A 288,358-nucleotide genomic window follows, 5' to 3' on the forward strand; every position below is an offset into this window, starting at 1 on the left:
TCAGTGGCAGGGACTTCCTTTTATTACTTTGTATCCTTCCATCCCAGCATCTAAGAGTGCCCCACTCACAGTCAATACTGGCTGAGTGCTTGCAGATTGAATTGGTCATGAGGTAGGTAAGTGGAGAGTGATGACCACCAAGGGGATAAAGGACACACATAGAATAAGTTCAGCCCCAGCAGCAGAACAAGAGTTCTGGAATCTACTTCTCACATGAGCCAGGATTGCAGTGTTTCTAGATAAACCCTTAAGACACAACTAAAAAAAAAGAGTCTGTTCAGTGAAGCCCAACTCATGGCAAGGCCATGTGCGTGAGAGTAGAACTGTGCTCCACAGGGTTTCGATAGCTGATTTCTTGGAAGTAGAATCCCAGGCCTTTCTTCCGAGGCACCCCTGGGTGGACTTGAATCTTCAACACTTTGGTTAGCAGCCAAGCACATTAACTGGTCTGCACCACCTGGGACTCCTGAGATGCAACTAGGGGGAAGCTTTTGGATGCTTGATTTAACATGCCACACTGATTATTTGTTCATCCAACAAATAATTTAGTAAGTTTCCACCCTGTTCCAGTTTGCAGGGTCTAACTTCAGTGGGAATGACTTAGCTTACTCCAGAAAATGAATCTAGCACAAGTAAGCCCACTTCTGTGTCCCGGAGCAGGTTACACACTACTGGGCACCACTCACCCTTATCACTCAGGAATAAGTCAGGAATAGATCAGTCTCCGAGAAGCCCAGCATATGTGAGCAGACCCAGAGTGTAAGTCATGGAGTTCCTGGATCTGGAGATATTCTTTCCTGATAGAGACATGACCGGCCCAGGATTCAGATACACTTACTGCATTCCAGCATTTTTCTGGGTGCTGGGGGGTGAGGGGAACCACGGATTCTTGAACACCTTTGACTTGTGGGCTAGGTCAAAGGAAGTCAAAAAGAGTATTATCTCTAATAATACTTTTTTTCATATTCTTTCTTGAATTTGAAAAAAACAAAAAGGCACAGCACCAAGCCTCAGTAGACAAGTGAGAGGAACATTCCCACTTCTGTTGAGGAGATCTTAGTTAGTTGTCTTCATTTGTGCAGGTAATAATAGCTGCATAATGGACGTGGATTCATTAAGAAACCGGCCACTGAGCCTAAGGATGAGCTCAGAGAACTGCTGCTAAGGAGACATAAGACATAAGAAGGCAGGTGCCCTGGTCAGAAAGAGGCCAAATAGAACCCTTTAGGTCCCTGGGTGGCACAGTGGTTTGTGCTGGAATACTAACCTAAAAGCTGGTGGTTCAAATCCAGAGTGGAAGAAAGGCCTGGGGATCTGCTTCCGTAGAGATTTGTTGCTGTTATGTGTCCAAAGAGTCTATTTCGACTCATAGTGACTTCATGTGACCGAGTAGAGCTGCTCTCATGGGGTTTTCTAGGCTATAATATTTGTGGGAGCATATCGCCAGGTTTTTCTTCCATGGAGCAACTGGGGAGGTTCGAACCACCGACATTTCGGTTAGCAGCCCAGCACTTAAGCTTTGTGTCAGCAGAGCTCCTTTTGGCTAAGATTACAGCCAAGAAAACTCTATGGAGCAGTTATACTCTGTAACACACAGGGCTGCCCTGAGTCAGAAAGGACTCCGCTGGCAACTGGTGGCCTATACAGGAAAACCAGCCAAAGAAAACCCTGTGGAACACAACGGGACGTCATCCTGTCCACAATCATTTTGTTCTCTGCAGTAGCTAACAATAGTCCCTTGTCAGTCTAAGTGCACTCCCGGTACCAGGGGCATCAAGCTCCGAGGCATTTGTTAGAAATGCAGAGTCTCAGGCCTCACCCCCGCCCTGCCCTATTGGATTCTGCATTTTAACCAGGTCCCCAGGTGATAATCCCAGTGCTCACACTAACGTTTGAGAACCATCGTTCAGGCCACAAGGCCTCCTCACAGTCTCAGCTGGAAAAGGGAGGGGCAGTATGGTGGCAACTGCTTCAATGTCACCACAGCAACAGGGGCCAGGCACCAGGGGTTGTCACGTTGGCCAAGTCCCTGCTGTCCCAGTTGCACCTGGGCAGGTCAGATTCAGAGCGGGAGGAGCACGGTGCCCCATGGAAAGCCGGGAACTCATCCCTGACTGCCCAGCATGTGAAGCCAAGCTGCCTGAGTTCAAGACTCAGTCTGCCAGTTTCAGTTGTACTTATCTGCCAAAGGACAAACGATTGCAGGTGCTTTGTATGATTGGTATGAGGATTAAATGGGTGAAGGCATGTGAAAGACTCAGGGCAGGGCCTGGCACAGCCACATGCTCAGTAAATCCAGGCGATTACTATTATCTGCCCCGTGTCAGGTCCCCATAAAGCATCGCTCCCGTCAGGGGAGCCCTGACCACCCAGCTCTCTGTCATCCATGGCCCCAGCCCAAGTTTCCCTGTTTCCCAACTGTCTTAGTCATCTCGTGTTGCTATAACAGAAATACCACAAGGGGATGGATTTAACAAACAGAAATTTATTCTCTCACAGTTTATGAGGCTAAAAGTCCAAATTCAGGGGGCCACCTCCAGGGGAAGACTTTCTCTCTCTGTCTGCTCCGGGGGAAGGTCCTTGTCATCAATCTTTCCCTGGTCTAGGAGCTTCTCAGCACAGGGACTTTAGGCCCAAAGGCCATGCTCTGCTCCTGACTCTTCTTTCTTGGTTGTATGAGGTCCTTCTCCTCTCTGCTCATTTCTTTTTTTTATATCTCAGAAGAGATTGATTCAAGACACAACTTAATCCTGTAGATTTTGTCCTGCCTCATTAACAGAACTGCCTCTAATCCTGCCCCATTAACATTATAGAAGTTAGGATTTACAACACATAGGATAATTACATCAGATCACAAAATGGAGGACAACCACATAATACTGGGACTCATGGTCTAGCCAAGCTGAAACGCATTTTTGGGGGACATTATTCAAACCATGACACCATCGCATTTAGAGGACTTACTGAAAGCCACTCTTCCTTCTTGATGTACTCCTGCCAACCAGCAGTCCTCAGCCTTTCTGCTCCTCTAAATAACCTGGGGAACTTTATTAGAACACCAATGTCTGGGCCCCATGATTATGTGGCTTAAATCAGAAGGGAGTGAGGCACCAGGCACTGGTATTTAAAAAATTCTTCCCTGGGTGATTATAATATGCAGCTGGGGTTGAGAACCACTGCTTGGCCCTACAGTTTCTGGAAATTTTAGGGGGGTGGAGGGAGATGATGTGCCCACCAACTCCTTGTTTCAGAACTACCATGTCCAGAAGTGAAACTCTTCTCCTACCTTTCTACACACACACCACACACACACACCACATACATACCCCCCCACACCCTCCACACCCCCCCACATGCATACTACACATACCACATACTACACACACACATCACACACACACCCCACATACCACATACACACACCACACACACCACATACACACATACACCCCAAATGCCACACACACACACCCCCCACATACAACACACACACCACATACCACGCATACCACACACACACACACACCACACACACACCACCCATGCATACCACACACATACATACACCCCAAATACCACATACACACACTGTCATGGGTTGAATTATGTCCCCCCCAAAATGTGTGTATCAATTTGGCTGGGCCATGATTCCTGGAATTGTGTGATTTTCCTGTATGTTCTAAATTCTGCCTCTATGATGTTAACGAGGGAGAATGGGCAGCGGCTGTGTTAGTGAGGCAGGACTCAGTCTACAAGATTGGATTGTGCCTTGAGGCAATCTCTTGAGATATAAAAGAGGGAAGAGAGCAGAGAGATGGGGGGGACTTCATACCACCAAGAAAGCAGTTCTGGGAGCAGAGAGTGCATCCTTTGGACCCAGGGTCCCTGCACAGAGAAGCTCCTACTCTGGGGGAAGATTGATGAGAAGGCCAACAGAGAGAGAAAGCCTTCCCCTGGAGCTGATGTCCCGAATTTGGACTTTTAGCATACTTTACTATGAAGAAATAAATTTCTCTTTGTTAAAACCATCCACTTGTGATATTTCTGTTATAGTAGCACTAGGTAACTAAGACACACACAACACACACACTACCACACACCACATACACTACCACACACCACACACACACCCCACACACAAACATACCCCACATACTACATACGTACACACCACACACACACACCCCACATACCATACACATACACCACACACACACACCACACACCACATACACACCCCACGTACCACATACATACACACCACATGCCACACACACACTCACCACACACATACCACAAACACACGCCACACACACAGCACACACATACATATACACCCCACATGCCACACACACACCACACACCACACACACCACACACACACACACACACATCACACATATCACACACACACACTATCTGAGGACCTTGGGAGCTCAGAAAAGAAGTTTAGATTATACCATTGCAACTTCAAACCTGAAGTACCTTAGTTCTTAAGATGGCCATTGCCCCTCCCCCTGTTAAGGACGACTCTCACAGCCTATTGCCAACCTCAGGCTCACTTGCTGACACCTGTCTTTCCCTCCTTTCTCTCCCTCACACTATCTGGGGTCAAATAAATCTGGTGCCTCTTCTTTGTGGCCTCGGCCATTGCTGACACCCAGCTCCTCAGCTGCAGTCTAACTGTCCACCCCGATGCTTCATTAGGACACTTTTCCAAAGGCAGCACCCTACCTAAGGAAAATTCTGGTGCCAGCTCCTAAGATAAAACATTCACCTCTCATACTCTTAAAAGTACCCTTACAAGGTTCTACCTCCGCCTTCGCCTCGTTCCGTGGTTCCTGAGCTGCCTACTCATGCCGGGCTTTTTAGTAGACCCTCACAGCCAATGAGCAAATATACACTCAGAGAGCTCCAGGCTTGCTCCAGCCTGTGTGGCTACCAAATAACTCTGCCTTTAAGCCATCTGGGCACAAGCTCCTACAACAGCCTTGGCCTGTCCTCCTTGCTGCTCTGAGAAGTCTTCCTGGCAGCCCAGGTCTTCAAGCTGAACTGCAAGGGGTCAATGCACGCAGCCAAGCCAGCGCTGCCTTCAGTGACCATCACAGCCCCTGGAAAACACCTAGATAAGAGCCTTAGGAGTTTGCATGTCATAGAAGCAAAACCAGGGCTTCAAACCTGTCCTTCCCAGCTCGGTCATGGCTGAGGAAGCAAAACTGGGACGGGCCTGAATTTTTAAAATTTGGGTGAACCAGAACAATAACCAGAATGGGAAAAATCATGGGTCAAAGTCCTGCTATAAACCTAATCTCCCTCTTAGGAAACGAGGGCAACATACAGGTTGCATAGCAACCAAATCTCTTATCATGGGATTTTCAGCAAAGATGGTGGCTGACAGCACTGCTTTGAATATGTGTCACTCTCCACAGCCCTGCCAATAATCCAGTCTCACACATCAGGCTTCTGAAAGGGCTCACTATGCCTCTTCCAAGTCTCCCATTTCAGGGCTTCAACACATAATTTTTCCCATTCCAGTTATCGTTCGGGATCACCCAAATTGTAAAAACTCAGATCTGTTCCTGTCTCGCTTTGTCAGCCATGGCTGTATGGTTTGAACTGGGTTGAAGCCCTGAGCAAAACACGGTACCTCATGACAGCAGATGGAGCCCTACAACATTCATCGGGTGGTTGCCCGCCCCTTCACATTTGATGAATCAGTTACCATCCAGTCAACTCTGACTCATGCGACCCTGTTGGTGTCTGAGTAGAACTGTGCTCCACAGGGCTTTTCATGGCTGATTTTTCAGAAGCAGATCTCCAGGAATTTCTTCCAAGGCATTTCTGGGTAGACTCCAACCGCCAACCTTTCAGTGAGCAGCTGAGTGTGTTAAGTGTTTGCATCACCCAGGGACTACATAATCAAATAAGTTTGTAGAGAAGAGTTACCTAGATACATTAGCACGTGGAAAAATCTTGTCATTATTTGCCCTATTTTGCTCTGCCTCTTCCTCTTTGACCCACCTCACATTCAAACAGCTTAGTGTCCTCTACCTGTATTGCTCACACATTCTCTCTTTGATGCCTCTCAGAAGCCCTGTAAGGCAGGTATTTAGATCTTACTGTCATGGAAACCAAGCTTCAATACCTTGCCTAAGACTACAAAGGACAGGGCTGAGGCTCTATCCTGGGTCCTCTGATCCCAGTCCCTTGCTCTCCCCACACTCCACTCCACCCCTTCTCCAGTGCTCTCACACTCCAGTGTCCCCTCCAACCCTTCTCCAGTGTCCTCAGTCTCCCCACACTCCCCGCCACCCCTTCTCCAGTGTCAGTAACACCAGACAGTTTCTCTTTCCTCCAGATCCCATTTTGGGTGGCATTTGCTAAAAGGGGTGGGGCTTGGAGGAAGGAGTCTGTGGAACCAGAGAAGACGAGCATAAAGGGAAGAAATAGGAGACTCAGAACCCTCGTCTGGGAGTTGGTGAACTCCCACCTGTCCCTGTCGCCTGTGCAGGGTCAGGACACACAGAAGCCCAGTGGTCCACCTGTGAGGTCTCCTCCAGCGTGAACTGGACACTAACCTATACTAATGTCAACTTTCATTCTTGATACCTGCCTCAGGCTGCTGGTATGAGGAAGCAGTAACAGGGGAGTAGCCTTGCCCCTAGGCTCAGCCTTAGCTCTGGCCTCAGCCTCTAAGGAAGGGCTGTGTTCCATCACCTCTTATCACATTCCCACATACCTCATCACCCTGCAAATCTCCCCTCCCTCAGCCTGTGCCCTCTACTTCCTGGGAGGAATGACCTGAGGTAATCCTCAGTCAGTGGAGGAGGAATGACCCATGCCTGGGCATGTGCAGGCCTGTGTAGGGCTGGTTTCTGTGATGGGTGTCAGGTGGCAAGGGCCTCTGGGTGTGCCTAGAGCCAGGCGTCCCTATCCCTCTGGGCTGCTCTTCACACAAACCTTGTACAATCCCTCAGAGCAATGAGGTCTGCTCTTCCCCTTCCTCCAAGGCTCTCCTGAGACCAACAGGATGTGACTTCTTGGGCTGTGACCAGGCACCCCCTCCCCCCACCTACAGAAGTGTCCTGATTTGTTACCTCAGGACCTTATCCTAAAGGTACTCACCATTTGCCTAGGGGAGGTAGAACTTTCTCTGTGTGAACTTCTGCTCTCCATAGCCTCTGTCTAAGGAACTGGCAGTTCCTTGGGAACTAGGGAAAGGCAAAGTGAAGGAAAGTTAACAAGGGGCTCCAGATGGCCTATGGTGTGTGACACAGCAGCTGTGGCCTTTATGTCCAGCCAGCCACCGAACCCCATGGACTTTCCCTTCTTAATACTTCCTGACTGTGTGTGATTTTCTCTGTCCCCACTGCCATCACCTTTAGAGCAAGCCCACATCCCTGACCTGGGCTGGTCGGCAGCCTCCTCGTTGGTCTCCCACTTCAAGTTCTGTCCCTCCAAGCCATCCTCCACTCTGCAGCCAGTGCTCTTTCTGCACACCATCAGATCATGCCTTTTCCCTGCTTGAAACCCTGCAGAGAGCGAAGCTCAGGCTGCTCAGCACAGGCCTTCAGGACTGGACCTCCATGTATGTCTCCAGCCCTGCCTTGTCCTTCCAGAAGCTCCGGCAGTGATCAACTACCTTAGTCCTTGATCACACTGGGCTCTCTCTGGGCTTATCACTCCCCTCTGAGAGCCAGCGTGGGGCTCACTGCCCCTCCTCCTCTGACCCCATGTCACCCCGTGCTCACCTTCAGCACAGAGTGGACCGTGTTCTACTGCGGTCACAGAGGCCAGTCCCCTGCTCAACCCCTTGCCATCCTCCGGATCTAAATTCCTAAAGGGCAGGGATTGTGGGGAATTTGTTTTAAAATCCTCCTTCCCAGTATCTAGTTTTTATGAACTGTTGTTGTTAGGTGCCACTGAGTAGACTTCGACTCCTGGTGACCTTATGTACCAAACATAGCCCGATCCTGCATCGTCTTCACGATCTTTGATATGTTTGAGTCCATTGTTGCGCCTATTGCGTCAATCCATCTCACGGAGGGTTTCCCTCGTTTTCATTGACCCTCTACTTTATGAAACATGATGTCCTTCTCCAGCAGTTGGACATTCCTGATAACGTGTCCAAATTAAGCAAGATGAAGTCTCACCATTCTTGCTTCTAAGGGGCATCCTGGGTGTATTTCTTTTAAAACCGATTTGTTCCTTCTTCTGGCAGTCCACGGTCTATTCAATACTTATCGCAAACGCCACAGTTCAATACATCGATTCTTCTTGTCTTGTTTTTTCACTGTCCAGCTTTCGCATGCATGTTCTAGTCACTCAATGCATGTTCATATGAGGAAATTTTATAATTTCCACTTTGCACAGAAACCTGAGGTTCCAAAAAGCTGAGGAAGTTGGTCAAGATCACAAGACTAGTGGCAAAGTTAGAATGTTAACCCTGGATAGATCTGAGTCAGGAGCCCGAGAAAGGTTGACACAGAGATGCTGGTGACCACCTGTCAGAGCTCCAAACAGGGGCAAATGTGAGGACACAGGTCTGAGCTGCTCTGGGAGAGATTCTGGCTAAACCAAAAGAAGCCACTTTCATTTTACTGGCCTGGTGATCTGGTTTTGTCTGCTGCTGCAGCCATGTTGGCCTTGGGGCACTTTAAATGTTTTTAAATAACTCACAGCAGCAGCGTTTGTTACTAGGAAGTGCCATATTTGGATGACCGATACTCAATATTCCTTTGTGTGCTCAGTGTATTTGACAAAACACCTGGTGGCCTTGAGGGGACATGAAGGGACAGAAGCTGTTATTCCTGTGACTGCTGCTTCCTGGCTTCTCAAAGGACTTTCCGTGGGCTTCAGGAATCACCTAGACACACCATGAAGGGTCACATCACCACAGGTGCTGCTCCAGCAGTACATGTGCTGACAACACGTGGGGGCTTCCTGCCTTCGTGAGCTTCTGACTGGGGAGAGGGTGGAATAAGAAACCACTGAAAATCTGCACTAAAAGGACAAGTCAGGTGATTTGGTTATAAAACAAGAAGGGTGGGAGAAACAGAGAGAGAGACAGAAAGACAGAGGAGAGAGAGACAGAACCTGAGGCCCAGGGTCTGTTCTCCAGTTTGTTTTGCAGGTTCCGAGTCTCAGTCTGATGCTTTCATCCAGAAGTAAGCACGCTCTGGTGGAATGGCCAATGCTCACCCAAATCAAGAGGATGGTTGGGAAAATCAGAAGGTCAATTGACTGATAGATAGTAGGTCTAATGTTTTTCCAGGGCTAGAATAATCAGGTCTGCTACTGAGGAGCCTGGAGCACCAAATTCTATCAGGTGGGTTGCTTGGTGTCCACAGCTTCGGAATAATGAGAAGCAGAGAGCTGGGGAGAGTCCTTGTCCCCCTGTGCTCAAGGGGCAGCACGTTTATGTCGTCAGATGTGCTGCTTCTCTCTGGGACAGCCCTGCCCACTGGATACCCTGGTTTCCTAGATCAACTTTTTTCTGTTCTGACAACCCACACTTTTGTCTGCTTGAGATGTGGGCCCCCACTAGTGACATATTTACAGGCAGTTTCTTGAGAAAATTTACTACTGCAGAGGGCTGACCGTATCACTGATTGATTCTATGAGCTTTGATTCTATTATCTTTGTTTGTTCATTTTCTCATTCCTTAATTCATCCATCCAGCTACCATGTACTGTAGACCTGTTAGGTGCTGGTGCTGTGCTAGATGCTGAGAATTACAGCCCCAGCCCCAATGAGTTCCTTCCAGATGCCATAGCTGCTATCATAGAGCTGGCAGGGGACTATGGGTGATGACAAGAGAGGGATTTTGCCCTGTTGGGGGTGAGAAATGTGTTATTTATTTATTCAACATATAAGGAGCCCTCTTGGCGAAAGGATTAATTGCTCGGCTACTGACTGAAAAGTTGGCAGTTGGAACCCATTCAGCAACTTCATGGGAGAAAGTTCTGGGCAATGTGCTCCCGTAAAGATTGGTGCCATTGAGTCGACTCGGACTCATGGAGGTTCCATGTGACAGAACAGAACTATCCTGTAGGGTTTCCAAGCCTGTAATCTTTAAGGAAGCAAATTGCCAGGTCATCTCCCACGGAACTGCTGAGTGGGTTCCAACTGCCAACCTTTTGGTTAGCAGCCAAGTTTTTAACCATTGTGCCACCAGGGCTCCTACCCGTAAGGATTACAGCCTAGAAAACCTTATGGGGCACTTCTACTCTGTCACATGGGGTTGCTATGATTGAAACTGACTTGATGGCACCTAATAACGACAATTCAACACACATTTTTGAGCCTCTACAATGTGCCAGGCACTCTGCTGGGTTTTAGTAGCGAACATGGTAGACACGGTCCCTACCCTCGTGGAACTCACAGGATATTGATAGAGAGGCATTAATACTAATACTGAGTTAAGAAATTATGACATACCAAACCCTGAAGGGCGCGTGGGAATTTGCCAGGCAGTAAAGCTGGGAAAGGCATTCCAGATGAAGGGAACAGCTTATGCAAAGGCTTCAAGATATGTGAGAACACAGCTTTGATTCGGGAACAGCATCTGAGCGTGGAAGACACAACCAGCCATCTCCATGAACCTTCTGGTCCCCTGGTCCCTGTGCACGGGGGCAGAGGAGCAGACTTAACACCTTCGTCGTAATGCACAGCCCATTCTGTGAACATATAATCTATATGTGTATGCATGTGTGTGTGTGTGCAAGTATCTGTATCTGTAAACTACATTTTACTTTTTTTATAGTCCTTGTCGGGTCTCTGTATGGTGCAAACAGTTTGCACTGGACTATTAACCTAAAGGTTGGTAGTTCGAACTCACCAAGAGGCTCTGAGAAGGAAAGGCCTGGTGATCTGCTTCCACAAAGATTACAGCCAAGACAACCCTATAGGGCAGTTCTACTCTGTCACAAGGGGTCGCCGTGAGTCAGAAATGGACTCAATGGCAATGGGTTTGTTTTGTTCTTATGGTCCCTGTCACATATACTCTCAAAATTAATGACAGCTTAAATTGCTGCTGACTGAAAGATAACAGAGCATTCTTGTTAGCTGCAAGAGGACAAGAATATTTGTTTTATTCACTGGTGAATCAAAAGTGCCTTGAACAATGTCTGACTTATACTAACTAGGTCAGGAGTCGGCAAACTTTCTTCTAGAAAGGGCCAGATAGTAAATATTTTAGGGTTTGTAGGCCAAGAGGCAAAATTAAGGCTATCATGTAGGTACTTAAAAAACAAGAGAAAACAAATTTCTGTGAATTTGTATTGACATGATTCAAAATATGATGATAATAATTGTGTAATAATTTTTTTTTTTGCAATATATGTCTACTAATGAGAAGAATAGAATTTTTTTGGTAGATAGCATTACAATTAATTGAGGTTCAAAGTTACTGTTCCCCACCATCAAATCAATTTTAAGTGTTCTGCTGTAAAAACTCAGGGCCATACAAGAACAGGCAGTGGGCTGGATTAGGCCCCCTAGCTGTAGTTTGCCTACCCTTGTACTACCTAACCTGTTGTGGTCAGGTCAATTCCGACCCATAGTGGCCCTAGAGGACAGAGTAGAACTGCCACATAGGGTTTCCAAGGAGTGGCTGGTGGATTTGAACTGCAGACTTTTTGGTTAGCAGCCATATCACTTAACAACTGCACCACCGGGGCTCCGTCCCTTATACTAGGTGCGCAGTAAGACATTGCTGATGAATGAAATCAATTCCAGTCTCAGCCTGTTCTAATATTCCCAGATCCTGTGCCCTCCTTAGTGACAATTTCAATGCAGAAATCCAGCTTGGACTAAAAGGAAACTACCCCAGGTTACCAAGTGAGTTGGATTATGTCCCCTCAAAATGTGTGTCAACTGGGCTAGTCCATGATTCCCAGTAGTGTGTGATTGTCCACCGTTTTGTCATCTGATGTGATTTTCCTATGTGCTGTAAATTCTACCTCTATATTAATGAGGTGGGATTAGTGGCAGTTATGTTAAAGGGGCAGGACTCAGTCTACAAGATTAGGTTGGGTTTTAAGCCAATCTCTTTTGAGATATAAAAGAGAGAGAAGCAAGCAGAGAGACAGGCAGATCTCTTGCCAGCAAGAAACAAGAGCCAGGAGAATAGCACATCCTTTGGACCTGGGGTTCCTGCTCTGAGAAGCTTCTTGACTGGGGAAGACTGATGATAAGAACATTTCCCCAGAGCCGACAGAGACAGAAAGCCTTCCCCTGGAGCTGGCACCCTGAATTCGGACTTCTAGCTTCCTAGGCCATGAGAGGGAAACCCCCGTGGCGTTGTGGTTAGGAGCTACTGCTGCTAATCAAAAAGTCTGCAGTTCAAATCCACCAGGCACTCCTAGGAAACTCTATGGGGGCAGTTCTACTCCATCCTGTGGGGTCACCGTGAGTCGGAAATGACTCGAGGGCAACAGGATTTTTTGTTTGTTTTAGACTGAGAGAGATTAAATTTCTCTTTGTTAAAGCCATTCACTGGTGATATTTCTGTTATTGCAGCACCAAGCTTCACAGCTACTTCTTCCATCTGTTTACTTCCTTCCCTTCCAGGCATGCACTTAGTGAGCGAATGCTTCACTCCCCATAAACCACTTTAATCTGCCCAAGGTTGGCCGTGAAGAGATACAGGGAGTGGCTGGACCTCACAGCTCAGGCTCTCTGACCTTTGCTTTCCTCTGGGGAACCTCAGTACTGCTGTGTCAGATGTTTGCTCACCCTGAACTCCTGGAACACAGCAAAGGGATCCAAGTGGTCAAACAAAGCTTTGCTAAAGATTGTGTCTGAATGGTGTAGCTGCTGTGAAAAATAGTTACGCAGTTCCTCAGAAAATTAAACATGGAATTGCCATAAAAAAAAAAAAACAAAACCCATTGCCATTCAGTCGATTCCGACTGATAATGATCCTATAGGATAGAGTAGAACTGCTCTACAGAGTATCCAAGGAGCACGTGGTGAATTCAAACTGCTGACCTTTTGGTTAGCAGCCATAGCACTTAACCACTATGCCAGCAGGGTTTCCAAATTACCATATGATCCAGCAATTCCACTCCTAGGTATGTACTCAAAAGTCTTGAGACAGGGATTCAAACAGTTACTTGTACACCAATATTCATGGCAGCACTATTCACAACAGCCAAAAGGTGGAACAGCCCAAGTGTCCATCAACAGATGAATGGATATACACCATGTAGTACATACATACAACGGAATATCACTCTACCATAAAGAGAAATGAAGTTCTGACACACATGCTATGATACAGATGAAACTTGAAAACATTATGCCGAGTGAAATAAGTCAGCTACAAGAGGACAAATACTGTATGATCCTACTTACATGAAATATCTAGAATAGGCAAATTCATAGAGACCCAAGTTTATTAGTGGTTATCAGGGGTGGATTAAAAGGGAGAGAGAAATATGGAGTTATTGCTTAAGGTGTGTTGAGTTTCTCTTTGGGGTGATAAAATGATTTGGAAATGGATAGTGGTAATGGTTGCACAACATGGTAGTATAATTAAAGTCACTGAATTGCGCATGTGAATTAAAAAAAAAGGTTGTTACTGACACAGAGGGAATAGAGATGGAGAACAGAATGCTGTAATCAGGCTTAAAACTATAGCTGACCCCTCTTCTGGTGTGTTCCCTATAGCAGTACTCCTGAAAGCTTGGTGTGTTTAGGAATGATCAAGGCATCTTGCTGAAATGCAGATTCCGAACAGGACCAGAGATTCTGCATTTGAACAAGTCCCAGGAGACATGCATCCCTGGACTTGCGGACCACACTGAGGTAAAGGTCTTGGAGGCTGTGATGGTTAAGATTGTGTGCCAGCTTGGCTGAGCCATGATTCTCAGTGTTTGGGCAGTTGTATAATATTGTGATTACTTCCCTGTTGAGATTTGATATGTGATTGCCCCCATGATGGTATATGCTGTGAGCAGCCAATCAGTTGAAAGGGAGTTTCCTTGGACATGTGGCCTGGCATTGAATACAAGCCGACATTCTGGCAAGGCTTGGGGTTTTTTTGCTTGTGCTGGGTCCTGCAGCTGGCTCCTGTTAGTCTGACCTCCGGTTCTTGGGACTTGAGCTAGCAGCTTACCTGTGGTATTGCCTGCTGATCTTGGGATTCATTGATCTTTGCACCCCGTGAGCAAGAGCCCTGCTCTCTGACCCGCTGATCTTGGGTTCGCCAGCCCCTGTGGCTTCGTGAATCAGAAGGCTCTATCCTACCCATGGACTTGGAACATTCCAGCCTATACAACCTCCTGAGCCATATCCTTGATATAAATCTCTCTCTTTATATATATATTTATACGCTTTACTGGTTTTGCTTCTCTAGAGAACTCAGCCTAAGACATTTGGTACCAGGAGTGGGGTTAAAACAGCATCCCACTATGTGCATATTTTCTTCCAAGTCTCTAATGTTCATTTTGCAAATGCTGATACTGTGTTTTTGATGTGTGTGCATCAGCAATAATACCTTGAACAACTGTGTCATGACATCTTCTGATCAAGTAATTGTAAGATGTACCCTGTTCTCAGAGATGTGAAAAAAACGCACATTTTAGACTCAACGTAAGTGCAGTAACATAGAAATTGCAAGACTTCTACGTGCAAGGGAAACATCGCTGACCTATAGGCATGACAGAAGTTGGCTTTGTTGCATCTCAGTGGAGGTTATGTACTCATGACCTTCCTTTCCAAGGCATTACACCATGTTCTACAAGCTTTTCCTTTTTCCCAATTATTACCATACCTTCTTAAATACGTCCCTGTTCAGCCCCATTCTCATCACCATAACAATGTATAGGCCTTCTATAGCTCCTTCACCTGGAGACCCTGAAGCCTGACTGGACCCTGGGTGTCCAGGCCCAAGTAGGACTTTTCTTAGGGTGAAAAAGTTCAGGGCCAATTTTTTCTTTCTTTCTTTTTTTAATCACCAGGTATGTTTTAAAAAATGAAGACATGCCAAAGCAGTTACAAAAATTTTGGCATATTTTAAATGTTCACAGTTTACCAAATGAACAAATGTATCACACCCACAGAGATACAATGTGGTATAATTGTGCCTGCCACAAAATAATTATGGCATTTAAAAATATATATTAATTTATAGAGCTTGCAGGGGGTATGGTCCAAGAACAGGTTGTGTGATCAACGTCTTTCTCTCTTGTCAGTTTTCTCTGGGACTGAACGTGCAGCTTTGTTTGCAAATAACTTTGAAAGGTCTGAAGTCCTGGCTCCTTGGCAGGGGCCTCTACTATGCAGACTCCTCTGCACACCTGAGGGACCAGGAGGCCCCGCCTCTTCCAGCAGGCTGTAGGGCCCTAGTCCTGCTTTGGGAACCTGCCTCTTTCCAAGTGATGGACACAAGGAAGGTCTATGTCCTCTGGAAAGTCCCTGCCATCTTTCACCCTTAGAGGTGTGGGTTGACCCTGTGGCCTCCAGTGGATGGAGCAGGAGAAGCCCTGTGGAGCAAGCTGGGAAGGGGATCTGTTCCAGAATGGAAGCGAAGGGTGCTGTGCTGGGCCCCAGCTGCTCTTTGAAGATTTGCTTTGAGGGAAGGGCTGCATCTGATCCTTTTACATAATCTTGGAAGCCAAATCCCACTGCTCCAAAGCTTCCAAGACCTTCAGGTGAGCTAGGTCCCGAATACCCAGAATTTATAAAAACACAAAACAAAATGGAATGACTTGGAATTACGTTGTTCTGTGGGTGACGCAAATGATTAACATACTAGCCTGCTAACTGAAAGGTTGGAGGTTTAAGTCCACCCAGACGCGCCTCAAAAGGAAGTCCTGATGATCTACTTGGGAACGATCAGCTGTTGAGAACCCTGTGGAGCGCAGTTCTACTCCGACACACATGGGGTCACCAGAAGTCAAAGGCCACTCCACAGAATCTGCTTTGGTTTTTTGCGTTTTGAATTATGAAAGTTTTCATTTTAGGAAAGGAATAATAACAAAATTTATTTGATAAGAAGTGAGTTTAGAATACATAAGATATGATTAGATTTTCAACACAGCCAACTTTCCCCAGCCCACTCAACAAACACACACTTATTCTCCCTTCTATCCCTGGGACCCAGCGCCATGTCTGTGGCATAGTAGTCTCAGCGAATAAGTGAAGTTTTAGAAGTAACCCCACTGGACTCTAATATCACAGCTGTGCCCGGCATTGCTTTTTGAGAGCCCTGGAGATAATGCCCCCCCACCCATGCAGCTTCATGCCCTGGTTAGAGTTCTCTCTCATCCAACCCCAGTGCGTCAGAGTCACCTCTCCTGGCGTGGAGACTCAACCAGGGTATCTGTCTTCCCTGAAACACCTGCTCCCATCATCCTGCACGCTGGTCGTACTTGCTACTGAAGCAAATTATCTCAGCCACCAAACCGGTTGCCATTGAGTCAATCCCAACCCACAGCAACCCCATGTGTTATGGAGTAGAATTGCCCCATAGGAATTTCTTGGCTGTAATCCAACAGTGGTGCAACAGTTAAGCACTCAGCTGCTAACCGAAAGGTGGGCAATTCAAACCAACCCGGCAGCTCCGTGGGAGAGAGACCTGACGATCTGCTTCTGTAAAGATTATAGCCTAGAAAACCCTGTGGGGGCAGCTCTACTGTGTCACATGGGGTCGCTATGAGTCAGAATCAACTTCTGCGCACAGCAGCAACAACAATCTTTACATAAGCAGTTGCCAGGCCTTTCTTCCGTGGCATCGCTGGGTGGGTTTGAACCACCAAACATTGGGTTAGCAGTCGAGTGCGAACGGTTTGCGCCACTCAAGGGCTTAGCTAAGCCGCAGCGCTGGGGAAACCAACTCTCTGTGGAAGCTGAACTCTGGGCTCCCCCCTGAGTGCCCAGTTGCATTTGCCCAGGTCCCTCTTCTCCAGGTCACATTTGACACGGGCACAGTTCTCCTCCTGGGCTCAGCCAGGACAGTCACAGCTGCCTGAGGTGTACCCTGTGCAAATGTGCTGAGTCCTTTATTTCAATTCCAAAATCCATCCAATTTCCCCAGCAGGGCTGAGAGGCTCTTTATTGAGCAGGCTGGCATCACACCAAACCCTTTCAGCATTCAAAACAATTTTCTCTGTAGCTACAGCTCAGTGGTGGCTCACCTGGCAGAGTGATTACCGCTCTGCCTTCAGACTGCTGCCTCCTCCCACCCTGGGGGCTGATAAATCATATGCTTCCTGGTGGCCTGAGAAAGTAGGTTCTGTTTAAGGATAAGAGCATCATTTAGACATAATCAAGGATGCAGAAGAGACTTTGGCTTGGACTGAGACAGACTGCTTCTAAAACAGTCATTGCTATCTGAACGTGGGAGAATCTCTTTCCAACCGGGGGGACAAGGCCGGGATTGTGCGACTCTTAAGGAAATAAATCAGCTCGGAAATGAGTGTGAAAGTCTTTGCACCCAAAGAGTACGTTTGGAATGCTAAGTGAGAGCCTGCGCCACCAAGAAATCAACGTTTCCTCTTTCTAAATGGAGAGTTGGAGACTTTTATCAACTCTTAAGAGCATGAGATAAACCCAAAGGTGAAAGATACAAAAAAAGTCATAAAAACCAAGGCACATGAATGCATTTTTAAACACCAGAATGACAATCCATTGACATAGTTTCATTTCCAAACTGGTATATGACAAATATCAATTTAAATTTCACTAAAGAATGTTTTCCTGTAGAAAAGAAACATATTTGTAAATAATTAGTAAGCAACCAGGGTGGCAGTGAAGAACCCAATATCCAGCTCACCCAGGGTATCAATCAGAGTGCTTTCAGCTGCAAGCAGCAAAAACTCCACTCAAAATGGCTTAAAGAGTTGTTGGCCTTAGCTGCCGTCAAGTCAGCTCCCGGCTCTTGGTGACCCCGTGCAAAACAAAACACTGCTCAATCCTGCACCATTTCCATGATGGGTTTTTGGATCAGACGATTGTGATCCATAGGGTTTTCATTGGCTGATTTTCAGAAGTAGATTGCCAGGCCTTTCTTCCTAGTCCACCTCAGTCTGGAAGCTCCACTGAAGCCCATTCAGCATCATCACAATGCACAAGCCTCCACTGGCAGACCTGTGGTGGCTGTACATGAGGCTCGTTGGCTGGGAATCGAACCTGGGTCTCCCTCATGGAAGGTGAGAATTCTACTACTGAACCACCAATGCCTCGAGTACTCTAGTACCACAGAATTAAAAAGAATGTTGTTGAATCAAAGGAGCTGAATCCTTTTTTTACACAAAAAAACCTGGGATTTTCTAGGGTCAGGAGGCTAAGGAGGCCACACCCAATTCAGCCCAGAAAACCTGTGTGTTGCAGAGCTTTGGGAGGAGACAAGAGCAGGGGAAATGATTTTCCTAGTTAGTTTCAGAAAATGTTTGGACAAGTAGTCGACTCTGCTTGGAAGTGTTCAGGGTTTTTAGTAGATATCAAACATTGAAATGACCAAGTAACTTCCCTGCGGAAGAGAAAAAGCAATTAAATCTATTTAAAATACCCATAAAATTTCCTTGGCCTCTTAGAATTTTTTGTTTTCTACTAATACTCCCTTTTCCGAACTGCCTGCCGCTCCCCCAGAGTTCTGCTCATTTGAGGGTAGTGGGGGGATGGCAACTGGAAACTGTAGCCTTAAACACCAGCTGCCCAGCTTGATGAGTTTACCCGACCTTTAAGCACCAGGTGACCATTCCTGGCCAGCCTCCTTGCCAGACGCTACTGGGGCATCTATCAGGCAGTCACTGTCCCTAAGCAGCTCAGAGTGGTGGGCAGGTAGTGTCAGCACAAAAGGGGTGCTTTCAGTGGCTTCCAAATTCCAGCCCAGATCCTTCAAAAGGGCTTAGCTCACCCATGCAAACGAGCCCTGGTGGTGCAGTGGTTAAGTACTCGGCTGCTAATCAAAAGTCGACGGTTGGAACCCATGTAGCAGTTCCAAGGGAGAAAAGACCTGGTGATCTGCTTTCATAAAGATTACCTTTGGACACCCTATGGGCCAGTTCCACTCCATCCTATAGGGTTGCTATAAGTTAGAATCGACTTGAGGGCAATGGATTTGGAGCACCCATGGAAATGGGTGAGGAGAATGTATCAAGACACCAGCCCTGCTCTGGAATTTACCTGGCGTCTACCCATTTCCACCGTTACCCTCCACCCCCCAGCTTTGCAGAGGGAAGACCCGAGACAGAGAGAGCCAGACTGATTTTGCCCCAGTGATGCCCCAAGAGACAAGCTCAGGTCAGAATAACGATCCAGCTTCTTCTCCCAGACAATGCCATTTCCTCAGACAAGGAGGTCATGACCCATTTTTTAGTCTGACTCTAAACCACAAGTCATTATTCAGTATAAAATACTGTGCAAGAAATAAAGGTATCAGGAAAGACTGCCAGGAATCTTTTCAAATTGGCTGGGCAGTTACTGGATGAAAAGGAAGGCTCAAACACCTTGGCTCCAGGCACAGTGGCCCTTTAGAATAAAAAACAAGAAGTCCCAAGGAAAAGGCATTTGTTAATTAATCTTTAAAACCTTCTTTCTTTTTTTTTTTTAAGGCATTAGTTTCTAAGTAGTTTCTAAGCCTAAGAATAAACGAAGACAACATGTTTAGTTTTATGAAGAAATTCAGCCCTTAAGAGTTCTTTTTCTGAACAGTCAATTGGATTAGAAGAAAAGGAACATTTTGTCTTAGACACGACTAGTTCCATTTAAATTGCCTCTCTTAACACACATGAAACTTCCTTTCCTGTAAAACTAAATAGATCATCTGGGAACAGACTTGGGTGTCTGGGCCGATTAAACTCTGGTTCATATCAACACCAAGCCATTGTCCCTGGCACAGAATTGTCAGGCTGGTGGAGAAAGAATTGTGCTGGAAAGGGAAGCAGGGGTGTTCTTTAGGGATCGGAATGTGTTGGGAAAGATTCCTTTTAAGTCTGGGTATAAAGAAGTTGCTGGAGCAAGCACTGCTGACATCCCCATTGCATCAGTCTCAAAGAAGCTAGCTACCTAATTTTCCTCCAAACCAATGGTGTCATCTGCCAGCAAGAGCTGCAGCAGCTGCTTTTCCATGTTAAAAAAAAAAAAAAAAAAAATTCACTGAATTAAAGAAAGTCTGTGAATAGTTTTACTGGATGGAAAGAATATTTTCAGCACATCTGGGCAAGATTTTAAACTTACCAACGGCTTAATCTAAAATTCTCCTGCTCGCTAGGGATGTTTTATTGAGTTACTTCCAAGTTTTATCACTTTATTTCCAATTTGGATCCTTCGGGACAAAACAAAAATGATTTTATGAATCACAGGAAGTGAGTCAAGCTGGGTACAATTTGATATTAACGGAGGGGATTCGGGAGCCACAGAGGAACCAAGCAGTTTTTCGTAGATTCTAAAGCGGGATCCTAGGTGGCATACAGTTATTTTTTTCACTCAACTTAATGAAGTGACAGAACAAGTTAAGTTATTAAAGATCTGACACCCCACCAGGATTTTGCAGTACAGGGTAAATCCAATTATACTTTCTAAATAATACAGAAGGGAAAAATGAAAGCATTATCATTTCCAAGGCGAAGACTAAATGAAGAAAACATGTTTAGTTTTACGAAGAAATTCAGTCCTTAAGAGTTCTATTTAAAAAAAAGAAAAAAAGTCAATTGGATTAGAGGAAAAGGAACATTTCTTCTTAGATACTACCATTTGCCATTTAAATTGCCTCATTGGTACTTGTGGCTAAGCAAGTAGCTGCGGTTTAAATAGTCAGCATGATGGTGGTAAGGATGACACTCGCCTCTGCAAAATGATGGTATGCCAAAAACATCCAGAAAAAAATCTGAATATATGAAGAGAAAAATAAACAAGCTCCTCTAGTCAAATTCCACGTTAATGAATACCATAGTATTTTAATTTGTAAATAATTATTTATAATTTAATAATTGTGACATCCTGGTGGCATATTCAGAGAACTGAGGAACCAAGTCTCCTAACATTTAACTCTCTGAGTTAGTCTCTACCTCTCACCAAGGAAAAGTACTTGGAAATATATTCAAGTGTGTTTATTGTACTACATTCTTAGGAAGAATGTGAAGGTGGAAATTACCAGGTATGTCTAAATATAAAGAAATGTTTCCTCTCCATCTTATCCCTCAAAATAGAGCGAGCCACCTGAGACGCAGGTGCATCCAAAGTTTGGTTGGGAAGACACATTGGTGTAAAATAGGGTTGCCAACCAAAAACCCAAACCCACTACTGTCAAGTCGATTCTGACTCATAGTGACCCTGTAGGACAGAGCAGAACTTCCCCACAGGGTTTCCAAGGCTGTAATATTCATGGAAGCAGACTGCCACATCTTTCTTCCATGGAGCAGCTGTTGGGTTCAAACCACCGACCTTGTGCTAGTGGCAGAGTCAGAATCAACTTGACAGCACTGGGTTTCAGCAGTAGGGATCTTTATGGAAGCAGATCACCAGACCTTTCTCCTGTGGAGCCACTGGGTGGGTTCAAAACACCAACCTTTCAGTTAGCAGCTGCACACTTACCCGTTGTACCACTAGGGCTTCTTATGCATATAATAGGTTTCCTTAAATGCCCCATGCTAAGATGTCAGAGAAGCCCTAATGCAGGGAGTGAGAGGTACAAAGCATGGCTTGAGGCAAGGTGCTATAAGGTTAGACCTGCACAAAGCTGGTTGATGACTGATGGAACCGGTCCCTGAGTGGCTGGAGCCATAGATGGAGCTGAGGGTATACGGAGTGGTGCACAAGATGTGTTTGATACAGTTCCACACATTGCATCATTCATTCATGTCCTCCTATAAGTGTAATTCACAGAGTCCTCTTTAGGGTGTGTCAACTACAAGGTCCTCAAATATTTAATACAAAAGGATTAGTTGCACAGGCTACAGTTTCCAAGGCTACCATCCTGAGGCTACTCATCATCAAACTCCTCCATTCATTCTAGACATCCTTTACCAACACTACGCCAAAGTATGACCTTGAGTATGTCCCACCTGAATTTAGAGACTACCCCAAGAATAGATTTGATGCATTGAACCCTAATGACTGAAGACCAGATGAGTTATGAAATGACATTAAGGACATCATACATGAAGAAACCAAAAGGAAAGAAAGAAAAGGCCAAAGTGAAAGTCAGAAGTGACTCTGAAACTTGCTCTTGAATGTAGAGTAGCTAAAGTGAACAGAAGAATTGATGAAGTAAAAGAGAGCTGAATAGATTTCAAAGGGTGGTTTGAGAAGACAAAGTAAAGTATTATAATGACATGTGCAAAGACCTGGAGTTGGAAAACCAAAAGGGAAGAACAAAGTTGGCATTTCTCAAGCTGAAAGAACTGAAGAAAAAATTCAAGCCTCAAGTTGCAAAATCGAAGGATTCTATGGGCAAAAAATTGAATGATGCAGGAAGCATCAAAAGAAGATGGGAGGAATACAGAGTCACTATATTAAAAAGAATTGGTCTATACTCAACCACTTCAGTAGCTAGCATATGGTCAGGAACTGATGGTGCCGAAAGGAAGAAGTCCAAGATGCACTGAAGACATTGGCTAAAAACAAGGCTCCAGGTATTGTCAAAATACCAGTTGAGATGTTTCAACAAATGGATACAATATTGGAAGCACTCACTAGTCTAGAAATTTGGAAGACAGTCATCTGGCCAAGCAACTGGAAGAGATCCGTCCGTATACGTGCCCATTCCAGAGAAAGGTGATCCAAAAATTATTGAACAATATCATTAATATTATATGCAAGTAAAGTTTTGCTGAAGATAATTAAAAAACAGTTGCAGCAGTGCATCAACAGAGAACTTCCAGAAATTCAAGCCAGATACAGAAGAGGATGTGGAATGAGGGATATCATTGCTGATGTCAGAGGGAACCTGGCTGAAAGCAGAGAATGCCACAAAGATGTTTACCTGTGTTTTATTGACTATGCAAAGGCATTCAACTATGTGGATCATAACAAATTATGGATAACAATGTGAAGAATGGGAGTTCTAGGACACTTAACTGTGCTCATGAGGAACCTGTACATAGACCAAGAGGCAGTCACTTGAACAGAACAAGGGAATATTGTGTGGTTTAAAACAAGGAAAGGTGTGCCTCAAGGTCGTATCCTTTTACCATATTTATTCAATCTGTAGCTGAGCAAATAATCTGAGAACCTGGACTATATGAAGAACGTAGCATCGGGATTGGAGGAACACTCACTAACAACCTGCAATATGCAGATGACACAACTTGGCTTGGTGAAAGTGATGAGAGCTTGAAGCACTTATTGATGAAAATCAAAGACTACAGCCTTCAATATGAATTACACCTCAACCTAAAGAAAACAAAAATCCTCACAACTGGTCCAATAAGCAGCATCATGATAAATGGAGAAAATATTGAAGTTATCGAGGATTTAATTTTACTTGGATTCACAACCAATGCCCACGGAAGAAGCAGTCAAGAAATTAAACGACACATTGTATTGGGCAAATCTGCAAATCTACCACTTAACCACCAATGCCTTCATATATGTCAACTAGGCTATAGTCCTCTTTGAATCAAACACTAATCTAGGTGTTGCTGTGGAGGTACTTTGTATACATAGTTGAAGTCCGTAATCAACTGACTTTAGGTAAGGGTGATTATTTTAGATAATCTGGATGGGCATGATCCAATCAGTTAAAAGACCAGGATTTTCCAGAAGAAGAAGAAATTCTATATATGGACCGTAGCTTCAGCTAGTGCCTGAGGTCTAGCCTGCCCTTCTTGGTGACCTGCCCTATGGATTCTAGACTTGCCTAGCCAGCCTCCACAATTGCACAAGCCAATTCCTTGCAATAAATCTCTCACTGTTTCTTCCCTGTAGCCAAGCCCTGACTGACACAGCCATGCTATCTGCAGCAGAGAAACGTTTGAGGTGGAGCTCTTGGCATGGTCCTGGCTCTGTAAAGGCTGAGCACTTCACTGTGGGTCACCACTTGCACGTGTCATGACCTGGATATTATCAGATCTACTGTCATGAAGTCTGACCAGTATATCACCAGTTCACTGTATGATGAAAATGGCTCATTCAGAATCAGCCCAAGCACACTTAGAAGGCACAGGTAAATTACATGAACCCATGGCCCATCTCGTCTGTCACCTCCTCTGTTGCACTGATGCCTCTCACTCAACTCACCTATGGCCTCCTGGGGAGATCCTTTTGACCAACAAACAGAGGAGGAAAAGCTCAAACCTGGATCACAGATGGGTCAATGCTAAGTGTGGATGCTAACCCAAAAGACAGTCGTAGTCCCATTCATGAGGTGACTGAGTGGGTAGTACTGCAAGTTGTATACTTGGTTGTTCACTATATATGGAGAGAGAATAAGCGAGTTTTGAATTTATACATACTCCAGTCGTTACTGTTAGTTGCAATTGGGTCAGCCCCCAACTCTTGCAATCCATATGGAATTCATTGGCTGATTATTTTTGGAAGTAGATTGCCAGACCTCTCTTCCTAGCCTAGGCTGCCCATGAAGTGTACTGGCTGGGAATCAAGCCTGGATCTCCTGGATGGAAGGTGAGAATTCTACCACCAAACCACCAATAACCCCCTACACATACTCCTAGGCAGGGGAAAGTGACTTGGCTGGTCTGGAAGGAACAAGACAGGAAGATCAGAAACAACATTTTGGGAAGGGTCGTGTGATATAAGTGGACCTATAGGGTTGCTACGAGTTGGAATCAACTTGAAGGCAATGAGTTTGGTATGGTTTGGTATAGAAGCGGCACAAAATGTGCAAATCTTTGTGTCCATGTAATGCCCACCAGCAAGCACTCACCGCAGAGGAGATGTTGAACCACAGTGGACAGAATGGCTCATTATGTAGTTGTCTGCTACATGCTCTACCTGACCATCCCATTACAGGCAGAATGGAATCCTGAATGAAGTGGCCAAGATGGCAGGAATGTAGGCTCTGCATGGACTCAACAGCAGGGTCCCCTTTCACTATAGCTGATCTCACTATTACCCCTAGCTCAAACTGCCAGTTCAGACCAATGCTGGGCCCTTAAAATGGCACTAACCTTAGAGAATGCCAGCCAGATGCGTGGGTGGCAGATTGAATACATTGGGTCCTGCAGAGCATAAGGTTGCTGGGAACAGGAAGCAAAAATTTTGCTAGTGGGTCACTACGGGTAATAGTGAGTGATGCCACTCCCATTTCCATCCCTTGATTCCTGGACCCATGAATCCTGGCTATGGGAGAAACAGCACCATGTATTGGATGCTGGTTTTCAGCATATACAGCCACCTGGAGAACACTGTCCCAACACTGCAAGATATTGCTACCTAGCTGGTACCATAGTTGTGTCTTTAGAAGGCCATTCCATTGTTCTATCAAGCCAGCTGCTTCAGGATGATGGGGAACATGCTAAGACCAGTGAATTCCATGAGCATGGGCCCATTGCCACACTTCATTTGTTGTGAAGCAAGTTCCTTGATCCGTGGTGATGCTGTGTGGGATAACATGATGGTGGATAAAGCATTCTGGAAGTTCACGGATGGTAGTTTTGGCAGAAGCATTGTATGCAGGGAAGGCAAATCCAGATCCAGAGTAAGTGTCTATTCCAATAAGAACAAAACATCGCATTTTTCATGATGGAAGTGGTCCAGTGCAATCAAATTGCCACCAGGTTGCTGGCTGACCACCTCACAGAGTGGTACCATACAGGGACTCAGTGTTGGTCTCTGCTGCTGGAAGATTAGGCACTCAGCAGTGGTGTAGCCAAGTTGGCCTTCGCGAGTGGAAGTTCATGTTGCTGAGCCCATGCATAACTTCCATCCCTGCCACCAAGGCTACTTTGTTCATGAGCCCATTGAGCAATGATGGGAGTGGCTAGGGAAAGAGGGTGACTAGTTTTCACAAAACACGTCATCCTATCTACTTGATTGTTAAAATCCTCCTCTGCTGAGATCATCCTTTGGTGCTCATTCACGTAAGACACAAATATCTTCACTTGTTTGGTCCTTCAGAGAGGTCTATCCACATACCTCTTCCCCATACCTCTTTGTATCCAATTTTCCAATCATGTTCCTTCCAAGTCCCTGATCATCCAGCCACACCATTGGCCACAGCCCATGAATCAATATACAATTGCACATCTGGCCATTTCTCCTTCCAAGCAAAGTGAACAACCATGTGCACTGCTCAAAGTTCTGCCCCTTGGGAGGATTTCTCTTCACCGCTGTCCTTAACAGAGGACCCAGAAGGGGGTTGTAGTGCTGCTGCTGTCCACTTTCAAATGGTGCCTGCATATTGCACAGAACCACCTGTAAGCCAGGCACAAGTATTCTCTTCCTCAGCCAGCTGATCATAAGGAACGCTCCATGAGGCCATAGGCACAGACTGAGAGATAGAAGGTAATGTAACAGAAGTGGAGACCATGAGCATTTGGGCCACTTCCTCATGCAAATTACTTGTGCCTTCAGATTTTGCTTGGGCCCAATATCATATATACAACTTTCACTTAATGATGGCGTGCTGCTGTGCACATTCATCTCTATGGCTCTGTGGGTCAGACAAAACCCAGTTTACGATGGGTGGGTCAGGCCACATGGTGACTTGGTGGCGCAAGGTTAAGTGTTCAGTCTCTTATTAAGGCCTGATAACAAGCCAAAAGCTGTTTCTCAGAACGAAAGGGGTTATCTGCAGAGGATGGCAGGACTTTGCTCCAAAATCCTAAGGGTCTGCACTGTGATTCACCAATAGGGGCCTGCCAAAGACTCCAAACAACATCTCTATCTGCCACTGACACTTCAAGCACCATTGGATCAGCTGGATCATATGGCCCAAGTGGCAGAGTGGCTTGCACAGCAGCCTGAACCTGTTGAACAGACTCCTCTTGTTCTGGGCCCCATTCAAAACTAGCAGATTTTCGAGTTACGTGATAAATAGGCCAGAGTAGCATACCCAAACGAGGAATATGTTGTCTCCAAAATCCAAAGAGGCCCACTAGGCATTGTACCTCCTTTTTTTTTGTAGGAGGGGCCAGATGCAATAACTTATCCTTCACTTTAGAAGGAATATCTTGACATGCCCCACATCACTGGATCCCCAGAAATTTTACTGAGGTGGAAGGCACTTAAATTTTTGTGGGGTCGATTTCCCACCCTCTAGCATGCAAAATGTTTTACCAATAAGTCCAGAGCTACTGGCATTTCTTCCCTACTAGGCCAATCAACATAATGTCATCAATGTGATGGGCCAGTGTGACATCTTGTGGAAAGGAAAAGAGATCAAGGTCCTTGTGGACTGAATTATGACATAGGGCTGGAGAGTTGACGTAGCTCTGAGGTAGGCAGCTGAAGGTATATCGCTGACTCTGCCAGCTGAAGGAAGGCAAAATGCTTCTGGTGGTCTTTCGAAACAGGTATGGAGAAAAAGGCATTAGCCAGATCAATAGCTGCATACCATGTTCCATTAATTTGTATTAATCTGCTCAAGCAATGAAACCTCATCTGGAAGAGCAGCTGCAACTGGAGTCACAACACAACCTGGTTAAATTTTTGATAATCCACTGTCGTTCTCCAGGGTTCATCTGTTTTTTGCACAAGCAAAATAGGTGGGTTGAATGGGGATGTGGTGGGAACCACCACCCCTGCATCCTTCAGTCCTTGATGGTGGCAGTAATCTCTGCAATCCCTCCAGGAATGAGGTATTGCTTTTGGTCTACTATTCTCCTACGTAGGGGAAGTTCTTATTTGGTTTTCCCCATCATAATAGCCTTATTCCATTTGTCAGGGATCCAATGTGGGGGTTCTGCTAGTTGTTGAGTACATCTATTCCACTTATGCATTCTGGAACTGGGGAAATTACTAGAGGATGGGTTTGGGGATCCACTAGACCTACTGTGAGATGGACATGAGCTAAGACTTCATTAATAACCTGACCTCCATATGCCCCTATTCTGACTAGTGGGCCACAGTGACATTTTGGGTCTCCTGGAATTAGTGTCAGTTCAGAACTAGTATCCAGTAATCCCCCAAAAGTCTGATTATTCTCTTTGCCCCAGTGAACAGTCACTCTCATAAAAGGCCATAGATTCCTTTGGGGAGGCTGAGAGAAAGATTAACAGTATAAATTTTTGGCAGTGTATTGGAGTCCTTCCTCAAGGGGACCTGGCCTCTCCTCCATTCAAGGGGTTGTCGGTCTTTAAACTTGCTGAAGTCTGGGAATTGATTGAGGGGTCATGACTCTATTCCGGCTATTTGAGTTAGACTGTTGTTCACTTGACCAAGAATTCATCTGCTTGTAGATTTCCTATCTATTTCACTCCTAGGGACACCATGACTAAGTAGCCAACACCGAAAGTCCATACAAGTCAGACTATTCTGATTACTGCTTTGACTTCTCTGTCCATTACAGTAGCCATACCCACCTCATCTTTGTCAATTCAGTGCTACCACTTGGCTCCTACCACCACAGGGTCTAATCAATCCCACTGTCATTAGGATGCTGGCGTTCCCTTCACAAATTTGTTCCTCACCCTTGTGGTAAAAGGTGTGTTCTCTCGGTGCTCCATGTGTGGGTCTCTGGGTCTAACCTGATAAATCCACTCAAGCATGCCAATTTCCCCAAACCTTTGGACACCTTCTTCTACAGTATACCAAAGCAGGTCTGGTACTTCAACTTGATTTGGTGTAGGCCACCGCATAATCCATGCTTCAGCAACCCAATTAGATAAACTATTAGATCCTTTCCTAACCTCTCCAGCTAAAACACTGAATGAAGAATCTGTGCTTAGTGGGTCTATATCAATAAACTCAGACTGATCCATCTTTACGTTCCTTGCACCATTATCCCACATCTTAATATCCATTCCTACACACATTCCTCAGGTTTCTGTTTATACATATCAGAACATTTAAGCAGTGCTTTTGGAGTGTAGTGCACCTACTTCTGGGTCACACTTTGTACTTCAGCTTTTGACGCTCACTGGGACTTAAGTCTAGTTAAGTTTCAAAGCTAAAACAGGCTATTCTGAGAACATTCAGCATTGTCTTGTAAGGCATCTGCCTCAGGTGATGCCCCAGGCAATGACTCAGACAAAGGCTCTTTAGACACAGCTGGGTTAATGTTATTAGATGGGGGTGGAGTGGCTAATGATTTTACTGGGGAGGGTGGCTTAGTAGACAAAAATGGAGTAATCTTTTCAGATGGGAGTGAGAGGGCTGGCTCTGTTGGCAGGACTGATTCAAGAGAATTTAGGGTTCTCAGTGTCTTCAGCTTCCTGATTATCTGCCCATATGTCCCCATCCCAAGTTTCAAGATCCCATTTTTCCCAATCGATGCCCTAACTTTAACTTCAGACACCTCTTGAGGTTGGCAACTGAGTTGGCATTGTAATTCAGCCACTCTTAAAATCAGACTCTGGGTTTGGTTGTCAGCAATCTCAGCTCTGTTACTAAAGAAATAAGGCTTTCTTTCAAGGCACAAGTGGAAACTCTGAGGTCATTTATGCAGTGCTTGAGCTTTGACTCTGAAGCCCTGAGCTCATCTCTTTCTTTCATCACTTTGTTTAACAAAAGTACGTTTAGGACCAACCAACCAGCTTCCTTATACTTCTCATTATGACTAAATCGTATAAAGGTATCAAACACACAATAACCCAGAGACTTTCACCAATACCTGATCTTTTGATGGTGATATTTTGCATATTTCTGTTGCCACCTCACACCATGGATTAGCAGTGCTCTCTTTACTACTGGAAGCAGAGTCATCAACAATCTTTAAGACTAACCAGACATGAGAACCAATTTAGAAAACTCATCCTTACAATTTTATTTCTCTAGAACCACTCTCAGTACCAAATGTCTTAGGCTGGGTTCTCTACAGAAGCAAAACAAGTAAAAGCGTATAAGCGTATGCGTAGAGAGAGATTTTTATCAAGGAAATGGGTCATGCGGTTGTAGGCTGGATTGTCCCAAATCCTTGAGTCAGGATAGAGGCTTATCCCCATTCATGTAGCCACAGGGGCTGGTGAAATGAAGATTGGAAGTTCTGACAGCAGGGCTCTTGCTCACAAGCTGCGAAGATTGGTGAATCCCAAGATTGGCAGGCAAGACGGCAGGTAAGCTGCTAGCTCAAGTCCCAAAAACTGGAGGTCAGATTAATAAGACCCAGCTGCAGGATCCAGTGAAAGCAAATGCCCATGAGCCTTGCCAGAGAGTCCACTTATATTTGACACAGGCCACACACCCAAGGAAACTCCTTTTCAACTGACTGGCTGCCCATGATGGAGGTGATCACATTATATCAAATCTCATCATGGAAGTGATCACATCATCATATACTGCCAAACTACATCGTAACTGTCAAACCACTGAGAATCATGGCCTAGCCATGTTGACACACAGCCTGAATGATCACAAGCCCTCTTAACATTGGTAGTCTTCCAAGTCACTTGATAAATGTGTCAGAGTTGTACTTCCAAATCCAAAGTGGTCCACTAAGAGCCAAACCACTTCAGCTACAAGTGTGTAAGGCACATCAACTCATCTTCCATCTTGAAGGGGATGTCTGGCATGCCTCAGACTATTGCAGCTTAGAATTTCACTGACGTATCAGGTCTCTGAATTTTTTTTTCAGGGTTTGTTTCTTACCTTCTGGAATGCACTGTCTTGCTAAGATATACAACGTACTTGTTACTTGTAGTTCACTGGTTCTGATTGGCGTGATTCATTAATATAGTGGACCAGTGTGATATTCTGTAAAGTGCCAAATCCATTTAAGGTCCCTGCAGACTGTATTTTAACAAAGAGCAGGAGAGTCAATGTAGCCTTGAAGCAAAAGACAGCATGTGTACTACTGTCCTTTCCATGTAAACATGACCTTTCTTTGATCTTCCTTACTGATGGAGCTTCAGAACAATGCATTTGCTACATCTAAGCCACTTGTGAAGGACCAGAGGCTATGCTGATCTGTCCCAGTAAAGAGAGCACATCTGGCACAGAGCTGCAATTGGGGCGTCTCTTTGGTAAAATTTTCTTAGAAAACTTATGAGTTGGAATCAACTTGACAATGCACAATAACAGCAATGTTTTCATTAGTCTTCTGTCCCCTCTGGATTGCTGACCTTCACAACATGCTTTAGGTTGATGATAATTGGCTGACTTTACTTTTCCAAGGCTTCCCAAGTAGTAACAGAAGTCAACCAGCATCACAATCTTGTTTAATATCATGATTTCCATACTGTTCAAGTATGAGTCCCCTTCCACCTGTATCTCATCTACGCAGGGAAAAACCTTAGTAATTACGATGCTGTCACACAGCATGAGTAGCAGAGTCTCACTTCCTCCAGTAATGGGTTCCTTGTTGCTGACTGCTTTCAATGGCCCACGTAAATACTAACTCTCTTAGCCTGGCTGGCACCCTCTCCAAAGGGGAACATGAAACAAAGGTTCACCTGGGAATGGGTGAGATAAGGGAGAGACACAGGAAGGAAGGGAAGCCAGGTACCAGTTGGTGCTCAGTGCTGCCAGGAGCTCTGAAACCATTATGAAGTGCATCTCCCAACAGTCCTGCTCAGGAAATCGAAGGTGGATGCATCTGTCCATTGGCTCTGCTAACCCACTGGACACGAGTAATCTTGGGACATTCACTCCCCCACAGCTTAGCTGCACTCCTGAATTCAGATTAGACCCCAAGAAGCTCCACGGCAGAGAGGGACACATACTTGACAGGGCCTAATGCAAGCCTGCACAGGAACCCAGTCACCGCCTATGTCGGATTAGTCACCACAGTAGTGGCTGGCGTGAAAAGTGGGGCCAGGAGGGTTTTGACGGGTGCACCAGAGGACTCCACTACTACTTGGCACAATGAAAGCCTGTGATTAATACTAAATCAGAGAAAACGGTTAGTCGTTGTCTTAGCTATATAGTGCTGCTATACGAGAAATACCACAAGTAGGTGGCTTTAAGAAGCAGAAATATATTTTCTCACAGTTTAGGAGGCTGGAAATCCTAATCCAGGGCGTTGGCTCCAGAGGAAGGCCTTTAAAGGAAGGTTCCTGTGTCTTTTCAGCTTCTATTGCTTGGTTCCTTGGTGATCTTCATGTGGCCTGGCATCTATGTTCCCCCATCTCTGCTTCCTAAATCTGCTCGTGAATATCTCAAAAGAGATTGAATTAAGACAAACCGTACACTAATACTGCCTCATTAACAAAGAAAACCCATTCCCAAATGGAGTTATAACCACAGGTATAGGGGCTAGGATTTACAACACATATTTTTGGGGGGGGGGCACAAATCCATCCATAACAGGTGAGTGTTTTTGCCTACTTATAGCATATTTCCTACCAAAGAAGAATCACATCTGGAAAAACAATGATTGCATATTAATCAAGCTGATTTGGGGGCCTATTAAACGAGCATCAGTTTTTAAAACCATTAGCACTTTTGAGCGTGCTTTCAACAGCCATCATCAGTAACTAGTAAAATACGAATTCTTTTTGTCCCTTGTTATATAAATGGGAAAACATATTGATCAGTCACTTTATTTGGTAACAAAACAGCCCTTACTGCCAGCACACAGTCTTATGGATTCGTTGCTGGCTATTGCTGCCCCGTACTCTGAAGAAAGTGGCCATTTGACCACGTATGACCATCCTAGGCTTATTCCTTTTTCTGGGACCTGGAAGCTGAGGACCTGGGCATGACCTCCCTGAACTGCATTTTTCTTATCTGTAAAATAGGGAAAAGGATGTTTACTTCACAAAGTTTGTTGGGAAGAATAATAATATATGTGTAATGCTTAGCACAAGGGCCTGGCGCAGGGTAAGTATGCAATGAGTGCTACTTCAGGGACAGTTTGTCGTAAGGTGGTGGCTTGCATGTTGCTGTGATGCTGGAAGCTATGTCACTAGTATTCCAAATACCAGCAGGGTTACCAATGGTCGATAGATTTCAGTGGCATCTTCAGAATAAGACAGACTAGGAGGAAAGGAATGGAGACCTACTTCCAAAAATTAGTGAATAAAAACCCTATGGATCAGAGAATATTTTCTGAGACTTCAACTTGCTTACTTTGTATGCGTCATCAGGAAGGATCAATCGCTGGAGAAGGACATCATGCATGCTAAAGTGGAGGGCCAACGATGGCAAGGGAAACCATCAATGAGATGGACTGACACAATGGCCCCAACAATGGACTCAAATATGCCAGCAATCAAGATTATGGCGCAGGACTGGGCAATGTTTCTTTCTATTATACATGGGGCCACCATGAATCACAGCCACCTTAATGGCAAATAATAAAGTTAATTATGAAAATTTGAATAATGATTTAAAGTTTACTTTTCATAGTGCCTTTCAGCAATTCCATGACACAGTGAAAGCATCACAATTACTATGATTATTTTACACGGGTTTGAAGAGCCGAATAAGTGACTGGCAGGGCCAAGACCTAGGTCTTTGGATCCCAGACCTCATGTGCTTTCTAAAGCTCCATACCAATCTCTGTCTCCTCCACGAAGCCCTCTCTACCTACCATGTGCTTTCTCTTTTCAAAAGACAAACGGCTATGGTTCTTTAAAAAAAAAAAACCCAGTTCATTACCTTCCTTTTAATACTTGATCAAATAATGGCTCCTGTTGTTTCCTATGTGTGTATACTGACTCCTCAACTAAGTTCCTTGAGTGTTAGAGGCTAGAGATTGTGGTTGCTTTCAGATCTGTTTGGCCACAAGTCCTAACAGACTATCAAACACATACCAGTAAATATCTAGTGAGTATAACTCTATCACTCCCTCAAAGAACATTCAGGTTATGAGAAAATTCAGAGCAGCCCTGAAGTGAGATAAATATTGTGAGTATTAATTATTCAGTAACATTTTGGAAAAGCAGGAGCTCCTAACCTTTGTAGAATAATAAATAAATAAAATGCAGATGATTGAATTCACAGGTACTTTGAATATTTTGGCTTTGGGATTATCACTGCTTTGGCACTCCACCTACATTCATGCAAAATCTCAGAGTTTATTCACAAGAGGCTAGAAAACATTGGTCGTGAAATGACTCAACAAAGTGAACTTACCCGATAGAATTGGGTCATAGTATAATTCTTTAGGAAAAATGATGTATAGAGAAATCTAGTAATAGCTAACTGCCTACATGCTGTTCATATATTAGCAATTCGACTTTGAGGTATAATTTATATACAAGCCACTGATTTTAAGTGTACAGTTTGATATGTTTTGAAAAATATATACACCAATTGTATACATACAGTCAAGATCTACCGTAATTCCTTTTTATTGCTGAATCATACATGCCATAGCATGGATGCACAACAATTTATCTGCTCATCTGTTGGTGGACATTTGAGCTGCTTCCTGTTCTGGATTCTGATGAATATAGGTGCTGCACACATGCACGTACAAGCGTCCCTTCATTTCTCTTGTATTTTTAACCGCTTTTTTTTTTTTGCTTTTATTTTTGTTGTGCTTTAAGGCAAAGTTTACAGATCAAGTCAGTCTCTCATATAAAACTTTATATACACCTTGCTATATACTCCTAACTGCTCTCCCCCTAATGAGACAGCACACTCCTTCTCTCCACTCTCTCCTTTTGTGTCCATTCAGCCAGCTTCTGACCCCCTCTGCCCTCTCATCTCCCCTCCAGACAGGAGATGCCAACACAGTCTACTTGATCCAAGAAGCTCATTCTTCACCAGTGTCATTTTCTACCCCATTATCCAGTCCAATCCCCTGTCTGAGGAGTTGGCTTTGGGAATGGTTCCTGTCTTGGGATAACGGAAGGACTGGGGACCATGACCAGCAGGGTGTTTCCAGCCACAGTCAGACCATTAAGTCTGGTCTTTTTATGAGAATTTGGGGCCTGCATCCACTGCTCTCCTGCTCCCTTAGGGGTTCTCTGTCGTGTTCCCTGTCAGGGCAGGCATCGGTTGTAGCCGGGCACCATCTAGTTCTTCTGGTCTCAGGGTGATGTAGTCTCTGGTTCATGTGGCGCTTTCTGTCTCCTGGGCTCATAATTACCTTGAGTCTTTGGTGTTCTTCATTCTCCTCTGCTCCACGTGGGTTGAGACAAATGGATGCATCTTAGACGGCCGCTTGATAGCATTTAAGACCCCAGACGCCACTCTCCCAAATGGGATGCAGAATGTTTTCTCTATAGATTTTATTATGTCAATTGACTTAGATGTCCCCTGAAACCATGGTCCCAAAACCTCTGCCCCTGCTACACTGGACTTCGAAGCATTCAGTTTATTCAGGAAACTGCTTTGCTTTTGGTTTAATCCAATTGTGTTGACCTCTCCTGTACTGTGTGTTGTCTTTACCTTCACCTAAAATAGTTATTTTTTTTTTTTACTATCTAATTAGTGAAAACCCCTCTCCCTCCCTCTTCTGCCCGACCCAGTAACCATGAAAGAATATTTTTTCTCTGTTTTAACTCTTTCTTGAGTTCTTATAATAGTGGTCTTATATTTGTCCTTTTGCAACTGACTAATTTTTTTTTTTTTTTAATTTCACTCAGCATAATGCCTCCCAGGTTCCTCCATGTTATGAAATGTTTCACAGATTCCTCACTGTTCGTTATCGATGGGTAGTATTCCATTGTGTGAATATACCATAATTTCTTCATCCATTGATGGGCACCTTGGTTGCTTCCATCTTTTTGCTACTGTAAATAGTGCTCCAATGAACACGGGTATGCATACATCTGTTTGTGTAAAAGCTCTTATTTCTCTAGGATATATTCCAAGGAGTGGGATTGCTGGATAGTATGGTAGTTTTATTTCTAGCTTTTTAAGGAAGCGCCAAATAGATTTCTAAAGTGGTCGCACCATTTTACATTCCCACCAGCAGTGTGTAAGTGTTCCAGTCTCTCCACAACCTATCCAACATTTGTTATTTTGTGTTTTTTGGGTTAATGCCAGCCTTGTTGGAGTGAGATGGAATCTCATTGTAGTTTTGATTTGCATTTCTCTAATGGCTAATGCTCATGAGCATTTCCTCATGTATCTGTTAGCTACCTGAATGTCTTCTTTAGTGAAGTGCCTGTTCATATCTTTTGCTCATTTTTTAATTAGGTTATTTGTCTTTTAGTAGTTGAGTTTTTACAGTATCATGTAGATTTTAGAGATCAGGCACTGATCAGAAATGTCATAGCTAAAAACTTTTTCCCAGTCTGTAGGTGGTCTTTTTACTCTTTTGGTGAAGTCTTTGGATGAGCATAGGTGTTTGATTTTTAGGAGCTCCCGGTTATCTATTTTATCTTCTGCACTGTTAGTAATGTTTTGTATACTGTTTATGCCATGTATTAGGGCTCCTAACGTTGTCCCTATTTTTTCTTCCATAATCCTTATCATTTTAGATTTTATATTTAGGTCTTTGATCCATTTTGAGTTAGTTTTTGTGCATGGTGTTGTTTCATTTTTCTGCAGATGGATATCCAGTTATGCCAGCATCATTTATTAAAAAGACTTTTTCCCCATTTACCTGACTTTGGGCTTTTGTCAAATATCAACTGCTCAGATGTGGATGGATTTATGTCTGGATTCTCAATTCTGTTCCATTGGTCCATGTATCTGTTGTTGTAGCAGTACCAGGCTGTTTTGACTACTGTGGCAGTACAATAGGTTCTAAAATCAGGTAGAGTGAGGCCTCCCACTTTATTCTTTTTCAGTAATGCTTTACTTATCTGGGGCCTCTTTCCCTTCCATATGAAGTTGGTGATTTGTTTCTCCATCTCATTAACAAATGTTGTTCGAATTTGGATCGGAATTGAATTGTATCTATAGGTCACTTTTGGTACAATAGACAATTTTACAATGTGAAGTCTTCCTATCCATGAGCAAGGTATGTTTTTCCACTTAGGTGGGTCTCTTTTGGTTTCTTGCAGTAGTGCTTTGTAGTTTTCTTTGTATAAGTCTTTGACATCTCTGGTAAGATTTATTCCTAAGTATTTTATCTTCTTGGGGGCTACTGTAAATGGTATTGATTTAGTCATTTCCTTTTCAATGTTCTTTTTGTTGATGTAGAGGAATCCAACTGATTTTTGTATGTTTATCTTGTACCCTGATATTCTGCTGAACTCTTCTATTAGTTTCAGTAGTTTTCTTGAAGATTCTTTAGGGTTTTCTCTGTATAAGATCATGTCATCTGTAAATAGAGATACTTTTACTTCTTCCTTGCCAATCTGGATGCCCTTTATTTCTTTATCTAGCCTAATTGCTCTGGCTACGACCTCCAGAACAATGTTGAATAAGAACAGTGATAAAGGGCATCCTTGTCTGGTTCCCAATCTCAAGGGGAATGCTTTCAGGCTCTCTCCATTTAGGATGATGTTGGCTATTGGCTTTGTATAAATGCCCTTTATTATGTTGAGAAATTTTCCTTCTATTCCTATTTTGCTGAGAGTTTTTTTTATCATGAATGTGTGTTAAACTTTGTCAAATGCCTTTTCTGCATCAGTTGACTAAATCATGTGATTCTTGTCTTTTGTTTTATTTATATGATGGATTCCATTAATTGTTTTTCTAATGTTGAACCATCCCTGCATACCTGGTATGAATCCCACTTGGTCATGGTGAATTATTTTTTTGATATGTTGTTGAATTCTATTAGCTAGAATTTTGTTGAGGATTTTTGCATCTGTGTTCATGATCTAGGTCTGTAATTTTCTTTCTTTTTTTTTTTTTTTTTTTTTGTGCCTTTGCCTGGTTTCGGTATCAGGGATATGGTAGCTTCATAGAATGAGTTTGGGAGTATTCCGTCCTTCTCTATGCTTTGAAATACCTTTAGTAGTAGTGGTGTTAATTCTTCTCTGAAAGTTTGGTAGATCTCTCCAGTGAAGCCGTCCAGGCCAGGGCTTCTTTTTGTTGGGGAGTTTTTTGATTACCTTTTCAATCTCTTCCTTTATTATGGGTCTATTTAGTTGTTATATGTCTGTTTGTGTTAGTTTAGGTAGGTAGTGTTTTCTAGGAACTCATCCATTTCTTCCAGGTTTTCAAATTTGTTAGAGTAGAATTTTTCATAGTAATCTGATACGATTCTTTTAATTTCAGGTGGGTCTGTTGTAATGTTGCCCATCTAATTTCTTATTTGGATTATTTGCTTCCTCTCCTGTTTTTCTTTTGTCAGTTTGGCCAATGGTTTATCAATTTTGTTAATTTTTTCAAAGAACCAGCTTTTGGTCTTGTTAATTCTTTCAATTGTTCTTCTGTTTTCTATTTCATTTAATTCTGCTTTAATTTTTATTATTTGCTTTCTTCTGGTGCCTGAGGGTTTCTTTTGTTGCTCCCTATTTGTTCAAGTTGTAGGGATAATTCTTTGATTATGGCCCTTTCTTCTTTTTTGAATGTGTACATTTATTGATATAAATTGACCTCTGAGCACTGCTTTTGCTGTGTCCCAAAGGTTCTGATAGGAAGTGTTTTCATTCACATTGGATTCTATGAATTTCTTTATTCCATCCTTAATGTCTTTTATAACCTAGTTATTACTGAGTACGGTATTGTTCAGTTTCCAAGTGTGTGATTTCTTTTCCCTGCTTTTTCTGTTACTGATTTCTACTTTTATGGCCTTATGGTCAGAGAAGATGCTTTGTAATATATCAATGTTTTGGATTCTGCTAAGGCTTGTTTTATGACCTAATATGTGGTCTATTCTAGAGAATGTTCCATGTGCACTAGAAAGGAAAGTACACTTGACTGCTGTTCGGTGGAGTATTCTGTTTGTGTCTATAAGGTCAATTTGGTTGATTGTGGCGTTTAGATCTTCCGTGTCTTTATTGAGCTTCTTCCTGGATGTCCTGTCCTTCACCGAAAGTGGTGTGTTGAAGTCTCCTACTATAACTGTAGAGCTATCTCACTTTTCAATGCTGTTAGAGTTTGTTTTATGTATCTTGCAGCCCTGTCATTGGGTACATAAATATTTAATATGGTTATATCCTCAGAGTATATACTGTCCCTTTAATCATTATATAGTGTCCTCCCTTATCCTTTATGGTGGATTTAACTTTAAATTCTATTTTGTCAGAAATTAATATTGCCACTCCTGCTATTTTTTGATTGTTTGTTTGCTTGATATATTTTTTTCCATCCTTTGAGTTTTAGTTTGTTTGTGTCTCTAAGTTGTGTCTCTTGTAGGCAGCATATAGACGGATCGTGTTTTTTTAATCCATTCTACCACTCTCTGTCTCTTTATTGGTACATTTAGTCCATTTACATTCAGCATAATTATGCCACATGGATTTATTGCCGTCATTTTGATGTCTTTTTTTGTGTGTTGTTGACAGTTTCTTTTTCCCACTTAATTTTTTGTGCTGTGTAGTTTATATATTATCTTTTCCTCTTATTCGTTGTTGTTGATTTTGTTTCTGCTGAGTCTCTATTTTTTCTTGTATTTTATTTTGATGAGTAGAATAGTTAGTCTCCTTTGTGGTCCTTAATATTTACCCCTATTTTTCTAACTTTAAACCTAACTTTTATTTCTTTATATTGCCTTGTCTTCCTCTTCATATGAAAGACCTATGACTACATATCTTAGTCCCTCTTTATTGTTTTAATGTTGTCTTCTTTTACGTAATAACATCGCTGTTACCCTGTATCAAGCTTTTTTTTTTTTTTAACCTTGATTTATTTTTGTGATTTTCCTGTCTAGGTTGACGTCTGATTGCTCTGTCCAGTGTTCTAGTCTTGGATTGATACTTGATATTATTGATTTTGTAACCAAAGTGCTCCCTTTAGTATTTTTTGTAGTTTTGGTTTGGTTTTTACAAATTCCCTAAACTTCTGTTTATCTGGAAATGTACTAATTTCACCTTCGTATTTGAGAGACAGTTTTGCTGGATATATGATTCTTGGCTGACAATTTTTTTCCTTCAATTTTTTATATAAGTCATCCTATTGCCTTCTTGCCTGCATGGTTTCTGCCGAGTAGTCCGAGCTTACTCTTATTGACTCTCCTTTGTAGGTGACTTTTTGTTTATCCCTAGCTGCTCTTAAAATTCTCTCTTTATCTTTGGTTTTGGTAAGTTTAATTATAATATGTCTCGGTGGCTTTCTTTGAAAATCTACCTTATGTGGAGTTCTGTGAGCATCTTGGATAGATATCTTGTCATCTTTCATGATATCAGGGAAGTTTTCTGCCAACAAATCTTCAACAATTCTCTCTGTATTTTCTGTTACCCCTCCCTGTTCTGGTACTCCAATCACTCTTCGGTTATTTCTCTTTATAGAGTCCCACATGATTCTTAGGATTTCTTCACTTTTTTAAAAATTCTTTTATCTGATATTTCTTCAAATGTATTGGTGCCAAGTGCTTTATCTTTAAGTTCAGAAATTCTGCCTTCCACTTGCTCAATTCTGCTTCTCTGATTTTCTACTGAGTTGTCTAATTGTGTAATTTTAATCTTCTGAATTTCTGATTGCTATCTGTGGATTTTTCTAGCTTATTAAATTTTTCATTATGTCCTTGAATAACCTTTTTAATTTCTTCTACTGCTTTATCTGAGTTCCTTGGCTTGTTCTTCATATGCCTGATTTCCTTCCTGATGTCTTGAAGTGTTCTATACATTAATCTTTTGTATTCAGCAGCTTGTAATGCCAGGAAGGCACTTTCATCTAGAAGATCCCTTGATTCTTTGTTTTGAGAACTTGTTGAAGCAATCCTGGTCTGTTTCTTTATGTGATTTGATATTGACTGTTGTCTCTGAGCCATCTATAAGTTGTTGTATTAGTTTATGTTTGCTTACTGTATCCTAGCTTTTTGCTTTGTTTTGTTTTGATATGCCCAAATGGGATGCTTGTGTGAGCTAGCTTATTTTCACAGTTGAAGGTCTGATGTCCTGTCACCAGATGGCTAGAGCTGTTATCAGGTGTTATCAGTCTAGGATTCCATTCACTTTTCTTGTATGGATTCAGCTCAGGTGTCTAGGTAGATGCTCATCAAATGTGTGGTACAGGCTCTGTCCTACATTCTTAGAGGGGCAGAGGTGATTGGTGTAGGTACCAGTATCTGGTTGCAGCAGGGGGTCACACTCTGAACAAGGCAGGGTGCTGTGAATCATCCCCCAAGTGTCTCTGAGAAAAGCACGTCCCTCTTTCCTAGAGCATACAGGTGGGTGGGTTCTGCAGATGGCCTATGAGCACCCAGAGGTTTTGGTTGTAAGGACTGGGAGGTACCAGTTATTCTTGGACCTCTGTTGTGGGTGGTTGGGTGACCTGAGCGGAGCCACCAGTCTTTAGGTCCCTGATGTGGGTAGGTGAGGACCCTATTAAATAGGCAAAGCAATATCAAACATCAAACACCCACCTCTCCACCAGACAGCTGGAACAGTTGTAGTCTGCCAACAAGGGCCTATTCTCCTGAAATAGGCCCCCACAGGTCCATGCAGCAGGGAAAACTACTCAAAGTCCACGGACCATTTATGTCTGGACAGAAGCTGCTTCTGTCCTGAGCTCCCCAGGTTAGTGGAGCTGACAAATTATCTTTTCCCCCGACTGTGAATTTATTCCTTCTCCAATGCCAGGAGGATGGCTCTAGGTACTCCACAGGACCTATCTCAGGCCCAGGGAAATGAACAGCTGCTGAAGCCAGCTTGGGGGTGGGGGCTCTGTAAAATATATGCAAGTACTTAGCTTTTGCTGAGAGCTCCATTATCCTCTGGTTCCAGAGGTGTGAGTAGGCTTTGTGGCTGTCTGCTTCTCCCTGCAGAAACTGCAGCCCAATGGTCATACCAGCCTGCTGCAGCCACTCCTGGAAATGGTGCCTGAGGGCTCACAGTAATTCAGGTCTGGTAACTCCTCTCCGTTTCTAAACCATCTCTTCCTCCCTCTGACAGTCAGTTCATTTTCTAACTTTGCCTTTGATGTTCAAGGCTCCTAGCTTGTCATAAATATACTCGTTTCACTTGGTTTTTTGGGTCTTTGTTGTAAGAGGACTTGCCGTATGTGTATGGGTATTCTGCCATCTTGGCCCGCCTCCCAGTGTATGTTTAACTTTATAAGAAGCTGTGAAATTGTTTTCCAAAGTGGTTGTCCCATTTTATATTCTCACCACCAATGTATGAGAGTTTCAGTTTCTCCCCATTACCAGATATTGCTGGTCTTTTTTTCTTTTCTCTTCCATTTTTAAGAAATTAAGGTAAAATTTACAACCAATAAAATTCACCCTTAGTGTACAGTTCTGTGAGTTTTGATGAACATATACATTTTGTAACCACCACAATAATCAAGATACAGAACAGTCTCATCACTGCAGAAAATGCTCCCGTGCCATTGTAGTCAACTACTCCTCTCACCCCTGGCAACCACTGATTTGTTTTCTGTCCTTCTAATTTTGCCTTTTCCAGGAAGTCATATAAATGGAATCATACTGTATGTAGTCTTTTGAGTCTGACTTCTTTAATGTAGCATAATGAATGGAGAATCATTCATGTTGTTATGTGTATCAGTAATTCACTTCCTATTTTACTGTATGGATACACCACGGTTTATCCATTCATCAGTTGGTGAGTATGTAGTTTCCAGGTTTTGGTGATTGCAAATAATCTTTTATACATTATACATTTATGTATAGGTTTTATGTGAATGTAAGTTTTTCATTTCACTTGGTGGAGTGGGAGTACTGAGTCATATGGCAAGGCCGTGTTTAACTTTATAAGAAAATATCTAACTTTTCTAAAGTGGCTGTAACCATTCTGTACTTGCACCAGCAAGGTGAGAGCTTGTTACTCTACATCCTTGCTGACACTTGATACTCAGTTACTTGAAAAAAAAATTTTTTTTAATTTTAATCATTCTAATAGGTGTGGAAGGAACCCTAGTGACACAATGGTTAAGTGCTTGGCTGCTAATCGAAAGGTTAGCGGTTCACATCCATCAGCTGCTCTGCAGGAATAAAGACTTGCTCCTGTAAAGATTACAACCTAGGAAACCCTACGGGGCAGTTCTACTCTGTCCTGTAGGGTTGGCATGAGTTGGAACCAACCGATGGCACCCAACAACAACAATAGGTGTGCAGTGGTATCTCCCTGTGGTTTTAATTTGCATTTCCTTAATGGCCAGTGATCAATGATGTTGAGCATCTTTTCAAGAGCTTATTTGTCATCCATGAATCTTTGGTGAAAAATCTGTTCAAACCTTTTGCCTGTTTAAAAAAAAAAAAAAGAAGTTGTTTGCTTTCTTGTCTTAAGAATTCTTTATATATTCTGGATACAAGTGTTTGTGTTTTGCAAATATTTTCTCCCAGTCTGTGGTTTATTTCATTCTCTTAATAGTGTCTTTTGAAGAGCAGAAGCTTTTAATTTTGATGAGGTCTAATTTGTCAATTTTTTCTTTCATGGGTCATGCTTTTGGTGTTGTATCAAAGAAATTTTTGCCTAACCCAAGATCTCAAAGGTTTTTCCTATATTTTCTTCTAGAAGTTTTATATTTAGGTCTATAATCCATTCTGAGGTAATTTTTGTAAGGGGTTTGAGATATGAATCAAGTTTCCTTTTTTTGCATATGAATATTAAATTGTTCCAGCAGCATTTGTTGAAAAGATTATCCCTTTTCTGCTAAAATGCCTTCTTACTTTTGTTGAAAGTCAATTGGCCATATATATGTTAGTCTATCCTTCAAAACGAGGATGGTGACACTTGGGCTTGCTTATTTTGGATTCGTCATCAAGAAAGACCAATTGCTTGAAGAGGATGGCATGTTGGGTAGAGTGAGGGCCAATGAAAACAAGGGAAACTCTCAACGAAATGGACTGACAAAACACCCACAACGAACTCAAACTGGTGAAGATGGTGCAGAACTGGTAACGTTCCATTCAGTCGTACATGAGGTCATCAAGAGTAGGAGCCTACTCCAAGGCAGTTAACAAAAACTCGATGTGCAGTCTGTTTGGCTTCGTTGATCCATATGCCTATTCTTTCTCCAATACCACACTGTCTGGATTAGATTATTATTGTTTTGGCTTTTCTAATTCCTCTGCCTTGCCTTATTAACTTCAGAAAAAGCATACTAATTGTTACAAAAAAAATTCTGCTGGTATTTTAAATGGAATTGTGTTGAATCTATAGTTTGAGGAGAATTGACATTTTAACAATATTGAGTCTTCCAATCCATGAAAAGTTGTATTTTCCCATTTATTTAGGTTTTCTTTGATTTCTTTCATCAGCATTTTGTAGCTTTCAGCACATACATCTTGCACACATCTTATAAGACCCATGCCAAAGCATTTCATGGTTTTTGGTGCTATTGTAAATGGAACTTTCTAAAAATTTCAATTTCTAATTTCTCACAGAAATAAGATGACTTTTGTATATCTAGCTTGCACCCTGCAACCTTGCTCAACTCGCTTACTAGGCCTAATAGCTTTTTTGTAGATTCTTTGGAATTTTCTACATAAACAATCATGATGTCTGCTAATAGAGACAGTTTTATTTCTTCCTTTTCAATCTGGATGCTTTTTATTGATTTTGTTTAATTCCATGGAAATTTATCTCAAGAATTATAAAGTTTAATAATATAGATAGAGCAATTTCAGAAATGACTATAACAGCACAACTAAACAATATAGGTAATGGTGATTATTTCATTTCGGTCTCTTTCAAGTTCAGCTGTATAAACAGTTATTGGATGCACACTACACGTGCTAAGCACTATTCTAGGTGACAAGGAATGCTGTGGCGAGGAATACAAAGTCCCCGCCCTCATGGGGAGACGGATAATAAACACACAAACAAAAAAATACACACATATTAAAATGCTAGGCAGTGACGGTTGCTATGAAGAAAAATAAAGCAAGAAAAGCATAAATAAGACTGAGGGGAAGGGATATCATCAGTAAGACTGGGGGGAAGGGATGGGTGCTTAAGGAAGAACTCTATGAGGAGCTAACCAAAAGGCTGGAGGTTCGAACCCATCCAGCTCTGTGGCAGAAAGACCTGGTGATCTGTTCCTGTAAAGATTATAGCCAAGAAAACCTCATGGGGCACTTCTACTCTGTCACATGGGGTTGCTATGAGTCGAAATTAACTAGACGGCACCCAACAAAACAACAAATGAATTTAGAGAGTGAGCCAGGCAAAACCCAGGGCAAGAGAACTCCAGGCAGAAGGCACAGCAAGCAACAAGCCTTGTGACAGAAACGTGCTTGACATTTTTGAGGAACCCTACGGAGACTAAGGTAATTGGAGTATGGTCATTACGCGGAGAGTGATAAGAAACGAGGCTGGAGACGGAACTGACAGACTGGAACATTTTAGGCAATGCTGAGAAATCTGGACTTTCTTCTAAGTGTGAAAAGCCACTGAAGGCTTAAGAGCATAAGAATGATCAGTTCTGATAGTTCTTAAAGGAATCACTAGCTGTTGTGTGGAAAATAATGATGGAATGGCATGAGTCAAGTAGGAGACCAGTTAGGAAGCTTGATGACGTTGGGAGAGATGATGATGGCTGTTTAGCATAATAATGGTGGTAGAAGTGAGAAGCACTTGGACTCGGAATATATTTTGAAGGTAGCAAAGCCAGAATTTTGCTGATTAACTAGATATGGGTCTGAGACTGAGGAGTTAAGGACGATCAAGAGTTTTGTATAAGTAGCTGAATAACTTAGCGGTAGATCTGGTGTCCTTCTGAGACAGAGAACACTGACAAAGGGGCTGACTTTTTTTGGGGGGAGGGGATTAAAAGATCTTTTTCAGATGTTCAGTTTGAGGTATCTATTTGACATCCAAACAGAAAGTCATTTACTCATTCAGCAAATGTTTACGAGCACTTAACTAGGTATTAGGACTCTTCTAGTTGCTTGGATCTACTGTAGTAAATAAGGACAAGACTGCCCTCCTGGAGCTCTTCCATCCTGGGGAGGAAAAACAATAAACGAGTGTCTGCCATTATGATTAGTCCTATGCAGGACAATAAAGCAGGGTGGGGAGACAAGGGGGTGGGCTGCTATTTCACACAGAGTGGAACAGGACAGTGTCTAGTGAGATGAGCTCTGGAAGTGAGGGCATGAGCCACAAATCTGGCTGGGGAAAGCATTCGAGGCAGACACAGATGGCACAACAAGTGGAGAAGTGTGAAGACACAGTGCGCCTTGCAGCTTCAAGGAATAGCCAGGAGGTCAGCGGGGCAGCAGTGAAGCGGAGAAGGAGAGGACAGAAGATGGGAGCAGAGAGAAATGGGAGGCCGCTCAGGCCAGGCCAGGCAGGGAACGGTCAGGCACAGGAAGGGTTCTGGCTTTTCTGAGATGGAAGAATTGGAGGGATTTGAGTAGGAGCGACTGTGCCATACACTTTAAAAGGATCACTCAGGCTCTGTGTTGAGAAAACTGTAAGGAGGAAGCATGGAAGCAGGCAGCAAGTGATCCTGATAGTCCAGGAGAGAAGTGGTTGTGCCTCGGAGTAGGCGACGCAGTAAAGGTGGTGAGTGGGGAGATTAGTCAGACTTAGGGTATACTGTTAAGGGAACGCCGCTAGGCTTTGCAGATGGAACGGGTACTGAGTGTGTGGGACAGGGTGATGCCCAGACTCCCGCCTGGCTGGACAACTGGCAGGGCAGCATTTTCACCCACTGAGAAGCCTAAGTCTACAGGAGGAACAGATGAGAGGGTGAAATCAGGAAAGTGGTTTTGAGTACATTTTGTTTAGAAACGTTGAGTAGTAATGAGTCAGATGTCTTAGTCTGAATTTCAAAGGGCAGGGAAGAGGTCTGAGACTGAGATCTCTGTCCTCCTGGAGCTTCCGGTCCACTGGGAAGAGACAAATAAAAAAATCCAAACCCGTTGCCTTCAAATCAATTCCGACTTATGGTGACCCTAAAGGACAGAGCAGAACTGCCCCATAGGGTTTCCAAGGCTGTAATCTTCATGGAAGCAGATTGCTGCATCTTTCTCCCGTGGAGTGGCTGGTGGGTTCGACTCGCTGACCTTTTGGTTAGCAGCCGAGTGCTTAACCACTGGGCCACCAGGGCTCCTGGGAAGAGACAGAGAAGAGCCCAGTCTCTGTGTCAGTCAGGTGATAAATGCTCTGTAGAAACAAGAAGGCAGCAGGAAGGGATGGAGACGGCCGGCAGGAGTGTGTGCCCATCTTTTGTCACAAAGGTGATGGAACAGGGGAGGGGGCAGGCTGGAGATGTAATGTGATGGTTATCACCAGGTTTAAAGCCATGAGCTGGCTCACTTACCGGGTGGGGGCAGATGATGAAATCAAGAAATCTGAGAGCTGCACCAGGGGCACTCTAATTTAGTGTGGAACGGGTTATTATAATGCATTTTTTGTTTTGAAATTCACCTAAGGCGAGATGGGTTATTAGCAGCACGGTCTCCTCTCTGAGCCACTCAATTGTTACTGGTCTTCAGGGGTCTACTGGCTGACCCCTGCAGAGGTCAGCTTTTCTCAGCCTGGATCCCTCAGACTGCCTGTATCAGAACTATCTGCGGAGCTGGGTAACAATGAGGAGTCCATGTGCCAGCCCAATCCTGCTCATCAACCTTCGGGACTGGAGCCTGAGAGAATATGCTAAGAAACCACTCCAGGTGATTTTCAGATCCCCTAATGTTTAGAAACCAATGCGCTAAAGGTGGGGAGAAATTTAAGAAGACAATTAGTGTGGCAGGGAAAATAAGATGTAATGAGAGGTGACACTGAAAGAAGCCCAATATCGAGGGTTCTGACTTAATTTTGTGGCCAAAAGGGAGCTCGTGAGGGCTTCTGGTGCAGGAGCCCACACTCAGATCTGTGCATCGCCTACACGAGCTGCAGTGGGCAACTCCCAAGGGACATGTGGACTCAGCTCCCCAAAACTGTCCTGTTAGGGTTAGGCCCATCAGCGTGCAAGTGCCTCAGCTCTTAAAATGTTTTTATATGAATGAGTTGAGTTTTTAAGGAAAAAAAAATAGTGAGCTCCCCCCCCCATCTCCTGCGCTTTCTGCTGAAGGAAGGAGGAAAATAATTATATATAATTATTTTGTATAAAACAAATTGTTCTCAGAAATTACCCTAGAAATTGAAGGCTCATCATAATTTTTCATGAGAAAGGTGCCTGTGCTTCATATATTACATTACAGCACTAAGTGTAATGGAGAAAAGGATTCATATTATCAGGCATAGGCTCTCACTTTGCCCCATTACAGAGGCAGAACGTACCACATTATTAACAAAAACAAAGGAGGAGATTCATTCAGAGGCAACCTGTTAAGGGACCTTTAAAAAAAAAACAAAAAACTTTATGTACATAAAAAATACAGCTGACTCCATATTTTGATTTATGAAAAATAAATTTATTACATAACACCTTGTTTTTAACAATGTTCAATTTTTCTTTATTCAGAATACTTGTGTCATTCATGTAAAATAGTTTGATACAGTACATTGTATGTTATAGGTTTTTTTTTCCCTCAAAAATTCTAAGGCTCTCCTACTCCTTCTCCTTGCTGAAGTAAGGGCACCCTAAACAACGTGCGAACGAGTTTTAGAAAAGAAAATGAACTGAACAAAATTTTAAGAGCACTACACCAACCAGCTTTGAAATCAGGACAAGATGGCGGAATTGGACGCCACGCGCCTTTTTAAGGACGTCATCGTTCATGCTTTTCTTCATTTTAAAGCATGCTCACAATCAGCAACACCAACGGGAAAAATAAAACACTGTCTGCAACGACAATCATTTCAGCTTGTGGCTGAACCAAACCGGTTTATATCAATGACAACATACTTAATTACTATCAAATAGCAGCTTTAATACCAGTCAAGTCAAAGATTGAAAATAAAAACAAACTAGTAAAGTTGGAAATTAATCTTTGGGAGTTTTGAAACCTTTCTGGAAAAGCTATGTGGTTTTTGTATTTTGAAAAAAACCCAGGCATTTTTCTTGGTCAAAAAAAAAAAACAACTGATTAATGTAGAAAATGAATCCACCCACCGATAAGACACTAAGAAGAAAGGTGTACCAAAATAATCTCATTTTGAGTCTCGGTTATTTTGTTGAGTTAAGATATACTGTATGTTTCAAGTACCAGTTAAACAGTTCTCTGTGTGTGCACTATTGGTCAGATAACGTTGTTACACTGAAAGAATTCACCACATACGACGACAAATGCTTGCCCCTAGCACATTTCACAGCTTCAACTGCTACAGACTGTCACTGAAAAATGCATTGGTCAGTCTGAACCATGTCAAGTAAACTATGGAAGTAGCATATCCACAACACAAACTGTGCTAGCACTTTCTTTTCAAGTCTAACTCCAAAACAGGTACAACTTGGAAGCCACTACCCCAATCTGTGAAAAGTGGTGGGACTCGGCGGCTGGACATTCTGAAGACGTGGTTGCACAGTACATTCTCGTGGCCCAGGCCAGGCTCTGCGGAGAGCCGCACAGTCCACCCCGCAGCATAGCAACAGTGCAATGACGTGATTCCGGTGCAGCTCAGTACCGGTGTGTCTGATGAGAGTACTGTGGAGGCTGCTGGGAGGTAGTTGAATATCCCATGCTGCTCTGTGGCTGTGATGTGCTTGGTCCAGGGTTGGGATAGGCAGCATGTGGATTGGAACGCTAGAAGAGGACAGCAAGAGATAAATGTGAACTAGCTGCTCCCAGAGTGAGCTAGATCCCCAAGCCAGCAAGGTTTATGTGTGCTTCAAGTGTCACTATGTTTCAAGGAAGTAAGAATTTAAAAGGTTTGTGCTTGTAAATAGAATTAAAGAATTAAAATGAAAAAAAAACAAACAAAAAAACTTTTAATATCAACTTTTTTCCCATCAAGGTCAGAAGTTGTTGTTAGGTGCTACTGAGTCAATTCCAACTCATAGCTACCCCATGAGACAGAGCAGAAATGCCCCATAGGGTTTTCTAGGCTGTGATCTTTATGGAAGCATATCACCAGGTCTTTTTCTTTCATGAAGTTGCTGGGTGGGTTTGAACCGCTGCCCTTTTGGTTAGCAGCCGAGTGCTTAACTGTTGTGCTACCAGGGCTCCTTAAAGTCAGAAGTATTGCTAGTAAATAACATGAAGACGAATCATATTATTACGCCGAGCAAATAATTTCTTTCTACAACCTTTTCCCAAAACCCTTTTCATGCTGTTTAAATATTAACTAACTTGTTGAGGTGTTTAAACATGAAATTAATGATGTATACATGAAAGAAGTTCAAAGCTAATTTGCACATTAGTTTCTTCAACAGAAGCTCCTCCCACAATGTGACTAAAGAGTAAAAATGAATATGATGAAAAAAAGCAGTATAGAATCAATTTCTTTCCATTACCACATTTTTATGCCTTTTAGACTACTGAATCTTATTTTCTGCTACAAGTTACATGGAAAAGTAAAAATATAATAATTGAAATGTGAGAAGAGTGGTATTCTCAATTAAAAATGGCACAAAGGGAAAGTGAGGTACTACAGTCTGTTGTAACACAAACTATATTGTTCATGCACAACAGGACAGAACACTGTCTGGTCCTGCCCCATCTTCATGGTCACTAGTATGTTTGAGTTCATTGTTGCAGCCACTGTGTATCTTGAGTGCCTCCCATCCTACAAGGCTCATCTTCCGGCACCGTATCAGACAATGTTCTGTGGTGATCCGCAGGGTTTTCATTGGCTAATTTTTGGAAGCAGATGACCAGCCCTTTCTTCCTAGTCTTAGTCTGGAAGCTTTGCTGAAACCTGCCCACCATGGGTGACCATGCTGATATTTGAAATACTGGCGGCATAGTTTCAAGCATCATAGCAACACGCAAGCCACCACAGTATGACACGCTGACAGGCAGGTGGTGGAGTACAGTTTAGAGTCCTCTAATTCTGACTTGTAAAGACACTACTCCCATTCCTGCATCCCTGTCCCAAGACAAACACTGTAAAAGATTAACCATGATTTATTACTTCTCTCTTTCAAAGCATATTTAACACCTAATCCTAAATTCTCCCAATTCTAACAAAAATAGCCTTTTAAAAAGAGTGAACATGTGAAATTGTAGTCTGAATGCTATTTTTGACATCACCCACAAGACTCAAGCACAAGAACCTCCGCAAACAAAGGGCAGCATCCATTTTCTTAGAGCCGGCAGAAGGTCAGATCACAGCTCAGCTACGTTCTGGAGCCAAGATGTGCTCCTTCCATGGGACAGGGAGAAAAAGATGCTGGAAGAAAGCTACTCCCAAAGACGGCTGCCTCTCATTTCCTTGTTTAGCTTACTGGAAGAGAATGACTATGTGGGCAAACAAGGATTTCTTGTGTGGTAGGCTGGACCTCTCCTTAACTGAGGCAGGGTTAATACCTAATTCTTGAAGTGCTGTAGCAGGTGTTGGGGACCTTTTCAGTTTAAGTAAGATCTTCTTTTTCTCTTTTAGTAGGTCAAGGTTTCAGTATTCTTCCCACATCAAAACCCAGTTTAGTTGGGTATATGATTAAAAAAGCAGAAGAGAGAAGGAGGTGGAATACAATTTTCAAAAGAGGTCTTCCCACAAAGGCCTGATGATGCCATTTGATAGGTGCCACTGAGTAGCCACAGAGGAGCCTGAGTAGCCAGACAGATCTAACTTTGAGTCCTGAGTCTACCACAGGCTTGCTAGGTAACCATGCAAGTTATTTACCAGCATGAACCTCACTCTCCTGTCTGAAATAGCAATAGTAATATGTGCCACACAGAGTTATCATAAGGACTGAAGGAAGTAACATGTTTCATGCTTAGTACAGTAGTGAAACCCATTGCCATTGCGTCAAGTCGGATTAATGGTGGCCCCATGTGTTACAGCATAGAACTTGCTCCATAGGGTTTCTTGGTTATAATCTTCACGGAAGCAGAAAGCCAGGCCTTTGTTCCAAGGCGCTGTTAGGTGGGTTCGAACTGCCAACCTTTAGATTAGCAGGCGAGTGCAAACCATTTGTACCACCGAAAGACTGTTATTGTCGTTAGTTGCCATCAACTAACCAAAAAGAAAAAAAAAACCCAAACCCGTTGCCATAAAGTTGATTCCAACTCATAGCATCCCTACAGGACAGAGGAGAACTGCCCCATAGGGTTTCCAAAGAGCACGTGGTCAATTCCAACTGCCGAACTTCTGGTTAGCAGCCATAGCTCTTAACTACTATGCCACCAGGGTTTCCTGCCATCAACTAGCACATAGTAAACATTCAGTAAGCTGTTATTACTATTATAGTCGCCACCAACATTAGCACCACCACTTAAGAAATGCTGACTGTGTAACATGAACCGTAATAAAATGATAAAAGAAACTGGTAGCTACTGTGTCTTAGCACACACTATCTCATTTAGTCCTTGCTACAAACGCATGTTTGCCATTATCCATATCCTACAAATGAGTAAACTGAGAATGTCTGAATCTCAAAATACGCAGAAGCAACTGACTGGGCTGCGGTTTGTAAGCCGGTGTTCTTAATCACTATGGTACACTGTTGTTTCAAAACAACCCAAAAAAACAACACATATAATTTACTGTGCGCCTACTATGAGCTAGGTGCTAAGATACATCATGTCTAATCTTAGAACAGCTCCAAGTTAGGTTTTACTACTCTCATTTTACAGATGAGTAAAGTGAAGCCAGGAGATGTTATCTTACCTGTCCAAGGCCACACAGTTAATTAATGGCATAATTTGAACTCAATCATTCCAAATCTGTCTGGTTCAAGAGTCTAAACCCTTCCTACTGTACTGCCGTCAGCGTCTGCAATGCCAGTAACATTTTATGTCAACGTATTTCCCCAAGTACAAAAAGGTCAGTGTTTGTCAACTATCTCACATTTTCCGATGGGCCTCCCCCATACACCCACATGTAAGCACTGACTATGCGTGACATACCTGATAGTCTGAGGTCATGATCAGTCCACCTGAGGTAGTGGTAGGAGGAACAACTCTAACTTTTTTCAACGGGGGTCCCTGTGCGTGACTGCTGTCTTGATTCCCTGGGTGGCCAGTTCCATTCGTATGGTTATTGCCCTGCTGCTGCTGCTGGTTCTTCTCAAGTGGTTAAAGAGAAAAACAAAGTTCAACTCAGACACAGAACAACATACCCCCAAACTGGGAAATGTTACCGTAGTATTCAGTGAACCAGGCTGCCAATGGTACTTCAATACTTACTTTGTCTCCTTTGTCATCAGGTTCTTCTTCTGTTAAAAATTCTCGCTTTGGGTATGGGATCTGACAACCGGCAAAAACGCTGATCAGAAGAAAAAAAAGAGAAAACGATTTCTGGTGTACCAACCAATATTTCAAATGCTCATTTAAGCTCCGTTTTCATTTTAATCTGTTAAGATGGACTCTGTCTCTTTATTTGCAAATATAAATAAGCACCTTTCATGTGAGCATGACAAAATGGCTCCTTTTTTCTAAACAGTGGCATGACAGCAGGCCAGCAGAAGGCCTTACATTGCATAAAAACAATCAACGATCATCCAATGTGACTCAACTTTCTTTTTGTGTCTCAGCATTACTCTTTTATTACTACAACCAAAATATAAATTCTAACTGAAGTGTGTGTCACTATCCAAAGACAATTTCAGCTTTACTCAACCTACTACGTTTACAACAAAAGATGACCTGGGGAATGTGAATGCATTTGGGAATGGTGTTTGCCATTTTGAAACATAAGACTGTAACTGCAGTTGTAGGAATAGCCTGAGAGGAGCTACAGCTTGCATAATTAGCCTGTCACCACATAACCAGATTAATGCTGGAACCAGTGGGACCAAAGTTTCATAAGGCAAGAGATGGACAGGCATGCCTCTTAACTGTACAGCCCCCAGATGACACCTCAATCATCAGAACTCGTTTTGGCTTGTCATAAGGATTTCCTTGAGCCCCATGAAAGGAGTGGCAGCTTGGAGTTGACAACCAATAGAAAACATACTCCAGAAAATTCTATCCTGCTGATGAGTTAATGATTGGTCACTTACTCTGATGTAGGAAGTGGGTCTTCTAAGAAATAGGGATCCTGCATGGCCTGTTCTGAGGTAATTCGCTTTATTGGGTCCATGGTGAGCAACTTCTGAAGCTGAAACCACAAATCATAAACACATGACTGCGTTCCTTCCCGTCGTTACCCTTGGCCCGTACGTGGGAGGTGTATGTTTTCTGACGCATAACACCACAATTTAACCCCTAAAACTAACAACAAGAAGTACTAAAATTCTTGTATTTTTCTCTTCTTTTTCTATTAAGGGAAAAAATGGTAGCAATACAAATAATACACTAGCCACATGTGACTATTTAGGTTTAAATTCAAATTAACTAAAAAATTCAGTTTCCCAGTCCCACTAGGTACATCTCCAGAGCTTGGGGAGTGGGTGCCCTGTTCAGCAATGCAGACAGAGAGCACTTCCGTCATCACAGAGGAAGTTCCGCTGGACACTGCTGCACTAGTCTAAATAAACATGGCGGCACAGAACCTGTTACGTACAGAGTTGGGGTTATGAGCAGAGATACTGGAGTGGACTGCTTGGGTTCAAATTCTGACCCCACATTTATCAGTTGAGTGGTCTTAGATAAGTTACTTAACCTCTATGCAACCCCATTTTTCAAATGGAGATTAAAAATAGTACCTATTATCACAGATTTGATTTCAGGATTAAATGAGTTAATATATGGAAAGTGCTTATAATGGTGCCTGGCACAAAGAAAACACCACGTAAGTGTTAGTTGTTGTTTTTATTATTGGTACATATAGAAATGTCACACGGATGTGAAAATTCAGTAATTTTTGATTAAAACATAGTTCGTTAAAGGCCCTATGAAAATAAAGAATTTGGTTTTAATTATGTGGTTTAAGAGATTATCTAAATAGTGAGTGGTCTCTTAGTTTATACTTTTTGATCTACTACAGCGGTTTGGCTGCTGACCGAAAGACTGAAACCCACCAGCTGCTCCATGGGAAGCAGTCTGCTTCCATAAAGATTACAGCCTAGGAAAACTTATGGGGCAGTTCTACTCTATCCTATAGGGTCACTAGGAGTTGGAACTGACTCAACGCCAATGGGTAATGGGACAGCGATTCTCAAACTTCAGCGTGCATCCTAATCACCTGGGGGGCCTGTTAAGATGGATTGTTGGGGCCCTCCCCAGACTGTCTGATTGACTATCTGCTTGGCAGGTCTGGCCAGAATCTGCATTTCCAACAAGTTCCCAGGTGATTATAATGTTGCTAGACTGGGACCACACTTTGAAAACCAGTGAACTAATAAACACGTTGAAACGTAATGGGAGAAGACAAATTTTAGAGGATTGGTGGGAAAAAAGATGAAATATACAAATACAATGCTGGGAAGGTAAGATTCAAATTTAACTTTGATGATCTGATATTTCATTGGAAGCATAATTTTAGTTTTAGGTTGAGAAGAGAAGCCTGGATTTTCTATGTAAAATATAGAAACTCCAGCCTTTTTAACGGAGTTATAATAGAGCTTTCAGATGGGACCACCCAAGATTACCAGCAATTGAGATAGGTCAGCCCAGTAAAAACAAGCAAATATGCTACAGGGAGCTATCTCTCTAAGAGCGTTTCAGTGGTGATGGCAGTGAGACTACAATGAGCAACAAGAAACAGAGGGGAATTAAGAGTAATTCCCATAAATCATTATTTTTACTCTACCATGACTATCATTGTCAGAATAATTAAGCCATGATTTTGAAGGATCTAAATTAATCTCCCAATTTGGATCCTGCTGTAAGTTAGTTTATCATAATAAACCATTATTTGGATAATGCACTATGGTAATAAGATGGGCTAAGCACTGCTTTTTAAATTGTTGATAAGCTATGGAATATATGATAAAATGTACAATATGACATAACAATAATTAAAAGACATAGAAGCAGAAGGGAAGAAGGAACAGAAATAAAAGTGTGCCCAGTGATCTGGTGTAACAAAGCAAAGTTTAACCCTCTCAAGGTAAAAGAGTTACCTTGAAACCTATTTTAAGACATTTGGGAATCAAGAATTAAAAAAAAATTTAAGCCAAGCAAAAAGCAATCTGCTCCCCAAATTCCCCTGTTATAGATTATAAACCATTGTTTGAAAACATAAAACTGAAAAAGATTTTTAAACATTACAGTATAACAATGGAAATGTTCTGGTAAACATTTCAGTTGGCCGTAGCTGAATAAAGCCTCATCGTAAACTTCCTTGAGTGCATGCTTTTTGGATTCCAGGTCAAATCATGTTTCCATTAAATACACAGTGAAAAATGCTACATCTCCCAGAAAACACATCCATGCCACCATGGAAGGACTCCCGACACTCAAGGTTTTCAGAGGTGTCTTGGTAGTTAAAATTTTTGCAAGCAATCTTTCAAAGAGATTCCAACTTGTAGAAGTACACTTTTTGAATTTTTTATAATTGATGAAAAACAATAGCTCTGGACAGACTTCTTGTGATCACTACCTTTAGAAAATCTAACGTGGCCAAAGGTTACTCAGTCAAAGCATGAGATGGGTTTAGAGAAGCAAATATTCTGATGCCTTCACCAGCATGCACCCACCAGATATCTGCATTTCCCACTAAATCAATCCAACAGTGCTCAGTAACTATACATCCTGACCACAAAAAGCCTCAGGCTGGGCTAGTCAATTGGGAAAAAATGCATTTCATGAGTGCTATTATCTAAAGCTTACCAAGTGGAATGCTTTACTATCTGGCTTAACTTTATGTTTTTCCATATACTTGATAAGGCTGCAGTTGGTATACCTGAAAGAGAAATACTATGAAATGTCTGTATTAGATTTGAGGTTAATTTTACATTGGCCAAAGTCCTTCCAAACAGAATTATTTTGATTGTAATTGATATAAAATATACATGGAAAATAGAGATCAGCATTAAAAAGACTAGCATTAAATCAATTTCATATTTAATTCAATATCCACAGTGGTCTCTTGAGTGGACATCACTGATTAAATGCAGGACACTTTCATGAAAAGCATCTACTGAAAAGTTTCTTTACAACAAATTATCTTTTAAGATAATTTACAGTAAGAGCCTTGTTTCAATTATATGGGTCAAAAGTTTAACTCAGCCTTACCAGTAAGTTTAAAATGCAGTAGTTACAGGTCTATAAGGTCCCCGTCTCAATTCCCTGATTTTGCGTTGTAAATAAATAAATTCTTCATTCTTCTCTATTAACTTGCTTAAAATTACTACACAACCTAGGTTAGTTAGCAAGGGTAGTACATTTTAGTCTCTTATTTCTTAAGCTCATTATTCTACACTGATGTCTAGTTTCTAGAAAGCAGTATTAAGAAAGAAGACTGTCATAATGTAAAATACTTATTACAGTAAATAAGTAAACTTCCTTATTAGAAAAATCTGATATTGAATATTCTATTGTAACGCTAGGAAAGCAAAAAATAACACACGCACACACAAAATCTATTTTCTTTCAAACTTACGTATTTCTTCTAAAATCTTTCATTAATGTTGAATGTTCAGGCATCTTTTTTATATCTTCCCAATCTTTATCTGTGAAATACATTGGTAAGTTTTGATGTTGTCTAGGTTGCTGTCACCAAGAACTTTAATAAAGATTACTTCAATTTTTATTACATTTCCTATACTTTAAAACCTTCATGAAAACTCAAGACTTTCAACAAATGCTCAGCTACAGTGAACATCTTATCTTGAATTGTAAACCCAATTCTGCTTCCCCTGTATAGCTTTAGATGTCTTTCTTGATCTTTTTAAGTTTAGCTGCCTACTTCCTAAATATTTTACCATAAGTTGCCTCAATTTCTATAACTAGAGGGGAATAAGTTACAATAAGTTATAAGTAACTATTTCTAAAACCACCCTTTCCCACCAAATTTCTTGCTTAAATCAGCAATCAATCTATTCAAATGGTAAATGTAAGATCTTTTCCTTCAGTAGTTTGAAGATAAGCTTCTTTTTATGATATGGCCCTTCTTAGTTTCACCTTACTAAATCCATTTAATTACATCAGCAATCAATGTAAGCAGTAATAACTGAAGTAGAACATGGTAGACTACAGTTAGTATATTCATAAGTCAGCCGGTGCCCTTGGCTAGTTTCAATAAACTTTCCCAAAAGCAAACCCAGCTACTAAACAGTTAAGTACAAAATGCTTCAGTGAGTTTTGCTGGAATTAGATACAGCTGCTCCAACAATACATCCTAGATACTGTGTTTTCTCCACCACTATCAGTGGGTGTTCACTGAGAGTCTACTAGGTGCACGGCCGTGTAATAGGAAGCTTAACGGCACCTTTAAGCTCTTAAATAGCTTTTAGAGGTTTGCTTTTCATTGAACTTACTGGTAAAAACATTTGCTACCTACCTCTCCTCCACAGATACCACACATTGTAAAGTAAATGAAACATGTACTTTAAAACTCCTACATGGAATTTTCTCCTTAACTATCTCCATACTCCAATTTGTCTATTTGTCAATTTCTCAAGCTAGAAATCTTGAGATTTTTTACTCTTCCCTCAATTACACGCCTCCTATAGAAATGTGTAATTATTTTTTATAGAAATGTTTGCACTTGTCCTTTACTCTCCATCCTAATTTTCACTTTATGCCTGGTTATTGCTGGGCAGGCAGCTGGTTTCCCTGACTTGTTACCTTTCTTCTTTAATTGGTTTTTGTATACCACTGCCAGACTCTACTAAAAAACTCAGTGCCGTCAAGTCGATTCCGACTCATAATGACCCTACAGGACAGAGTAGAACTGCCCCACAGAGTTTCCAAGGAGCACCTGGCAGATATGAACTGCCAACCCTTTGGTTAGCAGCCGTAGCACTTAACCACGACGCCACCAGAATTTCCCTAAAGTAAATGAAACTTTAAATGAAACATGTACTTTAAACTCCTACACGGAATTTTCTCCTTAACTATCTCCATACTCCGATTTGTCTATTTTCCTAAAATATAAATCATGTCACTAGTACCCAAGAACTTACTGTGAATTCTCATTCTTAAGCATATCAAACCTCCACTGCCTGGTTTTCAAGGTTCCTTTTTTATAAACTCAGCCTGCCTTAACTGTTGAACCACATATTAAAAATCACCTCCTATAAAAAGGCCCTCCCAATTCCTACCCTCTCATAAGCCATGTTCCTTGTGGGCCTTGGAAATGGTGAGTGCATTCAGAAGTGAGAAAGGGCATTGCTCTAATCTACTCAAGCCATCCTTACTTTCTAAAGATTCTACTTACAGTAGTACAATGTCAACTTCATGAGGGTGGAATCATGTCTGATGTACCACCAATATTTTATGCCTAATCCAGAGCCTAGCACTGGCAGGTACTTAAGAAATATTTAGTGAGTGAATGAAATTCCCATCACAATAGAGCAGTCTCCCAAGAACTGTTGCCCAGTTTTGGAAAAAGGTATTATCTCTGTATAATTACTCTGCATTTAGTCATAATTAACACCCTTACAAGGGACTGTGGAACTAGAACTCATGGATATTTCTGTGTTAGTCTTGAGTTACAGTGACTTGTGAAATATTCCTGATAAGAAACAATTTCTAAATAGGTACCTGAATTTGTTAGATTAAACAAATTCCCATTATTCTGGACCCTTGAGCAGAGTTCCTACTGACTCATGAGCTACCTTTCTGTGGTACAGAAAGGAGTTGGGACATAGTGGGAGAGATCTGACATCAGATGGGCTGGCTTGTGGAGGACTAGCCTCTCACCTATGTTCTGACAGCTCTAAAGAATACTTCAAAGAAGGTTCTTATTGACAACGGTTATACAGCAGAAATGCTACTTCTCAATATAATGTGATTCTATACAGTGCCCTAAACAGAAATGACATTCAACATTTGCATCCCAATGCCAAATAACGGCAGTATTACATGTGCTGCCAGAAAACTCATAGCTACTGAGCTTTATTTATAGTTTCTACTGTTAAGAAAAAACTAAAGGTGTCTTTTATACACATATATTGCAAATAATTTATCATTTCAAATATTAAACAAAAACACAAAACAAAATAAAACAAAAATATACTCCTCAAATTCTGGAAACTCAAAAATATTTTTATGCTAACATGTGGATTCCACAAATTTTATTATTTCTATGGATCTTTGATTAATGCAAGCCAAAAAAATAAAGAGTAAGACTAGCTTTTATCAGCTAAAAATATACAGCTTTCCAATGATGATATCTAAGTTCAGAAAACAGTGATTTAAAAAAAAGACATAATGTGTACCTGCAGGAAATCCCATTACATTGAATATTCTGTCCAGCTGGTCATGGTGATAAGGATTACTAGTTTTGATGTCCTCTTGTCGACAGTGAAATATTGGTTCTGACGTTAGTAGTTCTGCAAATATACACCCTATAGCCCAAATATCTTTAAAATAAAAAAGTTAAAAAAAAAAAAGAAAAGGAAAAAAAGGGGGGAGGGGAGGGAAGGAAAAAAGAAAAAGAAAGGAGGAAAATAAAGTGGTTCTTTCCAAAAGAAAATGCATTTTTATTTTGGCAAGGGAGTGTTTTTTTTTCTTTCTCTTTCTTTATAATTTCTATGCAATTATAATTACCAAATATCACAGAACACTATTTGTAAATACATGGCCCCCTCCCTCATTTTTCATTCCCTGTTATACTGCCACCCTATCCAGTGGCTTCATTCCATGTCTACATCAAATTTATGGGCTGAGATTTTTGGTGAGTTTTTAAATGCCCCAAACATGACCACACAAAACTGTACATAAGCACTGGAACCACAAACAAAACTGAACATAAAATAAGCAAACAGAAAACTCAAACAGCCTTTGAAATTAGCCATACTTGCCAAAAACGATCAGTGCAAATTTTCTGATAAAACAGGTTTTCTCTATATGTCTATTTAATGGACAATCTGTAAAGCCTAAGAATTATCCCTCCATGTCAGCACTAATTAGCAAGGTGCCATTCCAACAAGAAAAAGGCAGTGCCTAACCTCAAATATTCTAATGAAACTTAGCATTTCTACTTTTTTTTCTTTCAAGGTGTTTCCTCATGCTACAGCAGTATCAGATTTTTTCAGGACGAAAAAAAATAAATAAATACTCGGGAGCAATACTACTTTTAAAATGGAAAAAGAAGGCTGTAAGTTCGGAGGAATTATTTATGAAAGCCAGGCAAATCGACTTTTCTGTATAGAAGACATACTTGCTTTAAGATTTAGGCTTACTTTCACTCATATTAAAGTTTTACTCAATAGAACTATTAGTAGAGGAAAGATCGACATATCAATTTAGTTTAAAATATTCCAGTACTATTCCATTTCTTAACAACTCCTTTAATTGACAGTTAATTTCCCTAGACTAAGGGTGTGCACAAAGCAGACACTCAGGAGATGGTTTCTGACTGATTTAACCAATACCTGTGGCAAATATAAATAACTGTAGGGGGACAAATAACAACCACTATTCTATTAGCTGAGTGTTCAGGTATGTTAATAACTGTCACTTAAATAGAAAATGAGAAAAAATATTAATGGACAAATAACTGAGAATTCCTAAACTCCAAAACTGGAATATAGGTACCTAATTTGATGTAAAACTATCACATTTACATTTCAAAGCCAACAAGTTAATCATCTGTTTACTTAAAGATTACACATCTGGACTACTAGCAGCTGATTAAAAAAGAGGCACCATGCTTGCATACCAGTTTCATCCCACATGAGAAAACCAAATCTCACCAACACCATGTGGAAAGTCTCATCAAGAAATGTAGGTCAAACTAGATTGTTTTTAATATTTTTTTTACATGGGTACCACACATAAACCCAACCTTTGATAATCTTAAGTAGGAACACAAAAAAGGCTGATGGATCATTCTTTAAAACTCATGGCACCCAATAAACACTGTAACAACTTGTTCTGATTAGTTTTGAAAAATTCCAAAGAAGAAAATAAAATATATAGAAGAAGATGACAGTAAGTAAATAAGATAGAAATCCTTAAGGCAGTATTGCTTTTAAAATAGAAGGTCAAGAAAGCTGGAAAAAATGGTTTACTGAACCTTGCTTAATCTCACCCCAATAACATCTTTTAGTTGTATCTCTCCTATTTCATTTGGAAATCCTGGTGGCATAGTGGGTAAGTGCTATGGCTGCTAACCAAAAGGCTGGCAGTTAGAATCCACTAGGCGCTCCTTGGAAACTCTAGCGGGCAGTTCTACCCTGTCCTACAGGGTCGCTGTGAGTCGGAATCGACTTGACGGCAGTGGGTTTGGTTTATGGGTTTTTTACCATCATTCACCTTTATCAATTTCACTATCCTTTCTTTCTTCAAAATCTTGATCCGCACATTAATTATAAACTTTGAGTCAGCTGATCAGGCAAATATTACAGGCAAATTTTCCAATTCTGTGCAGTTAAGTTGCTCCTCCCTACCTTGAATAACTTTGTGAGAATCAATATTTTGAAAGCCTCTCTCCTGCTCACCTACCTGCCTAACTTCTTCTAGAAAGACTCTCTAGATTATAAACATTACATAAGTTCCATCCACTTCTCAAAAACAGTGATGCTCATATGTAGCTATTGAGCTAACCAGGCAAAGTAGATAGTAATTGGTATACTACATATACCCAACTTGGGGGACAAAAAAAGGTAGATTTGCTAAATAGTAGTTTAAACAATAGGTGTACTAATGGTAGGTTTCTATTCTGATAAAAGAAAATAAATTACCTTTTTCTCAATTTTATCGCGCTTTTGCCACTTAATACAATTCCACTGGCATTTGGCTATTTGAGGACAAAAACCTTAGCTTAAAAGTCCACAAAGGCATGTTGAAAATAATTACGCAAAAAATTCTGTACTCGAGGTTATTTAGTAAAACTTTTAAGACTGCTTTAGTGGCTATTGGAGCTTTGGTGGTGCAGTGGTTAAGCATTTGCTGCTAATCAAAAGGTTGGCAGTTCAAATCCACCAGCTGCTCCTTGAAAACCCTATGTCAGGCAGTTCTACTCTGTCCTATAGGGCTGCTGTGAGTCACAACTGACTCAAAAGCAATGAGTTTGGTTTTGGTTTGGTTAGCAGCTATTAATTAAAGATTGATACCCCTCTCTTAGCCTTCTCTCCCAAACCAATCAAACAAATAAAAATAAAAAATCCAACCTTAAAACAGAATTAAACTTTGTCCCTGGAATTGCAATGCTGATAATCTCACATTTCCTCCCTCTGGTATAATGAGTCATCTTGCAGTTCTGTACAACTGAATGATGAAGGTGACGCTAACACCTGACTGTAATAGGGGGCTGGCACGTGTGTGTTTACTGAATGATGAAGGTGACGCTAACACCTGACTGTAATGGGGGCTGGCACGTGTGTGTTTACTGAATGATGAAGGTGACGCTAACATCTGACTGTAATAGGGGGCTGGCACGTGTGTGTTTGATTTGTTCAGACCTGATTTTTCCCCTATCCTCTTTTGCTGCACTTAATCACCTTTCATTTAAGGTAATCTACCTAACTCCGGTAACATCTAACCTTTCTAAATGATGCCATTAAAATGCACATATGAATGTATTCTGCAAATTATGTGTATGTTCAACTACAAATTCTGTCAGCAGCTGTTCACACTATGATCGTCAGATAACCAGTTAGGTGCCCGTTGGGCTGACTCTGGCTCTTGGCAACCCCATGTGTGTCCAAGTAGAACTGTGCTCCAGAGGGTTTCCCATGGCTGACTTTTTAGAAAAGAATGGCCAAGACTTTCTTCTGAGGTACCTGTGGGTGGCCTTGAACCAATTAACTTTTCAGTTAGTAGCTGAGTTTACACCAACCAGGGACTCCCAAACTGTCAGACAGGGAAGTCAAAATGCCAGCAAAGTAGCTTTAATAGTGGTGTGGGGAATCTGTTGAGTACTTTAATGAACTCTTAAGGCTACCTGCACAGGTAACAGAAAGAATGGGATTGTGCAGTAGATGGCTAGATTCAAAGAAGGAGTTTCATTTTTCACTCTCTGATTTTTTAAAATCATCATTAAAATGGTTTTTATGTGATGTGTAACAAATATCACACAAAAAAACAATTGGTTGATTTGTTACCCACTTTATAACTTCCTTGAGTCAATGACTTGATGCAAGAAAAGTGTCCTCTAAGATTGAGCTTGGTCAAGTTAGGCTCATACCAGACAGCTGGGGGTAGGGTGGCTGATCATCACTGCTGGGGGGTGGACTCTGACCTTGGTTTCAACCATTTGTGCCTGAGTCGGTTCCTTCTGAGCCCTGTCTCCCTCAAGAGGCAGTTCTACTTTCAGAGTTGCAGGTCCTGGTTCTCCAAGCCTGCGCCCAGGCCATTCTCCTCTGTGCTGGTCTTTGGAACCCCAGCCTCAGGGTTAATTTCTCCTCTGAACTTCTACAGCTGTCATTTGGCATTCAACATAAGGTGGCTTGATCTACATATTGTTGTTTTTATTTAAAGTCATAGAATTTAGAGTTGAGGGGATTTAAGAGACGATTCAGACTAAATTCTCATTTTCAGAAAATAAGGGCAAAGGACTAAATGCCTTGCCTAAAACAAACCCAACTACACAGAATGACAGAGCTAAAACTAGAACTCACAGGGTTAGTCTTGTTACTTCCATTGTTCATGTTGTCTTCTCAACTGGATTGTAAACTCCTTAAGGGTAAGACCCAGAATTTGGATTTCATTTTGGTTTCTCCTAAGTTTTAAAAGAGTTACTCAATAAATCTGGATGTTAATGAGAAGTAGGAGGAGGAAGAAAAATATGAAGAAAAGCCATCTATTTCCAAAATGAAAAGCCATCTCTTTCCAAAATTAAAAGCCATATGAACATGTGGAAATCTACCTTTTTAACTGCTGGCAGGTTTAGCTTTCTGGCTAACAGCCCTGAATTAAACTGCTGACATGTAGAATGTCCTAGTGAATAGCAAATTATACAAATCTTCTTAACGGTCATAATAAGATGTAAAGTTTCTTAGGAAAAAACAGGTATGGTATTTTTATGCAAATAACGCATGCCTTCTGTGTTTGTTTGCTGGCCATGCCCTCCCGCTATGAGGCACCTTCACAAGGGCCACCATGCCAATCCTCTACCACATGTTGCTGTAAAAAAATCAGCACAGGGCACTTACGAAAATACGGTAATAAAGCCAGTCACAAGTTTCTTATAAGCTTCTATGATAATCTATGTCGTACTCAATTTAAATCATCTGTTAGTACAGACTTAGGTGTACAGTTAATAGCAGTTAAAAGTAGGGAATCACTTGTTTATCTGTGTAGTCTGTTAACATGTCTTACCAAAAGTAATACTGCTTTTAGATATTCATTTTTAGGTTTAAAAAGGAAAAAGCTATGTATTGTATTAGTTCATATATGTTTCTTAAATGCATTTGGAATATATCTGCAAAAAAGATATTCAAATGTGTGTTTATGTAGTAATATAAAACAGGACTAGCTTCAATTTTTACTTTTCCCCCTGACTTTTTCTTTTAAATAAATTTTTTTTTTTGAAATAATTCTATATTTATAGAAAACTTACAAAGATAGTACGGAGAATTCTAGCATCTAAGTGACTTATCTTTAACCATCTTTATTTTTCTATAAATAAAATGTGACCTCAAAGCAGGCATGAAGATGAACATAGTGATTTTTTGAAAAAGACATTAATATGAAGAATGACCACAAGTATTTCTCTTTTCTCCTTCTCGTGTCCACATTAAAATGGCAGAAAAATAGTAAAAGTATTAACAAGCACAGTAACAACATCGGGGGCAAGACTCACTCATTTTCTCAACAAATAGTATTGAGGTCTTACCACACGCCATGTAGGCACTGGCCTATATGGTGAATAAGACAGGCAAGGTTTGTCTATTTTAGTGGCCAGTAGATAACATACGATGCTATGAAGACAATACAATGGAAGTGTGATGGAGGTGGAAGGGTGCTGCTTTAGATTGTATGATCAAGAGGGTTCTCTTTGAAGAGGCAGTATTTCGACTAAGACCTGAATGTAAAAAAGACCATATGAAGACCTGTTTGAGGCAGAGATAAAACTAGGACTCTTCCTTAGAAAATTGCTCCCTAGAGAACTGAAATTCAGAGCACAGCTGGGCATTCTGGCATTTAGGGTCCCTAAGCAATGTGGCTCTCTGTGGGATCACCCTCAAGTCAAGTCTGCCAGTCTCCATGCCTTTGTACACAAAGATCCCATGTGGCTTCTTGTAACCTTATTCCTAAATAAGAATAGACAATCAAAGGGTTAATAGACAATCAAACAGTTAAAGAATACTTGGCACATGGAAGGGAGAGAGGCAAGATATACAAGCAAAAAGAACGACTATAAAGAAAACACATAACTATTCAGGGAATACAGAGAATTACATAACAAACAAAAAAACACTGCTATCGTTGTCCTCACAGATATTTAAGAAGCTTTTCTTTGTGTTAAAAACTGAACAAGATGTCATGAAAAAAGTAATAATCAGAGGATAAGAAGGGGTTCTTGGAAATAAAACAATGATAGAAAACATAAGAAGAGTGGTATAAAGGATAAGACCAAGACAGCCGGTATCTGGTTACAGGATTTTAGGAAATAGTGAAATAGAAAACAGAGAAGGCAACCAAAGGACTAGTACAGGGAATTTTCCATGGATACAAGATATGAACTTCAGAGTGAATATGCCTACCACAGACTGAATGATGAGGCCAGCACATCACTGTGAAATCTAAGGATGAAAAATCTTGTTTCAGGAAAGGAAAAAAAAAAAAACAACCAGCAATGACAGGTAATGTGCCAACAAATGAGAACATGGCTGGCATGAGACTTCTCTTCAGCAACACATGTTAGGAAACAATGGACTATCATGAAAGTTCTGAGGGAAAATAATTTTATACCTAGAATTTTAAAACTGGCCAAACTGCCAAGTATAATAAAAGCATTTTTCAGAAATGTGAGAACTTACCCCTAAGATACCCTTTCTAAAGAAAGTTACTTAAAAGTATATTCTAGCAAAGTAAGGTATGAAATCATGGGATCCAAGAAGCAAAGGATCCAATTCCAGAGAAATAAAAAAAGGAAAAAGTCAGGATGAAATGGCATAGGAAGCTTGGAGCCTGATTGAGGAGAGAAAGGACAGAAGACACCAGGAAGGAGTCATCCAGTAAGAGAAGTGTGGATTTAATTCCATCCTAGAGAATTTAGAATAACTCAGGGAGGCCATAAAGACACACAAAGGAAAAAAGACAAAATACGTAAGAAAAAACTGATAAAACTCAACAAAACAAGACGAAACAGAATAAAGATGTTGTAATGAAGAAGTTGTGATAGCTGAGCACTGTTTATTGTAATACATAACATGTATAAACAACTGTAGGAATTATTACCAGAGAACAGAAAATACATGTTGTAAACACTAATAATAACGTTCATCAACTGAGAGGTTGGTGGGGGAAGAAGCATAAGAGTACTATATTAACTCTTCATAATAACAAGGTAATACCACCGAAATTTGAAAGGTAGATTAAAAGTTTCTGAACTCCTAAATTTTTTCTTCATAATCTTTTTCTCTTCTTTAGGAGAATCTTTTAGAAGCTAGTATTTCTTTTCGTAAAAGAAACATCTGTCTGACGTTTAATGATTTCAAATGTTAATATTTTCAAGTAAAATTAAAAACTTTTATTTAAAGGACAAAACATAGTATGATTCCATTTACTAAAAAAAAAAAAAAAAATTTTTTAATATACATCTATTTTTCTATGTACAAAGAGAGATGTCTGTAATGATATTCCCTTAATCCTAATGATGGTATTTCTGAGCAGTGAAATTTTTTTTACTTTTATAATTTTCTATATTATTTGATTTAAAGATATATCAAAATATGTATCTTCTACAACAACAAAGCCACTTTTTAAAAGCCATGAAATTTTAATTAGTTCTACTCACCAATAGCTTTGGTATAATGTCTTGCTCCAAGCAGTAGTTCTGGGGCTCGGTACCAGAATGTTACAACTACTGGATCCAAATCTGCTAAAGGCTTCAAAGGTGAATTAAATAATCGGGCAAAGCCCATATCAGCTGTAAAAATAAAACACATAATCTTAAGTAAATATTTTTACAAAAGTTAATCGAGTAGTCTAATTTTACCATTTCGTTTAGTAAAATATGAAAAATGTGCTGAATTTGTGGGGTAGAAAACCCATAAAGCTTCTCACTCCTTTCAGAAGTCTAAATATAAAACCAGTCTAAGATCTTCATTCTTTGCGAGCATTTACTGTCCCTTCAAGTGGTGATGGACAAGCTCTGCTGCCTGAGGACAAGGGTGGTCCTACTCCCCTGGGCAGATTTCTTTCCATCTGTCACACCACCAACCTGGACATGGTGATTAAGCCGCAGTTCCATTTTTTGTTCTGGTCACAAGCGTTGATAAAGAGGATTGGTTATCAGCAAGATGTTGACTTTTTTTGTATCCACAAGCCTGAAGAGCCTGGTGGAACTAATCAGAAGACTGCTAGATAGTATTTTAAGACCACTGTTTCTCTCCATTTATTTGGGTTGAATTTCACTAACTTCGTTTTAAAGAATCACTGGATTTTTTTTTTTTTAAAGCTGGAAAAGGCTTTGAAAGTCATCTAATGCAATCACCTTTTTCAAATGAAGAAACTGAGGTCAGAAGTTAAATGATTTAACAAAGGTCACAAACTCCTACCTATGAGCTGGAACTGAGTTCAGATACAGTTTATGGTATCTGAAATAGTTTAATATGTAATGTAGTTATTTAGGCATGGCTATTCTACCAAACTATAATCTTTAAGGTAAAAATTGTCTTTCATTTCTTTTTTTTTTTTTTACAGTATCAGTATAGTGTCATTACATAGCTTTTGCCTGATAAATGTTGAATAAACAATCACTATTCTTACCATATTCAAAAACTTTAAGATTCATCCACCATTTGATAAGTTTACCTCTTCTGTCCTAACATACATTTTTAATGAAGTAGGCCCTAACCTAATCTACTTAATCATGGAGCTTAAAAAAAAAAAAAAAACAGAAATTTGGTAAAGAATTAAAACCATGAGTCAGATTACTAAAATCTGGTTTAGAGAAGCACTAATATTTCTTCTTAAATGTGAACGTTTTAACACATTAATGTGTCCCAAACCTGCCATCATTATATATTTTCTACAAAAGTATAATTCTAAAATAGATTATTTTAATATATAAAATTTCCCTAAATCTTACAGCAAAGAAGGTGTTGTAACTACTATTGGGCTGGGTCTTTTTTATTTGCATGCTTTGAACTTCCTTTTGAACTTGATGTCACTGAATTTGACAGAATCCTTTGACAGCACATGTAAGGACTTACCAGGCACCTGCTGACACTACAATAAGTACTGACAGGGCCTGGCTCTCAAAGGCGGTCAATAGCTTGGAGTCCTCGAAGGTGTACTGAATGCTCCCACTACTAAAAAATCGTCAAAGTTTATATCATACGAGAATGTTTTGAGAGTCTAATTAGGAGTGGATAGTGAGAGTTGGAAAATTTATAAGCGAAGATAAGGAGGAAGGTTAAGAATACCTAAGGTTTTTCTTAGTTGATGAAGTGGTACAAATCAGCTAATACACTTCTAATTTCATCTTGCAACCAGGAATTACAATTAACTTTGCTATATACTCTCACAATCCTGCTGCCTTTAAATGAACATGACAATTTAGTTACGACATTTCTTCTACCCACACACAAAACAAACTAAATGTATGTGACAAACACAACTTGGAAATGACAATGGAAAAAATAACAAATTAGAATAAGTAACTTTAGTTCTATCCTTATAGATTATCAGACCAGAAAGAGGTAAAATTTTGCTTTGAGATATAAGAAAACAGAGCTTTCAGAAAACATGCCAAGGTACAGAATGCCTATTACTTTTGTTTTTTTCCAACAGGCCAAGGCCTACTAAAGGACAATCTTGTTAGAACTTAAGGCTATCAAGCCTCCGTGGCTTTCCCCTACGGTCTTAATTCCCCATCTAGATTAGGTCAACAGAGGCACATGTTTTGATCTAATCCGGCTTAGGTGAACAGAACTGATGGTATAAGCATTAGCATGCTGTACGCCCTTGTACTAAAGGTGAGGCTGGCTTCTAACATGGACAGAAGCCCCTCACCTCTACAGGCTGTTTTTAATGAAGGCAGAGGTTTCTAAGATACTTGCAAGCCTTGTTTTATAATTAGAACGCTTCCATCTCTAAAGACTGTCTGACACCTTTGAAAAGTGTGAAACATTTTTCACTTTTAATACACTCTTTAGAAATGGTTTCTATCATATGAAACTATATGAATATATGCATGTTATTACAGCAAAAATTAGAAGTGATACAGCTGCCTGCAAAAGTTTTAAAAGAGTGCTACACTGTGACTTATCAAAGATATAACATACCAATTTTTACTCTTCCTCGCTCAGGACCTTCACCCATAACTAAAATATTAGCAGGTTTCTGTGGAAACAAAATAGTGTTTTTTTTTCAGTATACAGTAGTGGTTTCTTTTAAATAGACAATAAGCCAATATAACATATACCCACTTCTTAAAAAACTTATTTACTCAGAAATTAAAATCAAATACAGGAAGTCACCAGAGAACCTTACTTGTATATATGCAAAGAAATACACAAAACTTCACGGAGGCGCAAGTAAGGCTGCGCTTTACTGTATGTGGAGCGAAGCCTTTTCTTGGCCCTTTCATCCGTTTCTATTCACTACTGTGGAGCATCTATCAGAATTACAAAGCTGTGGTTCCTTCTAACTCTTCCAACTATGTAAACTGTTCTGTGACTTTAAGGAAAAAAAATACTCAAAGATGATTTTGTGTTAAGTAGCAAATCAAGTCACCTTACAACCTTTTTGAAAAAAGGCAAGGTGTGCATCTTTGTACAAAGAAATCTGCTACAGAAAAATTCATCAAGTTTTTTTTAAAACAAGCTAGCAAAGTAATAAGCATTTTTCATGACATGAACAGCTTTAAGAGTTTTTTTTTTAAATAAAAAGGAAATTAAAATTTAAAGTGAGATTTTACAAAAGTAATATTTCAAACAGTTTTAAAATATCTAAAAATATACAGGATTAACTGCTATCTAAAATCTGTTATAGTGGTATCTACTGTACTGACATATAAGAGTTGTTCCCTCTCCGAGAAGAAAGGGGAGGAGGAGGAGAAGAAGGGAGAAGGGAGGGGAGAGAGGAAAAGGGGGTAGGACAGAAGAAGAAAGAAACGATTGGTGTTCTCCCCAAATCTTACTCACCCTGCTCTCCTGCTATCTACTTGGTCTGACTGTAATTCTACCAGTCTGCTAAATAAAAGCGAAACTAGATTAGAATGCCTCTTCAAAAACTGATCAAAGTAACCTTAAAATCAAATTAAAGATTTTAACAAAGGCTTTTAAGAGTGGTAATCATTTCACCGTCTTCCCTAACCATATTTAGTGATGGCCCCTATGATATTACTGCCAAAATGTAATTTACAGTATATTATTCTGTCAATTACCACAGATCAAAACTGTTTCTTCCCCCCAGTAAAAAGAAAAGGTATTGCTGAAATGGTAGCATATACATTTCAGGGTTAAAAAGTCTTACAACATTTCAGATGACAAAGTAATGGACCAGAGAGATTCGATGACTTGCCCCAAATTGAATCAGGAGGTTGGAGGCAGCAGCAGAATCTCCCGACTCTCTGAACAGTGTAGGCTCCCTTCCTGAGGTATCATCATGGAAGGAATCTTATGTAAACGAAAAACTAAACTGCCAGAGTAAAACTGCCCTGTGGGGTTTCCAGGGAGCAGCTGGTGGATTCGAATTGCCAAACTTTTGGTTAGCAGCTGAGCTCTTAATCACTGTGCCACCAGGGCTCCACTTAAAAAAAAAAAAATTAATGTACCTTGCTGTTATAATATTTTATTCAAGAAACAGTTTTAGAACCTCTATCACTACACATCTACTCCTGACGACTGGGGTGGGTAACAGGCTAAGTACCACAGGCAGGGACACCACCACAGTGTTCCCTGTGAGCTCCACACAGGTGCTGCTCAGCACAAACACAACTGCTTTCATGCACTGCACTTATCAATCAACACTGGGTTAGTCCCTGCAAAGCCTCTTAGGGTCCAGCCTACTTCAAAACAGAGCCAGATTGCTGAGCCTTGTGAAAAACGTTGATGGAGGAGAGCTTTCCAAGCGGAATCAGGCAGCATTTCTAATTTGGCTGACGGAAAAAGTTGCTCTCAGCTTCACATGGTGGGCTTTGGAGGGGACTTGCCTGTTTGCGCTAAGTTCTATTTCCATGACTCTTCAGAGCAATATTTCCTAAACCTCTCTGGAATGCAGTACCTATGCTATTAACCCCTTGTGTTAAATTTCTTCCCATCAAATCCATCTTCTGTACTGTTGCCAAGGTTGCCTTTCTGAAACACAAATCCTTACTTAATACTTTCTACAGAAAATTATTACATGATTAGGTGAAAAAAGCAGAATACAAAATTATATACAGACTGTGATTGCAACTAGGTTAAAAAAAAAGAAGTGCCTATGAATAAAGACTAGAACATAAAAAAAAAACTGTTGGAGTGACAGAGGTATAGGTTAGCCTTCTAAAAAATGTCTTTGCTTTATTTCATTATTATTATTAAAAACAGCATTTTAACTAGAACTGGTCCCTCACTATGACTGAATACAGTCCAAGCTCCTTAGACTGACATATAAGGTACCTAATAAGCTGACCCAACTAACCCCTCCAGCCCACCTTCCACCATTGCACACTCCGCTTCTCCTGCCACTGATGTCAGCGTGCTTTGGCCAGGCCAGGACCAAGCCTTTGCTATGCCCTGATTTCTGCCCCTGAAGACCGTTCCTCTGCATTACCTGGCAAAACATGATTCTTTTTCTTTTTCTCCTTAATGACATATTAATACATGAACACATTCTAAGTATAAACAGTTAAAACTATCAAGCAGCATAAAGTTAAGTTAAAAACCCTTCTGCCATCCATCCTTCTTCTACTCCATCCCACACCTGACTCCTTTCCCCAGAGACACAAGTGGATTAATTGCTTTGTTGGTATGGATTTTTCTAGCACTAGAGTGCTCAATCGTAAAAGATTATCTCCATATTTGGCAAAAGCATCTAGTACACATGGACATATCACTCACCCCTTCTATTTTAGATGGAGTAGGAGACCCCTCTCTCTCTTTGATACGCTTTCTTATTCATTCTCAGCAAATGGGCCCAGAGTTAATGCCCTAGTCCAAAAAGCCCTGGGGTAGATGTTATTGGCCAGCTTGGCACCAAGCAAGGAGGTGAAAACTCCCTCCTGCTCTTCATCTTGGCTTTCTTCTACTCACCCTCACCACCAAAAAAAAAAAAAAAAAGTTGCCATCAACTTGATTCCTATTCATAGCAACCTTATAAGACAGAGTTAAACCGCCCCAAAGGATTTCCAAGGAGTGGCTGGAGGATGTGAACGGCCAACCTTTTGGTTAGCAGCTGAACTCTTAGCTACTGCACCATCAGCCAGCTTGGCACCAGGCAAGGAGTGGAAAATTCCCGTCTTACTCTTCACCTAGGGTATATTTTATCCCAGGTAGGTGTAGATTTCTGACTTAGTTGGTCAAGTTCCAAACCTGGATTTGAGCACTGCTAGGGAATAAAGTTTATTTGTCAAGGTCTTGCCTGGTATTGGGGTTTGGAGCCAAAGGCCCAGTTAGTAATTAAAAAAGTATTTTGCTGGGTAACTCACTCCCTATGCATGGTCTAAAACAGGCCTTGGGGCTGAAAGTCATTTTATTAGCATCTCACTTTCACCTCACCATTACCTCTAGTTATAAGTGAATTTAAATTCAGTTTGGGCATGTACACAGTCATAAACAAGAGGGGATGGTTTTGAAGTGTTGTTTTAATAACACTATTTACAAAAAATGGATGCCTCCTCCTGTTATATTCCATAACATTCCATATGTTCCAGGGCATAATATTCTGATTTAACAGACAAATTGAACTTAAAATTTTTCCTTTCTTAACGTAATCTAATGTCTCAGGAGAAAAAAACAAGAAAGTGCTTGTGAGTGCTCTTGTCAGTGCTTCTGTTTTGTTGCTTAATCAGTGTTAAGGAAGACTTCAAAAGACCTGATGGACAGTTCTTATTTTTGCACTTAATGCCAAGGTAAAACAATATTGTATTCTCCAAGAAAACTAATTTGTCGATATGGATTTTTCTTTTCAGTAGCAGAATTTTTTTCCCTTTTTTAGTGTGCTTTAAGTGAAAAGTTTAAAAATCAAGTCAGTCTCTCATACAAAAAATTTTTATACACCTTGCTACGTACTCCTAGTTGCTCTCCCCCTAACGAGACAGCACTCTCCTTTCTCTCCACCCTGTATTCCCTATGTCCATTCAGCCAGCTTCTGTCCCCCCCTCTGCCTTCTCATCTCCCCTCCAGACAGGAACTGCTCACATAGTCTCATATGTCTACTTGAGCCAAGAATCTCACTCCTCACCAGTAGCATTTTCCATTTTATAGTTCAATCCAATCCCTGTCTGAAGAGCTGGCTTTGGGAATGGTTTCAGTCTTGGGCTAACAGAAGGTCTGCGGACCGTGACCTCTGGGGTCCTTCTAGGCTCAGTCAGTCCATTAAGTCTGGTCTTTTTATGAGAATTTGAGGTCTGCATCCCACTGCTTTCCTGCTCATCAGGCATGCTCTACTGTGTTCCCTGACAGGGCAGTCATTGGTTGTAGCTGGGCACCATCTAGTTCCTCTGGTCTCAGGCTGATGTAGTCTCTGATTTATGTGGCCCTTTCTGTCTCTTGGGCTCATAATTCTTAATTCTCTTTTGCTCCAGGTGTGTTGAGACAAATTGATACATCTTACATGGCCACTTGCTAGCGTTTAGACCTGAGACGCCACTCTTCAAAGTGGGATGCAGAACGTTTTCTTAATAGATTATATCAATTGACCTAGACGTCCCCTGAAACCACGGTCCCCAGACTCCTGCCCCTGCTACACTGGCCTTTGAAGCATTTGGTTTATTCAGGAAACTTCTTTGCTTTTGGTTTAGTCCAGTTGAGCTGACCTCTCCTGTATTGTGTGTTGTCTTTACCTTCACCTAAAATAGTTCTTGTCTACTATCTAATTAGTGAATACCCCTCTCCCTCCCTCCCCACCCTCATAACCATCAAAGAATATTTTCTTCTGTGTTTAAACTATTTCTTGAGTTCTTATAATGGTGGTCTCATATGATATTTGTCCTTTTGCAGCTAATTTCACTCAGCATAATGCCTTCCAGATTCCTCCATCTTATGAAATGTTTCATGGATTCCTCACTGTTCTTTATCGATGTGTAGTATTCCACTGTGTGAAAATACCATAATTTATTTATCCATTCATCCACTGATGGGCACCTTGGTTGCTTCCATCTTTTTGCTATTGCAAACACTGCTGCAACGAATATAGGTGTGCATATATCTAGTAACAGAGTTTTTTAAAAAATGTAATTCTTTTTGTTGTTCTTGAGAACAAACAGGAAACCCTGGTGGTGTAGTGGTTAAGCGCTATGGCTGCTAACCAAACAGTCAGCAGTTCAAATCTGCCAGGAGCTCCTTGGAAACTCTATGGGGCAGTTCTACTCTGCCCTATAGGGTCGCTATGAGTCAGAATCGACTCGACAGCAATGGGTTTGGTTTTTGTTTTTGAGAACATACAGAGCAAAACATACACCAATTCAACAGTTTCTACGTATACCATTTAGTGATACTGATTACATTCTTTGAGTTGTGTGACCATCCTCACAACTCCTTTTCTGAGGTGTTCTTCCTCCATTAACATAAGCCCACTGACCCCTAAGATTCCTATTTAATCATCTGAGTTGCTGTTGTCAGTTTGATCCCATATAGACAGATATCACAAGAGCATAATGGTCAAGGCAGAATTTTTTTTACTAGCTAAGTAAACTACTCTTTGGTTTGAAGAACACTTCAAGGGATATTTTTAGGTTAAGGTTTAAATATTATCTCACGGTAATAGTTTCAGGGGTTCATTCAATCATTATGGTTCCAGGAAGCATGGAGTCCATAAGCATTTGAAATTCTGTTCTGCATTTTCCTCCTTTTGATCAGGATTCTTCTATGAAATCTCTGATCAAAATTTTCAGTAATGGTAGTTGGGCACCATCTAGTTCTTCTGGTCTTGTTAGGTGACCTTAGAGGCTGGAGATACCTAATTAGTACTCCACCAGTTATCAGGCCATTCCCAGTCACCTCCGCACCACGCCACTCACTTCCTCTAAGTTGTTTTGTAGAGCCTCTGGAGAACTCTGGCGGGGACTAGATCTAACCAGTTCAGAATGGTCAGACATGAACAGAATAGACAAAGATGACTGACAGACGACCATGGGCCATCACGCATGCTCAATACCCCAAGAAAATTCATGTCAAGAAATGAAAAGAATCATGTCAAAGAACTAAAATCACTGGACACATGTCATCTGCATTAACCAAGCCTATTTTAAAAGTGAAGAGTCTGTTAGCCACTTCCGTGCCAAGTCTTAGCCCCTCCCTGTAATGAATAATCAACAGAAACCATAAATAGGTAAAACTTCCTTATCCTGTCCATCCTTCTTCTACCCCCATATGAATATGTGTAATTCCCCAAACCTAAAAAAAATGTAAGTGCTCCCTCAAATCAGGGAACTCAATCTGAGGTACATACCTCTGAGTTCCTGATTGTTAGCCTGCGAAATAAACTCTTTCCTCCTCTCAAAATAGCATCCAAGAGTTTGGCTTCTCGCATGCTGAACATGGACCCATTGGTCCCATTTCAGTCTCATGGCAAAGGAGGCAGTTGTTCTTGGAGGCAATTAGCCACACATTCCATATCCTCTTCCTATTCCTGACTCTCCTTCTTCCTGTGTTGTTCCAGAAGAGAGACCAAGTGCTGAGCCTTGGATGGCCCCTTGCAAGCTTTTAAGACCTCAGGCACTATGCATCGAACTAGGTGGTGGAAAAACACTAAACATATTATTAGGCCAATTAACTGAGGTGTCCAATGAAACTATGACCCTAAACCTCCTAACCAAGAAATCAAATCCTATGAGGGTTTTGGCTGTACATACGCAAACTCAGCAGCTTTTTGTTGTTGTTGTTGTAAATATATCAATCACACAACTTTTGCCAATTCAACTTTCTACAGGTATAAAACTTATTGACAGCAATTCCACTTCTGGCTACTGTGAATAGTGCTGCAATGAACTGGTGTAGAGGTTTCTGTTTTCAAGGGTTTTGAGTATATACCTGGGAGTGGAATTGCTGGGTCATATGGTAGTTTTTTTATGGTAGTTGTATTTTTAGTTTTTTGAGGAAATGTCACACTGTTTTCCACAATGGCTGTATCATTTCACATTCCCTCCACCAATGGGTAAGGGTTCTAATTTCTCCACATCCTCGCCAACATTTCTTATTTTGTTTTATCTGAGCCATCCTAGTGGGAGTGAAATAGGATCTCACCGTGGTTTTGGTTTGCATCTTTCTGATGGCTAATGCTGCTGTGCATCTTTTTATGTGTTTGGTGACCATGTGAATGTCCTCTTTGGTGAAACGTCAATTCAACTCCTTTGCCCATTTCATGATTGGGTTATTTATCTTTTTGTTCTTATCAAAGTTTTGTATATATTTTGGTTATTAGATTCTTGTTCAATATATGTTTTCTGAAGATATTCTACCAGTTGGTAGCTTGTCTTTTCACGTTTTTGGTAAAATGTTTTGATGAACAAAAATGTTTAATTTTTATGAGGTCCCATATATTTATTTCTATTGTAGTTTAAGTGAAAGTTTATGGCTCCAGTTAGTTTCTCATACAAAAATTTATACACACATTGTTATGTGACACTAGTTGTTCTCTCTATAATGTGACAGCACACTCCTTTCCACCCCAGATTTCCTGTGTCCATTCAACCAGCTCCTCCTGTCCCTTTCTGCCTTCTCATCTCGTCTCTGGACAGGAGTTGCCCATTTAGTCTCATGTATCTACTCAAACTAAGAAGCACAATCTTCACATGTATCATTTTATGTCTTTTAGTCCAATCTTTTTCTTAAGAGTTGGCTTTGGGAAAGGTTTTAGTTCCGGGTTAACAGAATCCAGGGGTCATGTCTTCTGGGGTTCCTCCAGTCTCAGTCAAACCATTAAGTCTAGTCTTTTTACTAGAATTTGAGTTCTGCACCCCACTTTTCTCCTGCCCCTTCAGGGACTTTCTCTTGAGTTCCCTGTCAGGGTAGTTATTGGTGGTAGCTAGGCACCATCTAGTACTGGTCTCAAGCTGATGGAGTCTCTGGTTTATCTGGCCCCTTTTGTCTCTTGGGCTAATGTTTTCCCTGTGTCTTTGATGTTCTTCATTCTTCTTTGCTCCAGGTCAATTGGAACCAATTAATGCATCTTAGACGGCCAATCACTAGCTTTTAAGACCCTAGATGCCACTCACCAAAGTGGGATGCAGAATATTTTCTTGATAAACTTTGTTATGCCAATTGACCTAGATGTCCTCTGAAACCATGGTCCCCAGGCCCCTGCCCCTGCTACTCTGTCCCTCAAAGTGTTTGGTTGTATTCAGGAAACTTCTTAGCTTTTGGTTTAGTCCAGTTGTGCTGACTTCCCCCATATGTGTGTTGTCCTTCCCTTCACCTAAGATAATTCTTGTCTACTATCTGCTTAGTGAAGACCCCTCTCCCACCCTCCCCACCCTTGTAACCATCAAAGAATGTTTTCTTCTGTGTTTAAACCTTTTCTTGAGTTCTTATAATAGTGGTCTCATACAATACTTGTCCTTTTGCAACTGACTAATTTCACTCAGCATAATGCCTTCCAGATTTACCTATGACATGTTTCGTGAATTCATCACTATTCTTTATCATTGCATAGTATTTCACTGTGTGAATATACCATATTTTGTTTACCTCTTCATCTATTGATGGGCACCCTAGGCTGTTTCCATCTTTTTGCTATTGTGAACAGTGCTGCAATGAACATGGGTGTGAATATATCTATTTGTTTGATGGCACTTATTTCTCTAGGATATATTTCAAGGAGTGGGATTTCTGGATCCTATGGTACTTCTATTTTTAGCTTTTTCAGGAAGCGCCAAATCGATTTCCAAAGTGGTTGTACCATTTTACATTCCCACCAGCAGTGTATAAGTGTTCCACTTTCACCACTACCTGTCCAAAATTTATTATTTTGTGTTTTTTTGGATTAATGCTAGCCTTGTTAGGGTAAGATGGTATCTCACTGTAGTTTTGATTTGTATTTCTTTAATGGCTAAAGATTGTGAACATTTCCTCATGTATCTGCTAGCCTTCTGAATGTCTTCTTTGGTGAAGTGCCCGTTCATATCCTTTGCCCATGTTTTAATTGGGTTGTCTTTTTGTTGTTGAGGTTCTGCAGTATCATGTAGATTCTGGAGATTAGATGTTGATCAGATTTGTCGTAGCCAAAATTTTTTTCCAGTCTGTAGGCTATCTTTTTACTATTTTGGTGAAGTCTTTTGATGAGTGTAAGTGTTTGATTTTTAGAAGCTCCCAGTTATCTAGTTTCTTTTCTGGTGTTTGTGCATTGTTAGTTATGGTTTGTATTCTGTTTATGCTATGTATTAGGGCTCCTAGTGTTGTCCTTATTTTTTCTTCCATGATCTTTATCGTTTTAGATTTTATATTTAGGTCTTTGATCCATTTTGAGTTAGTTTTTGTGCATGGTGTGAGGTGTGGGTCTTGTTTCATTTTTCTGCAGATGGATATCCAGTAATGCCAGCACCATCTGTTAAAGATACTGTCTTTTCCCCATTTAATGGACTTTGGGCCTTTGTCAAATAGCAGCTGCTCACAGGTGGATGAATTTACGTCTGGATTCTCAATTCTGTTCTGTTGGTCTATGTATCTGCTGCTGTACCAGTACCAGGCTGTTCTGACTACTTTGGCAGTATAATAGGTTCTAAAATCAGGTACTGTGAGCCTCCCACTTTGTTCTTCTTCTTCAGTAATGCTTTACTTATCTGGGGCCTTTTCCCTTTCCATATGAAGTTGGTGATTTGTTTCTCCATCTCATTAAAAAATGCCATTGAGATTTGGATCAGGATTGCACTGTACCTGTAGATCACTTTGGGTAGAAGTGACGTTTTCACAACGCTGAGTCTTCCTATTCATGAGCAAGGTATATCTGTCCACTTACATAGGTCTCTCCTGGTTTCCTGCAGTAGTGTCTTGCAGTTTTATTTGTATAGGTCTTTTATGTCTCTGGTTAGATTTATTCCTAATTGTGGGCTACTGTAAATGGTATTGATTTGGTGATTTCGTCTTCGAAGTTCTTTTTGTTGGTATAGAAGAATCCAACTGATATTTGTATGTTTATCTTGTATTCTGATACTTTGCTCAAATCGTCTATTAGTTTCAGTAGTTTTCTTGTGGATTCTTTGGGGTTTTCTGTGTATAAGATCATATCACCTACAAATAGAGATACTTCTACTTCTTCCTTACCAATCTGGATGCCCTTTAGTTCTTTTTCTAGCCTAACTGCTCTGGCTAGGATGAGGTCCCATTTATTTTGTCATTTGCTGTCTGTGCTTCTGTTATTACATTAGATAATCCATTGTTGAAAGCTAGGTCTGATAGCATTGCCCCTGCTTTTTTTTGTAAGAATTTTATGGTTTTAGTTTGCACGTTTAGGTTTTTATCCCATTTTGAATGTTTCTGTGTATGGTGTGAGGCATGTCTCCTGGGTCAGTTTTCTGCATGTGGAAATCCAACTTTTTCAGCACTATTTATTGAAGAGACTCTTCTTTTTTCTATCGAATGTACTTAGCAGCCTTGTCAAAAATCAGTTGGCCACAGATGTGTGGGCTTATTTCTGGACTCTCAATTCTATTCCATCAGTCTAGTGTCTATTGTAATACCAGTACCAGGCTGTTTTGATTACTATAGCTGTATACAGCCACTCCTCACTTCTTGGCATGGTTAGGTTCCAAAGACCAGGTTGTTGGGTGAAAATCAGCATTATGCAAAAATGGAGGATTTTTTTCCTGATTTCAGACCATCCACTTGTCAGACTTTTTAAAATTAGAAAATATGATCATAGAGATAGTAACAGCTAAGATTTACTGATGTGCTCATCGCTATAACAAGTCCGGCTACAGATTATTCCTCTTCGGAGGAGGCTTGAAGGAGACAAAGCTGGATAAAACTGGGCTATGTGACTGCAGGGCCCACAGCTTAATCACTTCACCTTCCTCCTGCACTGGGTCAGAGCTTCCCTTGTGGAGTCCCCTCTAGGGCTCCACTCTCAACCTTGCCAACTCTATGTTCCCCTCTGAGCCTAGCGAGTCACTGAGGCCCAGGGCTTCCTGAGAGGGCACTAGAAGACTGGCCACGCACATGGCCCCACTGATGTGGAGGTTTCAGGCCCCATTTGGCTCACTTTGGGATGTCATTAAACTTGCAAGAATTTCTTCCAAACACCCTCTTCAATAACTCTTTCTTTCCTCCCTTCCCACCTCACAGCAATTTGAGCTGCAGGGCCTTAGGCAGCATAGGAGCTGGGAACCCAGAACAGGAGCCTGCTGGCCTGGTGTTGCCTGTGCATTCGCTGGGAGGTTGTGGTCATGGAGGAGGCCAGCCCTGTATGGCAGCTAGACACAGCACCCTTGCCAGCAGGAGGGAGGGGAGGGCATGGAACAGTGCAGCCCAGCTTCCTGGAGGCTGCCTAGAGACCCTCCTTGAGGAAGGAGATGTTTCGTAGCCATTGCCACCAGGCCCGCCACCTCGTTAAACCATAAAACAGTTGGATAGTAGATTTTTTACTACTGTTGTAAATGTGAAATGTCAGATAACAAGACAGTCTTAAGTGAGGAGTAGGTGTAGTATGTTTAAAAATCAGAAGTGTGAGTCCTCCTACTTTGCTCTACTCTTTCAACATTGCTTTAGCTGTTTGGGGCCTCTTGTCATTCCATACAGAGGATTGGTTTTTCTATTTCTTTAAAGAGGGCTGTTGGAATTTTGATTTTGATTGTGTTGAATCTATAAATCGCTTTGCTTTTAGTAGTACTGACATCTTAACAATATTAAGTCCTCCAATCCATGAACATGGAACATCTCTCCATTTATTTAAGTCTTCTTTAACCTCTTTCAGTAGTATTTACAGTTTTCATTGCATAAGTCCTTCACGTCCCTGGTTAGATTTCTAGATTTTTTTATTCTCTTAGATGCTATCATAAATGGAATCGTTTCCCCAATTTCCATTTCAGATTCCTCATTGTTGGTATATAGAAACTCAACTAATTCTTGTTTGTTGTACCTTTCAACTTTGCTAAATTCCTCTATTAGCTTGGTAAGTTTTCTTGTGGACTCTTTGGAATTTTCTATATACAGGATCATATCATACACAAATAATTTTACTTCTTCCCTTCCAACTTGGATATCTTTGTCTTCTTTTTCTTGCCTTATTAGGACTTCAAATACAATACTGAATAGAAGTGGTGAGTGGGCACCTTTGTCTTATTACGAATTTCAAGGGGAAAGCTCTCAGTTTTTATTAAGTATGTTGACTGTTTGGTTTTTCATATATGTTGTGAATCATACTGAGGAATTTTCCTTCTATTCCAATCATCTTTAAGGCTTCCATCAAGAAAGGGTGCTGGATTTTATCAAATTCTTTTTTCTGCATCTAAAGAGATGATCATGTGGTTCTTTTCCTTTGTTCTATTGATGTGGTGTATTACTTTGATTAATTTTCTTATGTTGAACCATCCCTGAATTCCTGGAATAAATCCATTTCGTGATGGTGTATGACTCTTTTAACATGCTGTTGGATTCTGTTTGTATTCTGTTGAAGATTTTTGCATCTATATTCATAAGAGACATTGGCCTGTGATTTTTTCTTGTGGTGTCTTTGTCTTGTTTTGGTGTCAGCGTTGTATTTGCTTCACAGAATGACTTAGGGAGTAGTCAGTCTTCTATCTTTTGGAAGAGTTTAAACAGTACTGGTGTCAATTCTTCTCTAAACGTTTGGTAGAATTCCCCAGTGAAGCCGTATGGCTCAGGACTTTTTTTTTGTTGGGAGGTTTTTGATCCCTGATTTGATCTTTTCACTGGTTATGGGTCTGTTAAGACATTCTATTTCCTCTTGAGTCAGCTTGGGTAGGTTGTGTGCTTTTAAGAATCTATCCATTCCATCTAGATTATCCGGTTTGTTTTCATCCAATTGTTCATAATATTCTGTCATAATTCTTTTTATTTCTATCAGGTTGGTTGTAATGTCCCCTCTTTCATTTTTTATGTTGGTTATTTGCATCTTTCTCTTTGTCAAGCTAAAGGTTTGTCAATTTTATTGATCCTTTCCAAGAACCAACTTCTGGTTTGACTGATTCTACTGTTTTCAATTTTATTAATTTCTGCTCTGATCTTTGTTATTTCCTTTCTTCTGGTAGGTTTAGGCTTAATTTGCTCTACTCTTTCTAGTTTCTTGAGTTGTCAAATTAGGCTATTAACCTGAGATCTTTCTTTTTTTTTTTTTTCATGTGGGCATTTATTGCTGTAAGTTTTTCTCTGAGTACTGCCTTTGCTGCATCCTGTGAGTTTTGGTATGTTGTACTTTCATTTCCATTTGACTCTTAAGAAATTTGTGATTTCTCTTTTGATTTCTTCCTTGACCCACTGGTAGTTTAATAGTATGTTGTTTAATTTCTACATGTTTGTGTATGTTTTGGTTTTTTTTTCCTGTTACTGATTTCTAGCTTCACTCCATTGTAGTCAGAGAAAATACTTTCTATGATTCCAATCTTTTTAAAATTTATCAAGACTTGTTTTGTGACCTAAAATGTGGCCTATCCTGGAGAAGTAGCAGAATTTGATAGCAGTTTTTATCTCTAGAGCAAAAGCTTCGAAGTAGTTGGCTTAATACATGAAATGATTAGTCAAAACCGCAACTTTGGTAAACAAACTGTGGTCTTTTATATGCTATCAAACATAATTACCTTGAAAGAACATGTAGAACTTTGCTGGTAACATTTTAAGAGTTACCGGTGAGGCATATACTGCATTAAACTGTGTATGCTGCCATGGCAATGTGAAGTTCAACATGACTTAAAGATATTATAACATCATGGCTGTCCCTTCACATACAGTGAAACCTACGAGAGCCAGAACTTGCCAGAAGTGCCTTGTTTTTCCGGGTCTCGCAAGTTTTTCTGCCTTTGACAGGATGCAGTCTTACTAATTTTCTATTGCTCTCTATTAGTGGAAAATATTTGGGTTTTCACTGACCGGTTTCCACCTTACACAGGTTCTGGCTTTCACAGGTTTTACTGTATATCAATACTATGTACAGAAATGATTACAGAAACACACTTTATTGTCTGCTCTCACTGAAAAATGAAATATATCAATGAGGTCCTATTGTCTGAAGCTATCGTATCCTATTATTGTTGTTTTATTTCTCCCAGGAAAAAGCTAATGTTTATGATTAAAAGAACTTGCTTTTGTTTTACAGTCTGATAGCTTTTCCCCTTGTTTTCTGCTCCTGTGCCTCCCAAGAATTCATTGATATTTTCTAAAGGTAGATGTTTATACTGCTGAGATAAATTGTTTATATTCTTGTAGAAGCTTTCTGTTTTCCAGAATTAGTCATGCTGGGGGGATAAGGAACTGATGATTTTGGTATATAGTGGGGATGGCAATTTTTGTTTTTCTTTTTTATTTTAGGGGCCAACTCTGACAGAGAAATAGGGACTGCTGACAGGGATTGGTAAAGGCAGGGACTGAGCTGATCTGGAACCTTCCATTTTCAACCAGAATTCTGGGACACGGGTGGAAGTAGAGAATGGTGGCAGACCTGTCAAATTAACTGCAAGAACTTTATTCTAGGGGTGAAAATGGGTCTCCATATGTTCACTAATGTATTGAGTCAAACTGGAGCCTCTGACACTATGCTGAATGAGATTAGTCAATCACAAAAGGACAAATATTATATGAGACCACTACTATAAGAACTCAAGAAAAGGTTTAAATACAGAAGAAAACATTCTCTGATGGTTACAAGGGTGGGGAAGGAGGAAGAGGGGAATTCACTAACGAGATAGTAGACAAGAATTATCCTACGTGAAGGGAAGGACAACACACAGTTCAGGGGAAGTCAGCACAACTGGACTAAACCAAAAGCTAGTAAGTTTTCTAAACACAACCAAACACTTCGAGGGACAGGGTAGCAAGGGGCAGGGGTCTGGGGACCACGGTTTCAGGGGACATCTAGGTCAATTGGCATAACAAAGTTTATCAAGAAAATATTCTGCATCCCACTTTGGTGAGTGGCATCTGGGGTCTTAAAAGCTAATGAGTGGCCATCTAAGATGCATCAACTGGTCCCAAGCCATCTGGTGCAAAGAAGAATGAAGAACATCAAAGACACAGGGAAAATATTAGCCCAAGAGACAAAAGGGGCCACAAAAACCAGAGACTCCACCAGCCTGAGACCAGAAGAACTAGATGGTGCCCGGCTACCACCAATGACTGCCCTGACAAGGAACACAACAGAGAGACTGTGGCAGAGCAGGAAAAAAGTGGGGTGCAGAACTCAAATTCTAGTAAAAAGACTAGGCTTAATGGTCTGACTGAGACTGGAGGAATCCCAGAAGACATGGCCCCCAGACTCTGTTACCCCAGAACTAAAACCATTCCCAAAGGCAACTCTTCATACAAAGATTAGACTGGACTCTAAGACACAAAATGATACTCATGAAGAGTGTACTTCTTAGTTCAAATAGATACATGAGACTAAATGGGCAGCCCCTGTCCAGAGGTGAGATGAGAAGACAGAAAGGGACAGGAGCTGGTTGAATGTACGTGGGAAATCCTGGGTAGAAAGGAGGGAATGTAAAGTCACACTATAGGGATAGCAACTAGTGTCACATAACAATGTGTATACAAATTTTTGTATGAGAAACTAACTTGAGCTGTAAACTTTCACCTAAAGCATAATTAAAAAAAAAAAATTGAAGGCTTTGAGTCAATAGGAAAAGTTGAATCTTGAGGCATCTGCCTATGGAAAAAAAAAAAGAGAGTGATCTGTAAGAAACCACTGTCAGTGCTTTCCTTCAAGATTTGTCCAGAATTAAACTTTCACAAGCGTTGCAAATAATGCAACCTGGTAGCAAACCTTCTGGAATCTCAGTGATGGCTTTGTTTCAGTTTGATTATTCATCATTTTGTATCATAGTACATACTGAAAGAATTGCCTCATTCTGATTAAAATGGTCCCATCTCATATACCAGAAGATACAATATAAGTTTTATGGAATTAAAAAATGGGTGGTAAGTCTTAAATAGACACACGCAACAATTTAAAAAAAAAATTGTTTTAATGAAATGTTCTATGGAGTTAAGTTACAGATAGAAATCTGGAAATCTAGTGCCTGAGGCCCAGATAATACAGTTATAATAATAAAGTTTTTCACTTTTTCTTCGGGGCTGAGATTTTTTTTTTTTTTAACCTCTAACACTAAATTTACTCCAGTATCGTTACTGCACATATTTAAGCTAAAGGAGAAATTATGAATTTCCAGTTGTTTCGCGACTTTGGTTTAAATTTGAAAAAAATGCACAATCTGTTTCCCGATAGGAACATGAATGTTACTTAAAAACCAAACCAAAGCCACTGCCGTTGAGTCAGTTCTGACTTACAGCAACCCAACAGGACAGAGTAGAACTGCCTCATATGGTTTCCAAGAAGTATGTGGTGGATTTGAACTACTGACCGTTTGGTTAGCAGCTGAGCTCTTAACCACTGTGCCACCAGGGCTCCTGAATGTTACTTATAACACCAAAATTTACCCTCTACAGCAAAGGGTTCAAGTACTATACACTGATTCATATGTTTACTGAATTAAAAGACACTGAGGAGCCTGAAATCAACAAACACACAAACAAACAAACAGTCCCTGCCCTCATACAGCTCAGAGTCTAGACTAATTACGTGGGGTAAATTATAGGCAAGGACAAGTTTCACAAAGGTGATGATGCTTAACTTGACCTGAAATATGAAAGATCAAAAGTTCGTTAGGAAGATAGGGGCAGGAGATAGGGTGCCTCGTGAATTTACTTAAGTTCTATATTCAACAATCACAGGGCTGGATCTGAATCCTCAATGGGTGAAAGGAAGGTAGCACTTGGAGTGGAAGTACAGGTAGCCCCCAACTTAGGACATATTTGAGTTACAATGAACCGCACTTAACAAGTGTCCTTTTTTTTATTAATACATATTATCATTAGTAATACGTACTACAGTGTTGTGGCACATAATTGGCTGATGTTATCATCTGTAAGTTTATATGTAATGTTTCCAACCCCTAAAGACAAATGAAGATTGGATTTCTAAACATACTGATAATAAAAGGCAATAATAATGAAAACTTTAAAAAACAATGAGGTATTCCAAAATCATTGGAACAGAATCCTAAGTCGGGGACTACCTTTACTTAGGAACCAAATGTATGTTAATTAGTTTTTGACTTACCTAAGAAGTAAGCGTTCTTTAGGAAGAATAAGAATTAGGTTCTGTGCCATATTCAATACAAATTGAGATATTTTATGAAATAAGTATTAACTTATTGAGAATTTTGATGTTAATAATAGATGAAATTTTCTTTTAATACCGTCTTGTACTTTCCTCCATCCATTCTAGTACCTTTACTTTTTGTTTTCTTTTATTTCCTATTTGGTAATAAATACAAAGTTAAACTAAACGTGTCTTTCACCAAATTGTGAATATCATCACCAAAAATATTTAAAATGATGAACATAATTCACGATTGGTTTAAATAATTCCACGGGTTTAAACTCATGGGTTTTGAGTTTTAGTTCCTTAATAAAAATAACAATAAAAAATGCCATGACAAACATTTCTGTATGTAGCTATGAAAAATTCCTACAAAGTTAAATTGCTGAGCAAAGATTGTAAACATTTTTAAAGTTTTTGATATATGTTAACAAATTTTGTTCTTGAAAGGCTGAAACAGTACTTTTGTAAATTCAACATTACCTTTTATAAAAACAATACCATCAAGTATGATAAAACCAGTCTGCAAATCCAAAAGCAATGTATACCTATATCTTGTATTTATACCATGAGATTGTGTAATGTATATTAACTTAAGTGATACATAATAGTAACTTAAATGCTTTAATTTGCATCGTTCATTGCTCATCACAGGCTATGATTTACTACTTGTAGTTTTGTTTCATTGAAGCAGTTTTGGTTATTAAACTTACACATTCAAATCAATTCTCTATATGCTACATAAAAAAGATATAGTCAATTATTTTTGCTACACGCATTTTACTAATTTATTACTTAACTCTTGCTATTAATTTTACATTCCATATTCTGTAAAGGAGCATTTTCACTAGTGTTTTTATATTTCAGCATATTTATCTTATCTTTGGGGACACTGGTGGAATTCTCACCTTCCATACAGGAGTCCCAGATTCGATTTCTGGCCAGTGCACCTCGTGCCCAGCCACCACTCATCTGTCAGTGGAGGCATTCGTGTTGCTACGATGCTGAACAGGTTTCAGCAGAGCTTCCAGACTAAGATGGGCTACGAAGAAAGGCCTGGAGGTTTACTCCCCAAAATGAGCCAACGAAAAGTCTATGGATCACAACGGTTCGCAACTGAACATGGGGAAGGCACAAGACCGGACAGCGTTTCTTCCCACTGTGCATGGGGTTGCTACAAGTTGGGGGCTGACTAGATGGCAGCTAACAACATCTTATCTTTAGTGATAGTTGTCAATTCTTTAATAGCAAGTATTTATCTCTAGCAGTATTTGAAATAAATATCTTAATTGTCTTATACACATTTTATATCCTATGGTCCATGTGGAATTTGGTGTAGTTCAAGATGCAAGTTACGAAAAGAAAAAAGGATTATAGGCAAGAAAATTCTTCTCCCTAATGACAATAAAGGGAACCCTGATGGCACAGAGCTGGGTTGCCAAACAAAATGTCAGCAGTTCCAATCCATCAGCCCTATGGGGCGATTCTACTCTGTCCTACAGGGTTGCTATGAGTCAGCATTGACTTGACAGCAATGTTTTAAATAAAAAGGGAAGTCCTTTTTTATTGTGAAATAATTTCTGGTTTATTATATAATAAGTTCTCATAATAGCATGAATCTATTCATGTAATTATTGTTAGTCAAAATTCTGGTACTTTAAAAATATAATGCTAATTTTTTTTCCTTCTAGAATATAATACATGCTCCCATTGAAAAGTTAGTTGTTTTCAAATATAATTAGCTACTCAATTTTAACCAGTCAAGTTTCTGGTAATTGTCTTTCTTTTGTTGATGTATTTTTTTTTTAAACAGTATGTTCTTCCTACTATTCTGCTTTTTTCCTAATCATTGTAACTTATTTAGCTTTACTAAATGATAATTTTTAATGACTATGGAATAGTTCGTCTTCTCTATGTGTCATAACATGCTCAACTATTTTCTAGTTGTCGCTAGTTGAAAATTTTTTTTTTTCATTTGTCATTATTATAAATAGTGCTGTGATGACCCTTTCACCATTTTTTGGTTACTATTTTTTTTATCCTTAAGAGCATTTGCTAGATCAAAATGGGAATACTTTCTAGAAAGATTCCTCTCTTGCCTAGCTTATTCCTCCCCTAGTCTTTTCCCATCTCAGTACACCATCACATAAATCCCAGCTGCTTAAGCTGGAAACCCGTAGTCTCTCTTTACCTCGCCACATACATCATTCAATCCATCAGCAAATCCTACCTTCAAAATATATCCCAAATCCACTGACTTCTATTTCTACAATCTTATACCATTTGCCATCAGGTGGATTCTGACTCATGGCGACCCCATATGTGCCAGAGTAGAACTGTGCTCCACAGGGCTTCTAATGGCTGATTTTTCAGAAGTAGATCACTAGGTCTTTCTTTCAAGGTGCCCATGGATGGACTCGGACCTCCAACCTGTTAGTTATCAACCAAGTGTCCTAATTGTATGCACTACCTAAGGCTCTCCTACCACCCCCCTCCCCCACCCCCGTGCAAGATTAGACCTTCCAAATGACCTTCATCTCTGCTTTGGATAGTCAATGATTTCCTCATTTTACTTCCGGCTTCCACTTTTGCTTTCTTAATTCATTCTCTACACAGCAACCTATAATCAGCGACCTCATTTGGTACCATTCTCCGTTTCACTTATTATTCTTTGGCTACAAATGGATTTCTTTCCGTTGCTCTAACAAGTTGAGCATACGCTTCCCTTGTGGCTTTTGGCCCATTACACTCCTCCAGTAACTTCCACTGTGCTGTCTTAGATTTTTAAAGACATGGATATCTGTAAGTCATTTGATTAGAACCATTTTGAACCTATAAATAAATGCCTGGCATTCTTCCCTCCTGCCCTTCTCTCAACAAATGAGTATAGAAGGCCTATGAATCAGGCACTGTTCTATGCTACAGGCATAGTAAGTGTCAGTAAGGTAGGCATGGTCCCTGCTCTCATGGAAAACCCAGTGACATTATTTTGCACTTCAGTATTTTGTATTTACAGAAAACACTTCATAGAATAAGTAACAGAGATACAGCTGAGACTAAAACTGACCAAGCTCTAATGCCGTCTCTTGGGGCCATGCAGGGAAGAAATACCTTTGCTCTGGATCATGAAACTTCATGAGCAGAGATGATGTTATTTCCAAAATATTTTCACTTCATCCTTCCCTACAGTTATGCATTTAATTGTCTTCATTCATAATAGCTATCATCAACATTTTTATTCTGGACTAAACAGAACAAGTGATAGAAGGCCTGTACATTTGTTCCTATTTTTTCACCATTGAGTCTAATGTTAGTCCTTAATTTTAAATATTTAATCATTTTAAATATTTAATCGAACTAAGAAAGAAACCTTCCATATCTAATTTTTATAATTTTCATCAAGATTAGAGGCTCAATTTTATAAAAAGCCTTAGCAGGTACTGAAATAATACAAATGAGTTCAGGGACTACCTTCCTCACCTATTGTTAAAAAAGAATCTTTATATTTCTGCCTGCGAATTCTGATATCGATTTGTTTCTTTTGCACTTTAAATGGTACATTTTCCAACAGTTAAAAAACAGAATTCTGCTTTTACTTCTAATTTGATTTTACCGTGTCCTGAGAGACTAATGTAGAATTTGCGCCTTTCTCAATACTCACCATGTGTATCTTTATCTTCTTAGCATACACTCAACTTTTCTATTACATACAACAGTGAATCAGTGTTATCTGAAAAAAGGTATTCTTATATAACCTTAAATGCCAAGCAATGCTACTGTGCCACATTGCTTCTATCTACAATTTTTGCTTATTCTTTATTTTTAAAATTGTATCATAGTCTAATAGAAAAATGCTGAAGTATATAATTAGGTATTTCTACTTCTTTTTGTACAGTTACCAAAATGAACAAACCATGGGTTCCTTACTCTAACGTCATTATTTTAATCCTTTCGCTGTTATAAAATGTTTCAATCTTTTGAAGTAAAATATACTTTATCTGATACTACGATAATGAAAAATAATAGCCTCTTCTATATCAAACAGACACAGCAGACTTCAGACCAATAGTTAATTTTCTTCTCACCCTAAATATTTGAGGGATATAATGAAGGCACAGTTAAGTAGTTAAGAGTAGGGCTGGAAAAATCAGGGATGCCATCAGTTGCTAGCTGTGTGGCCTTAACCTCTCTGTGTTCCGTTTCCTCATCCATAAAATGGATAAAAATGACAGCCTGGTGTTGTTGAAAAGATTAAATGCAACTAATCCACATAAAGTGGAGCCCTGGTGGCACAGTGATTAAAGTGCTCAACTGCTAACAAAAGGTTGGCAGTTCGAAACCACCAGTGGCTCCATGGTAGAAAGGTGTGGCAGTCTGCTTCCGTAGAGATTTACAGCTTTGTAAACCCTATGGGGTCCCTATGAGTCAGAATTGACTCGACAGCAGTGGGTTTGGTTTTTGGGTTTGACGCACATAAAAAGCTTAACATGATGCTTGATATATAAATGCTTACTATATAATAATCATAATTATAACAGCACCAACACTATAATCTGTTAACAGTGATTAATACCTGCAGTGATTCTTAACTAGAAATTTCCTAGGGGGCACTTAGGCGATACCCATATACGGTTTGATAATGCTCCTAAGATAATTAATTTTATATTACCCTATGAAAAATAGGCAGGGAGGGAGTGAGGAGGAGGAGAGAGATAGACAGCCAGCCACTGTCGAGTTGACTCCAACACCTGCAGATATTATGTACAATAGAATGAAACAGTGCCTGTCCCGCACCATCCTCACAATTGCCAGCATGTTGCAATTCATTGCTGTGATCCATTATTTCACTAGAGTCTCCCCATGCCCTCACTGGCTTGCTACTCCACCCAACACAATGTCTACCTCTAACAAATGATACTTCCTGATGGCGCGTCCAAAGCAAGGGGGTCAGACAACGTTCTGTCGTGATCTATAAAGTTTTCATTGGCTAATTTTTTCAAAGTAGATCTCCAGGCCTTTCTTCCTAGTCTGTCCTAGTCTCGAAGGTTCATTGAATCCTGTCCACCATGGGTGACCCTGCTGGTATTTGAAATACTGGAGGCATAGCTTCCAGCATCATAGAAACACATAAGCCACCACAGTACCACAAACTGACAGGTGGCATAGACCATCCTATTAAGACTGGGCTAGAGCCATAGAGCCATTTTTCTTAGCCTCAAGACAGCCCCTCACCCAGCCCATTTCCTAGAGTTCTTTCTTTTCCTTCTCAGAACCTCCTTAAAGATAAACAGCCACTGGCTAACCGGAATCAGCTGAAACAGGTCCTGTCCTCTGTCCTGGCATTGTAGATGCCTTTAGCTCATTAACTGCTTCACGCACAGTAAATTCTCCACCCCTGGGGTGAGAGCTGACATGCTAATGAATAAAATGACTAAGTTCCTCCTACATGGGGAATCGAACCTGGGCCTTAGAAAACGCTTTTAAAAACAAAAAAACCAAACCCATTGCCATCTAGTCGATTCCAACTCATAGCGACCCTATAGGGCATAGTAGAACTGCCACCCAAACAGGGCAGAGTAGAACTGCCACATAGGGTTTCCAAGGAGCACCTGGTAGATTTGAACTCGTTCTAAAACGCTCCACACCTGCGTGTGCGCTGTTTTGTATTTTGAAACTGATCCTGCCTATGTAAACCAGTCTCAACAAGCTGCCTGCGAGGCAGTCTTGGATGTAACATAGACCCGTCTGTTTCCTTGGTTGGCCAACCAGTAAAGTTGCCTTTTGTTCTGCCCAACTCAATCTCTGTCTTTTTGGCCCTGATGGAGTTACGCCGAGCAGAACACCCAGAGTTCCTGGCAACATTTTCTGGCAAGCCAGCTGGGAGTCATCGCTCGGTGTCGGAAGCAGACTAGACAGAGGACCCAACCAAAAGTCCAGCGCACACCAGGAGATTTCTCCAGGGGACCAATGGCGGGTCCTCGAGGCTGATACCTCCTCAGCCCAACAGTGACTCCTCCAGGGGAGAGAAGGAGATTCCCTGGGAAGGAGGGCATTTGTTTCTCGGTGAGTAACAACTTTAAGATTGTCCACTGTAACGGTGTGCTTAGGTCTGTTCTGTTTTCTGGTTAACTTGTAAAAGCTGCATTAAGGTGGCCTCATGGAGGATGGCTATTAGTCTGAAATTCTGCACACTGAGGCAGCCTCATAGACGCCGGTTGGTAGTCTGAAATTCTGTGCATTAAGGAGGCCTTATAGAGGCTGGCTGGTGGTCTGAAACTCTGTAAAAGCCACCTAGGACTCTTAAGGTAGTTGTTCTCTGTTCTGATATTCTGTTTTAGCCATGGGTAATTCTAAAAGAATTCCTGATTGTTCACCCTAGAATGTATTCTGGAAAACTGGCAGAAGTTCAGGTACAATCCTATGAAAAAAGGAAACTTGTTTTCTTATGTGACACAGCTTGGCCACAACGTACACTGGAAAGTGATGAGAAATGGCCCATTAATGGATCTGTACAATGTAACACCACATTGCAGTTAGATTTTTTTTCCTGCATGGGAAAGTGGGGTGAAAAATATTATATAGAAGCTTTTTTTTGATGTTGTATAGAGACAAAGGTACTCAGAAAAAGCATGCAGTGTGCATTCAGACCAACAAGAGGACTAAAGATCAGAAAAAGCCAAAAGTTTTAGAACGGCCCCTTGAGGAATTTCTGGACCCCCCGGGTCTGCCATAGCCTCTACCTCCTTACCCCCAGACTCCCCTCAAGCCCCAAGGACCACCACTTAGACAGGGTCCCCCCTCAGAGCTCCCCCCACATCTCCCCCGCGGGCCATCAGGTGTGGCCTCAGAACAGGGGTCCCAACTGAGCCAGAGCCATCAGACAGACCTTTACCCCCTGATAGACTCCAGCAACAGACATGGGCATGGTGCTTGCAAAGAAGCTGACACGCATCATGCCAATCGGGCAGCAGCTGGCACCATCCCCCTTAGGACCTGGCTGGGACCCTAATGTGCATGAGCAGTGAAACTTTCTCATTTACTATCGTGACTGCCTTCTAGCAGGGCTCAAGAATGGACTCCCAAAGCAAAAAAGCCTCAATAAAATATATGCAGTTAGAAGTCAGAGGAGGATCCCTCCTCTTTTCTTGAAAGGACCTTTTCAGCTTTCAGGCAGTATACTGATTTAGATCCAGAGTCCTCTGAAAATGCCAGGCTGAATTAATGCCATTTTCATAGGGCAAAGTACCCTGGACATCTGAAAGGAACTTCAGAAAGTCGAAGGGGGCACAGCCAAGTCAATCTCTCAGTTGGTTGAGATTGTCTTCAGGGTCTATATAGGCAGGGAAAAGGAGAAAGAAAAACTTTCAGAACAAAGCGAAACCAGATGAGCAAAACAGCAGGCTAGTTTCCTTATGGCCGCTTTGCAAGAATCAGGGGCCTGGCAGGGAGGTCGAAGAAAAGGAGGGCCTCCCAAGCAGACAAGGCTGAAGCCTAGTGATAAAACCCAGTGGATAAAAACCAGTGTGTCCATTGGAAGGAAATGGGGCACTGGAGAAATGAGTGCGCCAAGAGACCGCAAAACAAACAAACCCAAACAAGCCTCTGGGAGCAGTCCAACTCCCAGCCATGGCATACTCCGAGAACAAACCAGACCAAAGGGGACCGGAGGCAAAACTACCTACCGCCTGACCCTCTGGTTACAGTGAACTTGGAGGGAAAGCCCACTAAATTTCTAGTGGGCACTGGGGCCACTCATTCAGTCTTAACCCCAAAACAAGCCCCTCCTTTGGGAAAAACAACTACCACTGTGGGAGCGTCAGGGAAAGAAGTCTCCAGGGCTTTCCTTCAACCACTCGCCTACTCCCTTCCTGGAAAAATTCTCACTCACTCCTATACATGCAAGATTGCCTGGTCCTGCCGTTAAGACGAGACCTATTACATAAACTGCAGTCTGAGATCTCATTTCAGAATAAAGAAATGCATGTGAACGTGCCGGTGGAGCAAGGTTGGCAAGCCCACCTCATGCTGTGTCAGCCAATACCTGGGCTACCTACCCTGTGATGCTCTGCCCTTCTTTAATGAAGGACTCAACACTGAGGCCTTGCCAGTCAGCTTTCAACACCCCGATCTTACCTGGGAAGAAGACAGACAGAAGCTATAGGTTTGTGCAAGACCTCCGGGCTATCAACCAGGTAATGACTGTCTGCCCTGTCGTACCCAACCTTCGTACTCTGCTATCAATGCTGTTACCAGTTTTTAAGTGGTTCACAGTGTTACATCTGAAAGACGTTTTCCTGTATTACCCTTGAACATAAAAGCCAAGAAGATTTTTGTCTTTGAGTGGAAAGTCCCCAATACCAGGCAAAATCAGCAATTTTGTTGGACTGTGTTCCCCAAGGTTTCAAAAATTTACCGACCCTTTTTTGGTTCAGCCCTAGCTAAAGAGTTGCAAGGACTGAGTCTTCAAAACAGCATGCCATTGCACCTTTGGTTCCCCAGCTAACGCTGCCCTCACAAGATCAATCTCCACGCTAAGTGAAAAGGACAGGTACGTGGCAGAACAGTGGGGTGCCAGAGAAAAGGGCTGGTTATATACCCTGGAAGGAAAAGTTTTCCTTCCGAAGACTCTAGTCACCCTGGTCCTGTGAAAAGCCCACCAGTTCACCCACCACAGGCGTGACACTCTGTATGACTGGGTAAAGAGACATTTGATGGGATGGGGAATTTACAAGGCCATTGAGACCATGGTACAACAGTTGTGTCACCTTCACCTGTGCCAAGAACAGCCCTAAAAACAGTGTCACTGCACCTCCAGGGACCCAGTCAAAGGGGATACAACCTGGAGAAGACTGGCAGGTAGATTTCACTGAGATGCCCAGAGCACATGGAAATTATAAGTATTTACTTGTATTTGAAGATACTTTCACCAGCTGGATTTAAAGCTTTTCTGTGCCAAACCAAGAAGGCCACTGACGTGGTCAAAAGATTCCTAGAAAAAAATCATCCCAAGGTTTGGGTTACCCTGATCCACTGGAAGCAACAATGGGCCTCATTTTACTACAAAAAATTACTCAAGATGTGGCAACTGCCTTGGACATCGATTGGAATCTGCATTCAGTATGGAGACCCGAACCCAGTGGAAAGGTCGAAAGAGCTAATCAGTAGCTCAAGAGGTACCTAGCAAAACTGTGCTAGGACACTAAGTTAGTTTGGACTAAGGTCCTCCCCATGGCTCTGCTTGAGTCCTCGGCTGCCCCAAGTCCAAATAAAAATCAGTCCCTTTGAGCTGATATATGGACACCCTTTGCTAAAGAACTCTTGAGATGGAAACCCTGGGAGCACATGGCACACCCCAGATTTGGGAATCAGCTCCCTATGTGAAAAAGGTGTTCAGTTCTTAAAAGAATACTCGTAGTCTCTGTCGGGTGTATCGTGCTCTCTCCACAGATATGCTCATCTTCGAGACCCTGGACCAATGCCTGAGGTCCCTCTACATTCCATTCAGCCAGGTAACTGGGTCCTGATCAAAACTTAAAGTCTGATATCCTACTCCTGCAAGAAAAGTGGACTGGACCCTTTGAAGTTCTCCTCACCATGCCTACTGTAGTCAAGGTCAATGGGTTGAGCGCCTGGATTCATCATGCCAGAATCAAGAAGTGCCTGCCACCAGACATCGAGAGACTTCCCCAAACCAGGAAAATTGGACTTGTACCCCAATAAAAGCCCTTAAGTATGTACATGTTCCATCAGTAATGTTAGTATGTCAGTAAGTGCTGCCGAGGTCTGAGGGGTAAGCTTTGCTCTAGCCTTCCTCACAGTATTTATACTGAATTACAGCTGTGTCATTCCCCTGTTTGAGATCACTTTTGCCAGCTGATGCTAAGTAACTCCTGCCCCAGACCCCTCACTCTGTAACAACAACTCTTCAGAACAACTGGAACTGTGACTTGTTAAAAGACCTGAAGTACCTGTTTAAGAGACTCTGAGTTTTCAACCCATAGAGTATGAGTTTATTCTTCAATGTTTGCATTCTGTATTTTTTTTTTTTTGCCTTCCTGTTCATATTTCACCTGTTTTAAGATAGTAGACCTCTTAAGTTAGACCTGCTTCATGCAAATATGAAGCCGAGGTACTTTACCTTCATTCTCCTCCCAACTCTGCCCCTTACATAACCTTGACAGAAAATGCTTTTGTCAAATTCGCCCAGTCAGGAGCAGATTTGCTTTGTATCCCTTCAGGCTATGTATTTCTGTGTGGAAGTATAAGTCATCCAGAATTCCTAACCCCAAACCCAACTCCCAAACCCTATACCTGGGCAATCCAGTATTTGGATGGCTAAAAAACCCTTTTGGCCTTATTTTCTTCTTTCTTGCAGTAGGACTAACTGCACTCTTTCTTGTCTGCATGTCTGGACCCCGCCTCCTAAACCTCCTAGCCAAATTCCTTACTAAAAGACTAAGCTCTATCAAGCTCAATATGGTCCTCACTCAATAGCCTGGCTATCAAACCATACCATCACCCGCACCTTATGATCTCAGGCTGGAAGCTATCCAACAGTTTCTAGGAGAACCCTAAACTTTTAGAGCTGCCCCATCCTGGCTCACCACCCCTTCTCAGCAGGAAGCGGTTTGAAGAGTCGTTGCCTGGTCTCCCCCTTCCCGCAGCTCATTGTCTTGTGACTAATAACTGTTAATGTCAGAAGAAAAGGAGGGAATAAGACAGGGTTAGAGTCATAGAGCCATTTTTCTTAACCCAAGACAGCCCCTTGCCCAACCCATTTCCTAGGGTCCTTTCTTTCTTTGCCTCCTCAGAAACTCTTTAAAGAGAAACAGTCACCGGCTAGACAGAATCAGCTGAAACAGGTCCTGCCCTCCATCCTGCCATTCCAGGTGAACTTTAGCTCATTAACTGCTTCATGCATGGTGAATTCTCCGTCCTGGGGTGGACAGTTGACATGCTAATGGGTAAAAATGACTAAGTTCCTCCTGTGCAGGGATTCGAACCCAGGCCTTAGAAAATGCTTACTCATTGTAAAACACTCCGTGCCTGAGTGCACGCCATTTTGTGTTTTGAAACTGACCCTGCCTATATAAACGAGCCTCAACAAGATGGCTGCAAGGCAGTCTTGGGTAGCACGTAGCTGCATCTGTTTCCTTGTTTGGCCAGCCAATAAAGCTGCCTTTTGTTCTTCCCAACTTGGTCTCTGTCTTTTTGGCTCTAATGCTGTCAAGCTGAGCAGAACCTGGAGTTCCCAGCAAGACTATGAAATGCCCCTAATTGCTTTTCATCACTCTCTTTTAGTCTATTTATGCCTTTCAAGTATGCCTTTCACAGATTAAAAAACTGTGTATTAATAGCAAGTTTTTAAATAATTAAAGTAACAAAAATACACATTCTTGTAGATAATTAAAACAATATAGAAAAATATAAAGAAGAAAGTGAAGTTTACCTAAAATCTCATCTTAGAGAGTTAAATCACTGCAAACATTTTGTTGGACATAATTCCGAATTTCTCTAAATCTATTATTTACATTTAATATAAAGAAATACCTTATAAAGGCTCTTCAGATTTCTGTTTTTGTTCACTCAGTAGTGATCTCTCTGTCTCTCTCTCTGCCTCTCTCTCTCTCTCTCTCTCTGTGTATCAGCTTTAATACCCGGACAGTACTGTGTATTTACCATATTTTGTTTAGCCAGTCCTCTATCATGGTTGTTATTTCTGGATCAGAACACTTCTGGAACATTAAATAACAGTGGTAATAGAAAGTACTCTAGAATGATAATAGCTGTTGATGTGGGATATATGTTTTTCATGTTTGAAAGTTTCCTTCTCTTATTTTATTAGGAATTTCAATCAGAAATGAATATTGTCTTTTGTCATATACTGAATTGTGTCAAAGTTTTACTTTACAATTACTGAGATGACAATAATAATATTCTCTTAGCACTATTAAAATGGTGCATTCTGTTCATAGGCTGTCAAATACTGAATCCTCCTTATATCCTTGAATGATCTTCACTTACAGCAAAGCATTCTTTTAACGTCCTCCGGAATTCTATCTGCTAATATTTTATTTAAGGTATATGCACAAAGATAGATATGTGATAGTAGTTTAGGGTTGTATGCATTATCTCATACAACCCTAAACATGTCAGTGTTATGCTGTCTTCCTACAAACTATTAAGGAAGCTTTTTTCTGCACTGCCCTAAAACAGTTTATATAATGTAGGATTATCTTACTGCTTGAGGGTTTGCAGGAACACAACACTAAAACCATGCACATTTGTTACATTTTTTTAGAGGTTGCTGGGTGATAACCGACTTTATTTTTTACATAGTTAGGGGCCTATTTAGTTTTTAAACCTCTTTTAGAACCAATTATGGTAATTTATATTTTCTTTTAAAATGTCTATTTAATCCACGGTTTTGTAGATCACCTGAATAGCTCAATAACCACTAAAGAAACTGAAATGGCTGTCAAAACTCATCCATTCCCACTCCAATGCACCAGAATCACAGAATTTTACAGGCAACTTTTACTAACCTTACAAGGAAAAAATAGTTCCTATGTTACACAAGCCAGTCCAGAGACTAGAAATCATTTTCTGAGGCCAATATAATCATGATAATACAACAGGACAAAGACAGTACATAAACAGTAGATTATGGACTGATCTCACTGGTGAACACAAACGGAATAAAATATTAGCAAAGGGAATCTAATAGTGACTGGAAAAAAAAAAAAAAAAACCAGACTATGTAGTGTTGACCCCACTAATGAAAGGATGATTCAACATTAAAAACAAAATAAATGTAATTTACCACATTAACAACTTAAAGGATAAACCATACGATCATCTCAAACGATGCAGAAAAAGCATTGAATAAAATCCACTCCTGATTTAAAAACAATCAACTTAACTAGACAGAGAAGTGAACTTCTTTAACCTGATGAAAGGTACCCACCAAAACCTCACAGCAAACATGTAACGGTGAAATTTGAGAATTCTCATTGGAGACAAGTGACAGTCACCTCTATTATTTGCCACTGTACTAACGAATAGGTCCTAGGCATTATCATGTAACAAGAAAAAAAATGGATTCTATGGATTACAACTTTTACTTTCCTTTTTAAATTTTAATATTTGTGAAACTGGGATGTGCCTTATAATCTCTGAGGTGTGACACTCAGCATATTTTCACCCTTAAGGACACATAAAATAATGGTATAGCTTTCAGTTTTCCAGTCTTTGCACTAAAAAGACAAAATACTATGAGTTTAGAATAGGTTTTGCGTGTGCCAATCTTACAGGTGGCAAGTCACTAAGGAATTTTAGTTAGAAGAGTGACATAATATGATGTACTTTTTAGAGGGATCATTTGATTGCTATGTAGATATTAGATCATACAGACATAAGACGATAAGCGGGGAAGACCGGCTGGAAGTTTTTCCAGTAATCCAAGAGGCCTGGATTATAGTAGTTGTAATAGAAATGATGCAAAGTAAAGCCACGACACAATAAATAAATGGCATCCAAAAACTCAACTGTAGCTATGGCTGGCCTGGACTTCAAAATGTGCAGCAGTGAATCCTGGACTCTCCTGTTAGTTGGCGCCTGACTTACTACTGACCCTTGGAGGCTAGGCAAGGAGAATTTCAGATGCCTTGCCAGTTCTGCCCCTCCCTTCATGGTTTCTTCTATCCCTAACCCCTTCTCCCTAACCTACAGTTTACTCTTATTTAAGAAAAGACACTGAGCGGATGACTAGGACCAATCACCAACTGTGCTATATTCAAATCTGAGCTACAACAGAGTCTTACTGTAGTTGGATCTGAAATATGTTTTGAAAGTAGAGCTGTTAAAAAACTATTTACTTATTCAATATTTACTGTGCCTCCAAAACGTGCTATGTGATGTTATGCGTAGTGAAGAAATAGCAGTAAACAAGATGCATAAACTTCCTGCCCCTAGAGTACTTATATTCCTAGGGTCACCAGATGATGGACTAGAAGTGAAATGCACATACCTAACATTTATTATGTACCAGATACCATCCTAATGCTGTGGCTGAATCTCTACCAAGAAGAAAACAGTATAGGCCTGGCTCCATTTTACAGACGAGAAAAGTAGCATTTAGAGTAGTTAACTGGAAACTCTATGGGGCAGTTCTACTGTCCTATTGGGTTGCTATGGGTCGGAATCGACTCAACGGCACTGGGTTTTTTTTTTTAACCTTTCCCCAAGGTTACATAATTAAGAGGTGGAACCAAGATTCAAACAAACCTTGGGCCCACTCTAGTAGTGACTTATAAACTTTCCTCTTCAGCTTATGATGACAGAAAATAATTATTCAGAAATGGATAACCTAAAGGTTCCCTACTGCTCCCTACTATATGTAACCCTTTCTAAGTTTTCTTCTTAATTTCTCCTTTTGTTATTCTTCACTCCTCCCTACCTTTTAGCTACTCGTTTTAATTTTTAGATTTCTTTCCCCTTCCTCTTCACCACGAAGGCCCAAACAACATTTGATTTTACCAGTTGGTGTTCATCATAGTGAAAAAAATAGGAGAGAAGATCAACCAAAAGCAGATAGAGGCTAAAGGCTGAGTATAATGAATTCCAAATTTTTGAATCTACCTTCTAAGGATTATAGCTGTGTGACAACAAAATACCCCACTCTAATGAGACAGAAAAAGCCACTGCTGGAAATGTCCAAGCAGGGACAGGATGGCTATCTGGTGCAAGATTGCCAAGAATTACTGTACCATGTAAGAAGCCAAAATGGTTACTTCTAAGATACCTTCCAACTTGTAAGGTTCTATTGTTCCGTGAGATAAGGGGGAAAGTGGTCTTTATTTCAAATGGTACAAAATGTTTATGTAAACAGATTTTAAGACTAATTAAAAAAAAAAAAATTAGCAGTCTATTTCCGCCTCCCACATGCATCTGAGACAGGACTGAATGGAACTACAAGCATGTACGTGATTTGAAAAGACTGGTAACTAATCTTAGAATTCATTTTAGAGCTGACAGTTGGGAGTCCTCAGATGACATACCTACTTAGAGCATTATATTTACAGAATGATATAAATCTGAAGACAAATTATACATAAACTAATAAAAAATAGATATAGGTAATTATAATGATGCTGTAGAAAGTAAAATCCTCTTGTACCAGGAGGAGGAGAATTTAATAAAATAACTAATTTTTCTTTCCAATAGTGAAGGATTCAATAACTGTTGCTGGTTTAATCTCTAATTACATTAATTAAACTAAAAAATAATCCTATGTATTAATGGAGCCCTGGTAGCAGAGTGGTTAAGAGCTTGGCTGCTAAGCAAAAGGTTGGCAGTTCAAATTCATCAGCCACTCCTTGGAAACCCTGTGAAGCAGTTCTGCTCTGTCCTATAGGGTCGCTATGGGTTGGAATTGGCTTGACTGCAATGATTTTTTCAAATGTATTAATGAGATCACCTACAAAAATTTACATGAGATCTTTAACTTTTGTGTTGAAGTGAATCTGTAATATGGCTAGATATTTGTGCTTATTTCTATAGGAAAAAAGACTTGCTTTTGCCCTCTTATTTGATGATATTTTATGTCTAGTAAAGAGATAAGATCATCAAACAGGAAAGATTTAATAAAAGATTTACATAGTTATGGATACCAGTGACTCAAAATAGGTTTTAGATAATTTTAGTTGAGATAAGAGAAAACTTTATCTAATATATTCTACCTTTTAAAGATTAAATTACTCTGGCAAATCTTTAGACATCTGGAAAATAATACACTACTCTAAGACCTGACTCTCTTACTAGAAAGTTATACAGTAATATTAATTCTTACATGCTCTCTCACAGTGTAATTCAGATAACTCTGAAATGCTCTTTGGAAAAAACCATTTCTTGGTGTTCTGGGTAGACAGTATTTGTCTTTTGCTAACAAGAAAGTCTAAAGGCCAAAAGAAAACAATTAAGAGTTCACCATTAACATCATATTAAATAAGGTAGCAGCTTCATCAGATTAAACAAACGCAAGTTTTCTCAATAAGTATACCAGATGAGGAATAGATTTGGTGATTCTTATCTCCAAGTATATGATTCAAAAGTCCTTTAAATAAAATTCCCCCAAATCTGACTGGGTTTCTTGGAAGCACACTGCTCTGAATGACAGTAAATTTGTTTACAAAAAGGGAACAGTTATGTAAATTATATAATAGTGTATCACATCAATTATGTTAAAAATAGAGAAAAGATATACCTGACTTAAAACTCCAATAATCTTCAACCTCTAGTCAATTTCCAGGATCACTCAAAAACATTAAAGATTCTATTTTTAAAAACTCTTGATGAGAGTATCTAGAATAATCAATTTTGACTGGTGATAAGTTTGACTAAAAAGAATGTGGCATTGCACTGGTACAGTATCTAAGAAGACTCATTCAGAATCTCAGGAAAAGCAGAATGGAAATAATGCGCAAATAAAATAATACTTTTATTATCAACTTGTAATCTGTCCATACAAATATGTATGATATTTATAACTGTGCCACTTAGCAAAATTAAGTGGGCTCCTTTTCTTTATTTACAAATAATAGAGCCCAGTCCATTGTGTACGTTCACTATCAATATCAAAATTAAGCAAATCTAGCATTTATCAAGAAACCAAAATGATTGTTGACAAACATTCAAACACTTTCAAAAAGTAAAACTGCCCAATTGGTCATTTAAATAAATATATTTTAGAATAATACAACATTCATAATGCTAACTGAAATTCATACAAACCTCAGTTAAGATTGCCTTACTGAGTAGTTACCAAAAACATATTCTATTCTCAAGCTCAAGTTTTATGAATGCAGTCTTAACATTTTTACTAGCTTTTTACCCATTTAAACATGAAAAGTTAGAGTAAATCCCAATAAATGACGCAAATCTCAAGTAATAAACAATGATTCAGGTAACAATTAAAAGACATTTTCCTCCATAAAGCTCTGTTTTAAAGAAACATGCTTAATATGTTCCCTACACTCATTTCAAGGAAGCTGAGGCACCAAATAGAAGTGAGGTCTAGAGCACAGGCTCCTTCCGTCCCAACTGCTCAATGACTTCACTGCTTTTTGCCTCTCTCTGCATATGGAAAATCTCAGCGTCTTTTCTGCTTGCTTTTTCTTTTCTAAAGAATTTACTCGTGCCTCTTTTTAGGCAGAAAACCTACGCATGACTGTTTTTTTTTAAATAACAATCATCCTTTACCAACATAAAATAAAAACATTAAACCACACTGAATATGTTGTTTTCACTTTAATAACAGATTAATAGTCATTTTCCTCAGACAATTTAGAAAGGCATTAAAGCAAGTGAAAAGTGCCTGAAATCCCACCACCCATATATAAGCCCTACTTAGAAAAATATACTCCTTAAAGAACTGCTGCAATTCAAAAAGACTTTAAAATCAGTTTCGAGAGGTTTACATAAACATGTAAATTATAAGCTGTAATTTGGTGCTAAGTATTCGAAAGACTTGACTAACTTTTTTCTCCTAATGTTCTCTTTTACCAGTCACATCAGAGACCTTAAGGGCAGTTTGGGAAATATCAGTCTAGTGCAATGGCTTTCAAGCCTTTTTGACCACAACCCACAGGGGGAAAACATAATTTACTTTAAACTCGTGGCCATCAAATTGATCCTCACAGTGACCCTACAGGACAGAGTAGACTGCTCCATAGGGTTTCCTAGGCTGTAAATCTTCATAGGAGCAGATCATTGTGTCTCCACTCCTGTGGAGCTGCTGGTAGATTCAAACCACTGACCTTTCACTTAGCAGCCAAGTGTTTTAACCACTGTGTCACCAGGGCTCCTTCATTTACTATTATATGACAATATTCACATATAATGAAATATAACTGAAACATAAGTTTTATGACACAGTAACTGCTCTTAACACATATGATGTACTCTGACACTTCCCGTATTCTATTTCACCTTAAGAAAAAAAAATGCTGGTTGTATTGTGTGATTTCTGGGGCCACTTATGGCTTACAACCTCCAACTTAAAAATCACTGATCTTGAGGGAAAATCCTTGAACTCAGTAATCCAGCTTTGCAACCATAATCAAGTCATTTAACCTCTGCTTCCCAGTTTCTCCACTTTGTAGTGGTAGAGTTGAGTAGACATTGAGAAAATGCACCCCCCCAAAATGTCATATACTAGCAATCCCACTCCTTGGAATACATCCCAGAGAAATAAGAACTGTTACACGAACAGATATATGCACACCTATGTTCACTGCCTCATTGTTTACAATAGCAAAAAGATGGAAGCAACCAAGGTGCCCATCAATGGATGAATGGATAAATAAATTATGGTATATTCATACAATGGAATACTACCCATTGATAAAGAACAATGATGAATCTGTGAAGCATTTTTAACACAGGGGAAATCTGGAAGGCATTATGTTGAGTGAAATTAGTTGCAAAAGGACAAATACTGTATGAAACCACTATTATAAGAACTTAAAAAATAGTTTAAACAGAGAAGAAAATATTCTTTGATGGTTATGAGACTGGGGAGGGAGGGAGGGAGAGGGGTTTTCACTAATCGGATTGTAGATAAGAACTATTTTAGGTGAAGGGAAAGACAACACACACTACAGGCGAGGTCAGCACAACTGGATTAAACCAAAAGCAAAGAAGTTTCCTGAATAAACTGAATGCTTCGAAGGCCAGCACAGCAGGGGCAGGGGCTTGGGGACCATGGTTTCAGAGGACATCTAAGTCAACTGGCATAATAAAATCTATTAAGATAACATTCTGCATCCCACTTTGGAGAGTGGCGTCTGGGGCCATCTAAAATGCATCAATTGGTCTCAACCCACCTGAAGCAAAGGAGAATGAAGAACACCAAAGACACAAGGTAATTGTAAGCCCAAGAGATAGAAAGGGCCACATAAACCAGAGACTACATCAGCCCGAGACCAGAAGAACTGGATGGTGCCTGGCTACAACTGGTGACTGTCCTGTCAGGGAACACAACAGAGAACCCCTGAGGGAGCAGGAGAGCCTTGAGATGCAGACCCCAAATTCTCGTAAAAAGACCAGATTTAATGGTCTGACTGAGACTAGAAGGACCCCAGAGGTCATGGTCCCCAGACTTTCTGTTAGCCCAATACAGGAACCATTCCCAAAGCCAACTCTTCAGACAGGGATTGGACTGGACCGCAGGACAGAAAATGATACTGGTGAGCAGTGAGCTTCTTGGATCAAGTAGACACATGAGACTATGTAGGCAGCTCCTGTCTAGATGAGAGATGAGAGGGCAGAGGGGGTCAGAAGCTGGCCGAATGGACACAAAAACAGAGAGTGGAGGGAAGGAGTGTGCTGTCTCATTAGAGGGAGAGCAACTAGGTGCATATAAGTTTTTGTATGAGACATTGACTTGATTTGTAAACTTCACTTAAAGCACAATAAAATTTTTTTTTAATTCTTTAAAAATCATATAACTATGAGCAAACATTAGTAAGCAAAATGAATAAACCAGGCAATTTTTCACTTTGCCAAACACTCAAATAAAAAGAATTAGATCCACAGTGCCCTAATAATTCATCATCTGGCATTGACATGTAATAAGATGTCTCAGTAATGTGGGCCCTAACAAACAGCTTGAATCAACACTCATTCAGAGACTGTGATCTTATTTAATGGTTTCTAGGAAACCAACTCATCCTTCACCAAAGCTAGCAGCAAGAGTATCAGATTTTGTTTTTTAAATGAAGTCAGATTAAAGCTTTGAAACACCCCCAGCATCTTTTAGATATGTTTATCCAGTGGCTCGCTGGGCCCATTTCACATCATGTACTTACTCATGGTAGTACATCCCCATGGGGTACACTCCCAAAGGAAATCTCTAATGAGATTTCCTAGGAAATTTTGTTGTTGTGTGCCATCAAGTCCATTCCCTCACAGCGACCCTACAGGACAAGGCTGAAGTGCCCCGTAGGGTTTCCTAGGCTGTAAATCTTTACAGGAGAAGATTACCAGGTCTTTTCTCCTGTACAGCCACTGGTGGGTTTGAATTGCCAACCGTTTGGTTAGCAGCCAAGTGCTTAACCATTCAGTCTGGCATAAAAAACTATTTAGAATTAGTTTAGGACAGGGAGACCAACTAGCAGATAGTTGCAATACTCCAAAAACACTCTAATTTTCATATATAAACTTGTAACTTAGCTTAAAAGAAAAAACAAAAAGAAACCATGATGAAAAGTTTATATATTATAGTATATCTCATTTACTATTATACCCCATTTAGTACAACAGAACTAAAGGTAACCCCACGTGCCTGCTAGTTCTCAAGTAACTACCACTATAAAACCATTAAGGTAATGATAAAAATAAATTTTGGATATCAGATTTAAAAAAAAGTGAACACATCAGTTATCATATGAGAAACTGAAAAAATTAAAGGCAAATAAGCCAGTCATATAACAATTCCTCTACTTTCCTCAGAAAATACATCAAAAGCCCAAGTTTTTAAGACGTAGAGTCTGATCTCAGTGTAAACTATGGCGTGTCTGATACAGCAGCATAGACATTTTCATAAAAAAGTATAAAATACAGTCAAGGTTGAGTGCATAATTAAAAAAAACCAAAACCAAACCTGTTGCTGTCAAGCAGATTCCAACACATAGTGACCTTACAGGACAGAGTAGAACTGCCCCATAGGGTTTCTAAGAAGTGGCTGGTTGATTCAAACTACCGACCTTTGGGTTAGCAGCTGAACGCTTAACCACCGCATAAAAGCATCTCCCAAATGAACAAATATTAACTAGAAATTAGAGTTTTTACACCGTGAACTGTAACAACCCGTCAGTTAAATGTAGTGTAAAAACTGAAACACGAGATTTGAATGTTCAGCTGGTATATTTAGGTGAAGGCAGGTATTACCACCTTATCTACAATTAAAGAGTAATTTACGTAGAGGAGACCTTAAGATGTTTTTGGATAAAGTGAGGGGTATAAACGAACTATTATGGATATTCCGGTCTTAAGGTTTAAGAAAAAACTGGGGAGAGAAAAAAAAAAAAAAAGACAGAGAACATGAGAACAAACAGGCAAAGGGTCAGCAGATAGGTTTCACTGTGTGGGACAAAAATATTGGGGAGAGGAAGAGAGTGATCAACAGATCAGTATCATTAGTGGAGTGGCCTTAAAACTGACTGGTAAGTGTTGAGTACTTTCAGGAAGAAAGAAGAAGGCTGCTGCTAAGGATTAAAAATGTAGTATGAATGGAAAAGAAAGGTTTTCCCGTACTATTTTAGTGCAGTAAAATCACAGCACAGAAACAAGTTTTGGGCACTGTTCCTCTACTGTAAATTGTAGCGGAGATCAAGAGGGTAGTGAAAAGAAATGTGGCAGAGTGTGAACATGGCTGTACGTGTGGGGAAACAGCGGGAGATACCAGAAGGAACCTATAGAGAAAAACTTCGGAAGCCACGTTGTTTCTGTTACAGGCAAGCTAGTTCATTCATTCATTCAACAAATACTGTGAACAATACTGTATAGACAAGTTATTCTCCTAGGCATCAAGTGGGATACAAATGAGCATTAAGTCACAGACTTTGCCTTCAGGAGAGTGTAATGGAATAAGAGCATATGACTAACACTAGTAAGTATTCCATGGGTACTTCAAAGTAACTGCTACAGGATTTTGTTGTTGTTAGGTGCCATCGAGTAGGTTCCGACTCATAGCGACCCTATGCACAACAGAATGAAACACTGCCCAGTCCTGCGTCATCCTTACAATCGTTATGCTTGAGCCCATTGTTGCGGTCACTGTGTCAATCCACCTCCTTGAGGGTCTTCCTCTTTTCCGCTGGTGCTGTACTTTGCCAACCATGATGTCCTTCTCCAGGGACTGATCCCTCCTGACAACATATCCAAAGTATGTAAGACACAGTCTCACCATTCTTGCTTCTAAGGAACATTCTGGTTGTACTTCTTCTAAGACAGATTTGTTCGTTCTTTTGGCAGTCCATGGTATATTCAATATTCATCACCAACACAATTCAAAGGCATCAATTCTTCTACAGTCTTCCTTATTCAATGCCCAGCTTTCACATGCATATGATGTGACTGGAAATACCATAGCCTGGGTCAGGCACACCTTAGTCTTCAAGGTGACATCTTTGCTTTTCAAGACTTTAAAAAGGTCCTTTGCAGCAGATTTGTTCAATGCAATGCATCTTTTGATTTTTTTGACTGCTGCTTCCATGGGTGTTGATTATAGGTACAAGTAAAACGAAATCCTTGACAACTTCAATCTTTTCGTTGTTTATCATGATGTTGCCTATTGGCCCAGTTGTGAGGATTTTTGTTTTCCTTATGTTGAGGTGTAATCCATACTGAAGGTTGTGGTCTTTGATCTTCATCAGTAAGTGCTTCAAGTCCTCTTCACTTTTAACAAGCAAAGTTGTTTCAGCTGCATAACGCAGGTTGTTAATGAGTCTTCCTTCAATCCTGATGCCCCATTCTTCTTCATACAGCCCACCTTCTCAGATTATTTGCTCGGCATACAGATTGAATAGGTACAGTGAAAGGATGCAACCCTGAAGCCCACCTTTCCTGACTTTAAACCACTCAGCATCCCCTTGTTCTGTCCGAACAACTTCCTCTTGATCTATGTACAGGTTCCTCATGAGCACGATTAAGTGTTCTGGAATTCTCATTCTTCACACTGTTATCCATAGTTTGTTATGATCCACACAGTCGAATGCCTTTGCATAGTCAATAAAACACAGGTAAACATCCTTCTGGTATTTTCTGCTTTCAGCCAGGATCCACCTGACATCAGCAATGATATCTGTGGTTCCACAGCCTCTTCTGAAACCGGCCTGAATTTCCGGCAGTTCCATGTCGATATACTGCTGCGGCCGCTTTTGAATCATCTGCAGCAAAATTTTGCTTGCGTGTGATATTAATGATATTGTTCTATAATTTCTGCATTCAGCCGAGGACTGAAGCAGAGCCTGGGAAAGGGCATAAATACGGATCTCTTCCAGTCAGTTGACTAGGAAGCTGTCTTCCATATTTCTTGGCATAGACGAGTAAGCATTTCCAGCACTGCATCCATTTGCTGAAACATCTCAATTGATATCCTGTCAATACCTGGAGTCTTGTTTTTTCCAGTGCCTTCAGTACAGCTTGGACTTCTTCCTTCAGTATTATTGGTTCCTCATCACATGCTGTCTCTTGAAATGGTTGAACATCGACTAATTCTTTTTGGTATAATGACTCAGTATATTCCTTCCATCTTCTTTTGATGCTTCCTGTGTTGTTTAAGATTTTCCCACAGAATCCTTCACTACTGCAATTCGAGGCTTGAATTTTTTCTTCAGTTCTTTCAGCTTGAGAAACGCAGACTATGTTCTTCCCTATTGGTTTTCTACCTCTGGCTCTTTGCATATGTCATTATAACACTCTACTTTGTCTTCTCGAGCTGCCCTTTGAAATCTTCAGTTCTTTTACTTCATCATTTCTTCATTTTGCTTTAGCTGCTTAACATTCGAGAGCAAGTTTCAGAGTCTCCTCTGACATCCATCTTGGTCTTCTCTTTCTTTCCTGTCTTTTCAATAACCTCTTGCTTTCTACATGTATGATGTCCTTGATGTCCTTCCACGACTTGTCTTGTCTTCAGTCATTAGTGTTCAACGCGTCAAATCTATTCTTGAGATGGTCTCTAAATTCAGGTGGGCTATACTCAAGGTCGTTGACTTGTGGACTTGCTCTGATTTTCTTCAGTTTCAGCTTGAATTTGCGTTATGAGCAAATGATGGTTTTTAGGATTTTAGATGTAAATAGTTTCCAGCTAGTATGATAAGGGAGGGCTTCAGAAATAAGGTAATGTGAACAGAACCTTAAAGAATGAATAGGATTTCAGAGGATGGAGCGGAAAGGAAGAGAGGGTTCAGGCTGTCGGGACAAAGAAAACACTCTGGATTCTGAAGCCCACTCTTCAGACAAACATTAGACTGGACTATAAAACATAAAATAATACTCGTGAAGAGTGTGCTTCTTAGTTCAATCAGATACATGAGACCAAATGGGTGGGGCATCTGTCTGGAGGCAGGATGAGAAGGCAGGAAGGGACAGGAACTGGTTGAGTGGACACAGGAAACCTGGGGTGGAAAGCAGGAGTGTGCTGTCACATTATAGGGACTGCAACTAATGCCACATAACAATATGTGTATAAATTTTTGTATAAGAAGTTAACCTGAGCTGTAAACTTTCACCTAGAAAAGAAAGAAAATAGTCTGGGTTGGCTGGAAAATAAGTTTAAGAAGTGAGAAGGGTAAAGGGGATTGGAATCAGACTGGAGCGTCTGTCCTTTCACTTGAGTTCACAAAAACAATTGTTGTTGGGTGTCAAGTCGATTCCAACTCAGAGCAACCCCATGTAGCAGAGTAGAACTGTTCTATGCCGTTTTTCCTAGGCTGTAATCTTTATGGGAGCAGATTTGTGGAGTGGCTGGTGGGTTTGAACAAAGGAACTTTTGGCTAGCAGCCAAGTGCTGCCATTCTGTCACTAGGCTCCTTCACAAATACTAAAAAACCAAAAAAATTAAACCTGTTGCTGTTAAGTCAATTCTGACTCATAGCGGTCCTATAGAACAGAGCAGAACTGCCCCACAGGGTGTCCAAGGAGCGCCTGGTGGATTCGAACTGTGACCTTTTGGTTAGCAGCCAAACTCTTAACACTATGCCACAAGGATTCATATATATTTGGCAGTATGTTTCAAAATTTTAATTTATCGTAGAATTTTTGAAAGAAAAGGTAACTGACTTTGAAATTTATTTTCACAAACTACACAAGAAAACCAGTCCTAAATTTTTAAAGTTGTATTAAAAAATAATCAGTTCTATTGAAAGAGGCCAGATTGACAGAGTGAATTGGTCTGGGCATTCTCAACACGGCCATGACACGGGCACTGGTAGTGGAACATTCTCATCCTCTTGCAGTGCGATTTAACTATCCTGGAGGAATGACTTTTCAGAGAAGAGAGTTCAGAAGCAATTGCCAAATCAATCCTTAGCTTCTACACAAAAACCATCAAACGTGATTTGGTGCTTCATGCCTTTTTATTTAAATGGACTGAGAAAAACCACCAACCCAACGCAATCAGGTTACCAGACTTCAATCCTTTCCTTATTACGAATCACTGATATTTTTTTTTGTTTCACTTGAATATATATTTATTTGAATTTTTCATTAATATTTCCCAAATAGTTCCTCTTTATAGCAGGGGGTGGAAATCCTTAATATTCCTTAAGCCAATACTCCCATTTTACACAAAATTTAAAAAAAATTTATTGAAATAATTTTTCCCACATTACTTCAACTTGTTGTGCCTCTATTTACTCATTTTCATAAAATGTTAATACTGGAACCACTGGCATTTGACTATTAGTCAAACTTTGCATTTCCCAAGGAGAGAAGGGAACAAAAGATGAAAGGGGAAGGGAGCAGGTCAAGAGAAAGAAAACATTAACTTCACACACACACACACACTCACTCACGCAAACTCAGGCCTCTGTGTGGACATGTGAATCAACTCATGTACGCATAATATATTTTAATGTTCTAAAACTAAAAACTAAAAAGTTTGGTTTGGATCCATAAATTACCTTACAAAAATAAATATTGTATGTGTTTCCTTTCTGGCCTTAAAACACTAATATATATGCACGTATTACCACTTTCAGTTTAATAAGGCTTCCAAAAAAAAAAAAAAACCTGTTGCCGTCAAGTTGATTCTGACTCATAGCGACCCTATAGGGCGGATTAGAACTGCCCTCCATAGAGTTTCCAAGGGGCGCCTGCTGGATTTGAACTGCCAACCTTTTGGTTAGCAGCCATAGCACTTAACCACTACACCACCAGGGTTTCCAGTAAGGCTTCCAGAATTATTAAATCTCCATTTTCTATCAAGAAACATAACAGTAAATATTTACTAAAAAGGAGTTCAAAACCTACTATCTGAAACCAGTATTTCTACTAATAATAAAGCAAATTTCATTAAACAAAAGCTTCAATAACATTCCGAGGTATTATTAAAATGGTGTTTTTAGGTGGTTTATGCCAATTATCGACCTTAGAGATAAGCATACCTCGTATGAAGTTTCTTTTGCTAAGTTGGTAACTCAACCAATTGGTCCAATTTATAACATTACCTATGTAGATCTGTTAAGGTAAGCATTGCTACATTTTATCTAAACCTGACTGAAAAGGAGCAAAGAATATAATTAACCATTAGTATTTGTTCTTATAGGGTAAATATTTCATCTGCAAATACTAACAAATACTTAGGAAGGAGGGCTAAAAAAAAGACATACAGTTTTTGAATAATGCCTTTGAGAGTAAACATTCTATTACTACATGTATTAATATCATATGTAGCAAAAGTTGAAAAACTACATAATATCAAAACTCCAAAATTTAATTCTCAATTGGCACGAAGATGGGCACATTTTAAAAAAATATGATAACGAACCTTTCCTTCAGGAACTGAAGTGTTATGGATGACCTCTCCAGAAGCCTAATTCTGGACCAGTAAGACCAAGATTAGGGGCAGAGGCTATCATTTAATGAAACAATGGTTCAGTAGGTCTCTGTGTACCTGAGGCACATAGAAGATTAGATACTTAGAAAGAGCACTAACAAGTCATGAACAGAACATATGGGAAATCTCATTTCAAATAGGGAAAACAAAGGAGGCAGCAGAAGACAAACGGTGTTTACAGCGTGGAAAATATTTTGGATAAACAGACTAATAGCAGTAGCATATCGAGAGGGGTAGAGGAATGAGAGTGATTTGCTCAACTGATGAGGAATATTTTATTGCTGATAATATTCAGAATTGCCAGGATACGGCGACAATAAAAAGCTCTCATTTTAGTCTCTTTTATTATAGTTTCTAAATTGTCTACAGACAAAGTATCCCCTTGTTGCCTGCACCTAGGTGGACTGCTCCCATTGCCCCCACCTTGGGCACACTACTAAGAGAGACCTTGGAAATTATCTGTTCTCTATGTCACAGGGAATTCGTTTAAAGTATACCAGTAGAAAGAGCCTATCTAAAAGGGAGATAAAAGAAATTAGGCCTCTTAATTATTTTCACTGCTGTAGCTAGTACTATTACAGTGAAACCTGTGAGAGCGGGAACTAGACAGGACTGCCTTGTTTTTCCAGGTCTCACATGTTTTCTGCCTTTGACAGCGTGCAGTCTTACCATTTTTCTATCGCTCTCTATTAGTGTAAAATATTTGAGTTTTCCTTCTCTGACAAGTTTCTGCCTTACACGGATTCTGACTTTCGCAGGTTTTACTATATAAGTGGTTCAAGTGTACTCTATATTATTAACATAAAAATTTAAATATGCTTTAAAAAGTCAGTTTGTATTTATTCGATAAGCATATTTATAAATTGAAGAAAAACTGATTCAGAAAGAAAAGAAAACCTAGAGCTATCTTGGCATAACTGACTCAATGGGGAAAAAATGCCCTTTAATCACAGCATGTTATTCTTTCGGAGATCATAAAAATGGTCAGTAGCATAAAAACTGTAAAAAATTTTCCCTAACTTGACTCTACCCCTAGAGACTAAAATTAATTTTCAGCTTCATAAAGAGCACGTCTTTATGAGCATCCATCTTATTTCTGTTCTGTAAATCCACTGCTTGAAGTAAAATGTTGTAATCCTGTTAAAATTAAAGTGTACATAAAGGAAAAAGTTCTTTCAACCAAATTTCTGCTGTGTTATTGGTCCTAATCTCTAAATACTTTCTAGGTATAATAACTGGACATAAAATAAGTACCACTGTATGTCTTTCAAGGAAATTTATTGAAATTAGACGAAAAAAAGAGAAATCATGACACTGGAATAGCTAATTTGAGGGCCAGAGATTTACTGCATTAAACATTGCACAGCTTGGAAATAATGTCTGCATGAGGGGCCAGGTCAGGTCGCTCTCAAACTCTACATGGCTTTTTTCTCTATGTGTTACTAAAATACATGTGCTTAGAGACAAAATTACCATTTTCAGCATTGTGCTTATAACTGATTGAAAAGAATGCACTGTTAGAAACCTTTACTACAATTACTGCCTTTACAAAGAAAAGAATAATAAAAGCACTATGTAATTATATAATAAGAAAGGGCAATCTGAGGTTTAAATAATTTAAATTTATGAAGACTTATTGAACAATAATATCCTAGAGGGGGAAAGAAAGCATAAATCATTTTGCCACATAAAACAAAAATAAGAAAGCCAATTCCTGAAATTTCCAAATTCTTAAAAAGTTAATACACTTGAAAACAGCAAGGATTCTCAATAATATACGTCAATTATGATTAATAAAGGCCCTGGCCAAAAAATTGCAAACCAATAAAACAAACAAACCAACCTGTTGCTGTCAAGTCAACTGACCCATAGAGAGAGACATTACAGGATATAGCAGAACTGCCCCACAGGGTTTCCAAGACTGTAACATTTGCAGAAGCAGACTGCCACATTTTTCTCCCGCAGACCAAATGGTGGGTTTGAACTGCCAACCTTTCAGTTAGCAGCCGAGTGCTTAGCCACTGTGCCATCAGGGTTCCAACCAATTACCTGCTGCCATCGAGCTGACTCCAACTCATTAACGACCCTATAGGACAGACCAGAACTGCCCCAGAGGGTTTCCAAGGCTGTAATCTTTAGGAAGCAGACTGCCACATCTTTCTCCTGTGGAGCAGCTGGTGGGTTCGAACCGCTGACCCTTTAGTTAACAGCTGAGCACTTAACCACTGCACCACCAGGGCACCCCAACCAATTAGTGGGGTTGTTTAAAAAAAAAAAAAAAAAGCAGGCTGTATCAATGTATTCTTCTCTTAATACATAACCTAGTACTCAGTAGTAGGCTCCAGAAGTTTTGTTTTCAAGTTATTCATGAATATATCAATTTCTAGAGGATGTCTGGCACCTAAAATCAATGTAAAACAAATCAGCGCTTTATTTACGGACTCAAAAGCAAACAAAAGCTTAGGAAAACAAATATGTTCTTTTTTACTTCTGCAGAGAAGCAGGGTGTGTTATACACAAAGCACAGGGCTAGCCTAGGCTTTCAGCCTGTAGCACCTCCACTCCCTCCATAACGTCTGCAGGCCTGCAGCCTCAGCATATCATAACACACCGTTATCTACACACAAGTAGAAAAGTGTCCACCTGTAAATGCTTCTTTCCCACTGACACCCAACTGCAGATTGACTTACCAAATCCCTGTGCAAGACCCAGTTAGCGTGCAGGTAGTGAATCCCATCTAGGATCTGATACAATAGTGACTTCACCATTCCCCGAGGTAACTGAACTGGCTTCTTATTTGCTTTAGAAGCTCTGTGAAACTTGATTATATGCTGAAAGAAAGAAAAATATCAACAGAAGCTTAAAAAAGGAGAGAGGGAAAGACAATTTGATGTATATTTTCCTAACAGAAAAAGAAACATTCAGGGATTCCCAAAGATACTGAAAATAAAACTCCACATTCTGCTGAATAAAATAACTTTAAGATTTCCCAATAACTAAGGCTAAAATTTCATTTTCTAAGCCTATCACACAGAGGCTCAGAAAATAAATGATTATAACAGAGAAGCAGGTAATACTGTGAGTTTATTTTAAAAGAGTAATTAAAATTTACTATCTTTCAGAGTATACTTTACTCCTGTTATTTGGTAGAAATTTTCAAGAACAGAGTCTCTTTTATTGCGTAGTGCTGAAAAGGAAAACAAAACAAATTTCAAGATATACTGCTGGCTAGCAGGGACAGCATAGATATGGTACCTACTTATGACATATGGGTTATAAAGCAAGCAAGGAGGGAGATATTTCAATAAATACATATAAGGATGAAGAAATGATAACATGCAAATGAGCAGTTCACACTAGAAATAACTTAGAAATATGAAAGACTCAGATTAAAACAACAACAACAAAAACAGCCTTGTATCATCTACCATTCAAGTTTCCTAGGTATAATGGTACTGGACACCCAGTAAAACAAAATACCAATTAATAAATATAAAAATCACTTTATAAGTAAATGCACCTCAACTGAACAAGATCCAAAGTTTCAAATTCTCCTGACAGGCCTCTTCATTTTCATTAAAGCACTCTTCAACTGCAGGGTATCTCCGTCCTAGAGGGTCGCTAGGAGTCGGCATCGACTCGACGGCAACGGTTTTGGTTTGGATTTTTCTCTAAGTCAGCTAGAGTCAGCTCTGTCTTGAGCACCACTGTACACACCCTACACCTAGTGTTGTACAGAGCAGATTCATAACCAATATGTGTAAGTGAATAGTAAATGCATTCGGGAAATTAGTAAACAATTAAAATAGGCGTATGGCGTAACTAATGATGAATGAGTAAAGGAGTTTTATTTTCCAGAAGAAAAAACATACAGCCAAAAATACCTGGTGGGAAGGTAAAGTGTCTCAGTTGGTGCATATTCTATATGATCAATCCATGTTTTACTAGCAGCAGTGTGCTATTTCTAACTTTCTTCTCAATCTTTTTTTTTTTTTTTAATGTATTTAATGGCAGGCAAACAAAACAGAGCTACAACTCTTTAATAATCTAAAATGTCCTGTCACCTACCCTATGATGTGATGTGACAATCAAGTCTGCTCTCCTTGGGAAGAAGATCCACTGGCTTTCAAAGCTTAACACAAATATAGCACTTTTTTTTTTAATTAATTAATTAATTAATTAAATTAAAAGCTTTCAAGGGTTAAGAATGAAAGGAACAAGTATGTAGAAGAGGTAAAATAATCAATTCATTTACATTTCTTCGGTTAACATTTTCATTACAGTATTACAAGTTACTTTTTTACCAATATTTTATAACTGCAAAAAACTATGGTGGGCTAATTTCTTACCTTCATTTTCTTTATATTCCAGGGCTATATACCAAATATGTGGTATGTAAAACACCCAAGTATTCTGTTACCCATTGCTGTCTCACCCCCGCCAATGCTACTTCAACATTCCAATAAAATAAGAAAATTAAATGGATAAAGGAGTAGGTTTTAGTACAATTAATTATCTTTTGGTTTTCATTAAAATGAACTTTAAAAATACTTACTTGACTAAAATGAGTATTAATAAAAAAATAAAAAATGATGATAAAACTATCTATACATACCTGGCAATATTACATGAAACGTATTTGCTAATGTATAATCAATTCATACCTAGGTGTAAAATTAAATACTGTGACACAAGCCTGCTGTAAATCATACTGAATGCAATTCTATCTCCTATGCTTTATTGTGTTGTATTAAAAATCCTGTTTATTAACTAGTCTAGAAAATTTGCCCCAAGTTTGGATTACATAATTTGATTTCATTTTAGAGTCGAGTATGGTAAGTGTTCAATTTTTAATTAATAAAACCCCAGTTTGATTTGATTAGATTTCTTTTAAAATAAAAGAAGTTAAAAACCAAAGAAAGAAAAAATATATAATTTACAATCAACATGATCCATGGACAATAACTTCATAAAACAGAGAAAATTTCATGTGTTCATATATTTTCTTCTGCAAAACTACTCTGTAGGTAAGTTCTAAAAAAAAGTTCCAAAGAAATCACATTTAGTCATGCAAAATAAGTATCTACAAATAGATTGAAAATATTTCTTATGAATCTGAGAGCATATGAAACCCAGATTAGTTTCAATTTCTAAAACCTGTTAAAGTTAAAATTATGTAAACAAGTCTAATTCTGGAAATCAGCAAACAGTTTTAAACTACGTGAATTTGCTTTTAAACAATTTTATTGGAATTTGTTCTCATTTTATCTCAAGATTCTGTATATGGATTCACAAACTCAGGTGAATGAAAAATGTAAACTGTTTGTTACAAAGATTTCTAAAAAATGAGCCAGGATATTATGATTACTTATAGAATGATACTAGTATACATGTTTTTGCTCCCATTTATTTCAATAAAAGCACTGCCACATTAATTTAGTACATATAGGCCAATATGCAAAACATAATGAAATAGTTGAAAGACTTTATTAAATATCAGAAAAAACACAAAGTTCACAGTAGTGACGTAGTTATTATTGGTAATTTTGGGCTTTTTTGTTGTTTTGCTTTTTAAACTGTAATTTATGTTAACATGTTCTTCACACAAGGATGATTAGGATATAAGTTTTGTGAATATGCTTCAAAATTCTTTTACTATCATGTTATAGATGTTCACTGTATGTATAAACAAAATGGTATTTCAGATTTTTAAAAAATAACTGCTACAATTAATAAAGAAGTAAATTTTATAGTTACCCAAGACTTTTATAAATAACCAATTAAAAAAAAATAATGTGCTTTGTAAACTGCAAAAGATTGAAGGCAGATGTTTGTATTTCAGCTATTTAAAAAAAACTCACTGCCATAGTCGATTCTGACTCATAGTGACCCTGCAGGACAGAGGAGAACCACCCCATAGGGTTTCCAAGGCTGTAAATCTTTATGGAAGCAGACTACCACATCTTTCTCTCTTGGAGCAGCTAGTGGGTTTGAACAGCCAACCTTTCAGTTAGCAGCAAAGCACTCAACCACTCCGCCACCAGGGCTCTTCCTCAGCTATTTAAACAAGACAAATTTAAACTCTTAGTTTATAATTTGTATCATATAGAATCATTATTTCCATCATATTAACTAAACTAATAAATTGGTAATCACTCAATTTTGAGAAATCTTCAAATATTTAGTTGCTTCTGAGTACCTAAAAATATTCTGATAATGGGTCAGAGGCAGACATGATAATTAAAAGTCACAACAGATACTGGAATCTATTTTCATGCAATATCATATTGTGGTACAGTTCTCTACCCCAAAGAATTCTTCCCATTGAAGAGTACGCCCATTAAGTATAATACTTCATTATTGCTGATGAAAATAAAAAACATCAGAATAGTGAATATCAATTATGATAGCCAATAAATAATTAATAATAATTTTCTACATCATAGTGCATTTAGTTTAGAAAGCTTTCCAAATACAAAATTGTTGCTCAGAACAACCCTGTAAAAAAGGCAGGAAAAGTGTCACATTTTACAGGTGGAGTAACCACAGCTACAGGGCCATTAAGAGATTGGCCTAATGCTATATGACAAATAGCAGATAGAATCATAATTAGATCTCAGTCTAGTCTTTCAAATATAACATATTTTCCCCCCTACATGACAATACCACTCATTTTATATCCTTTTACTCTACAGGGGAACAGGAAATCAGCAGTTTAAAATTTACAACTAAATTATTATAGTTAATGTTTTATTTTCTCAGACTTTATAGCAGTGAAATTATACTGAATAGATGTTTATGATTTTTTAGATCCTATCATTTTCTTTAGTATCTGTTACAAAGGCCAAACTGATAGGATGAAAATGTAAGAAAACAAAAGCAAAATATTCTAGTCTTGGTAACGCATCAACTACATTCTATATGGTTACTTCTGTTTCTAAAATGGATGTCTTTTCATAGTAAGATGAACTCCCAACTGTATTTAGCCACTCCCAACAATTTCGAACTGAAAGTAAGGGCTCTGTGTCTACCAGCAATTCACCTTACCCAGAGGTCATGCTCAGCATAGTCAAACAGAAGCCACACTTTCCTATCAGCATGAGAAAGAAACACCTTTTGAAGAGAGATGACGTTTGGATGCTTAAGCTCTCGAAGTAACTGCAAAACAAAGAGGATCCATTACATCTTTGCCACAAAAATAATGTTGAAAAACCATACCATTTTGTATCCTTTTAATTGAAAGGCAATACAAACCCAACAGTATTCAATTTTAAAAATCTAATAGGTACCACTGCAATTTTCAGGTGTTTTATACAGGTGTCGCTATGAGTCGGAGTCGACTCGATGGCAGTGGGTTTTGGTTTATACACGTGTTTGATTAACACATGAGGAAAAATCAGTGGGGAAAAGCTATTTCGGTAAAAGATGTAACTGAATGAATCTATGTTTTGACACCACGTGACACTAAACTTAAATCTATGGCCCGTAATCCTTTTAAAAATACATCGAAGGCTAATCCCAACACTAGAAAACAAAACATTCCTCAACGCCAAATTATCGAATTAAAACTAAGACCTGTAACTCAGCAAGATACAGTATCTGATTCTCAGGCACTTCAATTACACAGTAAAGTTGGTTAAAATTTCATGACCTTTTTCATAAAATAGTTAAGTAATAACTTATACAGATAGAAGCATCCAAATAATATACATTTTCAGGGGCTTAATCTTTCTTGTCTCCTAAGAGGTTTTTTGTTTTTTTTTAGCCTTGTTTATCTATATCTAATAACCAAACTGGCCCTAATAATCCACCCAGGTAAAAAGCACCTCCACTTGCAAAAAAAGGGACAAAAAGCTTCTCATGAAGCCTGATACTATGCTTTTATCAAGTAAAACAGACGTACATGTGCTCCAAATACATGATAGCCATGTGAGAAAGTGAAGGTCTTAGAACTTACAACATCAGTCAGTACCTTTTGTAGATCGCTGCCACCAAAACAAGAACCATTATATAAGGGGTCAATCCTTAGCTTGAAGGCTGCTCGGAGGCTTCAGCAGAGGAAAGGTTATGAATGGACTATATGTTAAGTCACTCACGTTAAAGATTGCTTCTTTGGGAAGAGTGATAATATTTTATTTAGGAGCAAGATTACATTCATATCAGATTATGTATCTCCATTTTTAGAATGGAAACCCTGGTGGTATAGCGGTTATGTGCTACGGCTGCTAACCAAAGGGTTGCCAGGCGCTCCTTAGAAACTCGGTGGGGCTGTTCTACTCTGTTCCATAGGGTTGCTATGAGTTGGAATCGACTCGATGGCACTGGGGTTTACTTTTAGAATATAATTTTCAAATTTATGAGACTTTAGGGATTACACACCAATCCTGAGAAACCCAAATACCAATATCTAAAATTGACCATTTCCTTATTAATAAAGAAGGCAAAGAATCCGATAGGGAAAACCTAGACTAGGGGATCGCCCAGGATCATGTGGCTGGTTAGGAGAGCTACAGCTGGTGCTAAGTCGTCTTAGTTCTAGTTCAGTGGTTTTTCCGTTACCTCACAACTGGAACACACTTGTAAGTGAGACATCTATTTCAAATCCTTTCTGGAAACTGGCATCGTATAAATTCAAACAAACAAGCGAACAAATTCCAAAGCTTTGGCAAAAGTTCTCTCCAAATACTAAAAAAAAAAAAACTAGAAACCTATATATAAAGCTATTCTTAGATGTCTCCTCAAATTCACCTCCAAGATCAGGTTTAGCTCCTGTATTAAAAAAAGAAAACAGCAACAAACATTTTACTGAGTGCTTCCTAGGTGCTGAGTATAGTGTTAAGCACACGATAAGCATGACCTCACTCCCTCATGAACTAACCATACAAAATATTCTTCACACTACATCTAGCAGTTAGCAGCCGAGAGCTTAACCACTGGGGCTCCTCCTGTTCCTACAGCCTAGGAAACCCTATGGGGCAGTTCTACTTTGTCCTATAGGATTGCTAAGAGTCAGAATTGATTCAACGGCAACAGGTTTGTTTTTTGTTTTCTTTGGTCTAGTAATGAGCACTGGCTTTGTATTTTAAAAGTTAATTAATTTTAAAAGATTTTTAAATCCTGGTTCTACCACTTCCTAGACATGTGACCTTGAACAAATTATTCAGCCTCCTTAAACTACCAAGTCCTCATATGGCAGTCTGCTTCCGTAAAAATTACAGATTTGGAAACCCAGTGGAACAGTGCTACTGTATCCTAGAGGGTCATTATGAGTTAGAATAGACTCGATGACAACAGTTTTTTTTTTTTTTTTAATTATTTTTAATCTTGACAGAAGCAGGCTGCCACATTCTTCTCTTGCAGAACGGCTGGCAGGTTCGAACCACTGACCTTTCAGCTAGCAGCTGAGTGCTTTACCACGGCACCACCGGGACTCCTTATTCATACCTACTATGGCCTAATACATCCCAAGATCTAATACTCTGGGAGACTAGCTCTCTTTACAATCCAGAGACACATATATTTTAAATATGAACAAGGTTGTGAACACCACACTGCATCACTAGCCTCCTTGCATGCTGCTTGGCACTGGCTAGGCACTCAGTAAGTATCTGGTGAAGATCTGAATAAATGAATGCACAAATAAACAAAATATGCAGATACACTTAGGGATGTCATACAACATACACGTTGACTTTCGACCTATAAGCAAAAACTGTTTTCACCATAAAACCAATCCTTTTTTAAAAAATAACCTCTCTTAAAATAAGACCATCTAACTAGTCAGACAACAATAAATCTTCAAAGGTAATGATTTTACAATTGAAGTATAATGGGAGGGTCCCTGGTAGCACCGTGGATAAGCATTCAGCTACTAATCAAAAGGTCAGTGGTTTGAACCCACCAGCCACGTTGCAGGAAAAAGCAAGATGTGGCAGTCTGCTTCTGCAAAGGTTTAAAGCCTTGGAAAGCCTATGGGCTAGTTGTATGTAACTGGAGTTGATTAGACAGCAATGGGTTTTTGTTTTGTTTTGATTTGGAAGTATAATGGAAGAGTTACCCACATGTTAGGTGATTTTTTTTAGGGAGACATATTAGGAGACAAGTCACCTTGAGATTAAAAAAAATGTTCACTGTAGGATTGGAAGATGAAACGGAGAATCTCAGTAGGGAATTGCCTCTAAGTAAATATTGATACTGCAGTACTTCCAAAAGACCAGTCAGCTATGCTGCATTTAATAGGCTAACATTCATTAAAAGCCTACTGCATGACAGGCACTGTGGTAGATGTTATGACAGGTTCCAGGGGATATAAAACGTCTTAAGGTCTCCTGCCGAAATCCTCTAACCAAACCACGTGCTGTCCCATTCACTCCAACTCAGAGCAAAACAGTGGTCCACAGGGTTTTCAACGGCCAATTTTTTCGGAAGTAGATGCCAGGCCTTTCTTCTGAGGCATCTTGGGGTGGACCTGAACTTGTAAGCTTTCGGTTAGCAGCCCAGAGCTCTAGTAGGTGACAAATGCAAGTAGGCAGATAACACTAAATCTGTGACTGGTAACAGCAGCAGTGGTAGATAACATTTATTAAGAGTTTATCATGTCCTAGGAAATATTCTAAGCTCCTCATGATAACCCTTTGAGATACCCATTATACCCATTTTACAAACAAGGAAACAGAAATGCAGGGAAATAAAATGACTTGCTTTGGGTCCTATGAGAAGTAAGTGGTAGAGCCAGAAGAGCCCTGGTAGTCTGCTAGAGTCTTTACTACGTGTCCTGCCATGTGGCTACTGCGCTGACACTTGGCAATATTCCACCGTTTTCTTCTTGGGTGAACAGAACTTTCGCATTTCCTGACCCCATACAGAGCCCACATCATGGATGTGCCTATTTCTTAAGATTTCAGAAATTATTCTTTGCCTTTTTGAAGATTTACTTTAAAAATTTTTTGCAAAGGGAGAGTTTAAATTTATACAATAGTTTCTTTTACAAAAATCATCTGTATTTCCCTAATTCTACTGGGGAGAAAAAAATCTTAAAAATTTCCCGAGTACTAAGATCACTGCTAAAAATATAAATGTTTTAACACAGCGTTCACCATAAACTTAATTCATTCCAACTGTTACATAAAATATTACATTTAATATGAACTCGCAGTGCATAATAAAAAATAAATTAATATGTAAAAACCAAATCTTGTCATAAAATACCACTTACAGTAGTGAGTGAGAAAGTAGGTAAGAAAACCTCTAATAGTCTCAAAATAAAACTGATTTCTAATTTAAAATTTTCAAAACACTACCAAAAAATAAAATAAATTCTAAATTTATGCCACAGCTATGATGATACCAAAACCCATTGCTGCTGAGTCGATTCTGACTCATGGCAACCCTACAGGACAGAGGAGAACTGCTCCATAGGGTTTCCAAGAAGCAGCTGGTGGATCTGAACTGCCAACCTTTTGGTTAGCAGCCATAGCTCTTAACCACTGTGCCACCAGGGCTCCTAGCTATGATGGTAATTGAGTTAGAACACTGTAAAAGCATAAGAAAAAAATTACTTCAAAAGTATTTCAAAAAAATTTTAAGGCTTTCTAACCTTTTCTTCAAACTCTTGCAAGTTGATAAAAATAAAAGCTGATGTTCTTAGGCGAAAGTTGAGGTGAGCTTTAAAGTAGAGGCCAGAACTTTACTTCTACCTTCTTTGTCAACCTCTTTAGAGTGCTTATGATTCACTAGAGGAGCCGTGGTGGCACAAAGGTTAAGTGCTTGGCTACTAACCAAAAGCTTGGTGGGTTCGAACTTACCAGCTGCTCTGCAGGAGAAAAGAACTGGCAATCTAAGCTGTACAAATTATAGCCTAGGAAACCCTATAGGGCAGCTCTACTCTGTCACATGGGGTCACTCTGAGCTGAAAACTGACTCGATGGCACCTAACAACCTAATAATGGTTCACTAAAGCACGGTGCGAAAGCCACAAAGCCAAAACAGCTCCAGCTCACAGAATATTCTAGAAATGTAAAGCAGTGTACAGAACAAACCACTTATAATACCATGAGGATGAAAATATGTAATGTTCTTAACTTTAGTAGAAATATACATTATATAAAAAATTCTACAAGTTTTTTCCTTCATTTCTACAATTATTTACTAAACAAGGACTAAGTGCCAGACTCAGTACACACTAGTGAAGAAATGTGTTATAGTCTAGTGGGCTTAACAGATAATAAATAATAAACAAGCAACTAACAAATAAAAAGAAACCTCTTACAATTTGTAATAAGTGCTATGAAAGAAACAACCTGGGTGCACTCACAGAGAACAATGAAAGTGAGGTGATGGGCTGGTTACAGAGGCCTTCTCTGAGCAAGTTTTAATAAATGGAGAGGAGGGAGGCCAGATAAAACTTGCCAGAAGTGATGGGATTTTTTTTTTAACTCTTTAACTTTTTAGTGTAGAAAATTTCAGAAGTATAATAAAATAGAAATAATAGTAAAATGAATCTTCACGTCTTATTATCCACTCATAGTCACTCTTGCTTTATCTATATTTACCTCCTCTCCTCCTACCTCACTCCGGATTATTCTGAAGTAAATCCCAGACATATTGTTTTACCTGTAAACATTTCAGTATGTATAATATATGGGCTCTTTTCTCTGATCTCAGTGAAAATCAATTAGAAATCAATAACAATAAGTTATCCAGAGAACGCCTGCATACTAAAAAATGAAGCAACATATTTCTAAATAACCCATGGGTGGAAAGAAAGAAAAAAATCAGAAAGAAATTAGAAAATATTTTGTACTAAATAATAACTAAAATAAAATACAGCAAAATTTGTGGGATGTAGTAGCTAAAGCATGGCTCAGAGGGAAATTTATAGTTTTAAATACTAAATTATAGAAGAACAGTTTAAAATCAATGACTTAAGGTTTTATTTTAAGAAGGTAAAAAAGAAAAGTAAGCTCAAAGTAAGTAGAAGGAAATAAATAATAAAGACCAGAACAGAAATTAGTGAAATAGAAAACAAACAGCAGAGTACATTAACAACCCCAAAAGCTGGTTCCTTGAAAAGATCACCAAAATTCATAAACCATTAGCTACAATAATCAAAAAAGCAAAACGACAAAAAATAGAAAATACAAATTATCACTATCAGGAATTAGAGAGGATGTCATTACAGAACCTACCATATGAAAGGATAATAAGGGAATATTATGAACAACTTTATGTCAATAAATTTGACAACTTAAATGAAATGAACTAATTAAATAAAATATACAATGCATCAAACACAAGGAGAGGTGAGGCCAAGATGGTGGAATAGTCAGATGCTTCCTGTGGTCCCTCTTACAACAAAGACTGGAAAAAACAAGTGAATCGATTATATGTGACAATCTAGGAGCCTGATCATCAAGGACAAAGCAGAGGAGTTGGACTGAGCACAGGGGGAGGGAGAGATGGTGCAGAAGCAGCAAAGAAGTGCCAGTCCTGAGGTAGCTGGCATCCTGCTGGCTGGGTTGGGTGCCACATGTGTGCTAAGGCAAGCAGTAGCACTCGGGACACATTTCACCACAACGGGAGAGAATGGGCGGTAGAGAGTCTGTACAAGCCTCCAGAGCCAGGAGGAAGAGGCATTGGACCTGCAAAAGTTAAGCCAAGCATCTAACCCTACCACATGGGGTCAAAATAACCCCTCCGTCTCCAGATTTTCACAGCAGAGAAGTGCCACTTTCCCCTCACCTACCCTCCTTCCCTGTTGCACTCCAACCCCAGTCCAGCAGTATTCAACAACTGCCAAGCCCCTAAACTATCTGCGCCCAAACCAGTTTCACAGCTTTAGGGGAAAAAAACCCATTAAGCCCCCTAAGCTGGGAACTCAGGAATATGTGCACCCAAACCAGTCTAAAGGCTTCAAAAAATTGCCATGTCCCCTAAGCTGGGAACTCAGGGCAGGCACTGCCTCTTTGCCCAGGCATTGGCATGAGAGATCCATGGACTTCTAATGCCCTTCATTCCTGCCTAGACCTGTGTGGGCCAATTCAACACCACAGGCCCTCATTAATGCCAAGCCCCCAAAGCCGGGAACTAAGGACTATCCACGCCCAAACAAGTCTCACGGCTTTAAAAATCATCATGCCTCCTAAGCTAGGAACTCAGGACAGGCACTGTCCCTTTGCTTTAGGCACTGGCATGAGAGGTCCATGGACTTCTAACGCCCTTCATCCCTGCCCAGACCTGTGTGGGCCGATTCAAGAGCCTAGGCCCTCACTAGCATAGAACGACAGGGCATAAACCTGAAGCCTATATTCAACTGCAGCAGTCAAGGTGGGATTTGTAGATTTATGATATTTGACACGGCCCTGCCCATTAAGCAGGATCCTTACGCACCCACATCAGGGGCCTAAGGGCTGGTGGTATCATCCATTCTATCTGGCCACCCATAACAGGGGTCAGAGAATAAGTGGTGCTTCCCAGTCCTTACAGCCAACAGCACTGGGTGTCCAAAGTCTAGCTGCAAAGCTCCAGGGGACAGGGACAAGCCTTCCACCCAAGTCCTCAGGGGCAGTCATCACCCCCTGCCTTGCTCAGCACATAAGTCCCTACTGCAGCCAGATACCAATGCCTGCTCCAAATGCCCCTATGTGGCCCTGCCCGTATAGGACTGTAGGTGAGAGTCTGCAACACACACTTGGTGACCAACAACCTGGACACATGAGCTGACTCCACACAAGAAAGGTGAACAGATTCCTGGGCTCACACACCTAGTAGGAGCTCTAGCCACCTGGTGACAGGATGTTAGAGTTTCAAAGATGCCAATGGCCAAAGCAGCTCACATGTCCACGCTACTTGGGCATATCAAAACAAAACAGAACAAAAATGTATGACACAGCAAGCAAACATAAGATAAATAAATAAAATAACTTATTGATGGCTTGGAGACAAGAGTCAATATCAAATCACATAAAGAAGCAGGTCAAGATGGCTCCACCAAGCAACCTAAACAAAGAACCAGGAAAACTTCTAGAGGAAGAGAAGGTCTTAGAGTTACCCAAGTTAGAATTCAAAAGATTAATATACAGACCTCTGAAATCAGGCAAAACTCAGACCCAGCCAAGGAACACACAGTCAAAACAATAGAGGAATTTAGGAAAACAATACAAGAACAGAATGACAAATTTAACCAGCTGCTAGGAACCAGAGAGGAAGCAACTAAATCGAAAAGATTAACAATAAAATTCCAGAATAAGACAACTCAACAGAAGGTCAAAGGAGCAGAACTGAGGCAAAGGAAGTCAGATTAGTGAGACTGAAGAGAAATCCCTTAACACCAATTTATTTGAGGAAAAATCAGATAAAAGAATTTTTAAAAATGAAGACACTCTAAGATTTATGTGGGACACTAGCAAGAGGGATAACCTATGGGTGATTAGAGTTCCAGAACAGGGAGGGGGGATAACAGAAAATACAGAAAGAATTGTTGAAGATTTGCTGGCCGAAAACTTCCTTGATATCGTGAAAGATGAGCAAGTATCTACCCAAGAAGCTCATCAAACCCTACACAGGGTAGATCCCAAAAGAAAGTCACCAAGGCATATTATAATCAAACTTGTCAAAATCAAAGATAAAGACAGAATCTTAAGAGTGGCTAGCGATAAACAGAAAGTCACCTACAAAGGACAGTCAATAAAACTAAGCTCTGAATACTCAACAGAAACCATGCAGGCCAGAAGTTAATGGGATGACATACATAAAGTCTTAAAGAAAAAAAACTGCCAACCAAGAATTCTATATCCAGCAAAACTGTCTCTCAGATATTATGAAATTAGAGCATCTCTAGATAAACATAAGTTAACTTGTAAAAACCAAACCAAAATTACAAGAAATATTAAAGGGAGTCCATCAGCTACAGAACCAACAATATCAGACACAGCCCAAGACTAGAACACATGACAGAATATAAAGACTTAGCAAACACAAAATCAACAATAATGAAAAAGACAAAAAGAAAATACATGAAGAAAAACCACTCAGCACAGAAAATTAAGTGAAACAAAGAAACTGTTAACACCATAAAAAAACACAAAAAAGGATGGCAGTAAACTCATACCTATCAATAATTACACTGAATATAAATGGATTGGATATGCCAATAAAGAGATGGAGAGTGGCAGAATGAAAAAACATGATCCATTTGTATGCTGCCTACGAGAGACATACCTTAGACTCAAAGACACAACAAACTAAAACTCAAAGGATGGGAAAAATATATCAAGTAAACAACCACCACAAAATAGAATTTAAACCAAATTTCACTACAAAGGATAAGAAAAAACACTATATAATGATAAAAGGGACAATATACCGGGTGGACATAATGATAATAAATACATACACATGCAATGACAGTGCTCCAAAATACATAAAACAAACTCTAACAGCATTGAAAAGAGAAACAGACTCATCCACAATAATAGAGGGAGACTTCAGTACATCACTTTCAGTAAAGGACAGAACATCTAGAAACTCAATAAAGACAAAGAAGATCTAAATGCCACAATCAATCAACTTGACCTCATAAGCATATACAGAACACTCCAACCAACAGCAGCCACGTATGCAATCTTTTCCAAAGCACAGGAACATCTTCCAGAACAGGCCACATATTAGGAGACAATGCAAGCCTTAACAGAATCCAAAACACTGAAATATTACAAGCATCTTTTCTGACCATAAAGCCTTAAAAGTAGAAAGCAATAAAAGAAACAGCCAAGACAAAAAAATCAAATACATGGAAACTGAATGACACATGTAACCTGAACAACACCTTTCTCAACAACTATTGGTTTACAGAAGAAATCAAGGATGGAATAAAGAAATTCATAGAATCAAATAAGAATGAAAACACACCTTACCAGTACCTTTGGGACATAGCAAAAGCAATGTTTGTAAGTCAATTTATAGCAATAAATGTATACATCCAAAAAGAAGGACCAAAATCAAAACATTAACCCTACAACTCAAACAAATAGAAACAGAGCAGCAAAAGAATACCTCGGTAAGGAGAAGAAAGGAAATAATAAGGATTAGAGCAGAAACAAATGAAATAGAGAAGAGAAAAACAACTGACTAAGTTAACAAGACTAAAAACTGATTCTTTAAAAAGAGCAAGAAACTCAATAAACCATTGGCCAAACTGACAAAAGAAAAAAGCAGAGGAAGCAAATAACCTGTATAAGAAATGAGATGGGCAATATCATGACAGATTGAACTAAAACAAAAAGGATCGTAACAGAATACTATGGAAAACTATACTCCAACAAATTTGAAAACCTAGAGGAATTGGAGAAATTTCTAGAAACACATTAACTACCAAACTAACACAAACTGAGGTAGAAAAACTAAATAAACCCATAACAAAAAAAGAGATTTAGGAGGTAAAAAAAAAAAAAAAAATCCAACAAAAAAGAAGCCCTGGCACTGAGGGCTTTGCTGGAGAATTCTACAAAGCTTTCAGAGAAGAGTTAACACCAGTACAACTAAAGTTATTTCAGAGCACAGCAAAGGAAGGAATACTTAGAACTCATTCTATGAAGCCTGCATATCCTTGATACCAAAGCCAGGTAAAGACACCACTAAAAAAAAGAAAATTACAAGCCAATATCCCTCATGAACATAGATGCAAAACTCCTCAACAAAATTCTAGTCAATAGAATTCAACAACACATCAAAAAAAAAAAAAATCATCAGGACCAAGAGGGATTCATACCAGATACGCAGGAATGGTTCATTAGAAAAATAACCAATGTAATCCATCACATAAATAATACAAAAGAAAAGAACCAAATGGTCTTATCAATTGATGCAGAGAAGGCATTTGACAAAATCCAACACCCATTCATGACAAACACTCTCAGCAAAATAGGAAAAGACAGGATATTCCTCATCATAATAAATGGCAATCATATAAAGCCAACAGTCAACGCCATTCTAAATAGAGTCTGAGAGCACTTGCCTCGAGACGGGAACCAGACAAGGATGCCCTTTTTATTACTCTTACTCGACACTGTACTAGAGGTCCAAGCCAGAGCAGTAAGGAAAGAGAAAGAAAAAAGGACATCCAAATTGGCCAGGAATCAGTATCACTATTCACAAATGATAGGATCTTACACACAGAAAACCCCAAAAAATCCACAAGAAATCTACTGGAACTAACAGAAGAGCTCAGCACACTATCAGGATATAAGATGAACATACAAAAAAGAGTTGGATTCCTCTACAACAACAAAGACAACTTTAAAGAAGAAATCACCAAATCAATACCATTTACAATAGTCCCCAAATGTGCAGGAATAAACCTAATCAGAGAGGTAAAAGACTTATACAAAAAAAGTACAAGATACTACTGCAAGAAACCAAAATAGACCTACATAAATGGAAAAACATAAAAAGCTCATAGATAGGAAGACTCAACATTGTGAAAATGTCAATTCCACCAACGTGATCTACATACACAATTCAACTCTCATCTGAATTCAAACAGCATTTTTTAATTAGAGAAACAAATCACCAACTTCATGTGGAAAGGGAAGGGCCCGGATAAGTAAAGCATTACTGAAGAAGAAAAACAAAGTGGGAGGCCTCACATTACTTGATTTTAGAACCTATTATACCACCACAGTACTCAAAACAGCCTGGTACTGGTACAACAACAGATTCATATACTAATGGAACAGAATTGAGAACCCAAACATAAATCCATCCACATATGAGCAGCTGATATTTGATAAAGGCCCAAAGTCCATTAAACGGAGAAAAGACAGTCTCTTTAATAAAAGGCGCTGGCATACATGGGTATCCATCTGCAAAAAAAAAGGAAAAAAGAACCATACCTCACACCATGTACAAAAACTAACTCAAAATGGATCAACGACCTAAATATAAAATCTAAAATGATAAAGATCATGGCAGAAAAAATAGAGACAATGCTAGGAGCCCTAATACATGCCATAAACAGAATATGAAACATAACTAACAATGCACAAATGCCAGAAGAGAAACTAGATAACTGGGACGTCCTAAAAATCAAACACTTCTGCTCATCAAAAGCCAAACAAAAGAGTAAAAAGACAACCTACAGACTAGGAAAAACTTTTGGCTATGACATATCTGATCAGGGTCTAATCTCTAAAATCTACAAGATACTGCAACACCTCAACAACAAAAAGTCATATAACGCAATTAAAAAATGAGTAAAGGATATGAATAGACACATCACCAAAGAAGACATGCAGGTAGCTAACAGATACATGAGAAAGTACTCACAATCACTGGCCATTAGAGAAATGCAAATCAAACCTACAATGGGATACCATCTTACCCCAACAAGGCTGGCACTAATCCAAAAACCACAAAATAATAAAAGTTGGATTGGCTGTGGAGAGACTGGAACACTTACGCACTGCTGGTGGGAATGTTAAATGTTACCACCACTTCGGAAATCAATCTGGCGCTTCCTTAAAAAGCTAGAAATAGAAATGCCACACAATCCAGCAATCCCACTACTAGGAATACATCCTAGAGAAATATGAGTCATAACACAAATAGATATATGCACACCCATGTTCACTGCAGCACTATTCACAACAGCAAAAAGATGGAATCAACCTAGGTGCCCGTCAATAGAAGAATGGACAAATTATGGTACATACACACAATGGAATATAACACAACAATAAAGAAGAATGATAAATCCGCAAAACCATCTCACAACATGGATGAACCTAGAGGGCATTACGCTGAATGAAATGAGTCGCAAAGAGACAAATATTGTATGAGACCACTATTTTAAGAACTCAAGAAAAGATTTAAACATAGACAAAGCGGGGGCAGGGCTAAGTGCCGGACTAGTCAGATGTTTATGGCGAACCCTCTTACAACAAAGACCAAAAAAAAAAAACAAGTGAAAAGATTACATTTATGACAAGCTAGAAGCACTGAACATCAAATGCAAAGTCAGAAAACGGACTGAACAGCAGGGGGAGGGAGAGACAGTTCAGAAGCGGAGAGGAGCTGCCAGACCTGAACCGCCAGCAATGCTCGGGCACCAATCCCAGAGGCGGCTGCGGTCGGCTGGTGGTAACGTTTGGCTGCAGTTTCCTCAGGGAGAAACATTCAGCCGCACAGCCTACTCATAACTCTGGAACCAGGGAAGAACAGTGCTCTTGACAAAAGCTAAGTATTTACGTATATCTTACCACACCCCTGCCCCAAAGTGGGTTCAGTGGCTGCTGATTTCCCTGCACCTGAGATAGGTCCTGTTGCACGCTCTGAGCAATTCTCCCAGACATGGAGAAACAATAAATTCACAATTGGGGAAGAGATAATCTGCCAGCTCCACCAACCTGGGGTGCTCAGGACAGAAGCAGTTCCTGTTCAGGCATAAACGGTCCATGGACTTTGAATATGTTTCCTCCCTGCATGAACCTACTCATTCCTATTTCAGGAGAATGGGCCCTTGTTGGCAGGCTGCAACTGTTTCAGCTTTGAGGTGGAGAGGTGGGTGCTTGATATTTGACACTGCTTTGTCTATTAAACAGGGTGCTTACCTACCCACATCAGGGGCCTAAGGACAGGTGGCTCTACTCAGGCCACACAGCCACCCACAACAGGGGTCCAAGGATAAGTGGTGCCTTCCAGTCCTTACAAACAAAAGCACTGGGCGCCAGGGTCTGTCTGCAAACCCCACCCACCTGTGTGCTACAGGGAACAGGGATGTGCTTTCCTCACAGACACTGAGGGGGCAGTTGTTAGCTCCCTGCCTTGTTCAGAGCATGACCCCTTGCTGCAACCAGATACCGGTACCTACACCAATCACCCCTGTCCCCTACGACTGTAGGACAGAGCCTGTAACACACACTTGATGACCATCTACCAGGACAACTGAGCTGAATCCATATAAGAAAAGTGAATGGACTCCTAGGCTCATATACCTGATGACAGTTCTAACCATCTAGTGACAGGACATTAGAGCTTCGAAGGCAAAAATAATCAAGCTAGCTCACTCGAACAACCTATGGGGCATATCAAAACAAAACAAAGCAAGAAGCTTGGATACAGTAAGCAAAAATAAACTACTACAATAACTTACTGATGTTTCAGAGAAAACCAGTCAATATCAAATCACATGAAACAGCAGACCACGATTGCTTCAACAAGCTCTCCAAAAAAAAAAAAAAAATCAAGGCATCTCCTGGATGAAGGAAACCTCCTGGAATCACAGGAAGCAGAATAAACAAAAAACCAAACCCAGTGCCATTGAGTCAATTCTGACTCATACTATACAGAACTCTTCAAGACATAAGGAAGGACATCAGGCAATACACAGAACAAGCCAAGGAACACACAGATAAAGCAGCTGAAGAAATTAAAAAGGTTATTCAAGAATATAATGAAAAATTTGATAACCTGCAAGAATCCACAGAGAGACAGCAATCAGAAATTCAGATTAACAATAAAATTTCAGAATTAGACAACTCGATAGAAAGTCAGGCGAGCAGAACTGATGAAGTGGAAGGCAGAATTGGTGAGATTGAACATAAAGTACCTCCCACCAATATACTTGAAGGAAAATCACATAAAAGAATTTTAAAAAATGAAGAAACTCTAAGAGTCATGTGGGATTGTATCAAGAGAAATAACCTACAAGTGATTGGAGTACCAGAACAGGGAGGGATAACAGAGAATACAGAGAGAATTGTTGAAGAGTTGCTAGCAGAAAACTTCCCTGATACCGTGAAAGATAAGAAGATATCTATCCAAGATGCTCATCGAACTCCACAAAAGGTAGATTTTTTAAAAAGTCACCAAGACATATTATAATCAAATGTGCCACAACCAAAGATAAAGAGAGAATTTTAAGAGCAGCTAGAAATAAACAAAAAGTCACCTACAAAGGAGAGTCAATAAGAGTAAACTCTGACTACTTGGCTGAAACCATGCAGGAAAGAAGGCAATGGGATGACATACAAAAAACTGAAGGAAAAAAATTGCCATCCAAGAATCATATATCCAGCACAACTGTCTCTCAAATATAAAGGCGAAATTAAGACATCTGTAGGTAAAGAGAAGTTGAGGGAATGCGTAAAAACCAAACCAAATCTACAAGAAATCCTAAAGGGAGTTCTCTGGTTACAAAATCAATATCAGATATCAGCCCAAGACTAGAACACTGGACAGAGCAATCAGATGTCAATCCAGACAGGGAAATCACAAAAATAAATCCAGATTAAAAAAACAGGAAAACAGCGATGTTATTATGTAAAAGAAGGCAACATTAAAACAATAAAGAGGGACTTAAAAGCGTAGTCGCAGATCTTTCATATGAAGAGGAAGACAAGGCAATACACAGAAATAAAAGTTAGGTTTAAACTTAGAAAAACAGGTAAATATTAAAGTAACCACAAAGGAGACGAACAATCCTACTCACCAAAATAAAATGCAAGAAAAAAATAGACACTCAGCAGAAACAAAATCAACTACAACAAATAAGAAGACAATATATATAGATAAGCTACTCAGTACAAAAAAATAAGTGGGAAAAAGAAACTGTCAACAACACACAAAAAAAGACAACAAAATGACTGCACTAAAATCATACCTATCCATAAATTACGCTGAATGTAAAAGGACTAAATGCACCAATAAAGAGACAGAAAGGACAAAAAAATAAAATCTGTCTATATGCTGCCTACAAGAGACACATCTTAGACTTAGAGACACAAACAAAGTAAAACTCAAAGGATGAAAAAACATATATCAAGCAAACAACGATCAAATAAGAGCAGGAGCGCAAATATTAATTTCAGAAAAAATAGACTTTAAAGTTAAATCCACCACAAAGGATAAGGAAGGACTCTATACAACGATTAAAGGAAAACATACCAGGAGGATATAACCACATTAAACATTTATGCACCCAGTGACAGGGCTGCGAGATACATAAAACAAACTCTAAGAGCACTGAAAAGTGAGATAGACAGCTCCACAATTATAGTAGGAGACTTCAACACACCACTTGCAGTGAAGGATGGGACATCCAGAAACAAGCTCAATAAAGACACGGAAGATCTAAATGCCACAATTAACAAACTTGACCTCACAGGCATGTACAGAATACTCCACCCAACAGCAGCCAATTATACTTTCTTTTCCAATGCACACAGAACATTCGCTAGAATATTAGGTCATAAAGCAAGACTTAGCGGAATCCAAAACATCGAAATATTACAAAGCATCTTCTCTGACCATAAAATAAGGCCATAAAAGGAGGAATCATTAACAGAAAAACCAGAGAAAAGAAATCAAAAACTTGGGAATTGAACAAAACCCTGCTCAAAAAAAACTGGCTTATAGAAGACATCAAGAATGGGATAAAGAAATTCACAGAATCCAAAGAGAATAAAAACACTTCCCATCAGAACCTTTGGGACACAGCAAAAGCGGTGCTCAGAGATCAATTTATATCAATAAATGCACACATACAAGAAGAAGAAAGGGCCAAAATCAAAGAATTATCCCTACAACTTGAATAAATAGAAAGACAGCAACAAAAGAAACTCTCAGGCACCAGAAGAAAGCAAATAATAAAAATTAGAGCAGAATTAAATGAAATAGAGAACAGAAAAACAACACAAAGAGTTAAGAAGACCAAAAGCTGGTTCTCTGAAAAAATTACAAAATAGATAAACCATTGGCCAAACCGACAAAAGAAAAACAGAAGAAGCAAATAAAACGAACAAGAAATGAGACAGGCGATATTACAACAGACCCAACTGAAATAAAAAAAACCGTATCATATTACTATGAAAAATTCTACTCTAACAAATTTGAAAACCTAGAAGAAACGGATGAATTTCTACAAACACACTACCTACCTAAATTAACACAAACAGAGGTAGAACAACTAAATAAACCCGTAACAAAAGAAGAGACTGAAAAGGTAGTCAAAAAACTTCCCCCGCAAAAAGCCCTGGCCCGGACAGCTTCATTACAGAGTTCTACCAAACTTTCAGATAAGACTTAACGCCACTACTACTATAGGTATCTCACAGCAAAGAAAAGGATGGAATACTCCCAAAGTCATTCTATGAAGCCACCATATCCCTGATGCCAAAACCAGGTAAAGACACCACAAAAAAAATTACAGACCTAGATCCCTCGTGAACTTAGATGCAAAAATCCTAAACAAAATTCTAGCCAATAAACTTAAAATAGAATTCAACAATATATCAAAAAAAATAATTCACCACGACCAAGTGGGAGTCATACCAGGTATGCAGGGATAGTACAATATTAGAAAAACAATTAATAGAATCCATCATATAAATAAAAGACGAGAATCACACAATTTTATCAGTTGATGCAGAAAAGGCATTTGACAAAGTTCAACACCCATTCATGATAAAAACTCTCAGCAAAATAGGAATAGAAGGAAAATTCCTCAACATAATAAAGGGCATTTATACAAAGCCAAGGGCCACATCATCCTAAATGGAGAGAGTCTAAAAGCATTCCCTTGAGATCTGGAACCTGACAAGGATGCCCTTTATCACCACTCTTGTTCAACATTGTGCTGGAGGTCCTATCCAGAGCAATCAGGTAGATAAAGAAATAAAAGGCATCTAGATTGGTAAGGAAGAAGTAAAAGTATCTCTATTTGCAGATGACATGATCTTATACACAGAATACCCTAAAGAATCCTGAAGAAACTACTGAAACTAATCGAAGAGTTCAGCAGAATATCAGGATACAAGATAAACATACAAAAATCAGTCGGATTCCTCTACACCAACAAAAAGAACGTTGAAGAGGAAATCACCACATCATTAGTATTTACAGTAGTCCTCAAGAAGATAAAATGCTTAGGAATAAATCTTACCAGAGATGTAAAAGACCTATATGAAGAAGACTAGAAGACGCCACTGCAAGAAGCCAAAAGAGACCTACGTAAGTGGAAAAACATACCCTGCTCATGGATAGGAAGACTTAATACTGTAAAAAATGTTTATTCTATCAAAAGCCATCTGTAGATACAATGCAATTCTGATCCAAATTCCAATGACATTTTTTAATGAGATGGAGAAACAAATCACCAACTTCATATGGAAGAAAGAGAGGCCCCAGATATGTAAGCATTACTGAAGAAGAAGAACAAAGTGGGAGACTTCACTCTACCTGACTTTAGAACCTATTATACTGCCACAGTACTCAAAACCGCTTGGTACTGGTACAACAACAGATACATAGACCAATGGAACAGAATTGAGAATCCAGACATAAATCCATCCACATATGAGCAGCTGATATTAGACAAAGGCCCAGAATCAGTTAAATGGGGAAAAGATAGTCTCTTTAACAAATGGTGCTGGCATAACTAGATATCCATCTGTAAAAAAATGAAACAAGACCCATACCTCACACCATGCACAAAAACTAACTCAAAATGGATCAAAGACCTAAATATCAAATCTAAAATGATAAAAATCACGGGAGAAAAAATAGAGACAATGCTAGGAGCCCTAATACATGGCATAAACAGTATACAAAACATTACTAACAATGCAGAAGATAAAGTAGATAACTGGGAGCTCCTAAAAATCAAACACCTATGCTCATCCAAAGACTTTACCAAAACAGTAAAAGAATTACCTACAGACTGGGAAAAAGTTTTTAGCTATGACATTTCTGATCAGTACCTGATCTCTAAAATCTACATGATAATGTAAAAACTCAACTACAAAAAGATATATAACCCAATTAAAAAATGGGCAAAGGATATGAATAGACACTTCACTAAAGGAGACATTCAAGTAGCTAACAGATACATGAGGAAATGCTCAGAATCATTAGCCATCACAGAAATGCAAATCAAAACTACAATGAGACTCCATCTCACTCCAACAAGGCTGGCATTAATCCAAAGAACACGAAACGCTAGATGTTGGAGAGGTTGTGGAGAGACTGGAACACTTACACACTGCTGCTGGGAATGTAAAATGGTACAACCACTTTGGAAATCAATTTGGCACTTCCTTAAGAAGCTAGAAATAGTACTACCATACGATCAGCATTCCCACTTCTTGGAATATATCCTAGAGAAATAAGAGCCTTTACACGAACAGATACATGCACAACCATGTTCACTGCAGCACTGTTTACAATAGCAAAAAGATGGAAGCAACCAAGGAGCCTATCAACAGATGAATGGATAAATATATTATGGTATATTCACAGAATGGAATACTATGCGTCGATAAAGAACAATGATGAATCTGTGAAACATTACATAACATGGAGGAATTTGGAAGGCTTTATGCTGAGTGAAATTAGTCAGCTGCAAAAGGACAAATACTGTATGAGAACCATTATAAGAACTCCAAAAATAGTTAAGCAGAAAAGAAAATATTCTTTGATGGCTATGAGAGTAGGTAAGGAGGGAGGGAGAGGGGTTTTCACTAAATAGGTAGTAGATAAAAACTATTTTAGGTGAAGGGAAAGACAACACACAATACAGGAGAGGTTAGTACAACTGGACTAAACCAAAAGCAAAGAAGTTTCCTGAATAAACTGAACACTTAGAAGGCCAGTGTAGTAGGGGAGGGGGTTTGGGCACCATGGTTTCAGGGGACATCTAAGTCAACTGGCATAATAAAATCTATTAAGAAAACATCCTGCATCCCACTTTGGAGAGTGGCATCTGGGGTCTTAAATGCAAACAAGCGGCCATCTGAGAGGCATCAATTGGTCTCAACCCACATGGAGCAAAGCAGAATGAAGAACACCAAAGACACAAGGTAACTGTGAGCCAAAGAGACAGAAAGGGCCATGGAAACCAGAGACTACATCAGTCTGACACCAGAACTAGATGGTGCCTGGCTACAACTGATGACTGCCCTGAAAGGGAACACAACAGAGAATCCCTGAGGGAGCACGAGAGCAGTGGGATGCAGACCCCAAATTCTTGTAAAAGGACTAGACTTAACAGTCCTACTGAGACCAGAAGAACCCCGGAAGTCATGGTTCCCAGACCTTCTGTTAGCCCAAGACAGGAACCATTCCCGAAGCCAACTCTTCAGACAGGAATTGGACTGGACTATGGGATAGAAAATGATACTGGTGAAGAGTGAGCTCCTTGGATCAAGTAGACATATGAGAATATGTGGGCAGCTCCTGCCTGGAGAAGAGATTGAGAGGGCAGAGGCGGGCAGAAGCTGGCCGAATGGACACGAAAACACAGAGGGAAGGAGTGTGCTGTCTTACTAGAGGGAGAGCAACTAGGAGTATATAGCAAGGTGTATGTAAGTTTTTGTATGAGAGACTGACTTGATTTGTAAGCTTTCACTTAAAGCACAATAAAAAACCAAACAAACATAGAACAAAGGGTTCTTTGATGGATACAAGCGTGGGGTGGGAAGGAGAGGAGAAGTCACTAGAGAGCAGACAAGGATCATCTTTGGTGAATGAAAGGAGAACAATAATACAAGGGAAGTCAGTACAAGCGGATCAAAGCAAAAGCTAAGAAGTTTCCTGAAGATGTCAAAATACTTTGAGGGACAGAGTAGCTGGAGCTGGGAACTGGGGACAATAGGTTTGGGGTACATCTAAGCCAACTGGCATGACAAAGTTTATTAGGGAAATGTTCTGCATTCCACTTGGTGAGTGGTGTCTGGTGTCTTTTTTTTTTTTAATTGTGCTTTAAGTTTACAAATGAAGTCAGTCTCTCACACAAAAACCCATATACACCTTGCTACACACTCCCAATTACTCTCCCCCTAATAAGACAGCTCGCTCTCTCCCTCCATTCTCTCTTTTCGTGTCCATTTCGCCAGCTTCTAACCCCCTCCACCCTCTCATCTCCCCTCCAGGCAGGAGATGCCAACATAATCTCAAGTGTCCATCTGATCCAAGAAGCTTACTCCTCACCAGCACCTCTCTCCAACCCACTGTCCAGTCCAATCCAGGTCTGAAGAGTTGGCTTCAGGAACAGTTCCTGTCCTGGGGCAACAGAAGGACTGGGGGCCATGACCACCGGGGTCCTTCTAGTCTCAGTCACAGCATTAAGTCTGGTCTTATGAGAATTTGGGATTCTGCATCCCACTGCTCTCCTGCTTCCTCAGGGGTTCTCTGTTGTGTTCCCTGTCAGGGCAGTCATTGGTTGTAGCCAGGCACCATCTAGTTCTTCCTGTCTCAGGATGATGTAGTCTCTGGTTCATGTGGCCCTTTCTGTCTCTTGGGCTTGTAATCGCCTTGAGTCCTTGGTGTTCATTCTCCTTTGATCCAGGTGGGTTGAGACCAATTGATGCATCTTAGATGGCTGCTTGCTAGCATTTAAGATGCATCTGGGGTCTTAAAAGTTTGTGAGTGGCCATCTAAGACACATCAGTTGATCCCATTCCCCTTAGAGCAAAGGAGAATGAAGAACACCAAAGACACAAGGAAAATATTAGCTCAAGAGACAGAAGGTCCACATAAACCAGAGACTCCATCAACCTGAGACCAGAAGAACTAGATGGTACACTGCTACCACCAATGATCGGTCTGACAGGGAACACAACAGAGAGTCCCAGAGGGAGCGGGAGAAAAGTCTAAAGCAGAGCTCAAATTCACGTAAAAAGACTAGACTTAATGGTCTGACAGAGACTGGAAGAAGCCCCAAAACTATGGTCCCTGGAAGCTATGTTAACCCAGAACTAAAGCCATTCCCAAAGTCTAGTCTTCAGACAAAGATTAGTCCGGACTATAAAACAAAAAATAATACTCGTGAAGGGTTCTTAGTTCAATCGGGTACATAAGACCAAATGGACAGCCCCTGTCCGGAGGCAGGATAAGAAGGCAGGAAGGGACAGGAATTGATTGAGTGGACATAAGACGCCTGGGGTGGAAAGGGGGAGTGTGCTGTCACATTGTGGGGATTGCAACTAATGTCACATAACAATATATATGTAAATTTTTGAACGAGAAATTAACTTGAGCTGTAAACTTTCACCTAAAGCAAAGCTAAGAAAAAAAAACACACACACACACAAGATGAAATAAAAATATGAACAGCTGTATGTCTATTAAGGAAATAATATTGGTTGGTAAATTCTATCAAACATTTAAGAAAGCAAAACTGCCAATTGTACATAAACTCCAAAAATACAGGATAGAGAAATGCGCCAAACTTATTTCATGAGGAGAGCACAGCTTTGATACCAAAACCTAACAAAGACATTATATGAAAGAAAATTATAGACCAGCATCCCTCAAAATCATAAACATAAAACAACTTAAGAATATATTAGCAAATCACATTTAGCAATATAGAAACCAAGGGGACACTGTCTCAGGAATACAAATTGTATTAACATTAGGAAATTAATCAATGCAATCTACCAACTTGAAGAATAAAAGCAAACTACATGTCATTTCAACATATGCAGAAAAAAGCATCTGAAGACATTAAACATCATTAAAAAAAAAAAAAAGAACTCTCAGGAAATTGGAAATAGAAGGGCACTTCCTAAACACAGTATCTATGAAAATCTCACAATTATACTTACTGGTAAATCACTGAAAACACTTTCCCCCCAGAACTGGGAACAAGCCAAAGATGCTCATTCTTACTATTATTCACCATTGTATGAAGGGTCCTCTACAATGCAGTAAGCAAAGAATAAGAAATAAAAGACATAAATATGGGAAGAAGTAAACTTATCTCTATTCATAGATGACAATTTTTTTCCTTTTTATTGCACTTTAAGTAAAAGTTTACTGTTCAAGTTAGTTTCCCATACAAAAATATTATACACCTATTGTTATGTGACCCTACTTGCTCTCCCCATATGTCCTGTGTCCATTCAACCAGCTCTTGTCCCTTTCTGCCTTCTCATCTCACCTCCAGACAGGAGCTGCCCATTTAGTCTCATTTATCCCACCTGAGCTAAGAAGGGCACTCTTCACAAGTGTCATTTTATGTCTTATAGTCCAGTCTGATCTTTGTCTGAAGAGTTGGCTTTGAGAATGGTTTTAGTTCTGGGTTAACAAAGACTCTGGAGGCCATGTCTTCTGAGGTTCCTCCAGTCTCAGTCAGACCATTAAGTTTGGTATTTTTACTAAAATTTAAACTCTGCACCCCACTTTTCTCCTGCTCCTTCAGGGACCTTCTGTTGTGTTCCCTGTCAGGGTGGCCACTGGTGGTAGCCGGAGTTTCTGGTTTATGTGGCCCTTTCTGTCTCTCGGGCTCATATTTTCCTTGTGTCTTTGGCGTTCTTCATTTGCCTTAGCTCCACATGGGTTGGGACCGATTGATGCATCTTAGATGGCCACTCACTAGCTTTTAAGACCCCAGATGCCATGTACCAACATGGGATGCAAAACATGTTCTTAATAAACTTTGTTATGTCGATTGATCTAGATGTCCCCTGAAACCATGGTCCCCAGTCCCCCACCCCTGCTCCTCTGTCCCTAGAAGTGTTTGGTTCGATTATATAATTATTAATGTAGCAGATCCCAAGGGATCACCAAAAACCTACTAGTAAATTTAAGGAGACTAAGGATGTTTTAAGGATACAAGGTTAATACATGAAAATCATTTCTATTTTAGAATACAGGAGCAAACAAACAGAAAATAAAATCTAAAAAATTACAATTTCATTTACAATAGTGCCAAAAAAGCAAGAAGTACTTAGGAATGAATTTAACAAAAGGTGTGCAAAACTTCTATACTAAAAACTATAAAACTTTACTGAGAGAAATTAGAAAATTGAAAATACACCTTTCCAGAATAAAGTCTCAACATTATTAAGATATCTATTCTTCCTGAATCAATGCAATCCAAATCATAATTCAAGCAGACTTTTTTTTTTAAATAGAAACTGATCAGCTGATTCTAAAATAAATTAAAAATGCAAAGGACCTAGAATAGCCAAAACACTTGTAAAAGAATAAAACTTGAAGCCTTATACTACCTGAATTCATGTCTTCTTGTAAAGGTAGATTAATCAACATATTCTGGTACTGGCATATGGACAGAGAAAGAGATCAATGATCAGAACAGAGAGCACAGAAATACACCCATGCTTACATGCTTACAGTCATTTATTTATTTATTTATTTTTACAAGAGTTCCAAAAGACTCAATGAGGGAAAAACTTCAGAAAATGGTACTGCCCTGTGAGCAAGTGAAAGCCCCTTTCCGCCACAAAACAACAGAAAAAACTAGCAGAAATCGACAGAACTCTGTAAACCAGTCAAAGGGTTACAGTAATTAAGTGGACACTGAATTAGGAAAAAGGTGACATATAAACAGTAGGAAGGCTTTGGTTTTCTACTTGCCTGCACTCTACCCCCGTCCCAGCTAGGCTCATGGCCATCTTAAAGCAGCAGTGACCTGCACGCCCAGAGAGGGAGCTTGGTTTCTGGCTCTAGAGGGAGCGAAAGAAGCTATATTCAGAAATTATTGCGTATGTCTGTTCTAACCTGTCTGGGGCTGCCTGAAAGACCAAAGCAAGGTGTTTATCTTGGTCTAGTCTGTCCCACAAGGTGCAGGGCAAATGCAATGACCTAAGGCTTTAACTGGCTGTAGCTGCCTGGGGCTAAAGGATGTTATTAAACCAAAACCCACTGCCCACCAGTTGATTCTGACTCAAAGTGACCCTAATATGACAAGCGGAACTGCCCCCATAGGGTTCCCAGGGCTGTAAATCTTTTACAGAAGCAGACTGTCACATCTTTCTGCATAGCGCCACTCATTGGTAGGTTTGGACTGCTGAGCTTTTGGTCAGCAGCTGAGCACTTTAACAACTGCACCACCAGTGCTCCTTAAGGATGTGATTAGGGCATACAACAGGCACCTAAAGACTGGAAGGAGAGGCCTGGGTGGAATTTCCTTCAGAAATTAAGGCTTTCAAGAGAACCTTATACAGGGGGAACCTGAGAAAGCCACACATATGCCCAAGGGCAAGACACATGCTCTGAAATTACCTGAGAAGACCTTAAGCTTTCACCTCAGGCTGATACCTAGGCTCAGTGCAAGCTTGGCTAAGTAAGGCAAGGGGCAAGGTCTGAAAAGGTTTTTTTGATGTACCCTGGCATTCAAGGAAATCTCTGTCAGAACACTAGCTAAATACAAGCTAAGGAACACGGACAGACTTCAGTGCCCACACACATCCAGGGAGGCAGCCTTTGCAAAACATAGTTAATGAAGGCAGTAAACAAAAAGACAATTACAGCCTTCAACAATTAAAACAGCAAACCCTGGCGAAAGGAAGAATCTGATTTCCAGAGTTATGCCATTTTAATATTTAAATGCCCTGGCTTCAACAAAAATAACAAGGCATACAAAGAAACAGAAAAGAACGGCCCAGTCAAAGGAACAATATAAAGCAGGAGAAACCATTCCAGGAAAAGCCCAGGTAATGGACTAAATAGACAAAGACTTAAAAACAACAGTACATCCACTTCTCACTTACTAGGTTCCAAAGACCAGGTTGTTATGCAAAAACCAGCATTATGTGAACATGGATGACCACATCAGAACACAAAACAAAGGATAACTACATCATCTACCCAACTGCCAAATTACATCATTACATAACTGCCAAACCACTGAGAATCATGGTCCAGCCAAGCTGACACATAACCTTAACCATTACAGCCAGCATTACTCTTGCCTAGCACCTCAGTTTTCATTACTGCAAGATGTACGTCATTAATGTGCAAAATAATTGGAAAATAGATTTTTTATTACTGTCGTAAATGTGAAATGTCAGATAATGAGACAGTTGATAAGTGAGGAGCAGGTGTTAATAATACGATCAAAGAGCTAAAGGAAAACATGAATGAAGAACTCAAGGAAATCAAAACAACACATGAACATTTCTATATTCTCTAAAAAGATGAAAATTATTTTAAAAAATGGAAATACTGAAGCTGAAAAGAACAATAATTGAAATGAAAAAATTCACTGGCTGTGTTCAATAGGCGATTTGAGCTTGGAGAAGAAATAACCAGTGAACTTGAAGGTAGAACAACTGAAATTATCAAGTCTGAGAAGCAATAAAGAAATAAGTGAACAGAGTCTAAAGGACTGTAGGAGGCCATGAAATGAACCAACTTACGCGTTACACAAGTCTCAGAAGGTAAAAGAAACAGAGAAAGAGAGACATGGATCTAAATATCCAAGAAGCTCAACAAATTCCAAATGGGATAAAACAAAAGACATCCACACTGACACACATTAAAACTACTTTCATGGGCAAGTAAAAAAGCTATTTTTATGCTCTTTCTGTTTTGTAACTCTACTGGTTATGTCCTACATGATTTTATAAACAAACGCGTGATATAAAAAACAAAACCATAAGGAAAATATCTAAGAAACATACATAAAAGTAAAAAAGAAGAGAATCATAATGGTTCACTACAAAAAAATAAACACCAAAGTAGGCAGTATTGTAGGAAATGAGAGGCAAAAAAGGTATAAGACATGAGGAAGCAAATAACAAAATAGCAAAATTAAGTACTTCCTTACCGATAGTTGCTTTAAATATTAATGGAGTAAACTCTCCAATCAAAAAGCAGAGATGAGCAGAATGGATAAGAAAACAACATCGAACTACATGCTGCCTACAAAAGTCCCACATCAGATCCCAAGACACAAATAGGTTGAAACTGAAAGAATGGGAAAAAGATCCCACGCAAATAGTAATCAAAACAGAGATGAGGAGGCGATTTTAATATCAGAATAAGTAGAGTTTAAGTCAAAATCTGTCACAAGAGACAAGGCACGTTAAACAATGCTAAAAGGGTCAATTCATCAAGAAAATAACAATTATAAATACACACACACACACGCAAACAAACAACACAGCACCAAAATACATGAAGAAAACAGTAACAGAATTGAAAGAAGAAATAGTTCTACAACGATACCTGGAGATTTTAATACACCACTTTAAATAGTGGATAAAACATCTAGACAGAAGACAAATTAGGAAATAGAGGGCTTGAACAACAGTATAAACCAATAAAAAAAAAAAAAAAACACTTAGTAGACATATATATATATATATATATATATATAGAATACTCCACCCAACAACAACAGAAAACATATTCTTTGTCGGTTCAAATGCATCATTCTCCATAACAGGCCATATGTTAGGTCACAAAACAAGTCTCAATAAATTTAAAAAGACTGAAATCATATGAAGTATCTTCACTAACCACAATGGAATAAGATTGTGAAATCAATAACAGAAGAAAAACTGGAAATTTTACAAATATGTGGAAATTAAACAACACACTATTAAATAGTCAATGGGTCAAAGAAGAAATCACAAAGAAAATTAGAAAATACTTAAGAGATGAATGAAGGAAACCACGAGAAGGCCACAAGAGCTAATAAATGAACTCGGCAAAGTGGCAGGGTATGAGGTCAACATGCAAAGATCAGTTGCTTCCATACAACAGAAAGGACAAACTGAAAAGGAAATTAAGAAAGCAATACCACTTATAACAGCATCTAAAATAATAAAATACCTAGGGATAAATTTAACCAGGGAGGCAAAAGACTTGTACAATGAAAACTATAAAACATTGCTGACAGAAATTAAACAAGATCAAAACAAATGAAAAGACATTCCATGTTCATGAACTGGAAGACAAAATTGTTAAGGACATAATATTGTTCAGATGTCAATACTACCCAAAACAATCCACATATTCAACTCCATTAAAATTCCAACAGCCTTTTTTGCGGGAATGGAAAAGCAATCCTCAAATTCTTACGGAACTGCAATGGGCCCTGAATAGCCAAAATAATCTTGAAAAAGAGCAAAGTAGGAGGTTTCAACCTTCCCAATTTCAAAACATACTATAAACCTACCATAATCCAAACAGTGTGGTACTGGCATAAGGACAGACACATAGACCAATGCAATAGAATTAAGAGACCAAAAATCTATGAAAGTCTAGAAGCCATACATCTATGGCCAATTTTCAACAAGTACGCAAAGAATGGGGAAAGAATAGTTCCTTCAACAAACTTTTCTGGGACAATTGGATCTCCACATGTAAAAGAGAGAAGTTGGACCCATACCTCACACCATATACAAAAACTAACTCAAAATGGATCAATGACCTAAATATAAGAAAACCATTATAAGAAAACATAGGGGCAACGCTTTAAGACCTTATTTTTAACAATGGATTCTTCGATATGATACCAAAAGCAACAACAAAAGAAAAAACAGAAATAACTGAACTTCATGAAAATTAAAAACTTTTGTACGTCAAAGGACTTTATCAAGGGTATGAAAAGACAACTGGCAGAATGGGGGAAAATATTTGGTAACTATATATCTGACAAAGGCTTAATATCCAAAATATGTAACGAATTACTATAACTCAATATCAAAAGACAACCCAATTTAAAAATTGGCAAAGGACTTGAATAGATATTTCTCCAAAGAAGTGGCCAATAAGCACATGAAATGATGCTCGGTGTAATTAGTTACTTTAACCAAAAAAAACAAAAACAACCTCATTGCCCTCAAGTCAATGTAAATTCATAGCGGTCTTATAGGACAGAGTAGAACTCCCCCCATATAGGGATTCCAAGGCAGAAATCTTTACGGAAGCACACTATCACAGCTTTTTTTCATGGGGTGGGCTGGCAGGTTTCAATCTTTTAGTTAGCAGCTGAGTACTTAACCACTGTACCACCAGGGCTCCTTAATTAGTCATTAAAACCTAACCAAACCCATTGCCACCAAGTCAATTCTGACTCATAGTAATCCAATGGGACAGAGTAGAACTGCTGCATGGGGTTTCCAAGGAACGCCTGGTGGATCTGAACTGCTGACATTTTGGTCAGCAGTTAAGCTCTTAACCACTGCACCACCAGGGCTTCTAATGAGTCATTAGCGAAATCTCAAAACTACAATGAGATACTGACGGCTATTATCAGAAAAACAGAAAACAACAAATATTAGGATTTGGAAAAACTGGAACCTTCATCCATTACTGGTGGAAAAGTAATATGTTGCAACCACTCTGGAAAACATTTTGGCAGCTCCTCAAAAAATTAAATATACAATTACCATGTGACCCAGCAATTCTACTCCTGGGTGGCATTCGACCCAAAAGAATTGAAAGCAGGACCTCAGATACTTGTATAGCCAATGTTCACTGCAGCACTATATACAATAGCCAAAAGGTGGAAACAATCCAAGTGTCCATCAACAGATGAATGAATAAATAAAATGTGGCATATTTCAGGCATAAAGAGAAATTAAGTTCCAATACTTGCTACAACGTGAATGAACCTTGAAAACATTATGCTGAGTGAAATAAATCAGACACAAAAGGACAAATATTGCGTGATCTACTTATATGAAATATCTAGAATACGCAAATGCACAGAGACCAATGTTTATCGATGCTTACCAGGAGCCGATGCAAAGAAGGGATGGGCAGGTACTGCTTAAGAGGTACATTCTTTTTGGTGTGATGAAAAACTCTTGAAAATAGATAATGGTGAGGGTTGCAGAGTATGCTAAATGTAATTAATGTCAATGAACTGTACACTTAAAAATGGCGATATGGCAAAATTTGTGTTAAATATATTATACCACAATAAAATTAAAAAAAAAAAAATGGAGCTGTAACTACCGTGTATTTATATGGCGGGGGTGGACTTCAAACTCCCTACCACAAAATTCATTGAGACACATCATAGAACAAAAAATAAAGCTAAACCTGTAAAGCTGGGGGCCTGGTAGCACAGTGTTTAAGAGCTTGGCTGTTAACCAAAAGGTGGGCAGTTTGAATCCACCAGTCGCTCCTTGGAAATGCTACAGGGCAGTTCTACTCTGTTCTATAGGGTCACTATGAGTCAGAATTGACTCAACGGCAACACCTTTGGGTTTTTTTGTTTGTTTGTTTTTAGAAAAAAAACATAAGGGAAGAGCTTCACAATCAGAGGGTACAGAAAAACTTCTCCAGCCAAACAAAGCAATAGCCATAAACGGAAAAATGAGTAAATTAAACTTCATTAAAATTAAATATTTCTCCTCATCTTGGACTGAAGAACCATACCAAGCATTTTAAAAATAAGCTTTCCTTTTCTTTTTTGTGTTCAACTGCATTTACAGTTATTGTACCACGATTATTTAAAATATAAGCATGCATGTTTATGTACAGAATGGAATTTTGTTCTTTGAAACTTGTTACTAAAGTGTAACAAGCACAGAGAAAAGCACACGAGTCCTAAGTGTACGGCTTAATGACTTTTCATCACCAGACCCAGAGCAATATCAAGAAACAGAACTTATTGGCATCCAGAAAGCTCCTTTGTTCTTCTTTTCCGTCACTCCCTGTCCCCTCCAAGGATAATCACTATGCTGACTTCTAACATCACTGACCATAGTTCACGCATTTTAATTCTTCAATACTGACTAGTATATACAGAATACTAGTTGTTAAACGTAGAGGATCAGCGAAAATAAGGGAAATGCTCAATGAAATGGATTGACACAATAGCCACAATAATGGGCTCAAATATATCAAAGACCATAATAACGGTGCATGGCCGGGCAACATTTCTTTCCGGTTTTTTATATATATAGGGTCACCATGAGTCAGAGCAGACTTAACAGCACCTGACAATAAACTGTTGAAGAAATAATAGTTAATATATAGATATGTTGCCCCAAGACTCAAGAGTATGAAAAGCTTATCAAATTTAAACAAAATACATCTTCTGACATGGTATACCTTTGGCTCAGAATGCCCTCCATCTCACCACTATTCTCTCATGGAGGCAATTCTTACATGTCCTCTGAAACCTGGAACCCTTCTTTATTCTCTACTTTAGACACCCACTCTTGCACCCCTGCATGCTTCTATAGTGCTTGCTATTCAGAATTTATTAAAAGATTTACAAGTCTCTTTCCTCAGAAGAGTGTAAATACTTGAGGCCAGGGACACTGGCTTGTTCTATTTCACCTACACCAGCGCCTATGAACATGGTAAACAACAAATGACTGCTGACTGGAAACTCACTGGTGTAGAATCTGGTAAATGAGCAAAAATATTGAAATTAACATTTGCATATCACAATAGCCTAGATCGAAGGGTAGACTACAGGGGACAATGGTGGTTCAGTGGTAGAATTCTTGCCTTCCATACAGGACACCTAGGTTTGATTCCTGGCCAAGGCACTTCAAGCGCAGCCACCATCCACCTGTCAGTGGAAGACTGTGTACTGCTATGATGCTGAACACGTTTCAGTGGAGTTTCCAGGCCAAGATAGACTGGGAACAAAGTCTGGCAATCTACTTCCAAAAACCAGCTAGTGAAAACCCTATGGATCACAGTAATCTGACCCACAGCCAATCATGAGAATGGCACAGGACCAGGCTGCATTTCATTCTGTTGTGCACGGGGTTGCCATGACTTGGGGGCTGACCTGACGGCAGCTAAAAACAGCAAACAAAGGTAGATAGGAGACCTAGTCCAACAAAAGCAAGGATTATAATATATATCCTAGAATACTCTGATTTAAGCCAAAACAAGACAAATTTGGACCCATAGCTTTACAGTAATAAAGTCTGAAGTAAAATCTCAAAGAGGTAATGCTCAGCCTAAACGTACGGACAATATTAAGTAATCTATGAACTATGAAGAATAGTTCCCATTTGGAATTAAAATGAGATTCTCATTAGCATACAGAACTATGCTTTCGAAAGAAAAAGGCACATATGTATTTTAATAACATGCTATTTCATTGAAAGTTCACATAAGTAACATCTCAGAATTATTAATTTTATGCATACTAACATACCACTTTTTTACTGCACTCAATGAAATAATAACTGGACCCTAATCTATTTAGTGACATTGTGTTGGAAAAAATACATATTTATATAAACAACTGAGATTGCCTTAACTCCAAATAAATGAATTTACATAAAATTTTTTGCTACAACTACATGCTGCCTTTACTTCTCTTAAAAACATTATTTTTCTATAGATAGCTGATATGAAAAATTGTTCATCAACATTCAATTAATGTCACAAACACAATTTGTACCACAAATATCTGGCAAATACAATTCAGAGGCCTGTAGAGTAGACACTCATAAGTCAGTTAATAACAATAATGATTAAAAAAGTGCTTTACTTACTGCTATTTCTCTACATGCTGACATAGAGATCCCGGTTCCTTCTATTTGTTTTAAAGCATAGTCTTTATCGTCCTTCCTGTAAAAAAAAAAAAAAAAGTTACTTTAATATACAGATAAATCTACATGTACGTGCATTCTTAATAAAGCAAAATACAAATAAATATAAATCGCATATTCGATATGCATTTGACACCTTTCACATATGATCACATGATGTCACAGAGGAAAATTCTGAGGTAATCTAGTCTACCTCCATTATTTGATAGATGAGGGAAATTTGATTCAAAGCTGTCCAAGGTGTCACAGCTATTTATGTGAGACCTAGATTTAAATATAGAGTTCCTGGCTCCCTGTAATAGGCTCTTTCTGCTCTAATATGCATATACTTCCTGTTTGTGTGTGTGTGTATGCAATACACACTATAAAATAAATCCTGCTTTCTAAAACCCATTGAAATAGGTTAAAGTTATAAAATAAATGCATCACTAATGCACAAAATTGTTATAATTTCTTACAGTCATCATAATCTACAATGAATAATTTAGAATAAAACAAAATATAAAAACCAAACCCACTGCTGTCGATTCCAATTCATAGTGACACTACAGAACATAGGAGAACTGCCCCCACATCGAGTTTCCAAGGCTGTAATAATCGTTACAGAAGCTGACTGCCACAAATTTTCTCACAGTGAATGGGTTTGAACTGCCGACATTTTAGTTAGCACACCTTAACCACTGCACTACCAGGGCTCCCCAGAATAGGTCACTCCCAAATATCTTCAAAGAGATTCATTCAACGTGTGTTTATTGAGCACTTACTACGTGCCAGGCACAAGGGATATAACCGGGTTCCTTCTCTTAGGCTACTTATAAACAACTGCTTCATCATAATACAATAAGATCCACGTAAGGGCAGGTACGAACCACAGAGAACAACTGATACATCCAGAATTTGGTGGAGGACCCAAGAAAAGGCTTTTCAGAGGAAACACCATGTATTTGAGGTCTAAATGGAAGTTCTCTAACTTTTAGGTTTCAGGATCCCTTTACCCTCCTAGAAACTACCAAAGACCCCGAAGAACTTTGCTTGTGTGGGTTATATATATCAACAATTACCCTTTAAAATTAAAAAATGGGAAACTTCTAAACACAAGAATACACAAGCACATATCCATTACCCACCAGAGCAATGCAGCCGTCACACGTTATGCTGCCTCTGAAAAAAATCCACCGTACACTCATGAGAATGAGAGTGAAAAAAGCAAAGGATGTCTTAGTATTACTGAAAAAAATACTGTGGACTTTGCAGACCCGTTGAAAGAACCTCAGGGACACCCCCAAAAACCAAACCAAACCTGCTGCCGTCGAGTCGATTCTGACTCACAGCGACCCTATAGGACAGAGTAGAACTGCCCCATAGAGTTTCCAAGGAGCCCCTGGTGGAGTCGAACTGCCGATCCTTTGGTTAGCAGCCATAGCACTTAGCCACTACGCCACCAGGCTCTCCCAGGGACACCCAAGGGCTCCCAAATAACACTCTGAGAATTGCTAATGTAGGGGTGTGTATGTGCGTGTGTGTGAGAAAGAGAGTTAAGATGGGCAACACAGTGTGAAGGTACATGAGATGAGAGAAAACGGAGCATTTGAGGGAGAACAGATAGAATACACAACTGGAGATAAGGTTGGAGATATAATTAGGAACTAGAGCATACAGGTCTTTTTGTTCCAAGAACCACATTAACAAAAGAATATCAACTATATTTTACTTGGAAAAAAAATCTTTGGCTATGCTGTGAACGTGTATTTAGGAGGAATAAATAAAAACAAAAGGCAGAGAGACTGGTTAAAGGTATTTGGTATTACAACTATTCAGCTGAGACAGGATAGTAGCTGTTGTAGAAAGGAATGGGGTGGTGAACGGGGAGGAGTAAAGATAACAATTTCTGGCTGGGGCAAGAGGTTAACGGCAACACTATTCACTGAAATAAACACAGCAGGAGGAGAAGATTTGGTGGTGAAGGAAAGTGATAGGTCCATTTTGCGTAGGTTGAGTTTGCAGTATTTCTGAAGTCCCTAAGTGGAGATGTCTTAGGGCAAGCTGAAGAAATAGCTCTGAAGCTCAAGAGAGATCTGAAGATACAGGTATGCTGTAATTAGCACATACACAGCAATTGAAGTCATGAGAGGAGATGATATGAGACAAAAGAAAAAGATCATCAAGAAAATGTTTTCAAAAAGGACAGACTAGCAAAAACTGCAGAGAGGACTAGTAAAGGATGGATGGACCTTATAGCGTCCACCGGATTTAGCAAAGATGAGGTTACCAGTGGACAGTGATCTAGGCAAGGTAGGTGCAGTGGTTCAGTGTCAGGGTCAATATTGCAGAAGGCTGAGGAATGAATGGGACATAAATAAACTGAGAGAATAAATGTGGTGATGCGACAGATATAGGCTTGGCTGCTAACTGAAAGGTTGGCAATTCGAACCCACCCAGCGGCTCCATAGGAGAAAGAACTGGTGATCTCCTGTCATAAAGATTACCAAGCCAATCAAACCCATTGCCGTTGAGTCAATTCTGACTCATAGTGGCCCTATAAAGATTACAGCCTAGAAAACCCTATGGAGCAGTTCCACTCTGTCACATGGGGTCATCATGAGTCAAAAATTGACTTGACAGCGCCTAACACCAACAACAATTCTTTTAATGGGAGAAAATAAGGCAGCAGTTAAAGGAAGCTACGAGGCTAATGAATTATAATTATCATTTTTTTTTTTAAAAAAAAGATGGAAGAGACTGGAATACCTATGTTTAAGTACTGACAGGAAGCACCCAGAGAAAAGGAGCTGCTGATACAGAAGAAAGAGTGCAAATCAAAAGAGCAAAAACCCTAGACACTGGGCAAACCTAATTCAGGACTAGAGAGAAAAAAACACTTCTTCCACTGTAATAGAAAGAAGGCAAAGGAACAATGGACACAGATGGAAAGAGGACATCAGGTTCAGAGACACAAAGCTGAGGGAGTCCCCATTCTGAGGGCTTTCTTCTTCCTCAAGTTGGAGATGAGGTTATATGCTAACAGCAACGTGAGAGGTGGTAGGGGTGGAAGTCTTGAGTAGAGTTAAGGTTTGACTGAAGGAATGAACAGCCCCTTGTAAAATAAATTCATTTATATTCATTTAATATTTTATTATTTTAAATTATTAGTGATACATTGTTTACCTTTGGTTTTACAACATTATTTCTATGAGAAAAAAACTGCTTCATGACAATCAGTTTTATACTTCCTAGTAAAGTACTGAGGACTTGACACATTAAAAAAAAAAAACTAAGACTATCTGTACTCAATGGCACACAACAACATCTGGATGAGTTCTGAAAGATTTAAGGGAAAAGGTGACATGAAAATAAAAAGAAACTGGGATCAGAATTAGTTTATTAGACACTTTCACATACAGGGCAGCGATTTAACCAGATGATTACCCCAGGAGTACAATAAATTCTATGATATCTACTCTTGAGATAACATCCTTGACTGGAGCCCTCCACAGAGGAGGAAGGAAAGGAATTGAATTAAACCAAAGACTTATCCATTCACCTCCTTAACATCTACCACATTCTTGTATTTAAAAATGGCCCAGTCACTAATGACAACTTCTTACTTCTCAATAAACTAAAAAAAACTGTAATCTGCATTCGGCCCTCTGCCCCATTCCCAAGTACTTAAATGTTTTATGCTTCCTAAAATAAATGACTAGAAAGAAATACGAAGTGGGAAGGCTATCGAATAACTTTAAAATGATACTTGATTATTAAAAAAGGCTATCTCCTTTTTTATAATCAAATATCTAATATAATTGCCATCATAACATATAACAGTGCTTTGTAGTTTACAAAGCACATGTATTCATTTACCTACCCATACACCTATCCACTTCTACTTTTTAGTAGAAGGCACACTGGAGATGAAAAAGACTTGTTTCCTAGTTTCAGTAATGATCCAGTGGAAGTAGTCAGATTCTATGAACAAAACACTGCAATATACTCAGTACTATAAATAAAGGGGACGTTCAACTGTACCTTGAAATGCGGAAGCAAGATGAAAGAAAGCTTCAGAAAGAGTCTACTTAAGCCTAAACTCTTTAAGACCTAAAAAGTTTGTCAGGAAAGAACAGAGGGTTGGAGAGGGAAATTAGTAGCCATACTGAGACATTCCCGGCAGTGGGAGCAGCAGGTACAAAAATATAGAAGAACGGAAAGGGACTGGCATGTTCAGAGAACAGCAGAGTGGCAGCAATTACTTTAATACCATTGAAACATGTAAAAAAGATAGGGCTATCCCTGGCAGCCACGAGGACAAATGAGGCTTTAGAAGTAGGTAGACGTAAAATTGGAGGGGTTTTTTTAATGCCTGCTATTCCAAAGAAAGAAGCCCTAGTTGTGCAGTGGTCAAAGTGTTCTCCTGCCAACCGAAAGGTCAGTGGTTCAAATCCATCAACCGCTCCACAAGAGAAAGATGTGGCAGTCTGCTTCCATGAAGATTACAATCTTGGAAATCCTATGGGGCAGTTCTACTCTGTCCTATAGGGTTACTGCGGATCAGAATTGATTCAATGGCAGCAGGTACTGCCAAAGAAAGGAGTCCTGGTGGCACAATGAATACGCACTTAACTGCTAACCAAAAGGTAAGTGGTTCAAACCCATCAGCGGCTTCCCGGAGAAAAGATCTGGCAATGGCTTCTGTAAAGGTTACAGCCTAGAAAACCCTATGGTTTCCTATAGGGTCTATAGCATCGCTATGAGTAAGAATCGACTCAGCAGCACATAACAACATCTCCAAAGAGGAATGTATAGTGTATGTACCTCACTCCAGGTAGTAAAAACAAAGAACTGACATATGAAAAGAAAATACTACATTCCTTTTTTTCAAGCTGAGAAAAAGCGTGTTGAGTAAGAAAACTAAAGAGGATGGAACCATAATGAACAACTGCCTTTAAGAGATGGTAGGAGTAGGGCCAGCATACAGAATGGCTGTAAAGGAATGGCCAAAAAAACAGTACTGTTTTGGTAAAATATAATACTGAACATACATACCTAATTTCATGCCCTCCCAAAATCCTACTGAGACTATGGTAAAGGAAATCTTTTAAAGCATGATGAACCCATAAAGATGAAAAATGAAAGAGAAGACAGAATACTATTTTGGAAACCAGAGAGCAAGTGGACAAATAGTAGCTGAGTTAAGACTGAAGGGGACAGGGAAAGAAGCTGACACCCAATCAGATTCACATAGCATACTCTTCCTGAGGCAGAGAATCCTGAGAATGAGATAGCTCTGGAAGTAAAATTGGCTGGATGGAAGATAAAGTTGAGGAGATAACCTAGAAAACAGAATAAGATAAAGCAATGGAAACGTAAAAGAAAACTAGAGGATCAGACCATGTATCCAAATAGAGGTAGTCCTTGACTTATAAATATATTCAAGTTACCACAAACCACTTAGGATCATCTGTTTTGTTTTGTTTCTACATCTTGTCAGTAATACGTACTACACGCAATGTTGGGGCATGTAATCTGCTGATGTTATTACTCTCAGATGTTCACTCACAGATGTTCAATGTTACAATTTACACAAATACTGATAATAAAAGGCAATAATAATGAAATCTAAAGAAAAAAAAAAAGTTATTCAACTTACACCAGAACCAACTGACATGGGAGTCATCGGAATGGAACCCTGTCCTAAGTCAGGGACTACCCTGTAATTTACAAACTAATTCAAGAAAACTTCCTAAATTAAAGGACATGCTTTGTAAAACTGTAAGGGTCACCAAGTTCCCAGCACAAATGGATGAAAGCAGATCCGCACCAAAACACAACATCTAGGCATTTCCGAAGAGTGGAGACCAATAGCTGATTTTACAAGCTTCCAGCAGGGATGGGTAACAGGTCGCTTAGAAAGGAAAAGGAATTGGGATCTTCCTTTGGATTTTTCAACAGCAATGTTGGAAGCCAGGCATTCCAGACTAGCTCTGCCTATACTGTACAAAGTCATGAAGTATTGATTACATCTCCAACAGATGTGGTTTGGAATTTAAATTCTATGTAGAAATCTGTTCTGAAGGACCACACTCTCAGCTGCAACAACGAGGAAACATTTCAGTTAGGCAGTTCAAGCAGCTTAGCCAGAACACAAATCAGCGCACTACTTCCTTCAGGGAGAAAGCCATACTTTAGGGAAAGAAAACAAAGCAGCTGAACTAATCGTTGTGCTTAGTTATGTAGTAAAAACTGTGAATTATATCAAGGCTAATGTATTAAATTTAAGACTAACTATCTTTATTATGTGATAATTTGGAAACAGACCATGAGCAGTTGTCAGTGCGTGCTAAGGTGTGACGGTTAACGCGGGCGGAAGGCGCTGTGAGGACACTGGGCTCTGCGGTGAGAACTCCACGGTTCTGCAGATCACAGACCAGCTTGGTCCCAGTGTTTAGAGAGTGATTTGAATATCCTAACTTGCTTTGCTATGGTGTCTCTGGTTTTCTAATGATGCTGATACATCCAAATAAGGAAAGAGTGAAAAAGTTTCAAGAAAAGATGGCTTTTAAATATATATTCTTGGGCTTTTGACATATTTTTAATAAAAGCTCTGTATTTAAAAAATTACAGTTCCTAATAATTGTTGTTCCTATTGCTATATCTTCAAACACTGCCTGTAACTATTTCTTACCTTTGCCTACCATGACTTACGTTCACGTATTATATCATCTAAAATTTTTCTTGATTTTGCCCTTTGTGAATTTAGTTCACAAATTCAGAATAATAAAACTGGTCAAATGTCTTTCATGCCTACGACTTTTATTTCTGGGTTTCGACGGCTTTGTCAGTCAGGAACAATTACAGTATACCTTACGGTATAAATCAAAATGTCAGGCGGGAGTGTCAGAGAACTCACTGTTCACAGTAGCTTCTAACCCCCTGAGTTATCACTGACTGAACCTTTATAAATTAATCATGAATTATATTTCAATAGATGATCCATTCTCTTCCATTCTAATAAATTTCAGTTAACAGTATGAATTTTCCAGTCCTGTTCAATCATATCACCAACGAATACGACAATCTTCCCTTGCTCACTACCTACTCAGCTCTACATGCTCTCAGCTTAGGTGACTGGATATTTCCAAATCATCACTAGAGAAGACTACACCTGAACATCCACGGAAATGACCTTGCCAGATTCTGTTAACAACTAATGTTGTTATTGTTAAATGCCTTCGAGTTGGCTCCAACTAATAGCAGCCTTATTTATAAAAGAATGAAATTTTGCCCAATCGTGTGCCATCTTCACAATAATAGATATATGTTTGAGCCTGTTATTCAGCCAGGGACTAATACAATGGTAAAACTCCCTGGATCAATAGCTCTCAATTAAAGTGACACAACAGATCCTCAAATTACTGAAGATTTTCTCAGCCAAAGACCTCAAACTAAGTTCTCTTAAGAACCCTCTAGAAGAAGATCTTAGAGAAAGAGACAGCTTCTATCTAAGATCATTGGATCAAGTAGCATGAAAGACACAGCTTCCACCCAGGACCCATGGAATAAGATCTAGATGACTGGAACCAAAAATCATCATACTCTGTGACAGTTAAGACTGCGTGTCAACTTAACTGGGCCATGATTCTCAGTGTTTATATGTAATCACCCCCATGATGGGATCTGCTGTGAGTAGCCAACCAGTTGAGAGGGAGTTTCCTTGGGTGTGTGGCCCACATCTGAATATAAGTGGACCTTCTGGCATTTGCCTTCTCTGGATCCTGTGGCTGGCTCTTGTTTGCCTGACCTCCAATTCTTGGGACATGACCTAGCAGCTTACCCACCAATCTTGGGATTCATTGATCTTTACAGCCTGTGACCAAGAGCCCTGCTCTCCGACCTGCGAAACTTGGGTTCGCCAGCCCCTGCAGCTACGTGAGTCAGGAGAAGCCTCAATCCTGATCCACGGGACTTTGGACATTCTGGCCTCTACAACTGCCGTTTCCTTGATACATGAGCCGTTTTCTTGATATAAATCTCTCTCTATGTATTTGTATGCTTTCCTGGTTTTGTTTCTCTAGAGAACCCAGCCTAAGACTTACTCTAATCTGCATGCTCTTATTTTTTATTTCCAAATTATTTTTTCTCCTCTCTGCTGGTTTAAATCTCTGAATTGTTAACAGACACTTGTTACCTCTTAACAATGACATCCATAAGACTCATATTTGTCATGTTGCTCTTCGCATCCACAGTCACTCCTTGTATGAGTCCAATACCAGGCTACAATTTGCTTACAATTTCACTAAAATATGTAATCAAACCGATTGCTGGGTTTGTAGCTACTTTCTTTGGGGTGCAATTCAGCTTGCTCTAGTTCCTGGGCAATTTATACTCAAGGATTACAACTTTAAATATAGTAAACTAAAAATAGTAAACACGACAGACAGCTCCTATGATGTCACACCTAGGAAGGTTTCTGTCTACACCAAAAGCATACTTGGGCATCTTGCATCTTGGCTCAGAAGTGGACAATGAACTCTGCTAATAATTTCTCAGCGTTGCGGTACTCAAATTTGTGATCTCCACGGTCTCAGATATAACTGCGTGGCCAGTTTTGTTTCAGATAATTTAACAGCTAACCTTACAATAACAACAAAAAAAAGTATATATAAAGAACAGACTTCAGTCCAACAACAGATGAGGCTCCCTGAACAATCTCCTGATCAGTGGAATTCTAGCAATGGTGAAGATCTGGATTTCACAGAATAATATCCTGAATGGCTGAATGTGGCCAAAAGGAGAGTTTGAGAAAATGAAAATAAGCCCTGCTGGTAACCAAACTGTGATATCCCTTTCAGATAATAGCAAGGCCAGTAGCAAGGCCAAGAGGAAACAAAAGTTTGCCCAATACTATAGCTGCAAAATGACTACCATAGCCCTTTTTTTGAGTGATTATTGTCTTCTTACCAATGAGTCACCAACTCTGCTTCACTCCTCCTAATCCAGAACAGAGTGTGGAGACAATTACTTAACTGAACCCATTTCAAGACAATATACAATCCAGAGCTGGTCCCTACTTACCACTGTCTTTCCTAGAACCATCCAGCCTGAGCCATAACCTTATGAAGCCCCTCCCTACTTTCTGTTACATCTCACAGTCCCTCTGGTGCCCACTCTCTCCCTCACTACCAACCTCCTAAAATGAAATCCTATGCTGCTGAGTCGATTCTGAACCATACTGACCCTCCAGAATGGAATAAAACTGTCCTAAAGGATTTTCAGGGCTGTCATTTTTACAGGGAGCCCTGGTGGCAAAGTGGTTAAGAGTTCAGCTGCTAACAAAAAGGTCGGCAGTTCAAATCCTATGGGGAAGTTCTACGCTGTCCTATAGGATCGCTATGAGTCAGAATCGACTCAACAGCAATGAGTTTGGGTTTTTTTTTTTTTTTTAATCTTTACAGAAGCTGGTAGGTTCAAATTGCTGACCTTTCAGGTAGCAGCCGAGCGCTTACCCACTATGCCACCAGGGCAAGTTAATGGTGGTATTTACCCAGGGGTCTTTATTATTCATCATGCCAAATTATTTTACACTAAGTTACAATGCATTAGAGCAACCTGAAATCACACTACCTTTCATTTAAATTGGGTAAACTCAGAAAGAGCACATTCTAGCTAGCCATGCTAGCCATTTATTTTCCTTAAAGTCTCTTGCCACGTTAACATGTTCTGCTCTTTTGATCATTTTGACAGATGAAACACACAAGTTAACTTTTTGGTTAATGGCATACATTTATTCCAAAGAACTAATTCTAGGTTTGAGAGAATTTCCCGGTTATTTGGGGAAGTTCCTATGCTTGGCACTGTTAAGGTCCCTGAGATATGGCAGTGAACAAGACAAATCCAACAGAGATCACGTACTTTCAAGTTTCTTGAAATGCCAAAATGCCAAGCTCCAGGAAGTTACACAGCTTCTTGTAAACCTAGCAAAGAACACTTCTCATGTGTATTATCTCACGGAATCCAAACCAAGTTTGTTAGCTCTCATACTTCACGCTCATCTTTACCCTGTTTGCAGAAACAGTCTGCAGAGCTTAAAAAATACCTGTCTTTGGCATTAGAAACTCTCGATTCTTTCCTATCTGTACAGTTATAAGCTTACAGTAACATTACCACACATCACTAGAATATGGGGATTTTCCATCAAAGTAAACTACTTATCAATCAATCTTTCTTAAATCATTTTCCCAGACTACCATTTTTTCTGAACAAGTACACAAAGAATAAAATTAAATTCATGCATCTGGAATTCAAAAACCATATTTTGATACTGATCCTTTATAATCTTCTTTTCTCCTAGCATATATGCTAAAAGAAATGGGCAACACTAAAAACAGAAATTAATGTACAATAATATTTTTCTCCCAAATGGTTAATCTTTCCTGTATTTCAAAGATCTGCCTAATTTATTTCCACTTGACCTCAAACAATTTTTCTTTAAAGTATTATTACATTCAGAATGTAGCTGGACATTTCTTAAATTTCAAACTATGCAGCCACCATATCAAAATTACTTTCTATCCCGTCAACACTCAGTAACTGAAAAGAATGTTGTAAGTGCTCATTGTTGAAAATACAAATAGGATGAGATCTGAAGTCATTACAACTCTACTTCCCACATGGAGAGGCTTTATTACACCAATTAGTAACACAACACTGAATCTGAATTTATAGACAAAAATTTGGTCACAAAAGTTTTTCTATTTAAAGAAATTAAGACACACCCACTTTCTCCCTCTTACATTCTCTTTTCATTATTTCCAGTATCTTTTTAGACTAATACTTAACATTATTTAATGGTTTTCATTTAAACTAGTGAGGATATGGAGGGATGTTAACCCCTACACACTGCTATGAAGAGTATAAACTGAGAACAATCTAGAATAGGGAAATTAAGTATGTGTATTTCATATTCCCGCAAAAAGTCACATAATCATGGAGAAAATAATTAGAAGCATGCTAAGTGTGCATCACTGAAAACAGGTAAGTAAAATGTGAATACATATATAGATAATGAGAACATACGCTCAAAGGGAATGAACTGAGTCTATACGTAGTTAAGTAGAAAAAGAAAATTTTAAGAATAAATGAGATTCACATCAGAGTTCTTTATTTAAAATTTTAAGAGCACACACAATAACAGTATTTTTATAGAACAACTATATAAATAAAGATAACTGGAATGAAAAAAAGGACATACACTAAGTAAGTGAGAACGGGGACCTTGTCATAACGGGAGAAAGAAATGGGACAGAGATGAGGGAATGAAAAATAAAGAAAAATATAGGGGCTTGATCAGATTGACAAGGATACTATGTGGTATTTTCAACCTTTTGTCTAAGAAACAACCAACCATTTAAGTGGAACTACCACTATCCAAGTATAAAAGTAGTATTTCCAAGGAAAAAATATAATGGAAGGAGAGTTAAACTTGGCAAATGCCAAAGATAAGTGAAATGTATCTAATTTTCAACTAAATTACACAGATATTTGACAGTGCTAAACATAATAATACTAACAAGACTGATTAGACTAAACTCTCAGAAGGATCATGGAACAAGAATATACATTGGAAGGGGTCACAACTTAGAGGAAGAAATGGTACAACCACTATGGAAAACAATATGGCAGCTCCTTAAAAAGCTAAAAAGAGAAATACGATACAATCCACTACCAGGAATATATCCTAGAGAAATAAGAGCCATCACACGAATAGACATATGTATACCCATGTTCACTGTAGCATTATTCACAATAGCAAAAAAGATGGAAACAACCTAAGTACCCATCAACCGAAAAATGGATAAACAAATTATGATACATACACACAATGGAACTACTCAACAATGAAAAACAATGACAAATCCCCGAAACATCTCACAACATGGGATGAACCTGCAGGGCATTATGCTGAGTGAAGTAAGTCAATTACAAAAGGGCAAATATTGTATGAGACTAATATTATAAAAAACCAAGAAAAGGATTACCACCCAGTGCCCTCAAGTCGATTCCGACTCATACAGAAAAAAACAATCTTTGATGCTCACGAGGGAGGGGAGGGATGGAGAAGGGAAATCACTAGATAGTAGAGCAGCGTTAACTTTGGTGAAGGGAAAGGCAACACACAGCACAGAAGTCAGCACAACTTGACCAAGGCAAAGTCACAAAAACATCCTAGACATATCCAAACACCCTGAGGGACCAAGTTACTGGGGCTAAAGGCTGGGACCACTGTCTCAGGAGACCTCTTGGTCAATCGGCATAACACAGTTCATAAACAAAATGTTCTACATCCTACTTTGGGGAGTAAAAGCTTGCGAGCAGTCATCTAAGTAAGATACACCTATTGGTTCCATCATGTTCTGAGCAAAGGAGAACAAAGAAAACCAAAGATACTAGAAAAATATTAGTCCAAAGGACTGATGGACCACACAAACTATAGCCTTCGCCATCCTGAGCCAAGAAGAACTAGATGGTGCCCAGCTACCACCACGAACAGCTCCAACAGGGATAATAGAGGGTCCCAGACAGAGCAGGAGAAAGATGTAGAACAAAATTCAAATTCACAAAAAATAAATAAAGACCACATTTACTGCTCTGACAGAGACTACAGGAATCTCTGCAACTATGACCCCCGGACAACCTGCTAATTCAGAACTGAAGTCCACCTTTCAGCCAAAGATAAGACAGGCCTATAAAAATAACCAATAACACACGTGAGCAACGAGCTTCTTACTGATTCTTATTCAGTCAAGCACACAAGACCAAATGGGCAACACCTGCCCAAAAGCAAAGACGAGAAGGCAGGGAGGGACAGGAAAACTGGACAAACGGACATGGAAAGCCTGGAGTGGAAAGGGAAAGGGGGAGAGTGCTGACACAATGTGGGGATTGCAACCAATGTCACAAAACAACTTGTGTATAAATTTTTGAATGCGAAGCTAATCTGTTCTGTAAACTTTCACCTAAAGCACAATAAAACTAAAAATAAAAATTTGGAACGTGTCAAGTAATAATAAAATAAAAATCATCCATAATTCCACCTTAAAAACACACACACACAAAAAGATTGGAAGATGACAAATTACCGAAACTATCTTTTTTTTCTTTTCAATACTTAAATCAACATGAGTGGAATTGAGGAGCGATAAACTCACTCTGGCTCCCTAGTAGTTGTCCCAGATATAGGTGCTGTGCTTCACAGGAGTTAAAAACTCACAAGACCAAACCTGCCCCTTTTCTCTGTTTCTTTCCACCTACTACCCCGCCCCCAATTACATAGAAGGTAAATTTAGACTTAGGCCTCCTTTTAATTAGGTAAATATGCAACATCTTAGTGGATGTGAGGTGGTCACACAGAGTGAAAAAAGATACCATATATCTTAGTGTGGGTTCTCCTGCGGGGGTGTCAGCTGCCAGCAATTCTCTCCTCATAAGGAGGGTCATGCCAGATTGGGGAGGCTTAAGTCTTGAAACAATATCAACCTTTCATATTTGAAGCTTTCAGATCACTATGGAAAAAATTACTCTACCAGTCTATTTATAAGCCCTGCATACTCCTGGTTCTTGAATCAAATTCAATGCCATAATGGGAGAAAGCAGAGTCATTTCCCAGGATTCTGAACTACACCTTAACCTCCAACTTTCCAGAATACCAGAAAATCCCATTCTCCCCAAGTGAATATTCAATAAACTTGACTTTGGCAGGGTAACCAGCAATGGGATCCCCATAAGACAATGATAATATGTATCAAGCACTTTCCATATGCCAAGTACTATACTAAACACTTTACATGAATACATGTTAAAGTCCATGCCACATCTGCTTTGAAATTATTTATATAAAATATGTATTTTACATGTATGTATAGACAGAGCTTTCTCTATACATATATTTATGTATGCATACATACATATATAAAAATAAATACGCAGATACACAAATATATATACATAGATATGCTTATATTTATGTATATAATAAATAAACAGATACAGAGAAACACTGTTATTGTTAGTTGCTGTTGAGTCAATTCTGACTCATGGTGACGCCATCTGTGTTGAGTAGAATTGCACAATTGTATTTTCAAGACTGTGACCTTTTGGAAACAGATTTGCAGTCCTGTCTTACCAGTTGCCTCTGGGTAGGTTTGAACCACCAATCTTATGGCTACTAGCCATGTGCTTCACCATTTGTGCCACCCGGGGACTCCATATACAAAAATATGTAGCTATACATAGAGAAAGGAGAAAGACAAGGAGGAGGAGAATCTTTTTTTTTTTTTTGGTATAGTTAGGTTACTGACACCCACAGTAGTTTTTAACTCAAAGAGCCATTTTAACAATTTTCACGTGTTTCATGAAGAAAAATGTATCAAAATTACATAGTCTATATAGTTCATGACACATATGAAGGATCCCTGGTGGTGCGATGGTTAAGTGCTCAGCTGCAAACCAATATGTTGGCTATTCAAACCCATCCAAAGGCTCCACAGGAGAAAAGACCTGGTGATCTGCTCCTATAAAGATTACAGCCTAGGAAACCCTATGGGGCAGTTCTACTCTGTTACATGGGGCTGCTATGAGTCAGAACCAACTTAACAGCACACAGTAAAAATGACACATATTGCCCTTTACATGGCAACTGTTGTTTAATAATACCCTCACAAGAACATATTACTGTTATCCCCATTTTCCACATCAGGAAACAGACTTGGAGGATCCAAAGTCACACAGCTCAAAAACAGCAAACCTGGGATTCAAACTCAGGTGATCTAATTAGAAGAAACCACACTCAACTGCAATACTAAGCTTGCTTCCCAGAGAAAAAAATGCAAAATCTCTCCAGTTAAGGAAGTGTCACTACCAACTCTTTTAAATATTGCAAAGCAGGGGGTCAGCAAAGAAGAGGAAGACACTCAGTGAGATGGGCTGGCACTGCGGCTACAACAATGGGCTCAAACAGTAATGATTGTGAGGATGGTACAGGACCGGGCAATGTGTTTCGTTCTGTTGTACCTGGTCACTATGAATCGGGACAGACACTCTGGCACCTAACAACAACAACATTTTAAAAACCTTCGAGCTGCATGACCACAGCCTTAGGTGAGTCATGTATGAAGAACACCTCTCCTCTAGCTACATGAGTGAGCAAGTAAATAATTTATCAACAAAAACAAACAAAAAACTCCACAACAATAATTACAATTCTCCTGCTCCTGTCAGTGCTCATCTAAACTTACATGGTAATGCACAGACATAAGCTATCAGAAGCTTTTCATTTAGAGCGATCGTCACACATTCTTTGAACAAAAAAAGAGGACTGTGAGACCTTCAAACAAAGACCACCACAGGTTTCATCTGCAGTGTTCACCATCTCTGATCTTTTAACTGCATAAAACTAGAAATAGCAAATTGTATATACAAACCTTGATTTAACAAATTATGTACTTTGGCTTGAAGCCAAGAGAAAAGGCACCACAGTATCCATTCTGGTCGAGTTGATTCTGACTCACAGCAACCCTATACAACAGGGTAGAACCACCTCATCGGGTTTCCAAGGCTGAAAATCTTTATGGAATCAGACTGCCACATCTTTCTCCCGTAGAGCGGCTGGTGGGCTTGATTTTTTGGTAGCTGCCAAGCGCTTGACCACTATGCCACAAGAGCTCCTAAAAGCACAGTGTTGTTGTTAGATGCCATCGAATCGGTTCCAGTAGACTATAGGAAAAGGGGAAAAGACCAATGATTATCAGAACCTGACTAACCCCAAAATGTGAAGGTTGTGAGAAAAACTATTTCCAACCAGCTCACCAAAATAAGAGCCACAAGCTGACTAACCCCAAAATATGAAGGCTGTGAGAAAAACAATTTCCAACCAGCTCACAAAAGTAAGAGGCACATGCAAATTGAAATTTTCTCTACTGAAAAAAAAAAAAAAAAAGCTTAACATCTCCTACATATTTGATTAGCTTTACAGATACCATTCAATTGATCTTGTATACCTTTAAAGAGCCAAATACTTCTAAATGACAATTATATAGAACAGTTTACATCATTTTGTGAAATCATTTGTATCACGTTAACAATCTGCTGATACAATTTTTGTAGTCAAATATCTGTAGAATTGTTCTTGAATTGACAACTAGAGAAAAGAGCAACTGCAAAAGAGACAACTCTCTACTTATAATGAAAAGTGAGTGTATTTATATGACCACAGAGCAGGTATACATGGACTACTGCAATGCCAAAACTGCTCACATTACATATCACTGTCTCACCGCCCTGACTTTTGTGATTCTATGGCTAAGTTTTGCCTTCCATTATAAATCTATTTTCAATTTAAGCAGTGATCTAGATTTGAAACAGACCTAGAAAGAATTACAAATATTTAAGCTATTTCATCCTAGTAACTGAATTCTTCAAAACGTGCTTTAACCATAGTTACAAAGTTAGTTTGTATTCCAATGTTGATTTCTTTCTTTATATTAAACTAAAAACAAAGTATTTTGATTGATGATGTTTATAGAGACTTGGAAATGGTCTTTGGCTTGTACTTCTTAATTACATTCCTCAAAATAGACTATTCCGAAAGTTATACGTAAGCAGATTTGAATATAAAACCTGAGAGAAGGTTTCGGGAGAATCTAGGTCAACTGGCGTGGCAAAGTTTAGTAAGAAAATGTACTGCATCCCACTTTGGTGAGTAGCACCTAGAGCCTTAAAAGCTCAGGAGTGACCATCAATTGGTCCCAACCCACTTGGAGCAAAGGAGAATGAAAAACACCAAAGACACAAGGAAAATATTAGCCCAAGAGACAAAAGGGCCACATAAACCAGACACTCCATCAGCCTGAGACCAGAAGAACTAGATGGTACCCGGCTACCACCAATGGCCACCGTGACAGGGATCACAACAGACCGTCCCTGACCAAGAGGGAGAAAAGTGTGGAACAGAACTCAAATTCTAGTAAAAAGACCAGACTTGTGGTCTAACTGAGACTGGAGGAGCCCCTGAAGTCACAGCCCCCAGATGCTCTGTTAACCCATAACTAAAACCATTCCCGAAGACCACTCCTCAAATATTAGACTGAACTAAAAAACAAAATCATACTTGTGAAGAGTGCACTTAGTCCAAGCAGATGTACGAGACCAAACGGGCAGCTCCTGTCCAGAGGCAGGGTGAGAAGGCAGGAAGGGACAGGAGCTGGTTGGATAGACAGGGGAAGCCCAGGGCGGAAAGGGGGGGTGTGCTGTCACATTGTCGGGACTGCAACTAGTGTCACATGACAATATGTGTATAAAATTTTATGAGAGATTAACTTCAGCTGTAAACTTCCACCTAAAGTATAATAAAAAAAAAAATCTGAGAGAAGGGAAAAAGTAAATAAATCTAAAATGTCTGATGAAGAAGATGTTAAAGTGCTAGACACGCCATGGCATGTTAGAAAATTAACACCTGCAAAAGCTCTCCGAGATCGTTCTCCAGCCTTGGCACTCTGAGCTACCAACAGTCCACGTGAAAGTACCAAAAGAAGAACCCAGAAAGATCTGCTTCCATGCTTGAAAATTCCAAACCTTTATCCTACGCCCACTCCCATCGCCACCCCTGGTTTCCAGACCCTCACAACTTGCCAAATCTCTGTGGCTCATCATTTACCCAAACCACAATCATTTTATTTTTCTCCTTCATTCCAGTTATCTAATCAGTTACCAAATCCCTGATCTCCAATCTTATTTCTACCCCTTGTCCATACCACCCCCTTTCTGAATTAGTAGAGCAAATACCAAATAACAGTACTTACTTCCTCCTTACTTCAATCCACTCTGAACAATAAAATCAAATCACTCTTAACAAATCAACACTTTAATGACACCACTCAATGTCTCTGAACTTCAGAGACATTGAACTTAACCATCTGAAAAGTGGTGCTATTAACATATACTATGTCCTATAGCTACGACAACATATATAAGTTCCCCAAGCACAGTGCTTGATACATGTTAGATCCTCATGAATGTGTAAAGGGGAATGAATTTAAGTTCTGTACTTCTGTTCTGGTTTGTTTTCTTTTGGTATCCCAGTTACCTGCTGAACATTATCAATTTTCTATCCCACTATCACCTAGTACACTTATGTCTAAAATCCAGACACGTTTCTAACTTCACCGTGTATGTTAACGATAGTGTCAATATCACATTCAACTGGAAATGTAAGTTCAGTCAATATTTACCCATTTCTTAAGAACTGATATTCAGTCAATAAACTGGCAATTCTTCACTGACATCCATCTCTTCTTTTTTCAATATACCTTTCACCACTCTGCTTGAGGTTTTCATGTGTAGTCGGCCTCTTCTTCATTCATTTACGAAGCATCTATAATGTGCTGGGCACATTGGTGGGTCAGTAGTAGAGTTCTAGCCTTCCATGGGGGAAACCGGGGTTCAATTCTCAGCCAATGCACCTCATGTGCAGCCACCACTCATCTGTCTGTGGAGGCTTGCTCGTTGCTGTGACGCTTAACAGGTTCAGCAGCGCTCCAGACTAAGACAGACTAGGAAGAAAGGCCTAGTGATTTACCCACAAAAACCAGCCAATAAAAACTCTGAGGATCACAACTGTCTGATCTGCAAACAATCATGGGAATGGCGCAGGACTAGGCAGTTTCATTCCTTTGTGCATGGGGTCATCACGAGTCAGGGGTTTACTTGACAGCAGATAGCAACAAAATACTGTGCTTGGTACTGTGACTACTGATGAGTATACAAAGATAAAGACAACCTAGAACTTGACTTCAAAAGAATCATGATCTTGGTGAAGAGAGTGGAATAGGAAGTAACAGAAGAGTACAAATTCAAGTCCCCCAAGAAACAATTATCAATCTGACCTGGGAATTAACTGGATGGTGAGAGTGATGAGTCAAAAATAGCCAAGTAATTGGTTTTAGGCAAAAATGAGCTTGAAATGACAGCAAGACATTTAAATGGAGATGTCCAGTGGAGACGTAGAGAAATGAAGGTTAGAGATCAAGATTTAAATTGCAGGCACACAAATCAACAATACAGATAACGACAGCAGAAGCTATTAAAAGAGGGAAATTTCCAAGGAATTTACCAAATAAACACAGTGCTAAGGACCAATACAGCAGTGTGACCACATTCAGGAGAGGTAAGAAAGAAGAATCAAAAGGAGATGGACATAGAAGCACAAAAGCACAAAAGGAAGGATACAGCCTAGAAAGCAGGAAGGATACCTTCAGGGGACAGCAATAAATATGAGCTGTCACAGGACCTGGCATATTGCATAGTAGTCACTGTTGGTTACCTACCTATGCAGCATGCATTCCTCTTGATCCTTCTTTACAGAAGACTACTTTTGTTCAGGTATATCTTTTTCTAATATGCCTCAAAAAAAGACGGCCTCAGCCCACAGGTGAGCTTGACTGGTCCAAAGGTACGCTTATTTCCCTTGCCTGCGACTGGCTCAGGAACAGGCAATTCCAGCCAACGATTCATGAGATAAAAACTGTTTTCTGGGGAAGCTTTCTTAATCATAAAAGACAGCCACAGGAAAAGAAAGAATCTTAGAACACACATAGCCCAAACTATTATGCATTCATGAGAGGAGCCTGCCTCAAGATGAGGTTGATACCGAAGACAATAGGTACAGGGAGGGAAAGAACCTGGAAGCTTAATGACATCCATAAGGCACTGTACCTGAAGAACAGTAACTGGAGATTACCTTAAACCTTAACAGTTTGTAAGATATTAAAGCATCCTAGTTTGAAACAGGATTTTTCTACTGCTTTCAGCCAAATCCATCCTAATAAATAAGAACTTAATAAATAAATGTTTGCTGAAGGGAAGGGAGTGGAGGACAAGGAGAACAGAAAGTAATATTAAAGAAAAAAGAACATGTAAGGTCTTTAGCAATTTATGGCTCCAGATAATAAGAGTGAAACGAAGGCAGGATGAGAAAATCTCTGCTGAGCAGACTCATTTTTTTTTTCCCCAGTAAAATATATAGCAAATTTGCTTTTTATTCACTCAAGAATTTTTTAAGACATAGCTACCATTTGCTAAGTCTTCTTCCAGGTGTTAAAAATCAGCAATCTACAAGGCACCAGGTTTCCTGGGGCAAAAAGGAACTCAGTTGATAACAGGGACAGAAAATCAAGCTCAAGCACAAGCATGGCGAGGGCGGGGGGTGGTGGTGTCTGATGACAAATGACTGTGAGTGCACTGGGGCGGGGAGGCAAAGTGAAAATCACGCAGGACCTGCAGGTCATGTTCAAGATTTCGAGTAATCATAAAGTGCGATGAGAAGCCAAAGAAGAGACTTGGTTAAATTGACATTTTCAGAAGATCACACAAGCTGCTATATGGAGAAAGAACTGAAAACGAGGGAAGTATGACACAGGGGACAAGATAAACATCTACGGCTGTTTTCTAGGCAAGAGAGAGCAGTGGCTTGGTCTAGATTAGTAGTAGAGAAGAAGCCAAGAATTAGAGAGAAGTGGATAGATGATTTCCAAATTACCAACATAAGCAACAGGGTGTACAGTGCTGCCACTAACTGCAAAGGAGAATACTGGGAAAAAATCCAAATTTGGACATGTCCAGTTTGAGAAACTTGTGAGACACCAAAATGAATGTGAGTAGACTAGTATATAAATGGGCCATAAGTTCAGAACAGATGTCTGGCCATAAGTTCAGAACAGATGTCTGGGGTGAAGATGTAAATTTGACAGTCCTCAGTATATAAATGGCACTTGAAGCCTGCAAGAGGATGACATTACCTAGGAAGAGAGTGTAGGGAGAAAAGAAAAGAGGGCCTGGGATCCAAGGTATAAGGAACTCTTAACATCCACATTTGCAGTAGGAGACAAGAAGGAATCCCATAGGAGAACGATAAAGAAAGGCCAGACATATAAAATAAAAAACAATTATTTGAAAAAGAAACAAAAAATAGACTATCACTGGCATTACACTATAACCAAAATGATACCAATATAAAAATAATTTACATGCTGCAGAAAGTGCATAGCTAGCAAGCTAACTCAGGATTCAATGATAGCCAAAGAGATCTGTTTATTCTACAAAAGAAGCTACTGAAGAGCTGAATGATGCCTCTGATAGGCTTACATGGCTAAGGAGATAAAACTTACAGCACAGGAACCACTAAAGCTAAGAAGGAAGGAGCAAAGGATTTTAGGAAATGCCTATGCACTTCTGGTTGAGGCGCTAAAGGGCAGTACCCTAAAAATAATAGTGAATAAGAAGTATTATTGACCCTCATGTGACTGCAGTCCAGCTTCAAATATCAAAGCCTGAAAGCAGATTTATGTAGTCAGAGTGCTAGCTCCTTCAGGCACCAAACAGAAGCAAACGTAAGAGCTCATTGTTGCAGGATATCATCTCCTAGTTATCAAGTTATTTCTAAAGAACAATTTTAAGCACATGTCTAGAACATAATAAAAAATAACCAGATACATAAGAAGACAAAATAATTGGCAGAAACTACAAAGTGCAGACACAAACACATAAAGACTCCAGATAGTCTATGCAGTCTTTAACTATTATAATATTCAAGATCATATAAGATTGAGAATTTTGATGGACACTTGAAAGCTGAGAAGTAGAACACAGCAGATTTTTGAGGACGAAAAAAAAATTTTTAACCAAAAAAATACAATACTTAACACAATGGATGGGATTAAACACAGATGAAACACAGCAAAAGAGATGATTAATGAACTGGAAGACACATTAGGAGAAAATATCCTGGAGAATAGAAAGACGAAATAAAGAAAACCATGAAAGAGGATAAGAGAAGTAGATACTACAAATGAGAAGGGTCAACATATATGTAACCGAATTCCACAAAGACAGGAGAGAAGGCAAAAACAACATTTAAAGAGATAATAGCTGAGAACATTCTAAAATTGATGACCTCAAGTTACAGATTCAGGTAGCATTATGAATCACAGTAGCATAAATAAAAAAAAAAGTTACACCTAGAAACTTTTTATTGATTTGAAAACACTTTAAAAGCAGCTAGGGGTGGAAAAAAGGCAAATTTCCTGCAAAAGAACAGTTAGTTAGATTAACAGATTTCTTAACAGAAAACAATAGAAATCAGAATAATAATCTGAAAGAAGACAATTGTTAACCCAGAATGCTACATCCAATGAAATAGGCTTCGAGATTAAAAGTGCAATGACGACATTTTAAGACACCTAAAACAGTATTTGCCACCATCGGTTCCATATTAAAGAGTCTGAAAGAAAATGATCTAAAAAATAACATAATGATGCAAGAAGGAATAAAAATGGTAAACCAAAATCAAACCCATTGCCACCAAGTCAATTCCGACTCATAGTGACCCTGTAAGACAGAGTAGAAATGCCCCAATAGGGCTTCCAAGGAGCAGCTGGTGGATTCGAACTGACAACCTTTTGGTTAGCAGCCAAGCTCTTAACCACTGCACCACGAGGGTGCCTAACAATGGTAAAAGTGGTAGTAATTCTAAATGATAATATTTTGCAAGGTATAAACATACAGGATTAAAATATACAAAACACTGTCACTTTAAATCAGGACTGGGGAAGTAAACTGAGTTGAAGCATCTTAATATTCTTGTGCTGTTTGGGAAAAGGGTACATGAACAAATTACAAAAACGCATATTTCAATCTCTAGAATAACCACTAAAGAAACAGCAAAAAGAGTGTAGAACTTACAAGTTAATAAGGGGCAGAAGATGGAATAACAGAAAATTCTCAGAAAAAAGAAGCATAAACCCAGAGGGATAAATAGAAAGTATGGAAGACTTAAACGAAATATAAAGTAGGTACAATAAATGCAAATAAACTAAATTCTTGTTAAGATTTGATTTTTAAATCCAACTTAAAAAATTCAACTCTTGCTGTGTGTAAGAGACACAATTAAAACATAAGAACTCAGAAAGTAAAAGGAGGGGTAACAGTACACTAGGACAAACACTCAACCGAGAGAAATCTGGTACAGCTATATTCCAAAACCCACCAAATATTTAAGGCAAAAAGCATTACTAAAATGTGAGTTTATAAAGATAATAATTTCAACTTGATTTGACTCAATAGACATATTAAAAAACAGTACTTAATAACTGCAGAGTACACATTCTTTTCAAACACATGAACTTTTTATAAAAATTGACCACATGCTAGTCAATATGGTCTTAACAAATTTCAAGGAATTAACAAATTTCAAAGAAGTGAAATAATAAACAGTATGTTCTCCAGCCAGAGTGGAATTAAGCTAGAAATCAACAGTAAAAAGATAAATTAGGAAATACATTTTTATATTGCCCAAGCGTTAATGGGGATATCAGAATGGAAATTCAAAAATATATTAGAACTATGATGAGACCTAGTTTTCTTTAGAAACAGATTATCAAACACAACTGCAAATACATGAACAACAGAAGAAACATTAGAAAACTGGGCCCTCCCAAAAATTAAATACTTATGCTCTTCAAAAAACTTTTACCAAAAGACTAAAATGAAATCATACAGACTGGGAAAAAAATCTTCGGGAATGACATATCTGACAAGGGTCTACTCACTAAAATACATAGAAAGCTTCAACAACTCAATAACAAAAAGACAAAAAATCCCATTAAAAAATGGGCAAAGGATATGAACAGACACTGCACCAAAGAGGATGTTCAAGTGGCCAACAAACACATGAAAAGATGCTTGTGATCATTAGCCATTAAACCTGTTGCCATCAAGTGAATTCTGACTCACAGTAACCCTATAGGACAGAGTAGAAATGCCTCCCATAGGGTTTCCAAGGCTGTATGTAATCTTATGGAAACAAACTGCTACATCTTTCCCCTGCAGAACGGCTGGTGGGTTCAAACTCTCAATCTTTCGGTTGGCAGCCGAGCACTTTAACAGTGCCACCAGTGCTCCTCCAAAATCGCTGCTAACAAGTTGATTCAGACACATGAGCGGCCCTATAGGACAGAGTATAACTCCCCCATAGGGTTTCCAAGGCTGTAATTGTTATGGAAGCAGACTGTCACATCTTTCTCCCAAAAAGCATCTGGTGGGTTCGAACAGCCAACCTTTTGATTAGCAGCCCATTTGCTTAACCACTATACCAACAGGCATACCTCGTTTCATTGTGCTTTGCTTTTTTTGCGCTGCACAGATATTAGAGAGATGCAAATCAAGATAACAATGACATACCATCTTACTCATGTAAAAATGGCACTAATAATAAATAAATAAATAAAACAGAAAACGACAGACGCTGGCCAGGGTGCCTGGAGATTGGAACCCTCCTCTACTGCTTTTGGAATTGTAAACTGATTCAACCACTATGGAAAGCGGTATGGCGCATCCTCAAAAAGCTAGAAATAGAATTACCCTATGATCCAGCAATCCCACTCTTAAGGTATATATTCTAGAGATAACAGTGATACAGACAGACATATGCATACCTACGTTCACTGAACGTTATTCACAATTGCATAAAGATGGAAACAACCTAACCACCCATCAACAGATAAATGGATGAACAAATTGTGGTACATATACACAATGGAATACTATGTGGCTGCTGTTAGATGCCGTTGAGTCAGTTCCCACTCATAGCAAACCTATGTACAAATGAACCAAATGCTGCCAAGTCCAGCGCCATCCTTACAATCGTTGTTATGCTTGAACCCACTGTTACAGCCACCATGTCAATCCATCTCACTAAGGGTCTTCCTCTTTTTAGCTGACCCTCTCTACTTTACCAAGCATGATGTCCTTCTCCAGGGACTGATTCCTCCTAATAACATGTCCAAAGTCTATGAGACAAAGTCTCGCCATCCTTGCTTCTGTGGAGCATTCTGGCTGTACTTCTTCCAAGACAGATTTGTTTGTTCTTTTGGCAGTCCATGGTATATTCAACATTCTTCACCAACACCATAATTCAAAGGCATCAATTCTTCGGTCTTCCTTGATCAGTGCCCAGCTGTCGCATATATATGAGGCAACTGAAAATATCATGGCTTTGGTCAGATCCACCTTAGTCTTCAAGGCGGCATCTTTGCTTTTTAATACTTTAAAGAAGTCTCTGGCAGCAGATTTGCCCAATGCAATACGTCATTTGATTTTCTGACTGCTGCTTCCATGGGTGTTGGTTGTGGATCCAAGTCAAATGAAATCCTTGACAACTTCAATCTTTTCTCCATTTATCATGATGCTGCTCATTGGTCCAGTTGTGAAGATTTTTGTTTTCTTTATGTTGAGGCGCAATCCATACTGAAGGCTGTGGTCTTTGATCTTCATCAGTAAGTGCTTCAAGTCTTCTTCACTTTCAGCAAGCAAAGTGGTATCATCTGCATAATGCAGGTTGTTAATGAGTCTTCCTCCAATCCTGATGCCTTCTTCTTCTTAGTATAGTTCAGCATCTCAGATTATTTGCTCAGCAAACAGACTGAATAAGTATGGTGAAAGGATACAACCCTGACGCACACCCTTCCTGACTTTAAACCAGGCAGTATATCATTATAATACTATGTTGCCATAAGGAACTATGATGAGTTCTCAAAATATACTATATCATGGATGAATCTGGGGGATATCATGTCGAGTGAAATAAATCAATCACAAAAGGACAAATATTGTATGATCTTACTGGTATAAAAAGACAAGAATAGGTATACATACAAAAAGCAATGTTCTTTGGTGGTTACCAGAGATGACAGAGGGAGGGAATCATTTTCTAGATATTAGATGCTTGTTTGTTTTGCTGATAAGAAAGACAATACCAAATAAGGGTGAAGTCAGCACAACCTGACCAAGGAGAACAACGACACAAAGAAGTATACAAGAATAAGGGGCAATTCTGTAAATGATGTAACATATACAATTTTGTGACAACAGCAATAACAACTAAAAATGTGTATGTGGTTACATAGATATGTATGCATACATATGTAGAGGGAAAGCACATATGAATATATGGATGTGCAAGCGTAGGTGTATCTGTGAGCGTATGTATATATGTATGTTTATGGGTGCTGCATATTCATATATAAAAAAAGCACACAGGGTGCACATTTACACATACGTCCTAGACATAACCGAAAACCTCACAAGACTGGTGTACTGGATTTGACCAGAGTCTTCTGAGGCAACTCAGTCAATTGGCACAATACAGGCATACCTTGTTTCACTGTGCTTTGCTTTACTGCACAGACACTGTGCTTTTCACAAATTGAAGGTCTGTGGCAGCCCCGCATCAAGCAAGTCTATTGGAGCAATTTTTTTTTTAACAGTACGTGCTCACTTTGTGTCTCTGTGTCACATTTTGGTAATTCTCGCAAATATTTCAAACTTTTTCATTATTCTATCTGTTATGGTGACCTGAGATCAGTGATCTTTGACGTTACTATAATTGTTTTGGAGCGCCATAAACCACTCCCATATATGACGGTTAACTTAATGGATAAATGTTGTCTGTACTCTGACTGCTCCACCGACCAGCCGTTTCCCCACCTCTATCCTCCTGAGGCCTCCTTATTCCCTGAGACATGACAATATTGAAGTAATGCCAATCAATAACCCTACAACAGCAATAGCCTCTAAGTGTTCAAGTGAAAGGACGAGTCGCATGTCTCTCACTGGAAATCGAAAGCTAGAAATGATTAAGCTTAGAGAGAAAGGCACGCTGAAAGCCAAGACAGGCTGAAAGCCAGTCCTCTTGCACCAGTTTGCCAAGTCGTGAGTGCAAAGGAAAAGTTCTTGAAGGAAATTAAAAGTGCTACTTCAGTGAACACACAAATGATAAAGTGAAATAGCCTTATTGCTAATATGGAGAAAGTTATAGTGGCCTGGATTATCTGGGTGGACAGAAGATCAAATCAGCCACAACATTCCCTTAAGCCAAAACCTAATCCAGAGCAAGGCCCTAACTCTCTTCAATTCTATGAAGGCTTAAACAGGCGAGGAAGCTGCAGAAGCAAAGTTTGAAGCTAACAGAAGTTGGTTCATGAGGTTTAAGGAAAGAATACATAGGAATAGAACTAGAATTAGAAGTGGAGCCTGAAGACGTGACTGGATTGTTGCAATATCATGATAAAGCTTTAACAGATGAGGAGCTGTGCCTCACAGATCAGCAAAGAAAGTGGTTTCTTGAGATGGAATCTCAAGATGATGCTATGAACATTGTTGAAATGACAACAAAGGATTTATAATATTACATACACCTAGGTGATAAAGCAGCTGCAGGGTTTGAGAGAATGGACTCCGATTTGGAAAGAAATTTTACTGTGGATAAATGCTATTAAACAGCATCGCATGCTATAGAGAAAATGCATATGAAAGGAAGAGTCGATCGATGCGGCAAACTTCACTGCTGTCTTATTTTAAGACATTGCCACAGCTTCCCCAATCTTCAGCAACCACCACTCTGATTAGTCAGCTGCCATCAAAATCGAGGCAAGGCCCTCCACCAGCAAAAGATCACGACTTGCTGAAGGCTCAGATGATGGTTAGCATTCTTTTAGCAATAAAGTAGTTTTTAATTAAAGTATGCACATTGTTTTTTTAGATATAATGATATTATTGCACACTTAATAGGCTACAGTAGAGTGTAAACATAATTTTTACATGCACTGGCAAACAAAAAAATTCGTGTGACTCACTTTATTGTGATATTTACTTTGTTGCAGTGGTCTGGAACCGAACCTGCAATATCTCCAAGGTATACCAGTATAGTTCATAATGTTCTACATTCTAGTTTGACGAGCAGCGTCTCAGGTCTTAAAACTTTGCGAGTAGCCATTTAAGATACAACTATTGGTCTCAACTCGTCTGAAGCAAAAGAAAGAAACCAAAGACTGAAAGAAGAAAGTAGTCTACATGGCCTCATCCACCGTGAGACCAGAAGAACTAGATGGTGCCTGGATACCATTACTGACCATTCAGACCAGCAATATAATAGGTGGTTCTGGATAGAATGGGAAAAAAATATAGAACAAAATTCAAATTCCTAAAAAATAGCCAGACTTACTGGACTGGTAGAAACTAGAGAAATCTCTGAGATTATTGCCCTGGGATACCCTTTGTACTTGGAACTCAAGCCACTCCTGAAGGTCACCTTTCAGCCAAATGACAGACTAGTTCATGAAATAAATATTATCCATGAGTACTATGCTCCTCTAAATAATCATCCAAATGAAACCAAATAGTAAACATTTACCCTAGAACAAAAATGAGAAGGTACAGTATATACAGAAGCTAAATTAATGGAAACAGAACAACCGGAATGGAAATAATGAGGATGCTGACACATTGTGAAAAATGTAACCAATGTCACTGAATAACATGTACAGAAAGTGCTAAAAGATAACCTAATTTGCTGTGTGAAGTCCACCAAAAACACAATAAAATATTTAAAAGAAAAAAAAAACTTTTACGTAAATGATGATGAAATTACTATAAATCAAAACTTGTAGAATACAACTATAGCTATAGTTAGTAAAGAAGAAAAAAATAAAAGTATAAAGAAGGAAATTAAAAAAGTATGCGCTAAGAGCAAATAAACATGCATACACGCACAACACAGAAAAGAAATATACACATGTACATACATACACACATAAAATACAAGAGAAACATACGATAGGAGAGAACGAACAATGCTAAAGTTACTTCACTAAAAACATTAATAAAACTCATAAAACTTTTGGATTGATCAAGAAATACGCTGAGTTTAAAATACCCATAAAATACCCAAATGGAGATTTTGAATTAATAGTTAAGATATGTAGGTCTGGACCTCAAAGTTGGAACTTAGCTTGAAGACAACTCTTTGTTCTGTTCACTGCTCTTCCCTCTGCTTGAACAGTATCTCTCTCGTAAATTACAACAAAACTCTATCTTATTTCCTTGTCTCCTGTCTTAGTTATTTAGTGCTGCTATAACAGAAATACAAATGGATGGCTTTAACAAAGATAAATTCATTCTCTCACAGTCTTCTAGAAGACTGAATTCAGGGCACCAGCTCCAGGGGAAGGCTTTCTCTCTCAGTTGGCTCTGGAGGAAAGTTGTTGTCATCAATCTTCCCTTGGCCTAGGAGCTTCTCCGCATAGGAACCTCAGGTCCAAAGGATGCGCTCTGCTCCTGGCATTGCTTTCTTGGTGGTATGAGGTCCCCGTGTCTTTCTGCTTGCTTCTCTCTTTTATATCTCAAAAGAGATTGGCTTAAGACACAACCTAATCTTGTAGATTGAGTCTTATCTCATTAATATAACTGCCATTAATCCCATCTCATTAACATCACAGATGTAGGATTTACAAAAACAGGAAAATCACATCATATGACAAAATGGCGGACAATAACACAATACTAGGAATCATGGCCTACCCAAGTTGACACACATTTTTGGGGGACCCCATACCACCAAGAAACTAGAGCCAGGAGAACAGTGTGTCTTTTGGACCCGGGGTCCATGCGCTGAGAAACACCTTGACAGCGGAAGACTGATGGCAAGAAACTTCCCCCAGAGCTGACAGAGAAAGAAAGCCTTCTTCTGGAGCTGGTACCCTGAATTCAGACTTCTAGCCTCCTAGACAGTGAGAGAATAAATTTCTCTTTGTTAAAGCCATCCACTTGTGGTATTTGTTATAGCAGCACTAGATAACTAAGACACCTCCAGTATTGTCCATCCAATCTATTTTCCACTCTGATCCAGAGGAATCTTTCTAAGAGACAAGCATATACAATGAAAGACAAAGCTGCAAAAAGCAGCTAAAGGAAAGTTTAGACTCATTATAAAATATCCAGAAGTGGGACTTAATCTTCTGAGTCTCAATTTCCTTACCCGTTCCATGAAAGGACCCATTCCACAAGGAATTTAGAACAGTTTAAGGAACATACAGAGCTCCCAGATCTATGTCAATTAGTTCAAATTTATTGTCATGTACCACTGAGTCAATTTCGACTCATAATGACCCTATAGAACAGAGTAGAACTACCCCATAGAGTTTCCGCGGTTGTAATCTTTATGGAAGCATACTGCCACATCTTTCTCCCATGGAGTGGGTGGTAAGTTCAAACTGCTGACCTTTTGGTTAGCAGCTGTGGGCTTAACCTGTGCACCACCAGGGCTCCTTCAGTTATCTAGAAACCTCAAATGCAAGAAAGTAGATGAAAAATGGGAAGACCTTGTGGGTGACTTAAGAGACCCTAAATTACACAGGAAACCAAAAGATTAAGAAAAAGCTGTAGATGTTGTACATGGGTTTTTTGGGAGGATCTCTCCACAGTCTTTTTTTTTTTTTTTTTATAATTTTTATTGTGCTTTAAGTGAAAGTTTACAAATCAAGTCAATCTCTCACAAAAAAAACCCATATACACCTTGCTACACACTCCCAATTACTCTCCCCCCAATGACACAGCCCGCTCTCTCCTTCCACTCTCTCTTTTCGTGTCCATTTTGCCAGCTTCTAACCTCCACCATCCTCTCATCTCCCCTCCAGGCAGGAGATACCAACATAGTCTCAAGAGTCCACCTGATCCAAGAAGCTCACTCCTTACCAGCATCCCTCTCTAACCAATTGTCCAATTCAATCCATGTCTAAAGAGTTCCTGTTCTGGGCCAACAGAAGGTCTGGGGGCCATGACCACCAGGCTTCCTCCAGTCTCAGTCAGACCATTAAGTCTGGTCTTATGAGAATTTGGGGTCTGTTTTTTTTTTGTTTATCCCACTGCTCTCCTGCTCCCTCAGGGGTTCTCTGTTGTGTTCCCTGTCAGGGCAGTCATCTGTTGTAGCCAGGCACCATCTAGTTCTTCTGGTCTCAGGATGATGTAGTCGCTGGTTCATGTGGCCCTTTCTGTTTCTTGGCCTCGTAGTCACCTTGTGTCCTTGGTGTTCTTCATTCTCCTTTGATCCAGGTGGGTTGAGACCAATTGATGCATCTTAGATGGATGCTTGCTAGACACCACCCCAGACACCACTCTTCAAAGTGGGATGCAGAATGTTTTCTTAGTAGATTTTATTATGCCAATTGACTTAGATGTCCCCTGAAACCATGGTCCCCAGACCCCTGCCCCTGCTACACTGGCCTTCAAAGCATTCAGTTTATTCAGGAAACTTCTTTGCTTTTGGTTTAGTCCAATTGTGCTGACCTCCCCTGTATTGTGTGCTGTCTTTCCCTTCACCTAAAGTAGTTCTTATCTACTAACTAATTAGTGAATACCCCTCTCCCACCCTTCCTCCCTCCCTCCCCCCTCACGTAACCACAAAGGAATATTTTCTTCTCAGTTTAAACTATTTCTCAAGTTCTTATAATAGTGGTCTTACACAATATTTGTCCTTCTGCAACTGACTAATTTCACTCAGCATATCCAGAGTCTTTTTTGTGAAAACAGACTGGATTCTAATTCAGACAGGCAAAGAAAAGGAGAAGCCCATTGGAAACCACAAGGATAAGCTCTTTAATATCTTTAGATAGCCTTCTGGAGTATGTCTTGAAGCAGACGTGACCCCAGCTTTCTCCTCACTTTTTGTGAATCACCTTAACCCACAATCAGAGGACTCAATATGCAGGCAAAAAACTGGAGTGGTAAACAGCTCTACTGCCAGACCACCAACTCCTCACTGGTCAAAATCAGAACAAGATTCAGAATACACTGATGGCCTTACACATATAACAACTGCATGCGCAAACCCCAGTCATTGAATACCAGAGCAAGGAGTCTCTTGATAAAGAAACTTGCAGATATTAAAAAGGGAACCCTGATCACCCAGTGGTTAAAGCACTCGGCTGCTAACCAAAAGGTCAGTGGTTCCAACTTGCCAACAGTTCCTTGGGAGAAAGCTGTGGCAGTCTGCTTCCGTAAAGATTTATAGCCTTGGAAACCCTATTGGAACAGTTCTCCTCTGTCCTATAGGGTCCCTATGAGTTGGAATAGACTTGACAACGGTGGGTTAGATATTAAAAACAGAAAGGACATTTGAAAAACAATTGCTCTGAGGTTAGCTAAGACAGTGAAGAAAAAAAATAATACAGTGGGTGATTAAGGAGAAGAGAGGTCATTTCCTGTCAGAGCACCTTCTCATAAGGAGAAGTTTCTCTAAGTATTAAAGGACAACCTTATAAATTTTTGGTTGATTCTGATGCTATCATATCAACTTTAAACCCGACCACTGTTACAGTACCTAACCCTTTGAGTCAACAAACTATTCAGGAGGTGGTGTCTCTAGTAACTCTCAGATATTCCCCCAAGTACCACCCCTTATCTCTCATCCTCAAGCCTTTAACAGTGGAACAGTCTTTCCTGCTCTGAGACACCGTACCAGGTAATTTAACACAGACGGATCCACTGTGCAAAAGGAATTACCAGATTAAATATTCTTCTAATGGACTTTTTCTCGAAACCCCTGAGATCTTTCTTATTAAATTATCAGGCCATAGCTAATTTGCATATTGACTTACTGGTATTTCTTTATTTAAATCAAGCCCTAATTGAACATCTCTAGGAAATTTCAGACTTTTTGCTGACAAAAAAAACTACTGAGAATGGCAGAATTATTGGGGCTGAACCCATCAAAGGCTCAGACTGACCCACCCAAATAAATATCTATCCAAACATGCAAAATACTCTCTAAAAGAACTAGAATCAACAGCTGAAAACCTAATAGACAAAAGACTCATCATACTTCATACCAATCCCCATCTTCTTGGTCAGAAACATAAAACCTCCAGTGGATGAGGATATAGATTTGTCTGGTCTCTGAGCCCTAAACAATATTCATCACCTGTTTTCCTGTAGAACCAAACCAAATATTATTTTATCTTCACTCCCTCCTAAAGCTACAAACAAGCAGTCCCTAGATTGCAAACGAGTTCCATTCCTAAATCTGTCTTTAAGCTGGATTTGTACGTAAACTGAAACATTAATTAGTCAAATGTTTGTTTTAGTATACTATATATGTAGCCCATTGCTGTCGAGCTGATTCTGAATCACAGCGACCCTGTAGGACAGAGCAGAACTGCCCCCAAAGGGTTTCGAAGGAGCAGCTGGTAGATTTGAACTGCTGACCTTTTGGTTAGCAGCCAAACACTTAACCACTGCACCACCAGGACCCCTACACATATAGTACATATATAGTATACAGTATACCTTTCTATGCATAAAAAAAATGAAACATTTCCAGATACACTACTGTATACCATACGTAACACAGTAATAATAATAATGTTTTACACACATCACAAAGTAGCTCCCGTCTGTTATGACAAACCATTGTATGTACCTCAAATGTTTAATGTAATAGGCTTTACGGGGGGTGGTTCCTAACCGATGGGTTCTGCGTAAGTCAGATGTTGGCAACCTGGGAAATGCCTGTACTTCACACTTGCAAATCTGTGTTCTGCTTTATTTAGTTTCTCTATGTATCAAAATAGTCAATATTTGTTTGCCTTGAGGAAACCAACACTACCTCTGCCCAGGGTTTACCAATATACCTCCCAGTTTTTTTCACAAGTCCTTAACCAGTACCTAAAGAATCTTAAATATCTACGTTTCTACTCTAATCTGTGATAGTCTTTTGTTGTATTCTAAAAATGAGGTAAACTCTAAGACTGATTTCAGTCTTCTATTTTAGCTCAGAAAGGGCATAAGATTTCCAAAGAAAAGTTACAATCTTATTAAAGCATATTGCCTAGCACATGATTTATCCTAAGGAGGTTAATCTCTTACTCTTGACAGTTTACAAGCTGTTGAAAATTTTCCCAGACGAAGAACTAGAGACAATTATGAAGATTCCTAGACCTCACCGACCAGTTCAGGCACTAAGTTTCCATTTTTCTGTAACTGTATGATTATTGTATGATTTAACCAAGTCCTGAATCACCAAACTTCTTCCCTGGGAATGTAAATATGAACAGATCAATTTCAATTTAAAACGACTATTTCAGCAACTTCCTACTGTGAGCCTACCTAATTATCTTGAACTTTTCTACCTATTCATACATGAGAGATCCGAACAAGGCCCTGGTATTCCAACTTAACTTCCTGGGAGTCATCAGAGATAAAGGGCTTACTATACTCTCTCTTCAACCAGGGGCAAAAAACTACCCACCTTGTCTAAGAGGAGCCCAATCAGCTAAACTAAAGGAGGCTTCTGCTCACTTGCTTTAAAGGTCTGCTTTAAACGTCAAAGTCTTCATGTTGTACAGTATCGGCTGCTCACTGAAAAGACATGTCTCAGAGAGAAGGCTTGCCTCATATAAAATCCTACTACTTTCTCTTCACATATTTCCATTTATTTTTATTGTAATACTTCAGGAGAACGGGAATTCCAGAACACTTAATTGTGCTCATGAGGAACCTTTACATAGATCAAGAAGCAGTTGTCCAGACAGAACAAGGGGATACCGAATGGTTTAAAGTCTGGAAAGGTGTACGTCAGGGTTGTATCTTTTCACCATACTTACTCAGTCCGTATGCTGAGCAAATAATCAGAGAAGCTGGACTACATAAGAAGAATGGGGCATCAGGATTGGAGGAAAACTCATTAACAACCTGCGTTATGCAGATGACACAACCTTGCTTGCTGAAAGTAAAGAGGACTTGAAGCACTTACTGATGAAGATCAAAGACCAAAGCCTTCAGTATGGATTACACCTCAACATAAAGAAAATGAAAATCCTCATAAGGATTTCATTTTACTTGGATCCACAATCAACACCCACAGAAGCAGCAGTCAAGAAATCAAAAGACGCACTGCACTGGGCAAATCTGCTGCAAAGGACTTCTTTATAGTATTGAAAAGCAGAGACGTCACCTTAAACACTAAGGTGCACCTGACCCGAACTATGGTATTTTCAATCGTATCATATGTATGCGAAAGCTGGATAATGAATAAGGAATATAGAAGAATTGACGCCTTAGAATTGTGGTGTTGGAGAAGAATACTGAATATATCACGGGCTGCCAAAAGAACAAACAAATCTATCTTGAAAGAAATACAACCAGAATGCTCCTGAGAAACAAGGATGGCAAGACTACATTTTACATACCTTGGACAAGCTGTCAGGAGGAATCAGTCTCTGGAGAAGGACACCATGCTTGGTAAAGTATAGGGGTCAGTGCAATAGAGAAAGACCCTCAACAAGATGGATTGGCACAGTGGCTACAACAATGGGTTCAAGCATAACAACAGCTGTGAGGATGACGCAGGGCGAGGCAGTATTTCGTTCTGTGGTACAGACAGTCATTATGAGTCAGAACTGACTCAATGACACCTAACAAAAGCAACAGCTCTTCAGGGGTCAGCATACACCACAGCGTGTTTTCGCAGCTTCCATGAGCTAAGAATGTTTTTTACATTTTTAAAACCTTATTTAGGAGGCAGAGCCAAGATGGCGGAACAGACAGACGCTTCCAATGAGCTCTCTTTACAACAAAGACCTGAAAAAACAAGTGAAACGACCATATTTATTTTTTAGGAGCCCTAAGCATCAAAGGCAAGCTTAGAAAATGAACTGAGGGGCAGGGGGAGGAAGAGATAGTTCAGAAGCAGAGAGGAGTTACCAGACATGAATCGTGGGGAGCACTCAGGCACCATTCCCAGAGCAGTGAGGCAGGCTGGCACTAGTGTTTGGCCACAGTTTCCTCAGGGAGAAGAAGACAGCCACACAGCCTACTCACACCTCCGGAAGCAGAGAATAACAGTGCTCTCAGCAAAAGCTAAATACTTGTGAATATTTCACTGCGCCCCCTGCCCCCAAGCCGGCTTCAGTGGCTGAATTCCCTGGGCCTGAGACAGGCCCTGTTGAGGGCCTAGAACCATCCTCCTGGCCTTGGAAAAGGAAAAAATTTGCAACTGGGGGGAAAGATAATTTGCCAGCTCCACTAACCGGGGAAGCTCAGGACAGAAGTTGCTCTTGTCCAGGCATAAATTGTCCATGGACTTTGAGTACCTTTCCTCTCTGGACGGATCTGTGCGGGCCTATTTCAGGAAAATAGGCCCTTGTTGGCAGACTCCAACCGATCAGCAGTGTGGTGAAGAGGTGGGTGTTTGATGTTTGACATTGCTTTACCTAAGAGTCCTCACCTACCCACTTCAGGGGCCTTAGGACTGGTAGCTTGACTCAGGCCACCCAGCCACCCGTGACAGGCGTCCAAGGATGACTTGTACCTTCCAGTCCTTACAACCAAAACACTGGGTACCCATGGTCCGTCTGCAGAACCCAACCACCTGTATGCTCTAGGGAACAGGGGCATGCTTTCCTCAGAGACACGTGGGGGACGATTCTCAGGCCCCTGCCATGTTCAGAGTGTGACCCCCTGCTGCAACCACATACCTTCACCAATCAGCCCTGCCCCTCTAAGACTGTACACACACACTTGATAACCAGCTACCTGGACACCTGTGCTGAATTCATACAAAAAAAGTGAATGGACTCCTACACTGATACACCTGATAACAGCTCTAGCCATCCAGGGACAGGATACCAGAGCTCCAGAGGTAAAAATAATCAAGCTAGTGCACTCAAGCAACCCATTTGGGCATATCAAAAAAAAAAAAAAACAAGAAGCTACGACACAGTAAGTAAACATAAAATAAACTAATACAATAACTTACAGATGGATCAGAGACAACAGTCAATATCAAGTCACATAAAGAAAAAGACCATGATCACCTTAACAAGCTCTCAAAACAAAGAATCAAGGGCTTTTCTAGATGAAAGTGCATTCCTGGAATTACCAGAGCCAGAATACAAAGATTAATATACAGAACCCTTCAAGGCATCAGGAAGGAAATCAGGCAATACATAGAACAAGCCAAGGAACACACAGATAAAGCAACTGAAGAAATTAAAAAGATTATTCAGGAACATAATAAAAAAATTAATAAGCTGGAAAAAGCCATACACAGCAATCAGAAATTCAGAAGATTAACAATAAAAGTACAGAAAGTAGAAAACTCAATAGAAAGTCAGAGAAGCAGATTTGAGCAAGTGGAAGGCAGAATTTCTGAACTTGAAGATAAACCACTTGGCACTAACATGTCTGAAGAAAAATCACATAAAAAAATTCTAAGAAAATGAAGAAACCTTAAGAATCATGTGGGACTCTACCAAAAGAAATAACCTACAAGTGACTGGAATACCAGAACACTAAGGGGTAACAGAAAATAGAGAGAGAATTGTTGAAGATTTGTTGGCAGAAAACTTTCCTGATATCGTGAAAGATGAGAAGATATCTATCCAAGATGCTCATCCAACTCCACATAAGGTAGATGTTAAAATAAAGTCACCAAAAGATATTATAATCAAACTTGCCAAAACCAAAGTTAAAGAGAGAATTTTAAGAGCAGCTAGGGATAAACAAAAGTCACCTACAAAGGAAAGCGAACGAGAATAAGCTCGGAATACTCGGCAGAAACCATGCAGGGAAGAAGGCAATGGGATTACTTACATAAAAATTGAACGAAAAAAACTGCCAGCCAAGACTCATATATCCAGCGAAACTGTCTCTTAAATATGATGGTGAAATTAGGACTTTTCCAGATAAACAGAAGTTTAGGGAATTCATAAAAGCCAAACCAAAACTATAAGAAATACTAAAAGGAGTTCTTTGGTTAAAAAAATTAGTAATATCAGGTATCGACCTAAGACTAGAACACTGGGCAGAGCAATCAGAGTCGAACTCAGACAGGGGATATCAAAAAAACAAAGCAAGATTAAAAAAGAAAAAGCTCAAAACAGGCTAGCAGCAGTGTTATTATGTAAAAGAGGACAACATTAAAACAGTAAAGAGGGACTACGAAATGTAGTCACAGATCTTCCACATGGAAAGGAAGATAAGGCAATACAAAGAAATAAAATTTAGGTTTAAATTTAGAAAAATAGGGGTATACAATAAGGTAACCACAAAGGAGACAAACCTACACATCAAAATAAAATACAAGAAAGAAAGAGAGCAGAAACAAAATCAACAACAATGAATATGAAGAAAGGACAAAATAGAAAGATAATCTACTCAGCACATAAAATTAAGTGCGAAAAAGAAACTGTCAACAACACACAAAAAAAGACATCAAGACGATGGCACTAAATTCATACCTATCCGTAATTACGCTGAATGTAAATGGACTAAATGCGCCAATAAAGAGACAGACAGTGGCAGAATGGAATAAAAAACACAAACCATCTATATGCTGCCTACAAGAGACACACCTTAGACTTACGGACACAAACAAACTAAAACTCAAAGAATGGAAAAAAATATACCACACAAACACCAATCAAAAAAGAACAGGAGCTCAAATATTAATTTCAGAAAAAAAAGACTTTAAAGTTAAATCTATCATAAAGGATAAGGAAGGACACTATATAATGATTAAAGGGACAATATACCAAGAAGATATAACCATATTAAATACTTATGCACCCAGGGCTGCAAAATACATAAAGCAAACTCCATCAGCATTAAAAAGTCAGATAGACAGCTCCACAACAATAGTAGGAGACTTCAACATACCACTTTCGGTGAAGGACAGGACCTCCAGAAAACTCAGTAAAGACACAGAAGATCTAAATGCCACAATAACCAACTTGACCTCAGAGACATATACAGAACACTCCACCCAACTGCGGTCAAGTATACTTTCTTTTATAGTATACATGGAACGTTCTCTAGAATAGAACACATATTAGGGCATAAAGCAAGCCTTAGCAGAATCCAAAACACTGAAATATTACAAAGCATCTTCACTGAACATAAGCCCATAAAAGTGGAAATCAATAACAGAAAAAGCAGGGAAAAGAAATCAAACACTTCTACACTGAACAAGAGTGGATTCTGGAAGACATTAAAGATGGAATAAAGGAATTCATAGAATCCAATGAGAATGAAAACACTTCCTATCAGAACCTTTGGGACACAGTGAAAGCAGTGCTCAGAGTTCAATTTCTATCAATAAATGCACATATCCAAAAAGAAGAAAGGGCCAAAATCAAGGAATTATCCCTACAACTTAAACAAATAGAAAGAGAGCAACAAAAGGAACCCTTGGGCACCAGAAGAAAACAAACAATAAAAATGAGAGCTGAACTAAATGAAATAGAAAACAGAAAAACAACTGAAAGAATTAACAAGACCAAAAGCTGGTTCTTTGAAAAAATCAACAAAATTGATAAAACACTGGCCAAACTGACAAAAGAAAAACAGGAGAGGAAGCAAATAATCCAAATAAGAAATGAGATGGGCGATATTACAACAGACCCAACTGAAATTAAAAGAATCATATCAGATTACTATGAAAAATTCTACTCTAACAAATTTGAAAACCTAGAAGAAATGGATGAATTCCTAGAAACACACTACCTACCTAAACTAACAGAAACAGAGGTAGAACAACTAAATAGACCCATAACAAAAGAAGAGATTGAAAAGGTAATCCAAAAACTCCCAACAAAAAAAAGCCCTGGCCCAGATGGCTTCACTGCAGAGTTCTACCAAACTTTCAGAGAACAGTTAACACCACTACTACTAAAGGTATTTTAGAGCATAGAAAAGGATGGAATACTACCAAACTCATTCTATGAAGCCACCATATCCCTGATACCAAAACCAGGTAAAGATACCACTAAAATCGACGGCACTGGGTACTGGGTCTGGGTATATCCCTTATGAACTTAGAGCAAAATTCCTCAACAAAATTCTAGCCAATAGAATTCAACAACATATCAAAAAAATAATTCACCATGACCAAGTGGGATTCATACGAGGTATGCAGGGATGGTTCAACATTAGAAAAACAATGGAATCCATCACATAAATAAAACAAAAGACAAGAATCATATGACTTTATCAATTGATGCAGAAAAGGCATTTGACAAAGTTCAACACCCATGCATGATAAAAACTCTCAGCAAAATAGGAATAGAAGGAAAATTCCTCAACATAATTAAGGGCATCTATAGCTAACATCATCCTAAACAAAGAGAGCCTGAAAGCATTCCCCTTCAGATCGGGAACCAGACAAGGATGCCCTTTATCACCACTCTTAGTCAGTGCTGTGCTGGAGATCCTAGCCAGAGCAATTAGGCTAGATAAAGAAATAAAGCGCATCCAGTTTGGCAAGGAAGAAGTAAAAGTATCTCTATTTGCAGACGACATGATCTTATACACAGAAAACCTTAGGGAATCCTCAAGAAAACTACTGAAACTAATAGAAGAGTTCAGCAGAAAAAAAGCAGAGTATCGGGATATAAGATAAACAGGCAAAAATCAGTTGGATTCCTCTATACCAACAAAAAGAACATTGAAGAGGAAATCACTAAATCAATACCATTTACAGTAGCCCCCAAGAAGATAAAATAATTAAGAATAAATCTTACCAGAGATGTAAAACACTTATACAAAGAAAACTACAAAACACTTCTGCGGGAAACCAAAAGAGACCTACATTAAGTGGAAAAACATACCTTGCTTATGGATAGGAAGACTTAACATTATAAAAATGTCTATTCTACCAAAAGCCATCCATAGATTTAATGCAACTCCGATCCAAATTCCAACGACATTCTTTAATGAGATGGAGAAACAAATCACCAACTTCATATGGAAGAGAAAGAGGCCCCGGATAAGTAATGCATTCCTGAAAAAGAAGAACAAAGTGGGAGGCCTTACTCTACCTGATTTTAGAATATAGGGTCGCTATGAGTCAGAATTTACTCAACGGCAATGGGTTTGGTTTTTTTTTGGTTATACCGCCACAGTAGTCAAGACAGCCTGGTACTGGTACGACAACAGATACACAGACTTGAGAATCCAGACATAAATCCATCCATATATGTGCAGCTGATATTTGACAAAGGTCCCAAAACATTTAAACGGGGAAAAGACAGTCTTTTTAACAAATGTGGCATAACTGGATATCCATCTGCAAAAAAATGAAACAAGACCCATACCTCACACCATGCATAAAAATGAGCTCAAAATGGATCAAAGACTTAAACATAAAATCTAAAATGATAAACATCACGGAAGAAAAAATGGGGACAAGTTAGGAGCCCTAATACATGCCATAAACAGTATACAAAACATTACTAACAATGCCGAACAGAAACCAGGTAACTGGGGGCTCCTAAAAATCAAGCACCTATGCTCATCCAAAGACTTCACCAAAAGAGTAAGATTACCTATAGACTGGGGAAACGTTTTTAGCTATGACATTTCCGATCAGCACCTGATCTCTAAAACCTACATGATAATGTAAAAACTCAACTACACAAAGACAAATAACCCAATTAAAAAATGGGGAAAATATATGAACAGACACTTCACTAAAGAAGACATTCAGGCAGCTAACAGATACATGAGGAAATGCTCAGAATCATTAGCAATTAGAGAAATGCAAATTGAAACTACAATGAGATCCCATTTCACTCCAACAAGGCTGGCATTAATCCAAAAACACAAAATAAGAAATGTTGGAAAGGTTGTGGAGAGACTGGAACACTTACACACTGCTGCTGGGAATGTAAAATGGTACAACCACTTTGGAAATCAATTTGGTGCTTCCTTAAAAAGCTAGAAATAGAACTACCACAGGATCCAGCAATCCTACTCCTTGGAATATATCCTAGAGAGATAAGAGCCTTTACACAAACAGGTATATGCATACCCATGTTCACTGCAGCACTATTCACGATAGCGAAAAAATGGAAGCAACCAAGGTGCCCATCAACAGATGAATGGATGAAGAAATTATGGTATATTCACAGAATGGAATACCACGCATCGATAAAGAACAATGATGAATTCATGGAACGTTACATAACATGGAGGAATCTGGAAGGCATTATGCTGAGTGAAATTGGTCAGTTGCAAAAGGACAAATATTGTATAAGAGCACTATTATAAGAACTGGAGAAACAGTTTAAACAGAGAAGAAAATATTCTTTGATGGTTAGGAGAGGGGGTAGGGAGGGAGGAAGGGAAGAAGAGGGGTTTTCATTAATTAGATAGTAGGTAAGTATTACCCTAGGTGACGGGAAAGACAACACACAATACAGGTGAGGTCAGCACAACTGCACTGAACCAAAAGCAAAGAAGTTTCCTGAATAAACTGAACACTTCAAACGTTAGCATAACAGGGGCGGGGGTTTGGAGACCACGGTTTCAGGGGATATCTAAGTCAATTGGCATAATAAAATCTATTAAGAAAACATTCTGCATCCCACTTTGTAGAGTGGCTTCTGGGGTCTTAAATGCTAGCAAGTGGCCATCTAAGATGCATCAGTTGGTCTTAACCCACCTGGAGCAAAGGAGAAAGAAGAACACCAAAGACACAAAGTAATTATGAGCCCAAGAGACAGAAAGGACCACATCAACCAGACTCCAAAAGCCTGAGACTGAAGAACTAGATGGTGCCAGGCTACAACCAATGACTTCCTTGACAGGGAACACAACAGAGAACCCCTGAGGGAGCAGGAGAGCAGTGGAATGCGGGCCTCAAATTCTCATAAAAAGACCAGATTTCATGGTCTGACTGACACTAGAAGGACCCTGGAGGTCATGGTCCCCAGACCTTCTGTCAGTCCAAGACAGGAACCATTTCCATTGCCAACTCTTCAGACAGGGATTGGACTGGACTACGCGACAGAAAATGATACTGGTGAAGAATGAGCTTCTTGGATCAAGTAGACACATGAGACTATGTTGGCATCTCCTGTCTGGAAGGGAGATGAGAGGGCAGATGGGGCCAGAAGCTGATGGAATGGACTTGAAAATGGAGAGTGGAGGGAAGGAGTGTGCTGTCTCATTGAAGGGAGAGCAATTAGGAGTATATAAAATCCAGTTCCGTCGAGTCGGTTCCGACTCATAGAGACCCTATAGGACAGAGTAGAACTGCCCCATAGAGTTTCCAAGGAGCGCCTGGCGGATTCAAACTGCTGGCCCTTTGGTTAGCAGCCATAGCACTTAACCACTACGCCACCAGGGTTTCCTATAGGAGTATATAGCAAGGTGTATATAAATTTTTGCATGATACTGACTTGATTTGTAAACCTTCACTTAATGCACATTAAAAATTAGTTTTAAAAATTCATATTTTCATATAATATAAAAATGAAAAAATTTAAACCTACTGAAAAATTGAGAGTAGTACAATAAACACCTATATACCTTCTCACAATATTCAATTGTTAACATTTTACCACATATACACATACATAAATATTATTTTCTTCTGAACCACTTCAAAGTACAGTAAATCCTGCAAAAGTTGGAAGCTGTGTAGGGCAGAAACCTGTCAGAGAAGGAAAACTCAAATATTTCCCACTAAAACAAGCAATAGAAAAGTGGTTAAGGCTGCACCCTGTCAAAGGCAGAAATCTTGTGAGACCCAGAGAAACAAGGCACTTTCATAGAGTTCCGGCTCTCCCAGATTTCACTGTAATTGCTAGGCATCATGTCATTATACTCCTGAATACTTCAGCACGTATTTTCTGAGAATATAAAGTTGGCTTCAGAGAAGGTGGACACATAAAGGTTTTCATACATTTGAAGTTTTTCCTAATAAAAATATCTTAAACTGAAAAAACTGTATTAGATATAAACCAATATCAAGTTACCAGTGTAAATTTAAAAAGGCAGCAAAGATTTATCAAGTGCTCACGCTTAAGGGGGTATATTAAGCTACACCTGCACTTTACATATATTACAGTACTAGTTAATCCCTACAAGGAAACCTTATAAAGTAAATGCTACTACTACACCCTATTTTACATTTCAGAAAACTGAAGCACAGAGAAGTTAAGTGACTCCGTTTAGTAAATCCCTAAGAACTAGGATGCAAACCCAAAGGTAGACGGCAGGCTTTTAACCACTTTGCTATTTCAGAATAGGCAAGCACGCAGGAGAAGGGGAAGGGCTGCTGAACTGCGAAATTTTAGCCAGGCTCCTGTAGGATGCTTAGCGCTCTGCTTCTGCTTGCCCGTTATTACTGTTGTTAGTTGCTGTTGAGTTGGCTCCGACTTCAGACCACCTCCTGTACAACAAAGCAAAGCACTGCCCATGCCTGTGCCGTCTTTGTGATCTTTGACGTCTGAGACCACCGCTGTAGCTATTTTATCAATCCACTGCGGGTTTCCTTCGTTTTTACCAACACTCTACTCCACCAAACATGTCCTTTTCTAGCAATTGGTTTTTCCTAGCTATATGTCCAAAGTAAGCAAGACAAAGTCTTGTCATCCTCATTTCTAAGGAGCATTCTGGTAGTATTTCTCCTAGGACTAATTTCTTCATTCTTCTGGCAGTCTATGGTATTTTCAATATTCTTCGCTAACACCACAATTCTGCCTTCTTTTTTTCATTGGCCAGTTTTTGTATGCATATTAGGCAATTAGGAAAGGCCATGGCTTGGGTCAGGCATACCTTAGTCCTCAAAGTGACACATTTGTTGCTGTTTAGAACTTTAAAGAGGCCTCTTGCAGCAGATGTGCCCAATACATCATTTCCTTTCATGACTGCTGCTACCATGGGTGGTGACTGTTGATCCAAGTAGGATGAAATAGTTGACCACTTCAATTTCTTCTCCATTTATCATTGTGTAGCTTACTGGTCCAGTTATGAGGATTTTCATTTTCTCTATAATGTACAGTCTTTTACCTTCATCAGTAAGTACTTCAAGTTGTCTACATTTTCAACAAGAAAGGTTGTAATATCTGCATATCAAAAGTTCTTAATGAGTCTTCTTCCAATCCTGACGCCATTTTTTTCTTCATATAGTCCAGCTTCTCGGACTATTTTATCAGGATACAGATTGAACAAGTATGGTGAAAAGATATAACCCTGCCTCACACATTATCCAATTTTGAACCATGCAGTATCCCTTGTTCTGTTCGACCAACTGCCTCTTGATCCATGTACAGGCTCTGCATGAGCACAAATTAAATGTTCTGGAATTCCCATTCTTTAGAATATGATCCAAAATGTGTTAAGATCTATACAGAATTTCTTATTAGAACATTTTAAAAGATTAGTAGTATAAAAGAATACAAAACACTCTTCTAAAACGTTAAAGCCCTAGTCCTCTGCCTGAATTTTATATCCATCCCTGTGCAATGTTTGATACAGATCCCTGAGCTTCTGGAGCACTCTTACTGGTTATCTATCATCCTTTCTAGAGGCTAGCTCCTGCTTAGTCTTCTTTGCAGACTGTCTTTTGCAAATGATCTCTAAACCCTGGAAGTATACAGAGTGTGGTCCCACACCACCTCTTCTATTTCTCATCTTTAAAGATCTTATCCATTCTCTTGGCCTTAAACCTCTCTTAGCTAAAATCCAAAATTTACATCTCTAGCCAATTTTTCTTTTTGAGCTCTACTCTCATATAGCCTACTGAACTCAATATCTCTCATAAGCAGCCCAAACTGAAAAGAAGTAGTCATGTGACTGGCTACCACTACTGAACAGTATGATCAGAGGTTCTACAGAAGAATCCTGATCAAAGGGGGGGGGAATACAGAACGAAATTCCAAGTTCTCATGAACTCCGGATTTTCTAGAGCCATGGAGGCTGAATGAACCCTTGAAACTACTGCCCCGAGATAAGCTTTAAACCTTAAACCAAAAATATCCTCTGAAGTCATCTTCGAACCAAACAATAGTTTGCCTTAGCTAGTAAAGAATGTCTGCCTTGAGCATTGTGCTCTTTTAAGATCTATCTATATAGGATCAAACAGAAAACAGCAACTCAAAAGACAAGATAGGAACCTCTGGGGGACAATGAGTTTATGTTAATGGGGGAGGAACAACTCAGGAAAGGAGGGTGAGAATGGTTGCACAACTTGAATCAATGTCACTGAACTGTACATGTAGAAATTGTTGAACTGATATATGTTCTGTTGTGTATATTCTCAACAACAGCAACAAAAATCAATTTTACATACATATATATACATATTATATATATATAGCTCATGAGCTCCTCTGCATTGCCCCGAACAACTTCCAGTTTTTCCAACCCTTACCCCATCTCTCAGTTAACTGCACCACCACCATCAACTTAATTATTGAAACCAGAAGCCTGAGAGTAATTCCCAACATCCCCTTTCCCTCACTATTTAGCTGGAGAGGGAGACAGAGTGGACAGAGGATTGTAACACTATTACTTTCTAGTTAACACCCTTGTATATTATTTATATTTCTTTCCATGATCATTTCATTAAAAAAAATTTTTTTAATATTATAAAAAGTAAAACAAGCCTGTGGATCATCGACTTTCAAAGGCAAAACAACCATTCCCAGTTTGCACATAACTTCTTGCACTTTTTTTAGATTTAAAGTATTATAAAAACTTAGAGCTAATAGAACCATAAAAAAAAGAAAAGACTGAAGTTGTCAAGGATTTCATTTTATTTAGATCCACAATCAACACCCACGGAAGCAGTAGTCAAGAAATCAAAAGACACATTGCATTGGGCAAATATGCTGCAAAAGACCTCTTTAAGTGTTGAAAAGTAAGGATGTCACCTTGAAAACTAAGGCGCACCTGACCCAAGCCATGGTGTTTTCAACTGCCTCCTGTGCATGTGAAAGCTGGACAATGAATAAGGAAGACTGAAGCACTGACACCTTTCAACAGTGGTGCTGGAGAAGAATACTGAGTGTAGCACGGACTGCCAAAAGGATGAACAAATCTGTCTTGGAAGAAGTACAGCCAGAGTGGTCCTTAGAAGCAAGGATGGCAAGACTACGTCTCACATGCTTTGAACATGCTGTCAGGTGGGGTCAGTGCCCAGAGAAGGACATCATGCTTGGTAAAGTAGAGGGTCAGCAAAAAAGAGGAAGAGTCCATCCTCAATGAGATGGACTGACACAGTGGCTGCAACAATGGGCTCAAGCAAAACAACGATTGTGAGGACAGTGCAGGACCAGGCAGTATTTCGTTCTGTTGTACACAGGGTCACTATGAGTCAGAACCGATTCTGGTGGCACCTAATGACAAAAACAATAGTAGAATCAATAGAAGTCATCTAGCCCAAACAACCACCTAATACTTAAATTTCCTCTACAACTCCATCAATTTGCTTAAACTATCTGTAGAAAAAAAGAATTCTTTGCCTTCCATTCCATGTATGAACAGGTCTGTCTGTTACAAAGTGCCTCCTTTTGCTATGGTGCCAAAACGTGTTCTCTTTAGCTTTCAGTCATTGGTCACAGTACTACACCTTAAGTACACAAAGTTTTGTCCCTCATCCACATGACAGCAAATCAAATATTTGAAATAGTGCTTACAAGGGAGAGTGTATGCTCATCCCCCTTGATTTAAACCTCAGAAGAGAGAGGACACAATTTTTAAATATCTTAATTCCATTTAGTAACTAATCATGGATATAACAATCATGAATACATACGTCTTAGTTATCTAGTGCTGATATAACAGAAATGCTCCTCAAAAGGTAAAAGGTGCTATGATTTTGTATAACAGCAGGGTTACATTTTCTACTTTGTTTTCCATACATGTTTCAATAGCTCACTCTCACATACATGTTTCTAGAGATGCCCTCCCCCTGCAATTTTCAAGAACCTGTTCAAATGCTTACAGAAAGAACATCCATATTTATACAACCTAACCCTATCCAATAAGCACAGTTTACGTCAGGCTTGAACACCTGCACCAAGCTGGGCGGAGAATAGTGTGTCTCAATATTTGAAAAGGGTTACCTGGCCATTCATAGTTAGCAAGTACCTATAGTACTTATCACCCTGAACGAGCAAATATAGGCAAGTCTCTTATAGCATGAGTTTTTATAATGCAATGTGGATAAACATGATCCATTAACTGGTGGTCGGTGGAGGGGGAGAGGTCTGCACACAAAAACATTATTATTATATTGCAAACTGGAACCAACACACATTAAGTAGGAAAAATAATAGTTTCATGCAAAGAATAGGCATACATAACTGCTTTGTTTGAGTGTTGGTGTTCCCCTGCAATAGAACTGTTTTGTTTACCCAAGCATTCTTTTATTCTCGTGTTTACCTTTGGCAGCACAGCAAGCAAAAGGCCATGGTCAGGGGTAAGTGTGATAGGGGACACTAAAAATTTTCTGCATGTGTGGACTATAAAGTAGAGGATGAAATATTTGTTCTTTGGGGCTTTTGTTTGCTTGCTTGTTTGGTTCGTTAATTTTGGTCAACAGATTTACTAATTTTACATTACACTTATACTGATTTATACTTATACAGATTATACTTATACAGATATACTTACATTTGACAAGTCCTACAGAAACTCTCTGGATCCCTTTCCCCAATGTAACAGTTGTTTTTAATAAGAGATTCTTCTTAGTAAGAGATATCTCAAAAACACAACCATGACATTGTAGCAAAAGTAACTGTAGGCTGCTACCTGTAAACGGACATATTCTAGACAATCATCTACTAATACCAAAACGGATCCTTTGTGGTACAGTGGTTAAGAGCTCAGCTATTAACCAAAAGATCAGCAGTTCAAATCCACCAGCTGTCAGCTGGAATCAACAATGGGTTTGATTTTCTGGTATAAACCCATTGCCTTCAAGTCAATTCTGACTCATAGCAACCCAACAGGGCAGAGTAGAACTGCCCCATGGGGTTTCCAAGGAGCAGCCTGGCGGATTTGAAGTGCCGACCTTTTGGTTTGTAGCTGTAGCTCTTAACCACTACACCACCAAGGTTTCTTAGCCACTAGAAAAACAGGAAATCACAATTGATTGAGCAACTAAGATTTATTTAATAATTATATTAGAGTGTGTGGGCTTACTGGAGCTTGACAGCTTCTTTTACATTAATCTTATTATGTTTTACATAAGAATCTCGTGAGATAAATTCACTTTACAGATATCTGAGATACTCAGAGAGGTTAAACAAATTGTTCAAGCTCACAAAGCTAGTACACCACTTACAGAAAGTCAATCTCAAATCTAGTAATGCTATGAAAATAAAAATAAGAGTGCTTACCTAATAAACACTACAAACATTCCCATTTAAAGGCAAAAAATCTCTAATGCTGCCATTATTCAACATTATTAAAAAGTTACAGCCAATGCAATAATACCAGATTTTTCTAAAGTCTGAGTATTGGAAAGAAATTAATAATAAAAGTATTAGTATTTGCAGATGATATCAATATTTACCTAGAAAATCCAAGACAGTGAACTATGAAAGTGTTAGAACTAAATATAAATATACACATAAATATATATAAAATTACATACCAGCAATAAGTAATTTAGAAAACACAAAAGATTAACAAAAGCAGTGAAAAATATAACCTAGACAGAAACTGTAGAAAGTCTACGGCTCTTTGAGCTGCATGGTGGGTAAATAACAACTCGCTGAACTGTCTCTACTTTTGGGCTTTTGAGTACTTTTTAAAAGTTCCATAACAAACAGTTAAAAAATAGGGTCGCCACATTTAACAAATAAAAATACAAGTCACACAAACCAATTCCAGTTTCAGATAAGTAATGAGTAATTTTTAGGATAAGTATGTCCCAAATATTACATGAGACTTACTCATACATAACCCTGTACACGGGGCTACTAAATAAAATAAAATGAACAATATGTTGGACCTATACACTAACTGAAAGGTTGGTGGTTAAAACCACTCAGAGCCTCCTCAGAAGTAAGGCCTGGAGATTTGCTTCCAAAAGGTCATGGCCTTGAAAACCCTATGGAGCAGTTCTACTCTGCACAAATGGGGTCGCTAGGGGTCAGAACTGACTTGACGGGCAACTAACAACAACAAGAAGGACCTATATGAAAACAAGAGTCCCTGGGTGGTACAATCTGTTAATTCACTTGGGTACTAGCTGAAAGGTTGGAGGTTCAAGTCCACTCAGAGGTGCCTCTACAATCTACTTTCAAAAGAAATAAACCATTGAAAACCCTATACGGCATAATTCGATTCTGATACGTGTGGGGTCGCCAGGAGTTGGAATCAACTTGACGGCAACCGGTTATTATATGGAGCCCTGGTGGTGCAGCAGTTTAGCACTCATCTGCTAATAAAAGTTGGGGGTTCGAACCCACCAGCCCCTCTGCAGGAGAAAGATGTGGCAGCCTGTTTCTGTAAAGATTACGGCCTAGGAAACCCTACGGGGCAGTTCTCTATCCTATAGGGTTGCTATGAGTTGGAATCGACTAGACAGTAGTGGGTCTGGTTTCTTTTTTGGTTTTCATTATTATATGAAGAAAACTACAAGGCTTTATAAAGTTTCTCAAGATAAAATTTGAGTAAATAAATAAAAATAACCATATTGCTGACTACAGGAAGTAACTAATCTACACATTTAACACAATTTCAATTGAAATCCCAAAATAGTTTTTGAAATTTGAATTGCTGATTTTAAAGTTTACGTGGACTAAACAGACAAGAATGACTATAATTTTAAAAAAGAGTAATATATAAAGGTATGGGTCTTAACAAAAATTACTTAAAAATAGAGTAACACAGAACAGACCTATCAGTGGAACAGAAAGTATTGTCCAGAAATAAACAAGTATGACCCACAGAAACTTACAGTAATAATAAAGTTGGCATTTGAAACCAATTGTTAAAAAACTATCCAATAGTATACGAAGGATTGAAAAAAACTAACGTTAGTGCCTTATTTAACCTGTTACACTAAATAAATTTAAGATTAAACAAAAGTTTAACTGAAAGAGAGAAAAAAAAAAATATTAGCGGAACCGCAAGTAAAAAGGTATATAATGGGTAAAGTTGTTTGTAAGCACAGTACCAAAGTCAGAAGCTAATAAAAGAAAAGAATGGTAGATTTGATTACACATCCCAAATACATACAGAAATAGCCAAACGAAAAATCCGAAAGAAATACTTGCAACATAAATAAAATGATATTCCAATAAACAAAGTACTTAAAAAAAAAACTTTTGAGAACAGTATTACAAGAAAATGGACAAAATATGATTGGCCAACTCACAAAGGAAAATAACAGATAAACATTAAAATGCAAATCTAAATATTAATGAAAAATATAAATAAAATCAAGATTTCATAGGTTCCTTGAGGGCGCTGTTTTGGTTTTATCAAATTTGCAAAAATTAAAGAAATAATGAAAATATTGATAAAGGAGAAGGTAAACACTACTCTGTAGCACACGGGGTCGCCATGAGTTGGAATCAACTCCATGGCAACGGATTTTTTTTCTTTTTTTGGTAAATATTACTCCTGTTCATTACAAAAGAGATTACATATTAGTCCAAACTTTCTAGGGGAAAAACTTGTTTTACCTATCAAAAAGCTTCAAAACTGACCCAGCAAGTCTACTTCTAGTAATTTTCCCAAGGATAAAACCACTGGTGTCTGCAAAGATGAAGCAACAAAATTTTAACTTCAATGAAAAACTGGAACTATGTTAAGTGCTTTTTCAGTGATACTTTTTACTTCTGTAATATAAAAAAACTTTTTTTTTTAATATAAAAATATTGTTGTTTGTTTCTTTGTTTTAAAGGAACAGTCAACAACAAGGGAAGAATAAAAGAAAAATGACAAAGGAGGATGAACTCTAAATACACAGCTATTTTGTACCGGAGTCACTAGCCTGATACATAAAAAGCACCTGGAAATAACTCTACACAATAAGTAGCTTTTCACAACATGCTCCTAAATTATACAGAAGTTAAACTGTGTTCCAAAGCATTTTACTTATATATAATTTAAGAATGATTTTCATCCATAATGATTAAAATAAAGGTTTAGTGAATAAAAAGTAAGCCAGTTATCCAAAAAATTTAGCTACCTAGAATCATACACACACAGGTACTTGTATGATATCCCTGGTTACAACATATTAGAAAAGTAAGAGGTGGTATCAGACTTTAAACTTTATGAACTACTTAAAAAAAAAACCACTGCCGTGGATTCAATTTCGACTCATACTGACCCTATAGGACAGAGTAGACCGCCCCATAGAGTTCCCAAGGCTGTAAATCTTTAGAAAAGTAGATTGCCACATATTTCTCCCACATAGTAGCTGGTGAGTTCAAACGCCAACTTTGCAGTTAGCAGCCTAGCACTTAACCCCCGCGCCACCCAGATTCCTTTATAAACTACAGAATCGTCAAAACAATCCTGAAAGAAGAACAAATTTGGAGGACTAACACTTTCCAATTTTAAAACTTACCACAAAGCTACAGTAATTAAGATAGTGTGGAACTGGCTTAAGGATAGACATATAAATCAATGGAAAAGCACTGAAAGTCCAGAAAAAAATCCTTACACTTACCAGTTGATTTTTGACAAGGGTGTCCAGGCAATTCAATGATACTAGGACAACTGCATAACCACCAGCAAATGAATAGATTTGGATCCTTATCTCACACCATATTCAACATGTACCACAGAGTAAATGTAACGGCTAAAACAATAAAACTCTAAGAAAAAAAAAAAAGGAGTAAATCTTTGTGACCTTGGGTTACCGAAAATCTGTTGCCATCAAGTTGATTGTGATTCATAGCGGCCCTATAAGATAGGACAAAACTGCCCCACAGGGTTTCTAAGGGGCAGCTGGTGGATTCAAACTGCCAACATTTTGCTTAGCAGCCATTGCTCACCGTAGCACTTAACCACTGCGCCGCCAAGGCACCACACCAATCTTGAGTTAGGTAATGGTTTTCTAGATAGAACACCAAAAGCACAAGTGACAGAAGGAAAAACAGATAAATTGGACTATGTCAAAATTAAAAATATTTGTGCTACAAACAATACCAACAAGAAAGTATAAAGACAACCTAAAGAACAGGAGAAAATACTTGTAAATCATTTCTCTGATAAGGGTCTAATATAAGAATATATAAAGAACTCCTATAGTTCAATAATAAAATAACCCCACCCATTGCCGAGCTGAATTCCAACTCATAGTGACCCTATACGAAAGGGTAAAACTGCCCCACAGGGTTTCCAAGGCTATAATCTTTACAGAAGCAGACGGCCACATCTTTCTCTCGTGGTAAAGCTGGTGTGTTCGAACCTCCAATTTTTCGGTTAGCAGTTGAGCAGTTAACCACTGTGCTACCAGGGCTCATAATAAAATAACAACCCAATTTTAAAATGGGCAAAGGATGTGAATAAACATTTCCCCAAGATGATATACAAATGGTCAAAAAAACATGAAAAGACATTCAATATCATTAATTTAAAAAAAAAAGCAGTGCCGTCTTATTAGGAAATGAAAATCAAAACTACAATGGGGCACCACTTCACACCCACTAGGACGACTAATACCAAGAAGTCAGACAACAACGTGTTGAAAAGGATATAGAGAAACTGGAACCCCTCATATGCTGCTGGTAGGAATGTGAAATGGTATAGCCACTGTGGAAAACAGCTTGGCAGTTCTTTGAACACGGAGATACCACATGGCCCAGCAATTCCACTCCTAGCTATTTATCCCAGAGAACTGAAAACATATATCCAAGAAAGTATGTATATGCATACTCACGGCAGCATTATTTATCATAACCAAAAAGTGAGCACAACCCAAATGTCCATTCAACAGATGAATGAATAAGCAAAACGAACTATATTCAAACAATGGAATATTATCTGGCAACAAAAAGGAATGAACTACCAATACATGCTACAACATGGATGAACCTTGAAGACATCATGCTAAGTAAAAGAGGCCATTATAAAAGACCACATATTGTATGATTCCATTTACATGAAGGGTCTACAATAGTCAACTCCAGAGACAGAAACTAGACTGGTGGTTGCCTAGGGCTGGGGGTGGGGGAACATTAGGGGAAGTGGGAAATGACTGCTAAGAGCTATGGAATATTCTAAAATAAAGTTGTTGTGATGTCTCCATAACCCTGTGAATATACTATAAAACACTGAACTGTACAATTTAAATGGATAAACTGTATAGTCTGTGACTAATATCTCAAGAATAGTATTAAAAACTTCATGAATTACAAATGTAAAGCTTCTTAGAAGATATTACCTAATGTTTTCTTTAAGAAAACACCTGGGATTTAATTTTCCTATTTACTACACTACGACTAAATCAAAGCTATTTTTTAAACACTTAAACAACTAGTGGCAAATGTTACGTTACATTCTAAAACATTTCAAAAATATTTACAGTACCTAAATTACAGTACAAAACTAATTACAGCACATAAAGGAAAAACGTAATGGTACTGCATACAGATTGGAAAACCAGCAAGCATATTTAAACTCACTGAGTCCAGGTACACAAAGTGGAAGTGAAATAGGGCAAAGACTGCATGACCAAAGTGAAAAAAAAAAAAAGGTACTTGATATGTAGATAGTAAAGGAAAAAAGTGGTACACTTGTTTAGATCAAGAAGAGAAATAGGAGAAGTATGTGCTATTTTGATAGATTTCATTACGTTTTTTGCACTTACATACTTCTGAGTCTTGGCTAAAGCATTACAATATTGATTTTTCAGCTCCAGGATATCTGATTACAATTCTCAAATGGAACTGGACTCATTTGTATAAACCAGATTTTCAGACTAAAAAAACAAAACGTTTGTGTACTTCTTCAGCTTTCAATCCATAAGGAGTGAGATTTTCCAACTTCTGTTGAACAGGAATTATGTCAACAAAGAATTTGTTTAGTAGTACTTTTTTATTTTGTAAAGTCTCTTTTAAATTAACAAAATACTTCAGAGCTGCCTTGGAGATAATCACCTGCCTGCTTACCTACCATGAATAATTACCTCAGCTGAATAAGCAATTTCATCAGCAGCAGAAGTGGCTCTAGCTTCCTGTTCCACGGAGGCAGGCCCGGAGCTGAAGGCAGCTGAGAAAGGTGGCAAGGAGCAAGGCTAAAGCCAGCATCGGCACAAAGCACAACCAGCAAGCCAAAGCGGGGCAAAGCGCGGAGTAAGGTCAGCGGTGGGCAGGGAAAGAGGATGACCTAAGCCAAGCCACAGGGAACACAGAGCAACAATCTACGCAAGAGTCAAAAGAGTTAGGGTCAAATAAAGCTGGATGGCGGCAGAACACATCAGGAATATCAATCGTGTGTGACAGGACCAAATTGTAGCAGCAGTATGGTGTTGGAACAAAGACGAAAGTGAAGATATAAAAGTAAAATGAAATGACTGTAATTTTAAACACCCACATGGTTCTTAAAATTTTTTTTATCCCAACTAGTACTCTAAAATATTACACAGGCTTGTGATAATAATCTAAAACTTTGACTTAAAGTGAACTTAACCCTCATGACTCAAACATGCCATTACTGTATCTCAAGCCATTTCTTTTTTCCAAATAAGTTTTGTTTTTGGAGTTTTGATATAAATATAAGGAGCTCTGGTAGTGCAGTGGTTAAGCGCTCAGCTGCTAACAGAAAGGTCGGCTGTTAGACCCCACCAGCCACTCCAATGGGAAAAAGATGTGACAGTCTGTTTCCATAAAGATTACAGCCTTGGAAACCCTATGGGGCAGGTCTACTCTGTCCTACAGGGTCCCTATGAGTCGGAACTGACTAGATGGCAACAGGTTTTTTGGGCGGATGTGAATGTAATCAGTGCAGCATTTTTAGAGGATTAAACCCTGGACCTCAGAAGAGCATGAAGCCCAGGTCTGGTACATTACTGGAAAACCAGCCTCCACTTTGCCAGAACTGCAGTAATGTGCTGGGGTTTTTACCCAGGTGGGATAAAACTCCCTGTGGATATAGCTTCACTTAGTGGAAACTTTACTCCTTGCCAGTTATCTCAGTTATCTAGTGCTGCTATAAAAGAACACCACAAGTGGATGGCTTTAACAAACAGAAGTTTATTCTCTCACAGTTTAGGTGGCTGGAATTCCAAATTCAGGGTGCCAGCTCCAGGGGAAGACTTTCCTTATTGGCTCTGGGGAAGGTCCTTGTCATCGATCTTCCCCCTGGTCTAGGAGCCTCTCGGTGCAGGGACCCTAGGTCCAAAGGACACACTCTGCTCCTGGCTCTTCTTCCTTGGTGGTAATGAGGTCCCTCTCTTCTCTGCTTGCTTCTCTCTTTTATATTTCAAACGAAACTGACTCAAGTTATAACCTAATCCTGCAGATTATGCCCTGCCTCATTAACATAATTGCCTCTAATCCTGCCTCATTAACATCACAGAGTTTACAATTTAAAACACAGGAAAATTAAATTACATCGGGTCACAAAATGAAGGACAACCACACAATACTGGAAATCACGGTCCAGCCAAGATGACACACATTTTTGGTGGACATAATTCAATCCATAACGCCCGCAATATCATCCAGAGCAAACGTCCCTGTGGGGAACTTTGGGGGCCTGCGAAGTTCCACCTTGATCTGTGAACATACTATATGCAAAGATAGATGTAAAGGATATTTATTGCAATGCTGTTCCAATAGTGGAAAAAATGAAAACCACCTAAATGTACTTCAATTGGACCAGTATATTATATTTATAAAACAGAATGAGAAATTTTGTATATCAATAGTAGTTAATTCAGAATTACATGTGCTGATATAGATTTCCAACGTACTACCTAGAAAAAAGCAAGGTACAGGATAATATATACAGTATCACACCATTTATGTTTAAAGAAGATAATATAAAGACTTCTCTAATTCTGACACATAACCCAGCAACCACTAGAGAAATGGTAAATGTAACTTCATAAAAATAAAGTTGTGCATGAAAAATAATACCATAAACAGTCAAAAGATAAACCACAAATAGAAAGCATTCACAACAAACTTAACAGTGGCTAGCTCTTGGGAGAGGAAATGAGTGGCTGGAGGGAATGGATACAAGTAGACCTGAGTTTTCACTCCCTTAGTATAAATTTTTTTCCATGTGCATGTATTATCTGCTCAAAATGAATAAAGTGTTAGAATAAATTTCAAATTCTGCCCATGCATATATAAACTTGCATATGCATACACACGAAGAACTGCTGACAATTATCCTCACGGAGTAGAAACAGATCTGAGGTAGAAGGGAAGCTTAGATTTTCCCAGGTACTAATATGTACTGGTTGAATTTTCCAAACTTATTTTATAATAAAAATACAGTTGTTGCAAGTGCTTAACTTTTGACCCTGAAATTCCACTTCAGGTATTTGATGCCATACTGGCAAACTGCCGACACTTCTATGAGGTTCATCCATCCTAATTTTAAAGGCTAAAATTTGGAGAACACTTAAATTTCTATCAATAAAGAACTGGTTAACTAAATACATATTTATATGCATCCAAATAAATATGATGCTCTGTAATAATTACAGGTGGTGACATAGACCTATATTTTCTGACATGAAAACGTACATATTTTTGACTGAACCCATACTTTGATTAAAAAAGTACATAATATTTTTGATATAAGATCACAGTAGATTTCATTAATCTATGTCTATATTCAGACAGTTATCTGGAAAGATAATAATGAAAATAGTAATTATCTCCTAGTAGTAGAGTCAGGGGTTTCAGTTTCTGCATACATTTCTGAACTATTTGGATTTTTCACAATGAAAATGTGCCATTTTTATAACCAGAAAAATAAAGCTATTTTCTTTTTTAAAAAATAAGAAATATCTTTAGTAGCTATACATATATATTTTAAGGTTCAGCTTCAGTAAAACTCTACGGAGCAGTTCTACTCTGTCCTGTAGGGTCGCTATGAGTCGGAATCAACTCGACGGCAGTGGGTTTTGGTTTGGTTTCAGTAAAACAGCCCAGGTGTAAGTAAAGATGGAAGGGGAGCTTTGCAGCTTCGCTCTGAATGATGAGACTAGCCATAAGGCATCAAACATTTTGGATAAAACCACAAAGTGTGCTATGATTTAAGCTTTGTTGTCCAAAATTCTTTAGCTTAATTTTTCTCTTATTTAAAATATTTGACTTAGCCCAGACACTGCGCTACCTCACTTGACCCCTGTGCTGCATATGGCACAGCCAAGCACTCCTTCTGGGAACACTCTGCCTGGCTGTTAGGAATCTACCTACAAGGTCCTGGTTTTTCTCAGAGTTGCTGAGTACAGCCAATAAGCTGTATACTGCTCAACTCCTGTTTCCCTCCTCCCCCTCTGAACTCAAATTCTTGGCCTCCTGGGTAGACCTCTCTTTGTCTACAGTCTGTCCTAGCCATTTTATCAATCTACACACTCTCCCTAGGGAACTGCATCTTCACGGAAGTTACTACTTCAAGTACTTGGTAGCCCCCAAGTCTATTTCTATCCAGATCTCTCTCTGGAGCACTAGATTTATGTATCTGCCTAAGGGACATTTCTTCTTAGATGTTTAACAGGCACCTAAAAGTCAACATCTCGAAACTGAACTCATTATCCTCCCTATCAAACTTACTCCTCTTCCTGTTTTGGCTAGCTAAAATAAATGGCAATATCCAGCTGCCCAAGCCTGAAACCGGGCATTATCCTTGGTTCTTCTCACTTCTCTATGTCTCACATCCCATAAATCAACAAGTCCCATTGATTCTACTTCCTCCCCACCCTCTCTGTAACTTCCCTAATCCAAGCCTCCAGCATCTCTCAGCCAACTACTTACATTCTCCTACGTCCAGCCTCACTGCGTTGCCAAGCAATCTTTTTAAATGAGAAATCTAAACTTGTTATTACCTGCTTACGATCCTACAAATGGCTCCCATTGCCTTCAGAATAAAGTACAAAGTCCATAACATGATATACAATACCATACACATCTGTCCCCATTTACTTCTCCAACTTCACCTTTTATACATCTCACCCCACCCCTTCCCAAGCCAAACAAAATGTGGTCAAGTCGATTCTGACTCATAGGACCCTATGGCACAGAGCAGAACCGCCCCATAAGGTTTCCAAGGCTGTAATCTTTACAGCCTTATAAAGACAGAACAAATCTGTCTTGGAAGAAGTATAACCAGAATGCTCCTTAGAGGCAAGGATGGTGAGACTTCATCCCACAAAGTTTGGGCACATTATCCGGAGGAACCAGTCCCGGGAGAAGGAAATCATGCTTGGCAAAGCCGAGGGTCAGCGAAAGAGAGGAAGGCCCTCAAGGACATGGACTGACACAGCTGCCGCAACAACAGGTTCAAGCATAACAACCGTTGTGAGGGTGGTGCAAGGCCGGGCAGTGTCCACTCTGCTGCACGCGGGGCTGCTGTGTGTCGGAACTGACTCAACAGCCCCTGACAACAACAACAACGATCTTTACAGAAGCACGCTGCCACACCTTTCTCCTGCAAAGCAGAGCTGGTGGGTTCAAACCATCAACTTTTTGGTTAGCAGCTGAGCACTTAACCACTGTGCCACCAAGGCTCCCACCCCACCCCTTATTCCTTGCTAAACTCTAACACTGAAATTCTTTCAATTCTCTTTTCATGCTATTTTTCCTTCATATCTACATACAGGCTACTTACTCAACAGTGGCTCCAAAGGATGGTTGGAGAGAGCTTTAGTCCTCTCCCCCTCAAGCTTCCAAAATTATTTCAAATAAACAATTCAAGTTGATTGCTATAAATCATCTAACCCCTGTTGTACTCTCTTTTCAACAAGATTGCAACCCCTGCCTGTATAAAGAAATTCTGAAGCCCGGACTAAGGCTACTCTCTGTAGTCTGCAATTTCCCAGCCCCCACTCTCACTCTTATTCGCCGCCCATTCATTTGTTTAACTTCTAATTATCTTTCAAGTCTCAACTGAAATATCATCCTTATGCCCCCAAGAGCAGATTAGGAACCCCCATGGCACCCTATAATTTTCCCTATTGCAGTCCTTATCCCACCATAATTGCCTGTTTACTTGCCTGTGCCCCCCAAAGTCTCTAAGTTCCCTAAGGGCTCAGACCATGAATGAGTTGTTGAATCTCCTGTATCTGGCACAAATTCTGACATAAGAGACATTCAGGAAATAGTATCAAATAAATTATAAATATACAAATTTACAAAAAGAACTACAGCTACAAAGAAACTATATGAAATGCCAAATACTTAAACGATTTAGCTCTACATTTAAAAGAACCTTCAATGTTAAGTCAGCATTAGAAAATAAATTACAAGAATGCCTTACTCTGTGCTTGACATTTTCTTTGGAATTATTTGTAAAGTGAATTTTTGCAAACTGAGTCACATGATAAACACGATGGGGGCAGGGGTTCACTTAAAGAGATTCTTTCGTAAAGTGAAGAAACTCTAATAAATAAATCTACCTGTTCTAAATGAGCTTAAATTTTCAAATAATTTGGATTTCCTTAAAATAGAAGCCTTATAAAATTATTTTCCAATACCTATCTCCCTTTTCCCAAAAATGACTTTTTTAATATAATTACAGCTTATGTTTTTAATTATTATTATTATTTTTTAATTAATTCCTTTAGTTCTCTAGATGACCTATGAATCAAGGCGTACCAAAACACCCTGAGTACACGCTGCGTCATGATGTAAAAACCTCCTCCCCTTGGGATGATTCTTTGTTAGAATTCATAGGCTACAACAAAGTTAGATTTTTAATGGGCTTGTCTACAGAATAGATGAATAACTGAGTTACCTGGCGTAGTAAGCAGTTAACCTAAATAATTTTTTACTCGCATAACAGAAGTAAACTTCAAATATGAAATAACCATTCTATATAAGCCAAGAGTGTAAATAAAATTAAACACTAGCTCTGGTTCAGAGACTATACTTTCCTTCATTTTGAAAAACAGGTCTGATCCTCTTTAAACTGATTCATTTACAAGGTACATTTCAAAAAACACCTTAGTCTTTGTATTATCAAATGCGTGGGCCTTCCATTTGGATTCAGCCAATCAACAAAGTTTGCCTCTGCCTTTGGCTTATGGCTTTGTTCAGGTCAGTTTCTGGGAGCCAGCCTATCAAACTTTGCTTCTCTGGGTATTTTCACAAGGCACTGCTTTTCTACATTCTTATAATATGTCTCAGGTTTTTAATGATAGCAAGTCTAGAAAGAATTTCAACTATGAATTTCAGGTGCACAAAAAAAAAGTTATTAAATACCTGTCAACATTTGGCAATGTGCCAGGAGCTGAGAGGAACACAACCATTGCCCCAGAGGAAATATACAATATCTACACTTCAAACATTCTTGCTAGAAATACCCAGAGGACATACAACCATTAACCACATACAGGCTGAAGTCATTAGGTATTATGCCTAAGAAAGAGTAACTATGTTTTGAGGGGTGATGAGTGAAAGAGAAGAAACCCTGGTGGTGTAGTGGTTAAGCACTATGGTCGCTAACCAAGAGGCCGGTAGTTCATATCCACCAGGGGCTCCTTGGAAACTCTGGGGCAGTTCTACTCTGTCCTATAGGGTCACTATGAGTTGGAATCGACTCGACAGCAGTGGGTTTGGGTTTGAGTGAAAGAGAATAACTGGAGTTGTATGCTAAGATAGAGTAGTTAGGATTTCTGAGGTTAAATGTTAGAACCTATTTCAGTGGAAGAAAAAAACATTTCAGCACAGGTGCTGCCTGAGAACAAGTTCAGCATTGAGAATGGTTCGATTTGATGGAGAAGGAACAATTGTGTGAATCTGTATTTCACAGTCACTGTGATAGACTGTGGTGTAAGCAGTGTCTGGGAATATGGTAGGCTAGCCAGGTCTTGTATGCAAAGCCCTAAGATATTGTTCTAAACCAAAGTCAATGTAAAGCCATTCAAAAGTGGTTCTTAATTGCTTTGGAAAGGTTTGGCAGTTCCTCAAAAAGCTAAGCATGGGGTTACCACATGACTCAGTAATTCCACTCCTAGGTATATCCCCAAGAGAAATGAAAACATATGTCCACATAAAAACTGCACATAAATGTTCATGACATCATTATCTGTAATAGCCAAAAAGCAGAAGCAACTCAAATGTTTAACAACTGATGAATGGATAAACAAAATGTGGTACATCCGTACCAAGGAATATTATCCAACCATAAAAAGGAACAAAATACTGATACATGCTACAACACAGATGACCTTTGAAAACATTATGCTAAATGAAAGAAGACAAACACAAGAGGCCACATATTTATTTTATGATTCCATTTATATGAAATTTTCAGAACAGGCAAATCCATAAAGACAGAGGCAGATTAGTGGTTGCCAGAGGCTGGGGAGAAGGGAGAATGGAGAGTGACTACTAATGCTTTCTTTTTTGAGGTGATGACAATGTTCTAGAATTAGAAGGTGGTGATTGTTGCACACGTTGTGAGTGTACTGAAAACCACTGAACTGTACTTTTTAAAAGGACAGATTTTACGGTACGCGAATTATATCTCAATATGGCGGGGGGGCCTTGGTATTGTTTCTGCCCAACATATCTGAAGGACATCACATGATCCCATCAATAATGACAGCATTAAATAGTAAAAATCACAATACCAAACGGTCTTCAAGTATTAAGATCAAAATAACAGATGAAAGCCACTTTAGTGGCAACATCAAGAAATACCTTGAGGTGATAAAACATATTTAAAGACAAAAGATATCCTAGCAGTTTCTAAGTAGCCAAGAGATGACCAAGGCCAGTATGAAGGAAAGGATTTACAAATTGTTGTGAAGGAGGAAAAGGTAGTAGGATTTTCATTCTTTAGCAGCAGCTAAGCACAGAAAAAGAACAGCAATAGTAGGATTGGATTCAACAAGGAAAGGCACTACAAGAAATATGATACCAGCCACAGGGAATAACACGTATTTACCAACACTGATTTGGCACATATAGTTCCCAAATTACAAACAGATCACATTTCAAATGTTTGTAAATCAGAATTCTGAACACATTTGCCCAGAGAAATAATTTTCAAAAAAGGAGTTAAGTTTGAAATGGCCTACAATAATTTATTATAATTTTTCATTATTTCCTAGCAGAAATCACAAATGCCAGGAGCTGTCACCTTACCAATACTTCCCATGTCTACACACATCAGAGCTCCAGCAAGAAAAATCCCATTACTTTCTAAACTTTAAATGACGGAAGCACTTTTCCCTCCCATCTGTTGCCACTACCACCTCAGCAGCACAGAAAATTCTGGTTCCCTACTCCTCATGGAGGGTGGAGGTGTGGCCAAAGAAGAATCATCTTCAATCCAGAGCAGCCATCAAAATGGAGTTCTGCTGTGACACGTCTACAAATGAGAGATATTAAGGCAGACACTTGGATCTCTGGGGCTCCTTGTATTCTGATTCCCAATAGTCTTGTGATGGAAAATTGCCACACACAACGAAGGTGTCCAGTACATGCTGACAAACGTATCTCCCTTGTTAAATAACAGAGAACTCATCACGGCCAGCAAATACAATGGAACATTTGTGGTGCATGTACATAGTACCACACATACAGTAGGAACTTAATATCTACTGGAAAGGAAAAAGGAGTGGGGAAAAAAGGCATGGGAAGAGCCAACCCCACAAAATTAGGTGAAGTCCGCGGGAAGCACAATAAAAAGCATCACTCTGTCCTATTTCTTCTTGGAATGCCCTTTCTGATGAGATCTTCCCCATCTTTTAACATTTAAGAGGCTTTTCCTGAAAACCCTAGGCAGTTGGAGGCTTCCTTCTCTGAGTTCTCATATCACTTTGTACTAGTTTTTATTGTGCCTGTTAAAGTGCTACAATTTATTTGCATGTTTGTTTCCCTCAGTAGATGTCTCCTCAAATAATGTGATATTTTACTTATCTTTGCATTTATAATACCTTGGACAGTACCAATAAATATTAATAAATATTTAAATATTTGCGATGCCATAAATATTGAATGAAAGAATGAAAAAATTTCTTCAAATGCTGGAAGGTGCAGTAAAATAACTCACATGAACAAATCCCAAATGAGTGAATTTAATTTGCTAGCCTTGCTATTGAGAAAAAGGTATGAAACTTCAAAGTGGCCTAAACAGTGGATCTGAAAGCACTGGACAGCTAAGGATGATAAATTTCACAAGAAGTAGATAAGAACTACACAGTAAGTATTCTGCCAGACCCTTCCCTTCACATTTTCAAAAGGTTATAACAAATACTCCTTATTGCTCATACAAAATCCCCAGTGATGGAAAGTAAAACATGATTTATTTGACACTTCTGACATCTAAAGAAATATTTAAATCAAACTGTACTTAGGTACAGGGTTCAACAATATTCACAGGGGAAAAACAGGAAGGTGGGATGCTGATTTCTTCCCATTAGACTTGTTTGGAGGAAGAAAGGGTTTCAACCAAGTTCTCATCATAATTAAGGAATTAAAACTCCAATGCAGATGGACTCCAAAGAGGTTCTTTGTGCTGGCTACCAAATGCATCGTTCACAGGAGTGGGAGCAGCCACTAGCCTAAAAGTTTCCAACATCTTAGAGATGAAGGCAGAGGAATGACAAAGTGGCATAATACATTAGGTGAAATAGCTTGCAGTCTTTGGAAGTTACCTAACTTCTTTTTGGTGGTTGATGAGAAACCCTAAAACCAAATCCATTGCTGTCGAATTGGTTTCGATTCACAGCAACCCTATGGGACAGAGTAGAACTGCCCCATAGAGTTTCCAAGGCTGTGAATCTACGGATGCCGGCTGCCTCATCTTTCTACTGAAGAGCGGCTGGTATAAACATACCAATGAACCCCCACCCTTTCAGTTAGCAGTCAAGTGCTTAACCACTGCTCCACCAGTGTTCCTGGTTAATAAGAGTCATGTTAAAGCATGAGATTAAGAAATATGAAAATGTGCCACTGTCTAAAGTAAAATTTTGGCTTTAGTGGTTGTTTATCTAATCCTGTAGAAGTATTATATTTTACATTCATAATTTTTATTTTCTCAAATTATAATACTAGAAAATACATAGAAACGACCTAAAAATTACCTACTCGAGCTCCCCAATGTTACAAATAAGGAAACCAAGGTCTACAAGGGTAAATGACTTGCTCATATTGCTAATTAGAAGCAAAACCTGAATTTAAACTCAGGTCTCTAGTCTCCTTAATTTAGAGATCTTTCCACTACATGAAGAACTGTCATATCCCAACCTGCCTTTCATAAGAATTTGGTCACACGCACACACAAAGACACACACATATATTATATACCCACCCAATGCCGTCTAGTTGATTCCGACTCATAGCGACCCTACAGTTATTATGTAAAAAAACCAGGTGCCATGGAGTCGACTCCAACTCACGGCGACCCCTATGTGTATCAGAGTAGAACTGTGCTCCACAGGGTTTTCAGTGGCTGATTTTTTGGAAGTAGACTACCAGGCCTTTCTTCCAACATGCCTATAGACATACCCATATACGTACATACATATTTTTTAGCACTTGAAAAGGACAGTTCAGAAATGCACCCAAAAAGTAAAAGAACAGTTCTGTGATAAGACATTCATGTTTTCTGAGTGAGCCACTAGAAATCAAACCTCCATGTCTATGTTTATATTTATATTAAGACAGTAATTTTACGAAGCTAATATTTTTTTAATATTTAAGAGCATGAGCTCTGGGATAAGAAATCTGCATCTTATCCTCTAATTCCAGCTCTAACATTTAATTAGCCATGTAACCATGGTAAATGGGCTTCATCTTTCTATGCCTCAGTTTCTTCACCTGTAAAACAGAAAAATAATAAAGCCGACTTCATAGGGTTCTGGTGAGGATTGAACAAATGATACACGTAAAGTGCTTTGCCCAGGACCCGATATTTGATAACTCAAAAATTTAGCTATTATTATCATTATCACTGCCTTCTAATCTCTAAGCTTTCTACAAAGAGTGCCAAAAAAGTTTTCTGTGTATTTACACACAAAATCCTAACTATATATTAAACATTCTTTTGAATACAGAGTATAACAAATTAGGAATGTTACTGAAGAAAATTCCGTTTGCTTTTCCTTTTTGGAGATAAAACTCTCATTCCAAATTGATTTATAAATCTTACAAATGTCCACTACTTACACTGAAACTTTAGAATTTAAAAATACAAATTGTTTTCTGTCTTCCCTCACTTTTCCATTCTTTCAAACAGAATGAGTTTGGTTGCCTACATTCGGCCAAGAGGAAATGCAACTGACTCAGAAAGAAAATTAATCCCCCTGCTTCCCACCGAGTATCCTTTTGGTGTTCGGACACAAAGGACACTCTCTATCTCATTTACAGTGACAGTGAGAACAAATTAACTCCAAGATTTAGTGTGCATTTATGCTTTCACTGTATTAGAATCTGAAATTAACACAACTATAAAAGGTCCTTTTTCCCTGTATGTGATCACGCCTAAAATAAAGTATTTCTCCCCTTCCTACGTTCCTTAAAATGCTGAGTTTATCATAAGTGTGGTATACTAGCAGGACAGCGTTACTAATTCGTTAAGTTAAAAAAATTGATCTTTCAAGCTGTTTTATTTCCTAAAACTTAATAACTTATGAAACTAACTCCTCAGGTCTAAATTCTTTTACCAGTTACTCATGTTCTATCATGCTCACTGGACAAGTGAAAGGATACAGTATTCACATATGTTCATTTTAATAATCTGTCTAAATAAAACTATTTATAGCATCTCATTTTATTGTACATCTCAGGATTCTCTTTGAAGGCATTGCATTACTGTCTGGGTTCCTAGACTACTCTGAAATTTCAGTTGCAGAATACTTAATTTAATTTGAAAGTAAATCAATACTAAAGACAAATTATTTGTTCATCATCTTTTTATATAAAGATTAAACAGTCACAAATTTAATTTCACCAGGACTCAAATACATTAGATAACATTTCACTGACATAAAATCAAAAGAACCTCATAAATAAAATGCTGTATTCTACCAGAGTGAGGTTACAAAAAAGCCAACCTGAAAAAATACCCTCTAGAAAACAAAGATTGTTTTAAATAATTTTAAAACTCTCTTGACATGTCATCCATTAAAAGAAAAGTTCATCATACAAACAAAATCATTAAAGTTGCTAAAAACATGCCCAAAGGATTGCGAATGAAAAATTAATTTTTCCAAAACACAAGCTACTTTCTGGCTATCAGAAATGACAAAGAAATGTTTATATACTATACATTGAGCTATGTTTAAATTGTGTACCCAGTGAAAACCCAGTGCCGTCAAGTCAATTCCGACTCATGGCAACCCTATAGGACAGAGTAGGACTGCCCATAGAGTTTCCAAGGAGCGCCTGGTGGATTCGAACTGCCAACCCTTTGGTTAGCAGCCATAGCACTTAACCACTACACCACCAGGGTTTCCATTGTGTAATTCTCCTCAAATTATTAAAACCTAAATTAAACTCTGATCATGAGATATAAAATGTGCTTAAAAGTACCTCAATACTAGTTTTTCAATAAAATATAAAATCAAAGTTAATACAAATATGCATATTTATTACCATAAATTGGTAATTTATGAAAACAAAACTGGCTTCTTTCAGAGAGCTTAAAAATAATTAAAGGTCATCAGAATTTTATCAAGCAGATGACAGACTGGTCAAATGTACTACAATGCCTAATCTCATGGGATTAGGGATTTTATGAATATGCTTAAAATTACATAATACTGGGGGATGAAGAGATGGTTTAAAGCTTTTGAAAAATATTATATGGGAAGCATAATTTAAAAATATATGTCATTACAGAGTAGTACCTTACTGAGAAATCTAATTAGACAACAAGACACAGCAGTATCTCCAGAAGCTGATTTCTCAAATGTCACCAGACCATCCATTCCCCTAAAAAGTACTTTTAAATACATGTGGCACCTGGAGTATCAAGTTTTCAAATTCCTACCTTCAACAGAGATAGCTGTACTGCTTTACTGTTGCATAAAGGCACTGAAATACACATTTCAAATTAATTAGTATTACCATTTTCTTCCTAGGGTCCGTCTTAAATTATTTTAGAAAGGTAACTAAGTAAATCTTAAAAAAAAAAAAAAGCTGAACATACATTTCCTTTCTAATATTCAGAATACTAAACTATGTACAAATATGGCCTTTTCCCCCTATCCAAGGTAACTTATTTCAGCTTTATGAATGGTTACTCTTTTTTTTCTTTTTTGGTGCTAAATAGTTCTGAACATACCCTACTAATTTGAAATAAAAAAAAGCAATTATTTTAAATGGTAAATAGCAGCTAACCAAACTAACAGTAAAGCTACTTTTGCTTCTAATAAAATCCAAAGCTTTGATTTTATCTTCCCGTAAATTTCTATCATGTTAAAGGCAACAGAAACGACATCCATTTTTGCAAAAGGAAAGCAAAGAGTTAATCCAGTATATTTTCTCCCCAACCTAAGAACTGTCTTCTCTTTTGTCAATATTACGAGACATTCATCTACTGACAAAGGAAAAATGAACACTTCACTTGCCCGTTTTAAAACTAAATAGAAACACTACCAGTCATAGATTTAATTACTTCTAGAGAAGAATGTCTAAAGCAAAGGGACTGCTTAAAGTTCAATGCCAGCTGCTAAATTTTGGGCGAACAGCCTTAACACCATACCCCCTATTTGTCACTTGCCTTTCCCCACCACCCACCCTGCACCAAACCCCCATTGTTCCGTGTACAAACTCAGTTAATGATACCCAAAGAGGGATTCCTACATTTATGGAGCACATGATCACTATGAGGAGCTCCTGACAGCCACATTCACTTGCTGCCTTTTCTGCCCTCAATAAAATCTAAATGTGGTAATAAATCCATTATGAAACCGATGAGGGAAAGGACCACTGCGTTCCTTCCAGAGTGACGGATGTCACTCTAGAGGCGGGTGAGGAAATCCTCAGAAGGTTATCATAATAAACCGACCCCCCCAAAAAATCATTTCAACTGACGTTTCATAACGAATACTAAAAAAAAAAAAAAAAACCCGCACTGATGCCCCTGAAAAGTACACAGCCCACGGACGACGGCTGTTCTTCCCGGTCAGCCCCTGCCACCCAGAGGAGCACGCAGGGTCTCTGGCGGCCGCAGATCCCTCGCACAGCACTTCCTCCCGACCTGGCTGGAGCAGACGACGCGGGGTCGAGGAAGTGGGAGCCGGCACCGGCGGCCGCCCTCGCGCTCCTCGCCTCGGCCTGGGGCGACACGCACACACACTCACCCGTCTTTCCTCTTGGCTTTGTAGACGTGACCATAAGTGCCTCGGCCAACTTTGCAGCCCTCGTATTCAAACAGGTCCTCGACCCGCTCCCGCTCGCTGCTCAGCTTCACTTTAAAGTCATAGTCCATTGTCACAGCCTCGGAGGCCGGGGAGCGGGGCCGGGGGGCCGGGTGGCAGCGGTGGGGAACGGGGAGGCACGGGCAGCCGCAGCCCCCGGGAGCCCACCCGCTCTACACCTGGCAGCGGCAGCACCGGCCCGACGGATGCCGCAGGAGCAGCAGGAGGCCCCGCGACAGCCCCGGGGACATCCAGGGGGACAGCGGGGCAAGGTGGGGACGGGGAGGCCTCCCCGCCGGAGGAGAGCGGAGGGACGAGGCTGGGGGAGGGGTGGGGAGCGGTGTCGCTGCCCTCGTCCCCGCGGCTCCCCGGGCGCCGGTCTCCCTCTCTCCGGCTGCGGAGGGAGCGCGGGGCTGCCGCGGCGGGCGCTCCTCTCCTCCTGGCACACACGCACTCACTCTTCGCACCCGCTCGCACACGCACACGCACACTCACTCACTCACTCACTCTCCATACACTCACACAGAAAAGCGGCGGCCGTACAACAGCCGGTACCTCCTCAGAGAGAAGAGGAGGGAGGGGACTTGCGGAACACGGCCCGGTTGTCGCAAAAACGTCGCGAAGGCTCAGGCTGCCTCGGGCCCTCCCACCACCCGCTCCAGCTGCGGCCCGCCGCCCCTCCCGGCGCCCGACGCCCGGTGACAGGGGGAGAGAGCGAGGGAGCAACTGGCCGGAGCGGCGGCCAAGCACAGCACGTGGGCCGTCCTGAGCGCTGGCCTGAGCCCCAGACTACAATGCCCAGAACGCACGGCGCCACCGTCACCGCCCCTTCCAGGACCCCGCCCCACGCAGGGGCAATGTGAGGGCGTGGTGAATGATGGGATCGGTAGTCCGTGGTGAGAGAAGTTTTAATTACTTCATCTTGTTGGGTGCTGTCCAGTGGTTCCCGAGTCCTAGCGACCGCATGTGACAGGGTAGAATTGTCCCATAGGGTTTTCTAGACTGTAATCTTTATGGAAGCAGATCGCCAGATCTTTCTCCCGCAGAACAGCTGTGTGGGTTTGAACCACCAAACTTTGAGTTAGTAGCCAAGCACTTAAACAGTGCACCACCAGGGCTCCTTTTCAGTTATTTAGGGAACGCTTTTTATTATGTTTTATTATTTTTTACGGCGCACTTTTTATTTTTTAAATATCCTTAGAGTCTAATTTGGGCTATAAACTTGGCCAAGGAAGTTCACGTGTCAGGAAGGCTAGTTTGTATTAGAATCACATTTTGTGCTACTTGACGGTCACTCTCCCATAAGGTCTGCACAGTGCTATTCGCATAAGTGACACATGTTACAGACTTCGAGGAAAGTCAATCAGTGAGGAGTGTGATGCTACACCCAAATACTGTTACTCTTGCGGTAGTTGCCCATGCGAATGGTTCCGGTCTATTCAGAAGGAAGGTTACGTTGAGTATTGCCTTCGTGTAGAACCACCGATGTTTTAGCCATAAGATTACAGTCATGGAGCTAAATCAATGGAAACTAATTTGTTGATAATGTTTAGGTAGAAAAGGTGTCTCCTGGAGGAGCCCCAATATCTTGACAATAATCCCTCAAATTGCCTTATCCCTCTCATTTGCACATTCTTTTTTTGTTTGTTTGCTTCCATTTGTTACCGTTTCCACTAATGCTCACCACTGTCCAGACAATATGATCACTCCCACTTTTAAACCCCCATAACACTTTTTTTTTTCCACCTGTCCTGTGGTACTCATCAAATTCTGTTTTGTCTTGTATTCCGTCTCCCTTGCTAGATTATAAATTCTTGTAGAGGGTCATATTTTTCTCTTCCATAACACCTGGCATCATACCTTGACTATGGTGCACTGTAAACATTTGTTGACTTAATGAGTGAATGAACATGTTTATGTCAAAAATATCTGTGTACAGATGATGATGATGCAATTTTGTGAAAATCCTCAAAGGAACCCTTGTCTTATATAAATTTCCTCAGAGGAAATCATGACCTCACCATTGGTTTAAGTTGTTTTTACTTTAGCCATTAAACATAATTTAGTGTTTAAGTACCCTGACTCAGGTTAGATGACTCTGAGTTTGAATCCTGCTTGCCATTGATTAGCAGTGTATCCTTGGACTAACTCTGAGCCTCAGTTTGTGTCTTTGCAAAATGGAGATATAAAAGGCCCAACTTAGAATAAATGCACAGCAAATGTAAGCTTCCATTAATGAGATATTACATGCATTTGATCAGTAATGTAATTTGGGTGACTCTCTAGCAGGACTGTGCCTTTGCATGGAGAATTAATTCTTTTCCCTAAGTATGAATTTAGACTAGACTCTTCCTGAAAATTTATTTTGTGTTTTTTGAGGGATGTGTCTTTTTGTCCAAGTATTCACTCATAGATTTTGAGAAACCAACCCACCACATTGGAGGAAAGGTGGTGCAGATGCATGGCAGTGGGCTTGGCCCCATACTTGGGTGCCCCACCCCCATCCCACCACCTACACATGATATTCCTGAGCACTGAAGATCCCAGACTTTTAAAATGTACTTTTGAATACTATTTTGTACCTATCCATCCTGTGGATGAAGGTAAGAATTCTCCCTGAAGTAACTGAGTGTTCTGATTATCAGTTCTCTGAGACAGGAAAGGAAGCTGGCCTTGGACTAGGGAAGAGAACCAACCAATTGCTGTGGAGTCAATTCTGACTCATGGTGACCCCATGTGTGTTAGAGTTGAACTGTGTTCCATAGGGCTTTCAGTGGCTGATTTTTCAGAAGTAGATTGCTAGGCCTTTGGTTTCTGAGGCACCTGAGGTTGGACTCAAACGGCCAACCTTTCAGTTAGAAGCCAAGTGCGCTAACCATTCACATCACCCAGGGAAAAGAGAAGGGCCCGCTATTCTCTCTGAAGCTAGGGTGAGAGTTAGGAGTCTGGACTTCAGGGTGGGAGAATATGGTGACATGAGGTAAGCCGGCCCCTTAAGGCAGCATCAGGATGGGGAGCTAAGGAAGATTGCCACTAGGGGGCCCCTTACAGGGGAGCAGGGCCAATGTGTTAGAAGTGGTAACAGCTAATATTGGTTTTTTTTTTTTTTTTTTCTTCATGGTAATTCCCTTCTGTTATACCCAAGCTATCAGCCTGGTCTTTGCTGTGGGGCTTGTGTCTGTACTTGGAGGAGAAGGGGCAGCAACAGCCTGCAGAGCCAAAGCGATGAGCCAGGAAGGACTAATGGAATGTGTAAGCATTCCAGATACTGGAAGAGTGGAATCTGGTTTTAGCATGCACTTCCTGTAGTTCAAGGGATGGAAGTTCAGACTTTATTGTTATTTGAATGAATTGAACATATCAGGAACATGGAGCTGTGATTTCAGTTTGATTTTCTAACTCTGATCATACTGAGTTCACATGTCCATTTGCTCCATGATGACCTCCACTGATGTTGTAGAATCTATGGCTTCGTTGGCCTACACACCAAACAATGGCCTAATAATTTTCGTGCTTCTTTTCTTAAAATATGATTTTATTTACATTCCAAATTGAACATCTCCAGTGTTATCATGCCTCCCAAGCACCAGCCCCACAGTTCAGTTGCCTCCCATACAGCCTAAGGGGAAATTCTGCTGTCATCTCAAACTTAAAATTTCTGCAAGTGAACATACTATACTATTCCCTGAATCTCTCAGTTCCTGTGATTAGCAGTACCAGTAGACAGTCATTCTGCTGTTTGCCAAACCCATGAGCCCAGGCCTTCATTACCTAACATTGTCCTTCATATTCAAGCCAGATATGCCTTTGTCTGTCCTATTCTCCAAGGTTGGAATGCCCTTCCTCATATCGTCTCAGACCTTTGCAGTCCACCAGGGAACAGCTCAAATGCTTAACTTTTATCATGAAGACTTTCCTGATCCCTGCAACTAGATGTGATCTTTCTTTCCCATGAACCGCTCCCCCAGTTCCAGCCCCATCACACTTTATTTGTAACTTATCTAGAAGCATCACAATTATCTTATACTTCAGTTATTTATTTTATGCACTTAAAAAAAATCTTTCAACTCAGTCAATTGATGTAATATAGTTCACAAAGTTCATGTTCTTTATCCTAGTGAAGTGAGTAGCATCTGGGGTCTTAAAAGCTTGCAAGCGGCCATCTAAGATACAACTATTGGTCTCTACTCATCCAGAGCAAAAGGGAAAGAGGGAAATAGAGACTCAGAGAAGAAATAAGACTACAAGGCTAATAGTCAACATGAGCCGTGGCCTCACCTACCCTGAGACCAGAAGATCTAAATGGTGCCCAGCTACCACCACTGACCATTCTGACCAGGGTCACAAAATAATTATCTCTTACAGTGCCCAGCACATATCTTGCATAATTATAATTAATAAGAAGGTGTTTAATTTAATTGATTTCTCTAAAGGTTGAAATGAATCTTAAGATTAATAATAAATGGTGTAGGCAGTCATTTTAAAATGTTTAACATCTTGCCTCAGTCTTGCCTCTCAAGGTAAACCTTCTGCAGCATGCAAAAGAGCTTGCTGCTCAGTGATTAGATGAAAAAAGAAAAAAAAACAGACTTACTGCTTTATGATATATTAATGTAAAAGGGCATTCTTGACAACACACAATACAGGAGAGGTTAGCACAACTGCAAAGCAGTTAGCACAAAAGCAAAGAAATTTCCTGAGTAAACTGAATGCTTTGAAGGCCAGCATAGCAGTGGCGGGGGTTTGGGGACCACGGTTTCAGAGGACACCTAAGCCAATTGGGATAATAAAATCTATTAAGAAAACATTCTGCATCTCACTTTGGAGAGTGGCATCTGGGGTCTTAAATGCTAGCAAGTGGCCATCTAAGATGCATCAACTGGTCTCAACCCACTTGGAGCAAAGGAGAAAGAAGAACACCAAAATACAAGGTAATTGTGAGCCCAAGAGACAGAAAGGGCCACATAAACCAGAGACTACATCAGCCTGAGACCAGAAGAACTAGATGGTGCCCGGCTACAACCGATGACTGCCCTGACAGGGAACACAACAGAGAACCCCTGAGGGAGCAGGAGAGCAGCACGATGCAGACCTCAAATTTTTGTAAAAAGACTATACTTAACGCTCTGACTGAGACTAGAAGGACCCCAGAGGTCATGGTCCCCAGACCTTCTGTTAGCCCAAGACAGAGACCATTCCCAAAGCCAACTCTTCAGACAGGGATTGGACTGGACTGTGGGATAGAAAATGATACTAGTGGGCAGCGAGCATCTTGGATCAAGTAGACATATTGAGACTATTTGGGCAGCTCCTGTCTGGATGGGAGATGAGAGGGCAGAGGGGGTCAGAAGCTGACCAAATGGACACGAAAATAGAGAGTGGAAAGAGTGTGCTGTCTCATTAGGGGGAGAGCAACTAGGAGTATATATCAAGGTGTATATAAATTTTTGTATGAGAGACTGACTTGATTTGTAAACTTTCACTTTAAGCACACTAAAAATTAAAAAAAAAAGGGGGGGAGGGGCCTCTACAACTTTTAATTCACTTCTCTTGCTCTGTATCCAAAGCGTACTTTAAATGGAAAGCATCTAACTTCCCATTCTGCAGGTGGAATTTTCATGAGAAAGCATATAGTAAGAATCTACATTTGAGCAGTGTTAGATACAAAAAAAAGTAAATTAGATTAATCAAAGCCCTCTAACATTTTTTTAATTTTTCAAAGACAACATCAAAAAATTTCTCAACCATTTAAGCTTTCAAAACATAATTTAGATCTTAGGAACAACCAAAACCAGAAACATTGCCAGAATGCTCTCTTTGACCCTCCATCATGTGAGCGCCGTTTGCTCTTGCAAACTCATTTCCTCCATGTGACTGGAAACATGACCACTAACAGGCAGCATCTGTCACTCAGGAGGCATTGACTCAATTTCTTGTCCAGTTCTAAAAATCCCAGGATCAGGTGCCCATCCTGGGCCAACGAAGTGTGGGCACAGGGGCAGGATCATGTAAGCTCCTTCCTTAGGAGGGACTAAGAAAATGGGGGAGGGGGCTTCCTAGGTGGCTCAAATGATTTACACTCAGCTATAAAATGCTGGATATTCAAGTCTGCCCTCGGGTGCTGGGGAGGAAAGGCCTGGTGATCTACATTCGTGTGATTATAGCCATTGTGAAAACCCTATGGAGCACAGTTCTACTCTGACATACGCGGCGTCTCCATGAGTTAGAGTCGACTCGACAGCAACTGGTGGTTTTAAGGGGCATTTTTAAACTTTTTCCTAATTGCCCACACTCCATGGAATTTTAGTACCACAGATGTACTGTATATCTGTTTTTGTACTGTGGACCTTCAGAGGGCCACAAACCATTATAGCATATAAGGTTTTTTTTGGGGGGGGGTGGCCCCTTATTAACTTTTTTTTTTTTTTTGTCTTCTTGGGAGTGATATTATCCCATTGAGAATGTATGATTTAGCAACATATAGATCATTTTTAACACTAAAAAGAGTAGCTTTGGTGGCAAGGGAAAAGTCTAAGGCAGAATGAGTTGGACTGAAGATTGAGTTTGAAGGAAGAAAATATAGCAATAGAGTGTAGATAAATTTATAGCAGAGTCAAGAGAATTACCTCTGTAGCCAAACAGTCTGGCTTCTGTATCTGAAGGACAGAACAAACGGCTTTACTTCCTTGTGTGTGTTTTCTCATCTGTAAAATTGGAATAATAATAATAACTGTCTTATAAAGTTGTGATGAGGCTTAAGGGAGTTAAGAATACATTTAAAGTATTTAGAATTGTGCCTATCATATGGTTAAGTGTTCTGTATATGTTGGCTGTTATTATTCTCATTTAAAATGTTTAGCTGTGAAGGGGAGAAGAAAGATGGGGCCTACAGCTTATAGTTCAGTATCAAAGACAAGGCTGTTGCTGGAGGTGGACATGGGGTTGAAGGAAGTTTTTTAGTTAGCAGAGACTAGAAATATTTTAGGAGCCCTGGTGGCGTAGTAGTTAAGAGCTATGGCTGCAAACCAAAAGGTCAGCAGTTTGAATCCACCAGCTGCCCCTTGGAAACCCTACGGAGCAGTTGTACTCTGTCCGATAGTGTTGCTATGAGTGGGAATCAACCCGACAGCACTGGGTTATGGGTTAGTGGAGATATTTTATTGCTGTTTAGATGGAACCAGTTGAAAGGGACATATGAGGATAATATATAGTTGTTGTTGTTGAGTTAGCTCGGACTCGTAGGGACCTTATGTATAACAGAATAAAACATTGCACAGTCCTATACCATCCTCACAACAGGAGGTATGTTTGAACCCATTGTTGTAGCAGCAGGAGACACATCTCTCTCATGTTAACAGATGGGAAGGAGAAAAGGATAGGAATTGTATCAGGTATCCATTGCAGCCTACAAATCACCCCAAAATGCAGTGGTGTAAACCAACAAGTTGTTATCATTTCTTAAAATTATGTAGGTTTTGTGGACTCAGCCAAGTGATTCTTCTACTGGTCTGTCTCGCCTGAGGTTACTTACGTGGCCTCAGTCATTTGGCAGCTTGGCTGGGGTTGGAAAGTCTAAGAAGGCCTCGTTTACGTGTGTGTCATGCTGCCTGTTGGCTGGGCCTGTCTCTCCACATGGACTTTCATCATTCAGTGGTCAGGTTCAAACTTCCTTATGTAATGAGGGAGTGCTCAAAAGAGGCAAAAGTGAAAGCTGTAGGTCTCCTGAGGCCTAGGCCCTGAAATTCACAGATCACTTCCACCACAGCGTGGTGGTTAAAGCTAGTCGAAAGACCAGCCCAGACTCGACAAAACAAAACACCAAACTGTTGCAGTCGAGTCAGTTCCAACTCACAAGTGTCGCCATGCTGTACAGAGTAGAACTGAGCTTCATAGGGTTTTCTTTGCCTTAATCATTATGAAAGCAGATTGTCAGGGCTTTCTTCTGTGATGTGGGTTCGAACTGTGAACCTTTCAGTTAGTAGTCAAACACAAACCACTTGCGCTACCCAGGGACCTAGTCCAGACTCAAGAGATGGGGAAATAGACCCCACCTCCTGCTAGTCCAAAAAACCAAACCCAGTGCCGTGGACTCGATTCCGACTCATAGCGACCCTATAGGATGGAGTAGAACTGCCCCATAGAGTTTCCAAGGAGCGCCTGGCAGACTCGAACTGCCGACCCTTTGATTAGCAGCCGTAGCACTTGACCACTGCACCACCGGGGTTTCCTTCCTGCTAGTAAAAAAAAAAAGAAATTAGGAACTGCAAAATACAGTGTTTTGCAGTCCACCACAAGCATGGATACACGTGAATCTGTAGATCGAGTAAGAGAAAGCTGAAGCTTTTTTTTTTTCTCTGCTGTGGATGAAGGGGAGGGGGTGGAAGGAGAGAGAGCAATGAGTGCGTATTTGAAAAGACCGCAGGTTAAAACAATCCTTGGACAGAGTGGGAGACGAGAGAGCTGGCAGGATAGCATCCTAGCATTTCTAGCCAATGTTAAGGGTCCATTTGCAGGTGCGGCCATGCAGTTATATCAGTATCCATCTGCCCTGTTTTGTGATTGTCATCACCAGCACTCAGTAGCCCAGGAGGAGGCTGGACAAAGACAGATGTTGGATTCATCCAGGGCTGGGACCCTGCCAGCCGGGTATGATGAAACGAAAATGGAACAAGGGAGGTTAGGATTATTGTCAGGTGAGTAGTTAAAATGACAGACCATATCGTTTAAACTGGATAAGGAGGAAAATGAAGACAGGTCCTCCCCTTCCATATCATAAATAACAACCACCCCAATTTTTTCTAATTTAATTTTTTGCAAGATAATTAAAAAAAGAAAATACCTACCCTCATTCCTTACTTCCTTAATACCTATGTCGTCTTAATATCTATGTCAAGGCACTGTTAGCAAATATATATTAAGTAAAACAGACAACTGAAATAATAATATAGATAGCAGATTAAAAATTGTTTCTCCTTTTCTTACCTAATAGATTCTCATTACTATGACAGTTAAGAACATCCCAAATGGAAAATCTCTCATATTTCTCGTTAAGGAATCCTCCTAGCACGTTATATAAGCACTAAGAAGAATTTACCTCTTTAAATTGATGTACAGGAGTGTAATCTTGTCTTTTTTCCCTCCTCTTGGACTCTGTTTTAAAAATTAGCATATTACTTATCTATTTTCAGTTCAAAATATATTTTGCTACACAACATTAAAGCAAGTCATCTTTAGAAATACACTTTAGTTTCTAGTTCAGTTTGTCAGGGCTTAATGTATCACTCTGGCTTCCTGGTTCTCACGTGTTTCACTACCCAGCTAGCTGTACTGTGCGACTCAGACCCAATCATCACAAAGGGCAAGTCTTTTCTGGCTGGTTCCAGTGCAAACATGGACCCTGTGAGCCTGAGAGCTCCCTCCTCCTATCGCACATAAACACGGTTAGGTCATTTCTGCAACCGCCTGATAACTTGATACCTGAGGCTCTTTGTTCCTCTGCAACTCTTGAACTTTTTCTCCCTTACTAGCCCTTCCCACCCACCAGCCAAGGTCAAGCTCCCTCAGATATTGTGCTTCTTGCTCTGAAACTCTACATCCTGTTTAAATTTTTAAATGTTGTTTTATTTACGTCACCCCTCTGCTCAAACATCTTGAATGACCCTACGTGACCTTTCATTGCCTACAGCTTAAAGTTCAAACTCCTTCATTTAATATTCTGTATTTACTTAATCCTGACTTAGTAAAATGACGTAAGGCAGCTTTCAATAGAAACATTAGAATTAGATTAAAGTACAGGGAAACCTATGAGAGTCAGAACTTGAAGGGACTGCCTTGTTTTTCCAGGTCTTGCAAGTTTTCCGCCTTTGACAGGGTACAGTCTTATCACTTTTCCATCCCTCCCTATTAAAAAAAACCTATTAGTGGAAAATATTTGCGTTTTCCTTCTCTGACAGGTTTCAGCCACACAGGTTCCAGCCTTCACAGGTTTTGCTGTACTTACTTCTACATCTTTACATTCTCCTCAATCTGAGCTCTTCGACATTTCCAATATAGCTCTTAACCAGTTTCTCATTACCTGCTTCCTAGCCAAGAGAGAGCGATTCTCAACATTGGTTGTATATTAGAATTACCTGGGGATTCACCCAGCAATTCCGATGTAATTGGTCTGGAAATACAACTGGGCATTGGGATTTTTTTTTAAATAATTTTTATTGTGCTTAAAGTGAGAGTTTACAAATCAAGTCAGTCTCTCACACAAAAACCCATATACACCTTGCTACACACTCCCGATTACTCTCCCCCTAATGAGACAGCCTGCTCTTTCCCTCCACTCTCTCTTTTCGTGTCCTTTTCACCAGCTTCTAACCCCCTCCATCCTCTCATCTCCCCTCCAGGCAGGAGATGCCAACGTAGTCTCAAGTGTCCACCTGATCTAAGCAGCTCACTCCTCACCAGCATGCCTCTCCAACCCATTGTCCAGTCCAATCCATGTCTGAAGAGTTGGCTTCGGGAATGGTTCCTGTCCTGGGCCAACAGAAGGTCTGGGGTCCATGACCACCGGGGTCCTTCCAGTCTCAGTCAGACCATTAAGTCTGGTCTTATGAGAATTTGGGGTCTAAACGACTCGATGGCACTAGTTTTTTTTTTTTTTTTTTTTTTTTATCCCACTGCCCTCCTGCTTCCTCAGGGGTTCTCTGTTGTGTTCCCTGTCAGGGCAGTCATCGGTTGTAGGCACCATCTAGTTCTTCTGGTCTCAGGATGATGTAGTTGCTGGTTCATGTGGCCCTTTCTGTTTCTTGGCCTCGTAGTCACCTTGTGTCCTTGGTGTTCTTCATTCTCCTTTGATCCAGGTGGGTTGAAACCAATTGATGCATCTTAGATGGCTGCTTGCTAGCATTTAAGACCTGGGCATTGGGATTTTTAAAAGGTCCCTGCTGATTCTAATGTTCATTCAAGGTTGAGAACCATAACATTAGGCCAAGTTTATTGATTCTCCCTCCAACATTCATCATTCCACTCTTTTCCCCATCAATATTACCCATTTCTTCTTCACTCGTCTAAACCCTATTTGTTCTTTTGAGACCCTGCTCAGGTTTCACTTAAATCTTTCTTTCCACCCAAAGCCAATTGCACATACATCCGTAGAAAATACCTTGTTTACCACTTATTTGTCGTTTGGCATCCTTTTATCCTTGTGTGTTTATCCTGTCTCTTCAACAGGACTCTAAGCTCTATGAGAGCAGGGGATGTTTTTTTATACCTCTTTTTATCTCCAGAGCCTTACACAATGTTTTTCATACTATGCAATGCTTGTTATGCCTTATAGAAGATGATGGTGGTGGTTATGATGGTGATGACGCTGATGGTGATAACGATGGTGATGTGATGATGGTGTGATGATGATGGTGGTGATGATGGTAGTGATATTGACGATGATGATGTAGCAGATGTTGTCAGTGCTCTGACCATATCCCGTCAGATTTTGTTACCTTTTTGTGATACTGACCTTAAAGTACTGGAACCAACATTACCTGTCACAAAGAAAGCTAGAAGTACCTAGGAATTAAGCCAACCCGCCTTAACTAATGACTGTGGGTACAGGTACAAATACTCCCACTTTCGTGACCCCTGACTGGAGCAACACTGGGGTGACCTACGCTCTCTCCTTCTGTGTCCCCTCCTTTCCTTTCCAGTTCTACTTCCTTTTTTCCCCAACTACTGGTTTTTCCTGGGAATACTTCCTAAACAAATCATTTTCACATGAATCCCTGTCTAATGGTCTGCTTCTGGGGTAGCCAAACTAAGACAGATGATAATGATACACTGATAATTGTAATAGCAGCTAATATTTGTTGAATATTTTCTATGCAAAAGGCGTTAATTCTCAGAACTAGGTCACTATTATGATTCTCCTTATTTTACAAAAAAGGAAATTGAGGTGTATAGAGCTTAAGTAAGGCCTAAGGCCACACACATAACAAAAAAAAGGAACTGGAAAAGGATAAATCTACAGGGCAAAACAGTATGGGGGGTCAAATCAAATTTTTAAAAATTCATTTCAATCAAATTACCACTTCAGATTTGTGGGCTAGTTAGAAATCAAACATATGTACGTACACACACACACACACACATATATATATATTCTTTTTTAAATGAGTTCCAATAAGCAATTTACAAACTTAACACATCCTAGAAGGCAGGGCCAAGGTGGCAGAGTAGTCAGATGCTTCTGGTGATCCCTCTTACAGCAAAGACCCAAAAAAGCAAGTGAAGTGATTTAGGAGCCCTGAACATCAAAGGCAAAGTTAGGAAATTGGACTGAGTGCAGGGGGAGAGAGAGATGGTTCAGAAGTGATGACAAGCTGCCAGACCTGACTCTGTGGGAACCAGTGCCCTTCAGGCACAATCCCCTGGTGCGACTGCAGCGGGGCTGGCAGTAGTGTTTGGGATGTGGTTTCCTCAGGGGAAGACAGCAAGCTGCACAGCCTACTCATACCTCTGGAATCAGAGAACAGCGCTCTTGGCAAACAATAAGTACATGCGTCTGATTTACCATGCCCCAGCCCCAAAGCTGGCTTCAGTTGCTGACGATTTCCCTGGGCCTCAGGTAGGTCCTGCTGTGTACCCTCAGCATTCTACCTGCCTTGGAGAATGAATAAATTAATAAATGGGGAAAAAGAGAATCTGCCAGCTCCCCTAAGCTGGGAACTCAGGGCAGAAGTGGCTCTTGTCCAGGCACAAACAATCTGCGGACTTTGAATAACTTTCACCCCTACACAGACTGTTGTGGGCCCACTTCAGGAGAATAGGCCCATGTTGGCAGACTGCAACAGTGTATGTGCCTAAGACCTGACTTTGACTGTGTCAGCTGTGCAGTGGAGTGGCAGGTTTTTGACATTTGACACCACTCTGCCTACTAAACAGGGTCCTCACCTACCCACATCAGAGGCATAAAGACTGATGGCTCCACCCATGCCACCTATCCCCCTATGACGGGGGTCCAAGGATAAGTGGTACCTCCCAGTCCTTACAGCCAAAAGCACTGGGTGCCCATGGTCCGGCTGCAGAACCTGATCACGTGTGCACTCTAGGGAACGGGGACGCGATTTCTTCACAGACACTTGGGGTACAGTTGTCAGCTTCCTGCCTTGCTCAGAGCATGGCCCCCTGCTGCAACCAGATACCTGTGCCTACACCAATCATCCCTGCCCTTCTAAGACGTTAGGTTAGAGCCTGCACCACACACTTGGTGACCAACTACCTGGACACCTGAGCTGAGTCCATACAAGAAAAGTGAATGGACTCCTCTGCTCACATTCCTCATAACAGTTCTAGCCATTTGGTGACAGGAAGTTAGAGCTTCAAAAGTACAAATAATCAAGCTAGCTCTCTCAAGCAGCCTATTTGGGCATCTCAAAACAAAACAAAGCAAAAAGGTAGGATACAGTAAGCAAACACAAAATAAATTAATACAATAACTTAAAGATGGCTCGGAGATGACAGTCAATATTGAATTGCATAAAGAAGCAGACCATGATTGCTTCAACAAGCTCTCAAAATAAAGAATCAAGGAATCCTCTAGATGGAGATGTATTCCTCAAAATACCAGAGGCAGAATACAAAAGATTAATTTCCAAAATTTTTCAAACGATCAGGAAGGAGATCAGGCAAAATGCAGAACAAGCCAAGGAACACACAGATAAAGTACTTGAGGAAATTAAGAAGTTTATTCAAGAGCATAATGAAAAATTTAATAGGCTGCAAGAATCCATAGAGAGACAGCAATCAGAAATTCAGAACATTAAAAATGAAATTTCAGAATTCGATAACTCGAGGTAGTCTATAAGAGCAGAATAGAAGAAATGGAAAACAGAATTAGTGAGATTGAAGACAAAACACTTGGCATCAATATAGTTGAAGAAAAATCAGATAGAAGTATTTTAAAAAATGAAGAAACCTTAAGAATCATGTGGCACTCTATCAAGAAAAATAACCTACAAGTGATCAGAGTACCAGAACAGAGAGGGAGAACAGAAAAATAAGAGAGAATTTTTGAAGATTTGTTGACAGAAAGCTTCCCTGGTATTGTGAAAGATGAGATGTCCATCCATTCTGCTCACTGAACTCCACATAAGGTAGATTCCAAAAGAAAGTCACCAAGACATTTTATAATCAAACTTGCCAAAATCAAAGATAAAGAATTTTAAGAGCGGCTACGGATAAACGAAAAGTCACCTACAAAGGAGAGTCAATAAGAATAAGCTCAGACTACTCGACGGCACTGGGTTTCTGGGTTACTCGGCAGAAACCATGCAAGCAAGAAGGCAATGGGATGATATGCATAAAGAATTGAAGGAAAAAAAATGCCAGCCAAGAATCATATATCCAGCAAAACTGTCTCTCAAATATGAAGGTGAAATTGGGACATTTCCCGATAAACGGAAGTTTAGGGAATTTGCAAAAACTGCAAGAAATACTAAAGGGATTTCTCTGGTTAGGAAAGCAATGACATCAGATATCAACCCAAGTCTAGAACACGGGACAGAGCAACCAGATATCAACCCACATAGGAAAATTACAAAAATAAATGAAGATTTAAAAATGCTGAAAACGGGGAAACAGACGTCATTATGTAAAAGATGACAAAATTAAAACAAAAAAGAGGGACTAAAAAATGAAGTCATAGATCTTTAATATGGAGAGGAAGTCAAGGCAACAAAGAAATAAAAGTTTGGTTTAAACTTCAAAGAACAAGGGTAAATATTAAGGTAAACACAAAAGAGACTAACAATCCTACACATCAAAATAAAATACAAGAAAAACATAAAGACTCAGCAAAAACAAAACCAACAACAATGAAAAAGAGGAAAAGGCAATATTTAAAGAAAAACTACTCAGCACAAAAAGCTAAGTGGAAAAAATTAACTGTCAACAACACACAAAAAAAGACATCAAAATGACAGCACTAAACTCATACCTATCCATAATTACACTGAATGTAAATGGACTAAATGCTCCAATAAAGAGACAGAGCTTCAGAACAAATAAAAAACACAATCCATCTATATGCTGCCTACAAGAGACACACCTTAGACTTAAAGACTCAAAGTAAAACTCAAAGGATGGAAAAAATATATCAAGCAAAGAACAATCAAAAAAAGAGCAGGAGTGGCAATATTAATTTCTGACAAAATAGACTTTAAAGTAAAATCCACCAAAAAGAATGAGGAAGGACACTATATAATGATTAAAGGAACAATATACCAAGGGGATATAACCGTATTAAATATTTATGTACCCCCTGACAGGGCTTCAAGATACATAAACTAACAACATTGAAAACCGAGATAGACAGCTCCACAATAACAGTTGGAGACTTCAACACACCACTTTCAGTGAAGGACAGCACGTCCATTAAGAAGCTCAGTAAACACACGGAAAATCTAAATGCCATAATCAACCAACTTGACCTCATAGACATGTACAGAACACTCCACCCAACAGTCCTAGCTAGGTATACTTTCCTTTCCAACACACATGGAACATCTTCTAGAATAGGCCACGTATTAGGTCATAAAGCAAGCCTTAACAAAACCCAAGACATTGAAATATTACGAAGCATCTTCTCTGACCATAAAGCCATAAAAGTAGGAATCAACAACAGAGGAAGCAGGAAAAAGGAATCAAACACTTGGAAACTGAACAACACCTTGCTGAAAAATGACTGGGTTATAGAAGAAATTAAGTATGAACTAAAGAAATTCATAGAATACAATGAGAATGAAAACACTTCCTGTGAGAACCTTTGGGACACAGCTAAAGCAATGCTCACAGGTCAATTTATATCAATATATGCACACATCCAAAAAAAAAGAAAGGGCCAAAATCACAGAATTATCCCCACAACTTGAACAAATAGAAAGAGAGCAACAAAAGAAACCCTCAGGCACCAGAAGAAAGCAAATAATGAAAATTAGAGCAGAATTAAATGAAATAGAGAACAGAAAAACAATTGAAAGAATTAACAAGACCAAAAGCTGGTTCTTTGAAAAGATTAACAGTCAATAAACCATTGGCAAACTGATGAAAGAAAATCAGGAGAGGAAGCAAATAACCCAAATAAGAAATGAGATAGGTGATATCACAACAGATCCTACTGAAATTAAAAGAATCATATCAGATTACTATGAAAAATTGTACTCTAAAAAATTTGAAAACCTAGAAGAAATGAGTGAATTTCTAAAACACACTACCTACCTAAACTAACACAAACAGAGGTAGAGCAACTAAATGAACCATTAAAAAATAAAAGATTGAAAAGGTAATTAAAACTCCCAACAAAAAAAAGCCCTGGCCCTGACGGCTTCACTGCAGAGTTCTACCAAACTTTCAGAGAAGAGTTAACACCACTACTAGTAAAGCTGTTTCAGAGCATAGAAAAGGATGGAATACTCCCAGACTCATTCTATGAAGCCATCATATCCCTGATACCAAAACCAGGTAAAGACACCAAAAAAAAAAAGGAAAATTACAGACCTAGATCCCTCATGAACTTAGATGCAAAAATCCTCAACAAAATTCTAGCCAATAGAATTTAACAACATATCCAAAAAATAATTCACCATGACCAAGTGGGATTCATACCAGGTATGCAGGGATGGCTCAACATTAGAAAAACAATTAATAGATTCCATCATTTTTTTTATCATATAAATACAACAAAAGACAAGAACCACATGATTTAATCAATTGATGCAGAAAAGGCGTTTGGCAAAGTTCAACACCCATTCATGATAAAAACTCTCAGCAAAAAAGGAATAGAAGGAAAATTCTTCAACATAAGAAATGGCATTTATACAAAGACAATAGCCAACATCATCCTAAATGGAGAGAGCCTGAAAGCATTCCCCTTGAGATTGGGAACCAGACAAGGATGCCCTTTTTCACCACTCCTACTCAACGTTGTGCTGGAGGTCCTAGCCAGAGCAATTAGGCTAGATAAAGAAATAAAGAGCATCAAGATTGGTAAGGAAGAAGTAAAAGTATCTCTATTTGCAGATGACATGATCTTATACAGAGAAAATCCTAAAGCATCTTCAAGAAAACTACTGAAACTAATAGAAGCCTTCAGCAGAATATCGGGATACAAGATAAACATACAAAAATCAGCTGGATTCCTCTACACCAACAAAGAGGATGTTGAAGAGGAAATCACCACATTAATACCATTTACAGTAGCCCCCAAGAAGATAAAATACTTCAGAATAAATCTAACCAGAGATGTAAAAGACCTATACAAAGAAAACTACAAGACAGTACTGTAAGAAACCAAAAAAGACCTACATACGTAGAAAAACATACCTTGCTCATGGGTAGGAATATTCAATATTGTAAAAATGTCTGTTCTACCCAAAGTGATCTACAGATACAATGCAATTCCAATCCAAATTCCAGTGACATTTTTTAATGAGATGGAGAAACAAATCACCAGCTTCATATGGAAGAGAAAGAGGCCCCAGATAAGTAAAGCATTCCTGAAAAAGCCTCATTCTACCTGATTTTAGAACCTATTACACCACCACAGTAGTCAAAACAGCCTGGTACTGGTACAACAACAGATACATAGACCGATGGAACAGAATTGAGAATCCAGACATAAATCCATCCACATATGAGCAGCTGATATTTGACAAAGGCCCAAAGTCTGTTAAATGGGGAAAAGACAGCCTCTTTAACAAATGGTGCTGGCATAACTGAATATCCATCTGCAAAAACGTGAAACAAGACCCATACCTCACACCATGCACAAAAACTAACTCAATATAGGTCAAAGACCTAAATATAAAATCTAAAACAATAAAGATCATGGAAGAAAATATGAGGACAACACTAGGAGCCCTAATACATGGCATAAACAGTATACAGAACATTATTAACAATGCACAAACACCAGAAGAGAAACCAGATAACTGCGAGCTCCTCAAAACCAAACACTTGTGCTCATCCAAAGACTTCACCAAAAGAGTAAAAAGACTACCTACAGACTGGGAAAAAAATTTTTAGCTAGGACAATTCCAATCAATGTCTGATTTCTAAAATCTACATGATACTGCAAAAACTCAACTGTAAAAAGACAAATAGCCAAAATGGGCAAAGGATATGAACAGGCACTTTGCCAACAAAGACATTCAGGCAGCTAACAGATACATGAGGAAATGCTCACAATAATTAGCCATTAGAGAAATGCAAATCAAAACTACAATGAGATACCATCTCACTCCAACCAAGGCTGGCCTTAATCCAAAAAACACAAAATAATGAATGTTGGAGAGGTTGTGGAGAGATTGGATCATTTATACACTGCTGGTGGGAATGTAAGATGGTGCAACCACTTTGGAAGTCGATTTGGCACTTCCTTAAAAAACTAGAAATAGAACTACCATAGGATCCAGGATTCCCACTCCTTGAAATATATCCTAGAGAAATAAGAGCCTTCATAGGAACAGATATATGTACACCTAGGTTCATTGCAGCAGTGTTTATAATAATAACAAAAAGATGGAAGCAACCAAGGGGCCCATCAGTGGATGAATGGATAAATAAATTATGATATATTCACACAATGGAATACTACGAAACCATGAAGAACAATGATGACTCTGTGAAACATCTCATAACATGGAGGAATCTGGAAGGCATTATGCTGAGTGAAACTAGTCAGTTGCAAAAGGACAAATATCGTATGAGACCAGTATCATAAGACCTCAAATAGTTTAAACACAGAGGAAAATAGTGTTTGATGGTTATGAGGTTGGGGAGGGAAGGAGAGAGAGAGGTATTCACTAATTAGATAGTAGACAGTAACTATTTTAGGTGAAGGGAAAGACAACACACAATATAGGAGAGGTCAGCACAACTGGACTGAACCAAAAGCAAAGGAGTTTCCTAAATACAACAAAATGCTTTGAAGGCCAGCGTAGCAGGGGCTGAGGTCTGGGGATCATGGTTTCAGGGGACATCTAGGTCATTTGGCATGACAAAATGTATTAAGAAAACATTCTGCATCCCACTTTGGTGAGTGGCATCTGGGGTCTTAAATGCTAGTAAACAGCTATCTAAGGTACATCAATTGTCCTCAACCTGCCTAGAGCAAAGGAGAATGAAGAATACCAAAGGCACAAGGTAATTATGAGCCCAGAAGACAGAAGGGGCCACATAAACCAGAGACTACATCAGCCTGAGACCAGAAAAACTGGATGATGCACGCTTACAATCAATGACTCTCCTGACAGGGAACACAACAGAGAATCCCTGATGCAGCAGGAGAACAGTGGGATGCAGACCTCAAATTCTCATAAAAAGACCGCGCTTAATGATCTGACTGAGACTAGAAGGACCCAGGAGGTCATGGTCCCTGGACCTTCTGTTAGCCCAAGACTGGAACCATTCCCAAAGCCAACTCTTCGGACAGGGATTGGAGACTGGACTATGAAACAGAAAGTGATACTCGTAAGGCGTGAGCTTCTTGGCTCAAGTAGACATACGAGACATTGTGGGCAGCTCCTGTCTGGAGGTGAGGTGAGAAGGGAGAGGGTGACAGGAGCTGGCTAAGTGGACATGGTGAATACAGGGTGGAGAGGAGGAGTGTACTGTCTTGTCAGGGGGAGAGTACATAGCAAGGTGTATATCAGTTGTAAGAGAGACTGACTTGATTTGTGAACTTTCACTTAAAGCACAAAACAAAACAAAACAAAAAACCGCGTCCTATTGGTAAGTTAGGAACTTCCTTTCTAATTGACTATCAGAAAATCTTCCTCTCCTTCTGCACCCCTTTCTCCTCCTTCCTCCTCTCCACAATAGTTTCTTAATAGTATGCACCCTTGATCCTAGGAAGTAAAATCTGTATTTGGACAATTAATAATTTAGATACATTACAATTAAATGAGTATTCTTGGGCTAGCCTGGGAAGTACTGTGCATGCTTTCTCTCTGGACTACGCATTCTAAAGTACAACGATGCTTAAAGAATAAATCTATAAAATGTACTATTTGTAAATTGAGAACTTTAATGTAATATGGTGGCTTTAATGACATTATGAACTCTTACATCTTCTTAAAGTTAATGTTTAAAATTTTCATGTGATATATTCATATATACAGTGACCCATATAGAGAAAAAAATACACCAGAACATCTTTATTTTTTAACCATTTGACCTCAAAAACAAAAATTTAGCAATGCAGCAGCTTTTCCATTTTTAATTTGTGGGATCTGGTGCAAGTTATGTAACTTCTCTTGGCTCTAGTTTTCATATTGGTCAAGTAGGAATATTGCCGAGGTTTTCAGATTGTGAGGATTAGAGAAGTTGCATTAGGGGTCAACACAGGACCTGACACATAGTAGACTTTCAGTAAATTGTTTCTGTTGTTGCTTGTTGCCCTCTACTCAATTCCCACTCAGAGCAACTGCATGTGATAGAGTAGATCCGCCCCGTAGGGTTTCAAGAGCTGTAATCTTTATGGGACAAGATTGTCAAGTCTTTTCTCTCACAGAGTTGCTGGTGGCTTCGAACCACCAACCTTTCGGTTAACAACTGAGTGCCTAACTGTTACACCACCAAGGTTCCTTAAGTTGTATCTAATAATACGATAATGATAATAGTTACCTGAAAGAGTTTTGGCCAGTCTATCCTAGTGCCTCTAAAGTCTGTGACTTCCCTTGTAATAAGCACTCATTAAAAAACCATTTGAATAAATCCCACTTATTCACAGACCTTTCTGAACCTTGAAACAACTTTCTACCTTGTTCTTTTTTCTTTATTTCTTGAGCTTCCTAGCTGCCAACCCTGGTCTTCCAAATTTATGTGCTCGTGTCCTCTTCCTTTCATTCCCAATCCAGTTCGTTGTGGTCTCTTCCAGACATGACAGCTATCATCTTAAAAATGTGTTCAACGAGGCACTCATGGACTCCTTCTTACCCAGGAGTCATTCTCCTCCCACCATCCTCCTGTCCCATCCCCACTCCTCTGCTCAACAATATTTATTGAGTTCTTATTGCATGCTGTGCCCCACTGACTGCCCTAAAAACAGCTGGCATGGCATCTGGAACTTGGTGGGCACTCATAAATGTTTATTTCCTTTTCCACTGACATTGATGTTCGTATGAACTTGTTCATCCCTGTCCTGATGTCTCTTCTAGTAAAATGGGTATGCTTTGATCTTACACTGCTTTGCCAAGGTTGTCTTTTTATAAGTCTAGGAACAATTTGATCACTTTTTCTCTGTTTAATGTATACACAGGCAGAGATCATTATCTTCGGGGGCTGAAAGCCAGGGGGGGTGAGGGGTTTCTGAGATCTTACCTAGAGCTATCAAAGCACTCTTTTCTGTGGGTCATGCTTTCAGAGATATTTGTGATCACTGAAATGGAAAATTACCTTAGGCCAACTTTATTTATAAATGGGATTCATCATGTTAAATGTCACCTTATGCCATAAATAGGGGAGGGATTATACTTATCTCTCTACCCTTTTCAATCATTTATCCATTTATTCAGTATTTACTGTATGCTTACCACATATACTGAGGGAGGGAGGGAGGGAGATTGGATGGATGGATGGATGGATGGATGGATGGATGGATGGATGGATGGATGGATGGATGGGTGGGGGGGTGGGGGTGAGGGGTGGGGGGGTGTGTGGGTGGGGGGGTAGATGGATGGGATGGATGACTCTGACTTATGATGACCTTACATACAACAGAACAAAACATTGCCTGGTCCTGCATCATCCTTATAATCACTGGCATGTTGAAATCATTGCTGTGGCTACTGTGCCAATCTATTTCCCTGAGGGTCTCTCTCATCCACACAGGACCTCTACTGTACCAAATATGATCCCTCCTGATGACGTGTCCAAAGCAAGTGAGTTGGACAATATTCTATTGTGATTCGTAGAGTTTTCATTGGCTAATTTTCATAAGTCAATCATCTGGCCTTTCTTCCTAGTTGTTCTTAGTCTGGAAACTCCGCTGAAACCTGTTCACCGTGGGTGACCCTGCTGGTATCTGAAATACTAGTGGCATAGCTTCCAGATCATACCAACATGCAAGCCACCACAGTATAACAAACTGACAGATGAGTAGTAGATAAACTGAGGTAGCCCCTGAAAATTTCTAGAGGAATAAAACCAGAGGCTTGTCCCATCAGTAGTATAGTATATTACGCATCCCAAAGCCACTGCCATTGAGTTGATTCTGACTTATAGTGACCCTATAGGATAGAGTAGAACTGCCCTAATAGGGTTTTCTAGACTGTAATCTTTATGAAAGCAGACTGTCACATCTTTCTTCCGCAGAGAGAACGGTGGGTTCGAACAGCTGACCTTTTGGTTAGCAGCCAAGTGCTTTAACCACTGTGCCACCAGGGCTCCTATAGCCTAGTACAATGGTTCTCAATCCTTACTACACATTAGAATAACCTGGAAGCTTTAAAAAAAAAAAATCACTGATGCCCAGACCCCATCCCAGTCTAATCAATCTGAACATTTTGGGGGTTAGGTTCATGGATCAGTGTTGTTAATAGCTCCTTAGAGGATTCTAATATGTAGCCACAATTGAGAACCACTGGACTAGTGGATGTTAAAGGGTTTAAGGAAGGACTAAGAATATATAAAAAAAAAAAAACACCTGGGGAGTTTAAAAAATATGTATGTATATATATTCCTCCCTCCTTATTGAAATCCTTAGGAAGAGGGTACCATTTGTATTTTGGAAAACTCATTCCTCTTTCCTCTCTTCAAACAAGCAGAAAGACAATGATAATATCATGTAATAAGTGAAAGGCATAGGGTAATATGGGTTCCTGTCAGATCACATAGAAGGAAGGCCTAGACAAGGCTAAAGAGTTGGTGAGTCCTCTCCAAAAGATGAGGTGCCAGAGCTGACGACTCCTACAAGAGTTAGCCAGGAAAAGGGAGATCAGAGAGGTTTCCCAAACAGCTGGCCCAAGCTCAGATGAGACTTTAGCACATTCTTGCTCAGTTCCTTCCCCTTCCCTATCCTTCCTCCCTCACTGCTTAAGTTTTTTTCTGAAGACTTCTCCATCAATAAATCACCGACTCTGGCTCTGTTTCTAGTGAATCTGGCCGAAGATAATTGGAATTTGGAAGAAGCCCAGGAAACAATGGAATTCTGGTGTTGCTGCCTAGCAATGAAGACTTAGTGCTAGGTGGAATAGTGATAGCCCTGGCAAACAGAAGCAATGCAATGGCAAGCCTTTCACTTGTGATGAATTAGTACATAGTACGGGTAGACGGAGAAGCCCTGATGGTACAATGGTTAAGCACTCCACTGTTAACCAAAAGGTTGGCAGAACCCACCCAGAGGCTCTGCAGGAGAAAGAACTGGTGATCTGCTTCCATAAAGATTATAGCCAAGAAATTTCTATGGGCCAGTTCTATTCTGTCACATGGGGTCACTATGAGTCAAAAATGACTCAAGGGCACCTAGCAACAACAACAACAGGAGGAAGAAAATGAATCAATTGTTGCAATGTCTCTGGCATATGAGAGATATGGAAAAAGAGTAGGTATTTGTAAGGACTGTGGAATTGGAAGGCTATTGTTGGGTATTACTGATGTACTACTGAAGAGAGAAAGTGTCGGGGTCAGGCCAGTTAATCATGAACTAAAAGTGAAGTGTGTGAGCCCAGAGGGACAGACCGAGCTGAAGATCAGGCACAGATCTTAACTGTAGGAGCACAGACCTGCACAGAAGGCTAAATATTTAGTCAGCGCAGATCTTCTATAGGAAAGGCAGAGCCCTGAGAGAGGAGGAGTGGTGAGATATGGAATGAAGATATAGAATGGGTAGCTGCAGCATTTGCATCGCCATATACCCCTGACACAATTGGCCTGTAGATGTGGTCCTCTCCCCTTGCTAGGAGTTAGTACCTGACCTTCTTTGCTATACAGAAGCCTCAAATGAAGAAGAATCCTTATAAAACAATGTTTTCCCTCCTCCCACCTTCCACTTTTGGACACTAGACCAAAAACTGGGTTCAAATTTCACCATGTCTCAACTGGGGAAATGCTTGCCATGCTGGGCGGAAAGGGATTATATACCAAAGAGCTATTGGACCTGGGTAAACTACATCAACAAAAACAAGAATAATGCCTAGGAGGGGACCGTGAGGGTACCGGACCAAGAATGGTAGAAAATAAAGCTGGATAAGGAAGAAATTGACAGCTCTTGCCTCTTCCCTATCTTTCCTCCTGGGTTGCATAGTGGTCAAGTGCTCAACTGCTAACTGAAAAGTTGGTGGTTTGAACGCTCTGTGGGGCAGTTCTGCTCTGTCCTATAGGGTTGCTATGAGTTGGAATAGATTTGATGACAATGGCTTTTGGTTTTTTGGTTTTCTCCCAGGTCACAGGATTTAATTTCCTGGAATATATATGTAGGATCTTTCTATTATGCTGCTGGGATGGCTCTTGGAAGCTTGGAGAAAGCAATGGCCTACATTGAAATGAAGTAGAGATGCCAGAATTGCCATGGCATACTGTGGAGGAAGGAATCAAAAACATGCAGGAAAATGAGCATGCTAAAATGGATCTACCATATAAGACTAGCAAGCCTACAAGCTGATTATTTTCTTCAGGTGGTCCCAAGATGGGAACTGGCACCATTGAGAAGATGTTCTCTGTTGGCTGAGGCTGAGGTTGAGAGATGCTGTTATAAAACTGGGCTTCTGGTAGCAAAGGAGGTTGGAGAATTCCGGGATAGCAGAGGCCAGATGCTGTCACTTAACTATCAGAAGCAAGGGGGCATAACACGGGCAGCTAAGACGACCTGACCTTTGGGGATCTATGGAGAGGGTTAATAGAATATGGTGCCCCTGGGAGCAAGACAGAAGGGCAGCCAGCAAGGATAGTGCTAAATCTGTTTAATTTAAAAAGATTAAGCTTCCCAATGAAAACCATGATCTCTTGTTCAGTTTCCAGACTTGAGTCATTTCTCAGACTCAGAACCTATCGACTAAAAGAAAAGCTAAAGGATTCGTTTGAGGAAAGACCAGTGGGGGCAAATTGTAGTCAGGCAATAAATGGAGTTCTGGCCCAGGTCCACCTCAAAGTGGATACATTCAAAGTGGTTATTTTCCAGGTTCCCAAATGTATCGTTAGAATGGAAATACTTACGAGTTGGCAGAACCCTGACATTGGTTCCTCGACCTGTGGAGCAGGAGCTATTGTAGTACAAAGGTCCAAGTAGTAGTCCTGGAAACCTCCTCTCTGTCACCAAGATAGTCATTAAAAGCAAGATTGCACTCCTACAACTCAACTGTAAAAAGGCAAACAACTCAATTTAAAAAGATGCAAAGGACTTGGACATTTCTCCAAAGAATATATGCAAGTAACCAATAAGCACGTGAAAAGATGCTCAAAGTCATAAGTTATCAGGGAAATGCAAATCAAAACCATGATGAGATACCACTTTACGGCGACTAGACGGCTATTATCAGAAAAATGGAAAACAACAAGTGTTGGTGAGGATGTGGAGAAATTGGAACCCTCATCCACTGCTGGTGGAATTGTAAAATGGTGCAACTTCTGTGGAAGACATTTTGGCGATTCCTCAAAAAGTTAAACAGAATTACCCATGACCTAGCAATTCCACTCCTAGTTACATACCCAGAAGACTTGAAAGCGGAGAGCCAGACAGATACTTGTACACCGATGTTAGTTGCAGCACTGTTCACAATAGCCAAAAGGTGGAAACAACCTAAATGTCTAGCAACAGATGGATGGGTAGAAAAAAAATATGGTGTATGCATACAGTAGAACATTATTCAGCTGTGAATAGAAATGAAGTTGCGATACATGCTACGCATGGATGAATCTTGAAAACATTATGCTAAGTGAAATTGGTCAGATATAAAAGGACAAATATTGTATGATCCCACTTATATGAAATATCTAGAATCGGCAAATGCACAGAAACAAAAGTTTATTGGTGATTACCAGGGTGTGTGAGGAGGAGGAAATGAGGAGTTATTGCTTAAAGGGTACTGGGTTTCTGCTTGGAGTGGTAGAAAACTTTTGAAAATAGACAGTAGTGATGGCGGTACAACATGCTAAATGTAATTGATGCCACTAAATTGTACACTTAAAAATGGTTAAAACAGAAAATTTTGTTGTATTTATTTTAGCACAACAAAATAGAAACAAAAATCTGAGCAGTGAGTACATGGGGGTTCTTTATTAGCCCCTGTAATTTTTGTATATGTTTGAAATCTTCAATAATGAAATGTTAAATAAAAAAAAGGAAAGAATGGCTAAAATGGCAGCTTTTTTATTATATATGTTGTCACATAAAATTAAAAAAAAAAATGTAGGTCGGGGGAATGAAAGATTAGTACCATCCTCAAAGACTTAAAGAATGCAGTTATGCTGGTCCTTGTCATAACCCCATTTAATTCGCCAGCCCAACCTCAGCAAACACTGGATTTGCGAAAAATGTACAATGGTGTATGGTAGTGGGCTACCACAGACTTAGCTTCCTCAGATATTGGCCCATTTGGAGCTGCTTTGCCAGATTTGGTATCCTTACTAGAGCATATCAACACAGACTCCATACATGGTATGCAGCTGCCAATCTGCAAATGTGTTTTTTTCTATATCCATCAGGAAGGAGACTCAAGCAGTTTGCATTCACGTGACATAGACATAGTATACATTCATGATAGTGCCCCAGAACAATATTAATTATATTCATGGGCCTGCCACATCCATGAAATTTTATGGAATCCAGTGTCCTGGGACATGCTGGGACATCCCCTGCAAAGTATTAGACAAGCTGTCGTACCTTGCACTTCCTACCACTAAGAAAAAAAGCAAAATGCTTGGTAGCCTCTTTGGCTTTTGGAGGTGGCATATTCACCGCACTTGAGGATACATTTATTGGGTCACTACTGCCCTCAGCTTTAAAGCTTTGAAGCCCAGGGTAATAAAGGGCTCTGTCATAGACACATCCTATGGTACAAGCAGCCCTGCCACTTGGGCCACATGAGCCAGCAGATCCCATGATACTATAGGTACCTAATGCAGGCAAAGATGCTGTGTGGTGCTTCTACAAATGTGGGAGTCACAACACTGTCCCCAGAGGTCTGGAGCAAAGGCATGCTATCTGAAGCAAAAAACTATACATTTGAGAAAAAGCTCCTGTCAGGCTGCTGGGGCCTGACAGAAACTGAGCATCTAAGCATGGGACAACAAGTGATAATAAACTAGGTTCTGTCAGACTCACTGTGTCATAAAACCCGGTGCTGCAGCAGCAATCCACTGTAGGCAATCTAATACATTTGGGATTAGGTTCAAGGAGGTCCAGAGAACATAAGTAAGCTGCAAAAATAGGTGGCTGAGACCACCATGCCACCTGCCACTGTCGTATCAGTGCCTCGCTCTCATCATTATGGCCTTAAGGGGGTTCCCCATGACCAGCTGACAAAGAAGGAAAAAGTCCAAGCTTAGTTCATGGGTAGGTTAGCCTGGTATACATGCAAGCTGAAAATACCTGCTGCAGCAGTTTAGCCTTACGCCAATGTAGCTCTGGAAGAAGTGGGTGAGGGAAAATCCTCCCAGTTGGCAGAGCTTCAGGCAGTGCATTTAGTCATCAGCTTTGTTTGGAGGCAGAAGTGGCCAAGGTAAAGGTATACATAGGCTCATGGGCAGTGACAAATGTTAGCCCAGCTTATTGGTCAGGAGTCAGAAAGAAGAGAGATAAGATTGGGAAAGGCTGGAAAAGAGGCATACGAATGGACCTATGGGAGGGCCACAAAGTGTAAGTATCTTTGTGTAGCACATAAAGCCCATTACAAGGCTCCCACTGCAGAAGAGGCACTAACCAGCCGAGTAGACAGGGTGGCTAGGTTGGTCAATGTCGGCTCGCACAATGGGCTCATGAATGGACTAGCCACGGTGGCAGAGAGCTTGGGCTCTCACCAAAGGCAACGTAACTACTGCTGCTCCTGAATGTCTGATCTGTCAGCATTAGAGACCACCACTCTCAAGGAGGCAAGACAGCCACTTGGTGACAAGTTACATTGATTGGTTCCCTTCTAACCTGGAAAGAATACTGTTTCATCTTGATATTGTTTGATATGTATTCCGAGTATGGATTTGCCTGTTCTCCCCATAATGCTTCAGCCAGGACCAACATCCACCGGCTCACAGAGTGTCTGAAATTCTGACATGAGTCTTACCACTGCGTCAGACTAAAGCACTCACTTCACAGCAGAGAAGGTGTGTTGACGGGCACATGACCATGGGATCCACTGCTATGCCTACCACACAACGGTACTTGGAAGCTATCAGATTAACAGAGTGGAGCAATGGCTTGTTGAAAGCGTAGCTGAGGCTCAGCTTGGAGATGGCACCCTGTGAGGATGCAATTACTCCTTAAACCAATGGCCATTATGTGGTATAACTCCCCAGGAGGTAGAATAAATGGGTTCAGAGATTCAGGTGAAAAGAATAGGAGTGATTTACTCACTTGCAGTAATCCATTTGGAGAATTTGTGTTTCCCATCCCTACAACTTTAGGCTCAGCTAGCCTAGAGATCCTCATACCCAAAGGTATCTTTTGCTGAGGAAACAGCAAGAATCCCACTAAACTTAATGTCATGACTGCTCTCGGGTCACTTTGTTATGTGTTACGTGTTATGTTAGGTGATGTTGAGTTGATTCTGACTCATAGCAACCCCATGTATGACAGAACCAAACACTGGCCAGTCCTGCACCATCTTCACAATTGTTGTTATGCTTGAGCCCATTGCTGCAGCCACTGTGTCAATCCACCTCACTGAGGGTCTTCTGCTTTTCTGCTGACCCTCAACTTTACCAAGCATGATGGCCTCCAGGGACTTGTCCCTCCTGATACCATGTCCAAACTACATGAGACAAAGTCTTTTTAATACTTTAAAGAGGTCTTTTGCAGCATGTTTGCCCAATGCAATACGTAGTTTGATTTCTTGATTGCTGCTTCCATGGGCATTGATGGTGTCAAATGAAATCCTTGACAACTTCAGTATTTTCTCCATTTATCATGATGTTGCTTATAGGCCCAGTTGTGAGGATTTTTGTTTACTTTATGTTGAAGTGCAGTTCATACTGACTAGTCTTTGATCTTCATCAGTAACTGCTTCAAGTCCTCTTCACTTTTAGCAAGCAAGGTTGTGTCATCTGCATATTGCAGGTTGCTAATGAGTCTTCCTCCAATCCCGATGCCCTGTACTTCTTCATATAGTCTAGCTTCTGGGATTATTTTCTCAGCATACAAATTGAGTAAATATGGTGAAACGATATAACCCTGAAACACACCTTTCCTGACTTTAAACCATGCAGTATCCCCTTGTTCTGTTTGAATGACTGCCTCATGAGCACATTTAAGTGTTCTAGAATTCCCATTCTTCACAATGTTATCCAAAATTTGTTATGACCCACACAATCGAATGCCTCTGCATAGTCAATAAAACAGAGGTAAACATCTTTCTGATACTCTCTTTCAGTTGTGATCCATCTGACATCAGCAATGATAGCCCTCATTTCACTTCCTCTTGTGAATCTGGCTTGAATTTCTGGCAGTTCCCTGTTCATGTACGCTGCAACCTCTTTTTTTTTTTTTAATTAATTTTTATTGTGCTTTAAGTGAAAATTTACAAATAAGTCAGTCTCTCATATAAAAATTTATATATACCTTGCTGTACACTCCTAATTGCTCTCCTCCTCATGAGACAGCATACTCCTTCCTTCCAATTTTTTTTCCTCATGTCCATTCACGCAGCTTCTGGTCCCCTCTGCCCTCTCATCTTCCTTCCAGACAGGAGATGCAAACATAGTCTCATGTGTCTACTTGATCCAAGAAGCTTGTCCTTCACCAGTATCATTTTCCATCCCATATTCCAGTCCAATCCCTATCTGAAGAGTTGGCTTTGGGAATGGCTCCTGTCTTGGGCTAACAGAAGGTCTGGGGACCATGGCCTCCTTCTAGTCTCGTTCTGACTGACCATTAAGTCTGGTCTTTTTATAGGAATTTGGGGTCTGCATCCCCCTGCTCTCCTGCACCCTCAGGGGTTCTCTGTTGTGTTCCCTGTCTGGGAGTCACTGGTTGTGGCCGGGCACTGTCTAGTTCTGGTCTCAGGGTGGTATAGTCTCTGGTTTATGTGGTCCTTTCTGTCTCTTAGGCTCATAATTACCTTGTGTCTTTGGTGTTCTTCATTCTTCCTTGCTCCAGGTGGGTTGAGACCAATTGATGCATCCTAGATGGCCTCTTGCTGCAACCTCTTTTGAACAGTCACTTTGAGCTCCTATTAAAAGATAACCAGCAAGAAAATCATCATAATGAGGTGGAGCTGCTGCTACATAATAGAATCAGAGAGGAATAACCCTCAGGTGATCCACTGGGGGCATCTCTTGATATTCCCATGCCCAGTTATAACTGTAGATGGGCAAATACAGCAACTATAGCCTGACATTTTTGTTAGGTGCTGAGCATCTCATTTCTAAGGAGCATTCTGGCTGTACTTCTTCCAAGACTTGTTTGTTGTTTTGGTAGTCCATGGTATATTCAGTATTCTTTGCCAACACCTTAATCCAAAGGTGTTTTTGGTCTTCCTTATTCATTGCCCAGTTTTTGCATGCATATGAGGAGATTGGAAATACCATAGCTCGGGTCAGGCGCACCATGGTCTTCAAAGTGACACCTTTGTTTTTTAACACTTTGAAGAGACCTTTTGCAGCAGATTTGCACAATTCAATACGTTGTTTGTTTTCTTGACTGCTGCTTCCATGGGCGTTGATCGTGGATCCAAGTAAAATGAAACGCTTGACAACTTCAATATTTTCTCCATTTATCATGATGGTACAAATTTCTTGACAGACGAGTGAGCACTTACAGCCTAATAGGAGTGTAATAAGCTGGGTCTTATGCCTCTCATAGATAAGCACCAGGTCAGTCCATCAGTCAAGCCACCTACACCAGCACATGTGCTATCTAACATGGAGGAAATCTAGAAAAGGTGATAAGAGGAGGGAGATAAGGAGTGTCTACTATGGCCTGCAGACCATCTGCAGCAGCAGCAGGGACTGTAGTTCATTCCATAACCCCCCTCTTGTAAAACTGCCCAGGAATTGTGACTAATAAGAACTCTGGAGACACTGTGCTCAGATGGAGTAAAACAATGTAAGAAGCAGTGGGTATAAGCCATAAGAAGGATGAACTATAGTGGATGCTGTTTGTGCCCTGCCAAGTCCACATTATAAGCTCATTATACCCCTGCTGCTGAGTGGGGACAACAGTTCACAGTTGCCTCCTTCTCCAGGGCAGTGCCCTTTGTCAAGATAGGAGCCACCCCACCCAAAAGGCTATGCTGCCCTCTTGGCCCCACAGACTTCAGCCAATGACTGACTGGCATGGGGGTACAAAAAGCTGGCCCTCTCAGCTAAAGCCTTATGGTAAATTTTGTGGCATCAGCTGTAGTTCATTCTTATTTCCCTGTCTTCCTACTCAAACCTGTGTCCTTCACTCCCCTTCTCCAGAGAACACTCCCTTAATAAGTTACCCGAACAAGAACCCCTCCCTGACTCTTAGTTTCCTAGTGCTGCTATAACAGAAAAACCACAAGTTGGTGGCTTTAAAGAATAGAAATTAATTTTCTCACAGTTCGGGAGGCTAGAAATCTGAATTCAGGGTGCTGACTCTAGGAGGTTTTCTCACTGTTGACTCTGGGGGAAGATCATTGTCTCTTTCAGCTTCTGTAGCTCCTGCCCTCCTTCCTTCTTTGTTGATCTTCACATGACATCTATCACCCCTTTCCTACCCCCCCCCCCCCGCCAATTTGGTCTCGCCTCTGTGTCTAAACTGCTCTTTTTATAACTCAGAAGTGATTTAGGTGTAGGACACAAGCTACACTGAAAGAGCCACGTTAACATAATGAAGAAAGCCCTATTCCCAAGTAGGATTACCTCTGAAGATATACCCGTTGCTATTGAGTCAATTCCGACTCATAGTGACCCTATACGACAGAGTAGAACTGCCCCATAGGTTTCAAAGGAGCAACTGGTGGATTCCAACTGCTGACCTTTTGGTTAGCAGTTAAGTCTTAACCACCGTGCCACCAGGGCTCCATCTGAAGGTATAGGGGTCAGGATTCCAACACATATTTGCGGGCGGAGGAGGGACAGAATTCAATCCGTAACACTGACCCAGGACAGGGTCTGGCCTAATTGGGTTGGTGAGACTATGGATTTCCTTGCTCGTCCTTCATTCTTTACTTCTTCTAATGTGCCATCTTGTATTGTAAAGGCTAGAAAGCCAAAAATGACATTTCCCAGACTTTCTTGCATCTAGAGTTCTGGATGGGTTCTGCCAATTAAATGTATTCCCTCAATATTTAGAAAACCAGACTGAAGCAGAGACCATATTCCTGCCTCCCTTTAGCTGCTTTTCTGATGTCAAGCAGGGTTATGGGGATGTGAGGATTTTCAGCAGTAGGAATCAGTGCTCAGTTCCAACTTTGATGATGTGAGGAGGTAATTAATGGCTGTAGTGGCAGAGGTTTTTTGAGTCTGGTTCCTACATCATCGTATTGCAGCAGCTAAGACCGTGTATTCTTTTTTTTTTTCTATTTTTAAAAAATTTTTATTGTGCTTTAAGTGAAAGTTTACAAATCGTCAGTCTCTCGTACAAAAATTTATATACACCGTGCTATATACGCCTAATTGCTCTCCCCCCTAATGAGACAGCACTCTCCTTCCCCCCACTGTCTCTTTCCGTGTCCATTCTGCCAGCTTCTGACCCCCTCTACTCTTTCATCTCCCCTCCATCCTTTCCTATTCCCTCCACATAGGAGATGCCAACATAGTTTCATATGCCTACTTGATCCAAGAAGCTCATTCTTTACCAGCATCATTTTAGATCCCATTGTCCAGTCCAACCCCTGTCTGAAGAGTTAGCTTTGGGAATGGTTCCTGTCTTGGGCTACCAGAAGGACTGGGAACCATGACCAACGGGGTCCTTCTACTCTCAGTCAGACCATTAAGTCTGGTTTTTTATGAGATTTTGGGGTCTGCATCCCACTGCTCTCCTGCTCCCTTAGTGGTTCTCTGTTGTGCTCCCTGTCAGGATAGTCATTGGTTGTAGCCAGGCACCATCTAGTTCTTCTGGTCTCATGCTGATGTAGTCTCTGGCTTATGAGGCCCTTTCTGTCTCTTAGGCTCATAATTACCTTATGTCTTTGGTGTTCTTCATTCTTCTTTGATCCAGGTGCGTTGAGACCAATTGATGCATCTTAGATGGCCGCTTGCTAGTGTTTAAGACCCCGGACACCACTCTCCTAAGTGGGGTGCAGAATGTTTTCTTAATAGATTACATTATGACAATTGACTTAGATGCCCCCTGAGGCCATGGTCCCCAAACCCCCACCCCTGCTACCCTGGCCTTTGAAGCATTCAGTTTATTCAGGAAACTTCTTTGCTTTTGGTTTAGTCCAGTTGTGCTGACCTCACCTGTATTGTGTGTTGTCTTTCCCTTCACCTAAAGTAGTTCTTATCTACCGTCTAATTACTGAAAACACTTCTCCCTTCCTCTGCCTCTCCCCCATCTCATAACCATCAAAAAATATATTCTTCTCTGTTTAAACTATTTCTCAAGTTCTTATAATAGTCGTCTTATACAATATTTGTCCTTTTGCAACTAATTTCACTGAGCATAATGCCTTTCAGATTTCTTCACGTTATGAAATGTTTCACAGATTCATCACTGGTCTTTATCTTTTGTGCATGGTATAAAGTATGGGTCCTGTTTCATTTTTTTGCAAATGGATATCCAGTTATGCCAGCACCATTTGTTAAAAAGACTATCTTTTCCCCAATTAACTGACACTGGGCCTCTGTCAAATATCAGCTGCTCCTATGTGGATGGATTTATATCTGGGTTCTCCATTCTGTTCTATTGGTCTATGTGCCTGTTGTTGTACCAGTACCAGGCTGTTTTGACTACTGTGGCTGTATAATATGTTCTAAAATCAGGTAGAGTGAGGCCTCCCACTTTCTTCTTCTTTTTTCAGTAATGCTTTACTTATCCGGGGCTTCTTTCCCTTCCATATAAAGTTGGTGATTTGTTTCTCCATCACATTAAAAAATGTCATTGGAATTTGGATTAGAAGTGCATTGCATGTATAGATGGCTTTTGGTAGAATAGACATTTTTACTACGTTAAGTCTTCCTATCTATGAGCAAGATATGTTTTTCCACTTATGTAGTTCCTTTTTAGTTTCTTGCACTAGTATTTTGTAGTTTTCTTTGTATAGGTCTTTTACATCTTTGGTTAAGATTTATTCCTAAGTATTTTATCTTCTTGGGGGCTACTGTGAATGGTATCAATTTGGTGATTTCCTCTTCAATGTTCTTTTTGTTGATGTAGAGGAATCCAAGTGATTTTTGTATGTTTATGTTATAACTTGAGACTCTGCCGAACTCTTCTATTAGTTTCGGTAGTTTTCTGGAGGATTCCTTAGGGTTTTCTGTGTATAAGATCATGTCATCTGCAAATAGAGATAATTTTACTTCTTCCTTGCCAATCCGGATGCCCTTTATTTCTTGGTCTAGCCTAATTGCTCTGGCTAGGACCTCTAGCACAATGTTGAATAAGAGCAGTGATAAAGGGCATCCTTCTCTGGTTCCCGTTCTCAAGGGAAATGCTTTCAGGCTCTCTTCATTTAGGGTGATATAGATGCCCTTTATTATGTTGAGGAATTTTCCTTCAGTTCCTATTCTGCTGAGAGTTTTTATCATGAATGGGTGTTGGACTTTGTCAAATGCCTTTTCTGCATCAATTGATAAAATCATGTGGTTTTTGTCTTTTTTATAGGGTGGATTACATTAATGGTTTTCCTAATATTAAACCAACCTTGCATACCTGGTATAAATCCCACTTGATCGTGGTGGATTATTTTTTTGATATGTTGTTGAATTCTATTGGCTAGAATTTTGTTGAGGATTTTTGCATCTATGCTCATGAGGGATATAGATCTGTAATTTTCTTTTTTTGTAATGTCTTTACCTGGTTTTGGTGTCAGGGATATTGTGGCTTCATAGAATGAGTTAGGTAGTGTTCCATCATTTTCTATGCTTTGAAATACCTTTAGTAGTAGTGGTGTTAACTCTTCTCTGAAAGTTTGGTAGAACTCTGCAGTGAAGCCTTCCGGGCCAGGGCTTTTTTTGGGGGGAGTTTTTTGATTACCTTTTCAATCTCTTCTTTTGTTATGGGTCTATTTAGTTGTTCTACTTCTGATTGTGTTAGGTAGTGTTTTTCTAGGAATTTATCCATTTCTTCTAGGTTTGCAAATTTGTTAGAGTACAATTTTTCGTAATAATCTGATATGATTCTTTTAATTTCACTTGGGTCTGTTGTGATATGGCCCATTTCGTTTCTTATTCGGGTTATTTGTTTCCTTTCCTGTATTTCTTTAGTCAGTATGGCCAATGGTTTATCAATTTTGTTAATTTTTTCAAAGAACCAGCTTTTGGCTTTGTTAATTCTTTCAATTGTTTTTCTGTTCTCTAATTCATTTAGTTCAGCTCTAATTTTTATTATTTGTTTTCTTTTGGTGCCTCATGGATTCTTTTGTTGCTCGCTTTCTATTTGTTCAAGTTGTAGGGACAATTCCCTGATTTTGTCTCCTTCTTCTTTATGTATGTGTGCATTTATCGATATAAATTGACCTCTGAGCACTGCTTTTGCTGTGTCCCAGAGGTTTTGATAGGAAGTGTTTTCCTTCTATGAATTTCTTTATTCCCTCCTTAATGTCTTCTATAACCCAGTCTTTTTTCAGCAGGGTATTGTTCAGTTTCCAAGTATTTGATTTCTTTTCCCTGATTTTTCTGTTATTGATTTCTACTTCTATGGCCTTATGGTCTGAGAAGATGCTTTGTAATATTTCGATGTTTTGGATTCTGCAAAGGTTTGTTTTATGACCTAATATGTGATCTAGAGAATGTTCCATGTGCACTAGAAAGAAAAGTATACTTTGCAGCAGTTGGGTGGAGTGTTCTGTATAAGTCTATGAGGTCAAGTCGGTTGATTGTAGCAATTAGGTATTCCGTGTCTCTATTGAGCTTCTTACTGGAAGTCCTATCCTTCACTGAAAGTGGTGTGTTGAAGTCTCCTACTATAATTGTGGAGGTGTCTATCTCACTTTTCAGTTCCGTTAAAGTTTGTTTTATGTATCTTGCAGCCCTGTCATTGGGCGCAAAAATATTTAATATGGTTATATCTTCCTGGTCAATTGTCCCTTTAATCATTATGTAGTGTCCTTCTTTATCCTTTGTGGTGGATTTAACTTTAAAGTCTATTTTGTTAGAAAGTAATATTGCTACTCCTGCTTTTTTGCTTATTGTTTGCTTGATGTATTTTTTTCCATTATTTGAGTTTTAGTTTGTTTGTGTCTCTAAGTCTAAGGTGTGTCTCTTGTAGGCAGCATATAGACGGATCGTGTTTCTTTATCCAGTTTGAGACTCTCTGTCTCTTTACGGGTGCATTTAGTCCATTTACATTCAGCGTAATTATAGATAAGTATGTGTTTAGTGTTGTCATTTTGATGCCTTTTCATGTGTGTTATTGACAATTTCATTTTTCCACTTTTTTGTGCTGAGACATTTTTCTTTGTAACTTGCGTGTTCCTCATTTTCATAGTAGTTGAATTTATGTTTGCTGAGTCGTTACGTTTTTCTTGGTTTTTATTTTGAGTTATGGAATTGTTAGACCTCTTTGTGGTTACCTTAATATTTACCCCTATTTTTCTAAGTAAAAACCTAACTTGTATTGTCCTATATTGTCTTGTTTTCCTCTCCATATGGCAGTTCTATGCCTCCTGTATTTAGTCCCTCTTTTTGATTATTGTGATCTTTTACATAATGACTTCAATGATTCCCTGTTTTGAGCATTTTTTACTTTTTAAAATTAATCTTAATTTTTTTTGTGGTTTCCCTATTTGAGTTGATATCAGGATGTTCTGTTCTGTGACCTTGTGTTGTGTTGGTATCTGATATTATTGATTTTCTGACAAAACAATTTCCTTTAGTATTCCTTGTAGCTTTGGTTTGGTTTTTGCAAATTCTCTCAGCTTGTGTTTATCTGTAAATGTTTTAATTTCACCTTCATATTTGAGAGAGAGTTTTGCTGGATATATGATCCTTGGCTGGCAGTTTTTCTCCTTCAGTGCTCTATGTATGTCATCCCATTGCCTTCTTGCCTGCATGGTTTCTGCTGAGTAGTCTGAACTTATTCTTATTGATTCTCCTTTGTAGGAGACCTTTCTTTTCTCCCTGGCTGCTTTTAAAATTTTCTCTTTATCTTTGGTTTTGGCAAGTTTGATGATAATATGTCTTGGTGATTTTCTTTTTGGATCAATCTTATATGGGGTTCGATGAGCATCTTGGATAGATATCCTTTCATCTTTCATGATGTCAGGGAAGTTTTCTGCCAACAGATCTTCAACTATTCTCACTGTATTTTCTGTTGTCCCTCCCTGTTCTGGAACTCCAATCACACACAAGTTATTCTTCTCGATAGACTCCCACATGATTCTTAGGGTTTCTTCATTTTTTTAAATTCTTTTATCTGATTTTTCTTCAACTATATTGGTGTCAATTGCTTTATCCTCCACCTCCCCCACTCTGTATTCCAATTGCTCGATTCTGCTCCTCTGACTTCCTATTGCGTTGTCTAATTCTGTAATTTTGCTGTTAATCTTTTGGATGTCTGAATGCTTGTCTCTCTATGGATTCTTGCAGCTTATTAATTTTTCCACTATGTTCTTGAATAATCTTTTTGGTTTCTTCAACTGCTTTATCAGTGTGTTCCTTGGCTTTTTCTGTAGATTGCCTTATTTCGTTTCTGAGGTCATCCCTGATGTCTTGAAGCATTCTGTAAATTAGTTTTTTATATTCTGCATCTGGCAATTCCAGGATTGTATCTTCATTTGTGAAAGATTTTGATTCTTTAATTTGGGGAGTTGTAGAAGCAATCATGGTCTGCTTATTTATGTGGTTTGATATCGACTGCTGTCTCCGAGCCATCTATAAGATATTGTAATGAGTTATTTTATATTTTCTCACTGAGTCTTATCTTGTTTTGTTTTCTTTCAATATACGTAGATGGGCTACTAGATTGAGCTGTCTTGATTGTTGTAGCCTTTGAATCACTTATGTCCTATTATCAGCTGGTTTGGGCTGTTACCAGGTATATAAGCCTAAGAGTCTATTCACTATTCTTGAGTAGAATCTGATTTTCGGATACCAGGTGTGTGGTGTAAACTGTCACCTATTCACTTAGAGGAGTCGTGGTGATAGTTGTGTGCACCAGATTCTAGTAGCAGCAGGGGGTCACACTCCGGGGGAGGCAGGATGCTGACAGGCTTCCCCCAAGTGCTAGTGAGGTAGGTGTGTCTCTATTCCTAAAGCACTTTGTTGGGTGAGCTCTGCAGGTGTTTCTTAGGCACCCAATGCATGTACCTCTACAGATTGGTAGGTGTCACTATCCTCAGACCCCTATGGAAGGAGGCTAGGTGGTTTGGGTGGAGCTTCAGCCCTCAATTCCCCGTTGTGGGTCAGTGAGGGCTCTGTTTAATAGGTAGAGATATCAGACCTGGGAAACTTGTCTTTCCAGTAATCCGCTAAAACAATTACAGTCAGATCCCTATCAGAATTGCCTTTGCATTATAATAGCCATCTTGTTGCCCGTAGGGATGAAAGCCCAAGACTGTGGATCTCATATGCTTGGCTGGAGCTGGTTCTGTATTTTCAGTCCAATTTCTGGAAGTCAGGGAAGTATTTTTGGTCCCTGGGTTTTTTGTAGCTGCTTCTCTCAGGGCAGGAGAATGGGTTAGGAAAAGACAAAAAAACAAAACAAAACAAACAAACAAAAAAACTGCAGAGCACTTCACTCTCTGGCCCAGGAAATTCCAATGTTAATGAAGCCGTCCGGAAGGGGAGGGGAGGGATCAGATAGACAGGAGAGAGTAGCACCCAGGAATATAGACAAAGTTACTCATCTTGTTTGGTGATGACTGTTTTATCTGAGATTCCCGAGGGGCATGTAGCCTGTGTGCGTTGGCTGGGTCGAGATTGCCCCCGAGGGTCAGGCCCACGTCCTGTGCTTGTGCTATCTCAGAAGCCGTGGTCAGTTCCTCCGCTCCCAGTCCAAAGCCCGGCATCAAGATTCCCCAGCTGGGACACCGCACTCCAGGCTCCAAAACCAGTCACTGCCTTCCGGTGACTTCTCCTTCTGTCAGCCCCGTTGCTGCGCTGCCTGCGTGCACTGGCTGGGCTTCCTCCAAGGTCACTTCTGGGGGCTAGGGCTGCATCCCGTGTTTGCACCGTCTCAGGATGCCGTGCTCAGCTCCTCTGCACCCAGTCCAAAGCCTGGCGCCAAGGTTTTCTGACTGGGGCGCTGGCTCCAGGCTCCGAAAACAGTCGCTGCTTCCCTGTGGTTGCTCGTTCTCTCGTTAGCCCCGTCAGTTTGCAGCCTGCTTGAGCTGGCTGAGTCTCTATGGAGGTTACCCCAGGGGGCTAGGGGTTAGGGCTGTGTCCCGTGCGTGACCCACCTCAGCAAGCCGCAATCGGCCCTGCCACTCAGCACCCAGGAACCGCGAGGGCTCAAGGCTGTGGTGCGGGTCGCCGGTTCCAGAAGCAGTTGCTGCTTCAGAATGCAGCTTTGTGCTCCCCTGTCACTCAGGTCAGCTCTTTAGATCTGTGTTTGATGGTCAGGGTTCGTAGATTGTCATGTATGTGATCAATTCACTTGTTTTTCCGAGTCTTTGTTGCAAGAGGGATCCGAGGTAGCTTCTGCCTAGTCAGCCATCTTGGCCCCGCCTCCTATTTCTAGCTTTTTAAGGAAGCACCAAATCTATTTCCAAAGTGGTTGTACCATTTTACATTCCCATCAGCAGTGTGTAAGTGTTCCAGTCTCTCCACAGCTTCTCTAACATTTATTATTCTGTGTTTTTTGGGATTAATGCCAGCCTTGTTGGAGTGAGATGGAATCTCATTGTAGTTTTGATTTGCATTTCTCTAATGGCTGATGATTGTGAGCATTTCCTCATGTATCTGTCAGCTACGTGAATGTCTTCTTTGTGAAGTGTCTGTTCATATCTTTTGTCATTTTTTAAATTGGGTTATTTGTCTTTTTGTTGAGTTGAGTTGAGTTGAGTTTTTGCAATATCATGTAGATTTTAGAGATCAGGTACTGATTGGAAATGTCATAGCTAAAAACTTTTTCCCAGTCTGTAAGTAATCTTTTTTACTCTTTTGGTGAAGTCTTTGGGTGAGCATAGGTGTTTGATTTTTAGGAGCTCCCAGTTATCTAGTTTCTTTTCTGTATTGTTAGTAATGTTTTATATATTGTTTATGCCATGTATTAATGCTCCTAACATTGTCTCTATTTTTTCTTCCATTATCCTTATCATTTTAGATTTTATATTTAAGTCTTTGATCCATTTTGAGTTAGTTTTTGTGCATGGTGTGAGGTATGGGTCTTGTTTCATTTTTTTGCAGGTACATATCTAGTTATGTCAGCACCATTTGTTAAAGAGACTGTCTTTTCCTCTTTTAACAGACTTTGGGCTCATAGGTGGATGGATTTATGTCTGGATTCTCAATTCTGTTCCATTGGTCTGTATATCTGTTGTTGTAGCAGTACCAGGCTGTTTTGACTAATGTGGTGGTATAATAGGTTCTAAAATCAGGTAGAGTGAGGCCTCCCACTTTGTTCTTCTTTTTCAGTAATGCTTTGCTTACCCGGGGCCTATTTCCTTTGCATGTGAAGTTGGTGATTTGTTTTTCCATCTCATTAAAAAAATGTCGTTGAAATTTGGTTTGGAATTGCATTGAATCCATAGATGGCTTTTGGTAGAATAGACATTTTTAAAATGTGAAGTCTTCCTATCCATATGCAAGGTATGTTTTTCCACTTATGTAGGTCTCTTTTGGTTTCTTGCAGTGGTATCTTCTAGTTTTCTTCGTACAAGTCTTTTACATCTCTGGTAAGATTTATTTGTAAGTACTTTATCTTCTTGGGGGCTGCTGTAAATGGTATTGATTTGGTGATTTCCTCTTCAACATTCTCTTTGTTGGTATAGAGAAATCCAACTGATTTTTGTACATTTATCTTGTATCCTGATGCTCTGCTGAACTCTTCGATTAGTTTCAGTAGTTCTCCCGAGGATTCCTTAGGGTTTTCTATGTATAAGATCATGCCATCTGCAAATAGAGATACTTTTACTTCTCCTTACCAATCTGGATGCCCTTTATTTCTTTATCTAGCCTAATTGCTCTGGGTAGGACCTGCAGCACAATGTTGAATAAGAATGGTGATAAATGGCATCCTTGTCTGGTTCCCGATCTCAGGGGAATGCTTTCAGACTCTCTGCATTTAAGATGATGTTGGCTAATGTCTTTGTATAAATGCCATTTATTATGTTGAAGAATTTTCCTTCAATTCCTGTTTTGCTGAGAGTTTTTATCATGAATGGGTGTTGAACATTTTCAAATGGCTTTTCTGCATCAATTGATAAAGTCATGTGATTCTTTTCTTTTGTTTTATTTATATGATGGATTTCATTAATTGTTTTTCTAATGTTGAACCATCTCTGCATACCTGGTATGAATCCCACTTGGTCATGGTGAATTATTTTTTGGATATGTTGTTGAATTCTATTGGCTAGAATTTTGTTGAGTATTTTTGCATCTAAGTTCATGAGGGATCTAGGTCTGTAATTTTCTTCTTTTTTTTTTTGTGTGTGTGTGTGTGTCTTTACCTGGTTTTGGTATCAGGGATATGGTGGTTTTGGTATCAGGGATATGGTGGCTTCATAGAATGAGTTTGGGAGTATTCTGTCCTTTTCTATGCTCTGAAATACCGTTAGAAGTAGTAGTGTTAACTCTTCTCTAGAAGTTTGGTAGAATTCTCCTGTGAAGCCGTCAGGGCCAGAGCTTCTTTTTTGTTGGGAGTTTTTTGATTACCTTTTCAATCTCTTCTTTTGTTATGGGTCTATTTAGTTGTTCTACCTCTGTTTGTGTTAGTTTAGGTAGGTAGTGTGTTTCTAGGAATTCATCCATTTCTTCTAGGTTTTCAAATTTGTTTGAGTTTAGTTTTTCATAGTAATCTGATATAATTCTTTTAATTTCAGTTGGGTCTGTTGTAGTATCACCCATCTCATTTCTTATTCGGATTATTTGCTTCCTGTCTTGTTTTTCTTTTGTCAGTTTAGCCAATGGTTTATCAATTTTGTTAATTTTTTCAAAGAACCAGCTTTTGGTGTTGTTAATTCTTTCAGATGTTTTTCTGTTTTCTATTTCATTTAATTCTGCTCTAATTTTTATTATTTGCTTTCTTCTGGAGCCTGAGGATTTCTTCTGTTGCTCTGTTTGTATTTGTACAAGTTGTAGGGCTAAATCTTTGATTTTGGCCCTTTCTTCTTTTTGAATGTGTGAATTTATTGAAATAAATTGACCTCTGAGCACCGCTTTCGCTGGGTCCCAAAGGTTCCGATAGGAAGTGTTTACATTCTCACTGGATTCTGTGAATTTCTTTATTCCATCCTTAATGTCTTCTGTTACCCAGTCTTTTTTGAGCAGGGTACTGTTCAGTGTACAAGAGTTTGGTTTCTTTTCCTTGCTTTTTCTATTACTGATTTCTACTTTTATGGCCTTATGGTCAGAGAAGATGCTTTGTAATATTTCAATGTTTTGGATTCTGCTAAGGCTTGCCTCATGACCTAATATGTGGTCTATTCTAGTGAATGTTCCATGTACACTAGAAAAGAAAGTATACTTGACTGCTGTTGGGTGGAGTGTTCTGTATATGTCTCTGAGGTCAAGTTGGTTGATTATGGCATTTAGATCTTCCATGTCTTTATTGAGCTTCTTTAGGATGTCCTGTCCTTCATGGAGAGTAGTGTGTTGAGGTCTCCTACTATAATTGTGGAGCTGTGTATCTCACTTTTCAGTGCTGTTAGAGTTAGTTTTATGTATCTTGCAGCCCTGTCATTGGATGCATAAATATTTAATATGGTTGTATCTTCCTGGTATATTGTCACTTTAATCATTATATAGTGTCCTTCCTTATCCTTTGTTGTGGTTTTAACTTTAAAGTCGAGTTTGTCAGAAATTAATATTGCTACTCCTGCTCTTTTTTGATTATTGTTTGCTTGATATACATTTTTGCATCCTTTGAGTTTTAGTTTGTTTGTGTCTCTAAGTCTAAAGTGTGTCTCTTGTAGGCAGGATATAGAGTGATCATGTTTTTTAATCCATTCTGCCACTGTGTGTCTCTTTATTGTTGCATTTAGTTCATTTACATTGCGCGTAATTATGGATAGGAATGAATTAAGTGCTGTCATTTTGATGTCTTTTTTTGTGTGTTGTTGACAGTTTCTTTTTCCCACTTGATTTTTTTGTGCAGAGTAGTTTATCTTCGTATATTGTCTTTTCCTTATATTCGTTGTAGTTGATTTTGTTTCTGCAATCTGTATTTTTTTCTTGTATTTTATTTTGTGTAGGCTAGTGTGTTACCTTTGTGCTTACCTTAATATTTACCCCTATTTTTCTACATTTCAACCAACTTTTATTTCTTTGTATTGCCTTGTCTTCCTCTTCATATGAAAGATCTATGACTACATTTCTTAGTCCCTCTTTATTGTTTTAATGTTGGCTTCTTTAACATGATAACATCGCTGTTTCCCCGTTTTGAGAGTTTTTTTGTCTGGATTTATTTTTGTGATTTCTCTGTCTGGGTTGATATCTGATTGCTCTGTTCAGTGTTCTAGTCTTGGGTTGATACCTGATATTATTGATTTTCTAACCAGAGAACTCCCTTTAGTATTTCTTGTAGTTTTGTTTTGGTTTTTACGAATTCCCTAAACTTGTGTTTATCTGGAAATGTCCTAATTTCACCTTCATATTTGAGAGATAGTTTTGCTGGATATATGGTTCTTGGCTGGCAATTTGTTTTTCCTTCAGTACTTTATAAATGTCATCCCATTGCCTTTTTGCCTGCATGGTTTCTGCCGAGTAGTCTGAGCATATTCATGTTGACTGTCCTTTGTAGGTAACGTTTCTTTCATCCCTAGCTGCTCTTAAAATTTTCTCTTTATCTTTGGTTTTGGCAAGTTTGATTATAATATGTCTTGGTGATTTTCTTTTAAAATCTACCTTATATGGAGCTTGATGTGCATTTTGGATAGATATCTTCTCATCTATCACAATATCAAGATGGTTTTCTGCCAACAAATCTTCAACAATTCTCTCTGTATTTTCTGTTATCCCTCCCTGTTCTGGTACTCCAGTCACTCGTAGGTCATTTCTCTTGATTGAGTGCCACATGATTCTTAGCCTTTCTTCATTTTTTTAAATTCTTTTGTGTGAATTTTTTTCAAATATATTGGTTCCAAGTGCTTTATCTTCAAGTTCACCAATTCTGCTTTCCATTTGCTCAGTTCTGCTCCTCTGACTTTCTATTGAGTTGTCTAATTCTGTAATTTTGTTAATCTTCTGAATTTCTGATTGCTGTCCCTCTATGGATTCTTGCAGCTTATTAAATTTCTCATTATGTTCTTGAATAGCCTTTTTAATTTCTTCAACAACTGCATCTGTGTGTTTCTTGGCTTGTTCTGTGTATTGCCTGATCTCCTTCCTAATTTCATTCCTGATGTCTTAAAGTGTTCTATATATTAATCTTTTGAATTCTGCATCTGGTAATTCCAGGAAGGCACCTTCATTAAGAAGATTCATTGATTCTTTGTTTTGAGAGCTTATGGACGTGATCATGGTCTGTCTTTATGTGACTTGAATTGAGCTTTGTCTCCCAGCCATCTATAAGTCATCGTATTAGTTTATTTTATGTTTGCTTACTGTATCCTAACTTCTTGCTTTGTTTTGTTTTGATATGCTGAAATGGGTTGCTTGAGTGAGTTAGCTTGATTATTTTTGCCTTTGGAGCTCTGACGTCCTGTTCCCAGATGGCTAGAGCTGTCATCAGGTATATCAGTCTAGGAATCCACTCACTTTTCTTGTATAAATTCAGCTCAGGTGTCCAGGTAGCTGATCATCAAGCGTATAGTACAGGCTCTGTCCTATAGTCTTAGAGGGGCAGGGGTGATTGGTGTAGGTACTGGTATCTGGTTGTAGCAGGGGCTCATGCTCTGAACAAGGCAGAGGCCTAAGAATCATCCCCCACGTGTCTCTGAGGAAAGCACGTCCCTTTTCCCTAGAGCATACAGGTGGGTAGGTTCTGCAGATGGACCATGGGGATCCAATGTTCTTGGTTGTAAGGATTGGGAGGTACCAGTTATCCTTGGACCCCTGTCGTGGGTGGCTGGGTGACTTGAGTGCAGCCACCAGTTCTTAGGCCCCTGATGTGGGTAGGTGAGGACCCTGTTTAATAGGCAAAGTGGTGTCAAACATCAAACACCCACCTCTCCACTGCACAGCTGATACAGTTGTAGTCTGCCAACAAGGTCCTATTCTCCTGAAATAGGCCTACACAGGTACATGTGGTGTGGAAGATATTCAAAGTTCACGGACTGTTTATGCCTGGACAGGAGCTGCTTCTGTCCTGAACTCCCCAGGTTAGTGGAGCTGACAAATTATCTTTTCCCCCAATTGCAATTTTATTCCTTCTCCAAGGCTGGGAGAATGGCTCCAGGTGCTCAGTGGAGCCTATCTCAGTCCCAGGGAAATCAACAGCCGCTGAAGCCAGCGAGGGGCTGGGGGGCATGGTAAAATATATGCAAGTACTTAGCTTTTGCCGAGAGTGCCATTATTCTCTGGTTCGGCAGGTGTGAGTAGGCTGTGTGGCTGGCTGCTTCTCCCTGAGGAAACTTGATTGAACACTACTACCAGCCCACCACAGCCGCTGCCTGGAATGGTGCCTGAGGGGTCTCAGCAATTCAGGTCCAGCAACTCCTCTGCTTCTGAACTGCCTCTCTCTTCCCCTGCCGCTCAGTCCATTTTCTATCTTTGCCTTTGATGTTCAGGGCTCCTAGGTTGTCATAATTGTAATCGTTTCACCTGTTTTTTCAGGTCTTTGTTGTAAGAGTGTTCACAGGAAGCACCTGGCTATTTCACCAACTTGGCCCTGCCTCCATCTCCAGCCTCAGAGTTGGTAGCTCACCTCTCAGGTCAGTCCAGAAGTTCTGTGAGGGTCATCTCTAGGGGCTCAGCCTAGCACCCACTCATCTTCTCATTGCAAAGGTTTTCTAAGTGCTAACCATCATCTGTCAGTTTCTTGTACTGTGGTGGCTTGCATATTGCTATGACGCTGGAAGATATGGCACTGATAATTTAAATACTAGCAGGGTCATCCATGGTGGACAAGTTTCAGCAGAGCTTTCAGACTAACACAGACTAGGAAGAAAAGCCTGGAGATCTACTTCCAAAAGTTAGCCAGTGAAAATTTATGGATCACAACACAGCATTGGTCAACTTACTTGCTTTGAACATATCATCAGGAGGGATTGATCATTGCAGGAGGACATCATATTTGGTGAAGGAGAGGGCTGGCTCCTCAGGGTGAGGGAGACCTTCAGTGAGATGGATTGGCACAATATTTGCAACGGTAGACTCAAATGTGCCAGTGATCACGAGGGTGATGCAGGACTGGGCAATATTTTGTTCAGTTGTGCGCAAATAAGGTCACCAGAAGTCAAAGTCAACTCATCAGCAGCTGTCTTTCTATTTAATACCCTATAATAAATCCCTTTCTGCTTTAAAATTTTAAATATTGTATCCTGCCCAGAACATTGGCCGATTCAAAGGAAGATTCAGTAATTGCAAGAAATCCAATAAAATAATGCGAGTAGATGGAGAAAATGATACAGACACAGGGGAGCCTTACAGACTCATTTGTTGGCAGAGTGGCTACACTTTTTGGGAACTAGAAAGCTCTGATTCTTTAATTATTTGCTTACCCCTGGTCACCATCTGAGCCATCATAACCTACAAGGTCTACATGACCTTCCTGTTTTTTTACCCACAATTAACCAACAAAGTCTCTATGACGTAATTCCAAATTCCCAAATATTGGGGATGTGTATTTGGTTTTGTTCTGTCATACACTGGTTGAAGCCAACTTGATGGCAAATAATGACAACAACAACATCTTGTTTCAAACAGCCATGGATAGGAAAATGAGGTCATATGGTCGGTGGAGTTGGTCCCTTCCAAGCAGGGAGAAAGTTCACTGAGAAGAATTATTGTATATCATTGTTGTTTTGATTTGCATTTCTCTAATGGCTAATGACTCTGAGCATTTCCTCATGTATCTGTTAGCTGCCGGAATGTCTTCTTTGGTGAAGTGTCTGTTTATAAATTGGTTATTTGTCTTTTTATTGTTGAGTTTTTGCAGTATCATGTAGATTTTAGAGATCAGATGCTGACTGGAAATATCATAGCCAAAAACTATTTCCCAGGCTGTAGGTAACCTTTTCACTCTTTTGATGAAGCCTTTAGATGAGCATAGATGTTTGATTTTTAAGAGCTCCCAGCTATCTAGTTTCTTTTCTGGTGTTTGTGCATTGTTAGTAATTGTTCTGTACACAGTTTAGGCTATGTATTAGGGCTCCTAGAGTAGTCCCTGTTTTTCCTTCCTTGATCTTTATCGTTTTAGGTTTTATATTTGGGTCTTTGATCCATTTTGAGTTAGTTTTTGTGCATGGTGTGAGGTCTTGTTTCATTTTTGTGCGGATGAATATTCAGTTATGCCAGCACCATTTGTTAAAGAGACTGTCTTTTCCCCATTTAACAGGCTTTGGGGCTTTGTCAAATATCAGCTGCTCATATGCAGATGGATTTATGTCTGGATTCTCAATTCTGTCCCATTGGTCTATCTATCCATTGTTGTACCAGTACCAGGCTGTTTTGACTACAGTGGCAGTATAATATGCTATAAAATTAGGTAGTGTGAGGCCTCCCACTTTTTTCTTCTTTTTCAGTAGTTCTTTATCTGGGGCCTCTCTCCCTTCCATACGAAGCTGGTGATTTGTTTCTCCATTTCATTAAAAAATGTCATTGGAATTTGGATTGGAATTCCATTGTATTCATAGATTTATTTGGGTAAAATAGACATTTTTACAATGTTGAGCCTTTGTATCCATGAACAGGGTATGTTTTTCCACTTATGTAGGTCTCTTTTGGTTTCTTGCACTAGCATCTTGTGGTTTTCTTTGTACAGGTCTTTTACGTGGTTAGATTTATTCCTAAGTATTTTGTCTTTTGGGGGGCTATTGTGACTGGTATTGATTTGGTGATTTCCTCTTCAACGTTTTCTTTGTTGGCGTAGAAGAATCTAACTGATTTTTGTATGTGTATAGGGTCACTGTGAGTCGGAATTGACTCGACGGCAAGGGGTTTGGTTTTTTTTGGTTATTTTGTATGCTGATACTCTGCTGAACTATTTGTTTCAGTAGTTTTCTTGAAGATTCTTCAGGGTTTTCTGTGTACGAGATCATGTCATCTGCAAATACAGATACTTTTATTTCTTCCTTACCAATTTGTATGCTCTTTATTTCCTTATCTAACCTAATTGCTCCGACTAGGACCTCCAGCACAATGTTGAGTAAGAGTGGTGATAAAGCGTATCCTTGACTGGTTCCCATTCTCAAGGGGAATGCTTTCAGACTCTCTCCACTTAGGATGATGTTGGCTGTTGGCCTTTATTATGCTGAGGAATTTCCCTTCTATTCCTGTTTTGCTAAGAGTTTTTGTCATGAATGAGTGTTGGGCTTTGTCAAATGCCTTTTCTGCATCAACTGATAAGATCATGTGGTTCTTGTCTTTTGTTTTATTTGTATGATGGATTATATTAATTGTTTTTCTGATGTTGAACCATTCCTGCATACCTGATATGAATCCCACTTGGTCATGGCGAATTATTTTTTTGATATGTTGTCGAATTCTGTTGGCTAGAATTTCGTCGAGGATTTTTGCACCCAAGTTCATGAGGAATATAGGTCTGTAATTTTCTTTTTTTTGTGGTGTCTTTACCCGGTTTTGGTATCAGGGATATGGTGGCTTCATAGAATGATTTTGGGAGTATTCCATCCTTTTCCGTGCTCTGAAATAGCTTTTGTAGTAGTAGTGTTGTTAACGCTTCTCTGAAATTTTGGTAGAATTCTCCAGTGAAGCCATCAGAGCCTGGGTTTTTTTTGTTGTTGTTGTTGGGAGTTTTTTAATTACCTTCTCAATCTCTTCCTCTGTTATTTATTTAGTTGTTCTACCTCTGCTTGTGTTAGTTTAGGTAGGTAGTGTGTTTCTAGAAATTCATCCATTTCTTCTAGGTTTTTAATTTTGTTACAGTCCAATTTTTCATGGTAATCTGATATGATTCTTTTAATTTCAGTTGGATCTGTTGTGATACCAACACATACGGTATCACATTTCTTTTCTTATTCAGGTGATTGCTTCCTCCCCTGTTTTTCTTTTGTCAGTTATCCAGTGGTTTATCAATTTTGTTAATGTTTTCAAAGAACAAGCTTTTGTTCTTGTTAGCTCTTTCAATTGTTTTTCTATTCTCTATTTCATTTAATTCTGCTCCAATTTTCATTATTTGCTTTCTTCTGGTTCCCCAGGATTTCTTTTGTTGCTCTCTATTTCTTCAAGTTGCAGGCATAATTCTTTGATTTTGGCCCTTTCTTCTTTTTGTATGTGTGCATTTTTATTGATATAAATTGACCCCTGAGCACTGCTTTCACTGTGTCCCAAAAGTTCTGATAGGAAATATTTTCATTTTCATTGGATTCTATGAATTTCTTTATCCCATCCTTAATTTCTTCTATAACCCATTTGCTTTTTATCAGGGTATTGTTCAGTTTCCAATTGTTTAATTTCTTTTCCCTGCTTTTTCTGTTATTGATTTCTGCTTTTATGGCTTTATGACAGAGAAGCTGCTTTGTAGTATTTCATTGTTTTGGATTCTGCTAAGGCTTGCTTTATGACCTAATATGTGGTTTATTCTAGAGAATGTTCCATGTGCACTAGAAAAGAATTATACTTGGCTGCTGCTGGGTGGTGTGTTCTGTATATATCTATGAGGTCAAATTCCTTGATTGTGACATTTAGATCTTCCGTGTCTTCACTGAACTTCTTTCTGGATGTTCTGTCCTTCACTGAAAGTGGTGTGTTGAAGTCTCCTACTATAATTGTGGCGCTGTCTATCTCACTTTTCAATGCTGATAGAGTTTATGTACCTGAAGCCCTGTCATTGGGTACGTATTTAATACCGTTGTATCCTCCCGGTATATTGTCCCTTTAATCATTATATAGTGTCCTTCCTTTTTCGTTGTGGTGGATTTTACTTTAAAGTCTGTTTTGTCAGAAATTAATATTGACACTCCTGCTGTTTTTTGGTTGTTGTTTGCTTGGTATATTTTTTTCCGTCCTTTGAATTTTAGCTTGTTTGTGTCTTTAAGTCTAAGGTGTGTCTCTTGTAGGCAGTATATAGACAGATCATGTTTTTTAATCCATTCTGCCACTCTCTGTCTCTTTATTGGTGCATTTATTCCATTTACATTCAGTGTAATTATGTTTTATGAGTTTAGTGCTATTATTTTGATGTCTTTTTGTGTGTGTGTTTGACAGGTTTTTTTCCACTTAATTTTTTGTGCTGAGTAGTTTTTCTTTTTATATTATAGTCTTTTCGTCTTTTTCATTGTTGATTTTGTTTTTGCTGAGTCGTTACATTTTTTCTTGTATTTTATTCTGATGCATAGGATTGTTAACCTGTTTTGTGGTTACCATAATATTTACTCCTATTTTTCTAGGTTTAAACCAAACTCTTGTTTATATCACCTTGACTTCTTTTCTATATGAAAGATCTATAACTGTATTTTTTAGTCCCTCTTTATTGATTTAATGTTGCCATCTTTTACATAATGACATCACTGTTTCCCTGTTTTCAGCATTTTTTTATCTTGATTTTTTTGTGTGTGTGTGATTTCCCTATCTGGGTTGACACCTAGTTGCTCTGTCCTGCGTTCTAGTATTGTGTTGATAGCTGATATTATTGATTTTCTAACCAGAGAACTCCCTTTAGTATTTCTTGTAGTTTTGGTTTGGCTTTTGTAAATTCCCTAAACTTCTGTTTATCTGGAAGTGTCCTAATTTCGCCTTCATATTTGAGAGACAGTCTTGCTGAATATATGATTCTTGACTGGTGATTTTTTTTTCCTTCAATGCTGTATATATGTTATCCTATTGCCTTCCTGCCTGCATGGTTTCTGCTAAGTAGTCTGCGCTAATTCTTATTAACTCTCCTTTGTGGGTGACTTTTTGTTTATCCCTAGCTGCTCTTAAAATCCTCTTTTTATCTTTGGTTTTGCCAAGTTTGGTTATAATATATCTTGGTGATTTTCTTTTGGAATCTATCTCATGTGGGATTCAATGAGCATCCTGGATAGATATCTTCGTATCGTTCACAGTATCAGGGAAGTTTCTGTCAATATATCTTCAACAATTTTCTGTTCTCCTTTCCTGTTCTGGTACTCCAATGACTCGTCAATTATTTCTCTTGATAGAGTCCCACATGATTCTTAGGGTTTTTTTTTTTTTTTAATCTTTTGTACAATTTTTATTTGAATATATTGGTGCCAAGTTTTTTATCTTCCATCTCACTAATTCTGACTTCCATTTCCTCAATTCTGCTCCTCTGACTTTCTACTGAGTTGTCTAATTCTGAAATTTTATTGTTAATCTTCTGAATTTCTGATTGCTGTCTCTCTATGGATTCTTGCAGCTTTCAGGCAGCCATCTATGTGTGTGGAACAAAGGAGAGTGAAGGAAACCAAAGACTGAAGGAAATAGTCCAAAGGACTAGTGGACCACAGGAGCCACAGTCTCCACCAGCCTGAGACCATAAGAACTAGATGGTGACTGGCTACCACTACCAACTGCTCTGAACAGGATCACAAAAAGGTCCCAGTTAGAGTGAGGGGAAAATGTAGGACAAAATTCAAATTCATAAAAAAAAAAAAAAAAAGACCAGATTTACTGGTCAGAGAAAGATTGGAGGAACCCCTGAGAATGTAGCCCTTAGATACCCTTCTAATTTGGAACCAAAGCCATGCCTGGAGATCGCCTTTCAGCCAAATAGTAGACAGGCCTATAAAATAAACAAGAACACCCATGATAAAAGTGCTTCTTAAAATAATCATCTCCATGAGACCAAAAGGACAACATATGTCCAAAAGCAAAGATGAGAAGACAGGAAGTGGCAGGAAAACCAGAGAAATGGAAATGGAGAACTCAGGGTGGTAATGTGCTGACACATTTTGGGGAATGCCGCCTATGTCATGGAACAAAGTGTGTATAAACTATTGAATGGGAAGCTAACTTGCTCTGTAAACCTTCACCTAAAGAACAATAAAACAGTTTTACCTTTAGAGACCTATTATGTCATATTCCTTACAATAAAAAGATTCAAATAAAAGACATTAAAAAAAAAAAAACTGAAGGTGTTGGATTCTCTACCTACTCACAGAAATCTACAGTTTTCTGACAGGTAGATCACTTTATTAGATTTTACATTTATTTGACTCTTAACGGATGTACAAGTCTTTTCTGCTTAACATTTTAAAAGTATTTGCACTCGATAGAATGTGGCATTTTTTAAAACTCAAAGAGATATTTAAAATGATTTCTGCTTGAATTTTGGCTATCTCACATGTTGTTTTCTCTGATTTACACTCACAATTTCTGAGGTCATTATTCTAATACACATTAATCCTTCTTGCACAAAGTTTGCATTTTTTTCTCCACTCATCCATGCAGTAGACTGAGGAGAATGTTCTGCCAGGTGTTGTGCTAAATCCTGGGATTATAAAATTGAATAAAAGCCCTTTGTCTATACTTAAGGGGTTTAGATTCCAATGGACTAGACCTATAAGTTAACAGAAAATCATTGTGAGTACTTGTTCAATGGCTGTCTTTTTCCACTGAATTTTGTGCTCCATGAGGGCAGGGATCTTGTGTGTCTGATTCCCTGATGTTAATACCAGCATCTAATATGCAGTTGGCAGTCAGTAAGTATTTATTAAATGAGAAAGGGCTAAAATGGATGCATACAGAGGGAGCCATAGGAGCCCCCCAAAGGGACACCTGCCTAGTTTTATGGGTGCAGATTAGGCTGGGGGTGGTGTGAGGGTGTCACTACAGAGGTATTAGAACTTTCTTGAAGTGAGATTTGAGCCAAGTCCCAGGAGGTAGAAGAAATTAGTGAGATAAAAGCATGACTGGAGTGGCTCAGGAGCTCCCCTATCATTGTTGAGGAACTTTAAGTACTTCTGGAGTGCCAAGAAGGATCAGTCTGTAGAGGCATGCAGGGAGAGATTTTGTAGGGTCTTGTTTTTTTTGTTGTTGTTTACTGTCAAGTCACTCCAACTCATAGTGACCCTATAGGAGTAAAACTGCCCCACAGGGTTTTCTAGGCTGTAATCTTTATGACTTAAATCCACTCTGTGCCAATGTGAGTTTTTTTTTTTTTTTAATCTTTGCGGAAGCAGATTAATTACCGTATCTTTTTCTCACAGAGGGTTTGAACTTCAGATCTTTTGGTTAGCAGCTGAGCACTTAACCACTGTTGTCACCAGGGCTCCCTGAAGGGCCTTATAGGCTGTGCTGTTTATTTATTTCTATTTTAGTATATATAATATTTTATATTTTTTGCTTGCTTAACTTACATTTTTTACTTGTCCACAAACTCATACCACACTAGTTGCTCACTGATATTAAGGACTGTATCTTTTTTTTTTTTTTTTTTTTATCTTTTTTGTTACCCAAACCTGTTGCCCTGGAGTCGATTTGGACTCATAGGGACCCTATAGGACAGCGTAGAACTGCTCTACAGGGTCTCTGAACAGCGGCTGCTGGATTCGAACTGCTGACTTTTTTTTGTTGTTGTTAGTAGCCCAAGCTGTTAACGACTTCGCCACGAGGGCTCCGACTCACAGCGACTCTGGAGGGAAAGTCAATGTAAGCATTTTAGGATTTATTAGGGTTTGTCATACCCAGGTACCAATAAGATTAAGGAAAACGTCCGGGTTGTTGAACTACGTTATACCCGGACAGTAAAAAGAGCCGAACAGACTGTTGTGTTGCGCTCCGAAGCCAGGCTTGGCAAACAAATAACACGAAAGGGCAGAGCAAGTGTTGGTACCCATCAAGAGTGGCAAGCAGGACGTGTCTGTGGGCATACGTGGCTGTTTCGCGCGCTGAGCGGCCCTGAATTTGATACTAGCTTAGAAAACCCAAGGAGACAGAAACGTTGAGTAAGCGGAACGCGGAACTCAGGCACCCTGGCTCTCCCTCCGGACGCAGTTTTCAAGCGCACCAGCGAGCATTCGGCAGAAGGTGGAGCGTCTCCCCTCGATCGAGGCGGTGCCTCAGCCGGAAGGAGACTGAACTGCCTGTAGGGAAAAAAGCGCAGGAGTCGGTCTTTCCTCCATAGCTTCCCCGCCAGCTAGAAGATCCTAAGCCGTAGCACAGGCTTCCGGCTTCTCAGTAAATGATTAGTGGTCGAATCGGCCTCCGCGGAAGCGGTGGCAAGCCTCTTCCGCCTCCCAGTCAGTTTTAGGACCTGAAAGGAGAGCCGCCGTCGACTTTTCCAGAGGATTCATTCCAGGCGAGGTGAGTTTGGAGGAAAGCCTTGAGTTCCGTCGAAGAAAGCAGGCCATCCTTGGGGCCGCCTTCCTCTTTTCTGATTGGTTAAGTGCTCCCTCAATCAGTTCTTCTAGCTAGTGATTGGTTGGAATGCTCTGTCTCTCACTGACTTCCGGGTGGGAATCTAGGTCGCCAAGGGAAGCGTTACTTCGCTCTCGTTTGGGAAGAGGTTGGTTGGGCCCTGGAGCCGAGTTTGTTTGTTGCAGTCGGGACTGTCCCCGAGGCGCGAGCTTCCGTCGCAACGGACAAGAAGGGAACTAGTAGCGGGACGGCGGGCAGAGGGGCAAGAAAGTGAAGGTTTAAAAGTAAAGTGTATTCACACGTAATCCTGGCCACAGCTAAATGGGAGGAGGAGAGGCAGGAAGGCCTTTGGGAGAGAGGAGCGTAATCCCTGGGGCTGGGACAGTGTAGGAGGAAAGGCCTACATTTCTGTTGTGGGAGCAAAGGGCCTGGCGGGAGATTTTCATGACCTAATTGTGTGGGGATCTCATTTTCTAGGTGAGTGTCTGAGAAAATCCACGGGAGAATTGGCTTTGTCTTGCAGCGGAGTGGAGACTACCAGCAGTTCCGGCCTTCCAAAAGACAGATTAGTTTGAATAATTCGGCTCTTTTCCAATTGCTTCAGATGGGCAATTCTTAAAAAAAAACACGAACAATTGAAAGATGGATACCGTTGCATATATTGAAAGCATATTGAAAGGAAAATAAGGTATTCACTTTGATCTGTGGTAAATTATGCGAGAAAATTTCCTGTGAGGAGATGCTCTTAAGTTTTGAGTAATAATAAGAGGAGCTTGATTTATGATAGGTATCAACTTTTTAAATTGTTTAGTACAAAAATTTTATTAAAACTGTCCCTACTAAATAGATTCTTTGGTCCTGATTATTCTGAAAGGGGAAAGAAATCTTAAGTTTTTGGTAATGTTAATTTACATTTGAGTGGATTGCTCTTCTAGATCTTTCATTAAAAAAGACATGGTCACTGTAAAAAAAATTCTTGAATTTGTAATTGCTTGGTACAGTACATACGAATTTGGGTAAGTGCTGGCTTATACAGTAGTTTAGAACTGTAAGCTAATTTTATATTTAAAGCAATATGCTGATTTAACACCTAGTATTTTTTATATTTATTAAGAATTAGAATTGCAACTGGCAACCTAAATCATTTGATCCTCTGGCCTTTACTAACTTACATTAACTCGCACCCTTTGGTGACATACAGAAATTGTCTGGGAATAGTTTATTTCATCACAGTACCTCAAATGAGCTCTTAAAGATAGGTGTTGGCCCTACCCTGGAAAATTCTAATTTAGAATTGGGGATGAGATGTGAACATTCCTTTTTTTTTGTTTTTGATTTCTTCAGGTGGTTGTGATGTGCACTCCCAATTGAGAACCATTGCCTTAGTGATTTAATAAATGTTCAAAAAAGAGTTAAGATATTTACAAAAATTTTTTTTTTGCCATGATTTCCTTATAGTAAGGAGCCCTGGTGGTGCAGTGATTAAAGGACTTGGCTGCAAACTGAAAGGTTGGCAGTTTGAACCCCTCAGCTGCTCTGCCAGAGAAAGATGTGGCAGCCTGCTTCCGTAAAGATTTACAGTCTTGGAAACCCTATGGGGCAGTTCTACTCTGTCCTGGGTAGCTATGAGTTGGAATCCACTCACAACAGTGGGTTTGGTTTTGAGTTTCCTGGAAACCCTGGTGGTATAGTGGTTAATGCTACGGCTGCGAACCAAAAGGTTGGCAGTTCGAGTCTACCAGGTGCTCCTTGGAAACCCTATGAGGCAGTTCTCTGTCCTGTAGGGTCGCTATGCATCAGAAATGACTCAGTGGCAACGGGTTTGGTTTTTTTGGTTTTTGTGTTTTAAAAGTAGGTTTCTCAGGGATGACATTTAAGCATAATATAAATAAAGTGTTTGTTTAGGCAAGGTGAAGAATTTCCCCGGTACTCAGAGACATGGGACTAACGATTCCAGGCTTTGGGGAGCGCTCTCTGCACTCTCACAGTTCTCAGAGCCGTGCATGGAGGGCTCTTTACTGTTAAATTTCAAAAGGCTTTCTGTTAGGCTTTCAAGAGAGATCGGGAGGAGTAATTATTTTTACCTCAACAAAGTGCAATGCGGTAATAGTACGTTTATCTGAGTTTTATTTTGAGAAGAATATTCTTGCTGAAAATAAATACAAATAGTCCTTGCTTATTAAGTAAAGAACGTAAATAATTAAAGCTTGAAATTTGTGAATTACGTGAAATATCCAGATACTTGAAACATCAGTAAGGGTTTTTAGACTGAGTTAACCACAATATTGAGGGGTTAAAAAAAAATGAGGCACTCACTTTGAGATTCAGATATGGAAAGTTGTGTGGTAAAGCCAAATCCAGTCTGACTTTAACTATGACTTTAGGCAAAGAAGTAGGTCCTGTTGTGTTCTGTCTCCTAGCTGTTTTTCATTTGTGTGGATATTCACAAGATTTGGCAAATGAAGTATTTGAGTAGGGACAAAAAGACCAAATAAATACGGAAAAAAAAAAAAAACAGATAAAAGCTATAAGGTAAAAATATAAAGCCATGTGTCATCCACGAATAAATACCTTGACTTCTGTGTGTATTGTTTGAACAGAAAGCCAGGAAATCTCAGTATGAGTCAGTCTAGATCTAGATCAGATGATGGTGGTGAAGAACCCTCATTTCAAGACCATGATCATCGTGAAAATGAGAGAAGGTGGCAGCAAGAGCGTCTCCGGAGAGAAGAAGCTTATTATCAGTTTATTAATGAACTCAGTGATGAAGATTACCGGTTAATGAGAGACCATAATCTTTTAGGAACCCCTGGTAAGAAATGGCTCAAAGAGCAGATACCTTATTTCATAATTAGAATGAATAATTTCAAAATGAGGAGAGGTTTTTATTTTTTTTTCCTTCCTCCCTTCCCCTAAAACATAACGTATTGTTTTTATGAGCTAGGGACTTTTTCCACATAACAAAATAAAAAATAACTAACCGATTTCTGTATTTTATAAGAACATGGGACACGGAACAGTGTTACACAAATGCCAAATAAACAGGTTGATGTACATAACAGTGTTAAATATTACATATATGGTCCTGTTTCACTTATGTAGTATTTAAAACCCAATCCTAACTCATTTGGGGGTGTTAAAATTTATTTATTCAGCTAAATTAATAAAAGTCCAATGTGCTCCATAAATTTGCTACAAATGCATGAACTAGCTGAAATTGAATTGTATATTGATGACCCATATGGTGAAGTATTGGTATAAGATTCAAGTAAGTAAAGATTTTAAATTTTCTCTGGATATATTACCTTCTTAATTTCTTCTTTAACTCTGCACTAAAATTCATAGAATTATAGTTTAGGTTCCTAAGCATATCAGCTGAGAGCACTTTATCAAAATTATTCATATTAGATATTAATAAATTTTAATAAACTAGATATATGTTTGCACCAATTGAATGTTTTTGTGTTGAATTTACAGAACATATAAAGACAATAAGACATGATCTACAGGTGGCTAAAGATTAATACCCCTCAAGGGTTTTTATAAAACTTGGTAATTTAACATTTCTTAGTTAAAGTGAGCAATTTTTTATTGTTTTAGGAGAAATAACATCAGAAGAACTACAGCAGCGGTTAGTTGGAGTCAAGGAACAAATAGCATCTCAGCCTGACCTGAGAAACAGGGAAAATGGGACAAATACTCGAGGTACTGTGGACTCTTTTCCATAAGGAACAGGGTCGGTGCATGCCATTGTAGAAATGAAGTTAGTGGATTTTGTATGTTTATTTTTACTGTGTTCGGTTTTAATGTGATAGTCATTCAGGTAACATTTATGCATGTGCTGTGTGCAGAACAGTGTGTTTAGGCACTACAGCAAAGGTGAATGAATGCAAAGATCTTTTCATACATAGATTGCTTTCAGGGAGCTGCAGATACTGTTCAATTAAGTTAATTACCAGCATAACCAACAAGTTGTCTTCGGTCGATTCATTCTCATGGTGACACCACGTGTGTCAGAACTGTGCATGGTTCTTTTTAATCTTAGAATGTACACAGTACTTTCTTCCAAGTGATACTAAACCTGGCTTCTAAAAATTTATATACGGAGCAATATAAAATGGCTGAACATCAGGCAACCTCTTTTTGTTTTGTTGTTTTATCATTGTTTTTGTGTGATTGATTGATTTATTGAACAAATACTGAACCTTAGCATAAGAAGTTCTTGTAAAAAAAAAAAAAAAGTACTTGTAAAAAATTTAAGCTAAACAGAACTATGTAGAATTAAAGTAAAAGCCAACTTTCTTGCCCCTCCTCACCACCTCCCTTTCTCTCCCCAGAGATTTTCATTATTAGTAGTTTCACATGTTAAGATTATTGTGTTAATTAGAGGAAAGGCTGTATAAAAACCCAGAAATGCAGTGACTGAGTAAGATAGAAGTTTCTTTCTTTCCTGTGTTAGCAGTCCAGGGCATATGGACAAACTTTGCTCTATAAATTCTCCCAGGACACACCCAGCTAGTCTAATGGTTCTTTAACTGTGCTGTTCAGTAAAGTAGCTACTAGCCACATGTGATTATTTAAATTTAAGTTAATTAAAATGAAATATAAAATTCAGTTCCTCAGTCGCACTGGCTACATGTCAAGTGGTCAGTAGCTATATGTGGCTATTGAGAAAGTTCTGTTAGACACTGCTGCTCTAAGGAATTGTTTGAGTGCTCAGGCTAAGTTATGATCAAGTCTGGGTTCCAGCGGGCAGGAAGAAGGAGGCCACAAATAGTTGTAAGATACCAGCTTACAACTAAGAGACATCACTTCTACTCAGATTGCAGTGATGAGAACTTGTTCACATGGCCACACCTAACTGCCAGGCTGTACAGAGGGAGAAGGGAACAGGCAATCATATGCTCAGTTACAGTACTCTTACGGGGGAGGCGGGGAACGGGACAGGCTGTACACACGTTTAGTTACAGTACTTTTACAGGGAGAAGAGAACAGGCTGTGCACATGCTCAGTTATAGTATTCTTACAGGGGAGGGGAACAGGCTGTGCACATGCTCAGTTATAGTATTCTTACAGGGGAGGGGAACAGGCTGTGCACATGCTCAGTTACAGTACTCTTATAGGGGGAAGGGAACAGGCTGTGCACATGCTCAGTTACAGTACTCTTATGGGGGAGGGGACAGGCCGTGCACATGCTCAGTTACAGTACTTTTGGGGGGAGGGGACAGGCTGTGCACATGCTCAGTTACAGTACTCTTATAGGAGGAAGGGAACAGGTTGTGCACATGCTCAGTTACAGTGCTCTTGTCGGGAGGGGAACAGGTTGCGCACATGCTCAGTTACGGTACTCAGGATGAGGGGACAGGCTGTGCACATGCTCAGTTACAGCACCCTTATGGGGGGAAGGGGACAGGCTGTGCACATGCTCAGTTACAGTACTCTTATGGGGGGAGGGGACAGGCCGTGCACATGCTCAGTTACAGTACTCTTACGGGGGGAGGGGACAGGCCGTGCACATGCTCAGTTACAGTACTTTTGGGGGGAGGGGACAGGCTGTGCACATGCTCCGTTACACTACTCTTATGGGGGGAGGGGACAGGGTGTGCACATGCTCAGTTACAGTATTCTTATGGGGGGAGGGGTGGAATAGATTTTGGTAAATGATTAGCAAGCTCTTTGACATACCTTCATCACTGCATTCTAATTAATAAAGAAGAAAGTAGCATGGAGAATGATTAATGTTTACTTGCTTTTTACTCATTTTTTTCCCCCAAAACTAAAATATAAATTGAATATGAGCCCATTTTATTGTTTGTGTTCAGATGTGTAAGTTTTACTATGTTGGTACACTGGTAATACCGGTCTTTTGAATGTATTTTAATGTAAAACACATCGATCACCGGTAGCCCTTCTTGAGAATATGGGTAAAGTTGCTTTTTATTTTATGGACACCAGCTGCTTATTAACAGCTTTCAGTTCACTGTTTAAAAAATCTTATGAAAGAGAGATTACAGTAATGAAATGAAACCAGATTCGTTTCATTTAATAGATATTTTTGAGTAGAACAATGTTTACGGTTAATATCCCTGGGGTTTCTGTGGGTCAGAATGCTCTTCACAGAGTTTTGCACCGTGTTAAAAATGAAAAATTTAAGCCTGGCACAGTGACACTGTCATAGTCAAAGAAGTTTATCTAGGACACATTTATTTCTAAATTTATTTACTCAGCAAATATTAACTGAGAGTCTAATTTCTACCACATACTGCTCTGGCTGCTAAGAATTTGACAGTGACTAATACAAGAGAAAACCCTTTGTCTTCATGGATATTACGTTATAAATGAATAGAAAATATACTTTTTACATATACCAGTTGTCACCCATTGTCATTGAGTCGATTCCAATTCGTAACGACGGTATAAGACATGCTAGAATGGACGCATAGGGTTTCTGGCCTGTAATCTTTATGGAAGCAGACTGCTACATCTTTCTCCAGAAGAGGGAGCGAATGGTGGGCTGTCATTCTGTTAGTAGCCAAGCGCTTAACCACTGAGCCATCAGGAGTATTACATGTGGCAGCTGACATTATTGAATACTTTCTATTTGTCAGATATTTTGCTAATTATTTTATATAGTGTCTTATTTTATCCTCATGATAATACTGAGATTGATACTGTTTTCATCTCCGATTTATAGATAAGGCTACAGGCATAGAGAATTCAGGTAACTTGCCTAAAGTCCCCCAGCTTTGTATAAAAACAAATAATGTGGTTCTGACGTTACATACAGAAAGCCAGAGTTCTTGAGTTGTATATTGTTGGCAGTTATTGAAAAATAGGATAAAATTCTTAAGTTCCCAAAAATACCTAGTTGCAAAAATGCTGATTGAGTTGGTTCTACTTGGTTTCTACAGATACAGGAAGAATTATACATAAAATTTTGCCACTTCAGTTTACTGATATTACAGTGTGAATAAAGCAATTTAAATATTTAAATTTATAAATTAAATTTGGTATCGAATGCATTCGTTACTTGCCACAACATTTTGCTAATTATAGGCATATAGAAGTCAGGAGTGAACATTTCTCCACAACTTTGTGTATATAGTATTTAAAATTTTGTAATGCGTAAGTAGTATTTAAGATTTAAAATGCAGTATACACCACACCTTTTTTTTTAAAGTTCAGTTAATTTGTTTTTCCATTTTCATTCATTAAAATCGCAGCTGTTCTTAAATATAATTTACTTTAGTAAAAACTTTAGTTTTTAGTTTTTAGGAATTGATCTTAAGTTGATTTGTTTTGTTTTTCAGGCTCAGAAGCTCGTAGAGAAATTTCAAATGACGATTCTCTGTTAGAATGGTTGAACACCTTTCGCCGCACAGGAAATGCAACTCGAAGTGGACAAAATGGGAACCAAACATGGAGAGCTGTGAGTCGAACAAACCCAGACAGTGGAGAGTTTCGGTTTAGTCTGGAAATCCACATAAATGATGAGAATAGAGGATTTGAAATTCATGGAGAAGATTACGCGAGCATTCCACTTTCAGATACTAGCAGAGATCATACTAGAAACAGACATCAAAGATCAGATAGCCCTGTGGCTAGGCGAACAAGAAGCCAAACCTCAGTGAATTTCAGTGGTAATAATTCTAACACGCCAAGGACTAGCCTTGGTTCAGAGGGGCAGAATTCAGTAGATGTATCTTACGCAACATTGGGAGGATTAAGAAGTGGAGTTGGGGGATCAGTTGGCATTCCTAGGACTCATGCTCCTCGTGCTAATGTCAATGATCACACAAACCAATCAGGGGATAGTGAACTCAGGCAAAGGGAGGGGCAACGATTTGGGGCAGCACATGTTTGGGAAAATGGGGCTAGAACTAACGTTACAGTGAGGAATACAAACCAAAGATTAGAGCCAATAAGGTTACGGTCTTCCTTCAGTAGTCGAAGTCGTTCACCAATTCAGAGACAGAGTGGCACTGTTGATCATAATTCACAAAGGGAAAGTAGGGCTTCACAGCACACTGTTAGAAGGTCTGCTAGGAGGAGAGGTATAGCTCGTGGCTTCTTAGAGCAAGACAGAGAAACCAGAGGTACCACATCTACCCCATTCCCTAATTCAAGACTTGTGTCCAGAATAACCGTAGAAGAAGAAGAATCCAGCAGGTCCCCAGTTGATGTGCGACGACATCCAACTATCACGCTGGACCTTCAAGTAAGAAGGATTCGTCGTGGAGAAAATAGAGATCGGGATAGTATTGCAAATCGAACTCGATCTAGAGTAGGTCTAGCAGAAAATACAGTCCTTCTTGAAAGCAATAGTGGGGGTTTTCGCCGAACTGTTTCTCGTTTAGAGAGGTCAGGTATTCGAACCTATGTTAGTACCATAACTGTTCCTCTTCGTAGGATTTCTGAGAACGAGCTTGTTGAGCCATCATCAGTGTCTCTTCGGTCAATTTTAAGGCAGATCATGACTGGGTTTGGAGAATTGAGTTCTCTGATGGAGGCTGAACCTGAGCCAGAGATTGAGAGAAGTGGTCAGCATTTACCAGAGATGCAGTCAGATTTGAGTGACTCAGGCACAGTTAATGATAGCAGCCAGCACAACGAAGGTTCCTCTGAAGATAGGCAGGCCCAGGAAGACAGCACTGGAATGCGTGGTGAAAGTGACACCACCCAGCCTCATGCCCAAAACAGTGACAGTACAGGTGATAGGCAGTTGAGAAATACAGACAATTTAGTTGAAACTGGAACACTACCTATTCTTCGCCTTGCTCACTTCTTTTTACTAAATCAGGGTGATGGTGATGAGCGTGTACGGGGTTTAACCAAAGAGCAGATTGACAATCTTTCCACCCGGAACTATGAGCATAACAGTATTGATAGTGAACTAAGTAAAGTCTGTAGTGTGTGTATCAGTGACTATGTAACTGGAAATAAGCTCAGGCAGTTACCTTGCATGCACGAATTCCACATTCACTGTATTGACCGCTGGCTCTCAGAGAACTGCACTTGTCCCATCTGTCGGCAGCCAGTGTTAGGGTCCAGTATAGCAAACAGCCGATGACGTAATGGCTTCTGTTCAAATATTGCATTTCAGTAGCGCCGACTATTCAAGCATTCTCTTGTTGACTTATTTGTGATGAGCAAACCAGGATGAAAATTAACAGATTATAGTTTGAACTATTTTTTGTGTGCTTTTTTAACTTGTTAAGAAGAGGAAATTTATATAAATTTAAAATGCAAACATTAAATTATCTGAAAGTACAGAAAAGTTAATATTGCTAGAACCAAATAACGTTGAAAATGTTTTTATTTTGGTAATTTTGTCATGCTGAGCACTTTTGTATCAGCAAAATTCAGTGAGTTGAAAATCAGTCTTTTTTTTCTTAACAGTACAGCAGACTTTACTTGCACTTTAAAGTTCCTTGGGCTTAGTACTATGTCCAGACAGATAAGCCTTTCGTTAACTTTTTGTTGTAAGAACAGTGTCTTTTCATGAAAGAGTACCTGGCAGGATGTTTGCTAAATGTACTTAAGTTACTTGAACTGTTAAATTTAATATGCAGCATACCATGTGTGTATAGACATGTAATTTTCAGGTTAAAATATCCACTGAAAACTACCAGTTTGGTTCCTATTTAAGTTTTTTGGCTGTTTCTGCATATAGCACAATGTTAATATTGACAAGATCATCTCTGGGAGGAAGTAGATTAAGATTTCATTTAAAAATAGAGATAAGTTACTGAAGCGCCTCTGACAATCTGACTTACTAGACAGCAAGCAATATATAATGTTGAATGAGTATTTCTTTATTCAGAAATGGAAAATGGAAAATTTAGAACATATAGGCTATTTAACTTGAGTTCAGCCTTTTCGGTGACTTTTTTTGAAAGTGCAAACAGTTCCTTGGGTTATTAAGTAAGGTACATAATATGCATGGTATCTTGAATTTAGTTTTAAAATCTAAAAAAAAAGTCTACAAAGAATCAAATGCATAGATAATGTGTTAAGTTCACTTGGAGACCAAAAAAAAAAAAAAAAAGCCAAATAAAAAAACCTAATAAAACCCGTTTAAGAGAATGTACACTTTATATAAACACAAAGTATGCATTAAAGATTTATTTCTACCAATAAATACTAAAACAAAAACTGTATTTGCATTTTTTTTTTTCCTTCTGTTGGTCCACTGTGGTTTATTCACGCCCAGAATATTTATTTTATGCCTACTAGGGATCAGGCAGTGTTTTAAAGGGGTTGAAGATTCATCAGAAGACAAAACAGAAATCCCTGTGTTCATGGAAGAGACATGCTTGCTTTTAGAAATTGAAAGTCGATAGAATGAATTACTGTTCTTACTTTCATGTTTGTTTATGAAATTTGTGACACACAGTTTTCCTGTGGTATATTGCTAGGGCAAAATCACAAGACTGTTGCCTCAAGGCCAGTTGTTTAAGACTTGGATATATCTCAAGACTTCATTTTTCTTTCTGATGAGTGATTATCTTCACTTCATTAGGAGAGATGTATGCCTGGGAATGTTAGTGCAGTGAGCATCTGGAGGGACAGGTTTTAGGTACTTCGTTTGCGCTAAATGGTTCACGTAGGCCAGTTATGGGATATGAGGCTGGGAAGGTCGCATGGTCAGGTTTGAAATTTTTAAATGTCAGACTAGGGAATTTCTACTTTATACCTTATAGGTATTAGATGTCCCTTGATGATTTGAGTGAGGAATGGTAAGATAGTTTTTCATGTTTCAGTAAGATTGCTGTAGTATAGTTTACAGAGCACAACGGAATTGAGAGGTAGGAAGCAAGGAAACCAATAAGGGAACTATTGTGATAAAACAGACATCTTTATCATTTTATCAGTTGTTATCATCATCAGCTATTACTAACCTAGGATGATAACAGTGTGGAAACTGG

General features: G+C 39.6%; 2 protein-coding genes across 14 annotated transcripts; one reads left to right on the forward strand and one right to left on the reverse strand.

Annotated features, from left to right (window-relative positions):
* Positions 1 to 48,848: 48,848 nt before the first annotated feature.
* CDK8 (cyclin dependent kinase 8) lies at positions 48,849 to 223,294 on the reverse strand. Of its 10 annotated transcripts, XM_064275331.1 has the most exons (14): positions 222,594 to 222,674; positions 168,937 to 169,228; positions 153,410 to 153,485; positions 121,230 to 121,340; positions 116,873 to 117,013; positions 70,378 to 70,435; positions 67,884 to 68,015; positions 60,193 to 60,336; positions 57,411 to 57,480; positions 56,639 to 56,711; positions 53,926 to 54,023; positions 53,111 to 53,189; positions 52,832 to 52,990; positions 48,849 to 49,564 (listed from the first exon to the last, which is right to left on the reverse strand). In XM_064275331.1, the coding sequence occupies exons 3-14, from the start codon at positions 153,431 to 153,433 to the stop codon at positions 49,439 to 49,441; spliced, it is 1,215 nt and encodes a 404-aa protein (XP_064131401.1). In that variant the 5' UTR covers positions 153,434 to 153,485; positions 168,937 to 169,228; positions 222,594 to 222,674; the 3' UTR covers positions 48,849 to 49,438. The 10 variants fall into 10 exon arrangements, with proteins under 10 accessions (XP_064131401.1, XP_010592267.1, XP_010592266.1 ...); XM_010593965.3 differs by lacking the exon at positions 168,937 to 169,228 and having other exon boundaries at positions 60,193 to 60,306; positions 222,594 to 223,293; XM_010593964.3 differs by lacking the exon at positions 168,937 to 169,228 and having other exon boundaries at positions 60,193 to 60,321; positions 222,594 to 223,293.
* A 53,803-nt stretch (positions 223,295 to 277,097) lies between these two features.
* Positions 277,098 to 287,588, forward strand: RNF6 (ring finger protein 6). Of its 4 annotated transcripts, XM_064275333.1 has the most exons (6): positions 277,098 to 277,376; positions 277,908 to 278,118; positions 280,031 to 280,242; positions 281,031 to 281,135; positions 284,741 to 284,859; positions 285,570 to 285,728. In XM_064275333.1, the coding sequence occupies exons 3-6, from the start codon at positions 280,050 to 280,052 to the stop codon at positions 285,609 to 285,611; spliced, it is 459 nt and encodes a 152-aa protein (XP_064131403.1). In that variant the 5' UTR covers positions 277,098 to 277,376; positions 277,908 to 278,118; positions 280,031 to 280,049; the 3' UTR covers positions 285,612 to 285,728. The 4 variants fall into 4 exon arrangements, with proteins under 4 accessions (XP_064131403.1, XP_003414103.2, XP_010592262.2 ...); XM_010593960.3 differs by having other exon boundaries at positions 277,099 to 277,376; positions 284,741 to 287,588; XM_010593962.3 differs by lacking the exon at positions 277,098 to 277,376 and adding an exon at positions 277,394 to 277,578 and having other exon boundaries at positions 284,741 to 287,588.
* Positions 287,589 to 288,358: the final 770 nt, after the last annotated feature.

This window comes from Loxodonta africana, chromosome 23, assembly GCF_030014295.1.
Source record: "Loxodonta africana isolate mLoxAfr1 chromosome 23, mLoxAfr1.hap2, whole genome shotgun sequence".
In the NCBI taxonomy this organism is placed as follows: Eukaryota; Metazoa; Chordata; class Mammalia; order Proboscidea; family Elephantidae; genus Loxodonta; species Loxodonta africana.

Excerpts from the sequence above, each read along its gene's own strand:
- CDK8 (XM_003414056.4), bottom strand. The coding sequence starts at position 222,721 with ATGGACTATGACTTTAAAGTGAAGCTGAGCAGCGAGCGGGAGCGGGTC. Across the intron at positions 117,014-121,229 it reads ATGCTGAGCATGACCTCTGG|CATATAATCAAGTTTCACAG; the intron begins GTAAGGTGAATT and ends TCTTTCTTTCAG. Across the intron at positions 53,190-53,925 it reads GACCCACTTCCTACATCAGA|CGTTTTTGCCGGTTGTCAGA; the intron begins GTAAGTGACCAA and ends TCTTCTGATCAG.
- RNF6 (XM_003414055.4), top strand. The coding sequence starts at position 280,050 with ATGAGTCAGTCTAGATCTAGATCAGATGATGGTGGTGAAGAACCCTCA. Across the intron at positions 280,243-281,030 it reads TAATCTTTTAGGAACCCCTG|GAGAAATAACATCAGAAGAA; the intron begins GTAAGAAATGGC and ends TTATTGTTTTAG. Across the intron at positions 281,136-284,740 it reads AAATGGGACAAATACTCGAG|GCTCAGAAGCTCGTAGAGAA; the intron begins GTACTGTGGACT and ends TTTGTTTTTCAG.